Below are 274,460 nucleotides of genomic sequence, written 5' to 3' on the forward strand. Positions count from 1 at the left end.
CCAAGGCCACACCATCACACCCACTAGGCCACACCATCACAACCACTAGGCGACAACATCATCCCCACAAGGCCACACCATCACCCCCACTAGGTCACGCCATCACCCCCACTAGGCCACGCCATCAAAGTCACAAGGCCACACCATCACACCCACTAGGCCACACCATCACACCCACTAGGCCTCACCATCACACCCACTAGGCCAAACCATCATACCCACTAGGCCACACCATCACACCCCCTAGGCCTCACCATCACACCCACTAGGCCACACCATCACACCCACTAGGCCACACCATCACTCCCACTAGGCCACACCATCACACCCACTAGGCCTCACCATCACCCCCACTAGGCCACACCATCACACCCACTAGGCCACACCTTCACAGTCACAAGGCGACACCATCACCCCCACAAGGCGACACCATCACACCCACAAGGCCACACCAAGTGTTCGAGCCTGGCCTGTCTTTGTCACATGTCCTCATATATCATTTTAATTGGTTAAGAACAATATCAGGCCATGAACTCATTTTATGTCTTGATTGGAAAACGACCAGAACCTACTTACCGATTAAAGATCTCTATTGATTAAATGACGACATCACAGACAATATCCTGTAAATGTCATCACTCTATTGATTTCCTGCCTGTTTGGGACAACTGGGCCCGCGTGTTGAAGCTATGAACACCAAGTTAAAGGATGACTTTGCTATACTTTTCTGAGGTTTGGGGTATGCATTTTTACCTTATATTTCAAGCGGATTTCTTGTCAGTCTGTACTTAAAACTATTAAGGCAGTTGATCATTGGACTAACTCTTCTAATAATTTCGTTGAATTGTGTTTTCCATGAACAATCACTCTGAGGTGTAATTCCTAAATATTGATGACTTCTGTATTTCCTTAATCAGAGTACCCTCCAAATATATGTTTGATCTTACATCGGAATCGACTTTTAACTGAAAGTTAAAGTTTTGGTCTTAATGGGGTTGAATCGTACTTGCCATCTAGGGGCCCAGTTTGAAATTTTTGCTACATTGTTATTGATACAATTTGCTGCAGAGATTTGATCTTCAATGGTGACATGTATTCGACAATGTCGTTTCTATAAACAATAAAAAGTAGTGGTCCAAGGACCGACCCTGGAGGAACTCCAGCTTGAATAAAATTCTGAGCTATTACCATTAATGACTGTTTTTTTGACTATATTTTCTAAATAACTTTCAAACTATTTAAGAAGATCTCCCTTGATGTCATAAACATTGAGTTTATGGATGACAACACTTTATGCCATACTCTATCAAAAGCTTTGCTTACATCGCAAAACAACAGCTCTAAACAAAGGAATTCGTCTAATACCCTTGCAATAAAACTATATAAGTACGTGAGTTGATATGATGTTGAGTCACCTGACATGAATGTAAGTTAGCCAGTAGTTCGTTTTACCTGAAAACGGATAAACATAGTACACTTTTAAAAAGAACTGGCTGAGCAGCTTGTAAGTACTACAGTTCTATAGTTTGAGCATTCGTGTACATTGTCTGTTTTATGAATTGGCGTTACTGATGCTTGTTTCCAAACTGAAAAGTGAAATATCTTTGTCAGGATTGGAGCTAGATAACTCGCTGTTAAAGTAAATAACTTGTTACCTGTACCATCTTGCCATGTTGCCCTAGTCGTATCTACGAAAAGAAGAATATCACAAACTTCTTCTAGATTTAAATTCTCGGACAATAATTGATCATCAAAGAAGAATCCATTCAGGACATTTGTACTACCTTCCATATTAATTCAGTAGCTACACTGACTGATGATATTACTTTCTTCCTGCATAGTCTTCGTTTTACCCAATTTGATGGTCGATTTCGATTTTTAGCAATTTTGTGAATACGATTACGTTTCCATAACATTATTTATCCACAGAGAATCCTTTGACCTTAAAGGGACAGTCTTATTCGGTATATATTTTATTGAATATATCTCGAAGTCAAATATTCAGTGATAATATTGATATTATCAGATGAAAATAGACTATCAGAGTGTATGCCATTAATACCTTCATTTATACCATCCTACATCTGCCAAAGGATAGTTATTTTTCTCTTGAAGGTGTCACTTGGGTTATACTATCTTTTATATTAACAAAGAGTGAACAGTGATCACTACCGGTGGGATCTAGTACACCAGACATTCTTACATTGTTTACACAGGATACGAACATCAGATCAATCAGGGTGTTAGAATAAGGGGTTATTCTTGTAGGTTCTGTAATTATTTACTTTAAACCGTACATACTGTCCTTTGACTGTTTTCACTTAGAATATCTATGTTGAAAGAAAGGTAAACATATTAAGATCAACTGCATTGCCTATTGACTGAATAAATAAGTTCCAATGATAGATAGAGGTTATCACGCGAGTGTGTTTGGGGATGGTAAATATCCTGCATTAGGAATAAACATTGTATTTAGCGAGCCTTGGCGAGCTAAATACATAGTGTTTATTCCTAATGCAGGATATTTACCATCCCCAAACACACAAGCGTGATAACCTCTTTATCATATAATGTCATTCTTTAATTCTGTGCTTTAAAATCGCTTTCCCTCTCTCACAAACATTACCGAAACATTGCGAGTTTTCCTGGAATGCGCGCATTAATATTTATTACGTCACAGGGTAAGTGATTAGTCAGTCGGACAGTGACAGTAGCCAATATAGTTCCAACTGAAATCTGTTTCTTATACAGTGGCGAAGCAACTTATAGGCAAAACAACAGGTGTTTTTAATTGCCTTTCGCGGCAATCCATCGGTCTGTCCGCTAGAGTAACTGCCCTTTGTCAAAGGGAAGCTACTCTTACTCTAGTCTATGAGACGTCACGGCCACGGTCAGACGTTGTTGACAGTCGGTCTGTCCTTTCATAACGTTAAGAAGTGTAGTCAGATGTACACACAGCGACAAAACGATACAAGGTAACAGTTCAAACATATTTCGGCCGAATCCAACCATTTTGATTTGTGGAAAAGGTTTCAAGCCACAGAGGTCTACAAGCACAGATATGGCTACTGATCCCGCCTCGCAAAATTGTTTCGAAATTTATATCTCGAAAGTTGCCAAAACTTATAAAATGCCTTAGCTACGTCACAGTTAGACACTGATTTTCAGTATATTAGACTGTTCGTTTGATAATGATAGCAATTATCCCTGTAGTTTATCCAGATTCACGATGGTTAATTCTGACTCGATCGCCGAATGACGAGGGCGACGCCATGCTTGTTTATAAACAGTGAAAGTAGTCCTACTTGACCTTTGATATTTGCATCTCTATCCGCATATGACCCCAACGGATATCGTTTTTATCCGTTGGCTTTATCCTGCCGAGAAACCTACCCATTATATGATAAACGCTTTTATCTGCTCGTTACAAAGTACCAGTTTAAATGCGAGTTTTATCCATATCGCCTGAAACTCGGCAATTTTAAAATTTTCGATTATTTTAGCGCATAAATTATTTATAACGTATACCGCAACTCCGCACCTTGTTTTTGTCTGTCTGTTCTAAATGATATTTGAAAACAGGTATCTGTATATCATTGTTTCAAATATCTTCAATAAGCTATGTTTTGCCAGAGTTCGTCATTATCAGCCACAAAATACACAGGTGATTAAAACAGAGCGAGTTCTCAATACCAGAGTGGAGCTAGGTAGACACACTTTTATGGATAACAACTTCTTTAATACTATAGAAAGCGACGTTTCGGTATAGATCCTTATACCGTTGTCAAGCAAGACAGTTCTCTATTTTGAACATTCATGTACATTGTCTGTTTTTTTAATTGGCGTTACTGATGCTTGTTTCCAATCTGAAAGGTGAAATAACTTTGTCAGGATCGCTTTTTACAGTACCAAAGAAGTTGTTATCCATAAAATTGTGTCTACCTTGTCATCCGTCAACTTCTAAGTAATGCCTATCAAACAATTTAACAGAGTGGGGCTGATGACAGGAAGCATCTTTGTTTCTTTGTTTTTGTTTGTTTGTTTGTTTGTTTGTTTGTTTGTTTGTTTGTTTGTTGTTTAACGCCGCACTCAGCAATATTCCAGCTATATGACGGCGGTCTGTAAATAATCCAGTCTGGACCAGACAATTCAGTGATTGACATCATGAGCATCGATCCACGCAAATGGGATACGATGACATGCATGAACCTAGTCAGCGAGCCTGACCACCCGATCCTGTCCCGTTAGCCGCCTTTTGCAACAAGAATAGTCGCCTTTTACAGCAAGCATGGGTTGCTGAAGACGTATTCTACCCCAAATCTTCACGGTTGCGGATAGATATGCTACGTATTACTTAACTTATGCAGCAAGTAGTAGGATGATTAATAAAATTTATTTGTGTTACCTATTTCGAACTGTTTTCTACTTTGAAGTAATTTGAGGGTGTATTATGAATATATTGCCACAAAGTATGCACAGCTTATTTATATTAATATTGTGTTTTAAGGTAGTTCATGATAGCTTGTAAGAATGATGGTATAATTGTATAAGATGATTGAAGCACCCATAAAATGTTAGTTTATGTGCCTGTATTGTAGCACTGGAGTATTTCTGACAAATCATGGCATGGCAGTTAAAGTTCTGTAGGGAAAGCGAGATCAAATCTTTTTTGCCCATTAAAACAAGACAGAACAGACAGATTGCAATATCGAGTAACTACCGATGTGCCCGCCTCTGGTTGAAGTATTTCTGTCACAGGGAGTCCTATCGACAATTTCTAGGAGAAAAGTCCAACGAGGTGAGGTGAGGTGAAATGGGGTTTAACGATGTTTGCACTTGTATAGCGACGTGCACGTGCGTATGTGTGTTTGTTTGGCTGCTTGTACTAGTCCGGACTGATGCCGATTTATAGTGCTAGCTCACTGAGATATCATGCCGCAGTTTAACATGCTTAACCTCAGACACAGTATACTGACTCCGAGCCGACCAGTCTTTGTTTTAGCCCCTCAATGCCGAGTGCCAGACAGGGTAACAACAAGTACAATCTTTTAACGTCTTTTGGCATGAAGCGGACAGGGATCGAACCCCGGACCTTCCGCTCTCCGGGCGGACGTTCTGCTACTAGACCACGGAGGCGGTCTCCAATGAGGAAAGTCTGGTATGGATTATAGAAATATGGCTTGCAGCTCCGTTATAATAATAATAATGTAGTCTTCGTGAAACATCTAATCCACAAAAACAAGTTAAACGGAGATAATTCTAGATGTGCATCTTAGAAATCAAAACGATCACGCTGCTTTTCTTTTGTCAACACTACTCCCATGATGCATATTGCATTGCACGTACACATATTTCACTCACTCTTTCGCTCACTCTTTATGCGTACACCCAAACTGTGAGCAAGTGAGTTTAGTTTTACGCCGTTTTAAAGCAATAGCCCATCAATATAGAAATAGACCGATTGTACAGTGTTTTACATGTATCTGGGCGTAGCAGCTTCGAGTTGGAGGAAGCCAAGGCAAACCAGATCGAAGATGCTTTCAATTTGGGTGAAAAGTGCTGTTAAACAAAATTTCATAATCAGTACGGATTTTGGATTCACTTGCACTGGATCCTAGCATGTCAAAGGGCCGCAATTCTGCATAGTGTTTTTTAACGCCTCAGGCCGCGAGGCGACCGCGCCCCGTTTCAACAAAAGCTGTATATAAAAAGAAATAGTTCGAACTGTGAGAACCCTTCCATATTAGGAAATCAAAAGAAAATAAACCTTTATATCACCCAATAATTACTTTTCCAGGTGGGCACGCTGGAGCTAACGAGCCACCTGCACCATTCCTGTTTGAACACGACATCAATCCGTCTTATTTGTCAGTTGAAGTTATGTAAGATAGATGGAGATCTTGAAAGCTGTTTTATTATCACGTTCACGTACATGAACACACCCTAGTCGGCAACTCCGGCCTAATGTAAGGTGTCAAAGTGGGCGTAGCCAGAATATTCATGTTGGCATGTTCGTGGCACTCTGCCAAATCAGAAAAAAACAACAATCTGTCTGACCTGAACACGAAGAATCAGGTTTGGTTGTTGTGGAGCTGTGTCATGATCATGTAGAAATGTGTAGGAGGAATTCTTTTTTCTTGTTTTTCTAGGGTTTGTATAAACGCAAGCATTGTAATTTGAAACCACATATCCAACACTTTGAGTCACCAACACACACACACACACTAACACACTAACACTAACACTAACACTGACACACACACACACACACACACACACGCACACTGACACACACACACACACACACACACACACACACACACTGACACACACACACACTGACACACACACACACACACACACATTGTGTGAATACCGGTAGGGCAAAACATGATTACCCCTTTCGCGAAGACTTGATTTTAGGTCTTCCATTCATATAGTTTCGCAGCCATTTTTCCCTATGCGCCAAATGGAATCTGTTCTGCGGATAATCAAGACTGGTTATTCTCTTGCATTGACGTTCAAAATAAATAGAAAGATTTTCACTTGGAGTTATACGGTACGGTTTTACAACGTTTCAGTTGGAATAAATAAGTGTCCATTCATTTTGTTTACTGGCCTTTTTCTCTTACATAGGTACAGAGCTCCAGATAAGCTGCGTATCTACGTAAAATACGCATCAGAAATGCAGAAATACGCAGCAAAATAAAATCCAAGCGTATCAAATACGCAACGAACATTACAGATACGCTACAAAAATAAAACTTGTGTGTATCATCAAAATATTGTGAAGTAACCCTGCGTATTCGATGGGCAAATCAGCAACTTATTTTGAAATTATAAACGGGCATTCCGTCAACCGTGCCAAACTCCACGATGACAGTTACATCATGATCATTTGCCATCACACTTTCTTGTGGAAGTATCGTATTTTTGAGTCCTATAAAGCTCTCGAACCCACACGACACCAGTTTGCAGGGACTACATGAATAGTGTTTTTAAATATTTAACTTAAATACCCACATGTGTAAAAACTAGTGGGTAACAGAAATTTGAATACCCAGATAGAATTACTGATACCCAATGATTTTAAAATTCAATGGGTAAAATACCCACAACACCAAAAGTTTATCTGGAGCTCTGTAGGTATAATTGACACTAATTACTTAAACTGAGTAATCGCAGTCTAGAACAAACAGGGTCATCGAGCAATATGTTTATTACATACAAGACAAAATAATATGATATCAAAATATATCTGTAGAGGTAAGCTTGTGGCTAACGTTCACAGTACTATCTATATACATCGAGATATACACGCAGCATGTTATGCTTTCTACAGAAAGGTATCCATCTTCTTTGATTCCATCAGCAAATATTTTCAAAACAATACTCAACGTCGTGTGAGTCCGTCTTTGCACATGTGACAACAGTGAATGAGAAGACAATGGTTAACGCAGCTTATAACACTATACCACCTCTTTCACGACGGGCCACCATGAATGGACTTACCACGCTATGTCCGTGTAGGAAATTGAACTACCGGGCACCGTCAACAAGTCATATGGCCACCCGTGCACAGCAGCTGATCAATGACCAGTTACATCCTCACCTGACAGCCTACAGAGGGAGGAAAGCACTAGATGCTACAGGTCCTTGACACGAACAAAACTGGTGAAACACGAACACGGATGTCACTCTTTCCCTATCTCCAGTTCCATGTCTTGCGGATCCTTCATCGGCTAAGGAGCACAACTCTACAAGGCACCTTTCGGCGCCTGACGCCACTGACCCCACTCTCGTAAACGTATGTGATCAGGTTTGGTGCTGGCAAATCAAAGATCATAATCAGGACAAAACTGTCTCAGAAGGCTGACACACATTTACAGGGTCTGTGGTAACATGTCTTTATGTACACGGCTGTTTAGAAATCCTATTGCCTCGTAGTTAAACCATCATTTGAATGTTCCTGTGTAGATTAGCACCTCCCGTGGAACGTTTGTCTCGAAACTCCGGTTATTTCGAAATATTCTTTGTCCAACTAAACTGAAGAGTGTTGTGTATATTTGCACACGTATGTACCTGCTCTCGTATGTTTCGTAGGAAAGGGGTTTCTCTTCAATGAATAAATGCAATGACACCGATACAAAACACAAGGATATATGTTTTAGCATCATGTATAAATTCACAGTTATATAGTGTTGTCATATCCTTTGCCACATATGACAAATACCTATCGCTATCTCTCGAAGCCACCGGTTTGAAGTTTCGCTGGAACAGATCAATCTATCGTCGAATGACCAGCTTACCCTTGTTCATGAGAAATGATTATATTCCACGAGCATAACACTAATAGCGTGTCAGTGCGTGTTATACTTCTCTCTCAGTTAATGCAGCACTATATAGAGTCTTTGGCATACGTGAATAAGTTGGTAACGGTCTTCACGGCATGGTCCATGAAGAAGGTTCTTCCTTCCAGCGTTTAACATACGCGCCATCGACTCGGTAGTTCATGTGAGGAAACTCCGATGTTACGGACTTCAATGAGGACGTACTGTCCGCTCGAAACATTTTCCTCCTACTGTGTTCCGTTTGTCGTTTGCCTGACCATACCAAACACACAATCGTCATCAACACAAGAAACAACACAAATCCAACCATTGGTGCAATGATGACAGCAAGAAACGACGTCATCGGAACGTCAATGCGCTGACGTGGCACAGCAACCTCGTCGACGTATGAGACGGAAACGATGTTGGATGTATCGCCGTAGTTGTTCGCGTCGTCGTATGCTCGCAGAGCCAGGAATATGGTGTCGTTCTTGTTCACCTGCTTCATCTGCAGTTCCAGTTGTTCCAGCAGACCGACAACCTTCGGTTCTTGTAAAGTCCTATTGCGTGCCAAGCTGCTTATGTCTTCTGTGGTATCGATGCGGTGCAGTAACTCCCCTATATCCCTGGACATATGGATCTTATATCCAGCTGCTGAGAAAAGAAAAACATTATGATGTCAGTAATGCAACAAAGTACTTTATACTTTTTGGACAATAATATATTGAAGAATATAGAAAATGAATGAGTGAGTATGGTTTTACGCAGCTTTCTGCAACATTTCAGCAGTATCACGGCGGGGGAAACCAGGAATGGGCTTCAAACCTTGTACCCATAATTATGTGGAACCGAACCCAAGCCCTCGGCGTTACGAGGGAACGCGTTAACCACTGGGCTTCCCTATCGCCCCAATAATGAATGAATATGCTTTTACCGTTTGAGCCAACTATCAGTAGTATCACATCATTCTTGTATACCAGTATATGTCTTGCTAGAGACTTTAATCCCTAATCTGAAAATTTAACAGGATATAAGTTCTTTTCCGAAAACAAAGAGCATACTCGAATAATTTTTCAATTTAAAGTTTACACGATGTTCGGCTTTTCCACTGGAAGAGATCTAGAGGCCGACCACATGACAGCGAAACTGACGTTCAAAGGTGTATGAACGATACAATTTGACGTTTATACAAAAATAGCCTACAGTTACAATAATAGTCTACAGAATTCTATGAATTTACCTTCGAATTTATTTAACACATCTTTAAAATCACCTTTCAATGATCGGCCAAATGATCAATGATGACTTACAAATGTGACCGCCATAAGTTCAGTAAAAACTTAAGAAATGTCTCCCGTTGCATTTATCGTGTGGGCCATTTTCAACGTCTTGTTCTTGATGTAAATGTTTTACGAAGCGCTTGGGCTTGCTAAGGTAATTATTAAACACTAAACGTTTCTCACCCAATGATGATAGTATTTGAATACATTTCTTGTAAACAAACAACGGATGTTCCTGTAAAGCAAGTTGAGCATACATACGTCACCTCTCTTTTGGGGAAACTATTTTATTCCGCGATACAGCTGGTTGTTGTATGGCTGTCAGTGTAAACATGAAGTTACACATGCAGTCAAATCTAGCGCTACATCCCTTGGGGTACCAAACATTGATACAAAAAAGTAAAAGAATTCACTTATACTCTGTGTGTTTATTGGAGTATGAACGTTCATAGAGTGAGGGCTAAATAGAATATACAGTTTGGCTCTCATTCTATGAAGGTTCATACTCCAATGAACTCGCATAAAGTAAAAGTCAATTCCTAATTAAATTACTGCCAGATGAAAGCGAGGACTTTTACTGGAAAATTTCACTCTTGGTCGTTGCTTGAATAACACGCTTGTTGCAGCTCGTTGACAAGGGAATCTCAAAAATCTTTACATAATGTTAATTTTCGTCTGTGTGTCTAAACATATTGTCGATTTATTGTTTTGTCCTCATTAGTACCATATCCTCCCACAATTTCGGGCGTATTACCTCTCCCTCGACCCATGTCGTCACCAACGGCAGTCCATTCCAGCGCCACAACTCCAACATCTGGGTCAAACGACGTCACGGTGAGGTCACCAATCTTCGCAGGTGGTATGACGTCTCGAATGTCAGGTTCAACTGACGGGTATCCCTGTACTCGAAACTCCCCCGCTGTTGTCACTCTTTGGAAGTCACCCACACTTTCTGTCTCCGGCCCGGACTTCATTACTGAAATGAAGGAGTGAGTGTTGCTTAAACGCCGCTGTGAACTAATCCTGAATTAGTACAGGTATTAAGATTTTCACTGGTGAATTTGGTGAAACCTACGAGCATGGGTATGGTGCTGACAAACCCAGAAACCTAATCAGGGTAAACCCATGACCATATGTTTCTGGAGTGCCCCAGGGACAACCCTATGCACAGTCACTGGGCCTTAGACGACTGGTCCATCCGTTTCCCTTAGAGATACTTACATATAATATAAGAACAATGAAAAAAGTCAAGCATAGTTTCTATAAAATTGCATATAAAATAGCCATTGTTTAAAATCGTATCCTCTGTTTTTGTTGACGAAATACGTACATTGTATTTGTTTACAAAGTGACCTACTCATATTGAAATACTGAAACGGAATCAGTTTTCTGACACATTTTGTAACTGGCCAACGGCAGTAGGTATTTGGCTCCCCTTACAAATGCTTCATCTGCTCCCTGACATCAGATTATATGACACAGCCTTTACACCAATAAGAGTCTATTCCACAAAGCAATCTTAGCTCTAATACTGTTTTAACGTTTACACTTTAATACAGACTCACAAAGGCCGTAGCTAAGTTTGCTTTGGATACAAATACAGCACGTTACAATTTACGTCAAAAGTAAGATCAACGTTATTGGTAGAATTACAAAGGTTACATAAAATTTCTGGATAGAGGAAAAATCTACGAAAATCCCCCGGTGTGTATATATGGTGAAACATGTCTGGTACGTATACTAAAGGAATATTCCACTATATTTTTCACATTTATTTTTGGCCTACCTTTAGAATACGGTACCACAAACTTTTTAATACTCTATGACGTAATTTGTAGTATATTGTTGCCAGTCAAACCGGCGAAACAATACCCTGTGACGTCAGGGGTCATTGAGTGTGCATATGTATATATTGAGTGTATATTTTTTTTAATAAATTCTTATTTAAAATAAAATAGTCTCTAAATATACCAATCTAACACTCTTCGGTCATTACATGGAGGCGGCCATGTTTCGGTCTCGCGAGGTAACGAGATCGTGAAATCGCGAGAGTGTGACGTACACGGCACAGTACACCATCGTAAGCGCCAAATCGAAGGTCAATGGCGTTTGCCACTGTGTCACAGCCGGAATCGTGCGATTGGAACATGCCACTGTGTCAAGCTTGGGGGTGTTCCAACACGTCTAATGTAACAACTAACAGTGTGGATACTGTCACATTCGCTACAATGACAAATGGCAATTCGTCAGTACAACAGTGACGATAATTCCGATCTGACCGCTATACTGGCGAGGGGATGGATATACGTAACTATTGATAAAATGTAGTTTTTTTATAAAGTGACACCTACATATTTCGTTGATCGTTCGTTAGTACAAGGAGAGTGAACGAGTAAGGTGTAACGTCGGTTTCAGCACTATTTCAGCAAGAATTGTTGCAATTTTTCTTCACACTCTGGCCTTGTGTGACGTGTCAACGCCTTAACCACTGGGCTACCCTATCGCCCCTGTCATGTGCAGAAAGTTTATAATATCACAACCTATACTTTAAAACCTGAAACACTACAACATTAAAACGTAGTTACCTCGATCTTAAAGTAACAACATTCCGTTACACCGAGGTACGGATACCTTGATAGACCTAAGTCTTCGTTATGTGTGTTTGTTTGTTGTTTATTGCTTGGCGCCGCAATCAGTTAAATTCCAGCTGTATGACGGCAGTCTGTAAATAATCATGAGCATCGATCTACACAATTGGGATACGATGACATGCCTCAACCAATTCAGCGAGCCTGACCACCCGATTCCGTCAGTCGCCTCTTACGGCAAGCATGGGTTGCTGAAGACCAATTCTAACCCTAGAACGTCGTTGTAAAGAGGTTTCAGTGTATTTTCGATGTGTAATATTTACCGTTTCCTGAATTCCCGGTTTCAAGAGCGCCTGTCTGGTGACCTTTCGTAATGACCTTGGTTAACACGTTTGTTCCAAAAACCTTCACCTTCATGTTATATCTTCCATTCCCTTTAAGATCACGTGGAAGAATGTACGATGAATATATCCCATCGTCCTTGATCAGATCGGAGCCTAAAAGGAAGATTCGCATAAAGTATTTTATTAAAATTTTGAGAGACAGAGAGAGAAATACAGACATACAGAGAGATGTGAACCATGATAAACATGAAAGAGCTTTTTAAATTTTAACGTAACTTAGTAGAATATTTCTGTTACACCACGTCATCATAACTTATTGTGGCAAGAGCGTCCGAAGAAACAACTGCCGTAGATACCCACTTTGGCCAAACAAAGGCCCGGTACCATGAACCATAACCGAGGACAGTCCGGGATTCGAACCCACGACTAGCAGATCCTGGTACGGCTAGGGATCAGTTCACTCGAACGTTATCATAATTCATTAATGCTTGTTATAACAATTGAATATCTCAGCTATTTAGTTATACTGCCCTCGAACAGTGTTATCTTTTAGTTCAGGCAAGAACATCATTTCTTATACGTACCGACACCATCGTCGAGTAGTTCCACCTCGGAGGTACCTGCTCCTGGCCTTTCCATTGTGGCCTTGACCTTAGCACCAAGGACGGGGGCAGTACCTCGAGTTACATCAGCAAAAATAGTGAACCTTGCTTTGGTTTCAAATGTTAACAATTCCGTGGAAACCCAGGATCGTGCGTGAACGACGTCATGACCTTTTGACCTTGCCTTGGACTGCACGTGTACCAGGGCGTTGGCGTATGGTCCTATGGCTGTTACTGTGTACTTCCATTTGCCTTTCTGTAAATCAAACTCGGTATGATATATGCATCTTGCAAAACGATAAAGCATGTGCACGATAGCTAAAAAATATTATTTGTGTCTGTATGTATCGTGTTTACGGTGTGACTTGGCGAGGTCGGTTTAACGTAATCTGTCTCCTCGGCCCCAGAGAATAAATACGAAAATGAACCTAACTCAAGTCTAGATTGCCGCAGCTCTAGACCTAAGAATCGTTTTATGCTCCATTTGGATGTTATTTCATATTTTGTAGATGTGTATGGTTAAATATGTTATTGGACAATAATCCATGGTCTCGAACAGCCGGGAAGAAATCACTTTGCAGAGACCAATGTTTGATCAGCTCTGCTACTGGAACCACCAGTGGTATTCTTACCATTGCAAGACCTGGTATCATCACCGTCATGATGCCATTGGTGCTGTTTCTGAAGACATCTGTATTCGCCCTGGCCTCAGTGGGATCACTTAAGACGACATCGACTGGTTTGTTTGAGGTGATGGTCACCGTTGTCTCGCGGCCGATGGTGCTGTCGATGGTGAAGCTTCCGACGTGAGGAGTCTTTCGAAGAACCTGCGCAGCTTCAGAACTCACCTGTATCCATAGTTTGTAAACAAAACAAAATGCATTTACCGTATATTAATTATCATGCATTTATGTGAATTGTGATGTATTTGTGTTTTAATGCCTGGTATCCGCATTCGCACCCCAGAGGAAGAACCAATCAGAATGGATGCAAACAATTCAGGATAAACATACGATCATTATAATTTTCACGAAACGGGCAAGTACGACCCAGCCTTCCGTTATCACTGTGAAGGTCAAGGTCACGATACCGTTCAACATTCTGTTATCGTTAGGATATCACAGACCAGAATACAAACGAATTAAATATGGCAATAGATCCGGTTTAGAATTGATCTTCAGCAACCCATGTTTGTAAGAGGCGACCAACGGGATCGGGTGGTCAACTCGGTTGATGCAAACCTTTCCCAGTTTCGTAGATCGATGCTTATGGTGTCAATTACTGGATTATCTGGTCCAGACTCGATTATCATATAGCCGGAATACTGCTGAGTGCGGCGTTAAACGAACATAATTTTGCTGCGTTATATTCAATAAATGTCAAAACTAGGAAACCAAGCTAAGGAGAAAAAACTCTTACAGAGACCGCAAAATCGTCGAAGCTTTGTTTTTCAACAGTCGCAGCAAGTCCGTCAATCAAAGAAGTAGAGTTGGATTCGCCAGTGAAGAAAAACGTCCGCCCTTCTGTTTCCCCCGCGAGCTGCGCAATGCTTGCTTCCGCTTGTTGCGTGTAGGCGATGGCGTGAATCATGACCTTGCTATTGAAGAGCCTCGGTTTGATATCCTTTATCCACGGAGATTTGTTCTCCTTGCCGTCAGTAATCAATATCAAAGTTCCACCTTTACCGGTCTTCGAACTTTCTAGGGCCTGTTAATATTAATACCAATATAATGTAATATGTTTCATTTCCCGTTGAGTGGGTGAGTGAGTGATCAGTGATTAAAGCTTCATCAGCAATTATGGAGCTATTCCCGGCTCAGTTTGCGCTGAACTTAACACATATAAGCACGATCAAAAACCGTCCAGAAACATTACTTGACAGTTCGTGAAAGATACAATAATTGACAAATGAAGTGAACTCGAAGTTGACCTAACCGATGTTACCTTTAAACGTCCACCAGCAAGCAGTCCATCGAAGATGTTTGACATATTACGCTCAACGCGATTATCTTATCATGTCGTTCGAGTTAATCCCGTTTCAATGATCATCCCACACTAATCTGATGGGCAGGGTTATCTCCCATTCTAAAATGGTTGCGCTCTATGCCACTTTTGTGTATGTTAGGAACATGCAACCATTAACTTCTCAACAACATGTTATTGGGACATACGCCTACCGTAAGAGCTTTTCCAAGACCAGCACCAATACTTGTCTTGCCCTCGGCGTAAGTAGGCAGGCGGTTGGTGAGAAGTTCTCGGTCTGCCTGAGACTTAATGTGAACCATCTCAGACAGTGTTGTTGCATCCGTGTTAAACTGTACTATACCAAGCCAGCTTCCACTCTCAACGCTGGTCAGTATGTAGTTGCTAGCCGCTTGGCGCAGTATTTCCATAGATGGCCCCTGGGGTGAAAGAGAGAGAGAGTTAGGCCACCGACAGTAATTTTGCAGTATTATTAGGGGGTATTGTACAGTGAGCGTGACAATATTCACCAATATTACAAAATGAACAGCATTTAGACAAAACCATCGGAACTAACATGACAAGTATATGTCTCACACACATACACACACACTAATAAATATATTTATATATATATTGCGATACTTAAACATATCATAAGAAAAAGAACGACTTATCCCCCTAACCAACTATTTCCCCCGATATAATAAATATTTGTCGAATGAGTGAGTAAGTTGGGTTTAAAACCACTTTAAACAGTATTTCAGATATATCGGCGTGTCAGCTTAATGTTGGAGGACAGCCCGAAGTGTTGCAGGTCTTAGACGTTTACCACTTCGTTGAAACCCACGAGCACGGGTATGGTGCTGACAAACCTACAAACATAATCGAGGCGAACCGGGAATCGAACCCACAATCATAGGTGTCTGACGCAACTCTGCAAGCTAATATTTTGGGCCAGCTGTATCGTTATACAAGAAGAATACCAATGTACCGTCATACTCCCGGAGGCGTCAAGGACGAGAACTCTCCTTGTTGGTTTCACCTGCACAAAGTGAAACCTGGGCGAGGTGTCCGTGAATGCAGGGAGGGGCGCTCCGACTGAAAGTTGGAAATAACCTTGGCATTATAATATATATAAGCATGACAGTGGGGTGTGTGTGTGTGTGGGGGGGGGGGGGGGGGGGGGGGGGCTCAGCAGTACATCATGTTCAAATTGAGGCGAAAATGTTACGTTGAGCGCACCTTAATATAGTATTTTGCATAGGAGGGTCTGGCTACTAGGGTCAATATTTCACTTCACAAGAGAGATGGTATTAGCCTGGAATAATGCCGATTGTATAGTGCTGGTCCACTGAGATACCAGTCCCCGTAATGCCGAGCGCCAGACAGGGTGACAAGTGCCGTCTTGCAACGTTCCTTTTGGTATGCTGGGATAGAACCACCAACCTTTAGCTCACCAGGCAGAAGCTCTACACATTTTTGTTCAGGGGTATTTTGAGTTAACCAACTCAAAAGAAGCACAAGGTCCATTTCTTCTTGTGACCCACGATGTACCCTATGATGAAGCTATGGCTTACTCTTTTTGAAGTCCTCGTGTTTTCTCATGACCTCCCATGCACTCCGGTAGTTGCACAGCCTGTTCTGTCTGTTCGGGGCGTAGACGTTGTGGCGGTACTCCCCGGGGGCGCTGTAGGGGTCGTCGCAGAAATCCGTTATCTGGAAGTGAAAACGTCACTGACTCAGTGTTTCAGGTTTATCAAAGCGTGTCTGTTTCATGGTTGAGAAAATAACGCTGACAGTGATACAGGCATTGGACCATATTCGGATCGAAAACTGGTATTCAAATCTGGAATACATACACGCGGATCCTTAATCTACAAAGGGAGGCAATTCTACATAGCGAGATCTTGCAAATGCAGGAGACGATACCCTAGTGAATCGTTTAACAGTTAAGACTGTATTGTATGCTTATCATACATTATTAGTGTATGACGTGGGGCAAATAACACCCCGCGGGACCGGTTGTCAACGAATTTCCTTTATGGGCATTATGTTTGCCCGTTTATTTAAATTTTAAATATCTTCATCAGAATGACCAGCGTGACAGCGAGCTGACAACGTAAACACATCCAGAGTTATCGTCCTTGCATTACAATCTGATAAAACTCGGTTTAATTCGCTAAACTCCATTTGATATGTGTTCAGGTTTGAAATAATATAATCAAATCACTGTATTCGTAATGGTCAGAAGCTCGGCATTTTCCATCACGCTATATGGAATTTATATTTTATCGGTCAGCGGGGTACGTGGGAGAATTTTCACATTCAGTAACCAATCAGAAACGAGTAGTTTCATGCAAGTTAAGATAAGTTTTATTTGTTCGTTTGGTGTTGTTTAACGCCACACCCAGCAATATTCGAGCTATATGACGGCGGTCTGTAAATACTCGTGTCTAGATCAGACAATCCAGCGATTGACATCATGAACATCGATCCACGCAGTTGGGATACGATGACATGCCTCATCCAAGTCAACGAGCCTGACCACCCGATCCCGTTAGTCGCCCCTTACGACAAGCATCGTCGCCTTTACGGCAAGCAAGGGTTGCTGAGGACTTATGCTGAGGTAAGTACATACGGACACATACATTGATATAGTGAGTGAGTATGGTTTTTGGCCGCTTTAAGCAATATTCCAGCAATATCACGGCGGGGGGTCACCAGAAATGGGCTTCACACATTGTACCCATGTCGGGAATCGAACCCGGGTCTTCGGCGTGACGAGCGAACGCTTTAACCACTAGGCTACCCGACCGCCCCTACATTGCTATAATATAACCTCTACTGACACGGTGCTTTGTATGAAGAGGGGCGGTGGAGTAGTCCAGTGATGGAAAGCCATTGCTGGTTTGCCCCGCTGTGTTGTTGATGGAATGGTGCTTAAAGCGGCACTAAACAATACTCACTTTCTCACTGATCACTCATTCACTCACTCGCTCAGTGTGCGTGTTGTTTATGAAGTTAATAAAAGCCTCTCATCCGATAAATACAGCATTTTACATATGACATGTCTGCATACGTTGTTACATGTCGAAGTGATTACTAGACTTAGTATATACTATATGTTTCTGAAAAGGTTTGTTTTATTAAACAAAACTTTCCTATCATTCTGGCTTCTGTGGTCTAGTGAATAGAGCGCCTGCCTGAGAGCGTTCAATTCCTAGCCGCGTCATACCAAACACACGTACACACAAAAACACACACATATGCATGCACGTCGCTATATAAGTGCACTAAACTTGAACACGCCGTCGAACCAATTTCCACCTCAGCTGCTTCAGCTCAGGATAAGCGCACCAGACCACATGCGCGGGCACATGCTGACATGACAGCGGCCTAAGTTCCGGTGGTCTGTTGACACAGTTCATCTGACACATGCGTCACGTGACACATGCATAAACTGCTGAGGTGACATGTGCCACAGAGTCAGTCAACCGGAAACTGGCAGGACGCTGTTCTGAGTATAAAACAGCCCCCTTGTTACCTATATACCAAAGGGATATATTCCAATGAAACCATCATTCTACTATTAATATTTTATCTTATGCGAATTTTTACAAGTTTCCAAAATAAGGAGACGTTAGATTACCAATAAATTATTCTGCACACAAGACGAAATTGATGGGTGGGTTGGCTTTTATTTTTTGTTTAGCATGTTTTGTGTGTTTGTTTGTATTCAATATTCAAGCTATATGACAGCGGTCTGTCAATAATCGAGTTACGACCAGGCTATCCAGTGATTGACATCATGAGCATCGATCTGCACAATTGGGATACGATGACATGCATCAACCAAGTCAGCGAGCCTGACCACCCGATCCCGTTTGTCGCCTTTTACGACAAGCCTCGTCTACTCTCACGGCAAGCATGGGTTGCAGAAGACATATTCTCTACCCGGATCTTCACGGGTCTGTTGAACAAGTAAACACATGTGAGTAAACACTTTTGTGTGTATAGGAGTCCGTGTCTATAAGAGTTGCTTTATTCACTTCTTCAGTTAGTATATAGGTTTCAGCCTCATGCTGGGGGCACGGGTGGCCCAGTCGTCTAAGGAGCCGCGATTCGCTGTGCAGAGTTGCGTCCCTTGGCCACCCCAGAAACCTATGATTGTGGTTTCGAATCCCGGTTCGCCCCGATTATGTTTCTAGGTTTGTAGGCACCCCATCGTGCTCGTGGGTTTCAACGAAGTGGTAAACGTCTGAGACCTGCATCACTTCGGGCTGTCCTCTCACATTAAGCTGACACGCCGTGATATAACTGGAATACTGTTAAAAGCGGCGTTAAACCAAACTCACTCACTCACTCACTCAGCACCATGCTCGGCATTTAGGATAACAGTTCGCCACAGCGACACAATTTTTATGGAAAGGACGAGGTTTATTTTAAATGGTTAACGTTTAAGCCAGTTTGAGCTTTCATCCAACATTAAGGTATCTCCCATGACTATGCCAGGAGCGAGTCCCACATGGTTCAAATCCCAGAATCGTGTGATTATGATGGTTTGTCAGCACCAGAACGGTCGTCGTCTCAAACTTGACCGTAAGAATCGCCTTTGTCCCTTCTGTGTAATACCTAATATTGAATCAGAACTACATTTTTGTCTTGAATGTCCCATTTGATCAGGACTTAAGAGAAAGTCTTATTCTAGAATTTTATTATAAATTCCCATCGAACAATAAGCTTATTTTATTATTCACATCACGGAAAATCAAGGTCATAAATAATTTGGCTAAATTTATCTTTTTAGCTTTAAAGAAACGTAGTAATTATTTTGCATAATATGGATGTCAATCATTTAATATTTGCATAAACAGAAACTGTAATCATATTATGTGGCGCTTCAGCGCTTATTATGTCAAGTTTCATGAATAAAAGGCCGGTGGCCCCTTTACCGTAATAAACACACTCACCAGTATTCCTGGGTTTCACCAAAATGGAACCCACCCATGAACTGCGTCACATGGGTTTTCTATTGATTCCTAAAAAGGACATTCTCGCGTTGTCGTCCTCAAATGAACAAGTAAAAAGGGTCAAAATTAACCAAAGCGCGAAAATGCGTTAATACGGCAACGCGATATTTTGACCATTTGTCGCATTGCCGCGATGTCGCGCTCTAGTTAGTTATGATACTCTTGGCTTGTTTGGGTGACAATGTCCCTTGTAGGATTCCATCATAATACATTTCATCCTACCTTAAACTGACACGCTGCTACATAACCGACATACTTAAAGAGGCTTTAAAGTTAAAGCACTTGAGCCATATTTACAAGCAGGCCTCTCTAACTATACCTTCGCTGAAGGTCAGGTCAAGGTGAACTCGTTCGGTTACAAAACGTGTCCTTGTGCCAATCTATTATCTAAATACATTCCACTCTTTGTTGTGATCCATCTTTCTCCAGCTTAATTTTATTACTTAAAACAACACGCCCTGCATCATCCCCCGGTAGGTGATCCTCATTGGATTTGTCGCCTGGTTTAGGGTGGGTGTCAAGATGCTGGATATACGTGATGATGGTACACCAACATTATTATTTATATTAAGTTATTTAAGACTTCACCGCTGAAGTGAAACACAAGCATTGCCCCACCCAATGTGTCGCTGTTTACGTTGAGCTGGTTCGCGTCAATAGCCTTACATCATCAATCATATCATTTTATACAGAAATAACAGACATAAATTATTAAAATATGTGATTTTTTCTATTTTGCTTGTACTTGTGCAGTGTTTATGGTGAAAGCATGTCTCATTTGTCTCGTCAGCGTGTGTCGGAAAAAACACTATACTTGACACATGACAAATTGAGCTTTTTTAAAAGAATATTACAAAGTAAAAATGGAATGTTGTGGGCGGTAAATCACTGGCATGCTGGAATATATATACATATTTTGCACAAAGCTGTCAACAGATGTTATTTCATCTTTCCTGGCCATGGGTTCGACCCATTTTAATATAACAAAGCTTTGTTGATATCACGTTCTTTATAGCTTGTAACAACGTTTCTAGGCTACTTCTTGTTTCTTATAGTGAGTTAGTGAGTTGGGTTTAACGCCGCTTTGAACAGTGTTGCAGTTATATCACGGTGTATCAGTTTAATGTGGGATGAAAGCCCAAAGTGATGCAGGTCTCAGACGTTTACAACTTTGGTGAAACAAACTTGGAAATATAACTGGGGTAACCGGGATTCGACCCCATAATCATAGATTTTTGGTGTCCCCAAGGGACGCAACTCTGACGACTGGGCCACCCGTGCCTCTTCATGCAGGATGAGAGCTAAAGAAGGAGCCCAGAAACCTTGTTACAAGCAATAAACACGTTTGAATTCATCTTCTTCCAAGACTCTAAAATATGGTACTTGCGGCTACCCCACTGGCGCTCGGCATTAAGGGGCTAAAACAAGGACTGGTTAGGTCAGAGTCAGTATACTGGGTCGCACGCACGCACGCACGCACGCACACACGCACGCACGCACACACGCACACACACGCACACACACGCACACACTGTACAATTTGATCATCGTTGATTTTCAATTAACAATGCGACGTCTACACCATATAGAACGTCTGAGGGCAGCTTGTCTCAACACACACACACACACACACACACACACACACACACACACACACACACACACACACACACACACGGAATCTTGAATAAGGACAAAGATGGCGGGTGACACTCCTTGTCTATATGTATATGAACGAAACGTGAAACCCCATTTCACCTCACCTTTTCAAATTTCCTTTCCAGTGTTCTGGCAATCAAAGACTTGACAAGCCATACTGGCATTTTCCAACGGTGTTGTGACAGCATATATACTACTCACAAGAAGGTAAAGAACACCAATTTTGAACATATGACTAACGTTAATCAGTTCTGTGATGGTCATGACATCAAATTCAAAATAGGTTCAGCTGTACACTTGATGGTTAAGTACAAGGGTGTTTTCGACATGTTTAATGTGAAAAATATAGCCATGTATTTGGTGCACTTGTCACAAAGGGAACATCTATAACGTGTGCATACTGAATATTTTATGCTGAATATCCTGACATAATATTGGTTGTCCGCGTCAGAAAAACACATTTATTTAAAATTCATGTGCTAAATGTCAAACGTACGTCATCAGAATACCTTGTCATGTCTATTTAAATATCATGTTAAAGACGGGGTGCGGTACGGTTGGGTGAGGTGAGGTGTGAGGTGAGGTGAGGTGAGGTGAGGTGAGGTGAGGTGAGGTGAGGTGAGGTGGGATGAAGCGAGGTGAATGGCGTTTAAAGTCCCGTTCAACATAATTGCACTTACATCGCGACGTGCATGCACCTGTGTGTTGCTGCCTATACTAGTCCAGACATTTGCTGGTTATATGGTACCTGCTCACTGAGATACCATGCCGCAGTTTAACATGGATGCCCAACTCAGACACAGAATACCGACTCCGAGCCGAACCGTCCTTATTTTACCCCTAATACCGAGTGCCAGGCAGGGTAACTACAAGTACTATATTTTAATGTATTTTGATGTGCCGCGGCCGGGGATCAAAGTTACCATCGTCCTTCCACACTCTATCCAATCGACCAGGCAGACACCTACACGTGAAGTAATCCTGAACTTTAAACCATTTCACCTCACCACCTTCTAGTATATATCATACATATGTCAACCCGTGAATATGTGTGTTAGAATAGGTCTTCAGCTACCAATGCTTGGCTTGAAGGGCGATTGTGCTTGTCGAAAGAGGCGACTTACGGGATCGGGTGGTCAGGTTCGCTGACTTGGTTTGATGCATGTCATCGTATCCCAATTGCGTGGATCAATGTGCATGATGTCATTCACTGGATTGTCTGGTCTAGACTCGATAATTTACAGACCGCCGTCATTTTGCTGTTATATTGCTAAGCGCGGCGTTAAACAACAAACCAATATACATAAATATATCTTGCAACTATGGAGTATATGGTTACACTTACGCTGTCTAGATACTGCATGAACATTATGGACGACACGCCCTGGTTGTGCTTCATTATGGGGTAGAACTTGCACCCATCTCCTGGTTGTCCGGTGTACATGTCAAATGGACACTCGCCTTTCGTGCGCTCGCTTCGCAGAACCCCTTCCACTTCCGTGGAACATCTGGAAAAGTAACATTGGTAACTGTACTCACAGTTTGCGATATACATGTTTTGTACAAAGGATTACAACCGACGCTGTTGACAAATTCAATTTCGCCATGATTGGATTTGCAGAGTTGGGTCCCTTAGTCATGCAAGGATCCTCTGGTCGCGGGCAGCCTGTATTCTTGGTCTGTGACCAGAGCTTGTTGGCGTCAGCGAAGTGCTGTGTACAACCAACTTAGTCAACCTTCGCCCCTTCTCCCATATGGCTTGGGCGCTTTGATATTACTGAAATAATGTTCATGTTAACACAACACTAAAAGTTAACAAATTACTAATGCATGTCTTCGGGTATTGCAATATATTCGCACTAACATGTATCAAACTTGCTGTCACACAAAACACTAATTAAACCACAGTTTACAAGTCGTATGCAAATTATTATGTCAATCGTTATAAATCATGTGTGAGCCATATTGCAAGACATCTGCTAATATAATAACAGAAATAATGTAATTAGAACAAATCGGAAGATATAAAGTCTGTTGTTTTATATATTCACTCTCTATTTTCTTATTCTAGATGTTCTATTTAAAGCCAAATAATTGTAAATGAAGCATGTGACCATGAATTGTCAAGAATGTCGCACCACTGCATGCGTCGCTTTGTCAACCGCAATCCGCTGATCTTGGATGTCGAATCCCAGATTGATGAATGCCCACTTGTCATCTACTCCGTCAGTTGTATTAAGTCATATCCAGTCCTGTCACTACAGTGTATTTCTTTACAACCTTTATGTACTTAAATAATAATGTATTACCAAATGTATCTAGCATAATGTATTGTCATCTGTTTAGTTAAGTATTAAGTAATTAATTTACAACCTATATGTTCATCATGTATTGTCATTGGGGAATCTGTCTAATTAAGTATTAAGTAATTAATTTACAACCCATATGTACATCATGTATTGTCATTGGAGGATCTGTTTAATTAAGTATTAAGTAATTAATTGACAACTTATATGTTCATCATGTATTGTCATTGGGGAATTTGTCTAATTAAGTATCAAGTAATTAATTTACAACCTAAATGTTCATCATGTATTGTCATTGGGGAATCTGCTTAATTAAGTATTAAGTAAGTAATTGACAACCTATATGTTCATCATGTAATGTCATTGGGGAATCTGCTTAATTAAGTATTAAATAATTAATTTACAACCTAAATGTTCATCATGCATTGTCATTGAGGGATCTGTCCAACTAAGTCATAAATAATAATTTACAACATATATGTACACAATGTATTGTCAAAAGGAGAATAGAAAACGAAATGTCGTGCCTTTCACATGATATAGTTCGCGTCCTTTGAATTCTCCGAATGTTCATGCTTAGATAATGTCCAACGACAGGACAAACCCTGATAAAACGTCATCCATTTGACGGCATGTAAACACACCTCAACTTCAGAGACCTCAAATCATCACTTTATATTACATGACAAATTACAGCCAATTCATGATGGCTTGTGTTGTCCACGTGTAGCAGTTGAAGGAATGATCCGTCACCTGAACACAATGTTCGTGTCACTTGTCCGTCAGCATCCTAAGGTTGGCCACCTTCGTGAGGGTGGGGCCATTACACTTTTTAATATATCACATGAGGCATGCATAGTCGTCTCTTCAGGTAACGTGAGTACGACATATATACTTCGGCAGATAGCATAATGTGTAAAGCGTTCGAAGGTACGGTTTCGCTTCCAAACATAGTTGCAGCTTGATGTCATGTGTAATAAGGTTAACAAAAGCCAAAAATCAAAATGTTTTCCCGTCAGAACGCTTTATACAAGGGAAGGAATATAACCCGATATTAAACTAAAACTTTGATGGAAAAGCATGAGATTATTTTGGAATTTCGAGTCATGAATTTATACACAGTTTTGTCAAAAGATAAAAAAATACTTAATAGAAAACCAAAAAAAACACAAGCATATCTTAATTTTCAAAGATTAAGAGAACCGTTTTCAATCATGAGCATATCACACTTGGTACAAAAAACAATACATTTCCACATGAACGAACAACATCAAGCGTGGTAAATGTCACAACGGGGAGGTTGCTTTGCTCCTTTTCTTCCCTCAGTGACACAAGAGATGTGTGTTTATATCGTCCTATTTACATGAGCCACACCTCACATTAACGTCATAAGTTGCATGTCATTGTGTTTTGTGTGCATATCATTTTTGTTTACTCGTCCTTAAATGACGGAAAACAATACAGTAAAACAGACATAACTCTTCTTAATTTTGGTCTGCATACATTAACAGAGAATTTTCTCCCACACAAATATTTAAACATTTTTTAAACCTAAACATGTCCATCAACTAAACGAGTTGAGAATAAAAACATGTTCAGAAAATCTGGATTCATGATTGGCATATTCTATTTCAAAGAATGTGACCTGGTATGTTTGCTCTGAGATTATGTATACAGCAAAGAGACAGAAGATAATAGAAGGGTATTAACAAGGGCTTTCAAGTTAGAACATGTCATGTCAATATTGGCACTTTACCGTCAGCTAGCATGTTCTTTTATTCATCATTAACAACCAAAATATATTCAGAGAAACCAGTATTCATTTAATGAGTATGTTTGGACTGAAAGATATTATCAAAATATGAATATACGACTAAGCACTTACATTTTAGCTTCTGACTTATTCTGATCTGACTATTAGATGAATGTTTTTCAAATGATGTACTTTTCTCAACGTTCCTCTTTACTGAAACACTGTTTAAAGCGGCGTTAAACCCAACTAGCTCACTCCCTCACCAATGCTCTTCAAGAATTTGAGCACCAACTAATACGAGTGCAGATCTTAGGAATGCCAATATCATTTTATTTGTACTTTCGCACATTTTCTAGAACATGTTAAAGACAAAATCGAGTTGCTGATTTCGAGAATGAGAGAATTGTTTTCAGAAACCAGCTCTGTATGAACTCATACCACCAAGCACCAGTGGGTATTGATATTTCATACAGAATATGGTTGGGTTTAGGGCGGCTTTAAACAGCTGATGTATATTAGTATATATCACGGCTTAATCTGGAAGCAGGTATGTAGGTCGTCGACCGCTTTGGTAGAACCCATGATCACTGGTTATTGTGGAAATCTGGGAATCGAAGCCGCGACCGTAGGATTCTGGCACGTCCATGGTACGCAACTCTTCACAGCGAGATAAGGGGCGCTTTAGATGACTGGGCCCTGACCCATTACATATCCTTTACGAGTAAATATGAACTCACCAATCTTTAGTCGTATACAATACCAAGATATACAACTCAGCGTTAATTGATAGCTATATTCTGAGCGTGGGACCTGAATGTGTGTGATTAGCTGCTTGGAGATGATGTCATGCAAATAGTACCCCACATTGCCATGCAACTGGAGCATTTTCAGCAATATCTAAAGGTAATGAAAGTAAGTATACGCCAACTGCTGCCATCTCAGTACGCGCAGTTTTCCCTTGAATTTAATGTTGAGCTGTTTAAGGTAGTAAATCTGTCGTCCTGTAATTAATACTCATTGACTGTCGCGTGTCGCGTGACTCTATGTTCGTGGTTACATTGAGCGGTTGACATAAATAAATGAAATAGTCATAAGATGATACGCCATAGGATTATTTTTTGGTTGGTTTGTTGTTTTACGCAATATCAGCAATATTTCAGCTATATGACGGCGGTCCATTGGATTATAAAAAGGGGCACTATTATCATTATCAGTAACACGATGAAAAAATGAAATCATAATGTAATTGTTGCTTGTTTTACTACATGTCCATCCTTATATAAGACACGAGTCTGAGTCTCACCTGACTGGTTCCCACTTGCCGGCATGTCTGTAGAAGGGCGTGTCTTGCGGATCAATGGGGTACTCATCAAACAATCCCCACCGTAGATGTGCCCACTCATGGACCAAAGTCTTCTCTGAAAATAGAATCACGGTATATATAAAGAAAACCACGTAGAAGACATATCGATGCATGGTGTTTTGAATGAGTTGACTTTTGATAAATTACAATAACTAAGAAGATGACATCCTTTCAGAGAAGCATTACGGGAATATCTGTTTGTTTGTTTGTTTGTTTGTTTGTTGTTTAACGCCGCACTCAGTAATATTCCAGCTATAGGACGGCGGGCTCTCAATGATAGCATCCGGGCATAAAAATCAAATAATTGACATGATGAGCATCGATCTCTGCAACTGGGATACGAAGACATGCATCAACCAAGTCGGCGAGCCTGACCACCCGATCCCGTTAGTCGCCTCAAGCATAGTCACCTTTTACGGCAAACATGGGTTGCTGAAGACTTATTCTCTACCCGAATACTTCACGCGTCGTTTACGGGAATGTGTGAGAGTATTTTTCAGTGTTCTAGGATTATAACAGTGTGGAACATCATAAAAGGCTTCATACGTTAACCCATGTGGGAAGTCGAACCCGGGACTTGGATGTGAAATGCTAGCGTTTTAACCAGCAGACTACTTCTCCACGGTGTTTACTTAGGATAATTCAGCTCAATTCAAAACGTCAACGCTAGAAAATTATCAGTCTCGATCATCTGCCGCAACAAATTCCATTGGTCAAACTAAATATCACTGAAAATCCGGATGACACCAGGTGTTCACGAATAGGGTAAGCGTATCCTATAAGATGTAAGTGTAAGCGTTTTGTTTTGTTTTGGTTTTTTTGTCTAACGCAGCACCCTGGAATATTCTTGAATTAAGATTCGATATATAAACAAGCGAATCTGGACCAGACAATTTGCAATCAAGTCTTCAGTATCGTGAGCAATGATCTACTTCAACCAAGTCATCACGTATGACCACTGATCAATTACAGTGCGTGCAAGTGAATAAGGATATGTGAAAACTCCACGTGAAGGTGATAGAATGTGGCTGCACTGGGGCTCTGGGGCTCGCACGCACGCACGCACGTGCACGCGCACAAATACCTTTACGAAAAGCGATATTTGTGATTTAGTCAGTATGGCATTCAATACATTGCGCGAACATGCGATTAAGTAAATTTTCGTTAAAATTGCTCTTCTTTGCCAGAGCTATGTTGGCTCACATAAGGCCCATCGTCATGGGCAAGTAATATTTAGTTGATTGACAAATGTTCTTTGAATCGTATTCTTGCCCTGAACATGCATTTCATAGTTGAGAACAGTGTTCTTGAATATCTGTTTGAAGACGTTTATAAAAGCAATCATTTTTTTGTTAGTTAAACTTGATTGCTGGCCATACAATGTAGTTTTGTAAAAGGTTAGACAACTCGGACCCTGGCGTCTAATCGTTGCTCGTCAATGAGATAGACCACGAGGTGATCAGTCATAAGGTCCTCGTGATTCAACCTACATGTTCACTAAAGTTTTCAAGTGAATTACAAGTTAACGTTTGCCCCGGGAACATATGTATTCACTCATGTCAAAATAAAAGTCACATTAAAGACGATCATGAAAATGAAACAAAATGCAGACATTGTCATGAATTGTAGACTCGTGTGGTCCATCTGTCACATATAGTTGTTTACGACATGTCAGATGCCAATATAGCAAGGAAACTTGGAAACATGATCATTTTAATCCAAGCTGTAATGAAATCGGCTGTTTATGTCAGGTTTATTTGAGGAACTACAGACACTTCTGACATTTATATTCCATATTCAGCAATGGTGATCATTCGTAACTATCAAAGTGCGGGGAACTGAAATGGGCTTTAACGTGGCGTTGAAGATAACTCAACTTATATCGCGACGTGCATGCACGTGTGTATGTGTGTTCGCTTGTAGTTTGTTTGCTTGTTGTTTAACGCCGCACTCAGCAATATTCCAGCCATATGACGGCGGTCTGTAAATAATCGAGTCTGGACCAGACAGTCCAGTGATTGACATCATGAGCATCGATCCACGCAAATGGGATGACATGCATCAACCAAGTCAGCAAGCCTGACCACCCGATCCCGTTACTCGCCTCTTACGAGAGCACAGTCGCCTTTTACCGCAAGCATGGGTTGCTGAAGACCTATTCTACCCCGCATCTTCTATAAGACTGATTGTAATGTGTTAACAAACTGAAATGCCATGCCGCAGTTTAACTCAGACACAATATGATGACCCCGAGGCGTTTGACGCAGCCTGGGATCGAACCACCGTCCTTCCGCTCTCCGGGCAAACGTTCTATCCACACGACCACGGAAACTGTCTATCAAATTGATTATAAATGGATGATATATGACAGAATTAGTCTCAAAGATTAGCAGGCTAATTGACAATTGATCAACTGTATCGTAAATATTTGAATACTTACAAAGAAGTATTGAACGACAGTTTTGTTCTATAAGCTTGTGTAAAAACCGGTTAATATATTATATGATGTAGGAAGGTTGAGTGGGAAGCACAATTTCTCCTCCGGTAGTAGAATTAGCGCTTGACATAAAGCGCACTTTTGAAAAACTTTACAATTTATTATGAATAAAAGCGACAAAACCCTTTCCATATTCATAAGAAATCTTTGCTAAAAGCGGAGTCCATTGTACCATTCCGACTGTATCATGAGCATGGCTTATTGTGTTTATGAATTACTATCAAATAGTGATGATACCAGGTTTTCGCGAAAAGGTGAGCGTATCCTGCCCAACCGGTGGCACAAGTCACAAACACATGCAAAAACAAGTCAATTGTTCACAAATGGAAAGACAGTATGGCCAAACACAAGTTATACCATCTTTCCAAAATGTGGCTCCATCAAACAGGAACGGTTGGTAAGTGGTTAAAGAGTTCACTCGTAAAAGTACTTTTTCGATTCCTCACTTTCAATTCGAAAAGATAATGTGCCCCTCATGAAAAGTGATAGAACATACTTGTTCGTGTACATATTTGACAATTTACAACCCCTTCACATAATGGAATTAAATCCGCCAAGAGAAAGTGACTTAATATAATCTATTTAACCATGACTTCACTTTAATGTCTCCCTCATAAGTATAAGTAATAAAAACAATAATGCTGAATATGCACTCCTCAGAAATCAGACAGAAAACGGAAAAGACTTTATCCGCGTAAAACTGGTTCCATTGTTGGTCCGCACAGCGAAGCGATTTTAGCCGTTTACTCATTTGGGTGGATCGGAGCCCAGTCAAATATCCGGTCAATAACGTTGAAGTATATGACACAACTCTCTTGTGACCTCCTTACCTGGTAGTCCCCATTTGAGTGTGACCTCATCGTCCAGGAGGTAGTTTGGGGTCAGATGGATGTACAACCCCGCCTCTCCACACGTCGCATACTGTTTCACATACGGGGCTTCGCCGTAGGCTGGGTTGGCTTTGTCAATGATTATTTGCGCATGGTGGACGTCAGCATCCGTGGCGCTCTCATAGTGAGGAAGGGTTGTCCAATTCTGGGGAATCACTATCACAAAGTCTCGGAAGTATATCTGGTTCTTCGTTGCCCTGAACAAGGATTGTGACGTGACTGTTAGATATTGCTGAAAAAGAAGATCATTTCATAATAAAAAAATTGAATTTAAGTTTCATAATTATAGAAAATATTGTTAGACACATATTGTTACGGGAATTACGGGTTAAAGTGAGTGAGCGAGAACAATTTTACCCTCTTTTAGCAATATATCACCAGAAAATGGACTTCACACGTGTAGGGAATCGAACCAGGACCTTCAGTGTGATGGTTTTTTAACCACAAGGCTACCTCCCCGAGTTAGAGAAGGTCCACCACCGCAACCTATGCTGATTGTAAAAAGCAACCAAATAGAGAACATTAAATCTATATAGGAGTAGACCCAAAGTCTTTCGTATCAAGGGATCACACACCAACACTCCACCCTTGTGAATTGCTGTACAGTATGTATTGGATATCAAAATGAGGTGAATGAGTGTAGATTATTACACTGCTTTTTCCTCACTTGCGTCATATCAGCGAATGTGCAATTACTTAATACTTATGAATTACTAAGGGATTTCTGTTAGAGACTGCGGGGACTGCTTCAAGACATGCTCTATTCATAAGCATTCTTTCATGATATCCAGCACGTCAACGGGCTTTTTTTGCTCTTTTGTAAATCCTGGCGGAAACTTATCCCCACCCTAAATAACCGGTTCCTAAAAACAACCAATAGTGGCCCAGTGATCATCTAAAACAAGAATAATATCTGTGTTGTGCTAGCATTAGGTTGTACACCAGTGCTCACACGGGGGCGTTTTAAACATTACTCCGAGTCTGACCTTCATGTCTGAAGTACAGCCATTTGGCACAAGATCAAGATGTACTATCAAATTATACGGTATGTCAAATAATGACATCTGAGAAATATGAAGAGTTGTCTAATGTTGGTAATAAGTAGCTCATCAAAATGACAAGGAATTGACAAATCATAATTATCATAAGTCTATAACCTTGCGGGCAACTGAAGGTAAACCAGTTCATCAAAGTCACTAAGGAAACATTCTGAAAGATGGACGTTTATTCCTTAGTAATGGGTAAACCGAAATGATTCAACAAGCGTTCGTTGATTCAAGGTGGCATCAAATGGTCATGGTCACGTAGGAAATGGTGTCCCACTGTGTTTGATGCACAGGGCCTAGTTCCTCCAGCATGGTTGGGAGCTGATGAAGGCGAGGAAGACGCCTTCTTTGCTCATGAAACATTTGGGGTATCTGCTGGTCATATTAACAGGAATGTTCTGCTAGTGCAGTGCAATTTGTTTGCTTGTACATTACCCTTTTGGAAAAACAAACGTTGACCGCTATTGGGTGCTATAGGGAACCCGACATGCGCCAGCGTCAAGGTAGCCGTGACCCATCAATGTGTAATATCCTTCTGTCCACCACACCGTCACTGATCTTCCACCATACGGGTCATTCTGGCGGAGGACCGCCTCCGTGGTCTAGTGCTAGAGCGTCCGCCCGGAGAGCGGAAGGTCCGGGGTTCGATCCCAAGCCGCGTCATACCAAAAGACTTTAAAAGATGGTACTTGTTATTACGCTGCCTGGCGCTCGGCATTAAGGGGCTAAAACAAGGACTGGTCTGCTCGGAGTCAGTATACTGTGTCTGAGTGGGGTATTCATGTTAAACTGCGGCATGGTATCTCAGTGAGCTAGCACTATAAATCGGCATCAGTCCAGACTAGTACAAGCAGCCACACAAACACACACACGTACATGCACGTCGCTATATAAGAGCAATAATCTTGGACGCGACGTTAAACCCCATTTCACCTCACCTCACCTCATTCTGGCGGACATTGGCATCGGTGTTACGTTCAGTGACACGTCTACAACATGACCGCGACTGTCACGAAGGGTAAGTTGAATCTGGATTCGTCAGACAACATTACACCGAATATCGTATTGTCCTAGTGCCTATATTGCATACACCATTGACGTCAGGTTGACATGTGGCGATCAGTCAAACGGGGGATCATACGTGGCTGTGGAGGTGTTTGATCAGGAACCTCTAACACCAGTAGCTCTGAGTGGGAGCTTACATTACCTGTTGGATCACGATTCCGTAGAACCTGAAGCCTGTTCCAACATCAGCTTATTACAGGCTGTTGCACATTAAGTGTACCGGCTGATACGTTGAGTTGAGACAAGTAGCCCTCAGACGTTCTATATGTTGTGGACGTCGCATTATTCATTGAACATCAAACGATGATCAAATAGTACAATGTGTGTGTGCGTGCGTGCGTGCGTGCGTGCGTGTGTGTGTGTGTGTGTGTGTGTGTGTGTGTGTGTGTGTGTGTGTTTTGTGTGTTGTGTGCGTGTTGTGAGTTTGTGTTGTGTGTTGTGTGTGTGTTGTGTGTTTGTGTTGTGTGTTGTGTGTGAGTGTTGTGTATGTGCAGTAACAGATGTCACCTTGCATCTCAATAGTGTGACACAAAAGGTGGGTGCGTCCTAAATAATGAACAATGTGGCGAGGTGAAATGTGCTTTAACGTTTTTGCACATATATAGCGACGTGTGTGTGTGTGCGTGGCTGCTTGTACCAGTCCGGACCAATGCCAGTTTTATAGTGATATCCCTATGACATCCCACAGTTCAACATGGATACCCTAATTAGACACAGTATGCTGACATCGAGCCGGCCAGACCTTGTTTTAGCCCCTTAATGCCGAGCGCCATGCAGGGTAACAACAAGTACAACTTTTAATGTAGTTTGGTATGACGCGGTTGGGTATCAAACAACCGCTCCGCGGTAACGCACTATCCACTAGATCACGTAGGCAGTCAAGTAATGAACAGTATCGATAGATGTAAGTGTGGTATAGGTATGGTCTATTGCAGTTGGACCAAGGTCGTCTCGTGTTGTGTCACAATTACTGCAAGGCTATTGAATGACACGCCCTTGCAGATGCGTAATTGTTTGGCAGAAAACCGGAAAGATTCTCAGACATCGGCGCATTACTTTTAATCCTACGTCAAATATTTTATTGCCGATATATATTTTTTCAAATTACCCGCTTCATATGTAATCCATGCTTGACAGCTGGCATTGGACTAATAACCGAGCATAATTTGTATGGCTAACCCGTGAAGATCCGGGTAGAGACTAGGTCTTCAGCAACCCATGCTTGCCGTAAGGGGCGACTATGCTTGTCGTGGGGGGAGACTAACGGGATCGAGTGGTCCAGTTTGCTGACTTGGCTGAGGCATGGCATCGTATCCAAATCGCGTAAATCGATGCTCATGATGTCAATCACTAGATTGTCTGATCCAGACTCGATTATTTACAGAACGCTGTCATATAAGTGGAATATTACTGGGAGCGGCGTTAAATAACAAACAAACAATAAATGTATTGATTTCCCAGTTGTGTTTGTTAGTATTCTTGGCTGGATCAAAAAGGAAAGGTGTTCCTCCCTCAACATTTGTGTTTTCAATGAAAACAATTTGAAAAGCCCTACCTCACTCCACATTTTTGGGGGAAAATGTCCCGTGAAATATTCATACGTTTCTACAACCATCCGCGTCCGCCTGTAATAAGGATATCACTCAGTATCCTTGAACGAACGTCGACGTAATTGTTTTGGAAATACCCAGGCTCGTTCTGCTAACTGCAATACATATATTCTATAATGTCGCTACAATAAATAAATACTTTCATATGTAATAGATCAATTATTACAACTAACTGATCATTACTAAGGAAAATAAACACAAAGCATATTCATTCAATTGTCATTTTGCATAGCATTATATTCGAAAGTGTGAATTATTAAACACTAGAAGTCAAAAATAGCTTATTATTTATATGAATAATAATCACAACGCATGTGCTTTTGGGTTCCATCGAGCGATTCCGCCCTGCGTCAGAATGGGTTGTCCGCCAACATTAAGCCTGACACTCAGGTATATAAGTGAAATTACCCAGATTGTCAGATGGGCTGGCAACAAACCCGGGTACATTCCCAATGTCAGTCAAAAGATTGGGAGGTACCAAACATAAGGCACCGAAAACAATTGGGAATCGGACAACTTGGTACTTGGGATGCAAGCGTGACATTTTAAAAGCGAGGTCGGCATGTTTGACATGTTTTTCCTGAATCTCATCAATCACATTTGGGTCAAAAGGGACAGAAAATTATATAAATTATTATTATTATAATATAAATGATTTCATTGGATTTATCGATAATGACAAGATCGGGTTTGTTGGCCTGGATAGGTCTGAGGCTGTATACGGGCCTATTCCAAGACTTTTCCATGTCGCCCTCCACATATTCTGGGTCGTACCAAGGCATGAACCTCTGTGTCAAAACCAAAACCATGGCGAAGACGGTAATAAAAGGATCGAGCCACTTAGTCATGTCGCTTAAGATACTGTGTGTGTGCCAAAGCTGGACATCCACTGACAATGTGTTTGACAGTCTCATTAAATGTATTGCATAATGGACATGTCTTATTTACATTTTGATGCAAAATCACACATTGACGGTTTCGGGTGGGAAGTGACTGGTCCTGAGCAGCAAACAGAAAGCCACTTTTCAGGCCAGCCGACTTCATCCAAGTAAGGGACTCTGCAGGGTTACTGATCTTTTCAACACACTTCACTAAACGCGATGCACTAGGCCTTCAGATAGCCTCTCCTTGAAAAGCGGAGTCTGGCCCGATTTGATATGGCACTTCGCTTGGTTGACACTCATTTCTGTACCATCAAGCAGTACAAAACCTTCAAAAAATCAACATTGAGATTATGTCCCACATCCCTGCTCGTTTAGGAAAACTGTGGGATGCCTTGTTTTCATCATGAGTCTCAACAAGAGACAAATAAAGGTTACAAAAGTGCCCAATACAATTCGGTCATCAAGAGCATCATCATGAATCAAACTACGCCCTCCCATTATAATTGGAAAATATATGCGATTGAGGGAAGAGCAGGGGTGGATGGATCTATTGCCTGACATGATTTAAAAAATGTATTTCTTATTGTTGTTATGTGTAAATGAAATTAAGAAAACGTTTGAGAATAAGAATGCAAGGGCAAGGTCGAATGGAGGGAGGACGTGCGAGGTGTGACGGTGATGGATCTTACATCAGACACGTGCTTTAACATCAATAGCGCGGATATAAATATGACACGACTGTCAATCAGTTGTTCATGACTGACACAAGATGAATGATAGCAGTTGTGTGTCAAATATACTGAAATTGTTTCTTGTACCAAGAGGGAAATTCCTGACTCTCACGTTTTGACGTAATCAGGGACTATTTGCGACACAAAAGATGTCAAGCCTTCCAGACAACGCAATTCGTTTTTTCAGGTGTTTTGACAAACCAAATATACATGTTATCAATCATGTTTGGATATATTGTATTTGAAAAAAATCATGTGACCTTTGAAGTATTCGATTATTAACCCTGTCAAACAAACGTGCATGTACTTTGGGGACTGGTAATTTATTATAGAGTGTGATGAGCCGGTGATTAAGATCATATAATCCCGAGACACTAGGATATAGAAGTAATTACTTTCTCGAATTTTCGAGTGTTTCTCTTTTTTGTTGTAATTTCAAAAACAATTCTCGTTATTTGGGGTTTAATTCTGAGAAAACGTTCGAAATTTCATTTTTTTAAACATAAAATTAAAATAATGAGAAAATAATCGACATTACGAAAACATAATCGAATTAACGAGAAAAAAACTTGATAAAAATAATAAATTATTGAAAAAAACGAGACATTTCGACTTAAAAATATAGATTATGCTACTGTAGCAGGGCGTGGAGTCATCCCACAGATGACAGACCTTGTCAGCTTGCTGACGGGGTTAACCTCTTTGGTCATGTGGGCAAGGCGTCCGATTCGGGTTAGAAGGTCGGTGGTTCGAATCCCATTACGAGACTCGGAAATTTTATGGCCGCTACATTGGCGCCCAACGTGGGACTGAGCACGTTCACATGAAAGTTGAGCAAAATAAGCCTCAGTTCCCTACTGAGGGTGCCCTACATAATATTCGTGGAAGTACTTTCACCGGTGTAACTTAATAAGTTTCTCCTAGCTGTCTGGTTACACTCTCTTAACAACTCATTCTACTTTTAAGTTAACATTTGCTATTATCCATTCTCTTTAATAAAGGAGAAATCTTTAATAGAGTTATAGATCCACCACAAGAATACCTGCTGTAATTTCATATAACAAAACCAGATATAATACAAAATATGGCTTTTAAGATTGTTAACTGGACACGCAAGAAGGTATGTGTAAATGAAATGCGCAATTAATATGTATGAAACAGCGACCGGAAAACTTTACCCCCCTGTTAAATGGTTCCGACACCGTTAACGTATCTTCAAAATTCCAACTCGAATAAAACTAGATTTATCAATAGATTACACGCCCAGCACTGTTGCTGCGTACTTACAGGATGTTTATATACTCCACAACAATTACTACATTATTTTTAAGGAGAATATTTTATTTCATGACGTCAAGTTTTCTCACGTATACTTCTAACATGACAGAGAACGTTGTTTCATGTTTCGTCTTATAACATATAAATATGTATTGAGAGTAACACAGACACGCCTACATTCATAATACATTAGTAATACCATATGACCTCGGGAACACGTGGCGTAGTCGCGTCATGAACTGACAACACTAAATGATATATTGTTGAATAGTTAATATCAAATTGCCTTCTTATACGAAACTGATTATTAGTATGATAGATCTGCGTGATGATGAGGGTTAGATGCTAATTCAGCAAAAACAGTTACTTGGTATGATTGGTAAGTGAGTTAAAATTTAACGCCACATCGGCAGTATCTCAGCCATATAGTGACGAATGGTATGATTAGTGATTATGAATAGCATTGCCAACTATTAAATTTTCCTGACATGTTTATCATAGGCAAGAGATGTAAAATTTAAAAGTAAGTATGAAACATTATTGAGCTTCCTTGTTTGATAGGCATTACTTAGAAGTTGGCGGATGACAAGATAGACACAATTTTATGGATAACAACTTCTTTAATACTGTAAAAAAGCGACGTTTCGGTATAGATCCTTATACCGTTGTCAAGCAAGACTGAATGAGGGACATAGTGCAGAATATATATAGCAAGTGGAGGATTAACAGTAGAGGATTACCAGTAGAGGATTACCAGTAACAACAAGGGCATACGTTGGTAATCCTCTACTGTTAATCCTCCACTTGCTATATATATTCTGCACTATGTCCCTCATTCAGTCTTGCTTGACAACGGTATAAGGATCTATACCGAAACGTCGCTTTTTTACAGTATTAAAGAAGTTGTTATCCATAAAATTGTGTCTATCTTATTATTGAGCTTAACAGTAAGAATTAGCATGAGTAGCATTTGCCTCTGGCGTTTCTTCTTACGTGGTTCACGGACCACTAAGACATATCGTTTGCGTCAGGCTCCGTCTTCAGCAACCAATGCTTGTCAAAATAGGCGATCGTGTGGCCAGTCTCGCTGACTTGGTTGAGGCATGTCATCGTATCCAAATTGCGGAGATGCTCATGATGGCAATGACTGGATTATTTAGTCCAGACACTATTATTTACAGATCGCAGTCATATAGATCGAATATTGGTGACCGCGGCGTTAAACAACAAACAAAGATGTGAATTATTTCAGCAAGAACACTGCGGGATTCGATTATTTACAGACCGACGTCATATTGCTGGAATATTGCTAAACAATATTGTTAAAGAACATAAAAACAAAAACATATCGACACTGACAATTTAACTTCATAAAGTTTGAAACAGGTAAATGTAGAAGCAGGAAATTGAAATTATATTGGTATGTTAAATCGGTTTTTTCGTTTTGAACAAATTAACAAAGATTCATGTATTAATGATATAGATGGAATGAACGTCAATGGTGGCATTAATGTTTTGTCGTTGACAATTGTAACGCCCATATAAAATATGCTAAAGCTGCGTGACGTAAGTTTGACACTTGACTTTAAAAAACAACGTAATGGCACTGTGAAAGTTTAAAGAGACGCATGGCTCGCGGTAGTTTACTGTATGCGAAGGAGTGACTTAACTAAACCAATGAAAACCTCTTATCACTGAGTTGTAATCAGTTCAAAGATAATAACGGCACTAGATCTGAAATCTTGACACTCGAATCTATTGTTCTGTTAAATGTCAACTGATTTACAAGCGACATGTTTACTCTTATATAACTGCATATGTAGTGAAAGAGTTAAGTTCGACGCCGCTATGAACAGTATTCCAGTTATATCACGGCGATCATAGGTTTCTGGCGAGCCAAAGGGGCGCAACTCTACACAGCGAATTACGGCGCCTTAGACGACTGGGCCACCCGTTCCCCCAACTGAATATGTAGGATTTATTCAAAATATGTAAAGCTATTAATATACACTTCCAAAAAAATAAGCACCACTGACCATATATTTTACTATAAAAACAACTTTAAAACTATTTTTCCTGAAATACTTTTCTCACGAAGTATATTTGTTTCTGTTTTCAAGGTGTAAATATATTCATATTGGAATGCTGAAACTGAAATCGATTATCTAATGGTCCCGTGATAGTCATGTTAAGACTTACATTAATACCGCTATTACCGCTATTATAATGTATAGTCACGTGTAAGTAATAACGTACATGCATAAAAATATAATTGTTGACTCATCAGTAAAACGTTGTAAGCAAAGATCAGATACATGAGAGAATAATTTGCTCTTTGATAAAATATAGAACTCTGCCAGAGGCTGATAAAGGATTATGAATATATTTCTTTATTGATCTTTTCTGTAACATTTCCATAAAGAACAGAGTTTAGATTATATCATTTAGAGTAAAAACTACATGTGCAGTTGGTACGAGTAAAAAAATACTGGAGTTGATCTTCATGGTGGTAATGACAAGAACAATTTGAATTAGCTGATATAAATATTTTAAACTTGTCAGCATAGAGGTCACTATAAGTACTCGCGACCATTGAGATGGACATACCGTTCTTTTCAGCAGGAACGAATGGTCCAAATTTGGACCAATGTCATGTGTACATATTTCCAATAGAATCAGAATATCTTGAAATAAAGAATGGGATGAGCTGAACGTAACAGTGGTGTTATATATGTAATTACATTTATATATAAGTAATTGACATTATTCGTTTTTAATAATTGTATTATTTACATATTTGAGGCATTTGGAGAGATCTTTCTTCTCCTTTGACTCTGTTAGTAGTCACTAGTGTTTAAATGTATATAGCTTTGGGAATTTAAGATATTTGTCATTGATATGAACTTTTCGTTGTTGGAGAAGTGCTTCGCACAAGTACTCATCTCCAACAGCAAAATGTTTACAAAGTTAAAATCGATGGTCTTCCCAGGGAATGTTTAGCCATCGTCCGGTTTCAACTGATAATTTATGATTGGGGGTTTAAATACAGGATTAAAATGATTCTGAAAGCAATAGATGTTTTTTTAAGCGACGGTTGATTACAGAATCAAGCTTTGTTGACTAAAAATAACATCCATTGGAATTCGCTTCGACAGTGGATTCAATAATGTATTTTCAACCATTGGTACCAACCATTGCGTTCAAAACACTCATGGGTTCACATACAGAGAACCCCTTGGTTGTGTAATACATTCTCAATACATTATTACCGGTTAACAGCTTCTTTATTGACAGTTAACATATATGTGTATGGTAGTGCATGCAGCTGATAATGTATATGCACAGATGCAAGTTATGCCAGAATGAAACAGCTCGCTCATACACTCTACTGTAACTGTAAGAGGATCGTCCCAATTCACCATACAACATCACGTTTCGGGGTTATGTTTCAAAAACGAGTAGCTACTAGCTATTTGTTTTTGAAACACAACACAGTAAGTTTAAATGAACTCCTTCTATGATATCTAACTTTTCCTATCCCCAGATTGTAACGCTGTATGGAAGTAGAAGGACTACCATTGCACCTAAAGCTTCGAACAAGAGTTTCGTTGCTGGATATCACTTGCAACTTCTTGTAGTAATCTTTTATTTCAACGCAGTTTTATTCCAAAAAACTAAATTATATGAATTCGGTAAGACACTGAACGTAAAAAACACATTAATTTGGAGAGTTTTGCAGGTCCAGCGCCAAAGATCACATTAATTGTCTGAGTAGTAACAAAGAAGAACAAAGGCATAAACAAAGAAAACTGTTTACTTGCCATTCTTGAAGTTGATGAGTGTGTCAGAACACGTGCAAATTTATGGATAACAGCTTCTGGTTTATAACAGCGACGTTTCGATGTAGATTCTTACACCGTTATCCAACTGGAGTATTCAGACAACGGTGTAATAATCTTCATCGAAAACGTCGCTGTATCCAATAAAACAGAAGCTGTTATCCATAAAGTTGTACATTTTCTTACATAAACAAAGATAAATGTCACCTTGACATAACAGTACAGGGACTCACCCCTCGTATTATTCCCCTCAGTACTCACCACGCCACGGACCGCAATATAACACACATTAGTTGACATTCCTAAGGGTAAGTATGAACTGCGGAGCGACATGTACTAGTATGTAATGTATTCAAAATACCGCAAGGTAATGTCCCGAAAAGGTGAAAATATTTCGTTGTGATGGGCTTAATATTGTACCATCACCTGACTAAATGCATATCCATGATTGAAAATTGTTTATATGTTGTTTTCACAAAACGTATGAAATATTAAGTAATCGGTTAGTTTGTGTCTGGAATTCTAGGATTCTGTATTAAGTGAGGTAGGAGAGTTCCAGTTTTTATACGAAAATGATTTTTAAACGGAACAGAAATACGACCAAAACAAGGAAGGTTTGAAACAAGAGCATCAATCATTAACTTGGGAAAGAAATAAATCCTAAGACGAACATGAAACGAAAATCTGACATTTTTAAAAAAAAAATTATATGTACCCTCCCTATCCGAAAAATGTCACAATGGTATGGCTGTTTAACTTCATGTATTTCATTCACGTATGTCAACATGGCTGTAACACACTTTCATTTGCTTGTAATCCCATATTTGGTGACCGATTGTTACCGTAATCGCCAACTCACACGTGACTTGTAAAGAATGTGACATAACTCAGTCAGTAACGTGACGTAATGGTCACGGCTACAGGAGACACAGGTGACGAGGAGGGCTGCAATTCGCGTTACTCTATATACATGTCATGTTGTGGGACATAACCTCCCCAGCAATGTTATTCTGATCGTACTGACACATGCAAGGAACAGGCGCAGTCTTACATAATAATACACACATGTGGCTCTTGTTTATTGCTCGTTTCAAAATAACAAACGACTTAACAAGAACACGGCCGCAGAAATTCTGTTATGTCGCCGCATGTTTTATATATGCATTTAGGTTAAATGTTTTAATCAAACACAAGGTCTTACCCATCTTACTACCACTGACGACATAAAACTGCTACTTACCTTGTCATAAAAACCAAAAGAACACAGTTCATCATTTGTTTATGTGCCGTTCGTGACACTTACAGTCCAGTGTGATCCTTGCCTAGAATACGTCTAGAATACGGCTATGTGTGTCTGTGTAGACGTTATCATGTTTGTGTGTGTTGACGGCCGTATGGTTGTGTGTGTTGACGGTCTATGTTTGTGTGTGTTGACGGTCTTATGTTTGTGTGTTGACGGCCGTATGATTGTGTGTGTTGACGGTCTTATGTTTGTGTGTGTTGACGGTCTTATGTTTGTGTGTGTTAACGATCTTATTATGCATGTGTGTGTTTCAGGTGTTATTTATTTGTGTGTGTTTACTGACATATGCTTGTGCTTAAATGACGGCTTTATGTTTGTATGTGTCTTTTGCTTGTGTGTATTGACTGTCTTATGCTAGTTTGTGTTGATGGTCTTATGTTTGTGTGTGTGTTGACGGTCTTACGCATGTGCGTGTGTGTGTGTGCGTGTGTGTGTGTGTGTGTGTGTGTGTGTGTGTGTGTGTGTGTGTGTGTGTGTGTGTGTGTGTGTGTGTTAACTAACATATGCTTGTGCTTAATTGGCGGCTTTATGTTTGTATGTGTCTTTTGCTTGTGTGTATTGCCAGTCTTATGCTAGTTTGTGTTGATGGTCTTATGTTTGTGTGTGTGTGTTGACGGTCTTATGCATATGTGTGTGTGTGTGTTAGCTTGTGTGTGTGTGTGTTAGTGTGTGTATGTTAGTGTGTGTGTGTTAGTGTGTGTTAGTGTTAGTGTGTGTGTGTGTGTGTGTGTGTGTGTGTGTGTGTGTGTGTGTGTGTGTGTTTTGAGCGTAGATTGTGTGTGTGTGTGTGTGTTGTGAGCGTAGTTGTATGTATTGTGTGAGTTGATGAGGTGTGTGTGTTGTGTGGGTAAATATGTGTGTGACATGGAAGTGTTTGTTTTGTATGAGTATAAGTGTGTTTATGTGTATGTGTGAGTATATGTTCTTGTTGTTTCAGGTGTCATGTGTCTGTTGCGTGAATAGGTGTGCTTTGTGCGAGAACAGATGTGGGTTGTCCGAGATGGTATCTGTTGAATAAATGTATGTGACGTGTGAGGAAGTGTGTGTGTAATTGTTTTTAATGTGAGCAGAGGTGTGTTTTGTCTGAGTTGGCGTGTGTAATGGGCATCTCATAGACCAAGAACATTAAAAATGTTTCATTGACTATCGTGTAAGCTTCGGCAATGTGTAAGGTCAGTCACACTTTCATTGAGGTCAGCTGGGAGTAATAAGCATGCCTGTCTCGTTGGTCAACAGTTAGTTGAGGGTGACAGGTGACATAGAAGTTGTTGTCCTGGACATATGAGTGAGTGAGTGAGTGAGTTGTGTTTAACGCCGCTTTTAACATTATTTCAGTTATATCAAAGCGTGTCAGCTTAATGTGGGAGGAATGCCGTGAAGTGAATCAGGTCTCAGACGTTTACCACTTCGGTGAAACCCACGAGCACTGGTATGGTGCTGATAAACCTAGAAACATAGTTCGGGCGAACCGGGATTCGAACCCACAATCATAGGTTCCTGGCGTGCCCAAGGGACGCAACTCTGCACAGCGAATCGCGAACACTGCTTACAATGATGAATGAATAGGGTAACTGGTACTCGTCAGCAATATTAAACTATTTCATGGCGGGCTTTCAATTTAAATCAATATTTTAAAAGCGGTATACGTCATCGTTAACATTAAAACATTCAACATTAAAATTCAAACACGTTTATAAACTTCTGTGTAGTGTTTAAGATCACCAATTTACATAATGAACTTGGTGTAGTATGCCTGTCGAATGCCTGTGGTGGAGTATTATTCAGGGTGTCATTCCATGCATATTCCATGCAAATGTAAAATACGGGATGTCTATGAATAGTACTACAAATTAGAGCAAATAACAATGTTGATTAAATTTTTTTATTGATAAAATTAATTTTGTACGCCTTTAAATATAAAGATCTTAAGTATTAACTAGCAAGAAATACCTGTCTGGATCGCAAAATGACTTCAAGCAGATAATATATTGTTATGCAATGAAGCTTTACTTGGACGATAATTAGGACATTTTAAGAAAATAAGGTGTGCGTTCAATCAGTTAATTTACAGTGTTACAGACTTATCTGGAAGGATCATCATGGTACATTGTTCGTGAGTGTTTCTGATCAACCTCCACTTGACACACGACCGCCTCCGTGGTCTATTGATACAGCGTCTGTCCGGAGACCGAAAGGTCCGGGGTTCGATCCCCGGCCGCGTCGTACCAAAATACGTTTAAAGATGGTACTTGTTGTTACCCTGCCTGGCAGGGCAACAAGGACAAGTACACTGTGTCTAAGTGGGATATTCATGTTAAACTACGGCATGGTGGGTTAGCACTTTAAATCGGCATCAATCTGGACTAGTACAAGCAGCCAGACACACACGTGCGTGCTATATAAGTGAAATAATCCTAGGCGCGACGTGTAACCGCATTTCACCTCACCACTTGACACACTAGTTCGTGTTGACAGCTAGGAGTGTTACTGACGTCATGCGTCCATCAACAACCAAACATAAAGCCATTAATAAAGCAAGGCAAAACACACCAGAGAAAAGTTGGTGTGCAATGTAAAGCTGGGTGTCCAACAGCTCACATTTATATATGATATTATACAGACAACCAGTCCATATTATTATTGTGGCAATCGCGCTGTTTTTCATTGTGCTTTGAACATGACGGGAATATAAACTGACGGAGAAAAGAAATTTTGATCTGACCAAAAACCTACAAAACGTTCAGAAAATGTTACAAGGCTGAAAACTGAAGAGGCCCAAAACACATCTATGATTACCATATCAAATACATCACCATCGAATAACCATTTCTTGTTTATTTCATTTTAGACACCATTTTTTGGCAGGTTATTTTGCCTGGGATGTTATTTATACGAGCAGGGATGACAAGTTCTAGTTCATGATGATATTGATCATGAGTGTGTAAGTTAAAATTTAACGTCACATCGGCATTATGTCAGCCATATTGCGACTCCTGTTGATATTGACCATGGTTGGGATACCAGTCCTGTCTTTGATGTCCCTTCATGTAGGTTTATCATTTACGGATGCCTGTATATTTGAGATGTCACCGTATCAGAGACAAAGCTTGTACATGAAAGTATGGACGTATTTGATGAGTTATTATCGGTAAATTACTCGAACAAGAAGAACACGTTTGCCGATAGAGTTTGGAGGCTTTGGGGCCGACTGGGTGGATTTGAACGTCGACGTCTCGTATGGTTTTGGATTGAAACAATTGACAGGATTGAACACACACTGTGATTCGTTACCTTTACTTAATTACGTCTAAAATCTGGTATTCGTTTCGAAACATTCGTCGTTATATGTGTTATTGATGATATAGTTGTTTATTACCCATAGAGTTGGAAATAACCGAGTATAATTCGTGTGTGAACTAGTGCAAGTATGTTGATGTCATTCGAATCTTATTGTGACGTAAGGTTTTTAACTTCATTCGACAAATCGTGGTTTTCTGGGACAGCGGTGGTGATCAGTGCATTTTTCTAAAGGGGACCTCGAGGCTTTAAGAAATAATGGGTAATAAGGAAATTATTACACTCACATGTGTGTCATACTGATTTGGCGGAGCTCGTGTAAGAATTCATGTATTACCCTCACTCTCGCTCGGGAAATACAAGAATTCTGACACTCGTTTCGTAAAATCAGTATGACACACATGTGAGTAAAATAAGCTCTATATCTCCAGTGAGTAGATGAGTGAGTCAGTCAGTCAGTATGTGAATGTTACTTTTCGTCGCAGTAACCAAACTATATTGCGGCAACCTGTAAAAAATCGAGTCTATATAAAAACCAATGTCTGAAAGCATGAGCATCAAAAATCGCCTCTTACGCCAGCAAGGTTCCTAGGGGATCAAATGCATCCCCGAATTTCCACGGGGTCGTTGCCTCTCAAATTTTCTTCACAATTACTTTCAGTATCATGTCCGAATTAGTCTCTATCCAAACACATCGTTACATATTTGATTTCAAATGGTTTATTCAAATGTTCAGCCTTTCATGATAATTTTATTTATGAAAATGTCGTCACGTGTCAAGAAACGCGTGCCCAAACAATAGAACTAGTCATTGACAAAGAGACAGAGTGGTTACATGTACGTATACAAATTATATAAATGTATTATTAATGTATAAGAGGGCTTCAACATCTAATTCTTTTTAAAACTAAGTGTTTTCAGGGTAAACTGTTTACTAGAAGCTAGATTCTGATCAAAGGTAGGACATATTGTATGTGACATCCAGTCATATGCCATCTTATAATTTAGTAATACCAAATAATATACACTTTTGAATTTGAGATAAACTATATTATTAAACGCCTGCGCAAAGACATCGTTGTCAATTTATACTGCCAAGTGGACGTTTTAAAAATCAGGAAAACTGAAGCCCATTTCTGGTGTCCCCCGCCTTGATATTGCAGGAATATTGCTAAAAGCGGCGTAAAACCAGACTCACTCACTCTTATTGTTGGCGACCATGATCTTTTTCATTTGACCTGGTTTTTTTAAAAGGTTTTACAAACCTTTCACATACACAAACCTTTCTTCTTCTTTTAATAAATCCAGATGAGGATTTACGAGATACTGATTAATTATTTCCTGATTCAGATGGTACTATTTTAGATATCAAGTATTTTAATTTCATGTATGTTGTATTGAAAATATATCACTCACTGAAGTTCGTAGGTTTGGTTTGTTGTTTAACGCCGCCCTCAGCAATATTCCAGCTATATGACGGCGGTCTGTGAATAATCGAGTCTGGACCAGACAATCCAGTGATTGACATCAGAAGTATCGATCCACGCAATTGGGATACGATGACATGCATCAACCAAGTCGCCTCTTTCGACAAGCATTGGTTGCTAAAGATCATATCTAAACAGGAATGTTCACGGGATTTGAAGTCTATGTGTATCTGAGATTATATTATTGTGTATCTTAATGTACACATCTTTCCACATATGCTATGCTCGTATCTGAAGGTGTTATTTCAAAATAATTAGTGGAGGGAAATAAATTTTCGTTATTTTCATTTGAATTATTCTTTATTTAATTCTGACATTTTTGTGCTGCGTTACATATATCTGCTCACCTTCTTATTACTGCATTCGTAGTTATATCAAATGCCTCAGTATAACATTAAATGCAGTTTTACTCCCCGATAAACTGTCAGCCTTCAGTCATAGCCTACATACTCCCCAGAGTGTTCGTCTATGCGGTAATACAAAGTATGGTGAGTTGTCTTGAGGCGGTTGAACAATAATAGCACTCACAAGCAAGGTGACCTTTGTTCATCATCCTCAAGAATGTCTGGCCTGTGCAGCTTTAGACATTGAATAAAACATTACTATTAAACAAAACCCTGTCAATCCGACAGGCACCGTGACAAGTGAAATTGTTTCGATTGACATATGTCCGGATTGTGGATATATGAATCATTGCTATGGAATAAAGACAATGTGAAAACGTTATGTAAGTGTCCGGATTAACGGGTTTCCGGACAAAAGAGGTGGCAGTGCAATTTACTTAACTCTCAATTTTCATCAAAGGTCGATTTGCGTGTGGATAATGATCCCGGACAACCATTGTATCCATCCATCTCAATGGGCACACCCTGACATGAAGACAGTTCTAACAAATGAAAAAATAAATGAATTTACCTGTAAGCGCTTTATCAACAAAGGGTCCTCCCTCACGTGATTTCCGATCGATATAATAACTCTTTCATATCCATGATTGTTCAGCCTCATTCGACTCGCAACGACTTTCAAACACAGGCAGAGACAAACTACACTTAAGTTCTGTATATTCATGCTTCACATTTCACAATTACACACTAACAAAAGTGGACGAGCTGAAGAGTGTTCGGCTCCAGTGCCCGAAGTGCTGAAAATGTCGCTGGCAACCGTCTTCCAACCAAGTCCTTCGTCTTCAGTCACGATGTTTCAAGGTGTTAGCCTATGTTGTCTTGCAGCGAGCAGGGAATGATTTAGGTACAACGTTGTATGCAGCCCGCGGCGACAAGGACCATATCTACGACCTCCTCTTTTTGTCTTCGTCATCTGCCTTGTCATTTAACGTTGCGAGTGTTTCTGTCTATCTACATTAGTGGGCCAATCTGGACCTTGACATCAAACGATGTGGTTTTTGATGGATGTCATATCGGCGCCCTTTACAATCAGGTGACACTTTTTCAATTAATTGTGGGCGTCTTTACTTTTTTTTTAAATATGTGTATGATTTCTTTGTCTAGACAATTAGACTTCTTCGACGAAATGTACTGATATTGAGATGCTTGCGGGCATATTTCGAGGTCTTGAAATATGAAGCATCACGCATTATGGAAATGGAGCTCTGAACAATTTATAAGTGAATATATCAAACCACAACCTGGAGAATCACTGGTAATGATAATGTGGTTTTCGCGAACACCTCGTATCACCACTACCTGACAGAGGTTCTTAAACACATGCTTATGATTTAAACTGGGGAGAAAAAAACTAAACCTCTCAGTTGATTTAATATGTTTGATTTTCAATTGAAAGTACCTTACGCTAGTGATATTAAATCCAAAAATTTAACTGTACGGGCGCTTAGTCAGCACTCAAAGACTAGTTCCACTAGGTTTTATCTTTTTTAATATAAGTTCATGTAAAACTTTTTCTTTAAAAAATGAGAAAAAAATCGCATAATACACAACTGCTGATGAGTATCTTTGAAATCTTATCTTTGAAAATTAGTAAAAAAAAATTCATCGGCACATATGTACAACATTTCAAACATGGCAGGGGTCATGGTGTTGCAAATTTATTAAATCCTTAGTCTTCATTACATGCTTTTACACTACACTACACAGCCACAGATTACTTTTTACAAACTGTCGCAGGAATGACTGATGCTAATAGACATGATCAAATTTAACAGGTGTTTTTATTTAATTTTCAATAACAAACAAATATAACTTGGCACGGTTTTTTTGCCCCTCAGTTAAATCGAAATCATGCAACGGACTTTTTAGTAGCGATTTTTTTTGGTTATAGAAATGAATCTGTCGGTTTATTATAATTACTGGTAGTGGTAGTAGTAGTAGTAGTAGTAGTAGTAGTAGTAGTAGTAATAGCAGTAGTAGTAGTAGAGTGGTAGTTGTAGTGATGGTGGTAGTTGTAGTAGTAGTAGTAGTAGTAGCAGTAGTAGTAGAGTGGTAGTTGTAGTGATGGTGGTAGTAGTAGTAGTAGTAGTAGTAGTAGTAGTAGTAGTAGTAGTAGTAGTAGAAGTAGTAGTTCCACCTTTCAAGGGCACTGTTTAATTATCCTACTGGAGCATGTGGAGCATGCATGTGTTTGTCAGCGGCACACTCACATCTGTTGGTTTCATAAAAGTAGGAACACTCGCACAAACCTATTGTAAGCTACAATCGAAATTTACAATTTAGCTGGAACAATCTTAAGTAGCTGAGATCGTTGGAGAACCCTAAATCAACATGATGATCATTGATGACTTGTAAGGTGGAGTGTGTTTCACATAAATTATAATTGTATTTGTTTTCAGACACTGCCCTTTCATTTTGTTAAACTGTGAGTGAGTGAGTGAGTATGATTTTACGCCGCTTTTAGCAATATTCCAGCAACATCACGGCGGGGGACACCAGAAATGGGCTTCACACATTGTACCCATGTCGGGAATCGAACCCGGGTCTTCGGGGGACGAGCGAACGCTTTAACCACTAGGCTACCCGACCGCCCCTGTTAAACTGTGTGTTTCGAATCAACATTTCAACATTCCGAAGATCACAGACCTCACGTCCGAAATATTGTTAATCGCCACAGTGAATCACATACATATAGAATCGATAGCTAACAGTACCGTCCCTCGCCCGACTCCATGCTGAACAACATACACTGCCCTTTGAGATAATCCAAAGTAAGATAAAAACATAACGTATCTGCAAATAATAGTTCATCTTCCCGAGGCAAGTGTGTCCACTAGCCTATATGAAAGTCAGGTTTCCAACCTTGCCATTTCATGCCTACTTTTCTGTGCTGAAATATGAGTGGAGTATCGTACAAATCGATAGACCAACAAAGAACGTTTTACAAAATCAACACCTGTCGGCGCTGCTGTGGCCACAGCAATAACTTGTCGAATTTGCGCTGAAATTATTCCAATGATTAAGCTGATACAAATATTTTCATTATTGTTTTTCAATCAAATGGCAAAAGTACTTTCAAATATTCGTGTAGAAACTACATTGGTTTTCAACTCAAGCGACTGAACGCAAAGTCGAAGGATTTCTAATTAGTTTTTAAATTTGAAATCGAGTAAGACGAGTGTTGGTAGTTCCTTGAACCCCATGTGTCATCACTGTAATGTAACGATGATTAGTGAGTGTTGGTAGTTTTTTTAACCCCATTTGTCATCACTGTAATGTAACGGTGATTAGTGAGTGTTGGTAGTTCCTTGAACCCCATGTGCCATCACTGTAATGTAACGATGATTAGTGAGTGTTGGTAGGTTTTTGAACCCCATTTGTCATCACTGTAACGTAAAGATGATTAGTGAGTGTTGGTAGGTTCTTGAACCCCATTTGTCATCACTGTTATGTAATGGTGATTAGTGAGTGTTGGTAGTCCCTTGAACTCCATTTGTCATCACTGAAATGTAAAGATGATTAGTGAGAGTTGGTAGTTCCTTAAACCCCATTTGTCATCACTGTAATGTAACGGTGATTAGTGAGTGTTGGTAGTTCCTTGAACCCCATTTGTCATCACTGTAATGTAACGATGATTAGTGAGTGTTGGTAGGTTTTTGAACCCCATTTGTCATCACTGTAATGTAACGGTGATTAGTGAGTTTTGGTAGTTCCTTGAACCCCATTTGTCATCCCTGTAATGTAACGATGATTAGTGAGTGTTGGTAGGTTTTTGAACCCCATTTGTCATCACTGTAATGTAAAGATGATTAGTGAGTGTTGGTAGTTCCTTAAACCCCATGTGTCATCACTGTAATGTAACGGTGATTAGTGAGTGTTGGTAGGTTCTTGAACCCCATGTGTCATCACTGCAATGTAACGGTGATTAGTGAGTGTTGGTAGGTTCTTAAACCCCGGGTGTGACCACTGTAATGTAAAGGTGATGACAAAGTGTTGGTAGGTTCTTGAACCCCGTGTGTCATCACTGTTATGTAACGGTGATTAGTGAGTGTTGGTAGGTTCTTGAACCCCATGTGTCATTACTGTAATGGAAAGATGATTAGTGAGTGTTGGTAGGTTCTTGAACCCCATGTGTCATCACTGTAATGTAACGGTGATTAGTGAGTGTTGGTAGGTTCTTGAACCCCATGTGTCATCACTGTAATGTAACGGTGATTAGTGAGTGTTGGTAGGTTCTTGAACCCCATGTGTCATCACTGTAATGTAACGGTGATTAGTGAGTTTTGGTAGGTTCTTGAACCCCATGTGTCATCACTGTAATGTAACGGTGATTAGTGAGTGTTGGTAGTTCCTTGAACCCCATGTGTCATCACTGTAATGTAACGGTGATAAGTGAGTGTTGGTAGGTTCTTGAACCCCATGTGTCATCACTGCAATGTAACGGTGATTAGTGAGTGTTGGTAGGTTCTTGAACCCCATGTGTCATCACTGCAATGTAACGGTGATTAGTGAGTGTTGGTAGGTTCTTGAACCCCATGTGTCATCACTGCAATGTAACGGTGATAAGTGAGTGTTGGTAGGTTCTTGAACCCCATGTGTCATTACTGCAATGTAACGGTGATTAGTGAGTGTTGGTAGGTTCTTGAACCCCATGTGTCATCACTGTAATGTGATTAGTGAGTGTTAGTGGAATCCTTAACCCCATGTGTCACCACTGTAATGTAACGGTGATTAGTGAGTGTCTGTTGGATCCTTAACCCATGTGTTACCTCTGTAATGTAACGGCGATAAAAGAGTGTTAGTCGGTTCTTGAACTTGTCCCATTATGCTGTTGTTTATGTGAAGGTGGAGTCTTTTTAATTCCGCTTTGAGCAGTATTTCGGTTATATCATGACGAGGAAAGTCTAAAGTAGTACTGGTCAAAGACATGTCCCGGTTATGTTAAACACTCGAGCACGGATAATACAATGACAAACCGTAGATAACAAGGCGACAGGATCATCATATCCTCGCCACCCTTGCATGCTTACAATTGTAAATACATAAAATTAATTATCTGTGGCAGGATGGCCACCACTCCTAACTAGCGTATTACACTTGCAAAATTTCATGGAGAAATAATGAAAAGAAACTCGTTTGATCTTCGAAAAGCAAACAACTTGCCTGAACTTGGCCGATAGGTATACAAAGTTTGGAACGATATATAAAACGGTTCATCTATGCTTGTTTATGTTCTTGAAACTAACCTCATTTGAACAAATGCATAACGAAATAGAAGCAAGGGCCAAACTCGATCAACATGTTTATTATACCAAAATGATTAATACAAACTTTCACCTTGGTATCAATGAGGGTTTCGCCAAGAATAATTGTGCACATTGGCCTATAGATCAACCTATGTCTATTGTATTGTATTTGGATTTCTGAGATAGAGGCACCAATGTGAATATCCCTTGTTACTGTCCTTTTTAATTGCAAAATAAATAAATATACAATTATTTCCCAATACACGGACGTTTTTGTGGCAATAGTGATGTCCAAAATATACGCGTAATACCGTCACAAATAGCCAGCCCGCTGTGTATTTGATAAGCAACATATGTACATATGTATGGTGGGATATAACTAATGGTGTGCCCTTATGCTCTTGACAGTACAGAGACAGCACGAACTGTTGCCCAACTTTAGGATGTTTGTGGTCCTGAACCAGGTCTCCCTGAGACGTCCCAGAGTTGCGCCAACAGCAATTAAAACATTAAGTAAGACTTCAAAACGGTGACAACGAGGGCGTATGAACATTGGTATATTGTCCTGGAGATTTGCCTTGGGTGTTAAGCTACACGTGTCGAACGCAGTAGGACACGGATAGGAATGAACTCATTTAAACATCGCTTCAACTCTGTTCTTGACGTTTCTCTGTGAAAAATATATTCTGATAGGTCTGTGTCCTTGTCTGTGTCAAGAGTAGAGGGAATTGCCAGGCCAAATAATTTGTCCCCAGGATTTACCAACCAAAATAGATCTCTTACTCGACGTGTTAGATGCCCTGAAAACGAATGTGTTGTGGGACGAAAAGAACTGTAAGCTCCGAAGTTTTGTATGTTGACTCAAAGTATTCCGTCTTAGACAATAATCCCACAATCCTCTCAAGAATATTAAAGGCGTTCGGACGCCTAAAAGTAACCTGCAGATCAAAGGAAAGTATACTCTTGAAAACTGGATTTGACCAAACAATTACAAGCATTTTCAAAACGTTTCTGTGCTGACAACAGTCGCCGAACACTGCAAATTCAAGGTCCACAACACAACTATGATACCCGTATCAAATACATCACAATCGACTAACCATTTCTTGTTTGTTTCATTTTAAGCCACCATCTAACATGGGCGTATGCTTTCTTTTGTCCGGTAGTTTAGTCCAGAAAAGGTCACATTATGTCAAATCTGTTACAGCTAACATAGACAATTCCCCGAACAACTGATACACCAGATGATAAAGACCAGGTTGTTCCGAGTTCCACAGTACATCAGATAAATGTGTTCTGTGTTTGGCACAGGGGTTCGTTGCAGAATATTTTGTAAGGTAAAATAAGAAAGAAAATGACGTTCCAGCTTCCCATAACCTCTTGACATCTAGGTCCTATGTGTCAGAAACGCTGCCAACGGAGATGAATGGTGGTATTTCGACCGTAAAGGATGTATGTCTTATGTGGGCGATTCGATCGATCACTGTGGAAAACCTACACGACATCGCGGATCCAGAGGTGATGTTAAATGGGTTTTAACGTCGTGTTCGAGATTATTGCACTTATATATATATAGTGTGTGTGTGTGTACTAGTCAGGACTAATGTTATAGTGCTAGCCCACTATATGACGGCCGTGGGCATCGATCCCTGGATCGATCCGCTCTCCGGGTAAACGCTCTACCACTAAACTACGGAGGCGGTCTCGCGGATCCAGAATGGAGGCAACGTCTCTCATGTACCCACTTCTCTTTCTACTACTACGTCATCATGTGAATGTATAAATAATATATGCCTGAATTATTTGGTGACATGTATTTACAAAACGTTATTTGACTTACAAATGCAAAGTGCAATTGATTTACCTTATTAATAAATTGGCATTCATCTTTTTTCTATTTTAAGCCCCTTTTAACACAATGCTGTATCTGCGCTTGAGGAATGTACAACCCTGAAAAGTCATATATTATTTTCATTTCACTTAAAGGAGTCATTTGTAGTGTCGTCTTGTAAAATGATTAGATAATGATAAAAATGTTGACACAAAGTAAGTACTTTAGCCTTACCTTGGATAGTACATGTAGGGTACGCGACGCCCAATGTACAAATATAATCTTGAATAGGCTATGAATGGCTGACAGTGAGAGTGAGGGAATGTTGTTTTACGCTACGGTCAAAATATTTCAGTTACATGATGTCCGTCTGCATATAATCAAGTCTCTATGAGACAAATTGCAGCTTGATAGCATGGGCAACGATCTCACACAATATCAATCGTCACACACACTGTGACCACCCAATCCTCATTTAGATCGGCTTCCAAAACAGGCATGGGTCGCTGGGGACCAACTGGCCCTTGTACTGTTCTATCGTTATGGTGGCTGTGCCCTTGATAGGGGTTGACGTAGCGCAAAATACTTGCCCCCCTTGAAGGGGTGTGTTACCCCACGTCATTCAAAGTATGTAATGTCGACCAGTGTTTTAATTGTAGAATAATTTGTTTGTAAAAATCTCTGGCTAACCCCGTCTCAATAATCACCAGTGACTAAGGGGATGGTGTAAATCCTGCGGGGTTCCATATGTCCCCATGTTCCCTAGTATGGTGGCCTAACTTTGGTTGCTGGTTATATATAATTGTTTATTGCAGGAGGGCTGATCAAAAAGTTCTAAGCCTAACAAGCAAACCCAACAATTGTGAAAGTGTTTTTAATTTTATTTTACTGCTTATTCTCCCTGCTTTACAATACACTTGTCATGTCGATAGTAAGCTTTTCAATTCCAGTCAGGGAGAAGTTTTCTGTAGCCACCCTGAAAAATCCATTCACGGCAGCTTTGAGGTCATCGTTGTTGTCGTAGTGGTTACCACGAAGGTGTTCCTTCAGTTTAGGAAACAGATGGTAATCACTTGGTGCCAGGTCTGGCGAGTATGGAGGGTGAGGAAGTTCTTCAACCCACACTGTCGCACAGCAGCCTTTGCAAGTCGAGAGGTGTGAGAAGAGGCATTGTTATGAAAGAGTAGAACTCCAGCAGTCAGCATTCATCGTCACTTTTCTTTGATAGTATCTCGCAGGTCATGAAGCAAATCAGCACAGTAAGCACCGATAATCGTCTTTTGACTTTCAAAATAATCAGCAAGTATCACACCCTTTGCATCCCAGAATACAGTGGCCATAAATTTCTTCACTGATCTTGAAGACTTGAATTTCTTTGGTGACGGAGAAGTGGAATAGTGCCATTCCATGGATTGACGTTTTGACTCGGGATCATAGTGGTAGACCCATGTTTCATCACCCGTTACTGATCTCTTTTTTAATTTGACAAAATCCTTCTCAATAAGCTCTACATATTCTCTGGCAATGTCAGGTCTTTTATCAGAATTTAGAAACTTTGGCACCCACGACCAGATATTCTATTTATCTGTAAATGTTCATGAATAATAGTTTCAATGGATCCATGGCTTAGACCTGTGTCTTCCTCAAGTTCAGCTATGGTAACACGTCTATCTGACGGTCTAAGTTTTTCTAACTCCTTGATTGAATCTTCATTGATGGAAGTTGAGGGACGTCCATACCTTGGGTCATTTTAAATTCTTGTTCCCCCAGCCTTAAACATAGCTGCCCAACCTTTAACAGTGGAACAGATAGGACATTGATCCCCATACACTTATAACATGCGGTCTTGACTTTCTTGAACGTCGTTACTTTTCTCTAAAGTCTAAAACTTGATGACTGCTCGGTACTTGTTCTTTTCCATTTCTGTGTCCATTTGGACCTCGATCACATTCAACTGGTTGTCACTAATATACAAACGGCCCATAGTAGAAAGTTAGTCAGGCTTAGAATTTTCTGACCAGCCCTCGTATTGTTATAAATAGTCAAATTTTACGGTCACATACTAGTTTTAAACCTATATCTGTGATAATCTAGTTATTTTACTGGCCTTTGTCGACAGGTTTGTTCTTCTAAATGTATGCATTATCAATGTATAATTTGATTTAGTCACGATATGGCTAAAATACTGTCAGTGTGACTAAAATCTTAACTCACTCACTCTGTCGTTATGAGCAATGTCCGAACTCATTACCTGGAGCAGTGACGGGAAGCGCTTTAACCACTCGGCTACCGCTTGTTTGTTTGTTGTTTAACGCCACGCTCAGCAATATTCCAGCTATGTGACGGCGGTCTGTAAATAATCGAGTCTGGACCAGACAATCCAGTGATTGATATGAGCATCGATCCACGCAATTGGGATCGATTACATGCTTCAACCAAGTCAGCGAGCCTGACCACCCGACCCCTTTGGTCGCCTCTTACGACAAGCATTGGTTGCTGAAGACCAATTCTCATCCGGATTTTCACGGTTCTTACCCGACAGGATGTGATTGAACACCGTAAAATCATACCTCCGTGTATCATACCTCCGTGTCAGAATGTTGAGGTGCGATTGGTTCACGTGACCTTGATAAAATACTATGTTCCCCGCATGCGAGGGAAATAAGTGGGAGAATACATCCCTTATACCCGCTTCGAATAAAAAAGCTGCATGCTGTCAGTGAAAGTCACCTGACACAGTACAATTTAACCTCAGCTCAACAGATATTTTGTATCAGTTTTCAATTCGTTTTAAACCTTTTACTATGAAAAATTGAAACATGTCGGCAAGATAAATTCGTTGCATTAGTATCACTTTGGGTATCTGTAGTCTTATCCGTCCGGCGTTAGGCTTAATACCATGTGCATATACCCCTCCTGATACTGCTACTACTTTAATTCTTATTTTATCAACAAAACCATTATCCATGACTTTGTTCAGACAACTGTATCGATCAAATTAATCCAAACTACAAGCTCATCATCATTGATACCCTGGTGAAGTATGGTGTCATTACAATTTACGTGTATATTGAAAAGGAACCAGTGCATCAGGCCCTGTAGAAAAAATGTCGTAACGTTATCTTAACTAATCGAGTTACGAACTGGCGAAACTTCACTGTACAGGAAGCTGAATTATAAAAAGACATCATTTGAGTGGAACGAAGTTGCGTAAATCAATTATTTTAGATCAAAGGACCTGTTTGACACCTGCACGTCTCCAGGAAATCTTGTAGTTTCTTATAACACTTCACAGTGTTTGCCACTGAAACTTGTTTAAATAGTTCCTTTGACATTTTTATGGCTTTCGAAAAGGTTTGCTGTATTGTCATTCAGTTTATCCGAATATTTGTGTTGTTTTGTTTTCTATGCCTGTATTCATAGACGCCAAACTCGGGTTATAAATAAATTCTTTAATGTCATTTTATCACCCAGCGGCAGTTTTTTCGCCGTGGCCGGCGGAACCGTAACATCATTTTAAAAGGTGTCGCCCAATGAATGTCGTTATAATAAATTAGGTCGTAGCATCCTTGCGTTGATCTGCATGGTTTGAGATATCAGAGATTGCAAACATGGGGAGGGTTGTTGGGTGGCCTAGTGGTTAAAGCGTTGGCTCGTCACGCCAAATCCCTGTTCGATCCCATACATAAATAAGATGTTTGAAGTCAGTTCCGTATGTCCCTGCCGTAAGATACTCTTAAAAAAAAGAAACGCAAAACAGATATTTTGGGCCATAAAAACAAAATTAGCGGACCAAGAGATGCAAAATGAAGAGGTTTAATGTGTTATGGTGTCAGTGACAAATTTTCCGGGTCAAAGTGATCACAACTAGGTCATGCAAACCATTAGTCGGGAAACACGTACGATTCGGAAAAACGCACCCAGTGCATTAACAAAAGGGCCATGGAGCTGCTCGTACTGCACGTGCAGCAGCACTATGGACGGTATTAAAGTGCAGGGTTTTGGATTGCCTGGCATCTGCGTCTGACACAGTGGCAGTTCAACAATATGCCAAGTTTAACAGAAGCGCAAAGAAGCAACGCCATAGGCCGCTTGCAGGCAGGGGAATCCTGATCAGCTGTAGCCAGGGGTTTCAATGTAGCGCCCAGCACCATCAACACGGCTATGGGATCGGTTCCAACAGCTTGGGTCAACACATGATCGGCCAAGGTCGGGACGACCAATAGTAACCAACCCCCGCCCAAGATCGCTACATCCGACTGCGCCACCTACGTGAAAGGACGACCACATCCACCTCAACCGCATCCCAAATACCCAGACTGTGCAGAATCTCCGACCAGACCGTACGAAACCGTTTAAGAGCAGCAGGTCTACGAGCAAGACGTCCTGTTCGACGCGTCATATTGCGTTAACAACATCGTCAACAACGACTGCATTGGTGTCGTCAACACAGGGTATGGCTTCAGCTGCAATGGAGAGATGTCTGGTTCAGCGACGAATCAAGATTTCTCCTCCGTCGAGGGGATGGAAGAGCACGGGTCTACAGACGTCGGGGAGAACGTTACGCCGGAAACTGCATACAGAAAGTGGACAGGTTTGGTGGAGGTAGCGTTATGATGTGGGTGGGTATTTCTCATCATGACAGGACAGGTATGGTCCATATCCAGGGCAAATATTACGGCTCAACGATACATCAACGAAAATCTCCTACCACACATCCTCCCATTTGCAGCCAACGGCAACGGTGTATTCCAGCAGGACAACTCTCGACCGCATACAGCACGGATCACAAGAGCCTGTCTACACCACAACAACATTAGTGTTCTCCCCTGGCCCTCCAGATCCCAGGAATTTAACCCCATAGAGCACCTGTGGGATAAATAGGACAGACGGCAACGCCGACGTCAACCACAACCCCAGACGTTGCAGCAGTTGGCTTTTGCGTTGCAGGCTAAGTGCGCTGCCATTCCCCAGGATATGATTCACATACTCGTCTCTTCCATGGGCAGATGTCAGGCCGCTATCGATTCCAACGGGGAACATATGCGTTATTGATGGTAGCTGCCCTTCATCTATGAAGTTTCCTATGTACGGATAACTGAGATAACTACCATCACCAAGTGTTCTCTCCACAACATTTTGGCTCAATACCTTGTACGGTTCCTCGTATAAATGTATTTTCCTGACTTTGCGTTTCTTTTTTTGAAGAGTATATTACTGGACTATACACACGCACTTTTAGTATAATAATTACGGAAACGTGTCAGTTCAAAATCTATACTTATCTGCACATAATTATTCCAAATTTATCTTAAATATTCTGATGCAATCAAATGAAATTGGTTGTAATGCACTTATGATGATACATATTTACAGTGTCTATTGTCACGATTCTGTACTTTTTGTTTGTGCAAGCTGGTTGTCAGTTCTGTATTTGGGGACGTGACCGGTTTTAGGTTGCAGTGAGATTGCATGAGTACTATGGTTATCAAATTGGTCAACTGCGACCACTTGCCCGTATCCCACTTCTCACCTGGTGAGTTTGATGTTTCTATGTGAACAGGGGAATACAGAAATTCACACATCAAATAATAATTCCCTTTCAAACTGCTGTACGTCGTAAATAACAAGACAATAATTGCCAGGAAGAATATTAATTGAACATTTGATTAGTGCGTTCTTCAATTTCAAAATTGAAACTTATTCCGATGGAAATGAGTAAGGGAACACTTAGTTTTAGACACAGTAAAATGGTATGCTGTCATAGGTTACCAGCCTTGTCTACCTATACGCGTGTGAAACAGTGCACACAAACTCATATCAACATTTGATTCTGACATGTAATGAATTTGTATGCGCGCTATTTTAAATGTACAAACGTTTCATTAATCCAGTTGTACTAACGTTTTAATGACGTCGTGCAGTCATTAGCGCGTCGTTAACTTAATGAAGGTTCTGGGGCATCATTAGCGTGTCATTAAAAACAAACATGGCAGCGAACATATTGTTTGAACGCTTAGGACGCACAAGGAAAGACCGTGTTTTCAGAAAACGAACTCATCACCTCGAATCCAAGTAAGGGCACGCTACCGTTTTGGGAAGGCAAGCATCAGATATGTCTGCGATCTTGTGAGAGATGAATTACAGCCCAAATCTACAAGATCGCACGCACTTAGTGTTGAACTACAGGTAAATGTTTAATAATTAACACGTCGTCACTAGAAATTCAGCTAGTTTGAAATACACATATAATTATAGCGCCACATCGGACAAATTTAGGTACACTAATGTTTAGTCAACTTCCCCTTCATGTCGAGCAATATTCCTGCAGCTCAAGCCCTTGGTGTCTACGTTTCACAACTTTTGAAGTATAATCGTGCATGCTCTTTCTACCACGATTTCAAAGAGCATCATTCGGCTCTTGCTCAGAAGTTGTTTCATGAAGGTTACAACAGTCAAGGCCTCAGTGAAGCTAGACATGTGGAGGTCATTTCCAAATGTGACGCATCAGTGACAAAACTGTCCGATGAAATTCCCTTTTTTGACCATATGTTCCCGAGTGTTTTTTTCCAGGTGAAGACTTGACTTGCTTTTGCATGTGTTTGTGACGGGTGCCCCCAGTGGGGTAGGATACGCTCACCTTTCCGCGAACACCTGGTATCATCACTATTTGATTGTGATTCATAAACCCATGCTCATGATGGCACACATGCCGAGACGGAATCGTACAATGGACTCGGCTTCTTTAGGCAAAGATTTCTTATGAATATGGATAGGGTTTTGTCGCTTTAAATTGACTGAAAGAGATATACAGAATCCGTCAGGTAACTTCCAATCCACATTAGTCGAGCCAAGATGACACACAATGAGCCGGGGCGGTCGGGTAGCCTAGTGGTTAAAGCGTTCGCTCGTCACGCCGCCGTGATAATGGTGGAATATTGCTAAAAGCGGCGTAAAACCATACCCACTCACTCACTCACAATCAGCCAGGTAACACCCATCCACATTAATCGGGGAACAATGACACACAGTTACTCAGCTAACACCTAATCCACATTAATCGAGCCACGATGACACACAATCTGCCAGATAACACCCAATCTACATAAGTCAGGGCATGATAACAATCGTTCAGCGAACACCCAATCCACATTAATCGAGCCACGATGACACACAATCAACCAGATAACACCCAATCTACATAATTCAGGGCATGATGACACAATCACTCAGCGAACACCCAATCCACATTAATCGAGCCACGATGACACACAATCAGCCAAAAAAAAACTAATCGACATCAGCCGAGGCACGATGAAACAATCAGTCAGGTGACACCAAATCCACATTTAATTAGTCGGGGCATGATGACACCCAATCAGCCAGCTAACACCCAATCCACATTAGTCGGGGCATGATGACACACAATCAGCCAAGTAACACCCAATCCACATTAGTCGGGGCATGATGACACACAATCAGTCAGGTGACACCCAATCCACATTAGTCGGGGCATGATGACACACAATCAGTCAGGTGACACCCAATCACCATTAGTCGGTGCATGATGACACACAATCAGCCAAGTAACACCCAATCCACATCAGCCTAGGCACGATGAAACAATCAGTCAGGTGACACCAAATCCACATTTAATTAGTCGGGGCATGATGACACACAATCAGCCAAATAACACCTAATCGACATCAGCCGAAGCACGATGAAACAATCAGTCAGGTGACACCAAATCCACATTTAATTAGTCGGGGCATGATGACACACAATCAGCCAGGTGACACCCAATCCACATTAGTCGGGGGATGATGACACACAATCAGTCAGGTGACACCCAATCCACATTAGTCGGGGCATGATGACACACAATAAGCCAGGTGACACCCAATCCACATCAGCCGAGGCACGATGAAACAATCAACCAGGTAACACCCAATCCACATTAGTCGAGCCACGATGACACACAATCACTCAGCTTACACCCAATCCACATTAGCCGAGGCATGATGACACACAATCAGCCAAATAACACCAAATCCACATCAGCCGAAGCACGATGAAACAATCAGTCAGGTGACACCCAATCTCCATAGGTCAGGGCATGATGACACACAATCAGTCAGGTGACACCCAATCCACATTAGCCGAGGCATGATGACACACAATCAGCCAAATAACACCAAATCCACATCAGCCGAAGCACGATGAAACAATCAGTCAGGTGACACCCAATCTCCATAGGTCAGGGCATGATTACACACAATCAGTCAGGTGACACCCAATCCACATAAGTCAGGGCATGATGACACACAATCAGTCAGGTGACACCCAATCCACATTAGTCGGGGCATGATAACACACAATCAGCCAAATAACACCCAATCCACATTAGTCGGGGCATGATGACACAGTCAGCCAGGTGACACCCAATCCACATCAGTCGGGGCATGATGACACACAATCAGTCAGGTGACACCCAATCCACATTAGTAGAGCCACGATGACACACAATCACTCAGCTAACACCCAATCCACATTAGTCGAGGCATGATGACACACAATCAGCCAAATAACACCCAATCCACATTAGTCGGGGCATGATGACACCCAATCAGCCAGGTGACACCCAATCCACATTCAGCCGAGCCACGATGACACACAATTAGCCAGGTGACACTAAATCCACATTTGCCGTGGCACGATGAAACAATCAGTCAGGTGACACCAAGTGCCAATTAGCCTGCTCTTACGCTAGCACTGAATACAGAGGACCTATTCTCTCCAGGAATACCTGTGAGGTGGCTTTCTTGTAAGAACACATCGACATGAGAATGCGACTGAAGTGACAGTCTGTCCAACGAACAGTTAATGTTTACAGCTCTGATTTGTCACACCAAGAAGGTTAATGAAGCTGTTAAAATGTAAAGGCGAAAATACCAAAAAATGAATCTTTGTCCTCTTAAGACATGTACGCGGAAGCGGTTGAACGTTTGTCATCAGAAGGGATTAAAAAATGTTGGCTTGTGTGGTTTCTAAACTGAAAGGTTAGCACGTCGACGCCATCTATACTGATACTTAACGCGACATTTTAAGTAACTTTCACCCTACTAAAATCAAAGAGCTTCACACATGGCACAAAAACCAAGTGTAGAACACATTCGACAAAATGACCTCGTTGGTAACATCTTGGTTGTCCAGTTAAAAAAAAGAAAAAAATGCAGCTAAAACATATCAGATTTCTTGTAATATGTCCCCCGTCGTGAAATGTCTCGGATATTGCTAAAACCGGGATAAAAATCTACTTACTCACTCCCTTGTGAAGCTAAGGAACGTTCCAAACACAGAAATGTGTTCCCGCTTTTCAGCAACATATAGTGAGTGAGTGAGTTGGGTTTAAGGCCGCTTTTAACAGTATTCCGGTTATATATATCTTTAAAGTGCAAACACTACACTTTTTTATTATTTTAACCATTGTCCGTGACCTGAAAGCAGCACTTCACGGTCCAGTGATCTTACGCCTCCCTTCTCACCATGGTTCTGCGGTATGAGGCTCGGCTTCACTTCTTGAGCTTCGTTTCTTAGGCTGTCGCTGGAGTATCTGTAAATTCTCTAGCAATTTAATCTTGTGCTCTTATGTGTATAATGGTATCTCCCATGCGTGTGGAAGCATAATCACATGTCCAAACTGAAAAACTACCATGGACAACACTTGCCAAGAAAATATTAAACTGGACTCGGTGAATTATTTGACACACCCCGTTAATGTGTTCTTCATGGCTAGCTTTAAAAGTTGAAGAAATATTTAAAGACCCGTTCCTGCAGAATTGGCACGGTTTCATTACTGAGTTCTAAAGGTGTGTACTTTAAAATGTTTTAAGAAAGTATTACCTTTGAAAAATATCTTTATCTGCCTAAAACGTTTATCACCAAATCTTACAATTTAGAACCACAAACCATAACTTACCAATTGAAACTGGACGCCGGTCTGATAACCCAAGAGTGGAACGTTTGTGTTATTTATGTAGTTCCCCGCGGTTGGTGACGAGTTTCATTATCTGATTAGATGTGAAGCTTTTCTCCAGTGGCGGTCTATGCACATACCTAAAGATCTCTCTAAATGGCCTAATATGTTCAAATTGAAAAATATGTTTATCCAGCATGAGAGTAAAAGATATGAAAAACTTGTCCAAATTGATCAATACCTTCTTCAGAAATGTTGAAGCTGTTAAAAAACGTGTTAGAGATTCTTGTCACTTTATTTCTGTCATATTTCATTGTAACCTTTGAGACCTATATGTATTTGCACAAGTCTCCTGTGATATTATTATGAATATATCACGGTTGGTATTTTTCTGAGAAAAAAAATAACTGAACTGAGGTTTAATAAATCTTTAAACTTCACCTTGTTTTGCTTGTCAATGTGCCTTAACGTAATCGGTCTGTCAAGTTATTTTTCCGCTGTCACGTGTGTAAACGTGTGCGTACGCTGTTGACCCTTTGGTCAATCGTTAGTTCAGCACAGTGACATTCTTGTAATGACATCTTTGATATACTACCGACAAAAAGGAACAAATGATTTGAATTTAGCTTAGCCGTTGAGGTGCACATTTAATTAAAGTGCAGTGAAATTTCACATTATACATGAACAGTTAAAATGGTACCCGTGAAGATCCGGGGTAGAATAGGTCTTCAGCAACCCATGTCGTAAGAGGCGACTAACGGGATCGGGTGGTCAGGCTCGCTGACTTGATTGATGCGAGTCATCGTATCCCAAAAGCGTGGATCGGTGCTCATGATGTCAATCACTGGATTGTCTGGTCAAGACTCGATTGTTCACAGACCGCCGTCATAAAGCCTGAATATTGCTGGGTGCGGCATTAAACAACGTTAAAATGGACCTTAATATGATCCAAACGGTATCTCGCTGAACGATATAACGAGGGGTAGGGTCAATGTCCAAGTTTCCCCCGAATGTTTGGCAAATTATTTGTAATTTCTCAACCGTGTCAAACGGACGGGGTGCAAAGGGCGTGGCAGCCCTAAAACGACACCTTTATGGACATTTATCGTCATTACACCTTGACTATAAGTTCATCATGTCCCTTATGTCTTGTCAGTACTTATATCTGCATCAATCCTGCATGCATATAAGAATCAATATCTTTGCGTCCAGTAAACCATCAAATAAACACGTCAAACATCACAACGCTGACCCAACCAATACCCCCGGTCCAGTCGAACATGCAACATTCGTATCTGTGGCCGAGTGAGTGTACCACTGGGCTACAGACGCGCTGATAAATCACAATGTTTTTCAAATGTATTTTTCAAGTACCCGTACGCCAGCAACAAATATTTTACGCCCGTTTCCTAAAGTTCATGGAAAGGATAGTTAAAACATAAAAATGTTGATCAATGTTGTTCACCTCGGGTTTTTATGACATTTAAAACCTTCCACCTCAGGTTTTATCCCTTAGATTCGGGTTTTAAATCTCATGAAAGCCTCTGACATGTTTTATCGTACACATAGATAACTTTCTAGCATTTAAATTAGGTGGAGCGTCTAAACCGGTTTGTCTTTAAATCTGAGGACTTAAGAACTCAACGTGTCAACACAGTTTGATGATGTTCGGCTTGTTAGACAACATTGCGAAGGGACATTTTCAGGAGCCCCAAAGTCCACAGCAGTATTGTTTTGGCTTAAAACCGTATTCTTTACGTGTTTTATTGGCTGAATGATCTCAAGTGTCTACATTTAGATTTTAATATATACTGGGTAAAGTTTAACTTATTTTTTGGAAAAAGCAACATTAATTATTCTCTGTTTTTTTTTAAAAGACGGACCATTGGAAGCGAAATTTAAAGATTATTGTAAAAATATATTAATTTCATATTGATCAGTACATTTCAATCAATATATGTATACCACGAAGGAAGTGGAATTTGGAGAAAAAAGCTATATTTTGAGCAATGCTGAAAATTATTTACTTTTTAACGACAATTTACTTTCATATTTTTTAATTGTCATGCTCGAAAGTACTTGCAACAAAAACACTAGATATAATTTATCAGTTATATAGTCAGACAAATATTTGTCTTTGAATAATTTAGATCATCTAGGCTTTTTAAAAATTATGAAACAAAAGTATCTACGTTTGCTAGAAAGAAAACGTTTCAAATATTTTATCGTGTATTTCTTTGTTGGGTGATTAAATATATCTTTTCAATTCACTTTTCGCCCCACTCGATTTCAGATGTCAAAACTGATGGGTAACGTGTGTAGTTTTGCACTTCGTACCTGTAGATTACTTATTAATAATGAGAAAAGGTATGGCAAAAGCAGAAGATACATTGGTGAAGCTCTAGAAAGGTGCTCGTCGGGCGATATACAAAGGGACGCCACTCCCAACTAGTGTATGAATTAGTATTATCTGCCCCTGAGTTATCAAAAAGGTCAAGGTCATCGCTGTAGCCTGCAGACAACTTCAGCTTTTATATTTCCCAAATTATCGAAAAGGTATGTTCTTCACACTTTGTTAAGCATAGACATTGATAGAAAATATATTTTAGGCTGTCGACTGATAATTATGAGGATCGCCATCGTTAGTAACGTTTCTTACGTGAAGTCTATGATGCGTTCTTCTTGTTTTCGAAGAGTCAATAAAAAACAATTCAAATTAAATCGCACAGTTAGACTCAATATATCAATGTTTGCATGTAAAGCCAATTGTTTGTTTGAAATAGACCCTATTGCAGGTCATTTTGTGCAATATTCAGGGACAAAAATGTTCTTAGTCCGGTTGATTTGAGCTAATATTAGATCTTAGCAGTCGACCAACTTTGACTAAAAACACTCCTTTGACAAAAAACTTCAGTGTGACATTTTCTGGTGCGAGGGGACATGAACGATCAGTGTTGTGGGGGATTACAAAGCTAGTCAATGAGGCAAAGCTTAGCGGTGCTTTGGATAGTGCGAGAAAAACTCCATATCGCACTGCCTATGGAGATAAATTTCTTCGTGGAATACTGATGATTTTCTTGTCAATCAATCATCATTAACTATATCTATGGCAAAGTATATCTTTTAATACGTTGCTTATCTTGTATGAAAATGAAAAATATACTTATGATAGGTATCACAAGATTATTGATAATGTCCGGTACCTCACTGAATGTGAAATGTCTTTGTCTAAGGTCATAGCTGTCCTTCCGTTATAACGGAAAGATATTACTAAGACACTCCAAGACGGATTAAAGAAACCACAGAACCACATTTTAAGAATCAAATATTTCAATGAAAAATGATCTCATCAGTGGCGGGTATTGGCCACCGTATGAAATAGACCCTATTGTACGTCATTTTGTGCAATATTCAGTGACAACAATAATCTTAGTCTGGTTGATTTGAATTAATATTCGATCATAGCAGTCGACCAACTTTGACTCAGAACACTCCTTTGACAAAAAACCTTAGTCTGACATTTTCGGGTGCGAGGGGACATGAACGATCAACGTTGTGGGGGGTTACAAAGCTAGTCAAAGAGACAAAGCCTCCATATCGCACTGCCAATGGAGATGAGTTTTGTCTTGGAATACTGATGATTTTCTTGTCAATCAATCATCATTAACTATATCTATGGCAAAGTATATCTTATAATACGTTGCTTATCTTGTTAGAAGATTAAAAATAGTATGAAGATGAAAAATATACTTATGATAGGTATCTAAAGATTATTGATAATGTCTGGTACCTCACTAAATGTGAAATGGCTTTGTCTAAGGTCATAGCTGTCCTTCCGTTACAACTGAAAGATATTACTAAGACACTCCAAGACGGAAGAAACCACAGAACCACATTTTAAGAATCAAATATTTCAATGAATATTGTGTATTTGTGAAATTAAAAGAAATAGTACAGAAACTTCCGAAAATATCCAAAATTGAATGCAGCCAAAAACATTGTCCGAAAGGTCCAAAAAGGTACTGGCACAGTCCATCAAGTGTCCACCGTGATAGTAGGTGCCATTTCAAACGTCCACCTGTAACTAACACATAGTGAAGAGACTCTTCAGGAACGAAAACACAGTCGGCACACATGATCGTGGCTGTCGCAAGGCTTCTTGGTCCACAAGAATGATCTCCATATAGGCAGTGCTGGTAGGGGCTGGGACAGGGGTCTGGGGGTCGGGCAGGACTGATAGAGGGTTGATCTGGATCATCCACTCGGTATTGGGGCACTTACAGAGGAGAGACAGAAAAGAACATTTTTTTTAGATTTAAGGGGATTGATTTTCACTTCTGTGCATTAAAAATCATATGAAATCACATAGCCAGCAAAATTCTTGTCGTGGTCTCTCATACTATTATAGCAGTCAGAGACATGGGAGTTTCCAATACTTATTTTTAGACCTGTTTCTCAGGTGATGTACCGAGTCATTGGGAATCCCTTTTGATAAAGTAATTCCAGATCGGATGTCTACGAAAAATAACATTTAATTTTTATTCCTAGTCAGCCTATGACAAATTGTAATGGATTCATTTGCTATCATAGTTTATAAAGGGGATTCCAGGTGCCAAAAGAACTAGTGAGTATGGTTCAATCCCGCTTTCAGCAATATTCCAGCAATATCAGACAACAGACACCAGAAACTGGCTTCACACATTATACCCATGTAGGGAATCGAACGTGGCCTTTGTCGTGAGGAGCTATAGCTTTAACCACAAGCCTACCCCGCCGCCCCAGGGGTCATAAGAGTATGAGTTAACAATGTCAAAGTCATGCTTCTTCGGCCTAATTGTTTAATATGTGAATAGTTTGTGCATGCTCCCTACAAATGACCTACTGGGTTGGGGACAGGAAGAACTGTTTGGGAGACTGCCTTGGGAAATCCTTTCTTGTGGAGCTTGTCTTGACCTGTGGGGAAAAAAACAAAGATTCCGTAATATATATATATGGTACACATGTATTATACCGGTGTCGGGACACCTATCCGCCATGTTTGTTTGCTGCTCCATAGAAAGCCCAACGCGACAGCATCACTATTTGAGGGCCCCAATAAAGTTCAAAATAAGCACAAAAAATACCCCCATCCCCACCCCTTTAATGTGTATGGTTTAATATGATTTAACCTTGACATTGAATATCAAAGCAATGCATAAACGACGAAAGAGGGGGTCGATCTAAACAGGCAGTACCAGCACCATTTATTGTTGTGTTCGTAGTCTATTCATCTTACGGCAACAGAATACAGAGACTATCGTAATTCGTGTTTAAAACATTGAAAATTGCAGCAGAAAAAACCAAAACTGAGACTATTAAGAACACAGAAATATACCTTGGTGGTAGACCCTGGCTGCACTTGCATACATGGTGCAGGAATCAGCACATGGGAGAAATACAGAGCGAAATGAGAGCAGAGACGTGAGATTTGCTACAGCAATATAAACAACAAAATGGCGTCGTTTGTGTAGACAACGGTCGCTATGAAGATGGTGCTAATCTCGAGTTACTTCACGTTATCAAGTCTCGTTCATTCCAAATGAGGATGTACTCTCCTGATAAACTTGTTCTACTCTTGGTTTGCGCTGAAAATATGGCGCTTTTAGCATATATGTAGACAGAGCCCAGTCAACTCAGTTAATGATCGCGGTCCTTTCAAGCAGATTGCTTACAAAGTAGATATCAATTAATATTAATCTGCAGGTTAAAACTTTGAATAATCTTAAAACCTACTGTCTCGTGCGTGCAGTATCTACCGAGACAGTTTCACTTGGGCCCAAAATACCGTTCTTTGTGGCATTATGAAAAATCTAACATATGCTGCTGTATTCAATAACAAAGACTGTTAGTTCTTTCTGCGCCGGTTAAGTCGGTAGAGATTTATTGTAACGTTACATAAAATATTTTTGATACTGCATCAAATTGATGAACTTTTCCATAGTAGGTGATACATATTATAAGGGAATGATCATGTTACAGTTGTGTCTGAATTGTTGAGAACACAGCAACATATGGTACCTATCTTTTAATAGTTCGGATATTGGACTCAAAACGACATACACAGGGTCTCTCATGCCGTGGAATATAAGAATTTCTTCCTTTTTTCAATGAAGTAAAAATATTACATATACATTATACATCTGTAAACTTTAGGTGAGATGAATGGGATTTAACCCTGCGCTCAAGATTACTGCACTTTTTGCGACGTGCGTCCGTTGGGGCTTGCTTGCTTGTCCGGACTAATTCAAATTTTAAAGTCCACCCCACTGAGATACCATGCCGCGGTGTAACATGAATACCCTACTCAGACACAGTATACTGTCTCCGAGCCGACCAGTACTTGTTTAAGCCCCTGAATGCCGAGTGCCAGGCAGGGTGACAAGTACCATCTTTTAACGTATGATGTTCGGCCCACGGAGGTAGTTTGCAAATATAAAGGTAAAACAATAGTAAAATATACTGTTCAACATTAAGCATAGATTTCAACACTTTGTAAGTTCCAGATTGCTTATGTCACATTAGTAGCTTGGTGACTCGTGGGTATATTACTCACGTCACGTAAGTAGCTTGGTGACTATGGTGGCTAAATTGCTTATGTCGCATAAGTAGCTTGGTGACTAGGGTGGGTTTATTACTTGTGTCACATAAGTAGCTGGGTGACTATGGTGGGAATATTACTCACGTCACGCGAGTAGCTTGGTGACTATGGTGCACTTGGGTATATTACACATGTCACATAAGTAGCTTGGTGACTATGGTGGGTACATGACTTATGCCACAGAAGTCGTTTGTTGACTATGGTGGGTATATAAATTATGTCACGTAAGTAGCTTGGTGGCTATATTGCTTATGTCACATAAGTAGCTTGGTGACTATAGTGGGTATATTACTTATGTCACATGTATAAGTAGCTTGGTGACTATAGTAGGTATATTACTCATGTCACATAAGTAAGTTGATGACTGGTGGGGATATTGCTTATGGCACATGTATAAGTAGCTTGGTGGCTATGGTGGGTATCCCAATTACTTATGTCACATAGGTAGCTTGGTGACTGGTGGGTATATTACTTATGTCACATAAGTAGCTTGGTGACTGTGGGTATACTACTTGTGTCACATAAGTAGCTTGGGGACAATGGTGGGTATATTACTTGTGGCACATAAGTAGCTTGGGGACTATGGTGGATACATTACTTACGTCTGAAGAACTCAACGTGTCAACACAGTTCGACGATGTTCGGCTTGTTGAACAGCACTGCGAAGGGACATTTTCAGTAGCTCCAAAGTCCACAGCAGTATTGTTTTGGCTTATAACCGTATTCTTTACACGTGTTTTATTGGCTGAATGATCTCAAGTGTCAACATTTTGGTTCATATATATATATACTGGGTAAAGGTTTACTTATATTTTGAAAAGAGCAACATCAATCATTCTCTTTATTTTTTTTATAAAGACCGACCGTTGGAAGCGAAATTTAAACTGATGAGTAACGTGCGTAGTTTGGCACTTCGTCTCTGCAGATTAATTATTAATAATGAGAAAATGTATGACAAAAGCAGAAGATACATAGTCGAAGCTCTTTTGCAAGGTGCGACATACTAAGGGACGCCACTCCAACTAGAGTATGAATTAGTATTATCTGCCCCTGAGTTATCAAAAAGGTCACGGTCATCACTGTAGCCTGCAGACAGCTTCAGCTTTTATATTAGCCAAATTATCGAAAAGGTATGTTCTTTTACACTTTGTTCAGCATAGACATGGATAGAAAATATACCTTAGGCTATCGACTGATAATTATAAGGATCGCCATTGCTATTCACAACGTTTATAACGTGAAGTCTATGATGCGTTCTTCGTGTTTTCGAAGGGTTAATTTTTATCACACAGTTTGACAAAAATATATCAATGTTTGAATGTAAAACCGATTTTTTGTTTGAATTACGGTGGCCCATACCCGCCACTGGTGAGATCATTTTTCACTGCATGCCGCTATATTTTTTTCTGGCAGCCGGCAGATACTTCCACCGGTGAGATCATTTTTCACTGTATGCCTCTATATTTTATCTGGCGAACGCCAGATACTTCCACTGGTCAGATAATATATAGAGGTTTACAGGGGAAGATGATCTCACCAGTGGAAGTATATGGCGGCCACCAGATAAAATGTAGAGGCATACAGTGAAAAATGATCTCATCAGTGGCGGGTATGGGCCACCGTATGAAATAGGCCCTATTGCACGTCACTTTGTGCAATATTCAGTGACAACAATAATCTTAGTCTAGTTGATTTGAGCAAAAAATTTGATCATAGCAGTCGACCAACTTTGACTAAAAACACTCCTTTTACAAAAAACCTTAGTCTGACATTTTCGGGTGCGAGGGGACATGAACGATCAACGTTGTGGGGGATTACAAAGCTAGTCAATGAGACAAAGCTTCCATATCGCACTGCCAATGGAGATGAGTTTTGACTTGGAATACTGATGATTTTCTTGTCAATCAATCATCATTAACTATATCTATGGTAAAGTATATCTTATAATACGTTGCTTATGAAAAATAGTATGATGATGAAAAATATACTTATGATAGGTATCTCATGATTATTGATAATGTCTGGTACCTCACTAAATGTGAAATGGCTTTGTCTAAGGTCATATCTGTCCTTCCGTTACAACTGAAAGATATTACTAAGACACTCCAAGACGGAAGAAACCACAGAACCACATTTTAAGAAAGAAATATTTCAATGAATATTGTGTATTTGTGAAATTAAAAGAAATAGTACAGTAACTTCCGAAAATATCCAAAAATTGAATGCAGCCAAAAACATTGTCCGAAAGGTCCAAAAAGGTACTGGCACAGTCCATCAAGTGTCCACCGTGATAGTAGGTGCCATTTCAAACGTCCACCTGTAACTAACACATAGTGAAGAGACTCTTCAGGAACGAAAACACAGTCGGCACACATGAACGTGGCTGTCGCAAGGCTTCTTGGTCCACAAGAATGATCTCCATATAGGCAGTGCTGGTAGGGGCTGGGACAGGGGTCTGGGGGTCGGGCAGGACTGATAGAGGGTTGATCTGGATCATCCACTCGGTATTGGGGCACTTACAGAGGAGAGACAGAAAAGAACATTTTTTTTTAAATTTAAGGGGATTGATTTCACTTCTGTGCATTACAAATCATATGAAATCACATAGCCAGCAAAATTCTTATCGTGGTCTCTCATACTATTATAGCAGTCAGAGACATGGGAGAGACATGGGAGTTTCCAATACTTATTTTTAGACCTGTTTCTCAGGTGATGTACCGGGGCAAGGTCATTGGGAATCCCTTTTGATAAAGTAATTCCAGATTGGATGTTTTCGAAAAATAACATTTAATTTTGATTCCTACTCCTATGACGAATTGTAATTGATTCATTTGCTATCATAGTTTATAAAGGGGATTCCAGGTGCCAAAAGAACTAGTGAGTATGGTTCAATCCCGCTTTCAGCAATATTCCAGCAATATCAGACAACAGAAACTGGCTTCACACATTTTACCCATGTAGGGAATCGAACGTGGCCTTTGTCGTGAGGAGCTATAGCTTTAACCACAAGCCTACCCCGCCGCCCCAGGGGTCAAAAGAGTATGAGTTAACAATGTCAAAGTCATGCTACTTAAAATGGGAATAGTTTGTGTATGCTCCCTACAAATGACCTACTGGGTTGGGGACAGGAAGAACTGTTTGGGAGACTGCCTTGGGAAATCCTTTCTTGTGGAGCTTGTCTTGACCTGTGGGAAAAAAACCAAAGATTCCGTAATATATATATATGGCACACATGTATTATACCGGTGTCGGGACACCTATCCGCCATGTTTGTTTGCTGCTACAAAGAAAGCCCAACGCGACAGCATCACTATTTGAGGGCCCCAATAAAGTTCAAAATAAGCACAAATAATACCCCCATCCCCGACCCTTTAATGTGTATGGTATAATATGATTTAACCTTGAAATTGAATATCAAAGCGATGCATAAACGACGAAAGAGGGGGTCGATCTAAACAGGTAGTGCCAGCACCATTTATTGTTGTGTTCGTAGTCTATTCATCTTACGGCAACAGAATACAGATACTATCGTAATTCGTGTTTGAAACATTGAAAATTGCAGCAGAAATAAACAAAACTGAGACTATTAAGAACACAGAAATATACCTTGGTGGTAGACCCTGGCAGCACTTGCATACATGGCGCAGGAATCAGTAGATGGAGGAAACACAGAGCGAAATGAGAGCAGAGACGTAAGATTTGCTACAGCAATAAACAACAAAATGGCGTCGTTTGTGTAGACAACGGTCGCTATGGAGATGGTGCTAATCTCGAGTTACTTCACGTTATCAAGTCTCGTTCATTCCAAATAAGGATGTACTCTCCTGATAAACTAGTTCTACTCTTGGTTTGCGCTGAAAATGTGGCGCTTTTAGCATATATGTAGACAGAGCCCAGTCAACTCAGTTAATGATCGCGGTCCTTTCAAGCAGATTGCTTACAAAGTAGATATCAATTAATATTAATCTACTGGTTAAAACTTTGAATAATCTTAAAACCTACTGTCTCGTGCGTGCAGTATCTACCGAGACAGTTTCACTTGGGCCCAAAATACCGTTCTTTGTGGCATTATGAAAAATCTAACATATGCTGCTGTATTCAATTACAAAGACTGTTAGTTCTTTCTGCGCCGGTTAAGTCGGTAGAGATTTATTGTAACGTTACATAAAATATTTTTGATACTGCATCAAATTGATGAACTTTTCCATAGTAGGTGATACATATTATAAGGGAATGATCATGTTACAGTTGTGTCTGAATTGTTGAGAACACAGCAACATATGGTACCTATCTTTTAATAGTTTGGATATTGGACTCAAAACGACATACACAGGGTCTCTCATGCCGTGGAATATAAGAATTTCTTCCTTTTTTCAATGAAGTAAAAATATTACATATACATTATACATCTGTAAACTTTAGGTGAGATGAATGGGATTTAACCCTGCGCTCAAGATTACTGCACTTTTTGCGACGTGCGTCCGTTGGGGCTTGCTTGCTTGTCCGGACTAATTCAAATTTTAAAGTCCACCCCACTGAGATACCATGCCGCGGTGTAACATGAATACCCTACTCAGACACAGTATACTGTCTCCGAGCCGACCAGTACTTGTTTAAGCCCCTGAATGCCGAGTGCCAGGCAGGGTGACAAGTACCATCTTTTAACGTATGATGTTCGGCCCACGGAGGTAGTTTGCAAATATAAAGGTAAAACAATAGTAAAATATACTGTTCAACATTAAGCATAGATTTCAACACTTTGTAAGTTCCAGATTGCTCATGTCACATTAGTAGCTTGGTGACTCGTGGGTATATTACTCACGTCACGTAAGTAGCTTGGTGACTATGGTGGCTAAATTGCTTATGTCGCATAAGTAGCTTGGTGACTAGGGTGGGTTTATTACTTGTGTCACATAAGTAGCTGGGTGACTATGGTGGGAATATTACTCACGTCACGCGAGTAGCTTGGTGACTATGGTGCACTTGGGTATATTACACATGTCACATAAGTAGCTTGGTGACTATGGTGGGTACATGACTTATGCCACAGAAGTCGTTTGTTGACTATGGTGGGTATATAAATTATGTCACGTAAGTAGCTTGGTGGCTATATTGCTTATGTCACAGAAGTAGCTTGGTGACTATGGTAAGTATATAACTCATGTCACATAAGTAGCTTGGTGACTATAGTGGGTATATTACTTATGTCACATGTATAAGTAGCTTGGTGACTATAGTAGGTATATTACTCATGTCACATAAGTAAGTTGATGACTGGTGGGGATATTGCTTATGGCACATGTATAAGTAGCTTGGTGGCTATGGTGGGTATCCCAATTACTTATGTCACATAGGTAGCTTGGTGACTGGTGGGTATATTACTTATGTCACATAAGTAGCTTGGTGACTGTGGGTATACTACTTGTGTCACATAAGTAGCTTGGGGACAATGGTGGGTATATTACTTGTGGCACATAAGTAGCTTGGGGACTATGGTGGATACATTACTTACGTCTGAAGAACTCAACGTGTCAACACAGTTCGACGATGTTCGGCTTGTTGAACAGCACTGCGAAGGGACATTTTCAGTAGCTCCAAAGTCCACAGCAGTATTGTTTTGGCTTATAACCGTATTCTTTACACGTGTTTTATTGGCTGAATGATCTCAAGTGTCAACATTTTGGTTCATATATATATACTGGGTAAAGGTTTACTTATATTTTGAAAAGAGCAACATCAATCATTCTCTTTATTTTTTTTATAAAGACCGACCGTTGGAAGCGAAATTTAAACTGATGAGTAACGTGCGTAGTTTGGCACTTCGTCTCTGCAGATTAATTATTAATAATGAGAAAATGTATGACAAAAGCAGAAGATACATAGTCGAAGCTCTCTTGCAAGGTGCGACATACTAAGGGACGCCACTCCAACTAGAGTATAAATTAGTATTATCTGCCCCTGAGTTATCAAAAAGGTCATGGTCATCACTGTAGCCTGCAGACAGCTTCAGCTTTTATATTAGCCAAATTATCGAAAAGGTATGTTCTTTTACACTTTGTTCAGCATAGACATGGATAGAAAATATACCTTAGGCTATCGACTGATAATTATAAGGATCGCCATTGCTATTCACAACGTTTATAACGTGAAGTCTATGATGCGTTCTTCGTGTTTTCGAAGGGTTAATTTTTATCACACAGTTTGACAAAAATATATCAATGTTTGAATGTAAAACCGATTTTTTGTTTGAATTACGGTGGCCCATACCCGCCACTGGTGAGATCATTTTTCACTGCATGCCGCTATATTTTTTTCTGGCAGCCGGCAGATACTTCCACTTGTGAGATCATTTTTCACTGTATGCCTCTATATTTTATCTGGCGAACGCCAGATACTTCCACTGGTCAGATAATATATAGAGGTTTACAGGGGAAGATGATCTCACCAGTGGAAGTATATGGCGGCCACCAGATAAAATGTAGAGGCATACAGTGAAAAATGATCTCATCAGTGGCGGGTATGGGCCACCGTATGAAATAGGCCCTATTGCACGTCACTTTGTGCAATATTCAGTGACAACAATAATCTTAGTCTAGTTGATTTAAGCAAAAAATTTGATCATAGCAGTCGACCAACTTTGACTAAAAACACTCCTTTGACAAAAAACCTTAGTCTGACATTTTCGGGTGCGAGGGGACATGAACGATCAACGTTGTGGGGGATTACAAAGCTAGTCAATGAGACAAAGCTTCCATATCGCACTGCCAATGGAGATGAGTTTTGTCTTGGAATACTGATGATTTTCTTGTCAATCAATCATCATTAACTATATCTATGGTAAAGTATATCTTATAATACGTTGCTTATGAAAAATAGTATGATGATGAAAAATATACTTATGATAGGTATCTCATGATTATTGATAATGTCTGGTACCTCACTAAATGTGAAATGGCTTTGTCTAAGGTCATATCTGTCCTTCCGTTACAACTGAAAGATATTACTAAGACACTCCAAGACGGAAGAAACCACAGAACCACATTTTAAGAATTAAATATTTCAATGAATATTGTGTATTTGTGAAATTAAAAGAAATAGTACAGTAACTTCCGAAAATATCCAAAATTGAATGCAGCCAAAACATTGTCCAAAAGGTCCAAAAAGGTACTGGCACAGTCCATCAAGTGTCCACCGTGATAGTAGGTGCCATTTCAAACGTCCACCTGTAACTAACACATAGTGAAGAGACTCTTCAGGAACGAAAACACAGTCGGCACACATGAACGTGGCTGTCGCAAGGCTTCTTGGTCCACAAGAATGATCTCCATATAGGCAGTGCTGGTAGGGGCTGGGACAGGGGTCTGGGGGTCTGGCAGGACTGATAGAGGGTTGATCTGGATCATCCACTCGGTATTGGGGCACTTACAGAGGAGAGACAGAAAAGAACATTTTTTTTAGATTTCAGGGGATTGATTTTCACTTCTGTGCATTACAAATCATATGAAATCACATAGCCAGCAAAATTCTTATCGTGGTCTCTCATACTATTATAGCAGTCAGAGACATGGGAGAGACATGGGAGTTTCCAATACTTATTTTTAGACCTGTTTCTCAGGTGATGTACCGGGGCAAGGTCATTGGGAATCTCTTTTGATAAAGTAATTCCAGATTGGATGTTTTTGAAAAATAACATTTAATTTTGATTCCTACTCCTATGACAAATTGTAATTGATTCATTTGCTATCATAGTTTATAAAGGGGATTCCAGGTGCCAAAAGAACTAGTGAGTATGGTTCAATCCCGCTTTCAGCAATATTCCAGCAATATCAGACAACAGACACCAGAAACTGGCTTCACACATTTTACCCATGTAGGGAATCGAACGTGGCCTTTGTCGTGAGGAGCTATAGCTTTAACCACAAGCCTACCCCGCCGCCCCAGGGGTCAAAAGAGTATGAGTTAACAATGTCAAAGTCATGCTACTTAATATGGGAATAGTTTGTGTATGCTCCCTACAAATGACCTACTGGGTTGGGGACAGGAAGAACTGTTTGGGAGACTGCCTTGGGAAATCCTTTCTTGTGGAGCTTGTCTTGACCTGTGGGAAAAAAACCAAAGATTCCGTTATATATATATATATGGTACACATGTATTATACCGGTGTCGGGACACCTATCCGCCATGTTTGTTTGCTGCTACAAAGAAAGCCCAACGCGACAGCATCACTATTTGAGGGCCCCAATAAAGTTCAAAATAAGCACAAAAAATACCCCCATCCCCACCCCTTTAATGTGTATGGTTTAATATGATTTAACCTTGAAATTGAATATCAAAGCGATGCATAAACGACGAAAGAGGGGGTCGATCTAAACAGGTAGTGCCAGCACCATTTATTGTTGTGTTCGTAGTCTATTCATCTTACGGCAACAGAATACAGAGACTATCGTAATTCGTGTTTGAAACATTGAAAATTGCAGCAGAAAAAACCAAAACTGAGACTATTAAGAACACAGAAATATACCTTGGTGGTAGACCCTGGCAGCACTTGCATACATGGCGCAGGAATCAGTAGATGGAGGAAACACAGAGCGAAATGAGAGTAGAGACGTAAGATTTGCTACAGCAATAAACAACAAAATGGCGTCGTTTGTGTAGACAACGGTCGCTATGGAGATGGTGCTAATCTCGAGTTACTTCACGTTATCAAGTCTCGTTCATTCCAAATAAGGATGTACTCTCCTGATAAACTAGTTCTACTCTTGGTTTGCGCTGAAAATGTGGCGCTTTTAGCTTATATGTAGACAGAGCCCAGTCAACTCAGTTAATGATCACGGTCCTTTCAAGCAGATTGCTTACAAAGTAGATATCAATTAATATTAATCTACTGGTTAAAACTTTGAATAATCTTAAAACCTACTGTCTCGTGCGTGCAGTATCTACCGAGACAGTTTCACTTGGGCCCAAAATACCGTTCTTTGTGGCATTATGAAAAATCTAACATATGCTGCTGTATTCAATTACAAAGACTGTTAGTTCTTTCTGCGCCGGTTAAGTCGGTAGAGAATTATTGTAACGTTACATAAAATATTTTTGATACTGCATCAAATTGATGAACTTTTCCATAGTAGGTGATACATATTATAAGAGAATGATCATGTTACAGTTGTGTCTGAATTGTTGAGAACACAGCAACATATGGTACCTATCTTTTAATAGTTCGGATATTGGACTCAAAACGACATACACAGGGTCTCTCATGCCGTGGAATATAAGAATTTCTTCCTTTTTTCAATGAAGTAAAAATATTACATATACATTATACATCTGTAAACTTTAGGTGAGATGAATGGGATTTAACCCTGCGCTCAAGATTACTGCACTTTTTGCGACGTGCGTCCGTTGGGGCTTGCTTGCTTGTCCGGACTAATTCAAATTTTAAAGTCCACCCCACTGAGATACCATGCCGCGGTGTAACATGAATACCCTACTCAGACACAGTATACTGTCTCCGAGCCGACCAGTACTTGTTTTAGCCCCTGAATGCCGAGTGCCAGGCAGGGTGACAAGTACCATCTTTTAACTTATGATGTTCGGCCCACGGAGGTAGTTTGCAAATATAAAGGTAAAACAATAGTAAAATATACTGTTCCACATTAAGCATAGATTTCAACACTTTGTAAGTTCCAGATTGCTTATGTCACATTAGTAGCTTGGTGACTCGTGGGTATATTACTCACGTCACGTAAGTAGCTTGGTGACTATGGTGGCTAAATTGCTTATGTCGCATAAGTAGCTTGGTGACTAGGGTGGGTTTATTACTTGTGTCACATAAGTAGCTGGGTGACTATGGTGGGAATATTACTCACGTCACGCGAGTAGCTTGGTGACTATGGTGCACTTGGGTATATTACACATGTCACATAAGTAGCTAGGTGACTATGGTGGGTACATGACTTATGCCACAGAAGTCGTTTGTTGACTATGGTGGGTATATAAATTATGTCACGTAAGTAGCTTGGTGGCTATATTGCTTATGTCACATAAGTAGCTTGGTGACTATGGTAGGTATATTACTCATGTCACATAAGTAGCTTGGTGACTATAGTTGGTATATTACTTATGTCACATGTATAAGTAGCTTGGTGACTATAGTAGGTATATTACTCATGTCACATAAGTAAGTTGATGACTGGTGGGGATATTGCTTATGGCACATGTATAAGTAGCTTGGTGGCTATGGTGGGTATCCCAATTACTTATGTCACATAGGTAGCTTGGTGACTGGTGGGTATATTACTTATGTCACATAAGTAGCTTGGTGACTGTGGGTATACTACTTGTGTCACATAAGTAGCTTGGGGACAATGGTGGGTATATTACTTGTGGCACATAAGTAGCTTGGGGACTATGGTGGGTATATTACTTGTGGCACATAAGTAGCTTGGGGACTATGGTGGATACATTACTTACGTCTGAAGAACTCAACGTGTCAACACAGTTCGACGATGTTCGGCTTGTTGAACAGCACTGCGAAGGGACATTTTCAGTAGCTCCAAAGTCCACAGCAGTATTGTTTTGGCTTATAACCGTATTCTTTACACGTGTTTTATTGGCTGAATGATCTCAAGTGTCAACATTTTGGTTCATATATATATACTGGGTAAAGGTTTACTTATATTTTGAAAAGAGCAACATCAATCATTCTCTTTATTTTTTTTATAAAGACCGACCGTTGGAAGCGAAATTTAAACTGATGAGTAACGTGCGTAGTTTGGCACTTCGTCTCTGCAGATTAATTATTAATAATGAGAAAATGTATGACAAAAGCAGAAGATACATAGTCGAAGCTCTTTTGCAAGGTGCGACATACTAAGGGACGCCACTCCAACTAGAGTATAAATTAGTATTATCTGCCCCTGAGTTATCAAAAAGGTCACGGTCATCACTGTAGCCTGCAGACAGCTTCAGCTTTTATATTAGCCAAATTATCGAAAAGGTATGTTCTTTTACACTTTGTTCAGCATAGACATGGATAGAAAATATACCTTAGGCTATCGACTGATAATTATAAGGATCACCATTGCTATGAATTCACAACGTTTCTTACGTGAAGTCTATGATGCGTTCTTCATGTTTTTGAAGGATAAATTTGAATCGCACAGTTGGACAAAATATATGTTTGTATGTAATGCCGATTGTTTTGTTTAAAATAGACCCTATCATTCTGTGCAATATTCAGGGACAGCAACGATCTTAGTCCGGTTGATTTGAGCTAATATTTGATCTTAGCAGTCGACCAACTTTGACTAAAAACACTCCTTTGACAAAAAACCTTAGTGTGACATTTTCGGGTGCGAGGGGACACGAACGATCAGTGTTGTGGGGGATTACAAAGCTAGTCAATGAGATAAAGCCTAGCGGTGCTTTTGATAGTGCGAGAAAATCTCCATATCGCACTGCCTATGGAGATGAATTTCTTCTTGGAATACTGATGATTTTCTTGTCAATCAATCATCATTAACTATATCTATGGCAAAGTATATATGAAAACTATATTTTATTACAGGTATCTCAAGATTAATGATAATGTCCGGTACCTCACTGAATGTGAAATGTCTTTGTCTAAGGTCATAGCTGTCCTTCCGTTATAACTGAAAGATATTACTAAGACACTCCAAGACGGATTAAAGAAACCACAGAACCACATTTTAAGAATCAAATATTTCAATGAATATTGTGTATTTGTGAAATTAAAAGAAATAGTACAGAAACTTCCGAAAATATCCAAATTGAATGCAGCCAAAAACATTGTCCGAAAGGTCCAAAAAGGTACTGGCACAGTCCATCAAGTGTCCACCGTGATAGTAGGTGCCATTTCAAACGTCCACCTGTAACTAACACATAGTGAAGAGACTCTTCAGGAACGAAAACACAGTCGGCACACATGATCGTGGCTGTCGCAAGGCTTCTTGGTCCACAAGAATGATCTCCATATAGGCAGTGCTGGTAGGGGCTGGGACAGGGGTCTGGGGGTCGGGCAGGACTGATAGAGGGTTGATCTGGATCATCCACTCGGTATTGGGGCACTTACAGAGGAGAGATAGAAAAGAACATTTTTTTTAAATTTAAGGGGATTGATTTTCATTTCTGTGCATTACAAATCATATGAAATCACATAGCCAGCAAAATTCTTATCGTGGTCTCTCATACTATTATAGCAGTCAGAGACATGGGAGTTTCCAATACTTATTTTTAGACCTGTTTCTCAGTTGATGTACCGAGTCATTGGGAATCCCTTTTGATAAAGTAATTCCAGATCGGATGTTTTCGAAAAATAACATTTAATTTTGATTCCTAGTCAGCCTATGACAAATTGTAATTGATTCATTTACTATCATAGTTTATAAAGGTGATTCCAGGTGCCAAAAGAACAAGTGAGTATGGTTCAATCCCGCTTTCAGCAATATTCCAGCAATATCAGACAACAGACACCAGAAACTGGCTTCACACATTTTACCCATGTAGGGAATCGAACGTGGCCTTTGTCATGAGGAGCTATAGCTTTAACCACAAGCCTACCCCGCCGCCCCAGGGGTCAAAAGAGTATGAGTTAACAATGTCATAGTCATGCTACTTAGGCCTAATTGTTTAATATGGGAATAGTTTGTGTATGCTCCCTACAAATGACCTACTGGGTTGGGAACAGGAAGAACTGTTTGGGAGACTGCCTTGGGAAATCCTTTCATGTGGAGCTTGTCTTGACCTGTGGGAAAAAAACAAAGATTCCGTAATATATATATGGTACACATGTATTATACCGGTGTCGGGACACCTATCCGCCATGTTTGTTTGCTGGTACAAAGAAAGCCCAACGCGACAGCATCACTATTTGAGGGCCCCAATAAAGTTCAAAATAAGCACAAAAAATACCCCCATCCCCACCCACACCCACACCCCTTTAATGTGTATGGTTTAATATGATTTAACCTTGAAATTGAATATCAAAGCGATGCATAAACGACGAAAGAGGGGGTCGATCTAAACAGGTAGTACCAGCACCATTTATTGTTGTGTTCGTAGTCTATTCATCTTACGGCAACAGAATACAGAGACTATCGTAATTCGTGTTTAAAACATTGAAAATTGCAGCAGAAAAACACAAACATTAAAGAACACAGAAATATACCTTGGTGGTAGACCCTGGCAGCACTTGCATACATGGCGCAGGAATCAGCAGATGGAAGAAACACAGAGCGAAATAAGAGCAGAGACGTGAGATTTGCTACAGCAATAAACAGCAAAATGGCGTCGTTTGTGTAGACAACGGTCGCTATGGAGATGGTGCTAATCTCGAGTTGCTTCACGTTATCAAGTCTTGTTCATTCCAAATAAGGATGTACTCTCCTGATAAACTAGTTCTACTCTTGGTTTGCACTGAAATGTGGCGCTTTTAGCATATATGTAGACAGGTTAAAACTTTGAATAATCTTAAAACCTACTGTCTCGTGCGTGCAGTATCTACGGAGACAGTTTCACTTGGGCCCAAAATACCGTTCTTTGTGGCATTATGAAATATCTAACATATGTTGCTGTATTCTAAAACTGTTAGTTCTTTCTACACTGGTTAAGTCGGTAGAGATTTATTGTAACGTTACATAAAATATTTTTGATACTGCATCAAATTGATGGACTTTTCCATAGTAGGTGATACATTATAAGGGAATCATCATATTATAGTTTTGTCTGAATTGTTGACAGCACAGCAACATATGGTACCTTTCTTTAATAGTTCGGATATTGGACTCAAAACGACATACACAGGGTCTCTTATGCCGTGGAATATAAGAAATTCTTCCTTTTTTCAATCAAGTAAAATCATTTTAATTATACGTTTGTAAATATGAGGTGAGGTGAAAAGGTAATGCCGGTTTTAGTCTCATACCATGCCGCAGTTTAACATGAATACCCCACTCAGACACTGTATACTGACTACTAGTACTATTACCTTGCTTGAGGGCTTAGAAAGGGATCTGCTGAATCCAATCCCACACCACAATAACATATGGTACGACATAATAGAAAGATAGATCGTTCTTTCTCTAAAAGATAAATAAAAATCGAACAGAAAGTACCGAAGAACAAATTATCAATTTAAAATTTAGATTATTTTGCGTTGTCGCTCGTGCGCGCGCTTTGACATCGGACTTGTACTGAGAAGTGCACAAGCCGAGATATAGAGATTTTACGTACGCATCTGAGATGAACCAAGAGGACATTCCATTTTCGGACGATTATGATTTTGAAAGTTGTAGACGTGGTAGATACTAACAGAGACGACAAATCAGTATAGACACAACATGTATGTATGACGTTCCCTTCCCTGCCCCGAATAGCCAACGGTTTCAATCGTAACTCACTACTAGGCACAATGATCAATCAGAATGAATCGGTAACGTTATGATAAGTGATAATTGAAGTCAAACGGAAACGTTCCGAATAGTCAGGACGTTGTCATATTATTACGTACACTTGTGTTATAACGAGGTCGTATAATGACACAAAATCTTGGCACGTGGTATGGGTATCTTCCCAAAATGCAGACCCCTTTTAAAGCAGAACTCTCAAAATGCAGAGCAGAAATTGCATGGGTTCCTGGCGTTTTCAAAGGTCGCAACTCTGCATAGCAAATTGCGGCGCCTTAGAGGAGTATGTTGCCTCTTGTGCTGAAGGAAAGATCAGAATTCGTTATTACAATGTGAACATTCGCGTTGTGTGGGCTCGAGGACAGCCATGGGAAACTAGGTTATCGCCCGAGAAAAGTCATCTTTTCCGGTGAATGGAGGATAGTCTTGGAAAGACAATTGCGTGTGTGTTTAAGAGACAGGCCGGCGGAGAGTACCTCCCCAAGTGTAGTCACCGTCGACATCCCTGAGTCAGTTTGGTGGTCTGGGCCTGTATCACCTGGCATGGTGTGGGAAAAAAACATGTTTAGAACACTCGATCGTTTGTTTGTTGTTTAACGCCGCGCTCAGCAATATTAAAGCTATATGACGGCGGCTTGTAAAAAAATCGAATTTGGTCCAGACAATCCAGTGATTGACATTATGGGCAGCGATCTACGCACTTGGGATACGATGACATGTATCAATCAAATCAGCTGGCCTGACCACCCGATCCCGTTAATCGCCTCTCACGAGCATGGGTTGCTGATGCCCAATTCTAGCCATCTTCACGGGACCGACAGGTATCGGTACCTATGGATTGATTGTACTGTTTTTATGATTTCCTAATCTGTACGTACCGAACAAAAAAAAATTTTAAATTGTGTAATCAGATGACCACACAAGATCAATGAAGAATAAATAAGTTATTTTGAGGCACACAATTTCAGGTTCACAAATAGTAGCAGCTAGCTATAAAAAGTGACAGGCACAAACTGCCCTGTCCCGAAATGTCTCGAATGATCAAGGCTGCCATGTTCATGTAACAAGTGGCAGATAACTCTTAACAGGAGTATGAAGCCCTCCTGGAAAGCCGAATGTGCTGCTGTTGACTGCAATTGATATTGTTTACGTGTATACCAATATTTTGCTGCCACTGACATTTACTACAAATATGTGTACACATAAACTACTTACTTGTACCACTGCACACGGATGTCTCTCTATATGGCATAGTCTAAAGTAGTATTAGCACGGATAATGTTTTGTGGAAAAGGAGGGGCGCATTCGGTGATCAAATCCAACTGAAAATGTTTGATTACTGCAGAAAACAACCATAAAAAAATGTGATAGTATTGTATATGTCTACAATAAATAACCCGGTCATCTATAAAACTTTCCACTGAATTAAATAATCAATGTGGACAGAGCGTCCGCCTTGAGCGCAGAAGTTAGGTGTTCGATTCTCGACTGCCTCATGCCGAAATACCTTAAACGATGGTAAGTGCCCTTACCCTTCCTGGCACTCGGCATTAAGTGAGAAAGGAAGGACTGGTCGGCACGGAGTCCGTGCTCCAGTTCCTGCTGCTTGATTGATACTATGCCAGTCGAGTGGAGTTTGTATACCACTTTCACATAAATTAAATGTGAGCGAGTATGGTTTTGCGACGCTTTTAGCAATATTCCAGCAATATCACGGCGGGGGACACCATCGTACCCATGTCGGGAATCGAACCCGGGTCTTCGGCGTGACGAGTGAACGCTTTAACCACTAGGCTACCCAACCGCCCCATAAATCAAATGTAGAAACATAACCCTATATTGGGTACATTTTTACGTACTTGAAATCATACAATACAGGCATCTAAACATCAGTCAAATTAAAGTTAACATTGAAAGGATCAGAACCACTGATAACAAGACTTAGTTACAAAAAAAGTAAGCACTTTTCTTTTTATAAAATCCAAAGTCTGACCTAAATACTAAATATTAACAATTTTGTACAGGTTCAACAGAGGTTGTCATGTATTGTGGTCAGTTCTGTATAACCTGTATTGTGAGACCTTGTTACTAGTTTTGATTTAAGGTGTCTCATTACTTTTTTTATACTGAGCGTTTAACTGAAAAACGAACCAAACATACATGATCATGTTAAAACACATGTCTTTCAGAAAGTTTCAGTTATTTATTTGTCTGAACTAAATTTAAAATACAAGGCTTCCGTTCGCATTTGACTTTTGTTACAATTATCGTGATCTGTGTGGGTTTGTTGTTTTACATCTTCCCCACTGGCAACATTATCACTGCTCTATCATGGTGCTCTGTAAGTCATGGAGCCAGGCAACCAGTGGCTACTTGATAGTTTGATCTATTTGCCAACCAATGAGGTAGAAGGACACACAATCAGCTTCAGTCACAGGCCTTGGTCACACAATTCCCACTTAGATCTTTTAATAAACTTTCAAAAAGTGTGTAACTAATCACAACAAAACATTCCTAAAGAGGTATAAAATAACTTTATTGTGAGCAGCATAACACAGATATAAACTTCATGATGTACGAATTATGTCCCTTAAAGCCATCTTCTCGGCCTTCTGTCATCTCTGAGGAACAACTCATAATCACTGGAAACCTTACACATAGACTGGTTCATAAACCACAACAGATTGTCAAGATGTGGACATAAATATCAATCCATATTATAATCTATCTTAAAAAAGCATCAGCCTTACGATATTTCAAATACTTATAAAAATACTGCTGGACAGTATTTCAGAAATATTTCTTGGTAATAGCATCCTTCTTCACCATCACACAGCTTTCAAAAGTGACAGTTATGCCATTTAACATATTATTTAGTACATTATATCATATACATGAAAAGAAAAGGAGGGATGAACTGCCCAATCTCCTTGCAGTATCCCTACTTATATACACAAGTATATATATAAATGTCAAAATGTTAATCTTTTTCTGATTCCAATTCCCATAACTACAATAGGGCAACAAACAAGTTTCAAGTTCTCTATGTACAAAAAGGGTATCATTCTCGTACAGACATGAACCAGTTTATGTGTGAACAACAAAACCCCACGCCAAGTAAATGTTGGTGAGTTGTGTTGGTGCATGGGTAACAAACAGGACTACCACCAACTGGTTAAGGGCAAAAAACTGACCTGACCTGTGAGGGTCCAACACATCAAGAAAAGGCTTCTGGTATCAACAAACCCTACAAACCAATCTCAGTATGTAAGAAATAAATTACTATTGGTATCGAAATGAAATACATTGAGCAAAATAAATAAAATGGCAATGAAGTTAGAACACAGTGCCTCTTCCTTAACTACAGACTTCTTAAAAACTCAAATAAATATCACACATACATCACATTTGTGGGAAGAAAATATATTTGCTCCAAAACAACTATTCAGTTAAACCTCAATGAACAACACAATAGTCAACACACAATCTCTCACAGCCTAGTGATCATAACAACAGGATTTAACAGTCAATATATGTGGATATTCAGCCTCTGAAGCATTCAGTGACAACATTCTTCAAATTCCCTTGCAAAAAATACAGCAGAAGTTCCAAATTTCTTTTAAAAATTACGCAAGATATAGATTTGTCTTTTCCATTTGAGTGAAATGAAACTACTCATGCAATCTTCTCAATATTTCATAGTTATTGAACAATAATACCATTGAAAGCAGTACTATTGTATCAATCAAACAAAAAGGCATATTCAGCAATTTCTGCAAAGAAAAGTGAAACTTCGGCAAGTATATTCAGAATTACAGAATCCTTCAGAGACTGAATAATAAATAACTACAGCATCAAGATCCTTTCACTGCATTATCTCACAACATGGGTTTATCACAAAGAGGTTTTTGTCAAACGAAAACATTTCGCTCTCTACCAAATCAGAATACATAACAGTTTCCCCATTTTTATTGCTTTTTTTGCTTTGAGATAATGATTATAGTTGATCTATCCATCACTGCACCAAGCATAAGGTTACATTTTGGACAACACTGATGTTGTTTAATGATTTTTACTTGTACGCAAACACGAAACCTTCTATAGATACAAGATGTTGTGTTAACATAGATAATTTACATACATAGTGGGACCTCAAAAGTGAGGCATCTCACTTTCTCATCTCAGAGCATTATAACAGAGACCATCAACAGAGAAAAAAAATTTATGAAAACTTTTGCTTTGATAACAGAAGCATATCATCATGAATATGGTATTATCAACATCATGCAACATCAGTAATTTACTTGATTTCGTGGAATCATGAACTTCATTAAAGCAAAAAATATGAAAACTTCATAATGAGAGATTGCAATTTGCATATCATTATTCCTTGAATAATATACCGGTATGAACAAACGCATATCATTACAATTTGTGCATATCCATGCTATCTGGACTCAGACGACCCAGTATTACATTTGTTTACCTTTACTCCGAATATAACAATATTTTTCTCAAATAACTTGATTCTAGATGTAAACACAGAGCGAATGTTATGACCAACTTGTGGCAAGGAAATGGCCGACACAAACTCAAACAAGAATATCAGGCTCCATTAATAATTTGAATATGCTGCATCAGGTTGGTAGTTCACACAATCTCAGGTTTATGGACTCCCCATATTGTTAAACAATTCCAACTCAAGATGTGGATATCAGGTGTTTCAATTATAATATTCAGTTTACAGATTCACGGACTGAAAATTTCTCAATCATTTTATAACAGCCAATTTTTTCTCAAACAGATTGTTCTTAAGATAATGATTTAAGACCAAATCAAGAAGAATTCGGGAATACAATGTCATTTACTCTATGGCCAAATTATTAATAATAAGAGGTCATTTTTAACACAATTTCACAATATTATTTTGACTTTTGACTTTAAGTTTGAATAAAACATCTATAACCAAAATTTAGAAAATAGGTTGTGATCTACCACAGGACAGAGATATTCATTCATACCGATCACCACAACATAACTACAACTCGTACAGATCACATACAGCTAGCGGTAGGATTGGTGGATGTGTCTTGAAGCTAAACACGTCACCTATACATATAGGAACTATCTAAACCACTGTCCTCTAAGTGTAACCAGAACATGGCAGGGTTGTTGTGAAACACAGTTGGCATCTGATACACTGATTACAGTCAGGATCCTGTTCTAGCTTGTGGTTAATTTTTGTAGCAAGTGTGATTGGTGAAAATATATTCTGAATGGTCTAACAGTGTTCCAGTGATAGCAAAATCAGTTTCAGTGCATCAATAAATGTATCATATCCGGACTGTTTTACTGTAATATGTACCATATCAGGACCCTTGTAATGAAACATGTTCAGTTTTGGGGGTCACTTTTACTGGAGCAAATTTTCCGTGGGGAAGTTGTCATGACACACGTGTGATATCAGAAACCTCAGACTGTAACATGTATGTCAGGACCACATACTACAGAGTGTATCAGAACCTTAAACTGTAAAATATATCAACTCCTCTATTTCACAACACCTGAGACTATTAGGCCAGACGTTTTTAAAACTTGGTCTACAAATCCGTCTATGAATCCTCCAAAACATTACAATGTGAAACAAAATAAAAATAAATGCATCATTTTATTATTCCGTCAATTAGAAATACTTAAAATGTCATAAATAACTTAACTTACTGTCACTATCAATATAAAAACTCATCTAATATATACTAAAACTAAAGCCTGTTGAAAATGTGTCTTAAAAACTTCAAAACATTACAAATTATGAAGAATCTGTTTTCCTCCAGCCCCCATTTTTTTTAAACCTACTTAAAATTTTGAGTAAATAAATATATATATTTGAAATTGAAACTTTTGGGGACCAAAAATTTGTAAACCAAAAGAGAGAAAGGCTGGCCTTATGAACCTTATCCTAACTAGCAATACACTATAACGCTTTTCTCTGCTATGCTCCTAATCCCTCTCACCAAGCTCAGTGGTAAGACAGACAACAACGGCAACTAGAGGCAATTACTATGTACACTTTGGTCACGTGACTACAAACATAATAAAACAATCATTTCATGTGGTCTGGATTGTGATAAACAATATTGAACAGACAGTGGACCGATTATATACCCAATGCATTGCCACTGCACACAGTGAAACACACAACACACAGGCATTCCATGAAGGATGTCTACCCTACTGGATGACCAACCACAAACACTCTCCTCCATAGGACCAACAGGATCACAACATCTGGGTGTGCTGTTCAGTTCTGTGCAACCAGCTACCCCATGATCTCATTTTTGTCAAACTGGGCCATGAACAATTGTATTTTAAGATTGAGTAAAACAGTGTGTATTCTGGTGTGCAGAGGAACCTCAGGTCAGCAAACACTCTAGCACAACATTTGTGTCAGTACTAAAGACTATCATGGTCGATTTAAGGTTGCTGAAGAAAACAAATTGATTTTTTTTTCTAGAGAGCATTCTCAAGACAACACTAAAGTAAGTAAATGTTCAATGCATCAAAGCATTTCAATTCTTTTGTTTACTAATGAAATATTGAATGCAAGCTAATCTAATCTGTAAAACCAGAAAAAATTGAGCCTAGCCCTTTGTATTTTCTGATAAATGTGTCTTCGCTCGTGTCTGTTTTGTCCTGCCTTTAAATTGTATTAGTTATGACATAATACACATAAAGTATAGTGCAACATACTTAATGTCAACCATATATCCTTCTTTTGCTCGAAAAGGGCCGACAATTTTATATTCTAAGACTTCTTTTTCTTTTAAATATTTGTTACAGAAAAAAAACAGAAAAAATTCCTGAGTGTTGACATAAAATACTGATTTCTGGACATGCTGATGTCCTGAAAAAAAGTGGGAGGTTTGAAGCTTTGACCAAAAAAGGTCCTGTCTCTTACAAACCCCAGGCCACTTCCAGCATATTAAATGGTGGGTTGCTAAGTCAGCGGATGAGCTAGACAACAGCTGATATACTTGTAAACTGTTCAAGGAGATCATGGGCTATAACAAACCATCAACAACCATGCATAAATGACCTATAAAACTGTACAATTCCGGTGGAAGCAAACACTCACTCACTCAAGTTGTACTTGTTCAACAAATCTCAATCACAAACATGCAGTTATTTACAAACAAATCATGGATGAACATCGCACACTGTATCAGGTACAAAACTTCTAAAATGAAGTGGTGATAAAAATTAATAGTAAAATCACATGGCATGACGATTCAGTGGTAGATGATAAAGAAATGAAATCGACATTCCTTAAAAAAGCAAAGCTAATCCGATTACACTTTTATTGCTCTTCATCCCTTTAAAAAAAGTAACTTCATTTCCATATATTTTCATTCTCTGAGAGATCAGGCTTCTCTACAGCCAATCAACAATCCTACATTCACCTCTGAGGTTAAGGACAGACTGGAGCCTATTTTAAGCCTAGGTCCTCCCATTTGCAATCAGCCCCCTTCAAGTACTGTCCTCATGTCAGGGCATATGCTAACTGCTACACTGAAACAGATAGGCCTACACCTGCAAAATAATATTTCCGCACAAAACAGCAATTGTACCCACAATTAATATTCAGATGAAATGATTTATTTTTGTTCACGAAATGACATACTCATATTGAAATAAAGAAACCAAAATCAGTTTTCTGTGGAATAATTATTTGACTACCCTTTTCAGTGCTTCCTCTGTTTCTTGCATCGTCTAATGTGACAATGTGGAGGAACATACAGTGTTCCCATACCAACTTTTCATCAGGTATCGGTGCTATCGTCATCATGTATCAAGATGAGGCCAAGCACATGTCAATATTTTCAAAAGATACATTAAGTTCAGGATACATGAAAGCGGTGTTTAACATTTGTCCATGTGTACACATCACAAATTGGCATTATCAGAAAAACAAAAGGTGTTATTACAACTTTTGACAAACTTTGTAGGACTGCCAATTTGACCTAGCCTATCCCCTGAACATACCCACAGGAGCATGGACAACTACCATATCATGCCAAATCTCTTGTTCAGTGTCAAAACCTCTGTTCATAGAATTATACTTGATCAGAATCACAAGCTAAACAAAGAACAATATTTGCCTTCGATCTCTCCATCCATGCCCCTTCATCATGTTGCATTGATCTTCAACCAACTACACGAACCCAATAATGGAAGAAGCAAAACTTAGTAGTTTGAAGGCTTTGGATTGCTATATTATTTGGTTTCAATATCAATTAGGGTGGTGCATAGGTGTTTTTGTTGTTATATTTGAAAAGATTTCCTTAAACATACACATCATTGCAAGAAAAACACCTTTCTTAAAATAGCAAGATTAAATACAGTTTAAACAATGGAGAACTGCATTTCTGTTTGATGACATTTTTCATATCTAAGGGGATCTGTAAAAATTTGCTTAACTGGTCATTAAATCCACTTTTATTTAAAATCTAAACTACATGAAGATCACACCATTGAAGATGGTTTCCACTCACTGTTTAGGACAGTAAGTATCCGAAAGTTTCAGGTAACCCTGTTCTAGATATTGTGAAGGAAAAGCATGTCGGCTAATATTCTGTACACTGGAATGTTCCACCTTATGGATAATTAACCACAGCACTTACACATTTCAGCTCTTCTAACAAACTCATTTTAAATTTTTAATTAAAATACAAAAAGATAATAAAGAAATTATGTAAAACAATCATTACCAATATGCTGCATTGCCTTATTTAAATACCCTAATCTCATTACCAAATCAGTACCATAAATCATGATGTTATCCTAAACGGTTCCAAGAAAATTCAGAAACAAAATTCCATGAACGAGAGACTTTGGCAAAATGGTTGATCTCTATACCTCAAGCTTGTATTTAGCACCAATGCCTGAGCCAACTGGAAGAAAAACTAATTGGAAATAATACAACACATGTCAAAGAGTATACGCCAGTTATTACAGACAATTATGCGCAAGTTAACATAATTCATGCAATGGGAAGTCAAGGGTATAGATGAAGTAAGACAAAACCAAGGATGTTAAGACTACATGTATGTTGGAATGAATATTCACACTGTACAAGCAGTAGATATATATCACAAAATTCATCCCTGTCACAAATATCATCACCATGGTTACATGAGTTGACTAGAATCTTTTATAACTTGTTATCTTCTTTGCATGTAACTTCATAATTTACTCTGATATATGGATATTCTATATCGTCATTATAATTTATTTTCACATATATACACATTTTTACAAATTTACACTATATTTTTAATCTTCGAAAAACATATTTTGTGTAACTTAGATAACAGTTCTTCCTGGAAAAAATGGTTCCATAAACACATTTCGGATCACATTAAATTGCACATTATATTTAAATGAAAAAACAATATAAAACACATAAGAAAATATTGATAGTGTCATCCATTGTCATATTCTTGATTTAAATTTGGAGTGCAAAAAGAAAATTCTTTTTTTTTTTTTCAGAGATGATTTGTAAAATGTCCACGTTGAAATAATCAGCATTAACACATGAGCACTATCAACATTGTCCAAGGACATTTATTTACAGGTACGACTCTCACAGACCATTCATGGTGCAAGGAAAATAGTTTTGTATAAAAAGTGTTTTCAACAGGGCATTTGGTATCAAGATTATTCAAGTATGGTCAAGTGCAGTGTCCTATGTAGGACCTGCTGGTCAGCTGTGTGTCTGAGTAAGGTAGGGGACACTGAACAAGATGACCGCTATAGACAGCAGAATGTTGAACACTGACGCTGTTGTGCTTGACATGCAACCACACTTCGTTGCATCCTCCTGAAAAAAGGCAAATGCTGTTATATGTAATGGAAAATGATTTTAACCATGAATAGATTAAATAAACATCATAAAATTCATTCTAAAAGCAGAGTTGATTGTATGATTCTGACTATATCATGAGCATGTGTTCCTGTTTTGTTTTTTTGTTGTTTAATGCCCCATTCAGCAATGTTCCAGCTATATGATGGCGGTCTGTAAATAATCAAGTTTTGACCAGACAGTCCAGTGATGGATATCATGAGCATCGATCCACGCAATTGGGATACGATGACATATATCAACCAAGTCAGCGAGGCTGACCACCCGATCCCGTTAGTCGTCTCTTACAAGCAAAGTCGCCTTTACATAAAGTATGGGTTGCTGAAGACCTATTCTAACCCAGATCTTCATGGTTAATTAGTTTATGAAAATCAAATTCTTTTCACTTAAAACATGTTGGGAAAATTATTTTCTTTCAAGGTGATAAATACTATTCGGTTTGATAAGGTTAAAAAAATATGTTTATCTTGATGTTAACAGGGCTGATATTAATGGTCAGGATTTGAATGGAAGTGTTACACTGCCATAGTAGAGGGTGGTCTGGGAATAGTGAACTAGGCAGTGAATACTGTTGTATGCCAGAGTACAATGACATGCAACTTAAGACCGATGCTAACCAAAACCTACAGAGAATCCAGAAATAGCTACTTTCTGTTCCACTGACTGCTGATGCCAAAGTTCTGGTGATATGTCATTGACAAAAATAAAGGTTCTGATGAGAATCATATTTTCCATGGAGTTATATATGATCGATACTTTCTATTTTCAATCCATGGTGGACTTGGGAAGAATACCACTTTGAACATTTCTCTTCAGTTCTATCATGTCCGGTTTATATGAGAAGAAAGCCCATGTGACACAAGTCATAGATGTCTACCACTGATAAACACCATGAGCACTGGTAAAACCTTCAATCAACAAATTCAAATTCCCAACATGCCTTGAATCCTTGTATGCCTAAGGGACAAAACTCTGCACACTACGATGTAGTGCCCAAGATACTGATTCAGCCAATGCCCCTCTAATCCAACTCACATTCACAATCCCAACTTAAAGTAGCCTTTTTTTTCCAACAGCATATTATTACCACTGTTATAAGTAGGGCTTCCCCCTAACAACCCGTCCCATACTTCGACAATGCAGATACTCGTTGTGCATGTTCAGTGTTTCCATGACTGCTTAAACTGATACACAATCAGTCAAATCACTGATCCTGACGACCCTATCCTTGATTTAATCAACTGCCACAAGTATGAGGTACTGGAGACTGTTCTGCCCTGGGCACCCTGCTGCGTATCTTGAGAAGATGGTACGCAGACTGACTGACTTACCCTTGGGTCCTTGCTATAGCATCCCTGTACCGGCTTTCTGTACCGTGGGGTTCTTGCCATGTCACAAATCACCTCCTTTTCCTCTGTAAGGTAGAGAAGGCTTATTTGCACCAAATTTCAGAACGTTACCTGACAGCATCAAGCTTTACCTGTCTCATAATATCAGGCACCTGATACAACTTTCCACTAAATCATAAACATAAATCATAAGTCATGAAACTGTTCATGACAATACAGATGGATAACAATATATCATCTGAAAAATAGGCTGACTTCAGTTAAGTTTCCTAGTAGGGTTGACATTTCATGTTTTTCTATATTTCTTTCTTAAACTGACAGTGAGGAATTTTTGGAATATACAGTTTAAAAGGTTCTGGGCTTGCACTTCACATTCAAACAAGGGCTGATAACCCATTATTCCTAAGGGCTTGATGGTTAAACCTGTGAAAGTGCATAACACTGTCTCACCTTCATCACTGACTTGGACTGGTGCCTGCGGCATTTCATTGAAGGCAGAGTTGCACTCGGAGCAGATTGGGTCTGTCACCACCAGCAACAGGTTTGTGTGCATATCCATCCGGGAGGCTAAGATTGTCCTAGAGACACACAACAATATGAGTACAGATACCTTGGATAGTAATAAGATTAACCTCTGGATCAACATCAGCATCAGTACCAATATCTAGGATGCTAAGAACCCTGGAACCTTCAGATAAACATTAGAAGTACCCATATCTGTAAGTATAGCTGGGACTGACCATTGACATTCTGGGGGCCTGGGATTTTATCGAAAACAATAAATTGTCAGAGAAAATGCTTCAGACTTGAAAAAAAGAAAATGTCTGCTGCACAATATATTGTTGCAAGGTGTCTTTCTTACAAGAAAATTCAGGCTCATATTTTTGAATAAAATAAATACCTGGGTACTGGTTTAGCTGCTGTAGGCTGTAGCTGAAAAAATATCTAAGTTCCAGAAATAATCCAAGGCCCCTCAACACTCACCTGGTACAGTTGTCACACTCCACAGTGTCATGGTCTTGTTGGCGCCAAAGTTGTACTGATACATGACTTCAACACTCACCTGGTACAGTTATCACATTCCGCAGTGTCAGTCATGGTCTTGTTAGCGCCGAAGTTGTACTGATACATGACTTCAACACTCACCTGGTACAGTTGTCACACTCCACAGTGTCATGGTCTTGTTAGCGCCGAAGTTGTACTGATACATGACTTCAACACTCACCTGGTACAGTTGTCACACTCCAGTGTCATGGTCTTGTTGGCGCCAAAGTTGTACTGATACATGACTTAAACACTCACCTGGTACAGTTATCACATTCCGCAGTGTCAGTCATGGTCTTGTTAGCGCCGAAGTTGTACTGATACATGACTTCAACACTCACCTGGTACAGTTGTCACACTCCACAGTGTCATGGTCTTGTTAGCGCCGAAGTTGTACTGATACATGACTTAAACACTCACCTGGTACAGTTATCACATTCCGCAGTGTCAGTCATGGTCTTGTTAGCGCTGAAGTTGTACTGATACATGACTTCAACACTCACCTGGTACAGTTATCACATTCCGCAGTGTCAGTCATGGTCTTGTTAGCGCCGAAGTTGTACTGATACATGACTTCAACACTCACCTGGTACAGTTGTCACACTCCACAGTGTCAGTCATGGTCTTGTTAGCGCCGAAGTTGTACTGATACATGACTTAAACACTCACCTGGTACAGTTATCACATTCCGCAGTGTCAGTCATGGTCTTGTTAGCGCTGAAGTTGTACTGATACATGACTTCAACACTCACCTGGTACAGTTATCACATTCCGCAGTGTCAGTCATGGTCTTGTTAGCGCTGAAGTTGTACTGATACATGACTTCAACACTCACCTGGTACAGTTATCACATTCCGCAGTGTCAGTCATGGTCTTGTTAGCGCCAAAGTTTTACTAATATATGACTTCAACACTCACCTGGTACAGTTATCACATTCCGCAGTGTCAGTCATGGTCTTGTTGGTGCCGAAGTAGGACTGATACATGACTTCAACACTCACCTGGTACAGTTATCACATTCCGCAGTGTCAGTCATGGTCTTGTTAGCGCCGAAGTAGTACTGATACATGACTTCAACACTCACCTGGTACAGTTACCACATTCCGCAGTGTCAGTCATGGTCTTGTTGGTGCCGAAGTAGTACTGATACATGACCTCAACACATGTCTCGGCACTTCCTGTCAAGCTCTCGTCATTTGCTACAAGAAAACAGTCAAATTGGTAAGTTCCATAAACTGTTTGGCCTTCTTGGAAGTCCCACAATAGCAGTAGAGGGACTCGTTTTAAATAATTTAAGGTTGAAGGGTGGCAGATTGCATTTTTATGGGAACATATACCATTTGATATCGATACATATTGATTTTGACAAATGTAATGCATCTAATTTTGGCATCAATATTTCATCACCCCTACTCACCATATGTTTCTTGAGGCGAGAACCATGAGCTAAACACAAAAGAAATAAATATATTTATTATTCATTTCACAACATCTAATATGTGACATTCATGACTATAACATAATGATCCACCAATCAAAGGGGTTTATTTAAGGGCAGACAGCAAAGAAACTTCTTAAAGATAACCAAATGACTATCCTATGACATCCAATCAAATTCAATATTCACAACAAAATGGACCTGTTGTGCAACTTTACTATGAATTAATACAACAGGAAACTCAAAATGCATTTATGATAAGAATACTTACTTCCAGAAGTTGAAATTCAAATATGCCCTGGAAGAAAAACAAATACTGATGAAGTTCTTACAAACATACATTAGTGATAGTCATGGGTATATATTGTTATGTTATTATGCAAAACTTGGCACAATGTGAGCAAGTGTCAGATATGTAAAACTACAGTTACCTATAAATAATCAAATCTGGGTCAAGCAAACAGAGGGTGATAGCATGAGCAATAAACCATGACACTGGAACGTGTTTTAAATAAAATAATATAAAATAAATCCCTCCATCCTCACATCAAAAAAAAATTTGGTTGAAAATCTAAATAAGTTATCATTTAACAGTCATCTAATTGATTCTTGTAGGGACATTCTCTTCTCAACATACCAGAAAAATTTACTTGTCCACCAGTTCAGTGTGAGAGCATCGTATAGCAAGTTGATGGAGGGCTGCAATGAAATGGCAAGAGATAAGTTCAGTATTTCAGAGTAAGGCTGAAAAATTTTCATTCTTGTTTTTTGGACAAACCTGACATTAGTTTTAAAATGGCTAAAGAGTGACAGAGAAAATGCTGTTTTATCAATTTACTGAAAAGGTTTCGCTTTGAGAGATGAATCAGGACTTTTTTCACATAACAGATTATGGCCTACAGTGTCATTGAAATCAGAACTTGGTTCTTGCTTCTGCAAAACAGAGGACATCCCATAACGGTCACGTCAGAACGACCTTTCATCCGACCAAATTATTAAGTGCATATCTTACCAGATTGGGAAAGTGATAGCTGGAATGTGTATTCTAATCATGCAACTTCGAAGGTTAACATGAGGTATTCTGAACGACCATCTTGGTCTGCCATACTGATTCTGTCAAAATCATTGTCTATCTCTTGCTTCTCTCTCTCTTTGAGTTCAGGTGAGCTAAATATGACTGCAAGAACTTCAAAATATTTCTGTTAGGAGTGACAGATGACACTTTTTACCCAGTGAAAACCTGGAGTCATAACTGCCAGCACAAGTTAATGTAATGAGATAACATTACTGATATTGTGAATCAGTGTGTTTGTTGTTTAACGCCACACTCAGCATTATTACAGCTTTTTCATGGCGACCTGTAAATAAACAAGTCTGGACCGGACAGTCAAGAGATTTATATGGTCAGCAACAATCCATGGCGTCAGGATTTCCTAATCTGACCACCCGATCCATTAAGTCACTCAACGAACAACACAGCTTGCTGGAAACCAATTCAAACCCGGAATCCCTACAAGGGACATCATTGATACTGTAAATGTTACGTGGAATTAGTTGAAGAAACACTTGTCAATCAATCCTAGGTTGTGATAGCAATGCAAAGCAATACAGATTGGAATACAGACAAGTCATGGGAACAGAATGTACTCACAATTCTAAACGAAGAGAAGCCAGCACTAGTTTCTTTTTCATCCGATGTGCAATCATGTGTGACTTGGTAGTCATAATGCTTAATCCTGTAAACATAGATGTGATGAATTATTGATAACAGTAATTATTTTTAGTGTTTGAAGCCATCCAAGGACTGTTCACATGAAAATAAAAAAAAGAGAATAGTACAGAAGCTCACCTAACATTAAATGTGTCAGTTTGACTACAAATAATGTTAACAGGTGAGGTGAAATTGTGTTTAATGTCGCGTCCAAGATTTTTGCACTTATATAGCGACGTGCACGCACGTGTGTGTGTGGCTGCTTGTACTAGTTCGGATTGATGCAGATTTATAGTGCTAGCTCACTGAGATACCATGCCACAGTTTAACCTGAATACCCCACTCAGACACAATATACTGACTCCGAGCCGACCAGTCCTTGTTTAAGCCCCTTAATGCCTAGCGCCAGGCAGGGTAACAACAAGTACCATCTTTTAACGTCTTTTGGTATGACACGGCTGGGGATCGAACCCCGGACCTTTCGCTCTCTGGGCGAACACTCTACCACTAGACCACGGAGGCGGTCTAATGTTAATAAGTCATCCAAGCACCTAAAAGGCTGATTGTCCTTACCTGTTATAAATTGAGGCATTAAAAAGCTTGGTCATCACAGGAGGGTCCACTTTACCCAGAAACTGACCAATCTGAAGAGAGAAAAAACACATCAATAATAGTCTATTTGTCATGGGCTTATATCCAAGCACGATAACAAATGCATTATAGAGTATCACTGACTCTAACAAACAATTACAGGTGAAGCTATTCATCAATTCAGGACAAAAAGGTGTGACTGATCTTTTACCTCGGCCACAGGCAAGAGAGATGACAATCCAAAAATCTTACAGCACCCCTTCAACTAATTACATGTCTTTCATCTATTTCATTCTTGAAATACGTATACATTTACATAAACATATGTAAATAAATCATAAAGGTTTTTTTGAAAATATCCTAAAAAGTGAAAAGATTTCATTTTGTTTACAATAGTTGTACTGTTTTACATGCAGACATCAACGCCCTATGGAGAGCTGGTGATACTGTCACCTTGATGTGTAGTAGCATACCTCTTTAATTCTGCAATATAATCTGTAAATCGCACTTACAGTCGTCCATTGGGCCAGACAGTTCTACTTTTGAGAATAAATGCAGAACAAAATCTGGTCACATGATATGCAAATTAGTGATGTCACAAACGGGAGACACTTTACCTGCATGTTATGATCCTCTTGATTGGATGCAATGAGAAAACCCCCTTCATCCACCAGGTAACAATTTAAAAAGTTTACATCCTCACAGTCATAATAGTTGTCCCCTTTTGTAAAATCGTGAAGGCTCTTAATAACTCTGCTGTACATAAACTGTGCTCCCATAACTGAAACAAACAAACACACCACTCTGAACATTTGAAGAATGTGTACATTTGTGAAGATTTTCTTGTTTTGTTTTTGGTATGTGGGGTGGGGTGAACTTTGAATATTTTGGGGGGTTGTGAACTGAAATCTTTGATATAGACTGTTAATCACCAGGGCCCACTTGCAAAAAGAGACCTTAGTGATATCACTATTTTAAGTCTATGATAAAGTATGGGAGTCATGCTCATCTTAACACCTAGATCACTTCGTGCCAGTTGGCGCAGTAGATTAAAAAACATTGAGTTATTGTTGCTTGGAAATTTCATCACAATGTTATTGACATTGTAAAACACAAACATTAACAGTAAGTAACTCGAAAAGTGTTTGCATGTTCTTGTGGCAACACAAACAGACCACTCAGAATAAAAAGGTTTTCTGTTAGATGTGACCTTGACCTTATATCCAAAGGTCACTCACACATTTTCTGATCTCGACCTCCCAAAAGGTAGACATTAACCAACAGCAACAGTTGAAGTCACTCAGGGATGCTGGGACAAAAACTAAATTCTTGTTGTTCTGATAAATATCAACAAGGGATCAAAACAAGGTGCGCTTGGATGGCAAATTGGACAAAATCTTCTTTTTGTTGTTCAAAATTGGAATTGGAAAGTTCAGAGGTATTTTAACTTTGAATTTAAACATTGCATTCAAAGCAATAAACTTAAAGCAAGCATTGAAACCTTTTCCTCTGTATTGGTCCTGTTATCAGTGAAATACTAGTTGCCTCTACTTAGCTGACACATTAGGTTGAAGGATAACAGCATGAACTGGGAATACTTTAATTTGGATTTGGAGAGTTTTTCTGACATTTGTTGCAGACTTTGACTCTGAGCAGGTCTAGATAAATCACTGATTGAACAAAGATAAAGAATGAATTCAATATACATTTCACCAAGTGGAATGCAACATTTTACAGATTTGAGTCTGGAAAAAAAAGTCTTCATTTGCAGTTACAAGTCCAGAAGATGTCCGAGTTTATAGCCACATTTGACAAAAAAATTCAACCAAACCGACTGCAGCACACAACATAAGTTTTACAATGCAGGGTCAAGTCCTACCTCCAGGCTTGTAAGCTGTTTTTCCATTGGAATTATTCTTGACAGCAAAAGCTTTTCCAACTGTCACATCAGGGGGGATGGTATCATTTCCATCCTGAACCGCTGTACAAGCAAAAGTACATTAAAACATTACACAGATGGATTCCAACATCTTTTAAAATCATAATATTCACATTTTATGCAATGTTAGGTATGAATGCAATAAACAAACCAAGTATGGGTTCCTTCCAATGTTCAATTTCAGGTAAAATTCACTTTGCACTGGCAACATTACAAATATTAGTTCTGAGAATTATCACTGGACAAGATTTTCCCCAAGAATGCTAATAATAATAATAATAATAATAATAATACAATTAAATTGAGGTGCATATTATTCAGTGGAAAATAATAATCAAGGCAATTTCTTTGCCACATTTGTTGAAATTCTTGTGACACAAGCAATTGGTGTCGGAGGTTGACCTCTTTAATATTATAAGATGGCTTCTAAACCTTTCCATTGTTATAAGCTTGGCCAGACAATCTTATTTTCAATTCAATTAGCTCTCATCAAAGTAACAAACAGTAACAATTACTGGTCAAGAGTTACAAACAAATTTAAAATAACATAACAGTTTTAGGATTCAGACAATCTCATTAAAATCAGATCTTACCGCTCGCTACCACCACACCAATGATCTGAGAACATTTTATTACAGGTCACCTTAGAATCATGTTAGAACAAGCATGAAATACTCATATCCCCCGCCAATATGACATGTCCGGTTGTGTGCAGTGCATCAGCTCCTGTGAACTATGTTCACTGGACCTTTTAGTAATGGCTTAATTGCAGCACTAAAAAAGTTATTACTGGTGTTGTTTTGCCATCTGCAGTTTATGATAGAATACGTAACTGTATTTGTAATGAGTAAGGATGAGACATATGGACGAACAACTTCTTTATTACAATTAGGAGCGACATTTCGGTGTAGGTTCTTACACCGGTATCAAGCAAGTGAAGTACAGAATATGGTTGACAAGAATATATACAGGATAGGATGCAATGCAGTTTTTATACAGTTGTGTAGGTTTAAGATGCATTTACAGTTGTATTTGTAATGAGATGTGTTATAACTTAAACAATAATCATAGAATTAAGGGAGTTCTTGCTTTAATTAGAGATCATTGAGAGCAGGGGTCACCATGAGGTGTACTGAGAAGTACAGCACCAATCATCTGATGATCTGAGTAGTAGACTAGAGTCTGGAATGCTACAGCACTGGCATGATCAGTAAACAACAAGTCCAGTGTAGCTCCTAGACAGTGAATTGAAGAGTGAATGAGTTGAGTCATTTTCCGCACATGAAAGAAATCTTTAAGTTTGTGTTTTTCACTCAGATCACATTTGAAATCCCCAGTAACTAGGACATGTTCACATTCATGCTGTTTGGAGAGTTCCTGAAGTTTCTGCATGAAATGAGAAAGTGAATGCGACAACCGTCTCCATGACACTTTTGGAGGAACATACACACAAGCAATGCAGAACTTGCCAACAAGAAAGGAAATGTATTCAATACTGCGAGATGACATTACATCACATAGCTGGACACTGTTCTTGAAACTTGTTGAAACATACACAGCAATAACATGTGTAGTGTCTCCTGGATAGACTTTATATCCTGGCAGGTCTCTTTTACTGTAATCACTGATGTGTGTTTCTGTGAAACAAAAAACATCAAGCACACCAACAAACTTGTCCTTCTTCACATCTTTGAAATGAGCACTGAGGGATCGAACATTCAAGTGAGCCACCTTGAGTCCATCACCATGACTGTTCTCTACAGGGTGTGTCCAGGTGAACAGTCTTTCATTCCGCAATCTAGTCATCTCATCCAATGCTTTTTTGTTTACTACAATTTTGTATTTATCAAAACCTACAAGCTTTAGGCCTTTCCTTGATTTGACTCTACTGAGCATCGTTACACTTGACCAGGCTGGGCTTTAAATTTACTTCCTTGTGCAATTGTCATGTTCCCAATCATCTACTCATAGGTGCTACCTTGTGACTTGTGGATTGTAAGGGCGCATGCTAAAGTTCCTTGATACTGTTTTCTTTCAACCATGACAGATTTAGCATTGTATCACACAGAGAACAAGGCTGTTACAGCAGTTATTGGTACTGCATGTTTCAAATTGACAGGACTTCGCTTTCTTGCGTCACGGCACTGAGAGGAAATAGGCTAGTTCGCGTGTTCCCGTTCATGTTACTGGTACCCACTGTGAGGAAGTAGGCTGGTTCAGGTGCCACTGTTCATGTTACCACCATGCACTGTGATGAAGTAGGCTGGTTCGGGTGCCACTTGTAAATTGTGTTTTCACATGTATTCACCATATACCTTGTCAAAGCCCCTTTGTCAAGTGGTATACATCTCAATTAGGTTATTATGGTAACGGTTCTCAGGCAACACTGTGTAGATGTTTTTGTAGAATATGTTAACGGTTTCTGAGTTATGCTCTTGCTAAGAAAACATTCGTAAAAACTCCCAAACTATTAAAAGGCATGGTTTTCAAGATCTGCTCCGGAAACGAGGACTACCTCCATTTTCAACCTAAGTCAAAGTCGTTGCCATGGAAACTCGAAAAAAAATTAAGAATTATATCCCAAACTATCAATAGGCACCAGTTCACCACTAGACCTATCTATGTGCCAAGTTTGGTGAAGAAATATTGTATGGTTTTCAAGATCTGCTCCGGAAATGAGGATTACCACCATTTTCTGTCTAAGTCAAAGTCGTTGTCTCGGAAACTCGAAAAATGACTTTTTTAAAAATCCCAAACTATCAAAAGGCACCAGTTCACCACTAGACCTATCTATGTGCCAAGTTTGGTGAAGAAATATTGTATGGTTTTTAAGATCTGCCCTGGAAATGAGGATTACCACCATTTTCAGTCTAAGTCAAAGTCGCTGCCATGGAAACTCGAAAAATATTTGTTTTAAAAATCCCAAACTATCAAAAGGCACCAGTTCACTACTAGACCTATCTATTTGCCAAGTTTGGTAAAGAAATATTGTACGGTTTTCAAGTTCTGCTCCGGAAACGAGGACTACCGCCATTTTCAGTATAAGTCAAAGCCTGGAAACTCGAAAATAATTTTTTTTAAAATCCCAAACTATCAAAAGGCACCAGTTCACCACTAGACCTATCTATGTGCCAAGTTTGGTGAAGAATTATTTTACGGTTTTCAAGATCTGCTCCGAAAACGAGGATTACCACCATTTTTAGTCTGTCAAAGTCGTTGCCATGGAAACTCGAAAAATAATGTTTTCAAAAATCCCAAACTATCAAAAGGCACCAGTTCACCACAAGGCCTATTTATGTGCTAAGTTTGGTTAAGATATCTCTCACGGTTTTTGTGTTCTGCTCCGGAAACGAAACGGACAGACGGACGGCACCCATTCCTATATCCCCCTTCCACTTCGTGGTGGAGGATAATAACCTTTGACCATCCAATGAAATGACAAACAGGAAGTCGACATCGATCAAAAAGCACCTTTCTTGACCATTATGGCACTATTTTTCAAAATGGCAACCTCCATTCCAGACTATCCCTTAAAAATATTTTGACTATGAGCTCGATTCAAAATTTGAAAACTGAACACAAGAATATTCTGGAATGACTAAAAGATGGCCAAATAGTATGGGAGTATTTGCCAAGGGCTTAGAAAATCTCCATTTTAAATGTTTATACCACTGAAACAAGAAAACACATTCAGAGATTCACTTCTCCGATCTTGTAAGCGATGCTCTGATTTCAGGGATGAAAGGTTGCTTGGACATGACCTGCAAATGGGGTGTTGTCAGATCTTTGTGTAGTGATAGCGAGAACTAAGATCTCATTTAATGAGATTAGCATTCAGCAATCCTGAAAGAATGGCTTCAAAAGCTATTTGTTAACTATTATAAATTTGCAATGAATGCATTCAAATTTCTTTCCACTGAGATGAGGACTTGATAAACAACAAAATCTTTCAAGGTACTTACATTTTGAGAATGGTTCAATAAAGAAAACATTTTTATCTGATGACAGAATTCGTTTGTAGTAGTGCGATGTCTTTGGGTCCCGCTGGTTCATGAAGGAAGAACTCGCACTGGGAAAGAAAGATGTCACATGACATTCATTATCTGTTAATAAACACTTACATGGTCAAGACTAAAATGAGTCAACAAGATGTAAGGGACCGGTCATTCATTACAGGGCAAGGATGTGGAGAGGGGTCAGAGGTTTCTTATGCACTAACATACATATGAGATAGCACCTCTCACACCAAATTGTGGTGCCTTAGATCACTGGGCCCCTTTGACTGACTTGTTGACATTCAGGGTGACAACAATAGGTCCTAAGGGACCAACCAATTGATTTGGGGGGGGAAGGGGGGCACTGAGACTTTGTATTAAGAATAATTGTTTTTTAGCCACCAGATATTTATTTTAAACTATGAGCCTGAATTTTTTTCAAGCGTACATTTTGCAACAATGTATTTTTGGGGGGCAGGAAATTTCTTTTTCTTTCAACAGTATGAAGCATAATCATTATTTTTTCAAGAATGTACAGGGTCAGTTGAATTTTTTTTTATAAAATCCAAGGCCCTACACTATCAACCTAGACGACTTAATGGACAGGATCGTGTGGATTGTTGCTCATGAGTTCATTCATATTATTGTCTGGTCCAGAAAATTACAGGTCACCTTTAAATAGTTGGAATACTGCTGTGATAAGCATTGAACAACAAACTAGACAGTTATGGAGATTCAGTATATCAAGCCACTTACTTCTTTGGGAAGACCCTTGTTAATCCTCCATTTGAGCTCAAGAAAGTGAAAATATGGCCCTCAGTGTCACTGCAAAAGATGTCTGTAGTTACAATCTGCAGTAGTTGGTGACAGTCATGCAGTGGGTACTGAAGCTCACCTTGCTTCAACGACTAATTTCATTACACCTAGATGACCTCCAGAATATTCTGAATTGAAACTCAATGTTTATGAATATACTGAATCGGAACTCATTGAATATGGATTGTAAACATGTTATAAGAAAAATAAAGTTAAACAAAACATTATAAGGATGATTCTGAGGATAATCAGTTTGAAATGATAGAAAACACTCATGACAATTATGATACAATCCCTTTGACAATCATCACGATAAACTAGCCCATTACGAGATAAAACAAAGTTGATATTGTCACATCTCAAACTAAGGCAGTTGTGGAATTTCTGCTTCTTGTGACCGACAAAACACATTTTGTCAGAATACAGGTAACCTTTTCCCTGGCTTCACCTTGATCTATGTTTACATGAAAATATAAAAATATTATCTGATAAGAATTTGTTTTTAAAATGTCAATGGATTCACTCTATATATGAATTTTAAGGGGGTTTGTAAATGTCAAGAAGTTCTGTTTTGAAAAACACTCAAACATAACTAGGCAACAAAATCTGCAGAAATATCACAACTGGCCTACAAACACATATACCCGGTACTTGCAGAAAAATGCTCCTGTGCATCACGCAAAGATCAATTTTTTAGAGTCACTTGTTAGTTTACAAGTTAGTATTGGATACAACATTTGCAGTTTCACTAGAGTGACAATAGCACCTCATTGACAACACAAGATGTGGGCTTGTGGGATGTCATTTTAGATCTGTACCAAAGCCTGATGCAATTGGACCAACGTCTACGATTGGTTGGGAAGTCAGCGTAAACAAGGTTTCATTCCTGCCCACACAGGTTCAATGTGCAGAGTGTGACCGCAGTGTAACATGAAGGCATGCGATGTCCTGCTGTAACGTGACGTGACGTCCAAGGGTCTGAACAGACGTCATGGTACAGGACACCTGTTAACATGCCTTCGATGACAACTAAAGGCGTCCTATCATGCCTCCCCATACCATTACACTCCCACCACTGAATGCAGAACGATGACCATCAGTCATGTCAGCAAAATGCTCCATCAAACATTTATAAACACGCCGAAAGCCATTATTGCTGCCATTACCTGGACCCATCTGAGAAGAGGACTATCATCCAATCCTGTAACCTGAACCTCAAGATGTTGTCTTGACCATGCCAGCCAGTTTGATGATGTAGCAGCAAATTGGACATACAGCTGGATGTTGAGGTCAGATGTTATGCTGTCGTAATCAATTCCTCACAGTCCTTGCACTAATCGGACATAAGCCAGTGATGCATCGGGCTGTCAGACTCATTTCTTTGGTGAAGCAGGCAGATATGATCACCTTGCATGACATGACATTACTCATGGATGTCCAGCATGTTTGTTTTTGATTTGTTTGTTGTTTAACGCCGCACTCAGCAATATTCCAGCTATATGACGGCGGTCTGTAAATAATCAAGTAGGGACCAGACAATCCAGTGGTTCACATCATGAGCATTGATCCACATAATTGGGATACAATGACATGCATCAACCAAGTCAGCGAGCCTGACCAACCGATCCCTTAAGTTACCTCTTACGACCAGCATAGTCGCTCTTTACGGCAAGCATGGGTTGCTGAAGACCTATTCTACCCTGGATCATCACGGGCCAGATGTCCAGCATGAGGTCGGATGTAATCTGTCTGTTGGTACTGTATGGTTTTACTATGATCACCAAATTGCCCAGCAATAACATTTTTTTGCAATTCAATTTCAAGCATTCCCTTTGCATGCAACCACTCATTTTCAGAGCCATCAATGACGTTGCAAGAAATTACCAGAATGCACATGTAATTTCTGGGTCATCATCAGTAATCATGAGAAAGTGTTTGTACATGCGATTATCATGTACATATTCTTAAATTTCCATGCCAATTTTCCTTTATTGTGATTTTTTATGGTGCACAGGAATTGTTTTCTGCTAGTATACATCCTCAGTCCAAACAGTAACAAACTAAAATTAGTTTTCAGGGAAACAGGAGGGATATCAACACTATACAACTCTGCCATTCTCTTGACAAAACCCAATTAAAAAACTAACATCAAATATGACAAAGGTCAAGAGACAGTTTAGCTAGGTCAGAGGTTAGAGGGTCAAGGCCAGCCATGTGAAAGGAGAATACAGAGGTCATCCAAAGCATGAGATATGAAGCCAATGCCAAGGTCAAGCCAATACCACTCAATATCCCATGTACCTTTCTGTAATACACAAATGTACCCTAGTTTGGCAATATGTATGAGACCACATACGTGTATTCCAAAGTCTACTGTTGATCTTTAATTCCCTAGCAGAAAAATTCAGAGCATTATTATCAAATCTGATCATGGATTTAATACAGAGCAAACAAGTTTGAGGTCCTGCCATGAATTAATCTTCCTTGATTTGGCAAAGGAACCTTTTTGGTGCATTGCTATTCATCCTGATTTAGCACTGTTGAAATTGCCGCTCTAAGGTACATTTCGGTCCTCCGATTTTGTTTAGGGTACATTTGTGTATACAGAAAGGTACCTGGGCCCCGTTCCACAAAAGGATCTCAGCGCCAAGTTGATCGTAACTCCAATACTTTAACACAGACGCACAGCAATCGCAGTTCTGATTGTGGAACGGGGCCAAGGGGTACATTTGTGTATACAGAAAGGTACCTGGGGTACATTTCTGTAGAACCTGTGCCAACAATGACCCCAACAAAGGATGGTGACGTAATTATGTCACTCTGTTAAAGTTAGTGGTACTTCAACTGTGTGAGATTGAAGTGGAAAACAAGATGCTGTTCATCACATGACCATCACCACTCAAGCCAGCAGCAACCAGATGCAAGAAGAAAACATGTCAGTAATATACACCTGTAGGGTCCACTGGTCGCGTTTGCACTGAAAATATCACAATAATACAGCATTGTGAACTATCCCTGAAAGTCAGACAGTCTAAACATACCGAGACATAGTCACAAGGGTTGGGGCAAGCCCAAATGTACTATCTGGGTACCCGACCTCCAATACCTGCCCCTACATGGGTGCGCGCCCCATGTCTCAAGATTTGGGTACAAAATGTCCAATTGGGAATTGTTCTACTGGAGCCCTGGCAAAAAGTATTTAGATACAGGGATCAGAGAAACTGGTCATGCATACACTGAAGTTGACTGAAGCTTTATCTATGTTCAAACATATAAAAGTCAGAAGGAATGCGTGCACAGTCGGAAAGAAATGCCAACATTAGTGACTTGTAGTGTAACCATTATCCTCTCTATCGCCAGTGCTCACATTTTCAACCTATGCAAAGCCCTGGATCCATTCCCGTGGTTCTCGTAATGTCAAATTATGGACCCTTGATTTCCGCCTGCAATTTATTTGACTTCTCTGCTAGGTCTAACGTACCAATCAGAATGCAAGTTATATACAAGCCTCAATGTTGGGTTGGGCAGACCCGTTGACTATGATCAAGTTTGCGAGAAATTCAAACATTGAAAAACTGACTGACAGGCAAAAGAAAGCACTCAAAAAAAATTCTTGACGGAAAGGGTGTCTTCATGTCCATTAAAACTGGCTATGGCTTTGGTTTCTAGGTGATACGAGTTACCTCCCTAAGCCTTTCCCTTTCCCATGTGTCAGTTGATTGGTTGGTAAAAATGATGATGAAAATCAAGGACGGGTAATTTGAGATCACAAGAACCACAGGAATCGATCCAGGAGTAAGTGTAGGTTTACTGAAATGCTAGCTCTGGAGATATAGAAGATGGGTAGCATGGATTTATTGTGAATTTTGGTCATTAACTCTTTCAACACCAGTCAACCAGAAGTGTTTACTGCTGGGACACCAAGTTCCCAGAGACTCTTGTGTGATCGAGGAAGCCAACATTTATCAAAGAAAATATCTGCTTGTAAAATATATTTGCTACTACATGTTATACACCATTTGAAAGGTCTGATCCTATGGTTTATAAATATGAAAGTTATGTTTTTCACATTATTTAAAATAATGCATTTACAACTTAATTAAGTTCGTTGTAAATAAAAAAAGTAAGCTGACATGTGGTTAACATCCAGATTAAGGACCAAGGAAGCAAAAACTTGACGATTTTCGTCAAATATAAGATTTCATAAAATCCACTTTCGAGACTTCGTACGGTATGAATAACACGTTCGTTGAAGAATGGCATGTGACACATAGCTGGAAAGCTTATTCCTTCATCTACACGCTCGTAACATTGCCTGGTTTTATTTCCGTAGTTATAACAAGATATTACATTGGATTAAAATTGGTTTCTAATGACGCTTTCTTGCCGAAATCTGCTACAAGGTTCGTGATTGGTCAAATTTGAGCACGTGACCTAAGGCAGCCAATCAAATTACAGCTGTGATACCAAGTTCATGTTTGATAATTTTCAGAAGTTGATGAAAGATTTTTGTTAAATCGTGTTCTGAACGTTTTAAGCAGGAAATCACTTCGTAAATGTATCGTGCTTGGTTACGAGCTGTGACAAAGATTTTTCATGCATATATTTTTGCAATAAACATCGTGTCCGAGCCGAGAATTCAAGGTGACGAAAGCCGAGATGTCATTTGACTTACATTACACGCGATCGCACGAAAATATGGAAATAATAACTTAGATGTAAGTTTGATTACTTTTAGATATATTTTTGTTGATTTAATTTATTACTTTGTATAATATATTTAAAGATTTGTTCAAAACGTCTTTATTTTGCTCTTTGACATGTTCAACGTGGACCCGTTGTCGAAAATTGTGTCTGAGAATTTTATTTTCAATAACATCGCGGGAAATAGTGAATCATTTTTTAATTTATCGATAAAAAATGATTAATTGAAATGGAATACTGAATATTTCAGATATTGTGAAATGTGATAGATTTAATAAATGAATGATATTACAGGTATAGGTCCATAAAAATATATACTATTTTGTCGTGACTACAGCTTGGCCGGTATACCGGCCTACAGTGTCTGGGGACTCAATGCTTCTTGGCCGGTATACCAGCCTACGGTGTTGAAAGAGTTAAACAAAACATCACATGACTAACCACGGGTCCAGGTAGTTTTGTGGCTTCCTGGGTCCTGCTCAGTACCTACACAAACCGAGTACCTGAGTTACTCGTGTCACATTCATGGTCATGCTTGCTCATCAAGGGAGATAACACTGTGGAGCCTTAAAATGCATTATCTCCCCTGTTTTGAACTTCAGAAGTGAGAAGAGGTCTCTGCTTCATAGCAAACTGTCAGCTCCCAATTGGCTTTGCTAGTTTTGTTAGGTATTAACGCCGCGCTCAGCAATATTCCAGCTATATGATGGCACCTGACAATCTGAGAGCCGATCTACACAATTGCATCAACCAAGTCAGTGACCACCTGATCCTGTTAGTCACCTCTTATGACAAGCATAGTCGCTTATCATGGCAAGCATAGGTTGCTGAAGACCTATTCTAACCCGGATTTTACAAGCAGGTAGGACTGTATCATGACCGCTTGTTGGACCATATTATAACATTCCGCTTGTACTGACCATGATGTTCTGGGTCATAATATGGTCAAACCTCTTCGAATCTTCTCCAACTTAAACCTAAGAACTTAAAAGTGGACATACAAAGCAAAACCCTGAACATAAATAATCTGGATGGTTAAATTAGCATAGCGCAGATTGATAGGCTTTCCACATCACGCTTGCAAACATTATGGTGTAATGTTCAAGAATAGATTTCAGACGGCGGGACAATGTCCATCCCTATACCTCGTCCAACTTGGAAGCTGAGGATAATCCAGGGAGTTCCAGACACAACATAAGAGATGAAGATGTGAATAAAAAACAAACAAGTAAGGAACAAAATACATGAAATAATTTGACCAGCCAGGTTTGGTTCTGCGTCTACATGTGTGTATATACATAAACACATGACACCACTGGACATTATAATTGCTAAGAGTTCATCAATACTTACACATAGTTGTTTTGTACAATGATGAAGTATGTTTCCACAGACTTCGCAATCACCGCATCCCAGTATAGGTGATTTAACAGTTCTTCATCCCCTGTAAAAAGTGAAGGATGTGTCAGTGGCAAAAAAACATATGGTGTTGACAGCAGAAGGTTCATGTGGTGCGAACAACCCCTCTCTAAACATCACTGACTGAATTGAACACATCCCATCCCCTACTGAAGAATTTGAATCAACAAACTTTAAAAAATCCTCAATCCACCTATGAATTGAAACAAAACTCGGAGTCACTCAATCTCTAGCTCGACTCAATCTCTAGCTTTACGTTACCTATCAGAGAGTCAATCAATAGCTCTGTTTTACATATAACTGAGTCACTCTTTGGCTCTATATTACATATAACCGAGTCACTCAGTCTATAGCTCTATATTACATATAACCAAGTCACTCTATAGCTCTATATTACATATAACTCAGTCACTCGAGAGCTCTCTGTTACATTTAACTGGGTTACTCTATATCTGTAGCTGTATGTTACATGCTACACTCCCTAAAATTCCACGATTCAAGTTATTCAGATGTTACATAGCTCTAACCACATTCAACAAGACAAAGATAAAGTTACTCACACTTCGTACCAACTTTCAGCATTTCAAGAATGTCTTCAGTCGTCCCAGAATGATTGCTTTTGCTCATATCAGTGTAATAGTCCCTGAAAAGGAAGGACCAGATTGGAAACACAGCTTCAGCACAGTTCCTGAAAACATATTCTATTTTGTCCTCACTCTGAAGAGAGAGTTAGGTTTTACACTACTTATAACAATATTCTTGCAAAATCATCTTTGGCTCACCAAGAATTGGGGAACCGAACCCTGGATTTTGGTGTGACAAGCATACACTTAAACCAGTAGGCTACCTAATCACATCACCCAATCTGATCAAAATGATTCTGGATATGCACCACTATACAATCGAGTGGACTGGGGTATAAAAGTTCAAAACTTATCGCACTAATTATAAAGTGCCAATGGCGTTGGTAAATCATAATGGCATGATGAAAGTAAGTTCCTGGAGCCATAAAGGCACACTCAATCAGTGCTTAAAAACAGTACTTGATACTCATTATATGAAGCCTTTAATAAATAATACTTTGGCACAAGGTACCTGGACGAACGCCCAGTTAACTGTGACAATTTGAAAACTCCTAATGAACAAAATTTCTGTTTTCCATTGAAAAGCATCTTCTTGTGTTCATCAGAGACCTGGAATTTCACATTTTGTCAAATTATCGATCAAATTAATCAAAGACAATCATGTCATCTCATGAAGATTTATCCCTTGCATACATATTCTGGAAAAGCAAATCTTTTTCATGACATTATCCACAAAACCCACATGGGGACACAGTTTATGACAAACCTACCACATCCCACCCTGACCCAGTACTACAGAGCTGGTTGTAGAGGGGAATGTATTGCACAGGCTGGTCTGAAAGTGTCTTGGTACCACTGTTATGGCTTATGCTTTCTGTCACTGATTTGCCTTTCGTAGACTTGGCTCTGTAACTAGGCTGATTGTGTCATAGAACTTTGATGATCATTGCTCATGCTTTCAGTCACTGGTTTGCCTGATCCAGACTCGATTATTTTTGTCAGTGGACAAAGTCTGAAAACTGCTCAGTGGCATTTAGCAACCCTTACTCACTGATCTACAAACAGCCAAAGTGACTTATTTCCTTACCATGGTGCTATAAGCATGGCCCAATTTTCAGATTTGAACACTGAATGATCTGTAATGAAAGGTTGAGACTAAATGAAATCAAGAACAAAGACTAAAGTACATGTGAGATGTGGTTGAAATCTGTCACACATATATAAACATTCCAATGAGTTCAATGGCAGAAAGGTCACATCAATATTTTCGGCCATTGTGCCATAATTGACACTGGCTCACACTCGACTGCATATCAAATATTTCAATCCAGTTTGTATAGAATTACCTCTAGAGGTTCAGCTAAGCCGAACAATTTGATTGGCTAGGCAGCATCCAATCCCAACATGATTTAGTTTGTCAGCTTGAAGTATGGAGGACAATAGCAAGATGGTCAGGCTCATAAACCCTGCCAACTGTAAATAATCAGTGTGGCAGGTATTTGGCCATCCTATCTGTGAAAAAGATAGTGTATGCACCACAGAAAAGAGCGCATCAGATCATGAACAAAGTATCGTGATGCGTATTGGATCGCACAGCTGGTGTTTTGCCCCAGCCCAATTTTATAGGCTCTTGACTGAATAAAACTTCACCTAACTTTAGAACAAAACTAATAAAAGAATTACATTCATCCATAATAAAACACTTTTAAAGTACATTTCTTCACGGTATTAAATATCGCTGACAAACTATTGATCAATATGATGTCATCCACTCACCAAACTGGGCAATATTAGCAGCAAAGTCTGGGTAATAAGTTTGATATGACGGCAGGCTCACACCAAGACTGAAACAGATCACATCCAGATAACAAACACACAAATAATGTGGGTTCATACATTTTAAAAAGTTTAATTCTAATGTTTAATGCAATATATTTAGGACAGATCAATCTAATTTTAAATTCTAAGGTTTTCTTGTTGAAGATTTCCATATGGGGGAGCAAAATGAAAATGAAAATATAACAAGTGGCATCAGGAGATGACAAATCCTCTGGGCCCCTACGAATCCAAACGAACAAATTTAATCATCTGATTGTTACAGCAAGTCCTTCAAGAGTAATCTGTCTTACTCGATGAGAGTATTTCTATCTACTCTGTTTGTCCGTACACAAGAGTAGCTATTGAGCTATCACAACAATACTATGGAAGTGGGATTCAGAACTTTGTATTTGTTTGTCAGGTCCTTTTAAGCAGAGATATGAGTCAATGGATGTCACACAAATGGTACATGGCTTATGCTGTAATTAATCTGTTGCATTACCAACTGTGTTATCAGTAGTTACTGAAGCTCACCTTTCATATTTAACTTACAAAAGATTATATATTGCAGCTTAATAGAAATAAATGTTTACACTAAACATTTAACTCTGTTACTTTGGTCTCTGGTATATAACTATCCAGACAGTCAAAGTCAAACTTGTTGCCGTTGAAACGGAAAAAATAAAAATTCGAAAAATCCCCAAAGAGCAAAAGGCACCAGTTAACAACTGGTCTTTGCGTGTGGAGAGTTTCATAAACGAATACCAATTAGTTTTAGAGATGTCATTCAGATAAACACACAACTATGAAGAGAAATGAGGTCAAACTTGTTGCCATGGAGAAAAAAAATTTCCAAACACCCTAAAGAGCCAAAGGCACCAGTTGACAACCAGTTCTTTGAGTGTGCAAAAGTGTCAATAATTTTAGAGAAATGGTCAGGAAAAAAACACCACTATGAACAGAGTCGCTGTAAACCTTGTTTAAAAAATATATTCTAAAAATCCCTAAATAGCAAAAGGCACCAGTTGACAACCTGGTCTTTGTGTGTTTAAAGCTTCATGAAAGAATACCTATTAGTTTTAGAGATATGATCCAGATAGAAAATGATTACAGACGGACGGACAAGCTGATTACTATATACCCTGTATTACATACCAGGGTAGTTAATGTTAACTTAAGGGTATTAAAAACAACAACCTCAAAACTTAAAAGAAAATATTATAAACAAATTGTATAAAATGGCTTTATTGAGGTTATGGAGGGGTTTGTTTTTATAACAAGAAGGTCTTGCCTTTATTTCATAATAAGAACATATCTACAGAGTTGTTCTGGAATACTGTATATACCTTATTAGACGTATTAAGCGCCCGGGGCGCTTTTAAAATTGAAAATTGTGGGCTCTTATTAGAATATAATTTTGGTGAGAACAGAGTTGAAAAATTGTAAATTTCGTACAGTAGTTTATGCTGACAGCCTGAAATGATACAAAAGAAAAGTATGTACGTATCATACACGACAGATATATTTTCCAGAATTTAATTGCCCACAATTAAGGGTGCATATAACACACGAGTGAGTAATATACACGAATCAATAAGTCCTGTGTACATTGATCAATCGGCAGGGGTGCTAATTCGGATTGTTCACTAGCAAATATATTAGCAAACATCGCCATGGGCGCTTATTAGACGGGGCACTTATTACGTCAAATACGGTAGTTAATATTTTGAACTAATATTCCTAGATTGGATGCCATTACTGGCTCCAGGCTAAATGTGTTTGCCCACATACCTGAATGAGGTCCCTTCAATTGGCGTGAAAGAATATCTCACTTTATCAAAATGTACATATTTCTGAAAAATAAACAATCACAGAATGAAGAACAAACATTTAACTGAGATATCGAACTGAGGTAATAGGACTCTATAATCTGATCACATACTAAAACCAGAGATAATTAATTAGTAAGTATCTTATATGCGGCAGTGTGTGCATGAGGTCAATAACAAGAATAAATTACTGGTCATTCTGTCTGCAGTGTTTACTATGATGGCGGTCCCACAATGAAGCCATGGTGCCACCAGCCTGACGATAATGATTGGGAAGATCATGAGATGTGAAACAGAACAACAAGGACGATACTGGCAAAGAGAGGCAACGCTGTATGCTGGCTAAGGGAGGCGACTCTGTATGATGGCAATCTGCCAGACAAGATTTGTTTGTTTGGTTGGTGCTTAATGCCACACTCAGCAATATTCCAGCAATATGACGGTGATTCGTAAATAATCAAGTCTGGACCAGACAATCCAGTGATTGATAGCATGAGCACTGATCTACGCAATTGAGATACAATGACATGCATCAACCAAGTCGTCGAGCCTAACCACCCAATCCTGTTAGTCGCCTTTTACGACATGCAAAGTCGCCTTTTACGGCTAGTATGGGTTGCTGAAGACCAGTTCTACCCTGGAATATTGCTGAGTGCGGCGTAAAACAACAAACCAACCAACCGTGCAGTCCTACTAACCATGTCAGACGACAAGATGAATGTGTCAATTTCCATGCTTCCAGTCTGCCCTTTGATCATATTTGTTCGGAGCTGAAAAATATATGACATTGAAAGAACATGCAATTGCTACAATAGTGAGACATATTCATTGTTTTTTTATTTGTGTATTTAGCATGTTTAGTGCAATAGAAACTGAAAATATTTCTCATACAGTTATGTTGCATTTGTCTATAGACTGGACATCTTAAAAACTAAAAATATAGTTTAAAGAAATTATCTCATTCATCCAATGCAATTTTAATAGGAAAATATACTATTAAAATACAGAAAACAATTATCTACCTGATTTTTCTGGTCATTTTCTACTTCAATCTCTAAAAGATCAATATTTGGAGGGTCACGCATGTATTTCTGTAAATAAAATGGGAAAAGAGTTGTCAACTACATGTTTGAATATCTCACTGGCACTCAGATCTCTGTTGAGTCAACAAGGCTACAATGGGGACAGAAACTAGGTCCTAACAAACATCTCATGCAATTGTCCTAACTGACATCTTATAAAATTATTGTACCTCAAGTGCTTGGAATATTGTCTCTGTGGGATCATGTGAAAAGTGCTTAATTTCGGATATATACAATCCAATAACTTACACTCTAGTTTGATATCAGAATCTTAAATTATTTTTGCTGGCCTATAAGAATCTAAAATCATTTTTGCTGACATCAGAATCTAATAACATATTCGCTGACACATTAGAATCTAAAATCATTTTCGCTGACTTAACACAATCTAAAATCATTTTTGCCGACATCAGAATCTAATAACATTTTCGCTAACCCATCAGAATCTAAAATCATTTTTGCTGGCCTAAAAGAATCCCAATTCATTTTTGCTGACCCATCAGAATCTAAAATCATTTTTGCTGACTCATCACAATCTAAAATCATTTTTGCTGACATCAGAATCTGAAATCATTTTTGCTTACTCGTCAGAATCTGAAAGTCTTTCGTTTTGCAATATTGTAAAAATGAGTAAAGTCTTTGACCCAAGTTGACTCCTGCTTATCACAGGAGTGCAGAGCAAAACAGTACAAAAATACAGTAAACAATTCATAACGGGTCATGAACTTGCACATACTTAGATTTTCTTCTTCATGTTTGATAAATGAGCCTTCTTCACACACTTATGAATTTGGAAATGTCAGATGTCTAAGAGTGTAAGAAAAAAAGGGCTAGTTCAACCATTTCAGCATTAAGTTTTAAACAGTAAGTTTTCTGTTTAAAATTTGACATTTCCAGCCTGCCAAACAGGACCCTTATCCTATCTCGTCATTTAACTATCAGTATCATCACCAGTGCTATCACGGAATATTCAAAAAGCTGACATGGCATTTTGACAAAGACCCACTGCAAACTTAAGAATTACAGATAGAATGACATTTTGTCCAATACTAATATGAATCATAAATACACCATTTGTAGACATAATAACAATGTAACAAACAGGAATTCCAGTTCAATAAGGCATTTTGTTCAATTCATTAAACAACTTCTTTAGACATGTATACATAAAAACTATTTAATGAACAGGAATATCAGTTAAAATGGCATTTTGACCAATTCCATTGTTCTAAATTGTATGTCTCTCAAGACATTGTAAATATCATTCATATTCGTCTTTAGATCTTAAATTTAACATTTCCCAAAACCATAGGTTCAAGGATGATGAACAACAAGTGTACTTATTTCCGCCACTTACTGTTGGTTTTAGGTGGGGGTGAAAGATGATATAACCATTAGGGTTGATTGCGAAAGAGTAGCCGTTGTGTCCAAGCTGAAATACAAAGTAAATGAACTTACTATTCTCATATTTCATCCTGCTGTGAAAGAAGTGAATATTGTATTACACAACTCTCAACAATATTCCAGCTAAATCGTAGTGGCCTGTGATTACTCAAGACTAGTACTAGTAAACCAGTGTGTCAGTTTGTTTGTTTGTTTGTTTAATGCCGCATTCAGCAATGTTCCAGCTATATGACGTCAGTCTGTAAATAATTAAGTCTGGACCAGACAATCCAGTGATTGACATCATGAGCATCAATCTACGCAATTGGGATACGATGACATGCATCAACCAAGTCTGCAAGCCTGACCACGTGATCCCCTTAGTTACCTCTTGCGACATGCATAGTCGCTTGCTACGGCAAGTATGGATTGCTGAAGACATTCTAACCCAGATCTTCACGGATGGGTGAATATGATGTACAAGTAACAAATATTTGATTGAGCTCAAGAAGTAGATTACACAGGATCCACTTCTAGAATGAAGTATCTTGTGCAGATATGGATATATAATAGGAAGAAGTGACGTGCAAGAGGAGATTTCTCAGAAGCTGACTCATATATTGACATATATTGGTCACATTCATACCTTTTGAGTGGGGCTTTTCTTCACCATATCAGCTGTTGTCACGTCAATACCCATGACTCCAAGGATTGTCTGGTTTGACTGAAACAGTCAGTTACACACTGTAGCATGAAAACAACAACTCATACAGCAATGGCATTTTTAAAAAATAAAAAACAACATACAATTCCCAACTCCCAGCTGAAATCACTTTCCACGAAGGGAATGTATCTCTTGCTGCAATATTCAAGCTGCAAGGACATGTGGGAAATCAGGTGTGAGTGTTCTCCCATACTCATCAATACACTCTCTCATGATTAAGATACTACCATAGCAAACATAGTCACAACTTTTTAATGACTGATGAAAATATTACTTTACTTTTATAGACAGTACGAGGCTGATTCGGGGGTCGAGAGTTGAAATGGGGTATGATATGAATACCCCCATATAATAATCTTTTTATCACATACCATAACATCAGATTGTTAAATGTATCTATTTGCAAGTTAGCGCAAAACATTTTCATCTGATTAATGGAAGATATTGTCATGGTAAAGCTAGACGAGCAGATGACTCACTAATTCATGTTACTCCCATTTTTTACCACCCGGGCTGATATTGACTGCCCATTCAAAATGAACTGACAAGCCATATGAGCTTGGCAGGGGTGTAATACGGGTCTGGTTATTGCACACCCTGTGATATTACTGTTTTTATGTTGGCTCTATTGCACATGCAAAATGTCACATGTCACAGATAATTGTATGATATTTGAATGATTATTATTTCCCATTCAGTAACTGTTCTTGTTTCTTAAAAGCTAAAAAGAGAGAGGCAGATTAGAAAAACGTGTAATTAAATTAGGGCTGGGAGGAGTCCAAATTTACTAACCAGGTACCCAACTCCCTATTACCTGACCCGGGTTGATTTGGAAACTGTTTTCCCAGAGCCCTGGCAAATGCTATTTAGATATACTTATAAAACAATGTGATCATGCTTGCACTGAAGCTGAGTGAAGCTTTACCTCTATGAAAACATAAAAGTCAGAAGGAATGCATGTTTAGTTGGAAAGAATTGAGAACACTAGTGACTTGTAGTGTAGCCATGGAGTTTGAGTGAATTTTTGTCATTTAAACAATATATCACGTGACTAACTAAGGGTCCAGGTCGTCCTTTTGGTACCCTACTCAGGACCCATCCGACCTGAGTACCAAAGTCACCCATCCCAGCCCTAATCTGGCCTAAGTTACAGTGTAACCATCACTCACAGATCCTGTTGTTCTGTTGTAGACCGGCAGTGTAACTGTCGTCATCATCCCCAGACCCTGCAAGTATCAGTCGTTATAACACAACTGCAATGATCATCATCATCACCATCATTATCATCATCATGTCAGAAATATTCTTCAAAAAATCATTTTCTTTTTCATCCATATTATTCATGATGTTACACTTACTTCCTATTTACAATTGTAATACTGTACAGAAACCAGACTTCAAATGTTACGTTACATTGTTGAAATATGCTTTCAATTAGAATTCGTTAAATTGCCATTTCATTAAACACAGACCTGCAATAAAACAAATGTCCTTTTAAACATGTGCGAACAACATCATGCACAAGAAAATAATAGAGAGCATGCTGAGATGAACTTGAAATAATAAATGCAGATCATGCAAAACTAAACAAACAACACTTCATCATAACATAACACCTCAACCATGGATTTGTTTTGAGTTAAGTATTAACCATAATTTCCTTCATAAATTAAGACACAAATGATTTATATGCTGCCAATGCAGTATGTATTAGGGTGAGGGCACTCAATGCTGATTGGTTAGGATTATTTGACATGACCAATCAAACTCCATCACCACACACTATATACATGAATACCCAAAATTAATACTACTGTTCTAACCATATACACACATTATAAAGTTCACAAAACTGGTTTTTTTCCCTACGACTAGTAATATTTCAGGTAAATCTGAAAATATTCAAAACTTAAATTCATCCCAACTGTGTGGTACATTATTTTAAGTCACCATGATCAAACTATAGATCATCCGAGACTATTGCTAAAACCATTTTTTAATCATTTCAAGCATCTTCTGTTAGTTCTGTTAGCTAGTTCTGCTGGCTACTAGTACCTCTGGATAGTTCTATATCCGATTTATTTCAAACGCTAACAGACCACACATCATTTGTTAGGACTAGGCCAGCGACAGCCTCTGTGGCCTAGTGGTAGAGCTTCAGCCCGGGCAGAGGAAGGTCCAGGGTTGGATCCCCGTCCATGTCATACCAAAAGATGTTAAAAGATGGTACTTGTTGTTACCCTATCTGGTGCTCAGCTTTTAGGGGCTTAAACAAGGACTGGTTGGTTCAGAGTCTGTATACTGTGTCTGAGTGGGGTATTCATGTTAAACTGCAGTATTGTGTCTCAGTGGGCTAGCACTATAAATCGGCATCAGTCCGGACTAGTACAAGCAGACACCCACACCCACGCACGCACGCATGCATGCTGCTATATAAGTGCAATAATCTTGGATGCAACGTTAAACCCCATTTCCCAGCCACTTATAACATACACGTTCCTATAGGTTAAGGTTTAGCATAGAATGTTTGATAAAATACCTATGCAAGCATATGCCGACGACAAGGTATTCCATGCCTTTGTCATGTAAACACATTTGACCTGAATCACATCTAAAATGTAAGGCATGATCATATGATCACAAGATCATAACATATGCAACACAAACCTGGCTGATTATTCATATAAATTGTCATGCCTAGTCCTGTATGCTTCAACCACGCTTCAACCACCATGCTTCAAGACGCATGATATGAATTTAAGTAAAGACACAAGCATTCCCGTATGAAAAAAGCGCTATCAAACAATGTCTTGATTAGTCCTTGTTCTTCCTGAAATAATGCACTAAAAAAAGGCTTTATGGAATTTTATACATTTGAAACTGTAAATAACAAACTAAGTTTCACTGTGCATAATTTCAGAAAGAACATAAATATATTACCGTATAAAACATGTACAAAAGGAACAACTGTACATCTCAGACTCAACTACACTAAACAAGAGAATTGTTTCTCAGTCAAACACTTTAGAAATTGTTCGATTCTTTTTTTCAACTTTAAAATATTGTCAAATTTAATTTATTGTCAATACAACCAGAAAAAAACTGCATTCATTTCATTTCCGACAGCAGTAATGTCTGAGAAGCAAAACTGACTGTTAGATTTAGGCTTGTTCCAGGAAGTGGTTCTACATATATACACAGTAACAATCTCATTCAAATCAGATCTTTTTCTCCGATATCATGTTTCTCTTTGAGATCTGATGGCCCCATGTATAGGCTTCCATATTCTAAGAATAATTGAGCGAAGCATTCAGACCAACACATTATTTCTGTATCTCGAAAATGATGTTAAACAAGCAGTTCCAAATGTAAATAATAACGGCAAGGCAATTATATAGTTGTAAATATTTTGTACACCATATTGTTTTTCTCGTGCCATGGCATCTACAGGAGTAACTTCAAAGAATATTTGTCTTCTGTGGCGATTTTCTCTCGCTAAAATCGAAATCGAAATAGTAAAGAAATGGAGCAAAATTGTTTTAGAAAGCTGACATATGATTGGCTGAAGAACCAAGAAATCCATCATTCATTTTGGGCAGTCAAGGTCAACCAAGGTTCACGAGATATGACCTTAAATGGAGGTGTCATCAGATCTTCAGAGAGGCATTATCGGAGATATGATTATAATGACATTGTACACAGCAACACCTGCAGATTGCAGTCTCACAAAGACTCATCAGACTAGATGAGGACAATCACATAACAAATGGCACTACACAGAGTGCAAAAGTTTCTGGCCAAACACAATTTAACTTGAATATGTCTAGATTCAAAAATTATTTCATAAAAACACTCTTTTTATATATTCATAACAAAAATCAATTTGTGAATGACTGAATATTTGTTTCTGCTATTCCAGTCGTTCAGTGTCAAGAGTTTAGTACACACAGCTGCCATTGTGTTTAACCATACAAACTGTGTCCTCTCTATTCACATATATATATCAACAATGCTTGAACACGTGAAGCTTCTACACTAAAACAATCTACACATAAAGCCAGAATTTCGTTCAAACTGGACATTTAGTCTCAAGGTTCTTAATTAAATTGAAGTCACACCTTTTTTTAACTTGCCTTACGGATCTGCCAACTGTAAATGTGTTGAAATTGAACCCAAAATAATACTCTGAATTTGACCCTTTTTTATCCTAGCTGATGCATGTTGCATCAAAATAGAAATCTAAGCAAGGACCCTCTGTTGATAATTATGCATCAATGCTCTAAAAACAAACAAAAGTAAGTATTATTAATTAGCGAGTTGATAAACATTACCTGTCACTGATAAACTATTGTATTCATTATTGTATGAGGGGCGGTGGGGTAGCCTAGTTGGTAAAGCGTTTGTGTGAACAAACATTGTGTGAAGCTCATTTCTGGTGTCCCCTGCCGTGATATTGCTGGAATATTGCTAAAAGGGGCCTAATACCAGGCTCACTCACTCAATATTGTATGAGGGAAGGGAGGTTACTCTAATTCCCTCTGCTGATCTGGCAAACTTGTCACTCATTAGACATGTCAAAGTTACATGTTTAGCCCCTGAATTTCAATTTCATATTTTTGTAGTTTCCGTAAAGCAACTAAAAAAAAAGTGTGGCCATGATAATGGAATCATATTCTTCAATTTGTTACACCAACTCTGACATATTCCCAGAATATTACCAACACTGAACTACCAATGATCCAGCATTTATAGTCAGACTGCTGGAATTCCACATGAAATCCTTGTGTGACATTAAACATTAAATTTGATCTGATTACCAGATTTGTCCAAAGAACTGGGAGCCTAGTGCAGATCAGATACACCCTGTTTGATTTAATCAACAGACATTAAAATTGAGGGATATTTTCAACGAATCTTCAGAAATTGAAACACTGACTTTGTTCCACTAATTAACCAGCTCATGCTGTAACTGTTGTTATAGCATGTGTGCTGACACACATTCTCCTTGTGAACTCCAAGACTCATCACTAATCTCTGACGATTAAATTCAAACATAACATATCTATCAAACATATAAGCAAAAGTGGAATGTGTTTTCCTCATATTCTACAACTAGGATATTCTAAGTCACATTTTCTACAAGACTGACACTGACTTCTACACTGACATCAAACCACAGCCATGTTTAAAACAGTAAATCCCTTCAGTTCACATATTTTAATTGTTCTTAGTTCAAATTTTCATTTTAACTCAAGGACCATATCTAAAAAAACACTGCTTACCAAAACTGATTTTTTGTATTCAGAGCACTTTTTATCTTTGTTACCAAGACAATAAGTGACATGGGTTTATTGGTGTATTCCTATGATTCTCTGACTTGCTCCCATCACATGGCTGTGGCCCTATACACATACAGACTAAACAACACTGATAGTTAGAGGCAATAGTGGTCAGTACCAGATGATCGTAGTAAATGCTACCCCACACAAAGCGTTTGACGTTCTGCAGCACCTGTGGTCGGCTTAGAACAGGTATGTACTCCTTGAATAAATCAAATGCACCAATCAGCAACAAGCAGAGTAACTGGCACACACTTGAAACAACGTGCAATACATCTTTACATTCTGTGCTTTTCGCCACTAGTCCGAAACCAGAGAGTCTCGTAAAATTTCTTCTGGTTTAGCCAGATCAACTTCATATGGACCTTATGGTAAGATTAAAAACTTCTGAAAAAATTACCCAAATAACTGTTTGGGCTTGACTCAAAAGTATTTGGTACAGACTGCTTTTGTTTTAGTCATATAACATTCTGTCTGAAAGAAAACCAAGAAGTCCTTTTCATAGCTCTGCTGTTACACATTAAAGCTACAGGGTCTTAGCATGCTTAGGGCTCCCTATTTTTTCCATCACTGAACTTCTTTGGGGATCATTTTTTAAGGGTCTGGTTTCCATAATTGTTGATTGAAAATACTAAGGTCATTATGGTAAAAGAATCCTAAACAGTCATGTTTGAATTCCACAAAAAGAAAGGTTCAGCAAAAATCTTTTACAAAAACCAATGCATGGATTACATTTTATATTTTTTTTATTTTTTTTAAAAATGAGTAAAAAGATTTTCTACATTGTTAATGTAATGCACAAAGTTTCAACTATCACCATCTAATCTAGTCAAACAAACATTTAATATTCATTATCACAGAAGACAATCAACAAGATAAATATGGTCTATTTTCAAACAGAATCAATCACACAGCCTCCGTAACAATACACATTATCTGATGAGCTAAGCCAAAATTTACAAATTGCTGGATTTATGAACGATCAATAATTAAGTCATTCAATAATGTTCTGTGCACAAAAGACATTTTACAAACCATTCAATGATTCAGAACAGAAAAAGTCTAAATATCCACTGTAATTTAAGACTTTCAATTTTCAAACTGTACTAAAGATTAGAATGTTTACCCTTTAAGACTTTTCTCTCTTCAAGCACATCAGATAAAGTAACCTCTGATTACAGAAGCAACCTGATTCCATTCGAGATGATGTGATTTCAACCACACACAGTAAATATGGTAAAGCCTGGCTAATATCATCAGCCTATTTCATCAAATCATATCAATCTGTTACAGCGGGAAACATCTTCGCTCACTCCATTGCCAGGACAAATATCAATAATCATGATCTTTTAATAGAAAACTTCCTATTCACTAATGACTTCTTAATGCTGCTGCTGATTTTGAAACTCTGCCATTTGAGGTCTTGACATTGCTACCAATATTAAGATTTCCTTTCAACCATTTTTCTTTTCTTTATATGATTTGTACATACAAACTGAGGCCATTGTTTAGAATCCAAAAATCTCCATGACCCAAATTCAGCCAACTTCTTGGCATTGCTCACAATAACTGGAGGCTACTGAACAATTTGGTTTTTATATGTGTCAGATTAAATGTTTTGGACTACATGGAAGGAAGCTAAAGATCGTACACAGCGGGAATTGTGTCATGGAAAGAAAGAATTTGTAATTAAACTTAAGTAAATCCTTTTTTCTGTTCAAAACTTTTATCAATTTGATGGCTTTCCATATCTCCCAACACAATGCACATGTTTATACAAGAATACGTCCAACACCAATTCTCTCAGCATGATGAATATGCCATTCCAAAGTTGAAAATAAACCAAGGCATAAAAATCCACTCTTTTAAATGTTCTGATTATTTTCACACTGTGGCTGTCAAACACTTCAAAAAATGCAGCTGAAAAGTGTAATGGTTAGAAATTAGAGGGTTAGGGTTTCAATCATGTTACCATTGTAACCAACAATGCCATGCTACGGTGAAGACGCCAACAAACTATGACAGGAGTGGAGACACACATACTTCACCTAAACAGTGGTACTGATATTCTGATAAATCTACCACAGATGTAAAAACAGGGCTACATTTCACAAAGCCACCTCAGCACTATGACAGACATAAGCCAATGTTAAAGTATGGGAGTTTTGATTGTCATAGTGCAAAGGTTGCTTTGTGGAACAAGACTCAGGTTAACATCATGGCTGAGAAAAGAGAAACCAAGAAATCAGGATATTTTTCACCAAAATATATTAACTTAATAAAAACTGTAATTGAATTTCCAAGTGATGCCAAATCTGAAGAACATAATATACATGGTCAGTCATTTTCCATGTGAAAGTGTAAGTGCTCCATCCTTGTCAATGTACAGGCATCCTCCTTGTTACCCATACATGAGGGTCTTGGGTGACCTCCCAGCTGAAGTTCTGACTGTAAACATACTCCTTGGGTCCTACTAAGGCTCTAGTGTAGTTCTGAAGGAGATCACATAGCTACGTCACTGGAAGACTATGGGCAGCAGATTCAGGGTTTGTTGGGAGGGGTGGGTGGGCACCTCCCTGTGTTCTACCTGCAGGATCTACATCTGCACTGTCCAGGTGTAACAGTGGCATCACTGGAGGACTTAGGGTAGAACATGTGTATTGGGAAATGCACAGGGGAAGGGTTGAGGGGAATGAGTGGAGGGGTAGGGTTGAGTGGAGTTTGTTTGTTGAGGAGATATAGGGCAGGATTGGGTGTGGTGGGGAGACATATCGGGCTGGCCTGGGGGTGGGGGGGGGAGATATAGGGCAGGTTTGTGTGAGTGAGGAGATATAGGGCAGGATTGTGTGAGTGAGGAGATATCGGGCAGGAATGGGTGCCAGTGGGGTGGGGAGATATAGGGCAGGATTGTGTGAGTGAGGAGATATCGGGCAGGAATGGGTGCCAGTGGAGTGGGGAGATATAGGGCAGGATTGTGTGAGTGAGGAGATATCGGGCAGGAATGGGTGCCAGTGGAGTGGGGAGATATAGGGCAGGTTTGTGTGAGTGAGGAGATATCGGGCAGGAATGGGTGCCAGTGGAGTGGGGAGATATAGGGCAGGATTGTGTGAGTGAGGAGATTTCGGGCAGGAATGGGTGCCAGTGGGGTGGGGAGATATAGGGCAGGTTTGTGTGAGTGAGGAGATATCGGGCAGGAATGGGTGCCAGTGGGGTGGGGAGATATAGGGCAGGATTGGGTGTGGTGGAGAGACATATCAGGCTGGCCTGGGTGGGGGGGGGGAAGATATAGGGCAGGTTTGTGTGAGTGAGGAGATATAGGGCAGGTTTGGGTGGGTTGGGGAGATATAGGGCAGGATTGGGTGGGTTGGGGAGATATAGGGCAGGATTGGGTGGGGTGGGGGAAGACATATCAGGCTGGCCTGTGTGGGATGGGGAGATATAGGGCAGGTTTGTGTGAGTGAGGAGATATCGGGAGATACTGGACATATGGGGCTAGCTTGGTGGGCGTATATGATATACCAAAGTCCTACCAGTTTAAATAAAACCAGGGAGGTTCTGAAAACTCACCATCCATTGTCATTACTGCAGTTCATATTGATCTCAATATGTTGAATGTGCCCTGGTCTCAAACAGGGCGGTGTTGCTAAGATTCGTAGGAAACGTTAGCAAGTCTGACTCTAATATTAATAATATCACATCTAAACAGAGTAAAAGAAACTGCACTATAACGCAAGTTTTTGTGTAGACACCATGAAAGTATGTGTGAGCTGTTCACTCATGCACAAACACTGTGGTGGAAAAAGTCAATGTAAAATGTAAAACCTAAATTTACTAGAAATACAGAAGTGAAAATATTTTGGGATAACTAAAACGAGTTCAGATATAGATAAAAAACTTAGTCCTACTTTGTGTATTTTCCAAACATTGAATGAAAATCTAAGAACAATTGTGGCCTTATGAAACAGCATGATTACCACATGTATGTCACACAAGTGGTCATCGGCTGCTGCTGCAGCCATGCTTAGTTATAAACTAACCCTCCACCAAACTTTCTTAATTTGAATTTCTCATTCATATAAAATAATATTTGCTGAAATAAACAATCTGCAGAAAAACCTCACCTTTCTCCCAAATCCCTTAAGTATTGAAACATAAAACTATTTTCAAAAGGTGGAATTATTGCGGTTTTCACTCAAAATTACTAACTCACATGAAAATTTTACTTATAAAAAGAAAATAATATGCACAAAGTATCAAATCATCATTAACATGGCAGCTTTGACGCTTAATTTCCAAAAGTTACAAAAAATCTTTCATAAGAAGATGAAATGTTGAGAATAACTTTTATTACAAATACCAGTAGGTATTACACAATTTCAGATATACTTCAACAATTACATTCCCAAAGCAATAATAAACCCCAAAGACCAGCAAATGAAGAGGTACTGCTGTCAGCCTAAGCCCCGGTACCAGAAAGCATGGAAACAACAGATGTGCAAGAGGGTATACACTACCGCATTGCTGGCGTTGAAGAAGGGGTTAGTGTGGGTGCTACTCCACATGATGTGTTCTACATAATTGAGAGCAAGCGGGCGAGCCAGCACTCCCACATAATCCTGAAATAATGTCTGGACTGGTTACATATATGCCAATATTGTCTTGAAATGCATGGTTTCAAATGGGTGCTCATACTCCTCAAATAATCTGGGCTATATATCATACTCAAGAGAAGTGTTAAAGAACATCTTTCATATTGATCTGTCGTGGACATTCTCTTATAGAGTACTATGGTTGATCTGATGGACATTCTTTCATATTACTATAGTTGATCTGATGGACATTCTTTCATATTCCTATAGTTGATCTGATGGACATTCTTTCATATTCCTATAGTTGATCTGATAGACATTCTTTCATATTCCTATAGATGATCTGATAGACATTCTTTCATATTCCTATAGTTGATCTGATAGACATTCTTTCATATTCCTATAGATGATCTGATAGACATTCTTTCATATTGCTATAGTTGATCTGATGGACATTCTTTCATATTCCTATAGTTGATCTGATGGACATTCTTTCATATTCCTATAGTTGATCTGATAAACATTCTTTCATATTACTATGGTTGATCTAGTGGACATTCTTTCATATTACTAAAGTTGATCTGATAGACATTCTTTCATATTTCTATAGTTGATCTGATAGACATTCTTTCATATTGCTATAGTTGATCTGATAGACATTCTTTCATATTGCTATAGTTGATCTGATAGACATTCTTTCATATTACTATGGTTGATCTAGTGGACATTCTTTCATATTACTAAAGTTGATCTGGTGGACATTCTTTCATATTACTATAGTTGATCTGTCATGGACATTATTTCATATTCCTATGACAGATCAACTATAGTAATCTGCAAACATCAGGGGTTCTTAACTTCTTTTGAGTAGTATATATGACCATAATGGTTTGAAAGTCATGACATGAAATCTGTTTTAATCTGAAATCACAGTTCTGAACAAATGTCTGACTACTTTATCAAACCTAAGCCAACATTGTTTTGAAAGTCATGACTTGAAATCTGTTTACCTACTCTTGAAATAATGGGTGTGTGTTACATATATGCCCATATAGTCCTCAACAAACATAATTTGGATATGACATACCACGAGCATGAGTACAAAACTGACAAACCTAGAAACATAATCGGGATAAACCGGGATTCAAACCCACGACCACATGCTCCCTGTACTCTTATATAACATATCAATAGCATGTACCGTTAATGATAGCAGATACGCTCAACATATTGAATCAGACTTATTCCAAACACTGAGCAAGGGAACCCTAAACAAAATATTTGTTAACTTGCATAACTGATCCGCATTAAAGTTCCTGAAAGTAAAATAGTTTATTAATCATCACAAATATGTAAGGAAAATGATTCCTATGTTTGTGGTCACCATAATTTGCATGAAAACATTTCCATTCTATCACACTCATACTGGAGCTTAATGTACAAGTGACGTACCTGGACTCGGGTTCTGATGGCTCCCATGGCAGGGATCTGTGAGAAGTAACCTGCAGCAGATAATGTGTGTCTTTAGATTTTGTTTTGTTTGTTGTTTAATGCCACACTCGGCAATAGTCAAGCTATATGGCGGCGGTCTGTAAATAATCAAGTTTGACAGGACAGTCCAGTGATTGACATCATGAGCATTGATCCACCCAATTGGTATACGATGACATGCATCAATCAAGTCAGCGAGCCTGACTATCCAATCCCGTTAGTTGCCTTTTACGGCAAGCATGGGTTGCTGAAGACCTATTCCAACCCGGATCTTCACAGGTAGTGTGTCTTTAGATGATGAACTCCATGTATATATAAGACATAATTCAATAACTATTTGTGTTCACTTTGTGTCAGATTAACAGGTTAAAATTTCCATAACATAACTTTTTATTCTCATACTTCTGACACAATTTGGTGTCCCGTCTGATCTGAAAAGTGATTTCTAAAAGTGAGAGATATAACACATGCATTCTTAAATACCCAACAGAAGGAACTGAAGCTAGGCTACAACCTATAGAAATTTTGCTGGTATAAGATTTTCAGATGAGCATTTTTAACACACTGACTTCAGGCTCATTGTGAATTCTTCACCAGTGTTGCATATACTACGTTCCTCCATCACCCGTGAACACATATGTCCACTTCGCAGTGTGGTCACTAGTTGTAACCCACTAATCAAACCACAGCTAGTTGCAGCGAGAGGGAACCTACAGAGAGCTCTGACCACCGAGCGCTCATTACACACACAGCAATATTTCTTCATGTGCCACAGCCTTGCTGCCATCTTCTCTAGACATTGCTTCAACATCAGGCAACAATAGGGTTCTCCAGAGACCATACACCGATATCATCCGAATATGGTCTCTGAGCTGACACAAAATTTATGCACAGAGTAGGGTTCATTTGACTTCCATGGGTTTTACCCCACTGGATATCTTGACTTAAAACAGACAACATCACAACACTGTATATCAGCAGTATGGATGCACGGGTGATGGAGCCGGGTTTTAAGCTAGACACAACAAGAGAATGGACACAGAATAAGAATATACTGTGTCCCGTGGGACATAGAATAATATTCATTGTACTCTAAGTGTAGACTAACATCTAGTCTCTGAAATGGAACATATTTTACAGGAAACACAGTTGTTAAATCTTCATTTTCAGAAACTGACGTAACCTAGACTTGCCAACTATGATAAACTTGCATAGGCTGCATTGAATATATTTGTCGCAGGGTCTGTACGACAGACTACCAACAGCACATCAAGAGCAGTTGTGGGCGTCATACATCCATCAACCATGACCACTGTCCACATCATCATTGATTCACTCCAGTCTCTAAAGTAATTATCAAAACGTACAGTAAACTACACCATTTCATTACATTACAGGGCTCTTATATTCACACTTAAGTCTAGGTAAAACCCTGATGGAGGAATGTAGTGTATGCAGGCATGTGAAGTATTGATGCTTTCGGTGCACAAACGCAAAATTGCAGAAAACAATCAATGCCATAGGAGATGATGTACAGTTACTACTATGATTATGTTGTAAACTTTGATTACTTAACACATGTGCCTGGAAAAATCAGTCTTAGATAAAATCCTTCATCTTACCTCTGTTGGCACATGCCATCCATTTAATGGCATTGGTGGGGTTGGCTGTGGGGCCCACGGCATACGTGAAGACTCTCACCTGTAGACAACAGCAACATACAGTCACACAGCATCATCAGGTCAGGGAAAAGTGTTGGTGGGAGAAATATCTTTTTAAAAAGGGTGCCATGACAGTGTAGCTCACCCGGATAGGAAGTCAATTGTGTACAATGGCAATAAAGACAGCTGTACTGAAACACTGCTGCCAGAATTGATATTCAAATATTTGTTTAAAATTTCCTGAGGACAAAACACCAACACTTAATTCTATGGATTTGAACAAAATTTGTTTGTTTGTTTAATGCTGCACTCAGCAATATTCCAACAATATGACGGCAGTCTGTAAATAATAGTCTTGACAAAACAATCCAGTAATTGACATCATAGGCATCAATCTATGCAATTGGGATACGATGACATGCATCAACCAAGTCATCGAGCCTGACCACCTGATCCCTTTGTCACCTCTTATGACAGAACAAAATATGTCAACAAAAGGAGAAACATACATTCCAAAAAGGTTCAACTTCCTCAGACTGGCAAAGAAAAAGATAATTACAGAGTCACAAATGTATTTTGAGAAAATTTAAGAGCATAGTCATAAACAAAAAGGTCAAAACACGTTCAAAAACTAAAATCTTGTGAACAGCAAAACATATGGGATCAGTCTAACAACTAATTACACACAAACCAAATTTCATTATATTTACAGTCATGGCCAAATCAAAAATACGTATTTGTGCATTCAAGTGTCAAGATTCGTGGGAACAAGCATGGGAAGTTTCACCTTCATTGATCCAATTGTTTTGAAGATAAGATGTTTACAGATGCTGACCAGTCACTGGACAAGCAGGCCCTATACAAGCCCACTTTGAGTCAGGTGAGCTAAATAAAGCTCCGAATGTTGAGGTGGGTGGAGTGAGTGAAATGGAGTTCAGTGTTGTAGTTCACTAATATAATGTCATGCATGCACATGGAATTAATGAATGAGTAGGTTTATTGCTGCTTTTAGAAATATTCCAGCAATATCACTCTTGGGAATACCAGAAATGGGTTTCACACATTGTACCAATGTCGGGAATAAAACCTGTGACTTCGGCGTGACGAGCGAAAGTTTTAACCACTAAGCTAACCGGCTGTGCCCCAAATTCACATGGGAAATATCCAGTTGGCATATGGACCATAAGGAATTAATGACTATATGTGGAAAAATACTTTAACAATGGACAAATAATATGTAATTCCTAGTTACAAGCAGGTTATTCTAAACGTTTATTTTGAAACAAGATGTTGCAAAATATTTTCACTGATCACATTACAGACTAAATCTAAGCCACAATCTACTGAAATATTCTTAGACACTATATATTACTTGTGGGTGTGCATGTTTATTGATCAACATTGAACTCAGCAATATTCCAGCTATATGTGGTGGCCTGTAAATAATCGAGTCTGGACCAGACAATCCAGTGACTGATACAGAGAGCAACAATCAGCCAAGTAACCAAACCTGACTACTTGATCCAATTGGTTGCCAATAAGCATGAATTGCTGAGGACCTATTCTATCTGAAAGGGGACATTTACACAACAGCAGCCCCGGGTGTACATCGTGGTTGGTACTCACAGTTTTATTTGGCCAGTTGTATTCCTTGAATACTTCCTCGGCATTGTCCGTGCCTCCATCCGTCAACAACATGATCACTTTGTTACAGGAAGCTCCACTTTGTTGGTCAGGGTCAGGGTTTGTCTCATTTCGTTCAAACTGTCAGAAATACATTAATGTCCCAGTTATAGGCCTTAGAAACACATCACATCTACCTTTCTTATCATTTGAAGAAACAAGCATGCTAGTTGTAGCAGTAGCTGTTGTAGCAATAGTAGAACCGAGGGCAAGCATAAACCACTGAAACGTCTATTTGCTCCAACTCATAACCGAAGTTGTAAAAAATATATATATTGTTGAGGAGCTGTGTTCCTTAGCTGAGTGCTTAAAATACTATCTTGCTGAGATCCACCAGTGTATTGTTATTTTCTGAGAACTAAAATTAAATAGTATTATTCTTAAGGTAACCCTCTTGTTACTACTTGTTCAAACATTCTGGACTGGCAACATTTTATTTGGTCTGGTACCTTTGCTATGTTGCCAGTCCAGTTGTCTGACTGAAATTGTGGGGAATTTTATACACTGCTCAGCTGCAAGGAAAATGCTCAGTGAAGTGCCAAAAGTCTATGAGTGAGTGAGGTGGGTGGAATGGGGTTTAACGTCACGTCCAAGATTATTGCACTTATATAGCGACGTGCATACACGTGTGTGTGTGTGTGTGGCTGCTTGTACTAGACTGGACTGATGCCAATTTATAGTGCTAGCCCACTGAGATACCATGCCGCAGTTTAACATGAATACCCCACTCAGACACAGTATACTGACTCCGAGTCGATCAGTCCTTGTTTTAGCCCCTTTATGCCGAGCGCCAGACAGGGTAACAACAAGTACCATCTTTTAACGTCTTTTGGTATGACGTGGCCTGGGATCGAACCCCGGACCTTCCGCTCTCCGGGCGGACGCTCTACCACTAGACCACGGAGGCCGTCCTATGAGTGAGTGAGTGAGTGAATGGGTGTGGTTTCACACCGCTTTTGGAACAATTTCAGCAACATCAACATGTGGGGAATCGAACCCTCAAACTGAGCAAACTCAGGCTACCCCACAGCCCCAGCAAATGCCTATGACTTGATGCAGCACTTTGGGTATTTTCCAATCTTGCATGCTGTGATATGACTGGAACACAGAGCTATACTCAGCTCCTCACGTTATCCTGTGTCTACTGTAGTTTCAGAAGTACCACAAATGTGTCACAGCATTGCCTACTCCATACTAAGGAATCAGAATATCTAGTGAAGATTGAGATGCATTGCCCTAACTCTTCTGGCTAGAAGTTTGCCAAACAGATGTCAAACGGCTTGACTACTGCTTGGTGATTTGAGAAACTTCATTGTTATAAGAGTGAGTGAGTGAGTTGGGTTTAACGCTGCTTTGAACAGTATTGCAGTTATATCGCGGGGTCTCAGCTTAATGTATGAGGAAAGCCCGAAGTGATGCAGGTCTCAGACGTTTACCACTTCGGTAAAACCCAGAGGAAAGGTATGGTGCTGAAAAACCTAGAAACATAATCGGGGCAAACCGGGATTTGAACATACAATCAAAGGTTTCTGGCATGCCCAAAGGAAGCAACTTTGCATGGTGAATCACAGCGTCTTAGACGACTGGGCCATCCGTGCCCCCTTGTTATAAGAAGTGGGCATTGCAATATGAAATACACTTGAAGACCAGAGACAAATGCTCTTATTGGACTTACTATCTCAAACTGTTCAAAAGCAAACTTTAGTCCTACTTCGAAGTTAGCCATTCCATTGGCAGACAAATCATTGACGTCATTTGACAATTTCTGAAACAAAGAAAGGGATTTATTATTTTGACACCAAATACTGCATCTATATGACCTATATCACTGAAAAATATTTTGTACAAGTAATTGAGTTTGAGATAATGGTTGTAGTTATTCCCTGATGCTGTTCTAATGTTGGCCTGACTGAAATATTTAGGGGCAAACTCTTGAACAATTTAGCAGATAAACAATGTTTTGATTTGAAAACAAGCAAACTAGTGATCAAGAGTGTGAGCATAAACATCTGTTACCAGGCAACAGCCACTCTCAGTGATTATTTCGCATGACTCTACAATGTTTCTTTGTTTGAATGTTGTTTAATGCAGCACTCAGCAATATTCCAGCTATATGACCGAGGCCTATAAATAATCAGGTCTGGACCAGACAGTCCAGTGATGGATATTATGAGCAATGATCCACAACATCGGGTAAGATAACACGCAATCAACCAAATCACCTGACACTGAGTGTAGCTGTTGGGGACAGCAAACCTCTCAAAATGAGAACAAAGACATCACAGAAATAGTTTGATGGTTTGATGTTTAACTCCGCAATATTCCAGCTATATGATGGCGGTCTGTAAATAATCGAGTCTGGACCAGACAATCCAGTGATTGATATCATGAGCATCGATCCACCCAATCGGGATTGATGACATGCATCAACCAAGTCAGCGAGCCTGACCACCCCATCCTGTTAGTCGCCTTTTACGACAAGCATAGTCGCCTTTTACGGCAAGCATGGGTTGCTGAAGACCTATTCTACCCCGGAATCTTCACGGGTCTCATCTCAGAAATAAATACATACACATTTCCATGAAAAAAATTAACATCCTGCACTTTAAGCATTTTCAACATCACATAAAAATTTAGCCTAAAAAACATAAAACATATTATCATAACATTTATAATAATTCATATTTTGACTGATACAAGCTGATCGGTAAGCAAATATTGGAAACCCATGAAATGAGTTCAGCCCAATGTAGAATATCTCTCCTCCCTGGTACACAGAGCTTTACTTGGGGGGAACGTTGGCCTACCTGCTTATTGCGGTAAGTGGCCTGTACAAATGGCGTATGGTTGAAGCATGGACTGACAAACTGTGCATCTGAGGAAAACTGTGGGAGAGAAAATACTGATTACTGATATAATAGAACATCAATTATTTACCACTGCCACATTGCTCCCATCCAGGAAAGGGCACATCTTTCTTCTACATACATGTATATTACAGTGGAATAAGCACACAACAAAAATCAATAAAACTGTCTCGCAGAATATACTTTTATTTTAACAATATGAGGCAGGCTTGTTTGTATGAGCTTTACATCAACCTGATTTCCCTGTGCAGTTCTCAGACTGATCCAAATACCTGATTAACAGACTCTACATGCAAACATTTTTGTGTGTGTTTGATAACAGATTAAGTAAAAAATCTAAATATATATAAAAAGTCGTAGTTTGCTGTAGTTCCAACATGCAAGACTCCCTGGTTCTGAATTGGTGAGTGGACATAATCCTTTGTAAGTGACAATGGTATGAGGTGAGCTGAAATGGAGTACAAGATTATTGCTCTTATATAGCGACGACCATTGATGTGTGTGTGAGTGTGTGTGTGGCTGCTTGTACTTGTCCAGACTAATGCCAATATTATAGTGCTAGCCTGCTTATGTACCCTGCTGAAATTTAACTGAATACCCCACTCAGACACAGTGCACTGACTCCCAGCCGACAAGTCCTTGCTTTAGCCCCTTAATGCTGAGCACCAGGCAGGGTAACAACAAGTACCATTTCTTAACGGCTTCTGGTACGAATCAGCCGGGATCAAACCCCTGACCTTCCGCTTTCTGGACAGATGCTCTACTACGGAAGCAGTCAATCAAGGTATGAAGGAGCATCTATGTAGTGAGTGAGTATGGTCTTACGCCACTTTTAGCAATATTCCTGCAATATCACAGAAATGGGCTTCACACATTGTACCCACATGGAGAATTGAACGCGGGACTTCAGCATGACGAGCGAACGCTTTAACCGCTAGCTTACCCCATCGCCCCAGCATCTATGTAAGGGATCATGGTATGTCAGAGCATCAATGTAAGTGATCATGGTATGTTAGAGCATATATGTAAGTGATCATGGTATGTTAGAGCATCTATGTAAGTGATTATTGTATGTTAGAGCATATATGTAAGTGATCATGGTATGTTAGAGCATCTATGTAAGTGATCATGGTATGTTAGAGCAACTATGTAAGTGATCATGGTATGTTAGAGCATATATGTAAGTGATCATGGTATGTTAGAGCATCTATGTAAGTGATCATGGTATGTTAGAGCATATATGTAAGTGATCATGGTATGTTAGAGCATCTATGTAAGTGATCATGGTATGTTAGAGCATCTATGTAAGTGATCATGGTATGTTAGAGCAACTATGTAAGTGATCATGGTATGAAAGGAGCACCAGTGTCACTGATCATGGTATGTTAGAGCATCTATGTAAGTGATCATGGTATGTTAGAGCATCTATGTAAGTGATCATGGTATGTTAGAGCATCTATGTAAGTGATCATGGTAGGTTAGAGCATCTGTTTAAGTGATCATGGTATGTTAGAGCATCTATGCAAGTGATCATGGTATGAAAGGAGCACCAGTGTCACTGATCATGGTATGTTAGAGCATCAATAGTGATGATGACAGGAAAAACTCACTGCAGCAATGTTGACAAAGTCATTTTCTCCCAGGGTGTCGAGGATGGACTTGACTGCCACCTTCATCAGCTGCAGTGCCTGGCCATGAGTACTCCCGCTCCTGCAACAACACACGCTTCCTCTCAACAACAACTCAATGCCTACCCGTAACGTCCTACTTGCTAGACTTCAACATTATTTGGGCATGGTTTCAGTGAGCTGATCTGACCTGTTTGTAGGTCTTGGATCTGGTGGTGAGTTAGTACTCCAGGCCGATCATCTTATTTGTCACAAAAATGTACCATACTGTTGACTGACAACTCAAGACCTCTCCTTCATAACATCAAGTTGAACAGTATTTCAGTTAAATCACAGTGTGTCAGCATGGTAACTGGGAGGAAAGCCTGAGGTGAAGTCTTCCAACTTTACCATTTTGGTGTAACCCACACAGTTGGGTGCCGACAAACCAAGAACATAATAAGGCTGAATCAGGATTCAAACCCAAGATCATAGGTTTCATGGGATAATTTTGTCTATGTGAAAAGAACCAAAAGGCGACTATGCTTGTCATAAGAGGCGACTAACAGGATTGGGTGGTCAGGCTCGCTGACTTGGTTGATGCATGTCATCGGTTCCTATTTCGTGGATCAATTCTCATGATGTCAATAACTGGATTGTCTGGACTCGATTATGCACAGACCGCCGCCATATAGCTGGAATATTGCTGAGTGGGACATTAAACAACAAACAAACAATGTGATACCGATCGTAGTATGCATCCACTCTGTGATGTACCATGTGTCACAGACATGTCCCTACTCTTTACTGTCATGATATCAACCTCAGTCATAAAGGGCAGAAGATACATGTTTCACAGAGCTTTGTCTAAAGATGCTAGTGTCATGAGTGTAACATACCTTCACAAGTGATAATTGGAAATTTTATCATAAATTTTATGTTTATATAAATATTCTATCTCACACTATGCATTTCTTCTTTCTTCTTCGGGTGTGTTTGGGTGAAGTGTTTTTTGTTTTGTTTTAGAAGCTGGAAACATGGTTCAAGCACGTTTCCACATAAGATTGAAGAAGGAATGCATAGTGTGAGATAGAAATAAGTTTAAAAATTTCATTGATGTATGTGAAAGTTTACACCACAAAATGAGCAGGACTCAACACTCACTTATCAATGAGGATCATCATGTCCTTAGGAGAACTGGATCCTTGAGTATACCTGGAAAGCAACGGAGAAACTCATTAGTGATGAAGGTAACCAGGTCTTCTTGCTTAACAATAATCATAATAATCATAATAATCATACTAATTATAGTATGGTATGAAGTGGCCAGGGATCGAACCCCGGACCTTTCGCTCTCCGGACTGGCGAACGCTGTACCACTTAACCAAAGAGGCAGTCGTATACAGCTGTCAGCTGTCATGAGGTATTATCAATATATTAAAACTCCTTACCATGACTGTCTTCTGACATCATAGAGATCAACTGGTCCACGATTCTTCCACGCAGCCCCTGAAAAATGGCAATTTAAGGTTAAGTTCAACTTTCAACAATTCATGCCATAATCAGCATTGGTTTGTGCAAACTAGTGGTCAACAGTGTGAACATTAATCCATTGATTGTCATAGTAACAAGTTTGTCACTCAGCCAAGACTCAATAACTCACATATCACATTGCACAAAACACTATTTCATGTGCTACATGTTCAGTTTTTGTATCAGAACATCTTTTGTTCTTGTTGTGACTCTGACTCCTAATGTCCATGAACTGGGTAATGTAAGGCTAATATTCCATCTGATAATGTTCATGATGCACACTGGGGGCACGGGTGGCCCAGTCGTCTAAGGCGCCGCGATCCGCTGTGCAGAGTTGCGTCCCTTGGGCACGCCAGAAACCTATGATTGTGGATTCGAATCCCGGGTCGCCCAAATTATGTTTCTAGGTTTGTCAGAACCATACCCGTGCTCGTGGGTTTCACCGAAGTGATACCGTCTGGCTTTCCTCCCAAATCAAGCTGACACGCCGTGATATAACTAGAATACTGTTAAAAGCGGCGTTAAACCCAACTCACTCACTCACTCACTCATGATGCACACTAATATTTGATGCGAGGAAGCAAATAAGATTTCAATGCTGCTTCAAATTTAAAAGATATGAATACATCTTCTCTGCAATACAGGATTACATGTGCATGTACCAACTACTGTGATACACAACTGAACCAGCATAGCAAGGAATACGAAGACCTGGCTCATCCTTAAGAGATCTTAATCCCATACTTCAACACTAACTTAAGACAGCTGTATGTCTAAGTTCACATTGTGGAACAGAGCCAAGAATGCTATGTTATTAACACATTGATATTGCAAATTACATACATATTGCGTTCCTGCATTTTCTGAATTTTTACAGACTACATAAAAATATTTCTTATCCAGCCAGATGAGATACCAAGGATGAGGAGAAAAATTTAATACACAACAGTCAACAATAAAGCAGCAGAGGGACGCATTTCAAAAAGTCATCGTAGCTACGACTGTCGTAGAGTTCTCCCTAACTACAACACTGACTTATGACAGTCACAGATATATGATCCCTTTGTGAGGTCCTGAGAGAACAATGTGAGGTTCAAAGATGGATTCCAGTAAAGCAGAACTTAACCATGGGGACAGAGCTTTAGACCAGAGATAACCATCACCTAGCTCGACCCTAGGTGTCTGCACTGGAGAGGCACAACTAGGGGTCAGACACCCTATGGTTGACAGCAGGTGCAGGAAGATCTCCACTCCATGATGCTTGTGAGTAAATGGACTTTTATCAGTTAAAAATAGGGCCCTGTTCCACAAAGCGATCTTAGCGCTAAGGTGATCGTAACTCCCATACTTTAACATAGGCTTATGATAGTCGTAGCGCTAAGATCGCTTTGTGGAACGGAAGCCAGGACTACTAAAGACAATTTGGTTATGGAATACTTGCACTCAGAAATGGAGAAAAGAAGAATATCTGCAAAATTTGAATTCAAATATTAATTAAGATACAATTAAGTGTGGGCGAACATCAGAGTTATCTCTGATATTATCAGTTCCTATTTTCGAGCTTTTTGCTCTCATCGGACTGCTCCTTGTGTACTTGTAGATTACCAGTGGTCACAAGCCATGAACGGTATGATCTAACCCTGGAGCTCCCTAACCCCTCCATAATATGCTGCACAAATTACAAGTCAAGCGCTAGGAAATATGTGATGAACATTGACTGCACTGCAGTTTCAGTGCTTTTACATCTTGTTGTTTATTAACTGGTTTACAAATCTGCAGATTCAACAATCAAGAAAATGTCAAATTTAAACTTCTATTTTAAAGAATTGTTTTAATGACACCGAGTTCGATAATTAAAGAAAATCACCCATTGTTTCCACACCACACTGAGATAAGCTGCACATGAACACGGGCCAGCAATGGTTTGCTGAAATACTATTCATAGTTTTATCGGTGCTCCAAACAGTATGTGGCTTTGTTCCTTTATAAAAACCATAAACGTGTTAAAATTCCCGTCACATGTCACAAACAGAACAAAAAGGAGTAGAGAATTTGAAATTTTAGTTTCGTATCATCATACCATGCATACAGACCTTTTATTCTCACAAAAGCAAAGAAATAATTGAAGAGACTTATCGTCTTTATGATACAACCAAAGATTTTGAGGATCTACAAACCAAATAAAAACAGAAGAAAGGCCTCACCAGGATATGTTCTCATGAAGCCGGCCTGGCTACCAAAGTACTGCCACAGTATATCAGGGTCCTTCTTATAGTTCTCCTCAAACACCTTGTCCAGCTGGGATGTCCAGTTGAGTCCATTGAGGATCTCCAGGTCTGGAATACATCAATACACATCATCAGCACACGGGGCAGAACTCCACAAGCAGTCCTCCCATCAGAGGTTTCTGTCAAATGTCATGTTGCCTTGCTTTGCATTAGACGGATTTCCAAACACACATTTCTTATATTCTGTCAGATCAATCTTGCTGTACAATGTTAACATGAAACTGCCTTCATTTTGCAAAGTAGAAAAATAATATTTAATTCTTGGTTAGAAATTTGTTTTTTTAAATATACTTTGTTTGTGTATGTTATAAATTTTGTTTTAATTTACAATAAACCCTGACAAACTATTTTATTTCGAGCTGCTTTCAGCATACTGTTATTTTGATCAAAACCTGTGGGGTGAAATCAAGAAAACAAAATTGATCTGTCTTCAGCAGTTATACCCAGAGTGTTCAGTTATACCCAGCACATTCTTATTTACAAAAAGGATGATTCAGCATCGATTATTGCAAACAATCTGATAACTGTCATACACAGAAAAGTTCAGCAAACAGCTTCATAATTCTTGAAAACTAATCTTAAGCATCATGCTTCTCAAGGTAACTTTATTGAATGACAGATTAATATTGACATATTGACAAAATGATGGATTTATGTGTGATCAAACATGTAGAATAAACAAAAAACATTATTTGATTTTCGATTTAAGATCAGCACATTTTCATAGGTAATTTTTTCACACAGATTTCATATTCCATGATGCTCGTTTAAAGTCAGCATTTACGTCATTTCACTGAAAAACAAATTCATTTCATTCCATCACTTCTTTTTGAAATCAACATCACTCAATTTCATGACATAACCTTCAATAATACAGATATCATGCCTTCAACATGAAATCAGCTCTGTCAAAAAGTGGAATGAATGAGAAAGACAAGCCCTTTAATGACGCATCGCCCATCTCAGACATCATGTATAATTCATGACCAGTGTTACAAACTACCCCATCAAGTCCTTATCATGTCAACAACAACTTGGTTGAAATGCACCATACTACCAATCAATTTCACATTGACAGAAACGTGTAGGTATCACTGCTGTATGCAGCCATGCGGATCAACCACGATCTATCATTGATGAGTTTGGATGCAACACGATTAAGGAATCAATATGGGTGGTATATATTATCATAAACACTCCAAATCATGCTCTTGCAGTTTGATATGTGAGACTAGCTAGGACTCTTGTCTATTCTAACCATGCTTGGCTCAAACACAGCTAATGCTAGGAGGTGGGAATTGAAATGGGTGTTAACACACAACAGGGAATTCGGCTTGTAACCTTTTAAATGCTTTGCCTCAAGGCCAGGAGGACGTAATTCAACTGCTACCAGAAATCGATATAGTTTGACTAAAATCATTTTTAGGTAATGAGACTTTGGAGGGGGTTGGACAGCACAAAGTTTTGATACATGTTTTTTCACACATTTTGTCGTTCCTCTGAAAAGCGCTTAAAAGAGCTGAAGTATTCTTGCTGTTTTCACATCTATCACTAGTCAGATTCTTTGTACTGCCTCAGCATTAACAACGTGCATCAACAAATGAAATAGCCACAAGCTCTGCAGTTCACCTCAATTGGTGAAATATTTGCAAAATAAGAGACCTAGTTGTATACAGACCAATTTGTTTGTATTGCGGAGTTAATGAATATCAATAACTTTAGTAGTTTATAAATACACCGAACATGTGTGTGTTTGTGTGAGAGAGAGAGAGAGAGAGAGAGAGAGAGAGAGAGAGAGAGAGAGAGAGAGAGAGAGAGGGGGGTTAAGTTTGGTATTTGCCAGATATTCTCACAATTTTCACGTCGAATATCTTTTCTCCCAATACTGATTGCCATATCTCACCCACTTTTGGATGCGATTGTTCGACCATTGAGTTATCTGTGTTGTCAAACTACATCAATGTAGAACAACTCACTGGTCACTTCCTTTAAAAAAATAACGGCGTCCAATTTACATCATCAAGTTGTGAGAGCATGTTCGAATCTCCAGAAATGATGTCATGACAGAACAATGTTTTATCATGAAATAAACCATGCTTCATTCTTCATCGTTCATTGTGATTTATGACATAGGTATCTTGTTAGATTCATGGACATCAACCACTGATCATGAAACTGATCATGATGCTGATGCCGTGATACTAAGTGTATTTCCAGAATAGAAATGTCAGTACCATGGTTACATATACCATGCAATCTGCAATATTAAGTGTACTGATTCACAGAGCTGGGTTTTTTTTGCATCCCCAAGGACTCGAAATGTGAATAATTTTCATCCAATCTCAATCTGTATGCTCAGAGGATGCAATATTTTGTGTCTGAATGAACCCGGTTGATGTAATTAAACAAAATTTGGTGAGTGAGTGAGTGAATATATGGTTTTATGCCGCTTTTAGCAATATTCCAGCAATATCACGGTGGGGGACACCAGAAATGGGCTTCACACATTGTACCCATGTCGGGAATCAAACCCGGGTCTTCGGCGTGACGAGTGAACGCTTTAACCACTAGGCTACCCAACTGCCCCTAACAAAATTTGGAGAGATAATGTTTGAGGGACGAGTGATGATTTGTTTGTTTGTTTGTTTGTTTGTTTATTGTTTAACGCCGCACTCAGCAATATTCCATCTATATGACAGCGGTCTGTAAATAATCAAGTCCGGACCAGGCAATCCAGTGGTTAATATCATGAGCATCGATCCATGCAATTGGGATACGATGACAAACATCAACCAAGTCAGCAAGCCGGACCCTGACCAACCGATCCAGTTAGCCACCTCTTACAACAAGCATAGTCGCCTTTTATGGAAAGCATAGTCGCCATGGGTTGCTGAAGACCTGTTCAAAAAAGCAATGATGTCTAACCGCGAAGTTATGGCTGATGTCAGTCTACAGCTTCAGGACCAACTGACAACTGACTCTTAAAGAAACCCCAACCCTATGTTTAACTGATCCCCACCCCAAATTTTAACTGACCCCATCTCATTCTTTTTCTGTCTCCCACACAAGTAGGACATAATGTTTCGACACGACACGTTTCATCAATAATATGCATGGCAACATTATCATGCTATTTCTTCATGCAGAAAAGTCCTTTGAGTCGTGACAATCATATGACCTACTTATGTATTGACTGGGTGTTTGCTATGACATAGTCACAGGTGGCAGTATAATAGACTGACGTCAGTGTCCTGTTAGTAACACCATCAACACTAGTCACACCTTTTTAACAACTACACTGGAAAAATGTTCTTTTCAATATGTCAAATGAAGTTAATTTAATGCTCAATGGATTGACATAAAGTGAAGTGAGGTGAGGTGAGGTGAAATTGGGTTTAACGTCGCGTCCAACATAAAGTGAAGTGTATTGGGGCTTAGCATTGCCTTTCAACATATAACATGGATGCCTACATACTGAACGAAAACTGTTAAGGATCATGAAAACTATATGCTGTGTGCTCAGTTTTCATTACAAAAATACCTCCCACGTGTGCGTGTGCGTGTGTGTGTGTCACAGACAAATGCCTATTTTCTAGTGCTAGCCCACAGAGTTACCATGCCTAAGTTTAACATGGACACCCCACTCAGACACAGTACACTTGACTCCGAGCCAACCAGTCCTTGTTTTAGCCCCTTAATGCTAGGTAGGGTAAGAACAAGTACCATCTGTTAATGTCTTTTGGTATGACACGGCTGGGGATTGAACCACTGATGTTCCACTCTACAGGCCCTACCCGCTCGACCATGGAGTTAGTTTAGATTATACGATACAATAGTAGCTATCCAACATCATAATTATATATACATCATCTACAAGTTAAATAACCATGTAACTTTCAGTTACTTTATGGTGACAAAACATAAACTGAAGATGAAACATTAATTACATCCTGCATTAAACATGTTAAAAAAAACCCTGTCCATAACAAAAGATCTACTATATGTCACCAAAATATTGGTTATTATGATAAGGTGTACAGGGATTTACGTAGACCTCTTCAGAGGCCAATTTATGTAGACCTGCTCAGTGGTCAATTTATGTCGACCTGCTCAGTGGTCAATTTATGTAGACCTGCTCAGTGGTCAATAAATGTAGACCTGCTCAGTGGTCAATTTATGTAGATCTGCTCAGTGGTCAATTTATGTAGACCTGCTCAGTGGTCAATTTATGTAGACCTGCCCAGTGGTCAATTTATGTAGACCTGCTCAGTAGTCAATAGATGTAGACCTGCTCAGTGGTCAATTTATGTAGACCTGCTCAGAGGCCAATTTATGTAGACCTGCTCAGTGGTCAATTTATGTAGACCTGCTCAGAGGCCAATTTTTGTAGACCTGCTCAGTGGTCAATTTATGTAGACCTGCTCAGTGGTCAATAGATGTAGACCTACTCAGTGGTCAATTTATGTAGACCTGCTCAGAGGCCAATTTATGTAGACCTGCTCAGTGGTCAATTTATGTAGACCTGCTCAGTGGTCAATAGATGTAGACCTGCTCAGTGGTCAATTTATGTAGACCTGCCCAGTGGTCAATTTATGTAGACCTGCTCAGTAGTCAATAGATGTAGACCTGCTCAGTGGTCAATTTATGTAGACCTGCTCAGAGGCCAATTTATGTAGACCTGCTCAGTGGTCAATTTATGTAGACCTGCTCAGAGGCCAATTTTTGTAGACCTGCTCAGTGGTCAATTTATGTAGACCTGCTCAGTGGTCAATAGATGTAGACCTACTCAGTGGTCAATTTATGTAGACCTGCTCAGAGGCCAATTTATGTAGACCTGCTCAGTGGTCAATTTATGTAGACCTGCTCAGTGGTCAATAGATGTAGACCTACTCAGTGGTCAATTTATGTAGACCTGCTCAGAGGCCAATTTATGTAGAACTGCTCAGTGGTCAATTTATGTAGACCTGCTCAGAGGTCAATAGATGTAGACCTGCTCATTGGTCAATTTATGTAGACCTGCTCAGAGGCCAATTTATGTAGACCTGCTCCGTGGTCAATTTATGTAGACCTGCTCAGAGGCCAATTTATGTAGACCTGCTCAGTGGTCAATTTATGTAGACCTGCTTAGTGGTCAATAGATGTAGACCTGCTCAGTGGTCAATTTATGTAGACCTGCTCAGAGGCCAATTTTTGTAGACCTGCTCAGTGGTCAATTTATGTAGACCTGCTCAGTGGTCAATAGATGTAGACCTGCTCAGTGGTCAATTTATGTAGACCTGCTCAGATGCCAATTTATGTAGACCTGCTCAGTGGTCAATTTATGTAGACCTGCTCAGAGGCCAATTTATGTAGACCTGCTCAGTGGTCAATAGATGTAGACCTGCTCAGTGGTCAATAGATATAGACCTGCTCAGAGGCAAATATTCAGTCCTAAATCTGCTGCCAATATCAGGAAATATACCGGTACTTAAATTTAATGTTCTGATATTAAATCACAAATTAAATCACAAATTACAAAGTAATCATTTTTTCCTAATTTTGACAAGAGCACTTTATTTGGAATCCAAGAAAAATCCCTGTTTTATTACGGTATTTTACATATTCACGAAAAGTGTGCATGGGACAAGGTGACATACTAGGACTAGGTAATAACATGAGACTACAGTTTACCTGTTTCTGGTCTACTAGAACCATGACAATTGCTGCTGTATCACACAAACCTTCCTCCACATCATATCTTATGAAAACAGTCTTGCAAATCCGTTTTTGGTATAAGAAACAAAATCACTCATCTTATTTTTATACAGTTGTCATAAACAAAATATAAACAATATTCTCTCAACGATTTGACATTTTCCTTTATTCCAAGCTTTAACCCTCAACCTGCACAACATCATGGTTGCCATGGCTACCAAACATGATGTAGGCAAACAAATATATCATTTGGCTTCATTGATAAAACCATAAATTAAACCCAACATCTATATGAAATACCCAGAGTTAAATTCATTCCATCATTGGTGTGTGGTTTATTGATACTATCAGATATCATATAGTCTCAAGCTCAAGCTATTCACACCAAACATTGCAACAGTATCAAATATGGAAACGAGAAAAAGTTTTCTTTTGATAACAAACAATTAATAAACCTGAACAGACAAGTTAAGGTGGCATGAAAAGACAACCATGTCATGACAAATCATTGGTCATCATTTCAAGTTTAGTTCTGAACCTTGACAACTGACCCATCCTATACCTGTAATGTATTTACAACCAGATGACCATTACTTGGTCCAAGAGACATAAACTTTTACGGACATCAGCTTCATTGCCATTTCTTCATCAGTAGAACAATAACAAAGACGTTGTTTCCATCAGCTTCATGTCATACTGTGCTGTGAACCCTTGTTTCCACTCCAGTCCGAGTCTAGTATATTTCCTTAAGGACCAGTAAAATTAAAGAAATGTTGGTCTGATAGTTCCTTAGGAACAGTAAAATTAAAGAAATGCATGTCTGCTGGTCCGAGTCTAGTATATTTCCTTAAGGATCAATAAAATTAAAGAAATGCTGGTCTGCTGGTTCCTTAAGGACCAGTAAAATTAGAGAAATGCTGGTCTGATAGTTCCTTAGGAACAGTAAAATTAAAGAAATGCATGTCTGCAGGTCCGAGTCAAGTATATTTTCCTATAAGGCCAGTAAAATAAAATAAATGCTGGTCCGGTGGTCTTGTGTTATTTTGGAGACAAACAACATTGTCAGCACCATTGTGTCTAGTAGAGATTGAACAAGACCATTAGATTTTTCCATGTGCTGGTCCTCTGGAATACTTTTGTCAGTGTCCAACACTGAACTATCCTATGACTGTCAAACACTGTAGCAGAAGGTTTGATTTCGGGGATGGTTTGTGAGGCAGGAAATGAACAGATGGCATGCAACTGGACTCAGAAAGGGACAGTAGCATGACACAGGAACCACATGATCAGCTTGATACATATCTATGCCACTCATCCCCTCACAGGGCATCCTCCAACACAAGCTGTAGGCTACATACAGTCATCAGACGTAAGCACTCACCAGCTTACACACATCCCATTGCTTCCATGTCATTTCAGTGCAGCAAAACTATTTCTTAGGACTTTGTATTGATAGATAATTACGAGTTCAACATAAGAGAACCAGAAATGGGCTTCACATATTGTGCACATGTGGGGAATCGAACCCTGGTCTTCAGCGTGACGAGCGAACGCTTTAACCACTAGTTCCCATTGAACAAGACAGTTGGGTCCTACCATCACTCTAAATGACATAACAGTTACATCAGGGTCAGTTTATTTGGGGAAAAATTATCAATGTGAAGAAAGGTCGCGATGTTTACCTTCTTGGTGACACTATCAGAATGGCTATGGTGCAGAGGAACCAAAGATCATAATCAGGGTAAATTTGGATTCAAACCAAGCCATGATGAGCAGATCCTGGCACAGCTAAGGGAAGTAATTCTAAACAGCTTTGGATTGCTATTCACTTAGGCACTGATCATACTACCAGATAATTATGATTCATCAGAGCAAGGAGTAGAGATGCTTTACAAAGTGAGACATTAAGTTTTGGGGTTAACGCAGGATTGCACAGTATTTCAGTTATATAACAGTGTGTCAGCTCGATATGAGAGAAATCCCTAAGTGATGAGGTCTTAGTCTAACCCACAAGTACAGTGCTGACACAGCAGGAAACAATCTAGGAATATCTGTGATTCAGACCCACGATCATCGGTTGCTGGCACATCTGAGGGACATAACTCTGGACAAGGAATCACAGTGACTAATCGACTGAGCCACACATCCAATCCTATCATATGAGTACACACCTACAGAAACTACCATGTGAAGATGGGGCTCTATCGAAATGACCTTTGCTGCACCTGAATAACACACACATCAATGAAATATCTGCAAACTCATGAACAGGTCCCATGACTGTACATTCACTTGCAAATAGACACGGACATTTTGAAAATACATGTGGCAATCACAAATCTGCAAGAATATAACAGTAAAGCATCAAGTTCAACAAGCACCATGGTACCACGAAGATACCACGACTGGTATGCATCAATCTCATTAAAATCAGATCTAAGTTCTCGCTACCGCTAAACAAAGATCTGAGGACACCCAATTACGGGTCACGACAGACCGACCTTTCGCAAACTTTGACTGACCAATGGAATGAAGTTGACATTAGCCAATCAGAAGGCAGCTTTCTCATGCTTTATGGCACCGACGCTCTGATTGGTCGGATGAAAGGTTGTTCTGACGTGGGATATCCTCAGATCTTTGTTTAGTGGTTGCGAGAACTAAGATCTGATTTTTATGAGTTTGGTTACCCAACCATGCACAATAGAAATATTGAAACGAAAACCCACTAGCGGTATGGATTTGAGTGTACTGCAGTGTCGTTGATATCATGCTTGTCAGTCAGAAACAATGCCGATGCTTTACTGTACTTGGTACAACAACGAACTAAACAAAGTGACAGTGTTCGAAATACAACTGTTGTATGATGTGCTGGTTGACTAAGTCTATGTGCTTGTTATAGGGATGATATGAGCACATTACACCATTTCCACTGATGAAATAACATGACTATTCATTTCTACTCTCTTATTCGGATGACTGTTCTTGATTAATTTTAATTCAAAGTGACATTCATTCCAAATTCAGAACATTTTTTCATCCAAATTTTACAATAACCACTGAAAAAAGATTATCAAAACACAATTCCTCTTTTAGATCTTTCCATACTGAATACTTTTATTAAATTAATATTCTTGTTGTGTAATTACTCTGAGTACAGTCTCATGTTCAATAGTGATACGCCATTGACAGCGAATATTCAAGTTTACATCAAAGATTACATCAAGTCTATATGCACCATATTTTGTGAGATTGTGAACAACAAGGGAATATACACTTTCGAACACTGCTTTTTTCTACCATACAGAAGCGAAATATCAAGTACCTCTTGCAGTTTTGTGAATCAACATCGTGCAACAAACGACTGCAAAATAGGAATAAAAGTATCAATGAAAACCCTGTCAAAACTTGGATTATCGACATCAACACAAAAAGGCACAACACACAATATCGGCCATTGATGGCTTGAAATCAGTCATTAAACAGTAAAGGGAATTTGGACAAAAACTGAACAACAAAAAAGAACAGGGTAAAGATTCTGAATTATACATAGTTTCCTCTTCATAATTAGATTATGATGAAGAACACCAGGTCATAAACTATAACATTTGGATGAACACATCTGCACTGGTAAATGCATTTTTATGCATCAAAGGAATCTCTAATTTATGAATATTACGTCTTCTAAAGAGAGAATTTCTAAATTCTTACATAAATTAATTATATTTTCTACAGGTGTGATGAATTCATTAATGCTCTACAATAAATGACACCGTATATGATAAAATAAAGGCCATTATGTATTTCCGAAATTAACTAAAAACAGAAATTGTCTATCTCTTTTGTTGACATTTTTAAGTCACATCCAACAGTTATTATTATGGACTAAGACTCCAGCTGTCGACATTAATTCTGATTATTTAACAAGCAGTTTTACTGGGAAGTTAAACAATAATGCTACCATAAAAAAACAATCATAAGTGAGTTGACAATCCCCACTACTCCAAGTATGTTAGAGCAAATCCAAACAAAGATTGGGTGGTCATCATGTGTAACCTGGCTGATGTGTGACATGGAAATTTGTTTATGCTATACCTACTGGGTGGTCTCATCTAGAGTCACTTATTTACCATCTTCCCGAGGCAAGAGTGTTAACTGACCATAAAAGTCCAGTTTCCATCCTTGATGAACTAGGCTGGGATTTTCTAGTTGTATTTTGACTGGACTAACGAGTCTACGCATAGTGATGCAAAATCGCGCAATGAAATGTACATTTGGTTCATAAACAACATGGTGACTGCCATGCAGATTTCGGTCGACTGCAGCATTTCCAAAGCATGTGTATCAGAAACTCGGCGTCGCCAGATATTTTCCAAATCTTTTCATGTTTTTAATCAAGGTGCTCACGGGATTTGATGCACTTCACGAGGTAAGATCAGTCTTATTACAAAATAGATCATGATTATCCATCTTGACTGAGCACCGCCATTTGTTTTAAACAAATGCAAGTGATATGATAGGCGGAATCTGATCGGTCAATAGGAGAGACAGGGGGACACAACTCGTAATAGCCATTGGTGGTGCTATGATCGAGTCACAAAACTCCAGCCTAGTTCAGGAAGGGTGGAAACTGGACTTTTATTTTGAGGTAACTCCATTGCCTACAGATTTTAGTTATCTTACATGTTTCCCAGACATAGCCACCACATAATTGAATTCAGTGGTAGACCAACATATGCTTGCTCATTCATAATATTACATTAATGCAACAGGAGTGACATGGCTCAATCTCATTCAAATCAGATCTTTCAACCCAACATGATACCTCTCTGTGTGAAAATGTGAGGACACCTCAAAAGAATGTCGTATCAGGTAAGGTGAGGTGAAATGGGGTTAAATGTCCCGTCCAAGATTATTGCTTTTATATAGTGCCACGTGTGTGGGGGGTTGGGGGGTTGGGGGTTGGTGGGGGTTGGGGGGCTGCTTGTCCTAGTTTGGACTAATGCCGATTTTAGAGTGCTTGCCCCTGAAGTACCATGCACCCAAGTTTAACATGAATACTTCCTTGTTTATCCCCTTAATGCCGAGCCCCAAGCATGGTAACTTTAAGTACCATCTTTTATTGTCTATTGGTATGTTGCGGCTTGGGATCAAACCACCAACCTTATGCTCTCAGGGCAGATGCTCTACCACAAGACCACGGAGGCAGTCGCAAAACCACTGAACACAAATGTTCTTATGTGCTCAGAGAGTATAAAACATCCACAACAACGTCATGCTGCAGCCTTCATTACTTACATTCAGAACTGGTCATTCAAATTCCTTTTTGAGATTCAGAAATCAGGCATGCCTTTCTGAATGCTTAGCTCACTGGTACCGATAACTTAGAAGCCTTGACATTGATCATCTTCCAGAGGCAAGGGCGTTAACTGACTATAAAAGTACAGTTTCCACCCTTGCCAAACTAGGCTGGTATTATGAGACATTTTGGCTGTACATGGTTCAATCAAAATTTTGTAATGAAATCAACATACAGTTTGTAAACTGCCGTGCAGATTTCAATCCATTACATGATTTGCAAAGACTGTGTACCGCCAACTCAGGGTCAACAGGTATTTTCCAAATCTTTTAATGTTTATAATCAATTTGTTCACGTGATTTGATGCACTTTGCGAGGTAAGATACGTTTTATCACAATATAGATTTTGATTATCATTAAGCTCATCTTGACTGGCCCCACCATTTTCTTTGAAGCAAATGCAAATTATAAGAGAGGTGGAATCTGATTGGTCAATAGGAGGGACATAGATGGGGCAAGAAACTCCAGTCTAGTTCGAGGAAGATGGACATTGATTGGCTGATCAGAAAGTTCACCTGACACGACCTGTCCATCAGTGCTTCATGCAGAGAGGTATCATATCGGAGTATTACGGGTCAGATATCACGCAAAGACCAGACCAGTCTTATTCATCTATTTTCATGCCAAGATGCTGGACGCAAAAAAATAATGGATTAGGGCAGACTATTCCAATTATAAATCAACAGTTTAATTAAGGAAAGAATACAATTCAAAATACTGCACTGAAGATGGCTGTAAAATATGTCTGCCAATAATATTCTTGAAGGAGGTTATTTTCCTCTCACGTTTGCAAACGAAGGTTAGATTCAGCCATAAAATAACAAAATTGGTCTGTCCTGAGCATAATATGGTCACATTTATATCACCACAGAACTCAAGATTTCAGTTGAAACACACATATGTATTCAATACACAAATGATATGTACCAACACTTCAACTATGGTAGCCAATATCAAACAAAAAATGTCCTACAACTGCTTGAGAATAACTTTTTATTACAAATCAAAAACCTACCAACAAATATCAATTGATAACTTGAACTGATTCATAATCAAGGATATTGATAAAAATAATCATGATAATCAAACATATTTTAAATTATTAAACAATGTAAACTAAACCACAGATTACATAACTAAAATACAATTGATCACGTTCATGTATACCAGTTTGGTGAGAGTACGCAATGGGACAGTGACAGGACGTGAGTGTACCTACCTCCATCATATATTTCCACAGGAATGTGCACACTGGAAAAAGAGAAATTGACCTTCTGTTCGAACCTCTCAGTGTATGCTAAAGGCTCGTTCATCATGTCCTTTGCATTTTTATATTTGACCTCTTCTTTCTGAAACATGAAACAAATTAGTTAATTACCACAAATTTACTGAAGTATATTATAAATAGAGTTATTTAATGTTGTTTAATGCTGTATGCAGCAATAATCGAGTACAAACCAGTGGTTGATATCATGAGCAATGAGGTGAGATGAAATGGGGTTTAACGTTGAGATCAACATTATTGCACTTATCTAGCATGCATGTGTGTGATTGTGTGAGTGTGTGAGTGTGTGAGTGTGTGAGCGTGTGATTGTGTGAGCGTGTGAGTGTGTGCCCACTGAGATACCATGTCACAGTTTAACATGTTAACCCAGTGTTCCCGGTGGCTTTTGAAACTGTCAGTCCTGATGGACTTGCAACTCAAAAAATTACCAGTCCTCCTAATTTTTGTCAGTCCCAACTTTCAACAAGTTAGAAAAGTATGAAAATTACATGGTTTTAATTCTTTCAACATCATGTTCAATACAATGATGTCATCTCTGAAGTAACTTAGTTAGATCTACACATCACTCACACAAAGTCCAGTCACAAACTTCTCTTTTTTGTTGTAATATTTTGAGACTAAGTCACAAGAAAGATATATTTCACCATGTTAAGTGTGGAGCAAAGCGAAATGTTATTGCCTTGCAATAAAGATAGACAAGGGGAAACCTGATGGTAACAGGCAAGCTGACTTCGTTCGAAAATTATACACCGCGGTATGTGAATATCCCAGATGTTTTGTTCAACAACAAAGATTTATAAGGTACTTTATTTGCCGGTCCACAGGGACTGACAGTCACATGAATTACCTGTCTAAGCCTAATTTACCTGTAAAAAACTGGTAATTACCGGTAAACCGGAACATTGGTTAACCCCGCTCAGATACCACAGCTGACCAGTCCTTGTTTTAGGCCCTGAATGTCGAGTGATAGGCAGGGTAACAACAAGCACAATCTTTTAAACAATTTTGTTATGAAGGGGCTGGCGGTGGAACCACCATTCTTCCAATTTCCAGGCTGATGCACCATCCATCCACTAGGCCATGCCTGAGCAATAATGTATTCATTCTGCTTATGCTGACTTTTACTTGGCCAGGTCACCCCATCTTGTCTGCTTTTTGTACAAGCATGATTTGCTAGGGACCTGCTCTGCACGGATGAGGGAGTATGGTTTTACACTACTTTTAGAAATAGTCCAGCAGTATGCCGGAAGGGGACACCAGAAGATGGCTTCATACATTGCACCCATGTGGGGAATTCGAAAATGGGTCTTTAATTTCATGAGCAAACACTTTAACCACTAGCCTACCCCACACAGCCTGCAGTCCTTACAGGTTTACCATAATTATTAAAACAAGAGGGTTAGTTAATATAAGTCTTGTACTTTAAGTGGACTGGAATATTGCTGAGTGCAGAGCTAAACAAGAAACAAACAAACAAACTTTAAGTGGACATATTTGGTTACTCACATTAAGGGAGGAGTCCCACACGTGGTTGGCAGCTGCGTCTTCTGCTTTGTTCACAGAGTTCTGTAACAAACGATGAAATGGAATCAGATACGTTTTTTTGTATTTTTCAGTTTCTGGATTTGACTGACCGGCGAAAAGACAAAAGTAGACAACATTAATTTTAATTGCCAGACTGCATTTTTGAAGGACAATCACAATAAGAAAATGGAAGAAAAAAAGATAATTTTGTGTCCGATTTCTCGTATGATGGATTAAAAAGAATGATATGAAAACAAAAATGAAGCAAAACATTATATAATGTTTTAAATAAAACTGATCAACTAAATTTAGTCTCTGGCCAGTACAGTGAGTGAGTGAGTGAGTGAGTGAGTTGGGTTTAACGCCGCTTTTAACAGTATTCCAGTCATATCACGGCGTGTCAGCTTAATGTGGGAGGAAAGCCCGAAATGATGCAGGTCTCAGACGTTTACCACTTCGGTGAAACCCACGAGCACGGGTATGGTGCTGACAAACCTAGAAACATAATCGGGGCGAACCGGGATTCGAACCCACAATCATAGGTTTCTGGCGTGCCCAAGGGACGCAACTCTGCACAGCGAATCGCGGCGCCTTAGACGACTGGGCCACCCGTGCCCCCGCTGGCCAGTACAGAACTCTTCTACGGAGAGAAAAAGACTTCCAATGAGTTACACAAACACAAATCACCTTCAAGTTGAACAGAATCAGAATTTACTTCCAGCCCACAAAACAAATTTCTCCTTTTTTAAAATATTTCGAGACTAAGTAGCTAAAGGTAAATATTTAACCTCAAAGCAAGACAAAATGTTATTTCCTTGCACTAATCAATGCTAAAACTGACAAGGGGAAACCCGGATGGTGACAGACAAGCTGACTTTGTTCGAAATAGATGGCATTCATAGAGAATGTTGCTGACCTATTATTATTATTATTCATGTAACAACAACAATGCATCCATTCTAAGTGTGCCAGATTCATTCACCAAGTAAATCCTTATCATGCTTATGGTGCTACATGTTACTACCCTTATTGATAAGTGTGCCCTCAAATTTCATAGAGTATAAAATGAGAGGCTAGAAGGTTAATGGGCAACAATACTCCAACTCTCCGCCACTTTAATTAGCCGTGCATTCACCAGGTGCTAATTAGCGTTGAACCCAGTTGAGATTTTAGTCTCAAATTTTGAATCGGTGAAGAAGTGGACATCTGTATTTCAATACTTTCAAATTTGGAGTGCTGATGCCCTTTAACAGTAACAGAACCATCTCATCCTACTGGGTACCCATTTACAGCTGGATGAGTGAGTGAGTTGGGTTTAACGCCGCTTTTAACAGTATTCCAGTTATATCACGACGTGTCAGCTTAATGTGGGAGGAAAGCCCGAAGTGATGCAGGTCTCAGACGTTTAACACTTCGAAGAAACCCACGAGCACTGGTATGGTGCTGACAAACCTAGAAACCTAATTGGGGTGAACCGGGATTCGAACCCACAATCATAGGTTTCTGGCGTGCCCAAGGGACGCAACTCTGCACAGCGAATCACGGCGCCTTAGACGACTGGGCCACCCGTGCCCCCTACAGCTGGATGAAGAGAGATGTATTTTGAAATAAGGAGGCACTACATACATAAAGATGTGTTCTGATGTGGGACAGGCAGGACAGAAGCCCTCACAAGTCAAGCTCCCGAAAACAGTCATCCATCCACCTCCCATCGGCAACCGACACTGCTTATCTTTGCCTGATATGTGACCTGTAATAATGGTAACCAACCTGTAGTGCATCCATCTTCGTTTCCAACATGGCTTTCAGTTTCTGGGACATATTACTGACAAGTGCGGCAGGTTCCACCTTGGAAAAAGTTGCTTGAATATCAACAGCCCCACTTTCCGGTGATCGGGGAAATTCATATTTCTGTAAAAAGGAAACAACATACTTTGAGAAACAGATATTTTAATACAGCAAAAAGCTTATTGGGTTAACTATTAGAACACTTAAACAAGACCAGCCCAAGCATTTTACTCAAGTCATTTATAACGGGACAATTGTTTCAGTGAAAATGTCACCATTGTACAGATTTTTTCAGAACATCAGGAATTTATATAGGCTTCTAAACTAAGAGTCCTTGAAAGGCAAACTGTGAGAAAAAAAAAATTAATTGAAAACTGAGATTTTATTAAAGGAATTTTAACATTGTAATTTAACATCGCATTCATTGCAATATTATAAAACTAAGAATTGAATCTTCTTCCTCAACATGCTCAATATAAGTCTTGTTTTCAGTGATATACAAGTCATCTCTACAGAGCTGTTAGCAAATTGTTAAGACTTTACAAACATGAATTGGGAAATTTGTAGTCATATTTCCTGCAATCAAATATTGATCTCAGAGCAGGTCCAGACAAACAACTGAACACCCATTAGTCATCTAATCTGTCAAAGTATCAGAGCTCCAGATGAGCATGCATTAAGCAAAATACACAAATAAATTGCCATCACGCAGTTAACTGTGCTTAATACATATGGAACATGTCACACTCCCAATGGTAAAGCAGCACTTTACGAAGGTACCCAAGTAGCCTTTTCAATTTGCATTTCTTTTCTTTTGTTTTTTTGCCTAAATCTTTTTGTGCATATCAAAGACATGATTTCTGCTGCTGTAAATAATGGACAAATTGTCTCCAAGAAATGAATTTTAAGCAAAATTATGCAACATGTTAAAAAATTATTGGTTATTAAATACCCAACAGAGGGGAGTCCAAATATATCAGATATATTGAATACTCAAATTAGCCAAGGAATACAATATATACCCATGTGAATGATACCATGTGAGTAAATACTCAATGGCTCAGAACATGTATCTAGAGCCCTGTAATATGTTGATGTTTTTCTGTTTAAAATTAGTTTATTTAGATTGAAATGGATTGGGAACAAGTTGTCCATTGTAATGTTATCGGCATCCTGTCCCTCGAGTAGTGACATTCAGCTCAATATTCTTTCTCTGTGAGAGGGTATGGTTATACGCCGGTTTTAGCAGTATTCCAGCAATATCCATGTGGGGGACACCAGAAATGGGCTTCACACATTGTACCCATGTAGGGAATCAAACTCGGGTCTCCCCACTGTCCCTCCTGCTGTAGTCCCTCACAGTGCATGGTGTGACCAGTACAGATTCTCACCAATGTGGCTTTTGATACAGAGAAAGGGGACACAGTAGTCATATATATTTCCATAAAAAGAATTATGTTGGAAAAACATGAGTTTTTGTCACTGTTATTTCCAAAAATAATACAGATTTTACTAAAACCATTTTTGCAAAGAAAATATAGCATTTCTACATCAGTTATTATTGAACAAAATGTGTCTTTTCTTCAGATACAGTGATTAATACTTTAGTCTGTATGAAAGCATCCGTACTATTTCTACCTGATTAACCTGAAAGGTGACCATGCTTGTTGTAAGAGGGGACTAACGGGATCGGGTGCTCGTGATATCAATCACTGGATTGTCTGGTCCAGACTCGATTATTTACAGACCGCGGTCATATAGTTGAAATATTGCTGAGTGTGGCTTATAACAACAAACAAACAAACCTATTTCGAAGCAATCTGTTGGCAATAAAGCCCTTTAAATAGCAAGCACAAAAATACACTTAGCTTAAATCGCTTTATATAATTGATATTAGGGTTCTAGGCTAATGGTGGTGAACCAGAATTAGCAGGAAAGCTCAAAAGTATCAATCTTAACCATGTCAAATTGCAAGGAACATTAACCAATTTGTGTCGTTGTGTGTTGTTGTATTAAACCACTTGCCTTTGCTTGATAAATAATGTTTCACTTAAGATGACAGAACCACTCTTATATCCAGATTCCATTCCACTATTTTTCTTGTTTTCAAACATATGGATTTTCTGGTGCTGATGGGTTACACTCAAAACTGACATTCTTTTGATGCCCTTTGTCCTAAGCTAACCATGCTAATGCATGCCTTTTTGAGACAGGTGACCTAACGCTATGGAAACCGATATACAAGTAGGTATCTGCATTAGGTATGAAGTCCCAGCGATATATCTAGACATGCCTAGTCACTATATAGATGAAATAATGCCAATGTGGCATTTAATTTTAACTCCTTCACTCTAGACATGTTCAAAGGGCCAATTCTGCTTTAAATGTCAGTAAAATTCCAAACTCGGTGTTCCCGCTGGCTTTTCAAACTGCCAGTCCTGGTGGACTGGCAACTCTAAAAATTACCAGTCCCCCTTAATTTTTGTCAGACCCAACTATCAACCTATAAAAAAATGTATGAAATTACCTGGTTTTAATTCTTTCATCATCATGTTCAAAATGCAATTACGTCATCTCTGAAGTAACTTTGTTAGATCTACATGTCATTCACACAATGTTCACTCACAATTTACTCCTTTTTAAAAAAATATTTTGAGACTAAGTCGTTACAAATATATATTTTACCTCAATCAAAGCGAAATGTTATTTCCTGGCACCATAAATAGACAAGGGGAAACCCTGGTGGTAAAAGACAAGCTGACTTCATTGGAAAAATATACTTATCACCGATGTTTTGTTCGACAACAAAGATTTATCAGGTACTTAATTCGCCAGTCCACAGAGACTGGCAGTCACATGAATTACTGGTCCGAGCCTAATTTTACCGGTTATAAACTGGTAATTACCGGTAAACGGAAACACTGAAACTGTGAATTAAAATTTTCTAGTTCATGTTAATATCATTACAATAGTCCAAGCTAATGTGATGGTTTGGTTGAGGTATCATGTATCCAATTATCATAGGATCAAGATTGAGAAAGAGGATTTAATGCATAATTTTACATGTTTAGCATCAATTTCAATGCAGTGTTAAAACACAATGTTAAAATACTTCTGAAATTAAGAAAAAATGTGCTTTTGCACAACAGCACTCCCTTTACTGATGTAACATATTTATTCAAATGACCAAGCAAACCCTCCCCCTCTCTTCAGCTAGGCCCATGCAAAGTTTGGAATGGTTAATACATAGATGGCCCAATCCTCAAAAGCTTTTGCGCACACCAGAAACAGGATCGTGGATTCAAATCCTGGTTACATGTTTGTCAGCACCAAACCCATGCTTGTGGGTTTCACTGAAGTGGTAAATGTCTAAGGCCAGCATCACTTCGGGCTTCCCTCCCACATAAAGCTGACACGCCGTGATATAACTGGAATACTGTTAAAAGCAGTGTTGAACCCAACACTCACTCACCAATAAAGTTCTAGAAACAGGCCCTTTTCTTGAAATCACAAAGACAGTCTTTGTTATTTGGCAGTAGAGATTGATGTAAATTTATTTGTAGTATTTGCAGCGAGTCCTGGTAAAATGTAGAGTGCTGTTAGTGGTAGAATTTAGAGTTATCTGACTCTGGTTCCTGTTCATGAACATGAAAGGCTTGATCGCTCAAAAAGTTTTGGATTTGGCAATTTCTAGAATGCTGGCTTTATCTACATATATAAGAGCAAGGAGAGGGCAATCAAAGTCTTTTTCAAAATGACTAACTAGTAACTTGAATAGCAAACATGGCAAAAGGCAACATGCGTCTAGAGGTTGTGTGGACAACATGTCGAGTTAGGTGAAGAAATACCTGGTACTTTTCAATTTCCACTTTGGAAAATAACATATTTTAAGATTAACTTCATGTCTATATTGCCACAAGGTTCATATGCATACAATGTTTTAGAACAAATTTTTAATGGTCCAGAAAGAGAATGAGTTCTGACACGGGGGGTAACCTGCTCAAAGGTATGTTGATCTTCTAGAACAATTGCTTTTGGATTAACATGGACCAATTCTAATGAGTGAGTGAGTGAGTGAGTTTAACACCGCTTTTAATATTATTGCAGTTGTATCACGGTGTGTCAGCTTAATGTGGGAGGAAAGCCCGAAGTGATGCAGGTCTCAGACGTTTACCACTTCGAAGAAACCCACAAGCATGGGTATACTGCTGTCAAACCTAGAATTGTTATCGGGGTGAACCGGGATTTGAACCAACAATCATAGTTTTCTGGCAGGCCCAAGGGACGCAACTCAGCACAGCGAATTGTGTTGCCTTAGACGACTGGGCCACCCGTGCCCCCCAATTCCAAGGTAGAGCCAGACTTTATATATATAACTCTGCAATATTCAAGCTTTATCACTGTAAATAAACCAGTCTGAACCAGTGATCAATATTGTGAGCAGCCTTTTGGGAGTGAATCAATCCAGTCACCGAGTCTGACCACCTAGTCCATGAGTATGATGAGGCACCATCTAGCAGTCAAGTTATCATGAAGACATAGCACACTGGGTAATCATTGGTAGATTAACTAGGAATATTCATATTGGATGTGCCACAATACTGATTGAAGTATCTGAAGCAAAAAGCTTCAACTGTTACGCAACTCATTTTAATGAATTTTCTACTCTGATATAATCATGATAATACCTCTCTAAACGGTTTAATGTGACGCAGAAATGTGCATCCAGTACGCACAAATGCATAGAATGGATGCAGAAAAACTATTGCATCCTGAGGCATGCACAAAAATCTTCATTGTATCAAATTCTTAATTTCTTATACAAGTCCTGTAAGTAAATAGGTAAAGTAATTATTACATCTTACAGTACAGTACACTACACCATTTAATTACTTAACAGGACCCTCATATTTCCTGTGAGGACCCTTGAAATATAGTACTTAGGTGTCCTCTGGATACCTAGGTTTGTAGGTCTTAGTAAAACCCTGTTTCTGCTAATGATCGGAGGACACCTACAAATGTCATATCAGGTGCACTTCCTTATCAGCAAATCAGCATCTATGCTTCAAACATATCAATACATGCAAGCAAAGTGTTGGAAATTCCTCATATACCCTGTCATTGTCAAACTCCATGGTATCTACACCCAAAATAGGTAAAAGAGGAATATTCCTGTTCTGTGTGGGCTTTCTTTGGTTAAAATACACAAATCCAATTTCAAAAGCCGACATTTGATTGGTTCAAGAATCCATGTAGCCTTCATTTAGATTGAGTGGTTAAAGTTCACTCAGGGTTTACTTGGCATGACCTTCAATGAAGGGCTTGTCAGATCAAGGTATTGTATCATAGTAAGTGATCTGATTATAAAGAGATTGCTGCTTTAAATGTTTCCCCAAAATTCAACTGACTTATATAACTTACCCGTTCAACTGCATCTATTCCTGTGAGTGTAGAAACATGGGTATTCCAAAAGTTACTGAGGGCTACTGACCATTCTTTTACCCTGAAAATTAGACCAATTCCTACATAAACATGGTAAAAGACACACAAAAAATACATAGTATGGCCACAAATGGGCCAACTGGCCCGTGACATGTGAGTGAGTGAGTGAGTGAGTGAGTGAGTGAGTTGGTTTTAACGCTGCTTTTAACAGTATTCCAGTTATATCACAGCAGGTCAGCTTAATGTGGGAGGAAAGCCCGAGGTGATGCAGGTCTCAGACGTTTACCACTTCGATGAAACCCACGGTGAAACCCACGAGCACAGGTATGGTGCTGACACACCTAGAAACATAAACGGAGCGAAATGGGATTTGAACACACGATCATAGGTTTCTGGCATGCCCAAGGGACACTACTCTGCGCAGCGAATTGCGGCGCCTCAGATGACGGGGTTACCCATGCCACATTATGAAGGGTGGGCCACTGCTTGGTCTACAGTAATATTCCCAAAGCATGCTGAGTCCATGTTGTCCCACTGGATCAAACAATGGATGGGGGGGTGGGGGTGTATACAAAGGAACCTAAATATTTTTATGTAAAAAAGCATCTTGCAACAACATATTTTTATGTGGCAGACAATTACTTTTTTTTCAACAGTCAAAAGCATAGTTATTGTTTTCAAGCATTTTCTGGGACAATTTATCCACCTAACACACACACCCAATTCTCCAGAATATCTAAAGATTGGTCCCTAAGGAACCTAAAAAAATATTGTTTTGCATTTATATTATCGTAATAATTGCCAAATGATTACCTGTATATCAACTTTGCAAAAAATACAAACAAATTCAAAACAGATTATTATCCCACAATATTCACATTGATTGTTTGTTTGTAGATTAATGACACACTTAGCAATATTCCAGCAACATGATGGCAGTCTATAAATTATCAAATCTGCCCCAAGGCCTGACCACCCAACCCATTGAATCACCTCCTACAACAAGCATAGGTTGTGTGGATTACTGGGGATTTTCATGTTATAAAAACTGGACTTTTCAACACTTGCATGTTTTGGACAACATGTATACATAAGGCTTAAATATTTTAAATGTGTTGTTAAGGCTGATTTTATCATGTTTATAGGTTTTCAGAAAGCATTGTTGTCATAGTTGAATATAAGCAAATCTTGATTGAAGATAATTTTGTTAGGAGACGTAAAAACATGGTGAAAATGTACTTGATTATGCCATCCATTTAATTATATTCTGCATTGTGGTGAAAACTACCTGCAATTTCTACACATATTTCTTACATAAAGTTACAATAACTTTTCTCAAATACTTTCATTTTTTTCCTCGTTCACTTATTGCAGTTAACAGGTTGTATCTTTGAAACTATTCTCAAAAATATTTTATTATTTATACACATCTTCAAAAATCCCCTAAGACTACATTTCAACTTGAACCCTGGCATTAATATAGTCTCTCACACAGATTGAAAATATCCCAAAACACCCAAGCAAGTCTACACATGGTACAATATTTAGCCAAGTCTAGATTTACTCAGTTTCATGAAGAAAATGAAGAGATTCTCTGGGCTCCTCCATATTAAAAGGCAATCCAACAATGAAAATCCTCAACTATTTTCATTTCAGAGACTAAATGATAGTCCAATCAATACTATACGAAAATGTCTTGCAAAACTAATAACATAAAAGTAATGCTTTATTAACATCGCGTTTGCAGTTAACGGTTATACATATATGCATAACATCACATTCACCCCCCTTGTTTGAGACAATATTTTCATTGAATGATACTTGAAGGCAATAGCCTGAGTACAAGGTAACGGTACACACAGTCTCCAGACTATTATGGAATCTGCAAATTACTCAAGCTATAAATAGATCATTCCTTCTTCATATCGACCGACTCGGGTTGACACAACATAACGGTACTAATTTACGCCAAATGAAGATGTAATTACATGGCAAAAACATCTTACACAAATATTTAATCCAAATTGACCAAATATGTCCCGTAAACAAAACGCACAACAGGCACGAGAGAAAGATTCTACCGAAGTATGATTCGATGCCATATATACACCAGGCAATTCCTTATATTCAACAGTCAGAGAATGGAGTTTCCATCGACGATCGTTCAACTATTATTACCTACTCTATTAACCCAAATAGGAATAAACGAACATCAAAATTAACCTACCTTTCTAAATCTGGCTTTTCCGGTGTAACACATAGGATAAATCGGCTGGCAATTACAGAAAATAGCACATAAACGACAAGCCAGTCGCGCTGTGGTGTCGCCATTTTGGTTCGCTCTCTTCAGCCTCGCTCTGAATCCGGCCCAGAATCTGTACCAAAAGTGAAATACGCCGTAATTACGAGTAATGGCACCTGCAGAGAAAGCTTCTGTTGGATTACACACAGAACTGCGTGTACGTAACGAGCTATTTACATAGGCATGTCGCTCTCAGCCCTGCTAGTGGTTCATTCAGTAAACCTTCCAGTGACGAGTCTCCTAACGATTTTCCAGCCTCACCGAACCATCACGCCAATCCAGTGCATTTCATCTGTCCGTAGACCATTTATCGATCTCGCTTTCTATATTATAATCCCTACGTGTGATTCTGATAGGGTCGTCATTCCTTTCATTTCATTTAAGGGTGAAGAAGGCAGATTGTACGTTCACTTTGCGGTGAATATATCCCATGACATGTCAATAATATTGAGTGAAATGGATAGCGCCCTTGGCGCACGGGATTCATGCGTTTTGCGTGCACGGGTCAGTGTGGTGATGGTTTGTCACACCTGTTTGGGATGAACATCTGTTGCCACGTGCCATACATGCCCAGCAGTAAAACAGCGATGAAAGCAGCTAGTAATAAACACATTACAACAACCTAACATTTAATCAATTATGTCAAACGCCATCTTTCATTGCGTTTGATGTTCAGAGCACGTATCATAATCAAACGTTCAAACAGTGTATTGAGAACATTTCAAACATAATTTTTCTCCCTTGTTATGATCGCCTAGCAATGATGAAATTTAATTAATATAAACCTGTACAAACATCTGTCTTTATTTGTTCAAGCTATCGATATTTTTTCCAACATGATGAAATTATTATATTATCTTATATCACCCCACGCGGTCTTTATTACATAATCTTCTTGACAGATGCTATTTTTTGTACATCGGACATAGAATTGTACAGAACCCCTCGGATCACTCCCACGATTTATATTTGGTTAATTTCAGCATTAGAAACCCACCACCTAGCCAGCACTCACACAACTTACATCGTTTATACCACATTCGATTTCTAAATAACAGATAAGTACATATCCTGGCTCAACATGTACAAAGCAATCGTGTCTCCCGTATTTAAAATAGCTCTCGTACGAAGATCACTTTGTGAAAATGGGTCCCAATCCCGAAAAAGTCAATAGTCTGAAAAAGTACCAAGTCAAAGATTAGCAGCATAGGCAAATATTCACACACGAAGCTTACCGGTCTGATGCGGGGTAACGGCTGCTTGTAAATGAGCAGGGGAGTCTACTGCCGATTACAGATTTAGCTCAGCGGGCGGCAGTGCTACAGATGGTTGTAGTTACAATGGTAATGAATGACATGGCTACGTAACACAACGACAGACAACCCAGTACCCCCCCACCCCCACCCCCCCACCCTCTTCGTGTCATCATTATCATCGCATTCAAGCGCTTTTAAAATATGGAACGGATGTTGCTTGTCCGTTATTTTATCATTATGTTGAATAACCAAGAAACACGTCATTTTTTAATATTAAAAGATATTTGGATGTTCCTTTGTTACGCAAAATGTACTCCGTTCACATGCGTCGTTTTAATGGGTTTTAAGCCTTGCCTTATATTTCAAGAAGTGTAAGCGGCAATTATGTATGAGTAAATTTGAGCAAAAAGTGACATAAATATTTTTTAATTACATCACAATGTCATTTCGTAAACTGTATCACAACACATCACCCGTGAAGATGAGGCTCGCTGACTTGGTTGATGCATATTATCGAATCCCAAATGAGTGGATCAATGCTCATGATGGCAATCACTGGATTGTCTGGTCCAGACTCGATTATTTACAGACCGCCGTCATACAGCTGGAATATTGCTGATTAAGGCGTTACACATCAAACAAACACACAAACAAACAAACAATTACACCATTTAATGGACATAACTAAAAATGAATAAAATGAACTTCAATTTTCTTTGAACAATTCGCAATGATGGATACAAAACTGTATGTACTTGCACTACAATCAAAGTATTTCGAAATGCATAACTATCTTTGGATTTGGAAATTTACGTTATAAACACGTTATATTAAATATATCACACGGTGAGAAGATGCGGAGTCGAGGGATGGAAGAACGGCAATCCAAACCAAAATGTCTATTTTTTGCAACCTAAACGTGTGATTTTCATTAGAAACATGATTCAATAACACCACGGCTAATTTGTGGGATGTCCATATGCGAGAAAGTCTCCCATAGGAAAGATGTCTTTCGATTTTCCGAACTTAAGAAAACCCATGGGAAAAAGAGACGTCAAATCAAATGCATAGTAGGCATTGTTTTTTCTTAATATCCAATTAGTGACACAGATTGAATAAATCTCAAACGAAGTGAAACAGTCGTAATCATATAACCCGCTAACAAAAAGTGGCACCAGTTCACTACTAATCCAATTTGTGAAGAGAAATGAGATTGTGAAAATCCCACCGGCCCACGTCACGTCCGATAGACGCATTCCAATACGTAGTTGAAAGGCGAAGGCACCAAAGAGAGGAATGAGATTATTCCATACGATGAGAATACAATGAAAGAATTCTTATGATTTTAATCACATTTGGGGATGAGTTATGCATCGACCGGATCCTTTGCGCTAAACGATGCATCATTCAGGGTCGTCACATGCTGTTGAGCATTACACAATGAGGAATTAATTACTCCCCCCACACCCACCTCACCCCACCCCCCGGTTTGAAAGATGGGATATATAGCTGTCAGCATGTCCGTCCGTCCGTCCGTCAGCCGTCCGTTTCCTGTTTTCTGAACAGAACTCCAAATATTTCTTTTTGACACTTTCTATATACAGATCAGTCTAGTTTTGAACTGGTGCCTTTGGTAATTTAGGATTTTTATTCTTTTAAAGTTTTTTTCATGATTTTCAGTATGAAAACAAGTTATTTTCCATTTCCGGGACAGAACTCCAAAACCTTTTAATATTTCTTGTTCAAACTTGTTATAAAGATCATTCTAGTGGTAAACTGGTGCCTTTTTATAATTTCGGATTTTATTTTTATTGATTTTATTTTCATGACGACAAGTATGACTTATACTGAAAATGAGGGTAGTGTTCGTTTCCGGATCAGAACTCCAAAACTGTTTAATATTTCTAGATGAAACGTGCTATACAGATCAGTCTAGTGGTAAACTGGTGCCTTGTGGTGATTTGGAATGTTGAAAAATACTGAACAGCATTATTTTTTCGTCGTAACTGAAATGAAGGTGTCCAATGGCAGTGAACCAAAAGTAGGGTGTAAGTGGCCAAACTCCATTTCCGAATTGCACGAGATCAGGGGGATATGTCTTCTCCTGATGACTCTTGTATTTACAGCGAAACATCTTTAATCCTGACGGTGCCGTTTATAGAATCATCCGGATTAACGCATGTTCGGATTAAAGAATCGTGGATACGTAGAAATGTCTTTATAGTATTATTTGACCTTCCTGTAATTTGGCAGTGGGGAACAGCATAGCAGTTAGTACCTTTGTCACACCGAAGGCCTGGGTGGGATTTAAGACGCAGATACATGCGCCGATATGTTGCCGAAATATTGCTTCACGCGGCGTAAAACTACACTCACTCACTCGCTCAACATGACGACACGGCGACATATCATGACGGCTACAATGACGATGCAGTGTCACATGTTGTACATTCACAAGTAATTAGACCTTTCACATTTTTAGCTTGGTTTTCGGATCCGCCGACCTTAAAAGTCGAAAGGGGTAGAATTACATCAGTATTAACGATACTGACGATAAAATCGATAAAATCGTTTTGATAACAAAGTTTTCTCAAAATATTCGACATCGACTGAAATGCGGAAGTGAAACACTGTCTTGAGTGCATTTTTAAATAATTAAAAAAAACAGAAGCAATGCAGAAGCTTGAATTGCAAGGTTCTTTTGAAAGAAGCAGTGAGGCTAGACCTTTTGTATTTCTAACACACACACACACACACACACACACACACACACACACACACACCACATCCCATCCCTCCCACCCCATGCTTGCCGCAATAGACGACTATAACGGGATCGTTAGATCAGGCTCGCTGACTTAGTTGATATAAGTCATCGCATCCCATTTGCGTAGATCGATGCTCATGATGTCAATCACTGAATGGTCTGGTCCAGATCGACTATTTACAGGCCACCGTCATACAGTTGGAATATTGCTAAGTGCGGCGTTAAAAATCAAAGACAAACAAATGTATTTCCATATATCGAGTCGTATCGATCAAATTTACCCCCCAAAGCCCCTTTAAAATGTTATGGGTTTTTTTTTTTTAAATTTCGGCCTACCGGCCTAACCTGTCAGTAAAATAACCCGAAAACCAACCAAAGTCTGGCGTACTGGGAAGTAGCAACGAATCTAAAACTGTCGCATCATATCTAACAACGGACATGGACAAATATATGACTGCCATTACATTGAAACATAATACACCATACTGTGTGCACAAAGGAATGAGCATCAATGCTATATGATTTTCACTTTTTTTCACTCTGGTAACATGAACTGATGACGTCATTGTTTGCGTGTTTTGTGAGACAGTAAAGTGAAGTGTTGCGACATGGTGTCGGGTTCAGAAGAATGTGTTGTTCAAAGTGTAAACCAGTATCTGTTTGAATCGTATTCTGACTCGTGTATTTTCCTCACAACTCCGACCTTCTCGGGGACTGATGGTTTATAGATGGAGATCAATATTCTAAAGTTTGGTTCCTTAGTATTCTGTACTAATGTGAGCCAACCTGCGATAGAATTCCATTTTCCATTTCATCCTTATTTAGACCCGTGAAGATCCGGGTTAGAATTGGTTTTCAGCATTCCATGCTTGTCGTAAAAGGGACTAACGAGATCGGTGGTCAGGCTTGCTGACTTGGTAGATGAATGTCGTCGTATCCCAAATTTGGTTGGTCCGGGCTCGATTATTTACAGTACAGACCGCCGTCATATAGCTGGAATATTGCTGAGTGCGGTGTTAAACAAAAAAACAAACAAATCATCCTTATTAATCACAATTTACGTCATATTAGATGAATAGTATATGTATTGAACCAATGTTGTCAGAGACATATCTTGCTTTTCGATACATCCCGTCAAACATTTTCGCACTATAAACTTGTCGAATCTGCTACCAATGTGAAAAAATACCTTCTAGGAGGGACCTAAGTAAAACGAAAATAGTTAATCATGAAATTGTATTTACACCTTTCAAAAGAGAATACTTTACATATACTGCATGTTGATGACATATCATAATCATAATAATTATATGAATATGCGACAAAACCCTTTCCATATCATAATCATAATAATTATATAAATAAAGTGACAAAACCCTTTCCATGTCATAATCATAATAATTATATAAATAAAGCGACAAAACCCTTTCCATATCATAATCATAATAATTATATGAATAAAGCGACAAAACCCATTCCATATCATAATCATAATCATAATAATTATATAAATAAAGCGACAAAACCCGTTCCATAGCATAATCATACTCATAATAATTATATAAATAAAGCGACAAACCTTTTCCATATCCAGCAATGTTTGATTGGCATTCTAGAAGTAAATAAGAAAAACGTAACACTTTATGAAGGGCAATTTCTGGTTTATTGCATTCAGTATATAAATTCTTATACACCGTTACCCCAGCTTGATAACGATGTGCATCTGCATCGACACGTTGCTAAATGCAATAAACTAGAAGTTGTTATCAATAAAGTTGTATGGTTTTTTTAAATTAAGAAACTCTCATAGATAGTCCTCTTTATCTTAAATAAGCACTAAAATAATGGGGTCTTTAAGAAGCGAGTGTACCATAGATACACACAGGAGCGGAGCTAATTCGTGTTTACAGTAGAGAAGTCGATCACACAAAGCGTGGCAGGTTTTCAATCGTCTTCGCATCCCTTACCCTGGAACAAACTACATCGATGCCCATGGTCCTCCTTTATTAAGATGCAACGTGTAGGCAAATAGCAGCACGCAGTTGAATCAAGTTGGACAGGACTGTAATTACAGCCCTGTTGTATTGTAGGTCGAAGCAATGAATGTCCGTGTGTACGAAAAAGGACGAGTCATTGAAAAGCTCTAGCGATACGTCAATATGATACAAGACCATGGAATGATGATACACATCGCCAATAGCCAGAAGGGCTCGCCTCCAAGACTTGCTCGCCAAGACGGCAACACACAGTGCGGCCACTTTGAAAAGAGCTACGGAAATGTAACAGCGTTATTGACCCGCTGTCTTCTCGTCACGGTCGTACTGTGAAGCTTATAAAATGAATCGATAACTTTGTGGACAAAATGAGAACGGTTTTCTTGAAGATTCCCCAAGTAGAAGGTCACATTGATGTCACGGTACTACCAGAGCAGTCGTACGACGCCGATGTTATATAAGTGGAAGGATCCGATTAACAGTGATAATTGGTAGAGGAAGATAACGTAAGCTTGCCTTACTTTAAAAATGTTTAATTGGACACTCGTTCATTAAGTACAGTGTAACAATACGTGATTATGTCAATTATTTGAAGAATTGATGTTATCTGTGTTGTTAATTGTCGTCTAAGTTAGTGAAAGTCGAAGTTGATGCTGCGGATGCAGCAACGAGGGCGTTTGAGTAGTTGTGGCATTATTTAGGAGAGTTATCGTTTTACGCCGCACTCAACAATATTCCAGCTCTTTGAAGGCGGTCTGTAAATAGTCGAGTCTGCATGGATCAGACAATCCAGTGATTGACATCATGAACATCGATCCTCTTAGCATAAGCATAATCGCGTCTTACGGTAAGCAAGGGTTGCTGAAAACCTTTTCTACCCGGAATCTTCACGGGTCAAATAAATATGTAAATTAGCTTGCATCATAGACTTGCTCACGTTCAAATGCTTAAAGAAAACTCCCAAAATCAGCCGTTAAGTGTTTAAATGAACAAAGTCTATTTCTCATAAATATGAACACATCTGACAGAAAATACAGCGTCCCCTACCCTCTTGTATCATAAAACTCCATGGAGACATTCTGCAGAGTGTTTTTTATTTAGTTACCCAAATCCCTATTTTGACTTGTATCAAAAGTTCCTATGTTTTTTACGTAAACAGTTGACTTGCCTTTGCATGTGTTTATGACTGATGCCTCCGTTCTGACATTTTCACCTTTACGCGAATACCTGGTGTCATCACTGTTTGATATTTGACTTATAAACACATGCAGTCGGAATCGTACGATCGACTGCCTTTAGCAGAGATTTCCTATGATTATGGAAACGGTTTTGTCCCTATTATTTATATCCGTATTTTTTTATTTGAGTGCGCCCATCCCCATAAAATGTGTAGACCGCCTCCGTGGTCTAGTGGTAAAGCGTCTGCCCGGAGAGTGGAAGGTCCGGGGTTCGATCCCCGGCCACGTCATACCAAAAGACGTTAAAAGATGGTACTTGTTGTTACCCTGCATTAAGGGGCTAAAACAAGGACTGGTCGGCTCGGAGTCAGTATACTGTGTCTGAGTTGGGTATTCATGTTTAACTGCGGCGTGGTATCTCAGTGAACTAGCACCATAAATCGGCATCAGTTCGGACTAGTACAAGCAGCCACACACACACACACACACGTACATGCACGTCGCTATATAAGTGCAATAATCTTGGACGCGACGTTAAACCCCATTTCACCACCCCACCATAGAAGGTAGAGGTACCGATCTCTTTCTTAGACCTGATTCATAATGACTCCTGTCTGTGATTCACCACCGATAAATTCTTAATGAAAGTATAGTTCTCTTGACTGTATAATGCAACTCATTTTTACACACAAGTCATGTTCCATCTTTCGAACAAATGAAACTTCTGCATCAACTGACAAGCAAATGAATATTGCATTGGAATCACCTTCTTTTTCCCCACAATGCATTCGCAGTAATGTCGATGTCAGCTTCACGCAATTTCGGCTAACCTCGCCCCTTTCCGCCCCTTTCCGTAACCGGAAAGAGGGGAAACGAAATTGGGTTTAACGTCGCGTCCAAGATTAATTGTTGCACTTAAATAACAACGTACATGCACGCGCGTGCGTGCGGGTTTGTGACCTACGATTTTCGGGGGGACGCTCTACCACTAGACCAGAGGGGTCGTACCCGCAAAGATGACTCGGCTGTGAGTGTGGGAAATGGGACAACTTCTGCCCCAACAGAAAACAGACCTCCGCCTAAACACGATCGCAGATGCACCCTTTTGCTCGTTAACTGTGTTAACTGCGCATCTGTGTTTAACTTACGTTAGTCTCATATATATACGTAGTTAATTATTTAGAAGGTTTACCCTAAATAAATTCAAAAGATACTTGTGTACAACCAGGTTTTGATTTTCGAGCTGGGGGAGCCGGAGGGAGCGGGATTTTGGTTTGATTTTTAAAAATGTTTTCCAACATGTATATTTATTATTTGTTTACCCCCTGGATACCACAGGGACATATGTTCACCGGAATAGCCGATCGTGCTCAGATAGCTTCACAAGAGACCACATACCGACCGATACATGGTCTCTGGCTTCACACACGGCTTACCCGCCGTGATATTGCTGGAATATTGCTAAAAGCGGCGTAAAACCATACTCACTCACTCACTCACTCACACACGGCTTCCCTACGTTTTCCACCTGTCACGTGGGGTTTTCAACGTTTTAGCCGCGCGCAGTGATTAAGTGATAAATTCACGTCAATCACCTCCACTGACACACTGTCAACTTATGTAATACGTCTTATAACCTCTCCACAATTATTATGATTATTAAATTCAGCGTCATGTACATTCTGGCGGTGAGGTAGCCTTGTAGTTTATGTGTTCGCTCATCTCACCATAGGCCTTGGTTCGATTCTCCACATAGGAGGACCTCCTCGTGAAGTTCGCCTTAAGTTCGTTTCATGGAACGACATCAACCTTTGTAAAGAAGCAAGAGATGCTGTTTTTCATTCTTCTTGGAAGAGACGAAGAGTCTCCTCAGTGTGATGTGATAACACGCAACCAAGTATTACCAGGATTAATGAGTAGGAGTGAGTGAGTTAGGTTTAACGCCGCTTTGAACTGTATTCCAGTTATAAGACGGCGTGACATCTTTATCTGGGGCCAAGATTATTGTCTTCTTCGCGGATATAGTATCTTGGTAACATATTCACAGTGTACTTCACATTTAACATCACATTCTTATATTTTTTTTGGAGTTTGGGCATACCGCGTGTGGTAAGGGCGTTTGTTCGTTTCAAGCCGAAGACCCGGGTTCGATTCCCCACATGGGTACAATATAGGAAACCCATTTCCGGTGTCCTCCGCCGTGATATTGCTGGAATATTGCTAAAGGCGACCTGAAACCATGCTCACTCAACACCACATTATCTCAATGAGAAATCTATATTTACACTACAAACTGAAGCCGACACCCTGTAGCTATTTAAATAATCAAATAAAAACAAACGAATAAGAACCCGACATCCAATATACACCTCCACACTGCTGCAAGAGGTGGGCAACCAGATTCTATCGTAACACCATCATAGGACTCCATAACAGACATCCAACAATCAAATTCTAAATTCACACTCACTAATTGCTGTGTTACGCCAGCAACGCTGAAGTAGAACCAAATGCTACCGGACCGGTATGTGGAAGTGTGATATTTTACCATCAACGAACAAGAACAGCAATCAGGAATCAGGCTCCCGGACAATGATACACTGTAGTCTGATGGAGCTATTCAGCTTGAGTGCCTTCGTTAAGTAACTAACCTTCGTCGTTAACTGTAATTGTTGTGAATAATGTTCGACTGCCTCTTGTTCACTACTCTACAAAGCTAATCAGTTTGTTTGAACTGGAAGGTAAATGAACATTACTCAAAGGTGTAATACCAACAATGGTGGGTAAAGAGTTTACCTGAATAACAGCAATAATAATAGAAATAATGATGATGATGATGATGATGATGATGATGATGATGATGATGATAAAAATGAAAATAATAATAGTAGTTGATAAAAGATATGAAATAATAATAACGACGACGAGGATAATGATGTTGATGATGATGGTAATTATGATGATGATAATGATGATAATAATAAAAATGCGCTGGAATCTCGTACATGCTCAAAGCGTTGCATCATTATTATCCCGGTCAATGGGTCATTATGCTCTCCAAAGACTTTCTCAACTCCCCGGGGAGTATACAAATGCACCCCAAGCTTCCTTTGAGCCACTCACACACACACGTGCATGCACGTCGCTGTATAAGTGCAATAATCTTGAACGCGACGTTAAACCCCATTTCACCTCACCTCCCTCACCTCGCCTAAGGTACGGAATATCGTGAAGGACAATAAGGAGTCAAGGATAAAGACTTAGATGCTACAGGAGGGAAATGAGTGCTTGTGGAGAGCTTTACGCCACCTTTGTCAATATTCCAGCAATAGCAGGGCACAGGAACTAGAATTGGGCTTCACACATTGGATACCTGAAGCTGCAGCAAGTCGAGCAAACGCTTAACACACGCCTACTCCATGGCCAATGACAATTGCAGAATACCACACCGAAGACATAAAGGAGATAGAATATGCTCCTGTACACGTACACAGTACCCTTAATTGTTGGCCCCGTGGAGATTCCGAGGTAGAATTGACCCCCATTAAATCATTATTATTATCATCATTATTATTATTATTAGTAGTAGTAGTAGTATTAGTATTGTTATTATTATTATTATTATTATTATTATTATCATTATTATTATTAGTAGTATTATTATTAGTATTATTATTAGTAGTAGTAGTAGTAGTAGTATTAAAAGAGGCTACAGGATTGGGGGTTCAGACAAGGTGACTTGGTTTTTGCGTGTATTTGTAGTCCGACGGCATGGGACGTTGTTCATAATATCAACCACCGGTTTGTCGGGTCCAGACTCGATTATTTGAATGAGTGAGTGAGTGAGATCTGTTTTACGCAGCTTTAAGCAATATTCCAGCAATATCACGATGGGGCAAATCTGAAATGGGCTTAACACACTACCCATATAGGCGATTATTTGAAGGCCTCCTTGATATTGCTGGAACATTGCTCACTTGCAGTTCTACAACTTGTCCAGCCTCTCGCTCTTACTATTGTGTATTTTATACTGATACTGCAGATTGGATATTAATATTTGTCACGTGATGTACATGGTTAGATTTTAAATCAAGTTACAGATTCCTCATTATAAAGACATGTTTTAAGAATACAGAAACAGCATGGATTATATCAGGATTTTCAGAGTTTAGCAGATTTATCATTAACTGACGGTCTTTAAAACCTCTACGGTGATGAACCAAGTGACATCACCGGTACTGTATGTAGACATACTTCCATGTCCCATTCGGCCCTCAACACAAGAGCCCACGTTCTACTGCCGCTGTTGGTAACATGTATTTATAAAGCGTCGAAGAGTCACCAAACATTGGCTCAAGTTTGTCTTAAATGCTTGTATGGCATAGACTTAATCTGGCCATTCAAACATTGTTAACTTGATTTATGACCACCCTCGGGCTAAATATAATTAGTTACCCTAAGTAGAAAGTGGCAAGGGCCTCAATGTGGAAGATGGTTTTAACGACAGTGTCTAGACCTAGATTGGATATGAACATTATCTTTCTGAGTAGGTCGGCTTCATTTTCAAGCAAATAAGTGAGATTTCTTCACTCTGCGTGCCACTCCCGAAAATTGGCATTGCAATACTGACCTTTCTTTCTAAAAATGAGGAGAATGGTTGTCCCAGTGCTCCTGAATTCGATGGTTCGAATATCTGATTTTCTGCAGTTGGATTATCTTAACCACACCCGAGATGAACCACAAGAAGAACCACAACATGAACACGTAAGGCGCAACCAGCAAGCTAAAAAACCAAGAAAGAACCTAAGGTTAATCGCAAGATGAACAAATAAACACACGAAAAATATAATGTTGGACCCAAGATGAACACAAGATGAACCACATGAACAGCAAGCTCAAGATGAACCACAAAATGAACAGCAACATGAACCACAAAATGAACAGTTAGCTGAACCACAAAACGAACAGCAAGATGTATTACAAAATAAACAGCAAGATGAGCAACAACATGGACAGCAAGATGAACCACAACATGAACAGTAAGTTGAACCAAAACATGAACAGCAAGATGAACCACAAAATGAACAGTTAGCTGAACCACAAAATGAACAGCAAGATGTATTACAAAATGAACAGCAAGATAAACCAAAACATGAACAGCAAGATGATCCACAACATGAACACACGATGAACCACAACATGAACAGCAAGATGATCCACAACATGAACAGCAAGATGAACCAAAAAATTAACAACACCATGAACCACAAAATGAACAGCAAGATGAACCACAAAATGAACAACAAGATGTATTACAAATTGAACAGCAAGATGAACCACAACATGAACAGCAAGAAGAACCACAAAATGAACAGCAAGATGAATCACAAAATGAACAAAAATTGAACCGCATGATGAACCACAAAATGAACTGAGTCAACGCAGTAAAAACTTCAAGATGAATCGCAAGATGAACACACCATACACTGATTCAACAACTGCAAAACAACACAGTGAACCGCAAGAGGAACCCAGTATGAACAGTAAGATGAACACAAGATGCACCGAAGATGATACGCATAATTTAGCCACCTGCCCCGTTACAGTCATATATTAACGATAAGAAAGTATGACATGACAACGCTTTCCGTTACTGGCTCACTTTGCCACAACGAACGCCGATGGTTTAATACCTAAATTGAATATTTTATGGGCACTAGCTTCTTATTCAATATGCCTGTAAACAATACTGACATTATCATGAGAAGGTTTCTGAAGCTGATTAGTGCCTCTGATGCACAATGACAGAGGGTCTTTGATGTTCTCCTCTTGGCCAATTGATTTCTTTCTGTGCCATTTTTTTCTATTGCAGTTGTAAGTTGAGTATGATGTTCTATAGACGGCACGAGTTGGCTTTTTGCTGGCTGAATAAAAAGGTGGTTAAAGCATATGGCTCATGAATGTATATTTATACCGGTCAAAGAAGTAGAGTTTGCGACGGGTGGGGTTATTGTGATGTTGGGTCATGGCTTCCGTAGTAGCTGTGTAGATCGACGCCAGCTTTGAAACGATTCATTCAGTTTCAATCAAACGTGTTGCCACGTGAATATGTGAAAGTGATGATGGTATGATGAGAGAGAGGAGAGGGAGAGAGAGGAGGGGGGAGAGAGGGGGAAGGAGAGTGAAAAAAGAGGAAGAGAGAGGGAGTGAGAGAGAGAGAGAGAGGAGGGGGACAGAGAGGATAGGAGAGATGAGAGGGGACGGAGAGAGAAGATGGAGAGAGAAAAGAGGGAAGAGAGGGAGGGAGATAGAGAGAAGGTTTGGAAATAATTAGGGAAAGGGAGAAGGGAGGGAATAATAAGGAGAAGGTAGAAGAGAGAGGGATAAAGGGAAGAGAGGACCAGATAGACTAAGAGAGAGAGAGAGGGAGAGGAGAGAGAGAGAGACAGTGAGAGTAAAAGGACGAAGTAGGGAACATTAAAAAAACACACAGGAAAGATGCGAAATATAGCAAACATATCTCACCATCTTTGTTACAGTGAGTGAGGGCACGGGTGGCCCAGTCGTCTGAGGCGCCGCGATCCGCTGTGCAGAGTTGCGTCCCTTGGGCACGCCAGAAACCTATTTTGGGTTCACCCCGATTATGTTCCTGGGTTTGTCAGCACCATACCCGTGCTCAAGGGTTTCACCGAAGTGGTAAAAGTCTCACGGACCCACGAGCATGGGTATGGTGCTGACAAACCCAGAAACATAATCGGGTTTAACCGGGATTCAAACCCTCAATCATAGGTTTCTGGCGTGCCCAAGGGACGCAACTCTCCACAGCGAGTTTCGGTGCCTCAGACGACAAAGCCAGCCATGCCGCCATACTTGTTAAGGGAGGGAAGCTACTTGACATCGTAAATTAATTTTCAAACACACATCTTTACTAGTTACCCTGTGAAGACAAAGTTTCATAAACACTCAGTCTCATCATCATACTGCAATAATTAATAGATAGGTATGCCGGTGAATAACATGTAATGTTTACATTTCACAGGTCAATGGTTCAGTTTATATGGCATTGCGTATATCTACCAAACATGTTTCTCAGACGTCTGTACACGTAATTCGTTGTTCCTCACAAGTAGTCTTACTCATTTAACAGCAAAATGCATCGCGTAACCATGGGAATAGAATAATTGATATCGGAAGGAGATGAAGACGATTCCTAATCTGCAGAAATCGACTTAATACTTCGTAATCATGTAAAAATTATACAATTAGCATCAATAAGTCATACATTCGAATCGCTTCGTGAGGACTTCTCTCCAGGAAGTTTCTAATATTTAGTGGTTATGTCTAGACACTGAAACATCACAGAACCGCACGAAATAGCCATTTGGCGCATTGGGGTCTTAGGGTTTATTGTTGAGGTATATACTTGGGCGTCAAACGTCCTTCACAGATGTCAACGTCTGCGATGGCATACAAAGCTGTCGTGCAAATAACAGAAAAAGAAAATATCGCCCTGGAACTTTTTCATGAAAAGACAACGTATACCAGTACGACGCAGTACATACAGGGTTGCCTCCCCTAACAGTGCCAGTATACGCTGGGGTAACTCCCAAATCCGTCCCTATTATGATCCTTGGTTTGTTGAATTATACTTTTAGGTTTCCTCAAAATGGTAAACGTCTAAAACCGGCATCAATGTTTTTTTTTAAATCAAACAAGTTCACAGGGAGACATTTGCCTCAAGCCATGCACCCATTGGCCAACATCTTCATCTATACAGAGTATTTGCTCCGAAAACCGAATTTAGAATCAATATAATTTTATATACATATATTAAGAGGCTTCAGGTAAAGATTATGAATCAGCGCCACTGATGCCTTCCAACGGGCCTGCGTTTTTAGCATAATCATACACGCAAGAGTTGAGTTTCTACCGTGCGTCAGTAAAGCTAGACCATTATGCCATTGAGATAGTGTGAGAGGACACACATTCACGTTATTTATGGTAACAAATAGTTCTTGGAATCATCTAAAATAAAACATCAAAGATGTTGTTGTATTGACGAAGTTTTCATCCACTGTGAAACTAATGTTGTTTCATGTCGAACAGCGCTAAGGACCCACTTACATCAAATTATAAATGGATTCATTGAAATATAAAACTTCACTGAGTAAGACCTAAGTCGTAATAAAGACGTTTCACGTCATTTCTTCATTGAAACTCGACTGGTAGAACATTGGGAGACGCGATAACATGGCTTTCACTACCACGCGTAGCATCATATATAACGTTGCTTGGGAAACTACTCCAAGAGGCTAGTGTGTATATGGAGAATGTACAGTGAATTCTGTTTGTTATATGTCAGCGAGTTGATCAGATTAATGGAAGAGCTGGATAATTAAACAAAACTGGAATTTCGAGATTGGGCAATTAACGTGAGAATGGTCATTGGATTGACTTTGACTTTGCTCAGAAAATGTTTGATCTAGGTTACAACATTCCAGCCTCAGCAAAGCTTTCAAACCGTTTTATGGTGGACATGTGGAGGACATTTCCAAATCTGACGCATCGCTGTCAAAAATTATGTCCGATGCAATTCCCTATTTAGACTTGTACAATTTGTTCCCGTGTTTTTTTCTTCAGGATAACAATTGCCTTGCCTTTGCGCGTGTTTCTTACGGGTACCGGACGGGGCAGGATACGCTGACCTGATCCAAACGGTCGACTGTAGTCACTGATGCAAACGGTTGACACCAGTACATGATCCAGAACGGTTGACTCGAGTCACTGATGCAAACGGTTGACTCCAGTAAATGATGCAAACGGTTGACTCTAGTCACTGATGCAAACGGTTGACTGTAGTCACTGATGCAAACGGTTGACTCGAGTCACTGATGCAAACGGTTGACTCCAGTAAATGATGCAAACGGTTGACTCTAGTCACTGATGCAAACGGTTGACTCTAGTCACTGATGCAAACGGTTGACTCTAGTCACTGATGCAAACGGTTGACTCCAGTAAATGATGCAAACGGTTGACTCTAGTCACTGATGCAAACGGTTGACTGTAGTCACTGATGCAAACGGTTGACTCTAGTCACTGATCCAAACGGTTGACTCCAGTAAATGATGCAAACGGTTGAATCTAGTAACTGATGCAAACGGTTGACTCTAGTCACTGATGCAAACGGTTGACTCTAGTCACTGATCCAAACGGTTGACTCTAGTCACTGATGCAAACGGTTGACTCTAGTCACTGATGCAAACGGTTGACTCTAGTCACTGATGCAAACGGTTGACTCTAGTCACTGATGCAAACGGTTGACTCCAGTAAATTATTCAAACGGTTGACTCCAGTAAATTATTCAAACGGTTGACTCTAGTCAGTGCTGAACCACAATCACCTCACAAAGGATGGGGTAGGATGTTCTTCATATTTTGTAATCAACAACTTGTTACAAGGAGAATTTTGCACAACCCATTCACCTATTGACCAACATAAACATACATAACGGTCCCGTGAAGATTCCGGGTTAGGATAGGTCTTCAGCAACCCATGCTTGCCGTAAAAGGCGACTATGCTTGTCGTAAGATGCGACTAACGGGATCGGTTGGTCAGGCTCGCTGACTTGGTTGATTCATGTCATAGTATCCAATTTGCGTGGATCGATGCTCATGATGTCAATCACTGGATTGTCTTGTCAAGACTCGATTAGTTACAGACCGCCGTCATATAGCTGGAATAATATTTCTGAATGCGGCGTCAAACAACAAATAAACAAACAAACATACATACATAAAGAATGCAAACCGAATTTAGAATCAATATCCTCTTACATACATATGTTAGGAGCTTCACGTAAAGATACTGAAACAGCGCCACTGATGCACTCCTACAGGCCTGCGTTATGAACATAATAATACATGTCAGTGTTACTGTTAAAATCGGTATTAAACCCAACTCACTCACACCACTGTCATTAGTTTTGTTTTGTAGAACCATATGACGTAATATTTTGATTATTGACCACTCAGGATTTCCTTCCAAAGCTGTATGATTAAATTTAAAATTCTGACAGCACTCGTAATCATAAATTTATATAGTATGTTTCATTTCTTTGAAAACCATCCTTTTGATGAAGATTAATTTTTATTTGTGTTTACTGTTGTATTTGAAAAATGGCAATCGGATCATATACCACTCTCACTATCATTCGTCCTTACTGCGACTCGTTGCCGTTGAATGATATGGCGTTATTCCCCTGACCCATCATGCTATAGGTTCTCCCATATAAGAATTCATGACATTGATAAAGGCGTCAATTTTTATTTAGACAAAAAGCACATAAATACCAATAGACAGTTATCTAATGAACCATCAGAGTTGAAATAGAATCCATATTATTAAAATAATGGCGTTGCATAGCAACAGTTATTAAGATAATATTCTTTCAAAACTTAACGTCTTCCTTTTTCTGGAAGCTTGAATAATGTCTCATGGCAAACTCCAACAAACATATTACACCAACGTACATTAACTTTCGATAAGATATGTGAAAGTCTGGTAAACACACACATATCAGCATAATTGCAAATTAATTGGGAAAACGACCCAAATCAGAAAGACCTGACTGTCGACAAGACAACGATCACAGTCAGCTGATCAAGACACTTCTAAGAATTCCACAGACTTTTATCTCCCCGAGATTCTCTCAATTCATTATTTTAGTGGTATACGTGGTCATTCTGAAATTATCACTTTGTAAATCATATTCCCGTTAATCACATGATGGTAAGTTGAAGACTGGCGTCATTGCTATATGGGATTTTGACCATTGGGTCAATACACACGTCGTTAAATGCGCCTATTTAAGGAAGCAATATGTTATTGATGAGGTCAGCACTAGGGGTGATGAAATCAATGGAATAGAAAAAGATGGAAGCTCCTGAGAGGGCTAAGGAATAAAACACTAATAAGTCACGTAACTTGATCACCCGAATAATTTACCGTACAACGTATAAAAAGAGCAAAGGGAAGGTAACTGCTGTGTGCTGCATTGAATTCTATGTGATCAAGTAATCATTATTTGGCATACCGAAGTGGCCATGTTAAACACATATGTGATAACTCCAGGCCATTGACGTTCAGCTGATATGAAGCGATGGGGACTGTGTGAGAAGCTAATAATAACATTTGTGTAAAAAACGAAATATTCAAACAATTTACACAATCTGGTTGCAATCCAATATACATGCTCCAGCATTCGAAATCCTTACATCTTAGTACTTTGACATATAGACAAACTTAAATATGAATGTTCTGTATTGAATATCAAATGTGAAAATGGTCCCAACAATTCTAAACATTCCCCAAGGCTACCTTTGGTACCATTATTACCATCGCGGTGGGGAGCTCACATGACGCATATATTCTGCATAAACTTTTCCCGGGGTTAAAATAGGTCTTCAGCAAAACATGTTTGTCCAAAGAGGGATCGGGATCGGGTGGCCAGGATCGCTGACTTGGATGATGCATGTCATCGTATCTTAATTGCGTAGACCAATGCTGATGATGTTAATCACTGGATTGTCTGGTCCAGATTCGATTAATTACAAACTGCCGTCATAACTGGAATATTGCTGAGTGTGATATTAAACAACAAACACACACACAAACAATTAATAGCTTGGTCTGGGGGCATTTGTAATTGTCTCGTCGGCTGCAAGATGTACTTCTGTGTATATATTTGAACAAATGTATTTTATAACAGGACTGGACTGTTCAAAACACATGGTCCTCGATCGCAAGCGGGACTCGAGACTTTCGCACATTGGTCGCAGTCGTGATGACATTTGTCTCATGTAGTAGTTCACGACGTCCTTGATCGCTGCCGCGTCTCGAAATTCACGCCCCGAGGGAATATTCGTTTACAAGTAGTTTATATCAATATAGCAACATTTAACTTTTAAAATATAAGACGTCGATGCCAGAGAGTAACCGATCTCGATTATCCGCTGAAACGGATCCAACTGGGCGTAAGAGGCAAAATAGCTGTGAATTATATGAACGGATAATTGCAAATTATTGATGACAGCAGTTATTTGCAAAAGGGTAAGTATCCATCAATTCAGTAAAGAATTTCAGAATAAACCGTTTTGTTTCGATGCCAGCATTAACCGTTATCAATGCTATTCAGGTACTGAAGGGCTGGTGCGTTTTAAGTTAGTATTTACATCACATATATTCACAAAATCAGCAACATCTGAGTTTTTCTTTCACTATGATGTCGATCAAGGGTCCCGATCCACAAAGAATTCGTAGCATTACGACAAGTCTACAGAGTTACGTGGGTCGCAATATAACGCTACGAACACGTTGTTGATTGCGACCTGACTTACCGAACAATTAGCACAGCTGTTTCAAGTACCACTCGCATAAAAATCATTTGTATATGCCAGCAAAACTAATGTCTCTCCGCATGCATGCATACGATGGTGTAATGTTTGTGATCGATATCTGCAGGCTTATATTATATTCATGCATCAGCGTGTGTTCCTATTTATAAGGCACGTGACATTTTGTTCACTTTATCAATTATTAAAAACCTATTTCACTGTCATGTCTAATGGTTCATGTTTATCAAATACACTGCTGGGCAAATGAAAGTATACCTCCATGTTTAAGGTGGCTAAAAATGAAACAAACAAGAAATGGTTATTCGATGGTGATGTATTTGATGCGGGTATCACAGTTGTGTTCTGCAGTGTTTCGGCGACTGGTTTCAACCTAGTAACGTTTTGATAACGTTTGTAATTGTTTGGTCCAATCCAATTTTCAAGTATCTACTTTCTTTTGCCCGGCATTTATATCAAATATACCACAGACAAATAAATTCATCAAAAACGTCTTCCATGTGAAGTCCTTGAATGACTAGTAGGAGTGATACTCCTTCATTAGGTGAGTGACCGCCTCCGTGGTCTAATGGTAGAGCGTCCGCCCTGAGAGTGGAAGGTCCGGGGTTCGATCCCCGGCGGCACCATACCAAAATACGTTAAAAGATGGTACTTGTTGTTACCCTGTCTGGCGCTCGGCATTAAGGGGATAAAACAAGGACTGGTCGGCTCGGAGTCAGTATACTGTGTCTGAGTAGGGTATTCGTGTTAAACTGCGGCAAGGAATCTCAGTGAGCTAGCACTATAAATCGGCATCAGTCCGGACTAGTACAACCAGCCACACACGTGCATGCACGTCGCTATATAAGTGCAATGATCTTGAACGCGACGTTAAACCCTATTCACCTCACCTGTCCTCATTCGGTGAATTGCCTTTCGTGTGTCATGGTCATTCACCTGATGAAGGAGTAAGCATATCCTCGGAAACGTTATGTTTCTCACAACAAAGATGTGACATCCATAGATTCCCTTTCCATGTGTCTTATTTTCATATGGAAAAAAACATTTTGCAACCCTAAACTTAAAAAAAACAGAGTTCCAATATAATTCATGAAACACGAACCAGATGGTATGTTTATAACGTTGTGTTTCGTCAAAAATAAAGAAGCTGACATCCATAAATTCTCTTCCTTGGTATGTTTATTGATTCGTCAAATGTCCGAGCCCAAAAGATTTTGAAAATTACAAACGTCATCTATAGTTTTTCCATTTTCCCTCTAATCAAACGGTAACGCCTCCCGTCACGAGTGGAGATGAATTATTCCAGCATCTTTCAGACAATTTCCTTCTCCTCCCCTCCAGACAGATGCAGCGCTTGTGCACAAGCAACATCGAGTGACATATTGTAACGGCAGTCATCATGACCTTTTACCGCCTGTTTAATTCAAAGGAAATGTTCCGTCTTGATTTAATTCCCCTGTTCGTGCCGACAGCTTCTTCGAACTGGGAACAGCGTCGCAAGAGCTATGCGGCTGTCGACAGCGTCATCATTTGGGATGATGGAGCCTCAACTGGCCTGCGGCATTTTTCATCAGCAGTCAGCAGAGATTTCTTCTTGTTATGGACAGGTAAAATAATCTTCACTGACGCGTAACACCCGTTGTTAACATATTATGATGTGGATGGGTGAAATAACGTTTAACGTCGCGTCCAAGATTATTGCACTTATATAGTGACGTGCATGTACGTGTGAGTGTTTGTGTGGCTGCTTGTACTAGTCCGGACTGATGCCGATTTATAGTGCTAGCTCACTGAGATACCATGCCGCAGTTTAACATGAATACCCCACAGTATACTGACTCCGAGCCGACCAGTCCTTGTTTTAGCCTCATAATGCCGAGCGCCAGACAGTGTAACAACAAGTACCATCTTTTAACGTCTTTTGGTATGACGCGGCCGGGGATCGAACCCCGGACCTTCCGTTTTCCGGGCGGACGCTCTACCACTAGACCACGGAGGCGGCCTAACATATTATGATATTTACTATAGCATACTTTATTAGATACTGATTTGAGAAGGGAGAAGAGAAGGGAGTGAGTGAGTTGGGTTTGACTCCGCGTTTGACACTATTCCAGTGGGAGGAAAGACCGACGTAATGCAGGTCTAAGAGGTTTACCACTTTGGTGAAACCCACGAGGACGGGTATGATGCTGTCAAACCTAGAAACATAATCGGGGTGAACCAGGATTCAATCACAGGTTTCTGGCGTGCCCAAGGGACGCAACTCTGCACTGCGCCTACTGGGTAAACTGTGCCCCAAGATAGAAAAGTGAAAACTGTAGGGGTAATATACTTGTATTTTTGACATTTGAAAGGAATAATCCAAACAAAACGAGAGGGCGATTTCAAAGAAACATATAGACACGAAGAATAGCATACATACATGCATCAACCAAGTCAGGGAGCCTGACCACCCGATCCCGTTAGACGCCTCTTACGGCAAGCATTGGTTGCTGAAGACCTATTCTAAACCGGATCTTCACTTTTCGGGTCTATTTGGAGGGTTTTCAGCACTCTTCAGTCTGGTACACGGCACGCCAATGAAATCGTATTTGGTACGCAGATTCAACATTTAAAAAGAAATAATGGTGTACTTAACAACCCTTTATACTTTTTTTGGTTCAGTAATTTAACTTCAAATGCACTCTTTTATCAATGCTTTTGAGATTTATGTAATGTATTCGGGATACACTGCTGGGCAAATGAAAGTATACCTCCATGTTTAAGGTGGCTAAAAATGAAACAAACAAGAAATGGTTATTCGATGGTGATGTATTTGAAGCGGGTATCACAGTTGTGTTCTGCAGTGTTTCGGCGACTGGTTTCAACCTAGTAACGTTTTGATAACGTTTGTAATTGTTTGGTCCATTCCAATTTTCAAGTATCTACTTTCTTTTGCCCGGCATTTATATCAAATATACCACAGACAAATAATTTCAGCAAAAACTTCTTCCATGTGAAGTCCTTGAATGACTAGTAGGAGTGATACTCCTTCAATAGGCCGCCTATTGTGTGACCGCCTCCGTGGTCTAGTGGTAGAGCGTCCGCCCTGAGAGCGGAAGGTCCGGGGTCCGATCCCCGCTGTCCCAAAATACGTTAAAAGATGGTACTTGTTGTTACCCTGTCTGGCGCTCGGCATTAAGGGGCGAAAACAAGGACTGACCGGCTCGGAGTCAGTATAGTGTGTCTGAGTTGGGGTATTCGTGTTAAACTGCGGCAAGGAATCTCAGTGAGCTAGCACTATAAATCGGCATCAGTCCGGACTAGTACAACCAGCCACACACTTGCATGCACGTCGCTATATAAGTGCAATGATCTTGAACGCGACGTTAAACCCTATTCACCTCACCTCTCCTCATTCGGTGAATTGCCTTTCGTGTGTCATGGTCATTCACCTGATGAAGGAGTAAGCATATCCTCGGAAACGTTATGTTTCTCACAACAAAGATGTGACATCCATAGATTCCCTTTCCATGTGTCTTATTTTCATATGGAAAAAAACATTTTGCAACCCTAAACTTAAAAAAAAACAGAGTTCCAATATAAATCATGAAACACGAACCAGATGGTATGTTTATAACGTTGTGTTTCGTCAAAAATAAAGAAGCTGACATCCATAAATTCTCTTCCTTGGTATGTTTATTGATTCGTCAAATGTCCGAGCCCAAAAGATTTTGAAAATTACAAACGTCATCTATAGTTTTTCCATTTTCCCTCTAATCAAACGGTAACGCCTCCCGTCACGAGTGGAGATGAATTATTCCAGCATCTTTCAGACAATTTCCTTCTCCTCCCCTCCAGACAGATGCAGCGCTTGTGCACAAGCAACATCGAGTGACATATTGTAACGGCAGTCATCATGACCTTTTACCGCCTGTTTAATTCAAAGGAAATGTTCCGTCTTGATTTAATTCCCCTGTTCGTGCCGACAGCTTCTTCGAGCCGACCAGTGCTTGTTTTAGCCTCATAATGCCGAGCGCCATACAGGGTAACAACAAGTACCATCTTTTAACGTCTTTTGGTATGACGCGGCCGGGGATCGAACCCCGGACCTTCCGTTTTCCGGGCGAACGCTCTACCACTAGACCACGGAGGCGGTCTAACATATTATGATATTTACTATAGCATACTTTATTAGATACTGATTTGAGAAGGGAGAAGAGAAGGGAGTGAGTGAGTTGGGTTTGACTCCGCGTTTGACACTATTCCAGTGGGAGGAAAGACCGACGTGATGCAGGTCTTAGATGTTTACCACTTTGTTTAAACCCACGAGGACTGGTATGATGCTGACAAACCTAGAAACATAATCGGGGTGAACCAGGATTCAATCACAGGTTTCTGGCGTGCCCAAGGGACGCAACTCTGCACTGCGCCTACTGGGTAAACTGTGCCCCAAGATAGAAAAGTGAAAACTGTAGGGGTAATATACTTGTATTTTTGACATTTGAAAGGAATAATCCAAACAAAACGAGAGGGCGATTTCAAAGAAACATATAGACTCGAAGAATACCATGCATACATGCATCAACCAAGTCAGGGAGCCTGACCACCCGATCCCGTTAGACGCCTCTTACGGCAAGCATTGGTTGCTGAAGACCTATTCTAAACCGGATCTTCACTTTTCGGGTCTATTTGGAGGGTTTTCAGGACTCTTCAGTCTGGTACACGGCACGCCAATAAAATCGTATTTGGTACGCAGATTCAACATTTAAAAAGAAATAATGGTGTACTTAACAACCCTTTATACTTTTTTTGGTTCAGTAATTTAACTTCAAATGCACTCTTTTATCAATGCTTTTGAGATTTATGTAATGTATTCGGGATTCAGGGTGGTGCATTGAGACTAAGAGTAAAACTTTTGAGGGGAGGGCGGGTTGGCATCCTCCTTACACTGTCTAGACCTTGACTGAAAACAGCTTCAAGGCAAAGGAGCATGGCCCCCTTTTACGGTTAGGTAAAGGGGAGACGAAATGGGGTTTAGCATCTGGTTCAAGGTTATTGTATGGCGACATGCATGTACGTGTATCTGGTTGCCAGCTGTGCTTCTCTCTGTAGGACTGACGATGGTTTAAGTCGCTAATGGTAACACTTCACATTTACAGATGCACGTGTATCCTTTAATTTATGATTTTAATTGACTCGGGGTATGTTGCTTATATGTGTTTATAGAGTCATCACGATGCATTTAACAGGTTTAGATATAGACTATATACACCTTGAAGGAAGGGAAGACGGGTTGGATCAGAAGTGTTCATATAAATATTTCAAATGTTATCATGAGCGAAGGACGTTTACACATTGTGTTCCAATTGTGGAATCGAACTCGGGACATTTGTATGACGCGCCATACAAACAAAGGTAACAGTTTTATTTAAACGTACCTAGGCTTTAAAGAACCTGAAACAGATGATTTAATAGTAAAAAAACCTGATTTAAATTAAACAGGCAAAATAATGCGTGAGAGCCTTGTTGGACGGACTGGCAGGGTAAACTGTATTGAATAGTTGATAGCTATTTGTCAAACAAACTATTTTCCTGAACCATACATAAAATGTCGGGCAGTAGAAAGTACACATTTAAAAATTCAATTTGACTAAAACAAAATACAAAACGTCACTATGTCACAAGACTGAAAACAGTCGCCGAAACACTGCAAACTTTAGGTTACAAATACAATTATGATACCCGTATCAAATTCATCACCATTGAATAACCATTTCTTGTTTGTTTCATTTTTAGCCACCATCCAACATGGGAGTATACTTTCTTCAAACGTTTCTTAAAATTAAATTTAATAATTTTGTTACAGCCATTTGTGTCATCCAATTGTAAGGTAAGAATGTTAAAGCGGACACATAATGGACTGGTCGACCAGTCAGGGAAAACAAACAAATAAACTCATCTTTGTTTTAACTGTTTAAAACAGAAACAAATTAACTCTAAGCGTGCGGGTCGACACACACCAACCAGGCGTTATCACACATATAACCACTCAGACCCGAGCTGATAGTATGTCCCATACTCCAACACTGGGCCCCCAGGGACGACCGTGCGGAGCCTGTGCCTACTGATGATATCTACATAATCAGAGCCAATTTCCAGTTCCAAAATACCCGCGACAAATAATTTAATGCTTGGATGCTCCAGGTTAGACGTATGATGTATACACTTTTGAATGGATGATGGAAGTCGACCTACATTTGAGTGATGCTGGCAGGCGCTATTGATCTGGTCTCGGATGCAGATGGTTAATTGCGTCTATGGTTAATCTACAAGCTGGAAGCCCCTTGTTAGTTGAGTAGCCTTGATTAGTCTTTATTAGGCTCAAAAGGGGTAATCGTGTGTAAGACGCTGGTGTGTGTTGTCCTTAGATAATACTGATGATGCAAACTTACAGGGAGGCCAGACATTCGGGTGATTAATGTCTTCTTCAACGTTGCTGAACATGTTCGTTACGATGGCGACCAATGATGATATATACGTTTTGCATGGCAATTGGATTATAGTATGGAGCTATTTATGAATGTATGTTGTGAAAAGATAGTTTGGGGATTTTTACATACATGTATTGTGAAGACATTTCCGTACTCAGATTATGTCAGAACCGGTCCTTGGTGGGGTTTAACGTCGCGTCCAAGATTATTTCACTGATATAGCGGCGCGCATTCACGTGTGTGTGTGTGTGTGTGTGTGTGTGTGTGTGTCTGCTTGTACAAGTCCGTACTGATGCCGATGTTATAGTGCTAGCTCACTGAGATACCATACCGCAGTTTAACAGGAATACCCCACTCAGACACAGTATCCTGACTCCGAGCCGACCAGTCCTTGTTTAAGCCCCTTAATGCCGAGCACCAGACAGGGTAACAAGTACCATCTTACGTCATTTGGTATGACGCGGCCGGGGATCGAACCCCGGACCTTGGGCTGACCGGGCGGACGCTCCACAACTAGACAACGGGGGCGGTCGAACCGGTTGTTGTGTTTCCGCGGATTGCGTTACGATGATTTCATATATCGTAGTTTATGGATGTCAATGATTACTTTCTCACTATGAATGTAGCTTTTGTTTTTATTTGACGCCGCACTCGACACTCTTCCACCTATCTGACGCTGACTTGTAAATAATCAAGTCTTCCGTTGGCAAACCAATGATTGATATCATGATAATAAATAAAAGCGGCATAACCTTTTCCATTATCATAAGAAATATCTGTTAAAAGGAGAGTCGATTGTACGATTCCGACTATATCTTGACGGCTATGAATTAGTGATGATATCAGGTGTTCGCGAAAAGGGGAGCGTATTCAGCCCCACCAGTGGCATTCGTCGAAAACACCCGGCAAAATCAAGGCAATTATTCGCTGGAAAAAATATTCTTTTTGTCACCAAATAAGGAAATGTCCTCCACACGTCTACCATAAAACTTCTTGAAAGCTTTACTGCGGCCTTGAATGTTGTTACCTTGATCAAACAGCTTTTGAGCAAGTGTCGTATGAAATCTTCGTGGAAAGGGCATGCTCGATTGTACCTTAAGAGTTGCTAACTGTAATCACAAAGGTCTGAGCCGCATTGTACGGTGAGACGAAATCAACCAAGCCAGACCACTCCACCCATTAACTCACAGCATAAGCACAGCATTGGTGTCGTGGAACCAATTCTAACCTGGAATCCCTGCGAGGGCTATGAACATGATGAATGTATAGGTCATGGAGTACGTTAAAATCCAAATTTTTATAACTGGACATAATTCATCGTAAATGCCATTTGCATACCCCCCCCCAAAAAAAAACAAACAAAAAAAACAAACAAAACAAAACAACAACGCCATGATAACAATGATAGTGATGACACTGGAATCTTTTACGAAATGATTCAACAATCATTAAAAGTAATAATAAATGATGTTCTCCATTGTGGCCGTCCTAGTGTGATAAGATTGCATTTGGACTTCTTCGTATGTGAAATTTGTCAATAACTAGTGCTTGTCGAGTCATCCGTATTTCGAGACACCAGGAGTTACGATCCTATACCATTCAGTCGATACGTGTCCGACCCGTGAAGATCCGGTGTAGAATAGGCCTTCAGCAACCCATTCTTGCCGTAAAAGGCGACTATGCTTGTCCTAAGAGGCGACTAACGGGATCGGGTTGTCAGGCTCGCTGACTTGGTTGATACATGTCATCGTATCCCAATTGCGTGGATCGATGCTCATGATGCCAATCACTGGATTATTTACAGACCGCCGTCATATAGCTGGAATACTGCTGAGTGCGACGATAAACAACAAACAAACAAACGGTACCTACACTGTCGGAAACATAGAGTAACACTCCCGAGAGGCTTCGGTCCTGCCCCACAGGGGCAAAATACGAAACACATATTACGCCAAAAGATGAGCATAATTATCCTGCCCCACCGGGTGTAACCCGTCACAAACACATGCAAATACAAGTCAAATGTTCACATGAAAAAGACACGGAAACGTATGGTACAAGTCAAAATAGGGAATTGCATCGCTCCTTATTTTTGTCAATGAAATTTGGAAATGACCTCCACATCCCTACCATAAAACTAGCTGGCTCCAAGCGACGTCCAAGACTTGTAAGTTCGAGCAGACCCTGTCCTGAACAATGTACTCATAGGAACAACTGTTACCACATGAATATATCGATAATTGAAGATAATTATGGCGATATTGATAATTAGCTTGACTGACAGGTCATCTTGTATATCTGTACAAAACAACTTTTGTGCCAGGCAGATCAAATTTCGTTTTAATGAGTCATGTATTGGTTGGTTGGTTGGTTGGTTTGTTGTTTAACGCCGCACTCAGCAATATTCAAGCTGTATGACGGCGGTCTGTAAATAATCGAGTCTGGACCAGACAATCCAGTGATTAATGTCATGAGCATCGATCCACGCAATTGGGATCGATGACATGCATCAACCAAGTCACCGAGCCTGACCACCCGATCCTGTTAGTCGCCTTTTACGACAAGCATAGTCACCTTTTACGGCAAGCATGGGTTGCTGAAGACCTATTCTAGCCCGGATCTTCACGGGTCGAGTCATGTATTGAGTAAAGAAAGAACAATACACCACTAGATATTTCTTCCCCATACGACTGTGCACAGTACTTTCTCTGGAGAGTAGAAAATACCCTTCACTAAACTTGTGTACAGAACACACAAAATTCAAGCCTGAATTATTAAAGGAAAATTTATTTAAAAAACCCTTTTGAAAGCCTTTGGGGTCAATCTTCAATCTAATCAAACACCAATACAGTTTCACGTCTTCAAAGCAAAGAGTTTTACAAAATGTTATAAAACGTCACCATACGATAAATAACAACATGATCACAGTTTAGTCACTGTGTAGTTTTCAATCAACAATGGCACCTTCCTCGTATGAAGGCACCGAGCTGGAATACGCTCACGACTGTCTGTAAACTTCAAAGAAAGAGGATTTTTTACCGATCAAACGGAGCTTCCTTGACCCTGAACACGAACTTGACATCACAGCGTTGAATGGTCTACATCACGTCCAGAGAGATGACCCCCGTCTCCACCATCGTCATCAACCCCATCCCTGCACACATCTTAGACTGATACACTTTTGATATCTCTGGTTGTTCCTTTCATCCAACTCCCATCCCGACTCTTGATGTCACGACAATTACACGTTGAACAGTGGATGTACCGTGCATCTCTTTCAGGGATTGATGTCTTCTGATGTTTAAGGTTACATGCGCGATCAGAGTTCTCTTTGAGCAGATGCATGACAGACTAAGTGATGGTAACTATGTTTTGTTATTAAAGAGCATGGTCCTGTTTGGTAGCTTTGTGGTTATGTATGCATGTTAATCATAGGGTGTCTTAGATAAAGCGTTGGAGTATTTATCTGGGAGGAAATTATTGGACATCAATCCTTAATGTGACAGATGTACCTCTGATTAAAGGCGAGTTCATGTGATATGTTCTTTGTCTGTAGTTTGATTGCTGCTATAGATAAATGTGCCAATAATGCTGCTATTGAATGACACGTCATGCTATGTTACGTTTGCGTCACTTTGTATGAGGGGGCCCGGGTGGCCCAGTCGTCTAAGGCGACGCGATTCGCTGTGCAGAGTTGCGTCACTTGGGCACGCCAGAAACCTATGATATGGGTTCGAATTCCGGTTCGCCCCGATTATGTTTCTAGGTTTGTCAGCACCATACCCGTGCTCGTGGGTTTCACCGAAGTGATAAACGTCTGAGACCTGCATCACTTCGGGCTTTCCTCCCACATTAAGCTGACACATTAAGTAGCCAATTCATATAATTTCCACAGCTATTTGCTCTCTTCCAGCAGAAAATCTAGGCTTGTTATTATCTTGCATTGACATTAATTCTCATTATGCTTGCCGTAAAGGGCGACTATGCTTGACGTAAGAGGTGACTAGCGGGATCGGGTGGTCAGGCTCGCTGACTTGGTTGATGAATGTCATCATATCCCAATTGCGTGGATCGATGCTCATAACATCTATCACTGGATTGTCTGGCCAAGATTTGATTATTTACATGAATATTTGACAAACCATTCTGATGACGATGAATAGTCAATGTCACAGCTACACGTAGTTTCATATTCAGTACACTTAAAACATATTTATGACATATTTAGCAAACTCCAACAATTTCACGATGGGGTTTATCAAGAGTCGGTTTAACACATTGTACCATATGGTGAATCGAACCCATATCTTTGTCGCGACCAGTGAATAATTTACCCACTGTTCTACCCAAACGCCGCAAACGTGTTGAAAAAACGGTCAACGATTTCATTAATACCCCGCATACTTTATAATATATCTGCATTTGTGTCAATTGAAGAATGGATGAATAAAACCCATTGCACGGATTACAATTATTGATGAACTGTGTGGAAGGGTGTATTATGACTGTTCCGTTCTGGCTGTAGAAACATTTGCAGATCGTTCAAGGGATATTGACATTTCTACGTTAAACAATTCACTGATGCTATTCTGTGAACAATCTTCATGTGGAGAGTGGGGCCGGGTGTCTCACATTGACATAAGTCAGACAGTGTGGTGAACTTTGTTTGGTACGAGTCACTTTCTGGGATGAGCGTGCTGTTATAAGCAGGTCGTTAGGTGTGCTAAGAACGAATTTGTAAGCAAAATGGATTTTCTGGCTCTGTACCGCAAAAGTCGATGGCAGTAGAATTTTTTACTTAAACATGAGATGAATTCAAAGTACAAATTACGCGAATGCATATCAATTAATTCTCAGAGGACCTCCTCTAGAAGTTAACTTTTTGTTCGTTTCATGGAACGACATCAACCTTTGTAAAGAAGCAAGAGATGCTATATTTCATTCCTTCTGGAAGAGACGAAGAGTCTCCTCAGTTTGATGTGATCAAACGCTGAACCAAGTATTACCAGGATTAATGTCTTCCTGGCAGAGTTGGCATCTCGGTATCAACATCACATTCTTTTTATTGTTTCTAGCGATGAAGCAAAGTGCTTAAAGTGTTTGCATGTTTCAAGCCGTAGTTCCGGTTCGAGTCCCAGATCAATACTAGTATGTATATATGAAGCCTGTTTCTGGTGTGCCCCGGCGAGATGTTGCTGGAATATCGCTAAAGGTGAAAACCAGTTGTAGTATTATTATTTCATTTTAGTAGTAAACAGTTTAAGCGAATTTTGATGCAGAATTTAATAACTGAGTATTTAGATTTTGTCTCGGGATTCAAATATGACTTCATTCCACAACACGTCAGTCTGAAACCAACGCCAAATAAAGGCAGTATTGCTCGCTATCATGTTTGCATAGTGATTTGAATCATGATGTTTGAATCCGACTGTATCATAAGAATGTGTTAATGAATCACTATCAAATAGTGTTGATACTCGGTGGAAGCAAATGCGTGTGTTTTTTCTTGCAAAATGTGTCTTAGTTATTCTTGCTAAGTAAAAGTACAACCCCATCTCGTTATAATGCCTCTGGTTGTAATACGTGTTAAATACTTCTTCTAAAACAAAACAAAAAACAAATTCATTGATCTCAGTTGTTTTCACAGCCAATTATTCACTTTCGTAAAATAACAAACAAATTAGTTTGTGTATTTTCCGCTGAACGAAAGGTGACATTATAAAAGGAGGGACTGTACTTAAGCCCTGTGGAGATGTTAGATCTGTATGGTTCAATAGACTTGGTGTCTTGGTCAGATCGGAACCATTGTGTAGCCTTCAAGTTCGATAACAAACCGAGTGTTCGCTGGGTAGAGTAAAGTACTTAGCCCTCCGTCTGCATTGCCCAGACGTCGATATATCTAAAGAACAGGTTTAGTAATGAGACATTATCACAATGCAGAGTACAGAAGACTTGCCGGGACTTTCCTGCTGAATCCATGAAATGAGTTTGTGTGGACCTTGAAGGTCGGAACATGACAAAGAGATTTCATCTCGGGATACTTTGCCTTCTGGTTCCTGGAAAACTGATGGATGTGCGAGACTGAAGCCGATCTTACAGAAAGTGTTTGGAAATATATACCCATATACTGTAAACTACGCTTATGACGAACTAAAAAGGACCACTAATTATAGTTCGGCATAACCGTAGTTCGTTATAGGCCGGCAAATGGACGGGACCTAAAAACAGTTCGTTATATCCGTCAGTTCGGTATAAGCATGTTCGTTATAAACCGTACAACCCGTGCCATGTCGTTGTGCTACAGCTCATTTTGCTCATTTTGTCTAATAACAATAGCTTAGGGTCATTTAGTTTTGAGATGAGATACATTGACAAACAGGCGGAGTGATATATAGAAACAGAGATATATAGTTGCAATGATACATAGACACAGTGAGATATAGACGCAACGATAAAGAGACAGCGTGGCATATCGGCAGCCATGAGGTAGACACACAGTGAGGTATAGGTTTAATGAGATATCGACGGTAACGTGTAGACGCACATACTGACGTAGTGACATATAGACGCAATGATTTATGCACACAGTGAGATACATACACTCTTCAAAAAAAGAAACGCACTGGAAGATTTCTAGTAAATTTATTGTACCTAATAAAGTCGATATATTTAATTTAATATCATAGATACCAATATGAAATTTTGGAGGCATTGAAAAATGTTCATTGTCATGTCACATGAGGCCACAAGGTTGCGCTGAACTCAGTATCTCGTGCCCCAGACAACAATCACGGCTTAACATCTGCTCGGCACTGACTGGATAAGTGTACGAATTCTTTCCTGCGGAATTCAGCGCCATTCTGCTTGTAACGCGTTGGTCAGTTGTGGGAGTGTCTGCGGCGTGTTCTGACGTTGACGTTCACGTCGATCGAGTTCATCCCAGAGGTGTTCGATTGGATTGAGATCTTGAGATCTCGACGGCCAGGGCAAGTCGTTGATGTTGGCATTATGGAAGTAGTCAACCGTGACACGAGCTGTGTGCGGTGGAGCGTTGTACTTTTGAAACAGCTCCCTCTGGCGGTCAATGATTGGAAGAATTGTCGAATTCACTTACACAATGTGGGCAAAAACGCTCACTTCGACGACGATAAACACGTTGTCTTCCATCTCGCCGGTGAAGAAGAAATCGTGATTCATCGCTCAACCACACTCGTCTCCAGTTTCTCAAATTCCAAGGCTGTAAGGATTGGCACCAACGCAAGCGTTGCTGTCGATGGATCTGTTGCAAAACAGGACATATAACTGGTCTACTGAATTTGATTCCAGCCTCGCGAAGATGGTTCCTGACAGTCCGGTCCGATAACCTCCTCAAACCAGGGATGCGTCCTCCGGTCTCCGTAGCTGTGGCATTGCGATGACGTAGGTGGCGAATCGAATGTAGCGATCCTATGCAGGGGTGGTAACTCTTGGTCGGCCGGTTCTACGACGGTCTGCAGTGGAATTGAACTGTGTGTATCGGTCCCAAAGGCGGCAAATGGTGCTGTGGTGGACGTTGAAGTGGCGTGCAACAGAAGACTGCGATTCCCCTCTTTGGAATTGTCCTATGGCGATATACCGATCGGCAGCGCTGGGCCTCGGCATTTTCGAAGTTGAATGTTGACAATTAAATGACAAATTATTGGCTTATGCTTGCCTTTTTATAGCCACTACCACGAGTTCCGAATGCCATAATTTGCACGTACATTTTGCTTTACTGTTTTCCTCCATGACATTTTTGAACAAGTGTGAAAACAATGTCGTCTGAGACATAGCAAATCGACAATGGCTGCGTTTCGACGCACCGTTTGTCGAATATCAGGCCACCAACATTTTCCAATAACATATATCCAATTTATATACCGCATGTTTTGTGTTGTCAGGTTCAATTAACTACATACTATCTGTGCGTTTCTTTTTTTGAAGGGTGTATGTAATGGTAGATACACACAGTGATATTTAGGTGCAATGGGATATAGACAGTGGGACATACACAATACAATACAGACACAGTAAGATATGGATCCTATGATATATACACGCAGTGGAAAATAGGTGCAATAAAATATAGACAGTAACATGTAGACACAATGATATATAGTGATTGACTTTGGTTTTACGCCGCTTTTAGCAATATTCCAGCAATATCGCGGCGGGGAACACCAAAAATCGACTTCACATGCGGGGCATCGAACCCAGGTCTTCAGATTGAGTAGCGAATGCTTTATCCACTCGGCAACCGCCAGAATGAGATATAGACACTATGACACATAGACACAATGACACATAGACACAATGAGACAGACACAATGACACATAGACACAATGAGACATAGAAACTAGGACACATAGACACAATGAGACATAGACACAATGACACAATGAGACAGACACAATGACACATAGACACAATGAGACATAAACACTATGACACATAGACACAATGAGACATAGACACAATGACACATAGACACAATGAGACAGACACAATGACACATAGACACAATGAGACATAAACACTATGACACATAGACACAATGAGACATAGACAAAGTGACATATTATAATGATATATGAGGGGCGGTCGGGTAGCCTAGTGGTTAAAGCGTTAGCTCGTCACGCCCAAGACCCGGGTTCGATTCCCGACATAGGTACAATGTGTGAAGCCCATTTCTGGTGTCCCCCGCCGTGTTATTGCTGGAATATTGCTAAAAGCGGCGTAAAACCATACTCACTCACTATAATGATATATGCACACAGTGAGCTATAGACGCAACAGTGACAGATATCGGTTTTGTGTTTCATCCTTCAAACTGGATGTGCGTAAGATATTAGACCGACATATATCTTTAAAATCTAAGTGAGCAGATTTAACACCACTTTGACTAGTAATTTCGTTCTATCATCATGTAGGCGGTCGGGTAGCCTAGTGGTTAAAGCGTTCGCTCGTCACGCCGAAGACCCGGGTTCGATTCCCGACATGGGATGTGTGAAGCCCATTTCTGGTGTCCCCCGCCGTGATAGTGCTGGAATATTGCTAAAAGCGGCGTAAAACCATACTCACACACTCACTCACTATCATCATGTATTTGAAAAATGTGTCAGGAACGGCTGCAGTGATGCAGGTCATGGGCGTTCACCACTTTGGTGAAACACAAGAGCACACTCAGGTATGGTGCTGTCACCAACACATAGTCTGGAAACCCGATCCCGCTCCGCCCTTAGGGATCTAACTGGCAAATTTTAAAAGTAAGATCCCTGCTTGAAGGGATCTAATTTATTCATAGTTGGACTCCTCTCACAGAATCAAATTGCAGGAGACAGTGGCCGAAAGATGTCCTATCTGAACAACCCCCAGAATATCAAACAGTGGGTCCCTGAAAAATGTTGGTTACATTGCAAGTTGAAATGACACAGATTTGAAGACACCAACATGTGTCAGGTTAGACGTCGGAATGCTAAAAACGTCGATTGGGACAAGCAACTAATAATATATTCACAGACCGTTAGTTCGAGAACACGGTCATAACATTTACAATACTATCACAAAGGTTAACGTTTAGCATCTTTCAATATTTAACATTTCTTAGATAATTTCAGACCATAGAAGATCCGGGTTAGAATAGGTGTTCAGCAACCAATGCTTGCCGTAAAACGCGACTATGCTTGTCGTAAGAGGCGACTAACGGGATCGTGTGGTCAGACTCGCTGACTTGGTCGATCCATGTCATTGTATTGCGTGGATCGATGCTCGTGATATCTATCACTGGATTGTCTGGTCCCGACTTGATTATTTACAGACCGTCGTCATATAGATGGAATATTGCTGAGAGCGGTGTTAAACAACAAACGAACAAACTCGAACGGCGTATAACGATAACCAACCTAAATAATGCCACAACTACTCCAACGGATCATCATCTTCGACTCGATTATTCACAGACCACCTTCCCCGCTGGAATATTGACCGTTGGTTGTGATTTCGTAACAGCCCATAGCCTTTGTTGCTGATATTTGACGACAAAGCATTTAACTTACTTAACTATTTTGTTGAAAACAATTTGATTTAATAACTGAATGCGCTGACCTTGAAGATGCAGACCAAGGTCGTGCTTGTTGCCACGGGGGTTCTTTTGGATTTGTCAAATCAAACTTGTATTAAGACCGAAGACTAATATGAAATCTACGATAAATATTTCTCTTAAATATCGTGAAACTGGCAGTTTGATATGGTTGTGAAATTTCTAGCAGCGCTACAACCCAGAGAATCTGAAAGATGGTTTAACGACGCATATGGTGACCTTGAGATGTATGTTTTGCTGAACGAAATGGCCGATGCGTTCCAATTGCTCGCAGCATGTAACCGAAGTTTTCTGATTGCCTTGGAAGGACTGCTTCAAGAGAATCAATACACAACACTACAAATACAAGATAGGGAAAAACGAAGACACATAACTAAATTGTCTTTCGATGTTTTAATTGCAAATTTCTTGGCCTTTTAAAATATAGCTGATAACAAGTAGTGCCATGGTGATTGATTGTGACATCATGTAGGGTACTGAATATGCAATCATCATGAAAATCTTACTTTCACGCTGTGAGACAAAAATATACCAAGAAGGCGGATGAACAGAATAAATATCACTATGAATAGCTGCCTTGAAATGTTATGTCCACTCGCGGGTGTTACATTTTATTGATGCGAGAAATTACATTGAATGGCAGTTTATGAATGGAATTGATCAAACGGTTCGATAATATCTTAATAATTCCCAAGGGACCGACACCACAAGAGCCAGCATCAGGACCATCATGGGATGGGATGTAGAATCAGAAGATACATTGGATGGAGAAGTGGAAAATGGTGGCAGGGTTCCTGTATAGGAAGATGTTCCGCTTCAATATATGTTACTGGGGGCACGTCCGTTCAATTACACTGTCCGTATCATGTAGTTGAAATGTGAAAATTCAACACCAAATCGATTCCTGCTAGGTCACATTAAGTGGCGTACATTTGCTTTGACTGTATTATATTTCTGGAATGGGATATGAAATATATTGATAGGAAATTGAGTCCTTGACAATGTGAACATGAAACTTTCTTGACTACCATTAAACATGATGTCCGCGTGTGTCGTGGCTGCAACATTTTAGATATTGACACGCTTTTAGACAGGCGCGATGGTTATGCGCAATATGTACTACGTCAGGTTTTCAGAGAAGTTTACCCTGCCGGGTGCTCGGTATTAAACGAGGACTGGTCTGCTCGGAGTCAGTATACCGTGTCTGAGTGGGGTATTAATATTAAACTGCGGCATCGTATCTCAATGGGCTAGCACTATAAAAACAGCGTTATTTCATACTTGTATAAGCACACACACACACACACACACACACACACACACACACACACACACACACACACACACACACACACGCACGCACGCACGCACGCACGCACACACACACGCACACACACACACACACGCACACACACACGCACAACACTCACACACAGTATGCATTACTTAAAGAGCTATAATCTTGAACTCGAAGTTAAACCTTATTTCAGCTATCCTAATCTTAAAAGTAAATGCCTGACAAGGCATCTTGGGTTATATACTCCCCAGGGAGAAGAGTATGAAAATCGAGTGCACACTGATCCCTCGACCGGGGTAATAATGTTAGCGCTTTGATCATGCATCTTGTGCATGGAATCTAGCGCAACACAAATACAGACATTATTAGGTAAATGGTGCGCTTGAGGTCGTCTCTGGCAGTCATGAAGGCAGAAGTAGCAGCCTACACGTGTATGGGATCCAATAGGGAAATTGTAGAATCCTTCTTCGGGAAATAATCAACAGAAGGAAGTTTCTTTCTACTTCATTACATCTTAGAGCGCATCACCAAAACGGAATTTAATAATGAGCGAATGAGTGTTGTTTTATACCGCATTAAAAACATTAAGACTTTGGGAATCAAGATTGAGCTTCAAACATGGCACCCATAGGGAGAATTGAACTCAGTCGGCGTGTTGAGTGAACGTTACAGCCAATAAACTACGGAGCTCCGCTCGTCTCGAAGTACGGATAACTCGAAGCGGTTTCAAAGTCTACATTAGATAATATGTCGCCTACGTAAAGAATGAATGCTTGTGTTGGGTCTAACGCCTCTTGTTGTATTCCAGTTAGATCACAGCGAGTTGATCGGCTGGATGCTGGAGGAAAGCCTGAAGTGATAAGTTCTTAGACGTTTACCATTTTGGTAACAGCCACGACCGCGGGTTTGGTGCTGACAAACCTAGAAAAATAATCAGTGTGAATCTGGGATTTGAATCCAAGATCATAGGTTTCTTACAGGCCTGACGAATGGCGTGCCCCATCACGCTTAAAGAGAATATTCGTGCCACCAGAACCTGTTGGAAATACCTTGGGATTTGAATTGGCCTTCAGCAACACATGCTTGTCGCCAGAGGCAGCTGACGGGATCGGTTGGCCAAGCTTGCTGACTTGGTTTATGCAATTCGTATTCAATTTGCGTGGATCTATGCTCATGATGTCAGTCACTGGGCAGTCTGGTAAAGGTGCGATTATTTACAGATAGCTGGAATATTGAGTGTGGCGTAAAACAACAAACAAACAAAACAAGCAAACAAACCTTGGGATTTGATGCCGCAATGGCTTTATGTGAGGTGGTGAGGTGAAATGGGGCTTAACGTCGCGTCCAAGATTACTGCACTTATATAGCGACGTGCATGTACGTGTGTGTGTTTGTGTGGCTGCTGGACTGATGCCGATTTATAGTGCTAGCTCACTGAGATACCATGCCGCAGTTTAACATGAATACCCCACTCAGACACAGTATACTGACTCCGAACCGACCAGTCCTTGTTTTAGCCCCTTAATGCCGAGCGCCAGACAGGGTAACAACAAGTACAATCTTTTAACGTCTTTTGGCATGACGAGGCCGGGGATCGAGCCCCGGACCTTCCGCTCTCCGGGCGGACGCTCTACCACTAGACCACACAGGCGGTCCGCAATGGCTTTAAGTGGGAACGTGTTATTCAGACAGACGAAACCCAGGGCATCGACGATTTCCTCGAGCAATGACCACCTGCATCGGAGTCATTCCTCAGACAGTTTACCAATTGCTAGTCGCGTCTGTATCTGTCAGAGTTTGACCATCTTCATGCGCAGCACGACGTCAGATTGACAGCAACAAGCCGCACCATGACAGCCCCAGACTGTCCGTAGTCGGTCGCGACCATCCATCACTTACCCCGAAGCGTCAATATCTCTGCACTGATTTACTAAACCCAAGCTCGGTAATCAGACGAGTAGCTAACCTCCGATAATTACAAGTCTGCTCAAATTGTTTTCGTATCCGTTCATCACAGACGCCAAGTCGCTCCGCAGCGCAGTCTAGCAGTGCAAGTCATCCCTCAATATGGCTCGAACTCGGCCGCCATATTTCCTTTCGATCAAGCACGCGACCCGTGTTGGGCAGACGATATCCGGTTGTTGTCGGAATTGTGTCGATTAGGTCTTGTGCGTAACATTGATTTAATGGAAGAAATGATCGGATATTTGTATTATGTCATATAGAATAATTAGTTATCTGTATCTATTCAAGCCAATGTTAATCTTACTTGAACAATGAACTTTAATGAGATTTGAGTACACTTCATACAGTTCTCGACTCTCAACCAGTACTTGGATCAAAAGGTCCAACGTCATTATTCATGGATAGTAAGTACAGCTTGCATTGCATGTGGGTCTCTACTCTGAACAACTACTTGGATTAAAGGTCTATGTCAAGATAATACATATATTGTAACTTCTTTGATAGGCATTTAGAAGTTGGAGTACTAAGTAAGGATAAGAATTTATGGATGAACAACTTCTTTATCTCAATTTATGAGCGACGTTTCGGTGTAGGTTCTAACACCGTTATCAACCACTTGCTTGATAACGGTGTTAGAACCTGCACCGAAACGTCGCTCTTATATTGTAATAAAGAAGTTGTTCATCCATAAATTCTTATCCTTACAAAAATTGTAGTAACTACACTTTTAAACTGTTCAGTTTGATGTCCACAGTCCATTGATATTCAATAACCTGTACTTTGAGGTGCCGATCTTTTGATATTCTGTGGTGGAAGTATATAAGTTTACGGTTCTAACAAAGAAAGTATTCGCTGGATTTCCTGAAAATAAATTTACGCGAAAATAAACATCAAAGTAACTGATAAAATATTCCGTCTCCAATTACAAAGTTATAACGTTGAAAGAGACATGTACAAACTCACCAAACTGTTCCCGTTGTGTGTTGAGATCGAAGACGTATGCAGGGTGTACAGTGTTAAGCGACAGTGATGGAACGCTGACCGTCTGTAGGTGTAGAGGTTTGCACTGTGGTTGGTTTGATTGCTGTTTAAAAGGACGCATTGCGCCAATCCCCACTGAATCTACTCATGACAGCTGTGTACTGACTCCGAGGTAACGTGTGAGTCACGGTGTGTCATTTTGTCTTCAATTAAACTAAGTGTGTTGGTCACAAAGGATGAATTCTTAAACAAGTAAAATTCTCTTTGCGGTGTGTCATTATGTCTTCAATTAAACTAAGTGTGTTAGTCACATACGAAGAATTCTAAAACAAGTAAAATTCTCATTGCAGTGTGTCATTATGCTTTCAATTAAACTAAGTGTGTTAGTCACAAAGGAAGAATTCTGAAACAAGTAATATTCTGATTGCTGTGTGTCATTATGTCTTCAATTAAACTTAGTGTGTTAGTCACATACGAAGAATTCTAAAACAAGTAAAATTCTCATTGCAGTGTGTCATTATGCTTTCAATTAAACTAAGTGTGTTAGTCACAAAGGATAAATTCTTAAACAAGTAAAATTCTCACTGCGGTGTGTCATTATGTCTTCAATTAAACTAAGTGTGTTAGTCTCAAAGGATAAATTCTTAAACAAGGAAAATTCTCATTGCTGTGTGTCATTATGTCTTCAAATATACTAAGTGTGTTAGTCACAAAGGAAGAACTCTAAATTGCAGTGTGTCATTATGTCTTCAAATAAACTAAGTGTGTTAGTCACAAAGGAAGAATTCTCAATTCTAAAACAAGTTAAATTCTCCTTACGGTGTGTCATTATGTCTTAAACTAAGTACTCGTTGTACACGGCTGTGATATTGACTGAGAATTATCATCTAAGAGGTTCTCTTTTCGGGGTAGTTCCCAACAACCTATAAACTGGAGTAAGGGTCAGACTCGGCGGATTGGCTGACTGCGACTCACTCACTCACCCAACCATATATATATGGTATATATCCTTGTCGACACTGTGATAGTGTTCAATTTTCTTCATGATTTTACCTGTGGTTAAATGCCTAAATGTCTTATTTCATTCTGTATATATTATTCGTGTCATATTTCTTTTCATATTTTAGTGCTAAACTGTGCAATATGAATTTCTCTTGGGATCATAAAGTCTTATCTTGTCACCTGATTTACCCACTCTCCCACCTAACTAACCACCTAACTAACCACCCAACTACATAGCTACTCACTCACCAAACCCGCCCAACCGCTCGTCCGCCCGACCACCCATCCGTTCGCCCGGTCACCCTCCCACCAAAAACCTACTTACCCACCCAAAACCCACTCACCCACCCAAAACTCACTCACTCACTCCGTAACTGCCCGGTACTGGTCACGTGGCGAACAACTAGGCTATAAAGCTCGGTGGGTTAGCCGAGTGATTAAAGCGTTCTCTCTTCACATCGAAGACCCGTGTTGGATTCCCAACAGGGTACAATGTGTGAATCCGATGTCTGGTGATCCCCGCCATGATATTGCTGGAATGCACTCATACCTAAACCACTCCATAGTAACTGGGGAGGCACATGTGCCCCAGTCGTTATAGGCGCCGCGATTCGGTGTGCGGAGTTGCGTCCCTTGGGCATGCCAGAAACCTATGATTGTGGGTTCGAATCCCGATTCGCCCCGATTATGTTTCTAGGTTTGTCAGCACCATGCCCGTGCTCGTGGTTTCACCGAAGTGGTAAACGTCTGAGACCTGCATCAGTTCGGGCTTTCCACCCACATTAAGCTGACACGCCGTGATATAACTGGAATACTGTTAAAAGCGGCGTTAAACAAAAACTCACTCACTCACTCACTCCCACAGTAACTGATCTTGGCAGTAAAGTGTGAACTCTGCCGTACCGAGTTACTGATCAGAAATTTAATTACTTACTTAATTATTGTTAAAGTTTTGATAATGAAAATTGTGAGTGTTAATGTTAACGATAAGATGATGTCAGTACCAGCATTGATCACAATATATGCGATAGATGAGCTATTTTTTCAAACTCTCTACAACATTGAACAGGGAAAACTGTTCAATACCCAGACGACCTAATTATGGGACTCAGCCAAACACAATAAGCCCACATTACCTAAATACCACCGTCTATATGATGGGTAAATATTAGACAAAGACAGTGGAAACTATGGTCTCATCTGTGTATTGACTCGGGCCTTACATGCACCAGAAAGCATCACAATACCAGTTTGACGTACAGAGTGAGCAAGACAGGAGTCGTCACGACAGCCGCATTTCCGTGTCACGACACGTCTATATCGAACGTCCAGCAGGACAGTAGTCGTCACGCCATGTATATATCGAACGTCCAAACACAGTAAAGACAGACATGGCCATCTAATCAATATGTCACTTGTGTGGAGTCGGTGTAGATAATATATGTACTGTGGTTTTTTCTGAAAACATCCTATGTAATATTTATCTTTGATGATGCAGCATTTCTGTGGCAACCGCTCATCCTGCATGTCATTTTCGAAAAAGACGGGAATTACCATCCACAATAACGTTAGGGAGCAACCATTTGATTTTCGGGATGGGGCTGGGAATTTTGGTTTTCGATCAGCTTTTTTAAAAAAATGTTTAGGAGCTGAAATATTTTATCCATCATAAAAAGATTCTTTTTGAATAAATAAATTTAACGATTTTCATTTTTATGACACTTGTCTGCTAGAAAACGGCACATTATTTCGTCCTACAATGCGAGGCATATGGTATTTTTAGTTCAACTGGGGTTTGAATATTTTTTTTGAGAAAAATCCGTTACTTTTGTGACAAAGCTATTGCTTGTAATTTTCAAAACGGATCAGTTATCAAGACACTGGTGATTTTGTTCAAGAACAATGCCATGCGCATCGTCACATAGTGGGCGGTGGGGTAGCCTAGTGGTTAAAGCGTTCGCTCGTCACGCCGAAGACCCGGGTTCGGATCCCCACATGGGTACAACGTGTGAAACCCATTTCTGCTGTCCCCTGCCGTGGTATTGCTGGAATATTGCTAAAAGCGGCATAAAACCATACTCGCTCACTCACTCGCTCGACACATAGTACCATCCCCACAGTGCTGATATTGTGATAAACAGGGATTGTACAATGGCATGATAGTGGGTCAAGCTGACATCAAGAAACGAGTGTTAAATTTTTTTCCTTAAATTGCTACACGCCCAAAGCAATTACCACGTTCTTATTATCCACATAAAAACTTCCTTGTTACTAAGAACTGCTGTCCGTTTCTTCAGTACTTTCTTTTTAAGAACCACTAGCGTGCCGGGCGCCTTGCGCTGAGTGGCAGTTTAAATCGTGAATTGGTGATGAAACTTTCGAATCTACATCGGGATTGTCACCGGGAACCCATGAAAGTTGGCGGGTGTCATGCCTTTCAACGCTTGTGAAACTGTCTCCGAACAACTGTGGCCTCCGAACAACTGTGGCCTCCGAACAACTGTGGCCTTTGAACCGTTACGTTTTTTAAAGAAATTGATTTGCACGATATACAGCTTTTCCATGGGAGGAAGGGTCGGTCATGTGACCTTGGAACTTCTGTTCATAAGCGTATGGACCAATGAAGATCCGGGGTCTTCAACAACCCAAGCTTGCCGTAAAGAGCGACTATGCTTGTCGTAAGAGGCGTCTAACGGGATCGTGGAGCGATGCTCATGATGTCAATCACTGGAAAGTCTGGTCCACACTCGATTATTCACGGACCACTGTCATATAGCTGGAATATTGCTGAGTGCGGCGTTAAACAACAAACAAAACAAAACAAAAATCATAAGCGTACGAACGAGACCACTTGCACATTCCCTGGGAGACCCGTTGGGAATTCTCTAGCACGGATACATACAGAAGCGTTGTTTCGGATCATTTAGACCCATTAATCTTCGACTCGGCGTTTTAACATACATTGGGAAAAGTAATAGAGTTTGACTGAATGCCAAATTCACTCACATCCTCGCTCCGACCCATCCTAGTGAACGAAACGAATTTACTTCGGGATCTCTTCCACATCTTTATACAGTAAGCTAGTGAGTGAGTATGGTTTTACGCCGCTGTTAGCAAGATTCCAGCAATATCGCAGCGGGGGACACCAGTAATGGGCTTCACACATTGTACCCACGTCGGGAATCGAACCCGGGTCTTCGGCGTGACGAGCGAACGCGAACTTATTTTAAGTCCCGGCCATTTGTTGTGTATATACTGTGTATATGCTTATAACAATCTACGGTTATAACGAACTAAAAATAGTGGTCCCTTTGAGTTCGTTATAACCGTAGTTTACTGTAATTACCACTGCGAGTAAGGCCCCGACGTTCATACAGTAGCAAGGTTCGGACTCCAATGAACTCGCGCAAAGTGAATGCAATTGTTATATCATTATAGTTAGTTTGTTTCTGCCATTACAGTCACATCTTGCCGATGGCATATACAGTCAACTACAGTTATAACGAACTCAAAGGGACCACTAATTTTAGTTCGTTATTATCGTAGTTAGTCATTTGCATATATACAACATATATACAGCAAGTGGCAGGGAAAAACAGTTCGTTATATCCGTCTGTTCGTTATAAGCGCGTTCGTTATAAACGTACTTTACTGTACTTATTTTGTATAATCTCCGTCAATTTGCAATTAATATTTCACTTTAGTTTCTAAATCTGACCACCTGTATTTCAACGTTCAAGGTAGACACCTCTAAATCTTTCTCATTCGTACATTGATGTTGTCTGGTTGAATTAATGTTTCTGAAACTCTGGAACCGTTCAATTAATTCTGCCATAAAACATCTTGCAGATGTTATCCAAATTTGACGACTGTGTTCGTAATGACATGTTGCATTTCATGCGATCAATATCATCTAAAACACTTTCATAGAACTTTACTTTTAGCAAAAGTCTTAATGCCACTCTCCTTCTGAGAACCCACGAACACCCTCTTTGTAAACACCATCAAAGTTTCATTAGAAACAGCCAACGTAATTTAAGCCGACAGTGCATAAAATCGACCAACTGATCACTCGCTGGTGCTCTGACACCGCCTAATTTTGCTTTATCCCTGCGTGTGAAAAAGTATCGGGGAATTAGCGCGGTGGCCTTAATGCGACCATTGTCATCACTATCGATGCAATCAAACTTGTACTCTTGTAGAAGTATATACCATTCTTTGGGGCGATTTATTCCCAGCAATACGACCCCCCCCCCCCCCCCCCCCCCCCAATATTCCCAGCACAACGACCACCTCCCAAGTGTTAATCCACACCAGAGACAAATACGGCTTCAGGAAAACCTCCTTGACACAAAGATGTTGTGTTATTTCCTTCGAGACGCAATAACAATAGCAGGTCTGTTGTTGGACGCACATGGCTCAGGAAGTCTCCCTTGATCTTCAGCACTGATCGGGTTAACCTCAGAGAACCGATGAAGCCACTCCAGCGCTACTGGAATCAGATTTTTAAGCAGGAAATCACCTGTTTGTATACTTTGCGATTCTTTTACAGCACAGACACAAATACACGTCGTGTTAAGCAATTTTATAGACGAAACATTGACACAAGTGGAAAGAAATCAATAGGATTTCAAGGAGCTTCAGTAGGCCTGAGAGAGAGGGTTTGGGAAGATTGAGACATCGTGTCTGATGGCGGTTGCGCAGCGTGGAGTTCTTTAAGGTTCCCGTTTCGTAAAGGTGACCCACCAGAGGAAACATGTATAATTTACGTACACGACCACAGGGCGTAACATGTTGAAGGTCAGAGGGATCGATTTAGTTTAATTCCTTGGCTGTAAAGTGTACCTTTTTATTGCACCAAGCAATAAACACGGAACATCTATTCTGATTGTGAGGGATAACTCAATGATATTCGGAATCTCTCTCGCCTCGGAATTATTACGATGTTTGGAACAACGAGGTTAAGCGATAGTATCACACACGAGTATTTTTAGATTCAATGAAGGAAAAAGACGGGGATGTTTTAGTATGATTGAAAGATTGTTTGCGTGGATTGGCAGTGTGCTGTTCTATGGTCAATAATACGAGATTTGTGATAGCGTTGTAATTGTAAGTCGTTGTGGATGTAGTGAGCTTACGGTCGTCGTACAACGAGTCAATTCTGAGTTATAGAATAACCTTGAAACAAAAGGAGGAAGTATGTTTTAAGCCTACCCCTAAACAAAAATTATTTAACACAATAAAACACGGACATCCAAATCCATCCTTCTGGCGGGCAACCTTTTCTAACAAGTTAGGCGTAATGACAAGAACAGATCACAATCTCAACATCCATATTCTTTTAGGTAATATTTTCAAAACAAGCTTCATTTAAACATGAATATTTTAGAAAAAGATATAGAAAGTTTTATCAAACTACACTGTGATGTTGCTCTAGCCAAAGCCATACTTGAAATATAATCCATCATTTTCGTAAAACTTGCAGAGTCAGCACTTTCTTAGGTAGATGAAATCATATGATCAGACTGGTTTATTTGTGGACGATCAATCATGGATGGCACCAATCCAACCTAAAGATTATTTTTTGCTTTAGGATTTAAAAAATTCTGGAAAGACGAGATAAGGAATTAATGTTCTAGCCGTTTCCTGAACTATGTACAAAGTGGCACGTACATGTACATCGATTTCATTTAGGTTAATGATATACTGTTCAATGTTTGTCAAAAGTTCATAACAACGAGTAACGTCCATTCCAGTCTTTCAAACTGTAAATTACATGAATACATATCACACATTGTATGTACGTATAACCTATTTAACTTCATTAATCATCTTGACCCGTGACGATCCGGGGTACAATAGGTCTTTAGCAACCCTGCTTGCCGTAAAAGGCGACTATGCTTGTCGTAAGAGGCGACTAACGGGATCGGGTGGTCAGGCTCGCTGACGTTGATGCACGTCATCGATCCCAATTGCGTGGATCGATGCTCATGATATCTATCGCTGGACTGGTCCAGACTCGATTATTTACAGACCGCCGTCATAAAGCTGGAATATTACTGAGTGCGGCGTTCAACAACAAACCAACCAACCAACATTAATCATCTTAACCTAAAATGATGTCGATCAGAAGAGCGTGGCTACCATCTTGAACGAGTCTCGTTTTATGACTGAATATATATTTCTGAACATACATCCTCAGCATTAGCTGACAATCGTGTTCAGTGTATTGAATCTACAGTTATACGTACAAGCAGCCGTGGTTGATGGCATCTGCAATCCCCGCATCACCGAGCGCCTTCTTGAGGTCGCACAAGAACCGCAGCTGCTTAACAATTACCACGGTATTACACTAGACAACACATAATTGGACCTTTATATATACGAGCAAAGTCTTACTAGTTATGACCTTTCGCTATGCACCCTAAAGGGCAGTTCTCCCAAGGGGAGGCGACTGATTACTGTAATTTCACCTTGGGCAAGTCCCTATTACTTGTGACAAAATTGTTGTCTGTTCACCAAAGATGATTGAGGTTCTCTGTGTTATGGCCTTGGTCGGGACGTAAGCTTGGATTTGGCAATATTGCCGGAGAGCGAATGATTTAACGTGTGATAAACCTGTCATGTTACCGACGAAAGTATTATGCTGGAATTAGCCGTTGACAATGATATAAAGCGAAAAGACATATATTTAATATGGAAATGGCGTTTCATGAACCTTATACAGGATTTACTGTCTTCAAGCAAAGAGGTATGTTCAAGGCAATTTGCATTCTGAATGCTACTGGTCACATTTTAAATTTTAATTTTAAGATGTTGTTTCTGCTTATTAATTATATAAAACGTCAATGTTAGGGAATGACCCCGTCTCGATTATCCGACCGAACAGATTCTATTGAGCGTAAAAGACAAATTTGCGGTGGAAATTATATGAATGGTTCACTGAAAATCAGTGATCAATCTTTGGGGTTGAGGTGAGGTGAGGTGAAATGGGGTTTATCGACGCGTCCAAGGTTATTGCACTTGCATAGCGACGTGCATGAACGTGTGTGTGGTGTGTGTGAGTGGCTGCTGGTACTAGTCCGGACTGATGCCCATTTATAGTGCTAGACTACTGATATACCGCGCCGCAGTTGAACATGTTTTTTTATCCATTTTTGGCAATGTTTGTTTGTTTCCTTTGCGCTGTACTCAGCAATATCCCCTCTTTATGAGGACCGCCTGTAAGGTATAGAGCCTGGACTAGACAAACCAGTGATTGATATTATGAGCAACGATCCATGACGTCAGAATACCATGTCACGACTTCTCCCAAATCACCAGCCGACCGCCATGGCGATTAAGTCGCCTCCAATGACCACCGTAGGTATTTGGGGCTCAATTCTTAACCAGAATCACCACGGGGCTACGGGCTCGAGCAATGTCAGGCTTGGGGACATGAAGAATGGGTTTGACACACAGTATGCATTCTATTCGGGGACTCGACGAGAGAATTCTTTAACCTCTTGGCTACCTAACGCACCGACAATTTTAGGAGCGACCCTTGTCGTAATGGACTCGAACACCTGGTTTCAGTGATCCATTCATATATTTTTCACCGCTAGTCTTCCTTTCATGAGTTGAATCTGTTTCGTCAGATAATCGAGACTTATTATTTTCTGTCGTTGGCGTTTTATATTTACAATAGGTATATGAATATAGACACCTGATAAAGAAATTCTGACTTTTTCACACCAGTTCATAAATGCACATAAACACACATATATAAATATAATGAGATGGTAACCAACTGACAGTCCTGGAATATGAAATAATTAAACTGACCCTTGGGTCAACCTGGTGACTTAATAAACGGAATATAAGCATCACGCCGTTTTTCTCATGGTAATCAAATTCACGACTACAGAAAATCTCCCGTATACGCTCCGTTTCTCTAAAATCTGGACACCTATTCCCTTTTTGTAGAAGTCGTTTTTCATTTCGGACATTTTACACGATTAACACATGTTATCAAATTGTATGGAATGATCCCGAGGGGGTTAAAATGCAATAACCCATGAAGGAGACAAGAACCAATCACTCAGCAGTGTATAATATTGTTAAGGCGCCCCGCCAAGTACCGAACACAAGGGAATTGGATTCGGTGCCAAATGGATAAATTTCCACAAATTGGCTGCGCGCCTTCTCCAGAGGCCGTCATCGGGTATTAGAGTACGATTGTCGTTAGCTGGTCGGACAAGAAAGATCAGGATTCTATCTTGGAGGATTATATGAAATTCTGGGTCCACCGCTAGGGAAAAGGGGAAAAAGTTTAAAAGTTCACGTTTGTCAGTGACTGACTCAATGATGATGTTCATGATATTCTGTAGGGAACTTGAAGAGAAATTAATTTATTAAACTTGGACACAAATTGGTATGAAAATATTTAATTCATTTTTATGGATCCTTTCGTTGTCTTTTTGCACATAACAATATTACAATTTACTTGTTGCGAGTGCCAATGCGATCCAGTTCGTCTAAAACGGTAGGATGGGTACAAAGTAGGAAGTGTGAGTGAGTGAGTGAGTTGGGTTTAACGCCCCTTATAAAAAATATTCAAGTTATATCACGGCGTGTCAGCTTAATGTGGGAGGAAAGCCCAAAGTGATTCAGGTCTCAGACGTTTACCACTTCGGTGAAAGCCACGAGCACGGGTATGGTGCTGACAAACCTAGAAACATTTGGGGCGAACCGGGATTCGAACACACAATCATAGGTTTCTTGCGTGCCCAAGTGACCCAACTTTGCACAGCGAATCGCGGCGCCTTAGACGACTGGGCCACCCGTGCCCTCAAGTAGGATGTGAATTAAGTGTGTATCTCGCACATTTATTTAATTCAGATTGACGGATGCAGTTAGTGATAATAGATGTTGATTACAGGATAAATGAATCAGATCACTCGTTCACGCCACTCAAACATAATTATACTGATGGGGAGAATTAACGGAACATACCAAATTTAGTATATGACGTGTAAAATACGTTGTCTTTTATTATCCAGAAATCAATACGAGATTTGATACAAAATATATACTTCCCTTCATAACCGTTCCGTTACTTTTTTCTGTCAGCATAAGCTATTCGAAGACGGAAATCAGTGAATACGCCTTAGTCTATAAGATAATCAGTGAAAAACCATCAATATAGCTAGATATATTCAGCGCTCTGTCCGACATGCACAGAAGCCGTTATGTTTATTGATTGTTATCCACGCATCTTTGAAACTACATCTATCCTCATAACTTTGTTATTTTGAGAACCGTAGTCGATTTCTTCTCACGATTCGTATGAATAAAGCTTCCTCATTATTGTAATATGGCAGTGTAAATATAAATATACTATATAATAGATTAACTACAGTAAAATGAAAATCGGGTGACCCTTAACTACTTTTGAGTAGTATATTATTACTAATAATGATCATGTTAATTGTACGCACGACATGAGACCCAAATGAATATAATGCAAGGTAAGACACAGCTGCTATACACAGTGTACATGTACATGATGGGCCACAGTCTCTGGATTTCACTGAAGTGTATCAAAAGCGCCGTAGGTCCTTTAATTCAACAGTTGACAGTGAAAACTACAGATATATATGTAATAACTTGGTATGTGTGCAAAAGCTTTCCAATACTGGGGAGAGTGTTGGTTGGGGTAAAAATGAAATGATATACATGTCAGTTGTAATTTTGTTTAGATTACATTGACATTAACTCGAACAGGAGCCAATGATGCTTCTGATGTGCACAACGTTAGAGCACCATAAGGCTTAACATACATGTTCAGCTGTCGATCTGGCTATTTCAGAGAAGATTTTTACACAACCAGAGATAACTTAAGAGCACTGCATTACCTTTTCAGTACAAATGGCTGGGTAATGGCCTCAAATACGTGTCCCGTGAAGATCCGGGTCAGAATCAATCTCATTAAAATCAGATCTAAGTTCTCGCTGCCGCTAAACAAAGATCCGAGAACATCCCTTTACGGGTCACGTCAGAACGACCTTTCGCAAACCTTGACCTCCCACTGAAACGACTAACAAGAAGTCGACATCAGCCAATTAAAAAGCAGCTTTCTCGAGCTTTACGGCACTCCTTTCAACCTGGCGACTTCCATTTCAGACTACGCTTGAAAAATATGTTGACATAGTTGTCGATTAAAATTTTAAAAACTGAACAAACGAACATTCTTGAATGTCTTATATATGGTTGCGATTGTATGGCAGTGCTTCCCACGTACTGTGCAACGCCTCCTCCGTTCAAATGTTTCTCCCACGGAAGCGAGAGATAGACGATAGTTTTGACGGAAACAGTCAGACTGTCGTTCGGAATACCACGTGTTAACGTTTTCGAGGTTGCATGATTAGAAAACACATTCCGACTGTCACTTTCATGATCTGGTAAGCGACGCTCTGATTGATCGGATGAAAAGGTCGTTCTGACGTGCCCCCTAATGGGATGTCCTCAGATCTTTGCTTAGCGATAGCGAGAACTAAGATCTGATTTGAATGAGATTGGGTCAGAATAGGTCTTCAGCAACCCATGCTTGTCGTAAGAGTCAACTAACGGGATCGGGTGGTCAGGCTTGCTGACATGGTTGATGCATGCTAGCGTATATCAATTGCGTGGATCGATGCTCAATCGCTGGATTGTGTAGTCCAGATTCGATTATTTACAAACTGCCGTCACACAGCTGGAATATTGCTGAGTGCGGCGTGAAACAACAACTTTTCAATTGACCTGATAACGCAAATTTGATAAAACTATGCTCTACCGTTCCTAACGGGATTTATCTCGAAATAGTTGTTAAATGATTTTGAGAAATGTTGTGACTCCAATTTATATCACCGCATGTCAGTTTGATGTGGGAGGAAAGTCCGAAGTGATGCCGATCATAGATATCACTACGTTGGTGAAACCCGCGAGGTTGGTGCTGCCAAGCCTAAACTGCCGCCGGAGGTATACACTTGAATATTCAATGTAATATCGCCTGTGGTACCCGTATCAAACACATCACCATTGAACAACCATTTCTAGTTTGTTTCATTTTTAGCCACCATCAAACATGCGTGTACTTTCCTTGTCCCTACAGTTTAGAATTATTATCGTGATCATTTATCGAATGAATTTTCCCTCAATGAGGACAATCAGTTTAAATGTCTTTTCATAAGTACTGGATCACTATGGATATGTGTTTAGAATGTTAACACCTACAACACATGTTTAGATGTAAATATGTTTAGGAATGTATTTAAATCCTGAACGGAATATACATTTGGTGTGTTCTATTTTAACACGTTTAGGGTCTAAACACATGAAATGTCTAACGGCCGAGACACCACCTAGACATAACATCCCCATAATCAAAGCATTTTAGATGCGTTTAAAACACGTTTAAACATGATTAGAAACACCATTAGGCAATAAGTCAAATATGTCTATATTGAAATTAGAACGAAAGCTGACAATGAAAGTATATCTGATTACTACGATAGATCCTTAGCGCCCCTACCAGCCCCACCCAAACCCCTACTTCTGTAAACCCATTACATGCCTAGTAACCCATAGAAAACGCCCCTTTATAACTCTACAATACAGGTACACATATCGAGGCATCAACTGGTATACGGGTCTTTCCCGCATCTGAACTCCCTCAACACATTCTAAACATGATTAGCCGTTAAACACAATCCTTAACATGTTTAGACTTAAACATGTCAAAATTATGTGACAAGGAGCGGGTTTAGGTTTGTATTTAGTATCTAAACACATTTTACAGTGTATATATCAAGAGGAGATTATATATCCTAGTCGTATTGATGTGGTCTGACCATCGATTTCAAAGGGAACTCCCCATTCCCCGCCGTGCAACAGATTCCATGCCAAATTTCACACTGTTTTATAAAAAAAGATCGAAAATAAGTCTTCGTCTCACGGGGTCTAAAGACATCGAAATTCTATTTTTCAAAGCCTTTTCATCCACCGCCTAGTCTCATCTTATCTCTCTTCTCAAGGACCACGTTCCCCCCCAGGGTCTTGACTGCACGCCTCTCTTTTGGTCTAACAACGGAAAATCCATTTTAACCCAAGCGAAATAATATGATTTGTTGTTTTTTAACTGGCACTTTTTTGGACAGCCATTAAGTACAACATTTGAAAATATCGGAACGTCGCCCGAAACTAAAATTTTTGACGCGGGATTATTTTATTATAATGAATAAATACAAAGGTCATTATAAAAATCAGTGTGTCCAACGAGGAATAACATGTATCCTGCAACGGTATTACTGAATGTGTACCTTGTAACTTTCTATCAGCTTTTGAAAAGTTTTCGCAAGCAAGTCGGTTTAATGACAGTTTCTCTAAGTTTTTTTCGGAGTGGATAACGATGACCTTCTTTAATAGAAAAAGTTAGTTTCACAGCGCTCACTTAAACAATGCGTGTTATTTGATCAATTGCCCATTTTAGGACATCGATATCCTATGCCTGTAGTGTTTGCCTTGTAGGAATGGGCTTACAATTACAATGTATCAGATTATTGGTTTGGGCTTGAGATCCCTGCAGCAGAATATATATCGTCTTCACGTTCTTTAGCTTCTTTACGCTGTTTACCGCCTCCGTGGTCTAGTGGTAGAGCGTCCGCCCAGAGAGCGGAAGGTCCGGGGTTCGATCCCCTACCGCGTCATACCAAAAGACGTTAAAAGATGGTACTTGTTGTTACCCTGTCTGGCACTCAGCATTAAGGGGATACAATAAGGAATGGTTGCCTCGGAGTGAGTATGCTGTGCCTGGGTGGGGTATTCATGCGGCATGGTTTCTCAGTTGGCTAGCACTATAACTCGGCATCAGTCCGGACTAGTACAAGCACACACACACAAACACACACACACGTGCATGCACATCGCTATATAAGTGCAATAATCCTGGACGCGACGCTAAACCCCTATTTCACCTCACCTCACATATGCGCTGTTTAGTGTCTTTACGTTATTTACCATTTAGCATATTTACGTTTATTAAAGTCTTTAAGTTTTTAAGGTCTTTACCGTCATTACGTTCGTTACCGTCCAAAGTGTCACGACCACGGGTATGGCGCTGACAACCTAGAAACATAATCGGGGCGAACTGAGATTCGAACCCAAGATCAGAGGTTTCTGGCTTGCCCAAGGGACGCAACTCTGCACAGTGTCTCAGACTACTGGGCCACCCGTGCCCCCGTGACAGTCATAACCCAACGAGCAATTTCATAATTCACAACAAAAATACACGTTCAGAATTAGTATCACTGAATGTACAGATCACTGAGCATACAGATCATGCATGGTGACCAGGCACCAATAACGGAGTAAACTCAGTTTATGATTTCGCATCTCCACATGATCATTTTTAGAGTGACGGGTGCTATCAGTAGATGACAGGCTTACCCTTACCGCGAACACCTGGTGTCATCACTCATTTTCGGTATTTCATTCATATTTTTTTCATCACTATTTTTCCAATTAGGCTCTATAGAAACTGTCTCGGCATCGACAGTGATTATTCCCTGGCCTTGACGTTTTGAATTTCCAACTTAAACAAAACGTTTGGAAATCGTAAAATCATATGCCTATACCCCCGCATAAAACATGTATATCAGATATTGATAGTATAGGGCTAATGACCAGAAATCCAGTTCCTAATTTCCAACAAAAACAAAACGTTCAGAAACCGTATTACCGAATGCCAATACCCGGTCTCAGATTAACCACACACGTCACACAATGAAAAACGTGTACAAATAGTATCACTGAATGGCTAGATCCCCAGCAATGAAAAACATGCAAAAAGTCTATCACTGAATGCAAAAACCTCACATTTAACCACACACGTCACGTCTAAGTAACTCACTACCAATAACCAGTTAATCCAGTTCAGGATCCCCAGCAATGACAAAGCGTTCTGAAATCGTATCATCAAATGCTGATACCCTGAATACCACAGCCCAAAGGAGACCTACCTTCTTCCCTGTCTCCACCAACGTCCCTCTTCTTCCTTAACTAGGCCCCTCGAGTGTGGAAACTCCTGCCCCCTTCAGTGCCCCCGTCGGCTGCTGATCCAATAATGCTCACACTTGTTTTCAAGTCCCGGAATCTTGTTCATCAAATTGCGCTTGAAGAATTGGCCTGCCCTCGCTGTGTTGATAGATGAAGGCATCAGCAGACAGACCACTGAATGGTAATTGTACCAACAGATTTCAGATTCACAGTCTTGGCCTTCTTGACCAGTCCTAGTGACCAATTGGTATTCCCGAAGGTCACTGGGATATTTGCTTCATAGTTATATTGATTGGGTGATGAAGATGCTGCTGAAGAGCAACAGCTACCATGCATGTCGGTAGTATTCGTTAAGCTTCAATGCGTTTGAGTCATGTGGTTGAAAAATGCACTGTTAGTATTGAAGTGAGGGAGGCCCTAATGTGTTTGGTACGTTGTACCCACTTACGTTGAAGCTACTTTTATTTAGCAAAATAATTTATAGTGTGTCAAAGTGCCGTGAGCGTAAATGTCGTTTTGTTCCTTAATATAATAATCTGCATATTTATAATTTATCAGGGGCGGTCGGGTAGCCTAGTGGTTAAAGCGTTCGCTCGTCACGCCGAAGGCCCTGGTTCGATTCCCGACATGGGTAAAATGAGCCCATTTCTGGAGTCCCCAGCCGTGAAATTGCTGGAATATTGCTAAAAGCGGCATAAACCAATACTCACTCACTATAATTTATCAAATCCACACCCGAAAGCAAGATCAGAACGCTACCTCATTACCCCGGTCAGTGGATGAGTGTGCAGTCGACTTTCATTCTCGGCTTCCTGGGGAGGATACAACCCAAACTGCCCATGAGGAGCTCAAAGTTTAACAGTCACCATGCCATCCTACCGGGTACCCATTTACAGCTGGACAAACAAAAGCATATTTCGTACAAAGTCACTTGCGTAATGAGACAGCACACATGCTTAGACCGAAGCCTTTGAACCTCTCAGGGGTCAGGCTGGCGTAAGGTCATCCATCCCACTACTCTCCGCCACCAACGTTGCTTAACTTGTCCGCATATACGTATACGTGTGTAACATCATAAATACCCAGCTGAAATATGCACCTGATGAAGACATAAACGTTGTGGTGTGCACTCCTTGTATGTTTATGCCAACACATTGTTTTAACTGTATTGTTTACGTCACAGACTGGGACACAGCTATATCAATAAGAGGGACACAGATACAGGACATTTTCGACAAATAAAAAACTAAGTTTTATAAGCATCGATCATTTTATCTGCAATGGCCTGGGAATTTCGTGGAGGCCAAAACGCCATCCATACATTCTTGGAAATTCGTTTTAAAACTGCCCGTTTCTGGCAATAATTCTAAGACAGACAAAAGAGAAATTATTAAAAGTGTACAGTGTTGGAGTAACTATGTGTCTATCGCAAAAGTGAGTGAGTGAGTTGGGTTTAACGCCGCTTTTAACAGTATTCCAGTTATTTCATGTGCATTCCTCTTATGTACAGTATTTCATGTGCATTCCTCTTATGTACAGTATTTCATGTGCATTCCTCTTATGTACAGTATTTCATGTGCATTCCTCTTATGTACAGTATTTCATGTGCATTCCTCTTATGTACAGTATTTCATGTGCATTCCTCTTACGGTATTTCATGTCCATTCCTCTTACGGTATTTCGTGTTACAAAAAGCTTGTGGTGTCATCATGTTAAGAGAATACAGATTATTTCCGAAAACAACCCATTTCTTACAATTATGTTCAGAATATTCGATCTGGTTTCCATAAAATATAATGAGTGAGTGAGTTGGGTTTAACGCCGCTTTTAACAGTATTCCAGTTATATCACGGCGTGTCAGCTTTACGTGGGAGGAAAGCCCCTAGTGAAGCAGGTCCCAGACGTTTACCACTTCGGTGAAAGCCACGAGCACGGGTATGGTGCTGACAAACCTAGAAACAGAATCGGGGCGAACCGGTATTCGAACCCACAATCACAGGTTTCTGGCGTGACCAAGGACACAGCGAATCGCGGCGCCTTAGACGACTGGGCCACCCGTGCCATCCCCCTTTCGCAAAAGAAATCACTTGCCAGGAAATATGTATATTTCAGCCGTAGCAAATTAAGGAGTTTTGGTTGAGATGTGTCGATGGTTGTCTTACAGTTTACGATGAGCACAAAAGAAGCAATTATACATTGTCTTTTAATACACGTGTGATTTTTATATTTGTGCTTATACATGTGTGATTCTTACATTTGTACTGTAAACATGTGTGACGAAAACGTGTGATTATCCAGACTAACACGTGTGCGATTGATACATCTTTGATTAATACACCTGTGATTGATATATCTGTGATCAATACATCTGTGATTATCTTGTAAGCACTGGCTGTAGTCTGCCTCCCGAAATCACCACTCCTTTATTTGAGTTTGAGAGTAACTTAAACAGATAACATTTAACAGTCACTATTTATCCAAATCAAAGTCTGTCTGGACCGTAGTCAGCCCTGTGATATAAGCAAGATATTGCTGACTAAGACCACAATCATTACTAAAATCGCTTACTTTCGTTTACACTCAATAATGTTGACAAATCTGCAAATACCTATTTCAACTTTTACTTATAACTTTCCAAATATTGAGTTTCCGAAGCAATTTTAACTTTCTTGCGTGAGAAACGTTCACGGTCTAAGTTTAGATTTAGACATGGATGAAAAAATATGAAGCAAAACAAGAAACAGATATCGAAGTTGATGTCGTCGTAAACAGCATCCATGGAGCAAACATCCAAACTCCGACGACATTGACGTCAAATGGGATGAAGCAGCCAACTGCTGCTTTCGTAGAAAACACACATGTTGTTTTCCGAATCACGCTGTATTGGGTATTTATGAGGATCCTAAGCTTAATTTTCATTGATTTGCAGGATTCCATGAATTTGTCACTTCCATTGATTTCAGACGAAATACTGGGCTGCATTAGTTAAAGCTAGGGCCCAAACATCGTATGTATTATGTCACTGAGAAACACGCTGCATCATTGGGGAGTTCTTTTCATGTGCAGCAGAATTCAGTTTAACCCTTGTAGGGACAATGCCACTTCGGTCAGGGGATAGCCTGAAGTGATCTTCATTCCAAGAACCTTTTTACGTTAGTTACCAAGAGGGAAAAGATCAATAGTGTGTTTTCCAACTTCCAGACTGACTGATAGTAACTACCAACACTTTATTGATTCAGGTCGTTCATCAAATGACACATGTATCATCTTGTCTCGAGGCTATTTCTTCTGGCAGATGATGTTTCAATAACTATCATTACATGCTCTCTGTGTTGTGTATCTGCGTGTGACTGTTATTTTATGCCACAGTTACAGGAACTTCAGCTACATGTATACTTGTATCCATGTGTTTTGTTACCGAGTCGGGATCAGAAAAGTTAATTGTTTATGACTGGTTTTTGGCCTGAAGTTTAACATGAACAATAGTTTTGTTCTAGGACCGTCCCCGGAGACCCCTGGTCGCGTCATACCAAACGACGCGAAAAGATGGTACTTGTTGTTACTCTGCCTGGCCCCCGGGATTAAGGGGGTAAAACAAAGACTGGTCGCCCCGGAGTGGGGTATCTATGTTAAACTGTAGCATGGTATCTCAGTGAGCTTGTTCAAGCACACACACACACACACACACAATGACTATAAAGAGGCCATCCTCTTAAAGACTGGCTCCTGTCTTTCTCTGCGCTGCGACAGTTCCATGACACGTATGGGTGTCTTTTTTACATATTTAGTTTACTCTGAAGTGGTCTGACACATGTGTATGTTACATCCGGGACACACCCACAGATGGGGTGTAGGATACGACTGGGACAATTAAGGCATGGTTAAAACATTATTGTTCTTTTTTTCTAATACCGTAACGCATTAAAAGAAGTCTTTCAACAACAGTAGGGCTTCATCATGACTTTTTACCACTTTTGATTCAACAATTTCGTAATGTAACTTCATTACATTAGGGGACACGGGTGGCCCAGTCGTCCGAGGTGCCGCGATTCGCTGTGCAGAGTTGCGTCCCTTGGGCGCGCCAGAAACCTGTGATTGTGGGTTCGAATCCCGGTTCGCCCCGATTACGTTTCCAGGTTTGTCAGCACCATACCCGTGCTCGTGGGTTTCACCGAAGTGGTAAACGTCTGAGTCCTGCATTACTTCAGGCTTTCCTCCCACATTAAGCTGAGAAGCTGTGATATGACTGGAATACTGTTAAAAGCGGCGTTAAACCCAACTCACTCAATCATTATATTTTATGGAAACCAGATCGAATATTCTGAACATAATTGTAAGAAATGGGTTGTTTTCGGAAATAATCTGTATTCTCTTAACATGATGACACCACAAGCTTTTTGTAACATGAAATACCGTAAGAGGAATGGACATGAAATATCGTAAGAGGAATGGACATGAAATACCGTAAGAGGAATGCACATGAAATACTGTACATAAGAGGAATGCACATGAAATACTGTACATAAGAGGAATGCACATGAAATACTGTACATAAGAGGAATGCACATGAAATACTGTACATAAGAGGAATGGACATGAAACACTGTACATAAGAGGAATGCACATGAAATACTGTACATAAGCAGAATGGACATGAAATACTGTACATAAGAGGAATGGACATGAAATACTGTACATAAGAGGAATGCACATGAAATACTGTACATAAGAGGAATGCACATGAAATACTGTACATAAGAGGAATGCACATGGAATACTGTACATAAGAGGAATGGACATGAAATACTGTACATAAGAGGAATGCACATGAAATACTGTACATTAGAGGAATGGAAATGAAATACTGTACATAAGAGGAATGCACATGAAATACTGTACATAAGAGGAATGGACATGAAATACTGTACATAAGAGGAATGCACATGAAATACTGTACATAAGAGGAATGCACATGAAATACTGTACATAAGAGGAATGCACATGAAATACTGTACATAAGAGGAATGGACATGAAATACTGTACATAAGAGGAATGCACATGAAATACTATAAGAGGAATGGACATGAAATACCGTAAGAGGAATGCACATGAAATACTGTACATAAGAGGAATGGACATGAAATACTGTACATAAGAGGAATGGACATGAAATACTGTACATAAGAGGAATGCACATGAAATACTGTACATAAGAGGAATGCACATGAAATACTGTACATAAGAGGAATGCACATGAAATAATGTACATAAGAGGAATGGACATGAAATACTGTACATAAGAGGAATGGACATGAAATACTACACTGCAGGACAAAACAAAGTATTCATACATTACAAATGTATCAAAACGTTACTAGGCTGAACACTGTCGCCGAAACACTGCAAACCTAAGGTCCAAACCCAACTATGATACCGTATCCACTTAACCATCGAATAACCATTTCTTGTTTCATTGTTAGCCACCATCAGACATGGGTGTATACTTTCTTTTGTCTGAAGTTTCGCACATCTGGAATCCTGTAACAAACAGTTCAAAGCGACCACAAACCAAGATCACTCATGCATTAGATTGATGTGTACGAGTCGGCTGATTTTGTCGCAAATCCTAATACCTGTGAATGCATTTTAGGGTAATACTTTTCATCGGCGCTACGGCGACCATTCCAAGTCCAGACCTAGACATTTTCTATTAATCCCAAATGGCATATACAGACGTCGTCTTCTCAATGGGAGTACCCGTGCTGGTTGATTTCATCAACGTGGTCGACATCTACGAGTGCTGAGCTTTCCTCTAACATTCGGTTCGATTACGATCCCTGTTCTGTCCGCGCCGTACCTGGCTCGTGGGGGTCGTCGACATGGCTAGCGTCTACGACCTTTCCCCCAGGACTTCCGCCAACATTTGGCAGACACGCCGTCATGTTCCGAGAAGCGTTAAACATCCTTTATGGATGAATTTATTGAATTAATACGACAGCGGTATTACAACTGTTTGATTGGCGTTGTAGAACTTGGCGAGTGAATAAGAAACCGTTCAACTTTATGGATAGCTCCTGCTTCATAACGGTGTAGGAATCCACATCGATGGCAGTAACTGCAATAAACCAGAAGTTGTTATCCATAAAGTTTTTAAAAGTCTTTAAAAGGCATTTAGAAGTGATTCACATAAGGTGAGTGTGAATGAGTGAGTTTGATTTACGCAGCTTTTAGCAATATTCCAGCAATATCACGGCGGGGGACACCAGAAATGGGCTTCACTCATTGTGCCCATGTCGGGAATCGAACCCGGGTCTTCGGCGTGACGAGCGAACGCTTTAACCACTGGGCTACCCGACCGCCCCGATTCACGTAAGGAAGAGAATTTATGGATGTCAACTTCTTTATTGTGAGGAGCCTGACGTTTCGGAGAATATTACAGGTACATATATATGTTTTCTGCCCCATTTCATCTATTCACCCGAAGAAGGAGTGAGTTTATACTCCAAAACGTCGTGTTCTTCACAATAAAAAAGTTGACATCCTTAAATTATCTTCCTCATTAAATTATATGTTTTCTTATTTACTCACCATCTCCTGGCATACCAATATTAATCAAACAGTTGACGGATAACACTTCTGTTTCAATGCATTTATAATAGCGACGTTTCTATGTAGATTTGGGGCGGTCGGGTAGCCTAGCGGTTAATGCGTTCGCTCGTCACGCCGAAACCCCGGGTTCGATTCCCGACATGGGTACAATGTGTGAAGCCCATTTCTGGTGTTCCCCGCCGTGATATTGCTGGAATATTGCTAAAAGCGGCGTGAAACCATACTCACTCACTCACTCACTCACTATGTAGATTCCTGTTATCCATCAATCTTAAGGTGTACGTTTTCTTTGGTAATACAACTATTCCCTTCAATGAATAAGTGAATTACTTCACTAAATTTGACATTTGTCTTATTGACAATTTCATTGGCGAGAATACTGGTCAATGCAATCACTACCTAATGCAATTGTTATTGACATTTGTTATTGATAAATAATAAACAGCTGACGAGAAACTAATGGTCAACTCATTTAATCTTGTAGGAGCTAGGGTAGGGGGTTTCAGGGACAGAATGAATCCGACAAGATGGTATTTTTTGGTGAGAAATTTGATTTTATGCCATGGCAGATTATACATTAACCCACTCAGGGTTTCAGTTAGAGTAAATGCATTGAGTGAGTCAGTGAGTTTGGTTTGACGCCACCTTGATGTATGCCAGTTATAACACTGCGTTTCAGCTTGATATGGAAGGAAAGCCCGAAATGGTTCAGGTTTTGGACGTCTGCGCTTTGGTCAAACCCACAAGCATTGGTGCTGACAAACCTAGAAACAGAGTCAGAGCGATTCTGTGATTCGACCCAATGATCAGAGGGTTCTGCCACGCCTAATGGACTCTACTCTGTACTGTGAATTGCGGCGCTTTAGATGCATGGGCCAATTGTACCACCCGTAAATGCATAATTGAAAAATATTCCAGTTATATCACCGTGTCCGTCAGCTAAATGTGAGAGGAACGCCCCAAGTGATGCAAGTCTCAGATGCTTACAACTTTGGTGAAACCCACGAGCACGGTTTGGTGCGGAGTAATCTTGACACATAAATTGGTCCATGATGATAGGTTACTGGCACGTCCTACGGGCGCAGCTCTGATCAGTACATTGCGACCTCTTAGACAACTGGGCCAGCTGTGTCCCCTCGAGTAATTAAGTAGTAGAGTAACCTTTGGGAGATAACGATGATGAATTGGGTCCTCTGGAAGAAGCCAAAATGAGCATACACGTCTTTAAATAAAGTTTTTTATTCAATTTCATAGGCCTCTTTCTGATAAGAAAGTTATTAAGGAGAAACTATCACAAGGTTAACAGTGAGTGAGTGAGTATGGTTTTACGCCGCTTTCAGCAATATTCCAGCAATATCACGGCGGGGGACACCAGAAATGGGCTTCAGACATTGTGCCCATGTCGGGAATCGTACCCGGGTCTTCGGCGTGACGAACTTACGCTTTAACCAATAGGCTACCCGACCGCCCCACAAGGTTAACAAGAATATGAAGCTGAACCAAAGGTATCTCATCAGAGCAATTGTTCAAAACGTTAATCATAAAGAATCATTTCCAAAACAAGTGTGGATAGGTTAAATTAATATACAACGTCAACGCCAGAGAAATTCCAGCCTCGATTATCCGCCCAATGTGATTCAATTGGGCGTAAAGGGCAAAATAGGAGTGACAATTACATGAATGGATCACTGAAAATCAGGGAAGATACCGGGTGTTCGCAAAAAGGGTAAGTACGTCGCTATATAAGTGCAGTAATCTTGGACGCGACGTTAAACCCAATTTCACATCACATCAAAGAGGGTAAGCATGTCCTGCCCTAGCGATAGCACCCTTTTGTTGCCTGGCACGGACGCATGACAAACACAAGAATTCGATCTCTGATCTTGGATTCTCTGCAATGTCGGCGCTTTAGACGACTGGTACCATAAACAGTACCATACAATTATAAAGCCAAAGATCCTACACTTCAAGCCATTGAACATCAGAGCTTTTGGCGATCACTGCGTAAGGGATAAGGGGTTAACCTGTCCAATTTGCAAGTACAAAGACTTAACAGTCCAGAGAACAAAACGGGACTTTGGAGCAGAAAACCTCATATCCCACATAACTATCTGAAACTGTTCCTCCGTGTCTTTAATGATAACATATGTTCTGTGTGCGAGCATTCAAGACATTAACTTTTCATTTCCCAGTTCACTTTCCCGATCCACGTCCTGTGAGGGCAATAAATTGTCCATAACAGTGAAAGGCTTCAAAGACCGGCTCTTTAATTTATATGCTCGACTGCGGTCAAGCACTTGAATACACAATACACGGTAACTTGTATTCATTAAAGTTTAACTTGAAGGTGAAATATTGAAATCCTAGAATAATAGTATAGTGATAAATGGCCTTTCTTCATATGCCGCTGCCTATCATTCGTTGTGTTATGGTAATGGCGTGAATTCGGAAGCATTGTGGTTTTGTACCAGACCAAGATGACTTCACCTTTTAATTACAAACGGCATTTTTATTTATTGGATTTATTTATATAATTATCGCACAAATCAATTATCCTGCAAATGCATTTGAAAAAGAAACCACAGACGCTAATTTTTTATTCACAAAGTGGCTTCATGTAAAAGTTGCTACTATACAATGGCAAGGAGTGTCTCTTCCGTGAACAGTGTGTGAAGCCATTTCTCTGTAGCTCGCCTTAATATGGCGGAAATATTGCTGAACGTGGCGTAAGACCTATTCACTCAATCTCTTTCGTGGATTAAAAGTACCGATTCAAACCGACAATTACCATTGCTTGTACGTGAAATGTCTGAATACAAGAGTCTTTGGAGTTAGTGTTAGGGTGGCCTACTTGTCTTAGGGAGTGAGGCGACTGGGGGCTGAGGGCTTGGGGGGGATGGCCTTAAGATTGGCATATTTGACTGACCTACCTAATTTATGTAATAAAGATTTCATTTTAAATAATTATTGTTTCATGATATAGTTGTGATGAATCCCCCCCCCCCCCCCCCCCCGCCCTTACTCCCCCTTATCTCAATCCCAAAATGACCAGTCCCTAACGCTCCTTGGGCGTACCAGGTACCTGTGATCGGCGGTTAGTATGCCAGATTCACCCGGATTCTTTCTACCTTTATTTACACCATACCGTGCTCCTTGGCAAGGGATAGTGCGCGTGGGCTGGCGGGCGGGCCAGCGAGTGGGTTGTGTTGTACTCCGCTGTTATATATGCCCGCAATGTCACGGCGGGGGCACACGTTTCACCCATGTGGAGAAACTAGCGAAAACATTAGCCATTAGACCGGGGGTAGAATAGGTCTTCAGGAACCCATGCTTGTCGTAAGAGGCGACTAACGGGATAGGGTGGTCAGGCTCGCTGACTTGGTTGATGCATGTCATCGTATCCCAACTGCGTGGATAGATGCTAAGAATTGTAATCACTGGATAGTCTGGTCCAGACTCGATCGTTTTTCAGACCGCCGTCATGTAACTGGAATATTGCGGCGTTAAACAACAAACAAACAAAGCATTAGTCACTAGGCTTCCTCACGGGTGGCCCAGTCGTCTAAGGCGCCGCGATATAACTGGAATACTGTTAAAAGCGGCGTTAAACCAACCTCACTCACTCACTCCAGCTATTATAGAGTGACGTGTAAATAATCTCATCTGCGCCAGGCGAACCAATCAGTGACTGGGGAGATGTCAAAGAGAATGACCGCCCGATCCGATCCCGCCGTGTGGTAGATGTTGATTTGTGCCGATACAATCGAGCATGCTCTTTCTTCGAAGATTTCAGAAACCGCCATACGACTCTTGCGCAAAAGTTGGTTCATCAAGTTACAACATTCAAGGCGTCAGCAAAGCTTTCAAAACGTTTTATGGTAAAAACATGTTGGCATTTCCAAATTTGACGCGTCAGTGACAAAAAGTATGTCCGATGCAAATCCCTATTTTGACTTGTACCAAATGTTTCCGTGTTTTTCCAGTTGAACAATTGACATGCCTGCGCATGTGTTTGTGACTGATGTCATCGATTGGGCAGGATATGCCCACATTTTTACGAACAGATGGTATGATCATTATTTGATAGTGATTCATCAACATATGCTCCTGATATGGTCGAAATAGTACAAATATTTAAATTAAATATCGTAACTAGTGAGTTTTACACCACATTTAGGAATATTCCAGCACTATTTCAGCAATATCACGGACGTGGATACAAGAAATGGGCTTGACAAATAATATCCATGAGGGGCATCGAACCTGGGGCTTTAGTGTGAGGAGCAAACGCATTAACCACTAGACTACCATACCACCTCTAATATCCCTTCAAAAAGTTGGACGGAACTAGGCTACCATACCGCCGGTCATATCCCTTTAAAAAGTTGGACGGTATAGACACAAATTACTGAACATGTCAAACTGTTACACAATCAACGTATGGTTGCAAGCCTGTAAATTTGAGTTGCAAGTATGTCAAATTGATACCTATTAGTAATGCTTGAATGCGAACTCATTAGCTCCGTGGGGTCATTCTCATACCATGTGAAAAGAAACGCATTTCGTTCAGTGATTCCTAAAGTGCTAATAATGGTACGTATCTTACCACAGTCATGAACTATGCATAGGGCGGTTGATCTCCCAGTACCACACCTTGTCTCAATATCGCTGTCTGCGTGATGTGTGGGTCGTCACCTATCGTTGATACATACTGTCTGGTAATGTGATTTACGCCCGGTAAACACATGATTAATTTATTTCCCTGGTAAGTGGATATGTCTTCGCATAGTCTAAACGATAACGGATGCTGACGTAGATGTTTGTTTGCTGTTTAAAGCTGCACTCTGCAATAGTCTAGCTGTCTGTAAATAATCGAGTCTGGACTAGACAATCCAGTGATTGACATCATGAGCATCGATCTAAGCAGTTGGGATACGATGACATGCATCAACCAAATCAGCGAGCCTGACCACCTGATCCCGTTAGTCTCCTCGACTGACCTAACCGAAAGTAAATATAAGAAAATATGCATGTTTTTTTTCAGATAATTTGTATTTGTGTTTCTCTCACGAGTTTCCCGACAACGTTGTCATGCCAACTATCTCAGGTGACGAGATCCGAGTTAGAAATCGTTTTTACTTGATTTTGTCAAGTCCATAATTTTGCTGCTGAAAAAGAATAAAAATAGATCTACGCGAAAGACTCCAGCATTCATCAACATGAATATACACACGCATACACAAACGCATACACACATGCAGACACACACGCACGCACACACATGCCTACATACGCACATAAGCATACACGCACACATGCAGTATTCAATGATCAGCCCCCAAACCCAACTAATAATAATGCCAGGCTTTCAGAAGACCAGGCTTTTAGTTTCCCATGTTTGTCCCTTTTGTATCAATGCTCATGCCATCAATCACTGGCCCACCCAGTCCATACTCAATAACTGGAGTAAAGTAGACGTTATATTGCCGGATGCGGCGTAAAACAACATGCATTAAGGATTCCATTCACCAGAGGACTGCAATATCCCAATACGAAAAACGTCCGAGAATTGACAAATAGTGTTAACCCTTTATCCCATAAAGACCATCGTTCATGCTGTCCACCATCTGACCACATATCGGACCCTATGGTCACCTGTTCTCTTCGTCGATAGAAAATAGCATTTGCTGTCGACTAATTTGTCTGTACGGGCGATGTTACCGTATTCATGCAAGAATCTTAACTGTCAGTTGCACCAGACATGAAACACAAACCGCGGTTCCATTTCATGGTGCATTAGTCCAGAAGTCCAGATACACATAATTATAGACCATCATACATTTTTGAGGACACGCGCAGACACTGTAAGTGTTATATAAACATGGAACTGTATGATGGAAAGTAAGCTTATATGTTGCTGTTAAATCATGGTGTCTGCATCACCGAGCAAGCGAAAGGAACCCCGTTTAATCGGAATGATAGTCACGATTACAACGTTGACGTAGACCTTGACACTGATGTATTAACAAGCTCGAGTAGACTACTAAATTCTTCCTTTCACATATCATTGCATCAATGGGACGGCCTCTGACCCCCTTTTTATTGCGGAGATGAAGGACCAGAGTTCTTAACTTAGTCTATTAAGTTAGAGAAATTAATGTTTACACACTGATTGTCACAACTTGCACGTGCATCCTGCTTTTAATTTCCTTTCTATGACACTTTCGTGCAGTTTCATAAAAATGCTGTATAAAACCCCAAAAGTTTAAAACGGTTGCGTTTGTGCACTACACTAGTTAACGAACATGCCACTAACATCGTTCAATCAAACTATTGCATTTGTATTCATTTTGAATGTTTCATGAATAAACAATGTCAACATTTTCATTTTTAACATTTGTTTTATTATGGGTTTCACTTCTTGACGAGTGTATATGAACAAACACAATTCTGATGTGCTCCAAGGCGGGGGATAGTGATAACACTGTTTTCTTGTTGAACGTGTAAAAGATCTCGAAATACGTTACAAGAGTCAAGATGAAAATTCAAGCGTTATCATGAACCGATTAAAATTAAAAAATGCAGCAAAGATGGTTTGGGTGATACTGGCACAGTCAGGCTGACTCAACAACGCCGCAGCCTTCTGCATTACCCTGATTCCCAGAAGGGCTGTATTCCTCTCCCAATGTCAGTCAACACATTGGGAGGTACCAAACCTAAGGCACCGAGAACAATTGGGAGTCGGACAACGAGGTACTTTGGATGTGAGCGTGACATTTCGAAAGCTTTTCTGTTTCACTGTTCAGGCCAGAAGACCTCATCCAAGCGAATGATTCTGCGGGGTTGACACTCATTTCTTTACCGTCCAGCAGTATAGAACCATCAACAAAATCAACACTGACATTGAGATTATGTCACAGCATACGTATTTGTGGATTTGGTTTTATTGCGAGCTTTCAGCTCGGAACTCCAGACTTTCTTTAGTGTACATTTGTACTGTGCCCGAAGTTTGTCTTTGATATGGGTATTCTTGAGTTTGTCCCTAACCTGCATCCCTAAGTACGTAAAGGCCTGACCTTCCACGAGATGGTAAATGACTCCTCCCCCAAGTAAACTAACCGATCCCCTCTCTTCTACCTTGTCACGTTTCAGATGAAGAATGTTGCATTTGTCGCGCCCAAAGGACGCGCCAATATCATTAGAAAATGACTCGACAAGGAGAATCTGTTTTTTTCAGTTCATTAAAGACTTGAATAAAACAAGCAGTCGCTCGGGGAGGTCAATGCATTCCAGTGACTTCAGAATCCATTCGTTAGGTACAGAATTATAGTTTCTGTCCATCCAACACATTTAGAAGTTACGGTGGTAAGTTGTAACTTTTTCAAGGATCATTTTCTGAACCATCAGTTGATCCTTGCAACCCCAACATCCCAAATAGTTTCTTTCTGCTCCTTGTAAATAATATAATTGGAAGCGCAGTTCGATGGCACAAGCCTGTAAATAGTGTGTGTTCAGACAAGTTATAGGGCAGAAGTTTTGGGGATCAGTCAAATCACCTTTCTTTGGGAGAAGTATTGTTTTACCTTTGCACAACCAACGAGGAACATCCCCAGTATCCACAAGAGAATTTAAACAGTGAAGTGATGGTGTCTGGACACAATGGAACAGTTGATTCAGATATTTTACTTTTGTTGTCTTATACTTTGTTTTTATTATTTCCAAATTGATTTTTTGGATTTTGCCATTGATTGTCCCGAGGAACGTAATTTCAAGCAAAGTTCTATCCATGATATATCTTTCCTTGTTTCATTTAGTTTTATTTGGAACCGGGTTTTCTTGTGATGATTTTGTTTATTACCCTTTTCTGGTTAATTGTCTTTGTAAACTGTATGGAGTTCCCCCAGTGTTCGAGCAGCAGCATACACGCAACAGTTAATGTCATGCAAAGAACAGTCCGTTTTGAGAGTGACAGAAATAATGTCATTTAATGTATCAAGTTGATTCTGTGAAAATGATTGATTAAATTGTTTTATTGGCTCTGTTTCTCAGTCGGATTTTGTATATTGCCCTTTTTTTGTTCATTGTCTTTTGAAACTGTATGGAGTTCCCCAAGTGTTCGAGCAGCGGCATACACGCATCAGTTAATGTCACGCAAAGAACAGTCCGGATTGAGAGTGACATAAATAATGTCATTTAATTTATCAAGTTGATTCTGTGTGATTGGTTAAATTGATTTATTGGCCTCCATTTCTCAATCGGTAAATCACATATTAGATTATAAAATGACATAAACAAATTATACAAGGGATCATCAGAAAAGATCATTTACAGAGGAGGGATCGGAATCGGGAGGGAGCTCAAAATCTTCGAGGCCGACATCAGGGATTTCAGTTTGTGAGCCTCTGTGTGGGTCATCAGTGACAACTTCATCAGGTAGTTCAGGTAGAACAATGAGATTTGTTTTGTTTGTTTGTTGTTTAACGCCGCACTCAGCAATATTCCAGCTATATGACGGCGGTCTGTAAAAAAATCCAGCCTGGACCAGACAATCCAGTGATTGGCACCATGAACATCGATCCACGCAATTGGGATCGATGACATGCATCAACCAAGGCAGCGAACCTGACCACCAGATCCCGTTAGTCGCCTCTTACAACAAGCATAGTAGCTTTTTACACGGCAAGCATGGGTTGCTGAAGACCTATTCTACCCCGGATCTTCACGGTTTGAGAACATTAATTTCGGGTCTGCTACTGTTGCAACTGAGGGTTCATGCAAAGGTGCCTGACGAGTGTTGGCAGTTAGCTCACCAGGTTCACGGCCCATGTACAGCTTTCATTGCCGGTGCTGGTCACGAATATTGTGCTCTTTCAGATATGCATACATTGGCATAGCTTTGTCCGAAGTCTGCTTCAATGGTTTGCCATTTATTCGTGGTATTTCTGGCCATTCTGCTGCTTTTGCACACTCAAGAAGTGTGGTCTTCAGTTGGTGAATTCAAGATGCTAAATGATAATACCATACGGTCATCAGCATTTGGTTTGGTTTTGAACATGATGAAGATGATTCCCGTTCTAATTGTTTGCAAACGAAACATACTTTTCTTTGTTCATAACTTAAGCTTAATCGACACCGTTTAACAAACACCAATGTGAAACTGTTAAGAGTCGGAATAAAACCAAGATAAATTTGTCATGCCACAATATTGATAGGATTTAATTATATGATTCAAATCCCATATTTGCAAAGATTATGGTGTAGGTTAACGTTAACTGTGTTAGCCCATTTCCAGTGTACGTGGGCTTTACATGGTAAACGTCTAAGACCTGCATCACTTCACCCCCCACCCCCCCCCCCCCCCCCATTCACTCACACGTATATTCAAAAGTACTTACAGCCTGGACAGTTTAGACAATCTGCCTGGGATATACGAATTATATAGAAATACAGTAAACGACGTTTATAACGAACACGCTTATAACGAACTTCCGAATATAACGAACTGTTTCTTGCCCCGTCCATTCTGTGCATATATGTTGTACATATGCTTATAACGAACTACGGTTATAACTAATTAAAATTAGTGGTCCCTTTGAGTTCGTTATAACCGTAGTTGACTGTATGCCTATAGTTTGTTCATCGTGAGAGGGGGGTACCGGTAGCCCAGTCGTCTAAGGCGCCGCGATTCGCTGTGCAGAGTTGCGTCCCTTGGGCACGCCAGAAACCTATGATTGTGGGTTCGAATCCCGGTTCGCCCCGATTATGTTTCTAGGTTTGTCAGCACCATACCCGTACTCGTGGGTTTCACAGAAGTGGTAAACGTCTGAGACCTGCTTCACTTCGGGATTCACAATCTGGATTCGTTAAAGCTGTAAAAAGCAGCATCCAATCCCCGTCACTCACTCCTGCATTGTGAAAACGGATAAAACCATTAGAGGTGTAAATATGAGAGCAGCATTACTGCTGTCACCTTCACTGAAAAAAGTCAATTTCAACATTACAAATGGGCATTTTCACTTATGGGTATTTTCGTTGTTGGAGGAGACTTAAAAGCCTGTATCACCATCCTTAACAATAAAAGGACGAAAATGTGATTGATCTTTGTTGAGATAAGCGGAAATGTGTGTTTAGACAGCAAGATAAGATCGATTTGCTTCAAGTACTCACGCAATGTTAGGCAAAACAGCCTTGCTGTACTTTGGGATTTACATCGTACAAACATTCGTGGACAGTGATTTATTGAAAATCAATTTTTCGTTCCAGAGTCAAGAACCGGTTCACGTTTTAAAGCTTGTCAGTTCTGCAACTGCTTGTTTTTGTCATTCCAGATTTAGGAACCGGTTTATATTGAATTTAAGATTTTGTTGAAGCACGATGATGCTGCAGAAAATAAGACGAGGGTTTGCAATACATCACTGTCAGTGTACTTGGATGTGGAAGAATTATGTAAGTAGTCCTGTCGATGTCATGACATCTGTATGACAACGCAAGTGAGAGGGGTGGTCAGACAGAACGAGTGAGTGAGTTAGTGAGCGGATGGCTCGGTGAGTGAGTGAGTGAGTGAGTGAGCGGATGGGTCGCTGGTTGATGCGAGTATTAATGCCACTGTATTCAAGTTATATCAAGGCGCGTCAACTTAATGTGAGAGGAAAGCCCGAAGTGATGTAGATCTCAGACATCTGTATGACAACGCAAGCGAGACGGGTGGTCAGACAACGAGTGAGTGAGTGAGTGTGTGAGTGAGTGGATGGGTCGGCGAGTGAGTGAGTGAGTGGATGGGTCGGTGAGTAAGTGAGTGAGCGGATGGGTCGGTGAGTGAGTGACTGAGCGGATGGCTCGGTGAGTGAGTGAGTGAGTGAGCGGATGGGTCGCTGGTTGATGCGAGTATTAACGCCACAGTATTCCAGTTATATCACGGCGCGTCTGCTTAATGTGAGAGGAAAGCCCGAAGTGATGTAGGTCTCAGACGTTTACCCCTTTGGTGAAGCCCACGGGCACTCGACGAGCATGATGCTGAAAACCAAAACACCTGTACCCTCGAAAGGGTATGATATATATGATATATAATCATAATATTCCGGAACCGCCTCCGTGGTCTTGTGGTAGAGCGTCCGCCCGGAGAGCGGAAGGTCCAGGGTTCGATCCCGGGCCGCGTCATACAAAAAGACGTTAAAAGATTGTACTTGTTGTTACCCTGTCTGGCGCTCGGCATTAAGGAGCTAAAACAAGGACTGGTCGGCTCGGAGACAGTATACTGTGTCTGAGTGGGGTATTCATGTTAAACTGCGGCATGGTATCTCAGTGAGCTAGCACTATAAATCGGCATCAGTCCGGACTAGTACAAGCAGCCACACACACACATACACGTGCATGCACGTCGCTATATAAGTGCAATATTCTTGGACGCGACGTTAAACCCAATTTCACCTCACCTCACCTCATAATACTCCGAAATAAAGACATAAAGTTTAACGGGTATACTGCATATATACATGAAAACTTTGTTCTAAGAAAAATAATTATGTCATGTAAAATAGTTGGTGGGATCACATAAGTGAAAGAATCAGTAGTTTGGTATTTCGGCGCCTCTATCAATATCCCAGCAATATAATGACGGGGGACACTAGAAATGGGCTTCACACATAGTATTCGTGTGGGGTATCGAACCCGGGCCTTCGGGGTATCAGGAACGATGAAGAAGGTGAGGTTTCAGAGTGGCATGCGCCCGGGGCGACTAACGGGATCGGGAGGACAGGCTCGCTGACTTGGTTGATACATGTCATCATACCCAATTGCGTTGATCGATGCACATGATGTCAATCACTGGATTGTCTGGTTCAGGCTCGATTATTTTCAGACCGCCGTCATATAGCTGGAATATTGCTGAGTGCGGCGTTAAACAACAAACATCAGTTGTGTTACATCCTTTTGTGTTACTTGAGGATTGAGTAAGTATTTTTTCGGTTCATTTGAGTATGAATCTAAAAACCGATATGCAAACTTTACGAATCAGCATAGCTGATTCTTACAAAGGTTTGCACATCGATGTTTCGAGGAAAGCTCGTAGTGATTCAGGTCTTAGACGTATCTGCAAGTACTAAATCAGAGCTATAATAGTTAAGCTTTCAGTTTTTTGGGTGTTTTACTAGGGGGATGATTTTGATTGGGTATCCACAAGTTTTAGAGGGTATTCAAATTTGGTTTACCACCTGTTTCATCATATTTTGGTATTTAACATAAAACCTGTTTCGTAACAATCCCTGTAAGTCATTTAAAACTATGTAAGTAGTAGTATACCTGCGTCTGCTTGCGGCTCCTTTCCTGGCAGCCATTTGTTAAATTGTTTATTTCTTTCATCAGCAATCAGCGACTTATTAAGCTATAGCATGTACATTGACTGGGCACAATGTGCTTTTCAAATGGCATCTATCAGTGTGTTAATTTTTCGCAGAAGCTTTTCCGAATGAAACTGTCGGTAAGTGAATTTGGCGATCAGCTGATACACAATAATTTTATCTGACAATTGTTATATACGTAATCGTTTTTATCTGATAGTTAAGATATACACTTTCATTTTATTTCAATAGTATATTTATAGTTTTTGTTGCGTATTTGATACGCTAGGATTGGATTTGTCTGAGTATTTCAGTTTATTATGTGCGTATTTTACCCAAATACGCAGCTTATCTCGAGCTTTGCTAACTGGGCTGGAAGAATTCTCTGTCAATATGTGTGTGTTCAACATTTGAATTGTCGGCTTGACAAGGTGATGCTGTTGACAGTAAAGATGTATTTTACGTACGCATCAACGGCTGCTTCACCAACTTTTGACGAAATACACTGGTGATGTGGAGCCGAAGAGGCCTGTTGGTGTGATGGCGAGATCTTGTGGGAGTGATGGGTGTGATTGTGTGGCCTAGTGGGCTTGATGGTGTGGCCTAGTGGAAGTGATGTGTTGCCTAGTGGGTGTGATGGTGTGGCCTGGTGGGTGTGATGGTGTGGGTGTGATGGTGTGGCCTGGTGGGTGTGATGGTGCGGCCTAGTGTGCTTGATGGTGTGGCTTAGCGGGTGTGGTGGTGTGGCCTAGCGGACGTGATGGTGTGGCCTGGTAGGTGTGATGGTGTGGCCTAGTGGGGGAGATGGTGTGGCCTAGTGGGTGTGATGGTGTGGCCCAGTGGGTGTGATGGCGTGGCCTAGTGGGTGTGATGGTGTGGCCTGGTGGGTGTGATGGTGTGGCCTGGTGGGTGTGATGGTGCGGCCTAGTGTGCTTGATGGTGTGGCTTAGCGGGTGTGGTGGTGTGGCCTAGCGGACGTGATGGTGTGGCCTGGTAGGTGTGATGGTGTGGCCTAGTGGGGGAGATGGTGTGGCCTAGTGGGAGTGATGTGTGGCCTAGTGGACGTGATGGTGTGGCCTAGTGGGGACGTGATGGTGTGGCCTAGTGGGAATGATGTGTGGCCTAGTGGGAGTGATGTGTGGCCTAGTGGACGTGATGGTGTGGCCTAGTGGACGTGATGTGTGGCCTAGTGGACGTGATGGTGTGGCCTGGTGGGCGTGATGCTGTGGCCTAGTGGGTGTGATGGTGCGGCCTAGTGTGCTTGATGGTGTGGCTTAGCAGGTGTGGTGGTGTGGCCTAGCGGACGTGATGGTGTGGCCTGGTGGGTGTGATGGTGTGGCCTAGTGGGGGAGATGGTGTGGCCTAGTGGGAGTGATGTGTTTCCTAGTGGACGTGATGGTGTGGCCTATTGGGGACGTGATGGTGTTGCCTAGTGGGAATGATGTGTGGCCTAGTGGACGTGATGGTGTGGCCTAGCGGACGTGATGGTGTGGCCTAGTGGGTGTTATGGTGTGGCCTAGTGGTAATGTTGTGTGGCCTACTGGATGTGATGGTGTGGCCTATTGGGTGTGATGGTGTGGCCTTAGAGGGTGTGATGGTGTGGCCTATTGGGTGTGATGGCGTGGCCTGGTGGGCGTGATGGTGTGGCCTGGTGGGAGTGATGGTGTTGCCTAGTGGGAATGATGTTGACGTGATGGTGTGGCCTAGCGGACGTGATGGTGTGGCCTAGTGGGTGTTATGGTGTGGCCTAGTGGTAATGTTGTGTGGCCTACTGGGTGTGATGGTGTGGCCTATTGGGTGTGATGGTGTGGCCTAGTGGGTGTGATGGTGTGGCCTAGTGGGTGTGATGGTGTGGCCTGGTGGGAGTGATGGTGTTGCCTAGTGGGAATGACGTGTGGCCTAGTCGACGTGATGGTGTGGCCTAGCGGACGTGATGGTGTGGCCTAGCGGACGTGATGGTGTGGCCTGGTGGGAGTGATGGTGTTGCCTAGTGGTAATGTTGTGTGGCCTACTGGGTGTGATGGTGTGGCCTATTGGGTGTGATGGTGTGGCCTTAGAGGGTGTGATGGTGTGGCCTATTGGGTGTGATGGCGTGGCCTGGTGGGCGTGATGGTGTGGCCTGGTGGGCGTGATGGTGTGGCCTGGTAGGAGTGATGGTGTTGCCTAGTGGGAATGATATGTGGCCTAGTGGACGTGATGGTGTGGCCTATCGGTCGTGATGGTGTGGCCTAGTGGGTGTAATGGTGTGGCCTAGTGGGTGTGATGGTGTGGCCTGGTGGGAGTGATGGTGTTGCCTAGTGGGAATGACATGTGGCCTAGTCGACGTGATGGTGTGGCCTAGCGGACGTGATGGTGTGGCCTAGTGGGTGTTATGGTGTGGCCTACTGGGTGTGATGGTGTGGCCTATTGACTGTGATGGTGTGGCCTATTGGGTGTGATGGTGTGGCCTTAGAGGGTGTGATGGTGTGGCCTAGCGGACGTGATGGTGTGGCCTACTGGGTGTGATGGTGTGGCCTATTGGGTGTGATGGTGTGGCCTTAGAGGGTGTGATGGTGTGGCCTGGTGGGCGTGATGGTGTGGCCTGGTGGGAGTGATGGTGTTGCCTAGTAGGAATGATGTTTGGCCTAGTGGACGTGGTGGTGTGGCCTAGCGGACGTGATGGTGTGGCCTAGTGGGTGTGATGGTGTGGCCTGGTGGGAGTGATGGTGTTGCCTAGTGGGAATGATGTGTGGCCTAGTGGACGTGATGGTGTGGCCTAGCGGACGTGATGGTGTGGCCTAGTGGGTGTTATGGTGTGGCCTAGTAGTAATGTTGTGTGGCCTACTGGGTGTGATGGTATGGCCTATTGGGTGTGATGGTGTGGCCTTGTGGAAGTGATGGTGAGACCTAGTGGGGACGTGATGGTGTGGCCTAGTGGGAATGAGGTGTGGCCTAGTGGGAGTGATGTGTGGCCTAAAGGACGTGATGGTGCGGCCTGGTGGGCGTGATGGTGTGGCCTAGTGGGTGTGATAGTGTGGCCTAGCGGACGTGATGGTGTGGCCTAGTGGGAGTGATTATGTGGCCTAGCAGACGTGATGGTGTGGCCTAGTGGGTGTGACGATGTGACCTAGTGGGTGTGATAGGGTGGCCTAGTGGGGGTGATGGTGTCGCCTTGTGGGGATGATGGTGGGGCCTAGTGGGGGTGATGGTGTGGCCTAGTCGGTGTGATGGTGTAGCCTAGTGGGGGTGATGGTGTGGCCTAGTGGGCGTAATGGTTTTGCCTTGTGGGGGTGATGGTGTCGCCTAGTGGGTGTGATGGTGTGGCCTAGTGGGTGTGATGGTGAGGCCTAGTGGGCGTAATGGTGTGGCCTTGTGGAGGCGATGGTGTGGCCTAGTGGGAGTGATGGTGTGGCCTAGCGGACGTGATGGTGTGGCCTAGTGGGTGTGATGGTGTGGCCTAGTGGGCGTGATGGTGTGGTCTAGTTGGGGCGATGGTGTGGCCTATTGGCTGTGATGGTGTGGTCTACTGGCCGTGATGGTAGGATCTCGTTGGTGTGATGGTGTTGACTTTTGGGTGTGATTGTGTGGGCTCGTCGGGACCAAGTTGACATTGGTGTGGTGGTCTTGTTGGTAGTGTGCTTGCACAAGGTTCGGGTTTGAACCAACTTGCATATAAAACTCAATCTTACTCGCACCTACGTTATATACGGTGACATGTCTGTAATAAAGTTAGATCCATACATACACAAACTGATTGTAAACACAGTAGAAAAAACAGTAAAAACAAACTTGGCTCACTATCCAAGTTTATCAATACCGACATTGACAACCATGTTTTTGTTTCATTGTTCCAGATAAGAAGATCAATACGAAGGCTTCCTGGCGCTGTAAAAAAACCTACTTCGATTTATTTCTGTAAAAAAAAGAATTCAAACTTGTTGAGTTTCGACTTTAGATATCCACTTTGTAAATAATGCATTGATAAATCTATCAATATCTTTTCCACACAATAACAACAAAGGCTTGAACTGATAATTTTACTTTTTCAAAGATGAAGATATAGTACGGTATCTGCATCGTACTTTAAGATAAGGCACGACATAATATTGACGGAGTTCACTGGCGGATATTGTTGTGGTGAAACCGACGAACATGGGTATTGTGATGTCGAACCAACGATCCTAATCTTGGTTAATCAGGGTTTCGAACTCAATGCCAGCCTTTAACAACGTCTCCGCGAAATCCTCTGTCCTTCGATCCTTCGATTATTGACAGTCTGCTGTGATATTGCTAGTGCGGTGGTAAACAACAAACAAAGTAAACCATTCCAGAAAATGCTTCCCCTATTAAAATAGGGAAAGACATGGGTGGTTTGAAGGGATTCACTCTGTGACTTCTTTGAGGCTTTAAAAGCGATACGATACGTGTGTGTGTGTGTGTGTGTGTGCGTGTGTGCGTGTGTGTATGTGTGACGGAAAGGCGGAAAGGCCGTGTGTGTCCAGCATTAGCCTGGGTCATTGCGCGACACGACCATGTAACCAAGAAGACTGCGGATGACACCTTGTGGTGTGACAGCCCATTCTTTCTGCAGTTGTTTGTTTGTTGTTTAACGCCGTACTCAGCAATATTCCAGCTATATGACGGCGGTCTGTAAATAATCTAGTCTGGACCAGATAATCCAGTGATTGAAAACATGAGCATCAATCCACGCAATTGGGATACGACGACATGCATCAACAAGTCTGCGAGCCTGACCACCCGATCTCTTTAGTTACCTCTTACGACAAGCATCGTCGCCTTTTACGGAAAGCATGGGTTGCTGAAGACCTGTCCTACCCGGATCTTCTCGGGTGTCATGGAGTAAGAAGAAACTAATAACAGATTATGTGGCCCTGATTGACGTTGACGTAAATGTCTGTTTAGCACACCCCGAAGATAGGCTGAGGTGCGGTTGCCTTGACTTCCACGCAGTACGTTTATGTTCAGGAAATCAGTGCAACCTCGTGCGAATCTTCCCGAGGCAAGAGAGTTAACTGAGTTTCCACCCTTGCCGAACTAGGCTGGAATTCCTGGGTTCGATCGCAGCGCCACCAGTGGTTATTACGAGATATGTCCCTTCTAAGCCTCTCATATGGGCCAATCAGATTCCACCTCTCGTATCACTTGCATTTGTTTCAAACAAAATGGCGGCGCCCTGTCATTGATAATCAACATCTATATTGTGATAAAACGGGCCTTACATCCCGAAGTGCATCGAAACACGTGAGCACTTTTATTAAAAACATGAAAAGATTTGGAAAATAGTTCTTGACAACGAGTTGACGGTGCACATGCATTGCAAATCCTGCAATCGACCGAAATCTGCACGACAGTTTACGATTTTGATTGGTCTATGCATAGACTCGTTCGTCCAGCCAAAATGCAACTCCATAATACCAGCCTAGTTCGGCAAGGGTGGGAACTGGACTTTTATAGTCAGTTAACTCTCTTGTCTCGGGATGATGCCTCGTGCTGGATGGGGACGAGCATTGTCATGCTGATAAATGGCGTGCTGTGCTTGCAGACCCGGGACAACATGAGGACGTCAGATGTCGTCACACCGTGGTACGACAGCTGCCCAGGATCATTTCATACGGCTACCTCATTTGTGACAAAGGTATACAACAGCGTCATGATTCGAGAAGTCGGGGATTGCGGAGATTATCTGATATTCGTGGTCCAGGTCTCCGAGCCAGACTGCCTGCCCAAAGTGAATACATTTTGTGCATTCGTTCAGGTTATAAACATTTTTTTCATTATAAATAAACATTAAATGCAACACATAATAGGTTTGATATTCCCGAAGCCATGTCGACATGTCGAATGCCACGTTTACAAGCATAGGACATGATACTGATCTAGAAAAGTGACGGAAAATATGCCGGAGTCAGTTGCCAATCTCATTAAAATCAGATCAAAGTTCTCGCTGCCGCTAAACAAAGATCTGAGGACATCCTATTACAAGTCACGTCAGAACGACCTTTCGCGAACTTTGACCGGCCACTTAGCCAATTAGAAAGCAGCTTTCTCGAGATTTACGGCACTCGTTTCAACCTGGCGACTTCCATTTCAGACTACGCTTGACAGATATGTTGACACAGTTCTCGATTAAAATTTTCAAAACTGAACAAACGAACATTCCGGAATGTCTAATATATGGTTGAGATTGTATGGCAGTGCTTCCCACGTACTGTGCAACGCCTCCTCCGTTCAAATGTTTATCTCACGGAAGCGAGAGATAGATGATAATTTTGACGGAATCAGTCGTACGGGCCGTAACTGTCGCTCGGGATATCTCGCGTTAACATTTTCGAGGATGCATAATAAGAAAAGACTTTCCGACTGTCACTGTCATGATCTGGTAAGCGACGCTTTGAATGGTCGGATGAAAGGTCGTTCTGACGTGAACCGTAATGGGATGGCCTCAGATCTTTGTTTAGCGATAACGAGAACTAAGATCTGATTTTAATGAGATTGAGTCAGTTGATTGACCTGACAGAAAGCCTTGCATGCCATGAAGCAACGTCCCCACATACTCCCATTTGTTTTACAATGATGAAAACAGTCATATGACCATACCTTCTGTCCTGGTTTGGTGCTGAGTGTTACCTATATATGTCACAAGAATGTGTCCATGGCCTTACCCTTTGTCTCATTTCCAAACTGTAAATAACGATTCGTTTCACGAAAGAACCCAACTGATCATACATTAACCAAAGGCATTAATGTCAGTCAATGACCAAAATCTCTGAGTATGTTTAGTTCAGTTAACTAGTTCATTTAGTTTAGCGACAAAACCATTTTCAATGATCATAAGAAACAATAGTCCACTGTACGATCCCCACTGTATCATCAGCATACGTTTAATCACTTTCAAATAGTGATTATACCAGGTGTTCGCGAAAATGTGAACGTATCCTGCCCCACCAGTGGCACAATCACAAACACATGCAAAGGCAAGTCAAGAGTTCATTTAAAAACAAAATCACGGGAAGTTCAAAAGTCAAAATAGCGACATAATTTTTGTGACTAATGCGTCAGTTTGGAATTTCCCCACCAGTCTACCATACATCTTTCAGAGAGCCTTATTAAGACCTTGGATGTTGTAACTCTGATCAAATCACTTTTGAGCCACTTTTGAACCACTTTTGAACATATTGAAATACCAATAGCGTCAACATACTATGCTTCAGCCATCAAACACGTGAATGCGATGGTTGTAGATTAAACATATTTTTTCGAAATGAGTTTGCATGGAAATAATGCATGCGTGCGTCAATGACACAAAGAAGTGTACTTCAGCCATGAAACGTTGTAGCCTCAAGCGTTGAATATCGAACATGTTTACATCTATAGCCAGATAAAAGTATAAATCGATGGGTTAAAACGTTAGATGTACTGTTGATTGTATTTACACTTAGAAACCATGTGTTACATTTTTCATGATCTGTATAAACATTAAACTGAATTCTATATTCTGAGTGTTGATTCAGCGTAACGGCATATTTTAGTTTCTGGGAATCTTTTGACACCTGTATCAATACGAGTCGATCAGGGTGACAAATCTAGCCTAAAAATAATATACTTAATATCAAAAGAAACTTTGATGGGCAGATTTGATTTGTTGTGAAACATGATCCTGAATCAATAATTGTGTAGGATGTGATGACCTACTCGATATTTCCACTCTTCCATTCTCTGAGGCGGACCATCCACATGTTGGTTGGTTGGTTGTTTAACGCCGCAAACATTGAAAGGAGACAAAAACTTCTTACATTGGAATAACAAAATACATATTTGCAATACACAGTTTGCTGGTGTGTTTGTTTGTATGTTGTTTAAAGCCGCACTTAGCAATATTCCAGCTTTATGACGGCGGTCTGTAAATAATCGAGTCTGGACCAGACAATCCCGTGATTGATTTCATGAGCATCGATCTACACAATTGGGATCGATGACGTGCATCAACCAAGTCAGCGAGCCTGACCACCCGATCCCGTTAGTCGCCTCTTACGACAAGCATAGTCGCCTTTTACGGCAAGCATGGGTTGCTAAAGACCTATTCTACCCGGATCTTCACGGGTCTCCCATCCATATGTGAAATTACTGTATGCTATGCAGCGTTTGAAATAAGTTCCTTAAAGTACTCGTCAGCCAGGCTAGATTTTTACTGGCCAATTGTAGATTTGAGCGGCCAGTTGTTTTACACTACCCAATACAAGGAGAAATCAGGCTACCCAATACAAGGAGAAATCAGGAAGCAGAGGAAGTAAATATTAAACAAGGTTTTGTGACTTGCATAAGAAGCAGGACAAATGTCACAAAACATCCCTGAAATCAACCATTTAAACACAAGTTAATTACCATTTTGGCTGGAAATTCCCGTTTCGAACTTTTATATTTGAGAGCTGAATAGCAAAATGATAGCTCACTGTATAGACAATTACGTTAGCCAGTTGGGCTACCTTAATTTTATTGCCACTTAGCAGATCTTGATGTGGAAGAAGACGTCTTAGACGTTTATCTCTTGTTTTCGGTGAAAAAAAGAGCACGGGTATAGAACTGACAAACCTATAATCAATCAGCCATACCTGGATTCGAACCCACGAACATCGGAAGCATGTCGCCCTCAGAAAAAACAAGCAACAAATTAACAAGTCAGAATTAACCAATGCGCGACACAGCGACAATGTCCCTTCTAAGATTCCATAGTAATGTCCATTGGACGGTCTCTTTATATCTCGATAACGTACTTTCATTGGTTCTCTTCCTACTTAAAGTACAGTAAATTAACATAGTTGTCGTGCACAATAGAAATTGAACTATACTAAAGACAGTAGAATTACAAAGCATATTGATTGAACTTTTTATTAACACCAAGAAGAAACATTCATAACATCTTGTAACAAATGTAAGGTTTGTGTCATTTTTTCAAACTTATCTTCACTTTCGTTTGCATTGTATTCTATTTGTATGCACAAGTCCTCATTAGAAATCATTACGAAGCAAATACAGTAAAGTACGGTTATAACGAACTCAAAGGGACTACTAATTTTAGTTCGTTATAACCGTAGTTCGTTATAAGCATATATACAGCATAACTACAGCAAATGGTCGGGACCAAAAAGTAAGTTCGTTATATCCGTCAGTTCGTTATAAGCGTGTTCGTTATAACCGTAGTTGACTGTACAGGCATAGTACAGAATATTCAACAAACAATATCGGACGTCCTTTAAAAACACATTTGTATATGGGCTGTAAATTTTACATTTTACCTTCAAGCAGAGACTTCAATTTATTTTTCTATTTTTCCTTTGTTGTGATACTGATGTTCTGACTTCATCTTGATTGCAAAAGTTTTCTGTTATACGTGACGGTGTGTGAGATTCATATTGATCATATAAGCAACTACTTCTAAATCTGGCATGTTGTCAAACATTTCGGCTTCATCAAAACACATAGAAACGGCTTGTTTGCGGTTACTTGAAGCATACTTTCCAGCGAAACAATAACCTTTTATGTCACCGTGTTATTTCATATAGAGAGCATGCACACACGGACTGTGAGAACCACAGACAACATTATTGATCTGAGACAAAAGTAATATTCAGCGACCCGCCAGTATTAGTATATTTACACAAAGTATCCAAAAGAGGAAACAAACAACAAACAGGACATTAATATGTACAATTTAGAATATTTCTGTTTGTACCTGATGACCTCGTGACATCAGACGAAATGTCATCTCTTTAACGTCATTTTTACACTTGTGTGGTTTACGAATCTAAAAGGTGTTTTGTGAAAAACACAAACGCATGTGTACAGAAAACATTTTGGAATGAACGTGAAAGAAACTGTGCCTGCCAACTTATAAATCTGATTTAGCGTAGTTGTTTATTAAGTAAATTTGCAATGTGTGGTATTATTGATATTCGATGTCAGGAAATTACATATTTTTTAACATTCTTAATAAGCTCTTGCTAATAGAATATCCTGTCGCTTGAATATTCGATAACAGATGCAATTGCGACAATCGACATTGTAAACACAACAGTTAAATGAATCTCCTTTGTCAAGGACAGACATGGCGTATCGCTAAAGTCCAATGACGACATATTAACAATTAAATGTCAAATATATCGTACGTAATAACTGATTTTGTTGTTTAATGCCGCACTGAGCAATATTCCAGCTTTGTGGTGTTGGCCTGTAAATGCTGGTCGATATTGTGAGCAACGTTCACGCCGTCGGGGAACGAAGACACTCGTCTTTTACGACCATCATGTGTACGAGCCTAGGGACCCATGCGTTATAACACGTTTTGAACAAATGGACAGACAATTATGACGTTTTCATAATAATGTGGGGTTTTCTAAAACCTGAAGATTAATTTTTTGACCCAAGCCTCCCCAACCAGTGTATTAAATGGTTGGTTACATGTATTTTTCACAGAAGAAGTAGTTGGTGAAGTCATCGCTGGCGTCATGCTGACCATTAGTACTTATGGATACGCAGTCTTGACCGTATGAGGCCCCGTTTGGCTCATTGTCTGCCCAATACGTGTTTGTCATCACGACCGCCGTTGTCTCCTCCCAGTACACCCATTGCCCACTGCCACTCCGATCTCCTTGGATGTACGCTGTAACATAGTAAACGTGATTAGAAAATCCCCATCCACCAAAAAAATGTTCTTACAGAGAATAAAGAAGTTGTTATCCATAAAAAGTTTCATATCTTCAAACTTTTAAATGCCTATCAAAGGCTTTATCCGACATGGAGGAAGTAAGAGATGTCAATCAGTTCAACTGTATCGCCCAGAAAAACATCAAGACCAACAAATTACAAAGAACAATGAAGTTGTTATCCATAAATAATTCAGGTCATAATGATTTTATTTATGAATGGCGATCTTTAAAAATAATAGTTTGTCACAACAGCAAGATGTTATTTTATGTATAAAATAATATACTTTTTTCTAAACAATACAAAATGACTTTCCGAAATTCGCCTTTCTTCATAACTATAGTTTTACACCTGACATTAATATTGTAACAAACTTAAGCAGGAATACAAATATATTGTCACTGAAACATTTTCATTGATTTTGCATGAGTGTCTGATTGAACATATTCCAAACGCTAATTACCATGTCGCTGTGACATGCATGTCTCGAATCACATAATTATTTATAAGATGACAATCTCCACTGTTAATGCTCATCACAATTGTATTGTACATTTACTGTCAACCAACCTGAACATGCTGTGCAATCATGACACTTGTCATTAATTACTTTAATGTATATTTATGACGTAATCCATGCCAGGTGACCATGGCTATATACACCTTGGGCCAGAGACTCCGAAAACTGACAGAATTATTTCAAATTGCTTTGGGTTGAAAACTAGTGTAGGACTACATTCGCTTGGTCTTTTTAATTTGATGAGTGAACCACATTGTCGGCAAACCTATACATATCTAAGGGTGCTTGGCGAGTGGGACGACCACCCGAAAATAGCTATACTAGAATATACCTGCCGATAAAGGCAGGAGAGCTCACCCTTGGCCGAGCTAGTGTTTGGCTGGGTGCTCCGGGACTCCACCACAACAACCACTACCACTATGTCAATATATACCTGCCCAATGCAAACTTGTTTATATGCCGCTTGCCGTAAAAGGCGACTATTGTCGTAAGAGGCGACTAACGGGATCGGATGGTCAGGCTCGCTGACTTGGTTGATGCATGTTATCGTGTCCCAAATGCGTGGAGCGATATCAATCACTGGTTTGTCTGGTCCAGACTCGATTATTTACAGACCGCCGTCATAATAATATGAAATATTGCTGAGTGCGGCGTTAAACAACAAATATACAAACAAACAAACATATACATAAAACCATTATCAACGTAGTAACGTGTAACAAGCATCTTCAACCCAAACTTTCACCTTCCCAACATAGAAATTTGGTTCTTCTTTTGGACCGAAAACATCTATTTTTAAACTTACTTGTATAATATTAAGTTAACCGATTCCAAAATAAATATAATGTAGAATCAATAAAAAAATATGTGATAACTGTACTTAGTTTTCGAAACCAGATCTTTTATTTACACACAAGATCTTGAATTGCAAAGCAACATTCGAATTTGCAATAAAAGAATATTTTCCACATTCAGTCTAGTTTAACAAACGCATTATAAATATGCAATTAAATAAAAAGGCGAGACGTTTTGAGTTATGTGCGTCTAACACTCGAGATTCGTTTGTTAGTTTGTTGTATAACGCCGCGCTCAGAAGTATTCCATCTGTAGAGCTGCTGTCTGTAAATAATCGAGTCTAAACCAGACAATCCAGTGGTTGACATCATGAGCTTCAGTCTGCTGAATTGGGATACGATGACATGCATCAACAAAGTCCCGTCTGATCACCCGATCCCGTAAGTTGCCCCTAACGACAAGCATAGTCGCCCCTTACGACAGACATGGCTTGCTGAAAATCAGTTCTAACCCGGATCTTCACAATTTTGTTTGTATTTGTGTTTACGTCTTCATATGGCAGTGGAAATGTGCTTGAAATGGCAGGTAAGCCAAAGACATATTTACCATATGAGCCTGATGGCACGATGTCTTTGAAGAAATTCTGTTTCTTGTTTGTGTCAACCTTGAGAAGATCGGAACCTCCTTCGCTGATACATGTGCTCTTGGCCACTTGGTGTGTTACTTCATTGGAGTGGTATTTGTAACAAACGTTCATATCAGGTTTATAGTTGTAGCCCTTACCAATAGGACAGACCGGGTACACTGGAAGAGAAAAACAGATTATCGGGTGCAATTAACCTGCATATTTATGCAGTATAACCATTGCATTCTCTACATTACTATCTGACTTGAAGAGTATACGTTGACGTGCGTGACGCCATTACATCGCAGAACAATGACGTCACATAACAATACCAAGGGAACAAGGTTGGTTGGTTGGTTAGTTTGTTGTTTTACGCCTCTCTCAGCAATAGTCCAGCTATATGACGGCGGTCTGTAAATAATTGAGTCTGGACCAGACAATCCCGTGATAAATATCATGAGCATCGATCCACGCAATTGGGATCGATGCTATGCATCAACCAAGTCAGCGAGCCTGACCACCCGATCCCGTTAGTCGCCTCTTACGACAAGCATATTTGCCTTTTACGGCAGGCATGGGTTGCTGAAGACCTATTCTGAATCGGATCTTCACGGGGCCAAAGTGATAAAGAAAACGTGGTAATAGGCCCACAGGTTTATTTACAAACTACTTATTGTACAAGTGGTTGATAATTAAAAATAAATCCAATCTGCGCTCACTCAGATCAAAAATTAATTCTATCAGCGCAAATACACTGTTAAAAAAAAGTAAAGGTCGTATGTAGTTCACTGAACTTGACTACACAAAAAAATCCGGTATATAAATTGGATATATGTTATTGGAAAATGTTGGTGGCCTGATATTCGACAAACGGTGCGTCAAAACGCAGCCATTGTCGATTTGCAATGTCTTAAACGGCATTGTTTTCACACTTGTTACAAAATGTCAGGGAGGAAAGCAGTAAAGCAAAATGCACGTGCTAGTTATGGCATTCGTAACTCGTGGTAGTGGCTATAATAAAGGTAAGCATAAGCCAATATTTTGTCATTCAATTGTCAACATTTTTCAAGTTCGAAAATGCCGACCGTCCGAGAACCGTCCGTCCAAGAGTTACCACCCCTGCACAGGATCGCTACATTCGACTGTTCCACCTACGTCATCGCAATGGCACAGCTACGGAGACTGCAGGACGCATCCCTGCTTTAAGAAGATATCAGACCAGACTGTCAGGAACCATCTTCGCCAGGCTGGAATCCGACCTAGAAGACCAGTTATCGTCCATGTTTTGCAACAGATCCATCGACAGCGACGATGAGAAACTGGAGACGAGTGTGGTTTAGCGATGAATCCTAATCTCTTATTCGCCGGTGAGATGGAAGACAACGTGTTTATCGTCGTGGATATGAGCGTTTTACCCCACATTGTGTACGTGAAATCGACAATATCGGTGGCGGTAGTGTCATGGTGTGGGGGCCATATCCTACACCAGGAGATCTTACTTTCTTGTGGTTTAGGGAAACTTGACAGAAAATCGCTACATGAATCAATTTTTTTCAACCTCACCTTCTTCCAATCATTCACCGCCAGAGGAAGCTGTTTCTACATGACAACGCTCCACCGCAGACAGCTTGTGTCATGGTAGACACATCCATAATGCCAACATCAACGGCTTGCCCTGGCCGTCGAGATCTCCAGTTCTCAATCCAATGGAGCACCTCTGGGATGAACTCGATCGACGTGTACGTCAGCGTCAGAACACGCCGCAGAACACGCAAGCAGAATGGCGCAGACTTCCGCCAGAAAGAATTCGTACACTTATCCAGTCAGTGCCGAGGAGATGCAGAACCGTGATTGCTGTCCGGGCGGTCACACGAGATACTGAGTTCAGCGCAACCTTGTGGCCTCATGTGACATGACAATGAACCGTTTTCAATACCTTTGTACAACGACAGCATGTGACTGTCGAGCTCCAAAATTTCATATTTGTATCTATGATATTAAATTAAATATATCGACTATTTTAGGTACAATGAATTTACTAAAAAACCTACCTGTGCGTTTCTTTTTTTGAAGAATGTATACCACCAAATTTTAGCCAAACAACTGTATTGCAGCTATAAAAAGGAAGTTAACTAAAAAAACATTTTGACAAGATACGGATCCGGCGCGTCGACTGCCAATTAGGTCGGCTGCGACCAATTAACACCTGAGTCAATTAACTCCACAGTCTCATGAGTGAATAACCTCGGCTCAGTAAACAAAGGGGAAATATCCCTAAAATATCCCTAAAATGAGTCACTTAGACAACAAAACTAGACGATTGCGTCTGAAATTCAACTAGATTTAGCCGACTCAAGTTTCTGTCACTTTGACTGAACAAGGAAATACTAAAGTTCCTAAATAGTTCGTTAATCACGGGAAGGTTAGTTATCCAAGGATTACTAGAAAAACAGAGTATTGGAAACACTAGTTACTAAGAGCCTAGTCAATCACGGGAAGGTTGGCTATCCACGGATTTGTTGAAAAACTGAGTATTAGAAACACTAGTTAGTAAGAGTTTAGAAATCACGGAAAAGTTTGTTATCAATGGATTTCTAGAAAAACACAGTATTATTACAAACCCCAGTAACTACGTTTAGTTCAGACAACCAGACAAACCAGAGTTTCGACCGTGACCATTCCAGTAGCGAGACAAACGTGATTGATTTAACTAAGCCTGGGGGATGAAGATAAGGATCTTAAAGCGTTTATATATACACCGCGCACGGGCATCGGAGAGGTCATCCTCTCCTAGACCGTCGGGAATACCATTCTAATGACGGGGAAAACACGAATAGCAATCTAACTACTATATATACACTGGAGATGTAAGTATAAAAATAAAGCGCAGAACATTCACTACAAGCTATGTACAATTATTGATGAAGCATAATTACCATAAATGCAAGAGAAATATCTGAATGAAGATATAAATTCCCCTAATGTGTGCAAATCATAAATACAAAAACATTTCCAATACAAGAATGTAGTAGCGAACACAAAACAGATAACATTCACCGGCCTTTACAAGGTTTGAGAGTGTCATTAGATTAAAAGAGAGAAAAATAGTTTAGTCTCTAACACCAAATGATCACACACTGTCCAATGACGAACGCCGGAGTTTACCGAGCGGTGTCGGAAATAAAGTCGGGGAACATAGGGGGACTGGACCTTGACATGGGTAAATCCGTTCCCCGGTGACAGAAACTGTCAAATGAACAATGTAATGGACCTGTTTTGCCTTTTTTTTCTAACAGATTATCGTTGTAAAAAAATAGCTTGAACATTTGGAAACTGTAAATTAACCGTTTTGCAAATTCATGCGTTTCTCAGCTGAAGTTAATATATAAGTATTTCCAGAACTTCGTTTATAACAACCGGAGCATGTGATATTATATGGAATATATTTGCCGGTAGAGCTAAGATTTTGTCGAACAAAGAAAGATTTTATCATTTATTACCTGTGCAGATGTTCCTTCATTAATTTGTTTATACATGTCAGGCAGCGTGAATCGCCACACTGGGAACGCCTGAGTCGAATTGGAGAGACGTTAAAAGTTATCTGAATATTTTACGTTGTTTACGACTGTTTATTATATGACTTTTGGATAACAGTTTCCACACTTTGTGGGCTTTGACTTGAAGTATTCACGTTTTGTTGTACGATAGACATAACACTTTGATGGTCGTTAACGTCAACGTTAACACTTGCGCCTTGTCCGGTTAGGTAGCCTTAGGTATTTGTTTCATCAACCGACCATAAAAATCTTGTCGATCTTATATTTGGTTCTGGTTCGGAATTTCAGAAAAATGTTCCATTCCGAAACTCTCTTTTTTATGAAATCCACCCTGACGACAAACGATGCTGTTCGAGATTTTGTAAATCGGGGAAGGATGGATGGAACTGACGCTTGAGCTTCGTACAATTTTGAATTAAAACTGGTGTCCTCGGGACATTAAAGTTTCACCTACCCACCACTCTTCTGTTGCCATGAATGATTTCAGTGAATCATTCATACAATTTTCACCGCTATTGTACCTTCACTGGCGTTGACGTTTTACATTTATAAAACAAATGGCGTGAAACAACTAGTTTACGTATATACAAGAAATTATAATATGTTCAGATATAATTGAATTTAATTAGAACAACCCTCTACCATACTTTGAGACAGAATTTCAGCGAAAAAAGCGGAAATCTCTTCACTGGGATTACAGACCGACCCAAAAATCTGAGAGCATCAATAATAATTATTTTAACTTACGGGGTTTGGGAATTCCTGCAAAAACTCCATTGCACTCCGGGCCTCTTTTAAAGTTGTATATCAAGAAGTCCATATTAGAAGTTGCCGTGGGATCCGCCTGAATGCTTCCCTGGTACAAATAACACACCAGGTAAAGAGTGCTGAACGCCATGGCCTCACACGTGGACTCACGTATACATTCATGGGCACAGTCAAGTACACTGTCCACCTTCATAACCGCCATGTAATTGGAAGGGAGGGTATTAACCAGGACAAGATCAAACATCATCTGAACACTAGCCATGTTTAAACCTGCAGAGTGAAACTTTTGATGCGATCTGATGAACAAACGGATTCTTACTGATTTTAAAATAAGATGAGTTTTATCTTTCTACCATCTTTTTGGAAGCCAATAGCCAATGTTTGTTGACATTCCATAAATCCATCACCTCGTCAACGACATTGATTTCAGCTCCCCGTGAAGTGCAGTTTGTCTTCCTTGAGAGGAAGCCTTATTACTGAGCTGAAGATGTGTGTTTCCCATGATGCATTGCTCTGCTCTTGCTGACCCCGTCCAGACATCCATGTACATGACATTTGTTTGTTTGTCGTTGAACGCCGCAATTACACTGCCAGTAGACAAATCGATGAAATAAACAAATGTTTTACATCATGTAAATTCTTATTGACACGTTTAAGATTTATTTGTTTGTATGTTTGTTGTTTGACGTCACGCTCATTTATATTCATGCTATATGACGGCGGTCTGTAAATAATCGAGTCTAGGCATACCAGTGATTGACATCATGAACATCGGTTTACACAACTGGGATACGATGACATGCATCAACGAACATGAATACCCAAATCCGACACAATATACTGACTCCGAGCCTCACATTCCGTGGTTTTATCCCAATAATATATAAATGTATTTTGGTATGACGCCGCCGGGGATCGAACCATCGGCCATCCAACATACGCTCTATTCATAAGACCACAGAAACGGTATCTGAACAATGGCAGGAAGAGCATGTATGTATTATGTACATTGCAGAAGCTGGCGACACGATAAATGGTACTCCAGGGTCTTTTTTATATCCAGTCTTGTTTTAAGAATGTATTTTTCTTTTTATACGTGACACAATTTGCAAATGAGTTATTTATAATTTGATTATACCTTGCTACAGATAGTTGTCTGCAGTTGTCGACATCAATGTGTTCGATATTGTTTATAATCATTGGTCATATGTTAGATAATTTGTAACGCCGTTCCAAGCACTACCCATGTAATGTATGAGTGCAAAGTGGGCTCCTTAAGGTGTCCAAGGAACTTGCGATCATTGTTCCATTCTGATTTTCAGTCTTATTTTGTCAGTACCATACCTGCCAATGTGACACACGACCTCCAGCACTTGGTGCTTTCCTTCCACATGAAACGAACATGCCGTGATGTAACAGAATTATTTTAAAGCGACGTCAACCAATCTCTCTCACTCACCCAGTTCCTTTCACTGCCAAACCTGCATTAATTGTTGTTATAACCCCCCCAACCTCTAGCGTGCATCGTATACACATTAATTCCACCTCTTATTTGAGGGTTATTGATTACCAAAACAAATCTGTTGTAACAAGCAGTACCTTTATTCAAATTAGAGCTTGATATGGTCAGGATACAAAATACCCAATTATAAATACCACTAATGCATGCTGCACCACCCTTACACTGTTTCATCATATGTTTAGAAAAATATTAAACGGCTAAAGTGCTCAATAATGTGGTGCGGTCCGGTTCTAGACGTCCCTATCCATGCTCATCTTTTAACTGTTCACCGACTATCGACCTGATATCTCGTCCTAAGACTCAATACACCTTAGTTGTTATTTTGTGGTTGGTCATATAAACTATAATAAAACAAAAAGCGGAACAGTTATATTGATAGCCACTGTATACATACCAAACAAAACATTCTAAGAGACAGACCGGTGAATGATTCAGTTATATTCTACATTGCGTGTCTTCAATCCTACAGTTCTATGTTTACACACCGTACGTATACTATGGATATATTGCAGTTCCTGATAATCGGAATTTATTTGATTCGCATATATTTCATTCAAAGATTATGAAAGGTTTCAATGTCATACTTGACTTCTGAAAGTGATTTAGGCATCAGGTTACATGTTGGTCTTCACATATGAAGTTAGTCGTTTATGGGAGTGTTCTTACATCTAAGTCAAACCGCCGTGTATGGGAGTGTTCTTACATCTAAGTCAAACTGCCGTGTATGGGAGTGTTCTTACAACTGAGTCTAACTGCCGTGTATGGGAGTGTTCTTACAACTAAGTCAATCTGCCGTGTATGAGAGTGTTCTTACAACGAAGTCAAACTACCGTGTATGAGAGTGTTCTTACAACTGAGTCAATCTGCCGTGTATGGGAGTGTTCTTACAACGAAGTCAATCTGCCGTGTATGAGAGTGTTCTTACAACGAAGTCAAACTACCGTGTATGAGAGTGTTCTTACAACTGAGTCAATCTGCCGTGTATGAGAGTGTTCTTACAACGAAGTCAAACTACCGTGTATTGGAGTGTTCTTACAACTGAGTCAAACTGCCGTGTATGAGAGTGTTCTTACAACTGAGTCAATCTGCCGTGTATGGGAGTGTTCTTACAACTGAGTCAAACTGCCGTGTATGAGAGTGTTCTTACAACGAAGTCAAACTACCGTATATGGGAGTGTTCTTATAACTAAGTCAATCTGCCGTGTATGAGAGTGTTCTTACAACTGAGTCAAACTGCCGTGTATGGGAGTGTTCTTATAACTAAGTCAATCTGCCGTGTATGAGAGTGTTCTTACAACTGAGTCAAACTACCGTGTATGGGAGTGTTCTTACAACTGAGTCAAACTACCGTGTATGGGAGTGTTCTTACAACTCAGTCAAACCGCCGTGTATGGGAGTGTTCTAACAACTCAGTCAAACCGCCGTGTATGGGAGTGTTCTTACAACTGAGTCAAACTGCCGTGTATGGGAGTGTTCTTACAACTGAGTCAAACTGCCGTGTATGGGAGTGTTCTTACAACTAAGTCAATCTGCCGTGTATGAGAGTGTTCTTACAACGAAGTCAAACTACCGTTTATGGGAGTGTTCTTACAACTGAGTGAAACTGCCGTGTATGAGAGTGTTCTTACAACTGAGTCAATCTGCCGTGTATGGGAGTGTTCTTACAACTGAGTCAATCTGCCGTGTATGGGAGTGTTCTTACAACGAAGTCAAACTACCGTGTATGGGAGTGTTCTTACAACTGAGTCAAACTGCCGTGTATGGGAGTGTTCTTATAACTAAGTCAATCTGCCGTGTATGAGAGTGTTCTTACAACTGAGTCAAACTACCGTGTATGGGAGTGTTCTTACAACTGAGTCAAACTACCGTGTATGGGAGTGTTCTTACAACTAAGTCAATCTGCCGTGTATGGGAGTGTTCTTACAACTGAGTCAAACTGCCGTGTATGGGAGTGTTCTTACATCTAAGTCAAACTGCCATGTATGGGAGTGTTCTTACATCTAAGTCAAACTGCCGTGTATGGGAGTGTTCTTACAACTGAAGTAAGTCAAACTGCCGTGTATGAGAGTGTTCTTACATCTGAGTCAAACTGCCGTGTATGGGAGTGTTCTTACAACTCAGTCAAACTACCGTGTATTGGAGTGTTCTTACATCTAAGTCAAACTGCCGTGTATGAGAGTGTTCTTACAACTCAGTCAAACTGCCGTGTATGGGAGTGTTCTTACAACTGAAGTAAGCCAAACTGCCATGTATGGGAGTGTTCTTACAGCTCAGTCAAACCGACGTGTATTGGAGTGTTCTTACATCTAAGTCAAACTGCCGTGTATGGGAGTGTTCTTACAACTCAGTCAAACTGCCGTGTATGGGAGTGTTCTTACAAATCAGTCAAACCGCCGTGTACTGGAGTGTTCTTACATCTAAGTCAAACTGCCGTGTATGGGAATGATCTTACAACGCAGTCAATCTGCCGTGTATGGGAGTGTTCTTACAACTCAGTCAAACTGAAATAGAAGGACTGACGAAGCTGAAGTTTGAATGTATGTTTAGCCTTATGGTGACATCATACTTTGTTCAAGTCATGAGAAGTTTAAAGTCAGCAAAAAAGGTGCACTGGATGAGAAAAAAATTATTCTAGTTAGAAAGTATATAAGGCACAGAAAATGTAAATGTTATACATCATGCACATTGCAACAATGTACGCTAATTCTTGCAGATTTAGAAACTAGGTCACTTGTTTGTTACCTATAATACTTTTGTCATCATTTTATTTATGAAAAAACACACTTGAATAACAATGTTGACATTTTGATAAGCTGTTGACTACATATCCAGGTGTGCTTCAGTTCAGTTGTAATATAATCCATCAGGAATTGTTTCCATCTAAAATATTCTAACAAAAGATTAACATCAGGACAAAATTCACGAAACTTTTATTCAACAACAAATAAATCTCAGGCAGTACGTTAACAGCTTTTCTAATATAATTGCTCTACAATAAAACAGATAATTAATATGTGGATGTCCACATTGTGGTAAGATATCCTTAACAAGCCATTCTCTTCATGGCAATACCTAACAATCTGACGAGTGTCGTACTAGAATAGTTATCATGATGTCATTAATTAATAAAACGACGACAATAAATACAAGCATTTAAAGTTTAATGGAAAGATGGATAAACAGCAAATATGATTCTCATAACAAAATTTAAATCTATCGAACATCATAAGGAAAACAAGTGCGATTTCACATATGGTTTCTGAAAGAATAACATATCTCAAAGCACTAAATGCATTGTATTGGGTAAAAAGACACACTTTACGGGACGTGTGGGATCGACTATTTAACATCCTTGGGAGGGGGACAAGGACATTAGATATTTTTTCAGCTACTGTTGCAAAACCAGGTAGTTTATTTTTAATTATTAAACCTTGTGCCTGAATATTTTGTGTAGGAAACACACATTGAAACAATGTAATTATAATGGCAGACATTTTTTAACAGTCTGAAGCATGGTTATTTTTTGTTCACGAATTTTCGGAGACAACATATTAGTTTCGATACAATCCCATGCACAACTGGTGATTTTAATGTATTGTTATTTTTAAAATGTTTTAAATTTGTTGTTAGGCTTCTAGAATGAATCTGTCAGCTGGCAATGCTGGTTTGAATATAAAAATTTGGAATCCCATTATCCGATGCTAAATCCAATATCACAGACATTGAGAGCTGTTACTTTCCCGATCGTGTATTATTCTAATAATGTTGAGTTCCAAATCTTCAAATCTGTTTATTGATCTCTTTGCTGTTGTGGGACATATCCGTGTCATTTTCTATAAAGTATCAATCATGAGTAAAAAAACTCGCCTTAAGTTTGTTAAATCACGTGTGTTAATAAATATGTTGTAAATAACAGCGTCTATCATTATCTTAGACATGGGGTGGAGGAGTAGCCTAGTTCTAAAAACGTTCGCCCGTCACGCGAAAGGCCCGGGTTGGATTCTCCACATGGGGAACATTCCTGGTGTCCCCCGCCGTCTTGGTAATGGAATATTGCAAAGAAATGGCGCAAAACCATACTCACACACTCACCTTTGATGCCACCTTTCTGTCAGCAACCAACAGTTAGAACATAATTTCCGCAGGTCATTACATGTCCACGTTATCGTCGTTATATAACTCAATTGAACTTTAAATAGCTTATTAGTCTTGACTGTTAAACTATTTTCTATTCAACTATAAGATAGACACAATTTTATGGATAACAACTTCTTTAATACTGTGAAAAGCGACGTTTCGGTATAGATCCTTATACCGTTGTCAAGCAAGACTGTCTATCTTGTCATCCGTCAACTTCTAAGTAATGCTTACCAAACCATTTATTCAACTATAATTTACTATTACATGAATGATGACACGTAACGTATCGTGGCCTAAGGTGCATACACCCCCCTTTATTCATTGGTTGTCATTGATTCCAATTATCAACATGTAAGCATCATGGTCGTGCGGTTTAACTATTTTCTCTATTTAAAAGTATTTTAGTCTTAGAAGAGACCATGAGTTAGGAGGTTGTGCAGCAACATATTCCAACTTAAGGCCAGAAGACATATTTCATCAACATGTTGATCCCAAACCTTAACGACATATGAATATTACAAATATGATCTGTTTGTCTAATGAGATACAAAAAGGTGTTCTCAGATGATTGAATGCAATGCTTTCATCGATTCTGTTATGTCAGCATAGTTCCCTGCGAGTGGGGTTCACGCATTCGAATTCGGTAAATGAATACATGCTGTGTCAGCAAATAAGCTTTCATGACAGTATATTCCAAGTCCAAAAGAAACAGATGAGAGTTGAATTAGCGAGGCAGAACATTCCACAAGAAACACGCACTACCATTTAACAAATATCTGATCCTAAAACAAAACATGTATGCTTATGTTAATTACATATCATATTCGCAGAACAAATAGTAAAAATGACTGCAGGGCAAATCATGTTGACCCGCACTGTCCAGTGCCATGCAGTCCTGTCCCCTGTCAGCCCCATTCGGCTGACCTGGTGCCCAGTCAATGAACGGCATGGGCCTTGCAGTCCCTTCCTCCCAGTAGGCCCACTCTCCCGTGCTGGGGATACGATCTCCTCGGATATATGCTGTGAAGTGAAAAACATTAATTGAGAACTATAAAAACTGCATTGTAATATAAACCCATCTGGGTCTAATGCACCACGCATATGTTTAATTTGATGCAATAATGTGCTTATTTTAAGTTATTAAGTCTTAAAATCATTGTCAATTAGCATGTGGTCACTTTCGCCACATACACTCTGATCGATATATCTGTAATCATTTTCAGTTTATAAGCACTTGACACTTTCAATTTCGCAAACGAACAGTTTCCAAATATTCACCAACAACAAATGATTTGCTATCAGAGCCAATATATAGAATAAGCTTACTGCCCAAAAGGACTTGATAGTTAAAACCGAAAATAATATTATTACTATATTCGGTCGCTGGTACCAGAGGCCCGAAGAAGTCCTGCTTTTCCCAAGTGTCAACCTTCAGAAGATCAGAACCCCCTTCCTGGATGCAAGTAGCCTTGCCTGCTCGATTGCTTGAGTAGAGGCGCTTGTAACATACGTTGAGAGCTGGTTCATAGCTGTAACCACTGCCAATAGGGCAGGCCTGATATGCTAGATGAGGAAAATGATTGGATAAAGCATAGGCACCTCGTTACTTACAATGGACTGTTTGCTAAGCACTCATCACATCTAATTCAGCCAAGGAACTTCCACTCATTTCCAAACAGCATCATACAAACCACGTCAACGTACATGCATAGCTTAAACACAAACAACACTTAAAGGTGGACTTGCCTTCGATCACTAGGCAGTCCCGGCAAATATAACTACCGCCTTTCGTAGCTTAATAAAATCAATCACAGTTGCACACAGGCTGCTCATAACAACGTCATGACTCGACGTAGATCATGGAACAGTCCCACTTTAAATACTTTCTCGGAAAAAAAATAGCATGATACAAAATACTTGTACGTTTATCTGAAAAGCAAAAATCTTTTATATGCAACCTCAGAAAAGAATGTAACAAGGACAATGTAAACTCACCCGGTCCTGGGATTGATCCGATAGGTCCATTGCACTCCGTGTCTCTCTTAAAGTTGTATAGCAACAACTCCATGTCAGCAGATGCCGAAGGATCCGCCTGAATGCTTCCCTGGTACAAATAACACACCAGGTAAAGGGTGCTGAACGCCATGGCCTCACACGTGGACTGACGCATACATTCATGGGCACAGTCAAGTACACTGTCCACTTTCACAACCGCCATGTAATTGGTAGGGAGGGTATTAACCAGGACAAGATCCAACATCATCTTAACGGTGGCCATGTTGCAACTTGTAATGTCAGTTCCTCAGATGTTCACGATGATAAAAACTGTTTGACTCTCGAACATGACATAACCAATGGTACACCTTCATCCCAAATCCTCTAACTGGAGGCAGTTAGCCAATGATCGCTAAATTTCATAGAATTTATTCAATCACATAGCAACATAAACACTGAGTTTATTTCAGCATCTTCAAACAAATTAAAGGACATGGGCGCATTTATCAAGCACGTCACCATAAATTTGCCATTAATAATCAAGTAGTCAAAACATGTCGTTTTCTATATTCTGATCAATTAGTCCGTTTTGAGACTCTGAAAGGTAATTATTCCATTGTTCCCAGATCGGTATTGAGTATGGGTCTATTAACGTACTGAACTGAATATTATCTAACGTAACGAAATGTTTTGATAGGCCTGTTTTCTATCATATACCGCTTTAAATTAAATACTGAATTGCACGTTTTTGAGCTGAGGAGGGTAATGGTATTGCCATACTCTGTCAGCGACTACATGGTTTTGTTGAAGTTCACTGTCAGATAATATTTCCCCTTCATATTCGGTACATAGTGATGACAAATGGTCAAATATCGTTTCAGAAAGTTTGAGGACTATAAGTTCACATACTAAATATTGCACATTAGTACATATTTACCAACACATAATTATGTTGTTTCAACTAAAGCCTCATTGACAATCATACGGTTTGGGAAAATATTAGAAAACAGTGGTATATAAAATCATGGTGGATAACAAACGAGCTCGAGACAATAGGAATTAGATGTCATTCGGTATAACATGTTAAAATTCGTCTAAAGTCTAAAGGTTACCTAGCCCTACAGTGAAAACCCAGGATGTATATCTCCATTCTGTCATGAACAAAATAAGCTGGAAGAACCTGTCCTTCGTTGGACAAGTTGTACCCAATCGTATTAACTTTGCGTGACCAAACCAAAATAACGCGAACTCTTGTCAGCGAAGATATTGAGTGAAACGCTATTGATTGAGTTCAGTGGGGTTTCGATCTGAATTTGTCTTACATTCCATATCAATTTACTCGCATATATTTCAGGCATTGAAAGTGTGCAGCACAGCTACTTCGTAAGCGAACATAAACTACGCACCCAAAGAAAGAAATTGAAGCAAGCTGCAGATGCTTTTGTGCCACACCACATATCACCATTATGACATCGCTCGTTGTGACGTGGGAGCACAGGTGGTCCAGTCGGGCGCCGCGATTCGCTGTGCAGAGTTACGCCAGAAACCTATGATTGAGGGTTCGAATCCCGGTTCGCCCCGAATATGTTTCTAGGTTTGTCAGCACCATACCCGTGCTCGTGGGTTTCACCGAAGTGGTAAACGTCTGAGACCTGCATCACTTCGGGCTTTCCTCCCACATTATAATCTGACGCGCGGCGATATAGCTGGAATACTGTTAAAAGTGGCGTGAAACCCAACTCACTCATTGAAACGTGAAGGATTTGAAGTCACAATTGTCCTCAAAAATGCAATACACTTTCTCAGTCGATTTCTATCATGTTTCCAGCATCTATATCACATTCTTTTATATTGTAGTAACCGCATCTCTGCATTTTGTAACCTACATGTATGACTGAATACCGAATCGAGTATTTTCCTTATGCATGGTATGAGTGAGTGAGTATGGATTTACGCCGCTTTTAGCAATATTCCAGCAATGTCACGGCGGGAAATGACGGATGAAGAATCCCGAGAGAATTAATGGTACTTGACGCGATGATGATGGGCGGATGAATAATAATGGGTTTCCAGTATGTTATTCTGTGTAATACTCATTGTATGGAATGACAGTGAATCTTCACTAACGTTACCCTCTTCTTCAGATGATGTAATATTATCAGTCATGTGTACACCTGGAATTTAGTTAAGCACCACCCATTATTACATCAATAAGTCACCAAACTTGCGTCAATTATGATGGCAACAAGGGTTTGAATTGGAGCAATGATATTTACTCTGAATTGTTGGCATTTTGAAGAAAGACGTTATATTGACGAAAATGGCACCCTGGGCCCAGATGCATGGACGGCCTTCTATCCTGTGTAACAGAAACCGAAATATGAAAAATTGACTCCCCGCCATGATGCAATATTCCAGTTTAGACGTTGATTAGACCACCCCAGTTAACAGGGGACGTTTGAATGGTCTTCTGGGTCTGTATCAAGCTGTTTTCAGACGATTTCCGATGGTTCTGTTTGAGATCGCTCTGCCTGGTACCTAATGAGGCTTCAAACATGTATTGTTGTCAACGGTTCGTCTAACGAGCCTTAATAATCCTGCATCTTCTCTCCTGTATGCCTTGTGAGGCCGACCTGGGCTTGGCTTGTCCTTAACTTCATTTGTTGTTCGCTATTTCTGCGCTGATCTTGAAATTTCTTAACAAGATATTCCTGCATATTTTATTCCAATAATCTGCCATCTTCACGCTTCAAACAATCTACGACGTGCTAAGGTAATGCTTTGATGTAAACATTGAGCATGTGCTGAGAAACTTATTATTCTGTATCATTTTGATTTTGGTGGTGCTTAATCAATTTCCAGAGCTGTAATAGAACATACATTGTAACACTATGTGAGATGGGCTGCTGGCCCACACACACGCCAAACTGTAAAAAAAGACAATAAATACAGCAAAACAAAGCACAATAAAGAATTAAGTTTACCATGTCCTCTTCAACGCGTCCCTTTGGTTGCAGGCGACCAGTAGCATGATTTATATTTTGTATCGTTCTCTAAATATACAAATATGGCTGAAATATTGCCGACTTTAAATCTTAACTCTCTCACATTCAAATGGTACCCGTTAGGTGGCATACGTTTTACTTATGATAGAACTTTTCTTGGTCGACGCTGATATTTTCATACCAAATAATGCAAGTCTCATGAGTAGAGCTTGGTGTTACATCGGATGTCTGTAGACTTACATCTTACCGAGGCAAGAGCTTCCACTAGCTTTCTATTAGAGTCTTGTTTCCATCCTTGCCACATGAAGCCCACTTTTCAATGCTAAACAGGTTTGGACTATCGAACATATCGATAATCCAATCAAAGAACGTTTCACAAAATCAACAGCCACGACTGGTTTACCTTCGTATGAATGAATTTACCGCTGCCTGTCTTTGTTGACACGAATATGTGAACCCCCAACGATTTCCTATGTTTTTGTGTTCGGGATGAATGTTCTAGTATTCTGAACGACTTCATCGTCTTCTATGGTAGTCGCCATCTTTGTGAAGTTATACGAGATAAGAACAACTATCTGATTGGATATCGCGTTTTCATTATAAGGAGCGTGATCTATGCGAGATGACGCCAGGATCGAGCCAAGAAAAGAATGATATGGGAAGGGTTGAAACTAGCCTTGGATATAGGTTAGTGGACACGCTTGCCTCGGGAAGATTCACAACACAAGTCCGAATGTGGGTTGAAAACTCTTTATGTTTCCCAGTGTCCTGCTCTGTCTGAGTTATATGTACAATGAATATGTTTTGTGAACATCACGTTTATTAGTGAACAAATTCCAAAAAGTGTTCATGACGATACCTTGTATTACCTCGTTAACAGCCTGATAAAAGGAGACAGAACGAAAGAGATGTGCTAAGGCGAGACTGGTGCCATGACCAGTTCAGGTATTTCATTAACTTATCGTGCCAGTAACAGAAAATGTACGAGACAAATTTCAATTTTGGAAACTAAGTGTATGATTGTGTTTGCTGTTTAACGCCGCACTCAGCAATACTCCAGCTATATGACGGCGGTCTGTAAATAATCGAGTCTGGACCAGACAATCCAGTGATTGACAATGTATATGAGCAAAGGTGGACATGTCAGCTTAAATCTGAAGTAGAATCTGAAAAGCGAAACCTAACACTTTTGGAATTTATTTGCAATGTTTCCATTGTAGATAATACTGTGTAGCTAATATACGTAATAGTTACCAGATTGTCTCCAATTCAAGAGATTAGCAGGCTTTATTGTTGTTGTTTAAAGCCGCACTCAGCAATATTCCAGCTAAATGACGGAGGTCTGTAGACTAGACAATCCAGTGATCGACATCATGAGCACAGACCTACGCATTTGGGATACGATGACAAGTCATCCAGCCTCACCATCCGATCCCGTTAGTTGCCTCTTACGACAAGCATGGGTTGCTGAAGAACTATTCTCAACCCGATTCACAGGTCAATTCCATAATGCTTGATTGTGATATTTAGAGAGAAACAATGCCCAGGGTAAACATTATTGTCATCGGAAAGTTTACATCATTTGCGGTATATCAAACGTCCATTGATTTCATATATGAGGGCGACTATGCCTGTCCTAGGAGGCGACTAACGGGGTCGGGTGGTCAGGCTCGTTGACTTGGTTGATGCATGTCATCGATCCCAATTGCGTGGATCGATGCTCATGATATCAATCACTGGATTGTCTGGTCCAGACTGGATTATTTACAAGCCGCCATCATATAGCTGGAATATTGCTGAGTGCGGCGTTAAACAACAAACAAACACCATGCGGAGAAGGCCAAAGCGTCCCCCTGGCGACAGTCTCGAGTGACAATGGCATCGAAGCGGCTGTAAAATATCTCAACATTTTCTACAACCAGGGGCGGAGCACGATTGTCGGCCTGTCGCCCGGTCACAAGTCAAATCGACAGCTTAGGTTTACAACACGTATATTTTATAGAAATGACAGCGTCAAGATGACCTATAACATTTTAAATGATTGACGTTTTACCTAGCTGCTAGCGGTAAGAGTGAAGCAGACCCTTTCTGCAAAATCGTAGTCATGTTCTACTCTGTTCAGTAGCCCACATCCACTGCGATTCACTCAACAGTAACATTACAATATTAGAGGCCTAGGCTAGCTTTGCACAGGCATTCACAAGCTCCATCACGTTGCAATTGCAAATGAGGAACATCATCTATAAAAACCGACTTTTGACGCATTAACACATGCAAAGCCTTATTAATGTCTGTGTGTGACATAGGCAATAAAACCATCACTGTTTTCCTCATAGCTAAAATACTCTTCGTTTTATTTGTTGCTTGACACCTATATTCCCGCTGTATGACGGAGGCCCTTAAATAATCGAGTCAAATATTTTCAATATTAGCGATACCGATCTTCTTTATTGTCAGAACATCCAAGGCAGTTCAACGCATCATAGACGCGTATTCCGTGTCAGAATTCCTTCGACGCACTCTCAAACATTCAATTAATGTTCCAGGAGACTTGAAAAAATTTCTTATAAACGCAACAGTGTAACTATTGATAGTTCAACTCATAGTATCACAGGCCCATTGCGCGTGTATTACAATGTATATGGGGAGTGGCTGCCGCCACTGATATTCTGAAAGTTTGACAGATTTTACAGCCGCTTCGACACAGTCGACGTGCGGACTGTCGGTACACGGCTCTTCAGTGCTCTTTTTCAGAGATATGAAACTTTTCTTCCATGTATACTTTGGCTTGTTCTATCTCAAAGCCACATGTTTTAAGGTTTATTTATTTGATACATCTATTATTTATGTAATATATGTGACTGTGTTATTTATGTAACACAGATGCAATATGTAATCCATATCTTATTTATGTTTTGTGGGGCACGGGTTGCCCAGTCATATAAGGCGCCGCAATCCACTGTGCAAAGGTGCGTTCCTTGGGCACGCCAAAAACCTAGGAATCTTAGTTCGCCCCGATTATCTTTTTTTGGTTTGTCAGCACCATAACTCTATATCGCCAGGGCTCGCCTTTTGGTAAACCTACATTAGCCCATGGATCCATTCGCGTGATTCTTGCAATCTCAAATTACCCGCCCTTGATTTCCGTTAGCCAGTAGGATTGGCTACGCTACCAAGGCTAACATACTAATCAGAATGCGAGTTACAAACAAGCCTCAATGCCGGGTTGGCGATATCAACAACATCGCGGCTGTCCCATTGAATACGATAGAGTTTGCGAGAAATTCAACATTGAAAACCTCTATGACAACAAAATGTCTTCATGTCAATTAAAACTGGCGGTGGCTTTTGGTTATAGGCAACACGAGTTACCTCCCTTATCCATTTCCCTTTTCCTCATCTCGACCTTTAATTGGAGGTTAACATGTTCATGAAAATCAAGGACAGGTAATACAGGATTGCGAAAACCTCTTGAATGGATCCAGGGGTAAGTATAGGCTTACCGAGATGCGAGCCCTGGTTCAGGGTTCTCGTTCTTGTGTTCAAGGCACAGCATGGTCTTGCTCCAAGCTGCCTGGAGGATCTCATCATACAATACCAGCCAACAAGAACCCTGCGATCTTGTGATCAATCGTTGCTTGAAGTGCCACCATCAAGAACAATCTCCTACGGGGGTCGCTGATTTGCAAGGGCTGGTCCTCTTCTTTGGAACGCCCTGCCTAAGGAACTCAGAATGCTCAGTGAACTTAACAGTTTCAAAAACATCTGAAGACACACTTGTTCAGCAAAATATATACGACCATACCAACTGTGCGAGCTTCAAGAGCGCTTTTGAGCAGTCAGTCTGGAACCTACCGCTATATAAATACCAAGTTAACAATAAAGAGGATGCCGTGCCCGTGGGTTTCA

At 40.1% G+C, this 274,460-nt stretch overlaps 2 protein-coding genes across 5 annotated transcripts; both read right to left on the reverse strand.

The window, feature by feature from the left end:
• Positions 1-7,201: 7,201 nt before the first annotated feature.
• On the reverse strand, positions 7,202-48,390 carry LOC124116595 (calcium-activated chloride channel regulator 1-like). Its single transcript, XM_046477988.2, has 13 exons — positions 48,063-48,390; positions 30,548-30,839; positions 27,161-27,275; positions 23,144-23,306; positions 16,687-16,825; positions 16,101-16,207; positions 15,322-15,546; positions 14,564-14,851; positions 13,777-13,992; positions 13,127-13,400; positions 12,522-12,695; positions 10,365-10,586; positions 7,202-8,984 (listed from the first exon to the last, which is right to left on the reverse strand). Exons 1-13 carry the CDS (start codon positions 48,213-48,215, stop codon positions 8,443-8,445), a joined length of 2,910 nt encoding a protein of 969 aa, XP_046333944.2. The 5' UTR covers positions 48,216-48,390; the 3' UTR covers positions 7,202-8,442.
• Positions 48,391-88,179: 39,789 nt separating this feature from the next.
• Positions 88,180-168,912, reverse strand: LOC124116612 (voltage-dependent calcium channel subunit alpha-2/delta-2-like). 4 transcript variants are annotated; one of them, XM_048401419.1, is made up of 40 exons: positions 168,387-168,912; positions 166,139-166,220; positions 160,700-160,840; positions 158,912-158,971; positions 157,340-157,469; positions 154,087-154,125; positions 144,987-145,118; positions 142,701-142,758; positions 142,414-142,464; positions 141,253-141,352; positions 139,583-139,660; positions 138,451-138,540; positions 136,719-136,856; positions 135,054-135,132; positions 133,393-133,442; positions 127,470-127,553; positions 123,182-123,238; positions 121,935-122,012; positions 121,263-121,337; positions 119,846-119,914; positions 119,522-119,593; positions 118,786-118,847; positions 116,953-117,020; positions 116,264-116,312; positions 115,153-115,235; positions 114,527-114,617; positions 111,420-111,446; positions 108,410-108,478; positions 107,621-107,727; positions 103,599-103,700; positions 102,337-102,500; positions 101,702-101,772; positions 101,069-101,153; positions 100,055-100,116; positions 99,689-99,715; positions 99,397-99,425; positions 99,064-99,178; positions 97,386-97,513; positions 96,918-97,000; positions 88,180-95,544 (listed from the first exon to the last, which is right to left on the reverse strand). In XM_048401419.1, exons 1-40 carry the CDS (start codon positions 168,488-168,490, stop codon positions 95,428-95,430), a joined length of 3,306 nt encoding a protein of 1,101 aa, XP_048257376.1. In that variant the 5' UTR covers positions 168,491-168,912; the 3' UTR covers positions 88,180-95,427. The 4 variants fall into 4 exon arrangements, with proteins under 4 accessions (XP_048257376.1, XP_048257377.1, XP_048257375.1 ...); XM_048401420.1 differs by lacking the exon at positions 127,470-127,553 and adding an exon at positions 129,763-129,843; XM_048401418.1 differs by lacking the exon at positions 154,087-154,125 and adding an exon at positions 131,866-131,967 and having other exon boundaries at positions 168,387-168,905.
• Positions 168,913-274,460: the final 105,548 nt, after the last annotated feature.

The sequence above is a fragment of the Haliotis rufescens genome, unplaced genomic scaffold (assembly GCF_023055435.1).
Source record: "Haliotis rufescens isolate VD_foot unplaced genomic scaffold, xgHalRufe1.0.p SCAF_22, whole genome shotgun sequence".
Lineage (NCBI taxonomy): Eukaryota > Metazoa > Mollusca > Gastropoda > Lepetellida > Haliotidae > Haliotis > Haliotis rufescens.

Excerpts from the sequence above, each read along its gene's own strand:
- LOC124116595 (XM_046477988.2), bottom strand. The coding sequence starts at position 48,215 with ATGAATATACAGAACTTAAGTGTAGTTTGTCTCTGCCTGTGTTTGAAA. Across the intron at positions 23,307-27,160 it reads GGCAAGTGGGAACCAGTCAG|ATGTTCCACGGAAGTGGAAG; the intron begins GTGAGACTCAGA and ends TTACTTTTCCAG. Across the intron at positions 16,208-16,686 it reads ACACGAGGACTTCAAAAAGA|TCGGAGCGCCCCTCCCTGCA; the intron begins GTAAGCCATAGC and ends TCCAACTTTCAG.
- LOC124116612 (XM_048401418.1), bottom strand. The coding sequence starts at position 168,490 with ATGGCGACACCACAGCGCGACTGGCTTGTCGTTTATGTGCTATTTTCT. Across the intron at positions 108,479-111,419 it reads GCGACCAGTGGACCCTACAG|TGACACTGAGGGCCATATTT; the intron begins GTGTATATTACT and ends CATCTTTTGCAG. Across the intron at positions 97,514-99,063 it reads GAATGTGGTAACTGTACCAG|GACAATCTTAGCCTCCCGGA; the intron begins GTGAGTGTTGAA and ends GTGTGTCTCTAG.